This window comes from Condylostylus longicornis, unplaced genomic scaffold (assembly GCF_029603195.1).
Source record: "Condylostylus longicornis isolate FDR11 unplaced genomic scaffold, ASM2960319v2 ptg000028l, whole genome shotgun sequence".
Taxonomy (NCBI): Eukaryota; Metazoa; Arthropoda; class Insecta; order Diptera; family Dolichopodidae; genus Condylostylus; species Condylostylus longicornis.
In genome coordinates, this window is record NW_026577997.1 from 511,551 (window position 1) to 799,908 (window position 288,358).

The 288,358-nt window shown below is 26.0% G+C and overlaps 6 protein-coding genes and 1 long non-coding RNA gene across 14 annotated transcripts; 6 read left to right on the forward strand and 1 right to left on the reverse strand.

Annotated features, from left to right (window-relative positions):
- Window positions 1-9,045: 9,045 nt before the first annotated feature.
- LOC129607706 (uncharacterized) lies at window positions 9,046-58,819 on the forward strand. The gene is made up of 4 exons (XR_008696834.1): window positions 9,046-9,111; window positions 24,493-24,595; window positions 38,996-39,358; window positions 58,717-58,819. It is a non-coding gene; the product is annotated as an uncharacterized LOC129607706 (long non-coding RNA).
- Window positions 58,820-67,894: 9,075 nt separating this feature from the next.
- LOC129607771 (tigger transposable element-derived protein 1-like) lies at window positions 67,895-72,321 on the forward strand. Its single transcript, XM_055518945.1, has 3 exons — window positions 67,895-68,524; window positions 69,733-69,752; window positions 72,240-72,321. The coding sequence occupies exons 1-3, from the start codon at window positions 67,895-67,897 to the stop codon at window positions 72,319-72,321; spliced, it is 732 nt and encodes a 243-aa protein (XP_055374920.1).
- Window positions 72,322-72,594: 273 nt separating this feature from the next.
- Window positions 72,595-87,214, forward strand: LOC129607772 (sodium-independent sulfate anion transporter-like). The gene is made up of 10 exons (XM_055518946.1): window positions 72,595-72,636; window positions 72,736-72,764; window positions 81,460-81,779; window positions 84,007-84,177; window positions 84,298-84,518; window positions 84,645-84,880; window positions 85,787-85,878; window positions 85,994-86,155; window positions 86,261-86,547; window positions 86,623-87,214. Exons 1-10 carry the CDS (start codon window positions 72,595-72,597, stop codon window positions 86,983-86,985), a joined length of 1,923 nt encoding a protein of 640 aa, XP_055374921.1. The 3' UTR covers window positions 86,986-87,214.
- Window positions 87,215-88,467: 1,253 nt separating this feature from the next.
- Window positions 88,468-93,839, forward strand: LOC129607612 (hypoxia up-regulated protein 1). The gene is made up of 6 exons (XM_055518697.1): window positions 88,468-88,584; window positions 88,658-88,704; window positions 88,920-89,266; window positions 89,327-90,107; window positions 90,165-90,957; window positions 91,040-93,839. The coding sequence occupies exons 3-6, from the start codon at window positions 88,932-88,934 to the stop codon at window positions 91,951-91,953; spliced, it is 2,823 nt and encodes a 940-aa protein (XP_055374672.1). The 5' UTR covers window positions 88,468-88,584; window positions 88,658-88,704; window positions 88,920-88,931; the 3' UTR covers window positions 91,954-93,839.
- Window positions 93,840-94,303: 464 nt separating this feature from the next.
- LOC129607616 (uncharacterized) lies at window positions 94,304-146,499 on the forward strand. 4 transcript variants are annotated; one of them, XM_055518706.1, is made up of 10 exons: window positions 94,304-94,461; window positions 94,949-95,104; window positions 96,446-96,588; window positions 108,138-108,602; window positions 109,354-109,473; window positions 109,545-109,671; window positions 141,969-142,095; window positions 142,155-143,380; window positions 144,122-144,418; window positions 145,953-146,499. In XM_055518706.1, exons 4-10 carry the CDS (start codon window positions 108,390-108,392, stop codon window positions 146,150-146,152), a joined length of 2,310 nt encoding a protein of 769 aa, XP_055374681.1. In that variant the 5' UTR covers window positions 94,304-94,461; window positions 94,949-95,104; window positions 96,446-96,588; window positions 108,138-108,389; the 3' UTR covers window positions 146,153-146,499. The 4 variants fall into 4 exon arrangements, with proteins under 4 accessions (XP_055374681.1, XP_055374678.1, XP_055374679.1 ...); XM_055518703.1 differs by having other exon boundaries at window positions 94,304-95,104; XM_055518704.1 differs by having other exon boundaries at window positions 94,304-95,104; window positions 96,446-96,581.
- Window positions 109,686-166,844, reverse strand: LOC129607618 (spidroin-2-like). Of its 2 annotated transcripts, XR_008696823.1 has the most exons (3): window positions 166,243-166,844; window positions 138,283-138,411; window positions 110,940-111,073 (listed from the first exon to the last, which is right to left on the reverse strand). XR_008696823.1 is itself a non-coding variant. In XM_055518711.1 (2 exons), the coding sequence occupies exons 1-2, from the start codon at window positions 125,582-125,584 to the stop codon at window positions 109,855-109,857; spliced, it is 1,239 nt and encodes a 412-aa protein (XP_055374686.1). In that variant the 5' UTR covers window positions 125,585-125,622; the 3' UTR covers window positions 109,686-109,854. The 2 variants fall into 2 exon arrangements, 1 of the variants encoding a protein (XP_055374686.1); XM_055518711.1 differs by lacking the exons at window positions 138,283-138,411; window positions 166,243-166,844 and adding an exon at window positions 125,565-125,622 and having other exon boundaries at window positions 109,686-111,073.
- LOC129607617 (TWiK family of potassium channels protein 7) lies at window positions 161,793-232,253 on the forward strand. 4 transcript variants are annotated; one of them, XM_055518707.1, is made up of 15 exons: window positions 161,793-161,834; window positions 162,092-162,347; window positions 163,799-164,182; window positions 204,789-205,306; window positions 205,375-205,809; window positions 207,604-208,593; window positions 208,646-208,829; window positions 210,910-211,066; window positions 213,705-213,865; window positions 219,422-219,654; window positions 219,738-220,024; window positions 220,352-220,478; window positions 226,095-226,196; window positions 229,623-230,840; window positions 231,271-232,253. In XM_055518707.1, the coding sequence occupies exons 7-14, from the start codon at window positions 208,691-208,693 to the stop codon at window positions 229,689-229,691; spliced, it is 1,275 nt and encodes a 424-aa protein (XP_055374682.1). In that variant the 5' UTR covers window positions 161,793-161,834; window positions 162,092-162,347; window positions 163,799-164,182; window positions 204,789-205,306; window positions 205,375-205,809; window positions 207,604-208,593; window positions 208,646-208,690; the 3' UTR covers window positions 229,692-230,840; window positions 231,271-232,253. The 4 variants fall into 4 exon arrangements, with proteins under 4 accessions (XP_055374682.1, XP_055374684.1, XP_055374685.1 ...); XM_055518709.1 differs by having other exon boundaries at window positions 161,815-162,347; window positions 229,623-230,542; window positions 230,604-230,840; XM_055518708.1 differs by lacking the exon at window positions 161,793-161,834 and adding an exon at window positions 161,841-161,896.
- Window positions 232,254-288,358: the final 56,105 nt, after the last annotated feature.

The following is a 288,358-nucleotide window of genomic DNA, read 5'->3' on the forward strand; positions in this document are numbered from 1 at the left end:
AAGCGATAGGGGTAGGAACTGTGGAAATTAAAAAGATATTCTAGCACGAGTCTGAAAAAATTTTAATTCTTTCTTGAAGAAGCTTAAAAATTTTTAAATATTTTTATAATACATATTTCTAAAGTGACCAATAAAGACCAGTGCGTCAAAATGGAACTATGGCAAGCTTGAGAGATTTCTATTTCACATTAATGACGATAATTTTAAAGAAGTGTTTATGAATTTTAATTGGCTCTAACTAATTTCATTCAGAATTGTTTTCTTTTACTAACTGCAGAATTGTAATTATTAACCGAGCTTCACTAATTCTACCACTTACTTAATCTGAAAAACTTTAAAAAGCTAAACAATTGACACTTAAGCATATTTTTATAGTTGTTTCTTTTTTGACTATTTTTCTACATACATATACACAGGCGTACAAATTATTTTTTAAGTTTTTATTCATTTACTTTTCGTGAACTATAAAAAAAGTTATAAACACTGCTATACATTTAAAACTAAATTTACAAATTTAGTGTTATTTGGCCCACTTTTTGCATAAAAATAAAACCCCAAAAAAGAAAATACAATTAGTGCTTTTATATTTTTTTGAAGAATCATTCGTAATAACCTGTGGATGGTATGTTATATAGCACTCACTAACATACATGTATATATGCTTGTACATATGTATGTATTTACCTCTGTATACGAAAACGAAAAAAGAGGAAAAAACTTACCTACCTTTAACCATATGAAAGTAGAATCAAAAGTAGTTATAAAAATGTACGTAAATGATAAATTGAACCAAAAAGTTTATTGACATAAAAAGAAACACACAATAATAATAAAAAAAGTGGTTTTATATAGTAAAAAAATTCAATGAAAACTTATTTGCTTTGTTGAAAAACCTGATTTGAGAGTAAAATACACATTCGCTGTTGTCCATCAGGTGACTATCATTAAAAAATGTTAAGAAAAGATGCAAAAATATTTTTATGTGTGATATTTTTTTCTCGTTTTTGCTTTCTCATTTTTACTTTCTCAAAATTCGCTGAATGATTTTTGCGAAATTTTCTTTTAAAGCACTTTGGTTTGCGTGTGATGTTGATTGATGAATAAAATTTTAAATTATTCTTCTCTGTCTAGCAAAACAAAATTTATAATTGAAATTTAGATTACATTTTGCGACCTGGAATAGAAAAAAAATGAATATAATAATTAAATAAGAAATAAAAATTTTTTTACCGTTTTATAGGCACTATATTATTATGTATGAGAATAAGATATTTATGTGAACTTATAAAAAGACATTTATTGCATAAAAATGTTGAAAATTCTCACTTTTATTCACTGAAATTTGTTAGGCCGGACAATAATGTTCTTTTCTACATTATTTTAAATTTAGCATTTATGTGTAGTGTTTTATACTATAAAAATCGTGTGGTACTATTAAGCTGCTTAAAACTTAACGAAAATTTAACAAAAAAAACTTACTGCTTAAACTTAATGAATGTGGACGGAGATTTGGAAATAATATCACTTCAATTTGACCTTTTTAAGACACTTCAAGAGTGTCGAAGTTTTGTAAACATGTCCACGGACGGACAGAGCGACGGACACATAACGTATATATGTATGTATCTACACACATATATGTACGTTCATATAATTATAATATTTTTTTTTAATTTGAAAGACTAGCTTAAAATTTCAGAAATTAAATTTTAAATTTGGTGTGAAAACAGTACTGCCATTTAAATAAATTCAATGGAAATTTCGTTAATTTTTTTTTCTTTGGTTTTCAATTATTTTCCGCTATATGTTGTTGTACGAGTATTACGTTAAATTTATAAATATGCTGTAAATAGATACAAACACTTTCAAAATCCATTTTATAAGCAACCCATATATTTTACGCTTTTGTAGTTTTTGGAATATATTGTGGTTTTTATAGTACATTGGCTATTTACATGCATATATATTTTTATACCTTAGCTTCAGATAATTTCACTGATCAGTGACATCACTAAAATGTAAGTCTGTTTCAACTTTGAGTTTTATTTGTAAAATAGCCGTGAATTAGATTTTTAAACTGAACAGGTAAAGTACCTTATGATTTTAATTTTCATGTAAGTAGAATAGATGTCAAGTTCTTGTAAAAGCAATATTGTCGGCAGTAAAACAATAACTATTCAAAAATAATGCGGTAATCAGTCAAAAAAAATTTAAAAATACTACCAAAGTGGAAAGTTTTTGAGAATGACAAAAACAATAACAGTGTCAAAAAATTCAACTAAAGCCAAAAATCTCTGCTAAAAGAAAAAATAAAAAAATACTTTCACAAAATTTTGTTGTTTTTTCATCTAGTGGTATTCGGATTGCCATATTTTTTTTTTTTTTTTTTTATTTTTTTATTGTTTTTCATTGTTGCTTTTTTTCGTGTTTTTAATTTTGTTAGTTTTTTTTGCTTCTTGGTTTTCAATGTGTGTGCATATAATAAAGTTGTTGAACGACCTTGAAAAATATTTCGTTGGGGAATGCAAAAGCGTATAACCTAAAGATTTTTATCTTGTCGTTGTTATTGTATTTTTTTATGTTTTTTTGAACTTTTTTTGGCTTTTTATTCATATCTGTTATAAAGTTGTAGGTAGAAAAATCTTCATAAAACTGAATAGAATAATATTTAAAATTTTAAAAATCAAAAACGTAAGCACAAGCATTCGAGAATCGAGACTATTGAAAATGTTTCAAAATGTTTTTAGTACAAATAGTACTGAAAAAATAAGAAACAACAAAACAATATATGTATGTATGTATGGCTACGCAAAAATATGTTTGTGTTAATAAAATAATTTAAATTTTGGCATAATGTATAAATATGCTTAATATTTACGTATGTTTGTGTACTTATATTTAACATATATTTTTATTAGATAATTATATGTACATATAAATGTTGGTTGTTGCGACAGCAATATGGAATTTTTTTAAAAAATTTTTATTACAGTATTTATTTTATAATTTTTAGTTTTTGTGATTTAATTTTTTAAATACATATAACTTAAAAAATAAACCTAAATTTTTAATTGTTATTTTTTTAGAATTGAAAATATACATACATACATGTATATGGGCAGATGGTAGCTATATTTACTGTGTGTACATATAGATGTGTTAATAATGTATTGAATTTTTCCTATATGACAACTAATAACCTGTTTTTATATGTACTTATATGTAAGTATAATACATGTTTAATTGCTTTGATTGGTGGGTAAATTTAATAGTTTAAAAAAGAATAATAGAAATTTTATTAGTGAAAATCTAGAATAACGAGGCTTAAATTAAAATATTTCTTTGTAAAAAAAATTTTTTTTCATAGTTATACCTTCAAGGTCTTAGCTTTAAATGTTCCACGTCTTTTTGTGTTATATAAGCCATTCACTCACGTACGGAAACTATTATTCTTATATTTTTTGACAGTTTCCTAATATTTCTTCGGCGAAAACTTCTAATTTTCTTATCCAAATTAAACGTCAGATATTGGATCGGACTAAGTAGAGTTGGACTTTGACTAGGAATTTCCAATAGACAAGAAATTGTCTTCTGTATATCACAAACTACATTATGTATACACACTCGTGAGTAAGACAATATATATTTTTATTTGGGATCGGTGGTAAGAAATAAATGCCTCTTACTTCCCACATTTTGGGCTAGATTCCTTCGAATTTACTTTGAAAAGTTCAAGTTATACATATTTACTTATACTTGTACCTCATTTTACGTGTATACATAGCAGGCAATCAGAAAGTGTTAATTACTAACATTTCATACTCGTGAGCAGATTTCGATCTGCTTAAAATACATAGTATGTAAAATGTAGCTAAAAAATTTTATAAAAATTCTGGAACAATAATGTGTATATGTAATTTATTTCCTCATTTCATAATATTTCAAAATAATTTTATAAAGATAATTGAACAAATTTTTTTTACAGTTTTCTTTTTATTTTTTAGTTCTTTCAAAATACTTTCACCTCAAAATGTAAAACACGTTAAAACAATAACAAAAAGCAAAATGTAAGAAAAAAAAAATAAAATTATAATTGTATCGAAACCTTCTCTCATTTAACATGCCTATTTTCATTATACATACATAAGTATTAAGTACATAATTATGTATAATATCAAAATCAAAAATATAAGAAAGAAAATAAACTCAACTGAACAACGCAGAGAAAGAACAAAAATAAAAAACGGAATAAATGCCTACATAAAACCAATGCATGTAAACATGTACATGTATATCAAATACTATAAACACAAATTTTATATAAGCATATGTTTCGACACATATAACATAATCTGTATCGATAAAAATACTAGACTATGACATTCATTTTACTCTTGAATATTTCAGCCAATTTTTGTTGGTTTTTTCAGTACTGGAATAGAAACCAAATTATTGTTATCAATCTCTATAGAAACAAAGCGAATCGCAGTTTTCTTTAAAATACATACATATATTCTTTTATATTACGACACAATAATTTTGTAATTACATTATAAATATAAATTTCTATATTGTTTTACTATTTTGTATATTTTTATAACATAACTTACAGCCCATTTTTTTTTGAATTTTATTGTTTTTTAAAGCAAGTTTAGTACAATTTTCCATAAAATTAAAAATGTGTGAGCAATCTTTCGGTAGCTATAAGAAAAAATGTAATTGTAGTTTTTCTTTTAATTTGTGCTCTCTGAATGTCATTGTTAAAATTAGTGTAATACCGAAATCTTCATAATTATTTATAATTTTATACTTAAGTATCTACAAGTACATAATGTAAATATTGAAATGAATAATATTATATTATAATACTTCAAATTACATACATAATATATAAATAAATATATTATTTATTATATATTTATTATATGTATATTATTTATCTTAACATATGTATATTTATTTACACTACCAGTTCCAATGGAAGTAAATATGAGCGAAACAATATTTTATAATATAAATATTCAATGTATAAACGCATGTATGTATACACGCATATACAGTTTAGTATAACATCATGGTATAACTATACAGGCATATATACAAATCTACACGTATGCATGTACAAACATACATACATATATTTTTTTATGGTTCATAATGTGGTGGTTTTCCACATATTGTGTTGTTTATTTAATCTATGTATTTTTGCATGCATTTTATACAGTTACAATTTTTAATTATGTATTTAAATATTATTTTTTTTGTTTGCTTTAATAATTTTCATTTTGTTTTTTTTGTGATTTTTGATTGAAATAATATAGTTTACTATTTCAATTTATTTTATTAAATTTCAAATGGCAATTACAAAAAATTATTTCTTATAAAATGACAGCAAATAAGCAAAATTTAATAAATCAAGCTAATTAAGGTTATGTAAATTCAATTGTTCAAATTTCAAAAAAAAAAACAAAACAATGTAAATTTAATTGTTCAAAATTCAAAACAAAAATTCAAAAAGAGATTCTCAATTTAAATTTAATAATCTAATTATTAATTTCGATTTTAACACAAAATTGTTTTGTTGCTAGAGGAATGTAATTCACTTGTGTATTTTATATTTACTTTATTGTGTATGAAATTTGCGTTTAGAAATAATATTTATACAATTAAATCTACATGGGTGCAGTATAAACTGAAAAATGATCATATTCATATTTATGAGGTATGTATCTATGAAAATTTCAAATACAAGTATTATAATTTATCGCATTATAATTTAGTACAACCGATTAATCAAATATTAACATAAATTATAAAAACCTTAATCTTCTTCTCTTTTGTACCTAATATTGCTCATTCTTTCTTAATCTCTTTCTTTATATTTCTCCCTTTTTTTTTTTGGTAACATAACATCGACATTAAATAATTTCCATACAAAAATTCGTTTCTTCATCTATGTAGTTATACATACATATATACATATTTTTTTGTTATAAGCGTGTATAAATATATTTATGTATATGAAAATCTCAAAAATTTTTCAGATATACTTTTATGTTTTCAATCTCGTTATTTTATTTTAGCTTCATAAGTTTCGATTATTATGATTACTAAATATTTATAAACAAAATATATGTATGTATATGTAAAACATAAATATTTATTTACATACGTGTAATAGATATATTTACATGCTCAAGTAAGTAAGGATGTATGTATGCATATAATAATATAACAATTTTTCAGTTGAGGAAAAATAGATAAATAGTATAAAATATTTAATGTATAAATATTTTAAACGCATGTACATAATGTATATACTTGCGTACATACATATGTATGCATAGGGATGTTTAAGTAATATGTTGTATACTTCAATGTACATATATGAATATAGAGAATTTTGCTTTATGATTTGTATGTATATAGTATTTTTATCAGAAACTATTTGTAATTTACTTAATGTCAGATAACATGATAATGAAAATAGCTATAGTATTAATAACAAAAATATCATTAGCATGAGCGATATTATTTCATTTAAATATAAAATAAATAAGTACACAAAAAGAGACCCAATTATGTAAAAGTATGTATTATAAAATTTAAATGTTATAAAAAATATTTTTAGTATACGCATTCACTTAAATTTAAAACAAAGAAAAATAACAACAATATAATTTTTTATTATTGTTGTTATTTATGCATTAATTGTTTGGAACTTTATGTACATTACATATACATACAAATATAAGTATGGACATTTGAACACATTTAATGTACCTACGTGACTGATTGATTGTATAACTTTTTTATTTAAAATTTTACAAAAATAAGAAACAAGAAAATATACAAAAAAAAATTTGCAAGAAAATAATTTTTCCTATAATTTAATAAGAGAAAAATAAATTAAGAGGGCAAAAGTCATAAAATTACAAGTATTCTTACATTTAAATAGAAATAAGAGACCAAATGAGAAATTCATAAAAAATATTAATTTTTTAAGAATTCATTTTGGAAGAGTGTTAAAATTCGATATTTTTAATGGCTTAAATTAAATAAAGGAAAAGAATAATATAAAATTAAATATTTATAATAATGAAAAAAACCTTGCAAAGTTTTTTCAACCTTATAGGGAACAATATTCGAATTTATTATACAAAAAGAAAACAAGCAAAGAAAAAAGTTGCCAAAAATGAGAGAGCGTAAAATGAGTTGTCAAACCTGTATGTTTGCTAGATGTAGATATCGATAACTTTATATTAAGTATATTGAACATACATATGTAATTTGTTTTTGTAGCTTATTTTGCTTATAAGGAACCGATTCACTTTTTTTTGTTATATTATTTAAGACATTATTACATACATAAATGCCTAAAGAAAATGACAATACTCAAAAATAAGTTATTTTTAGAAAAATAAGAGAAAATTTTTCACATTTAATTTTTAAGAGAGATGAAAAATTGAGTAATTTATGCTATTCTCTAAGTTTGTTTCGTCATTGAAGAATTAAGAAAAACTCTTAGCAAAACTTTGAGCAGAGATTTTTCAATGTATAATTACTTTCTTTTAGGAATGGTAAAAGAGAAACACACACTTGTGCAAAAGAATAAACCAACATTCTCCCATTTCAAGAAACTTAGTTAAATTTTCTTAACAACTACATTCAAAGTATGTATCTCACTTCATCTCCATACATATGATTTTAAAAGTGCTAAATGTTGTAAAGTTGAGTTGTAAATTTCAAAATGTTAGATTTCTTTGTTCTTAAACATGGAACTAACATAAAAATTTAACATAACATTAAAATGTATACAACCATGGACAAAACTTCAATGTGAGTCTGACATTCACATATTTCTCTGATTTCTCAGCAGATATTTGTTACTCTCTGCTTAGTTTGTGAGAAAATATTAGTGAAGAAAGTGTATGGATTATTTTTTTACTTTAAAAATACTTGTTTCTTTTTAAGGTAATCATCCTTTCCAGACTTAATTTAATTTATAATTTGATTATATTCTTTAATTTTGCAAATTTAATTGCAATAAACCCATTTAATGTCTAATATATGTCTATAATTCTCCTATCACGTAACAATACACGTTATGTACATTTTTGATGTCTATATTTCAATTATAATATTTCGCTCTCTACACCTGAAGCTTTATTATCATAAAAATTATATCGAAATTGAAAATTTTAATTAAAAAATTACATGTTTTACACTACTTACATAGTTCTCACTTATTTTTTCTCATTATTAGTGGATGTTATAAATGAGAGAATTGGATTTTGTACTCATATTTTAGTGAGAAAAATTTATAATTTCATTCAAAATAATGCTTTTATTTTTAAATATAATATAAAAATGTTATTACAATAATTACAGTTTTTAAAAGAAGAGATTTAAAATAAACTTGCTTATGCGAAACAAAGATTCATTCAACAGTAAAGGAGAGCGTTCTTTAACTGTGTCTAAATTTGCTTAACACTCATATTATCCTATATTTCTCTAAGGGATATTTTTGAGATATTCTCTTTCTTCCATATAAAATTGTTTATTTATATACGCATACATACTCATATTCTCAACAACTCAATTTGACCTTTTATTTTGGTATGTTTTGCTTTGTTAATTTGTGTTTTTGCGTTGCATTTGTATTGTACTGTGTAACAGTGTTTGTGAATTATTAAAAATGAGAATGGTCTTTCTCATTTTGTATTCGGATAATTTCGGATTTATATCGTATTTATCTCTCTTCTCTATTATATAAGAGAAGAGAGAAGAGTAAAAGAAAAAAGTGAACAATGCAATAAAATTAAAAACACTTAAATAATAATACAAAACAAAAAAAAAGAAAAACATTTCAAGTTTTTTGTTCTCGTGCGTTCATGAATAATATGAATTTCAATAAAAATGGAATGGGACAAAAAATTTAAACAGAAAAAAGAATTAAAATAGAAAAAAAAATAAAATAAATACAAATTTTTTTTCCATGAACGAGAAAGGAAAAAAAGCAGTAAAACGTTTAGTCGCGAGAATATCGCGCTCGGCAAGACGTTGTATTCGGATAAAATATTGTATGTACTAGTTTATTTCAGAAGAGAGGTAACACGCGGCGAAATTTTTGATTTTATGTTTTTCTTCTTTTTTGTTATTTTTATATCACAACACAAATTTATTATTATTATTTTTTTTGTTCTATTTCGTTTTTCCTCTTAATATCTTTTTGTGTTTTTTGTTTTTTTTTCTTGGTTTTATTCGTTCATTTCAGTTTTCATTATTCAATGGAATATCATATCAATCTATAGATTTTCGCTATACAATTATGTTTATCTATATGTAAAATATGTATATGTACATAAGAATATACATATGGTATGTGGAAACGAATGTATACAATTTTTTAGTACAATAATATTATAAGGTACACACATATATACATATAGTATAATTTTTTTTGTATTATGAAGATTGTATACATTAATTTACATTATATGTGTGCCTACTTATGGTATAATATACAATATTGATAAGTATAAATTTGTGTATATTATTAAAGTATTCACTCGAATTCAAATAGAAGGCCTTTTGATATTTTTATTGAGTTCTTTTTTTATTTGAAATTTTTGTTGCCTTTTATTTCATTTTTTTACATATTTTTGTTGGTTGTTTGTTGCAGACGATTTAAACTGACAAAAAGTTGAAAAATTATTTTAAAGATATAAAGAAGAATAATGTAATAAAATAAAAAGAACAACAATAATATACAGAAAGAGTGCGAAAGAGAGAGAGAAAGAGAAAAAATTACAATATAAAAAATTTGAAAATAAAATAATTAAAATACATTTACTTATGTACATACATATGTACATAATATAAATACACTAAGGTATATATACATACATACATACACCAATTTAAATGTACATTTTAGGTTTACATACTTACAATTGAATACTGAACTGACTAATATGTAAGCATGAAAGTTTTGTAGTCATATAATTTAGTAAATGTAATTTTATACGAATAATAATTGTAAATATTTTCAAAACTATTTACAGGAGCGGATTTTCTTTTAAGCATTTATGTAAATATATGCATATATATACACACATACTTATTCGACGTCAACACATTTATTCACACAAAAATATTTAAATGTGTATATTACTACTTATATTTACATATATGTATGTATGTATAGATTTGAATATAAAGTATGAAAAGAGAAAAAAATAAAAAATTAAATAAATAATGTTTTCTTATTATATTTCTAGAATTTTTTCTTTTTTGTTTTATAAATGTATGTATGTATGTATGTGTGTGTGTATTCCTTTCTTATTTTGTTTAGAATGGAGTAAAAATATTATTGGGGTCATAATTTAGTTATAAATATCTACATACTCACGTACAACTTTATATAAATATAAATATATGTATATGAAAAATAGAATCTTTAACGTAGGTACTTAAATATTTACAAACATACGTATGTTTATATATATTATGTAGATACAAATAATTAAATTTGATGTATATGGTAAGCTTGACAATCTAAAACGGATATGGAAATATGTATTTTTGTTTTATATTCTTTAAATGACAATTAAATTTGAATTAATCAATTTATTTGTAATGAATATGGTTTTTAAGATTACATAGGGATTAATATCCCTATTGTTTGTAATTACACACAAAAAAGTACACCTACATCAGAAAATTATTATTTATTTCATTTGAATCTCCTTTGTAATATACCAGAGATTGCCAAGAGAGAATTTTCAGATCCCTGGCGCAAAGGATGTGACACAGTTAAAATAAATACAAAATTCTTTTATAAAATAAAACGAACTTTTGCAAATATTGTCGTACTTAATTATAAAATACAAAATTTATTTTTTCTATACGTGGAATGTATACCTACATACTTGTTTATTTTATGAAAAATACCTGCCATATGAAATGTGAATATATCACTTTATTTAGAATTGTATTGTATTGTAGAATTTAGAGAAGATGCAAAAAAAAACAAATGAGCAAAAAAATTATAATTTTGATTCCCACAATAACCATAAATACAATATAAATACAATTATTTTTTTACATCTGTATACATAAATAAACACATACATATAATGTATGTACCTACTACTTTATTATTATTTAATTCCGTATACTGTTATACACAATTCTTTTAATATACAATACACTGTTACCACATACATACATATACATATATAATTTTTTATAAATTCCTATTTGAATGAAAAATTTTAGAAAATTCTGTAGACAAATAAATGGAAATTATAACCAGTTATACTGACTGACTTATAGCTTAATTGTGACCTCGTTTTAGCCATAACGTCATAAATTAGTTTACTAATTTTCATGGTTTGTTTTATTGCTATTTGTAATGCTGAATAAAGCATGCTCTATTAATTACATATTAATAATTTAAAAAATTGAATCAAATAGACTGTTAAAGAGAGTTAATTATGTTTGTTGCATAAAATTGGGAGTAAATTATTTGTATACTCGTACCTAAAAAGTATGTAGGTAGGTACATATCTACAACATGTTTCGCTAAAATGTGCATGTTTTATATTACGTGATATTCAAAGAGTACCTTACAAACATCTTTATTTCATTACCTTTAATGCCAGAATATAAGAAATCACTTTTAATATATGTATGTAAGAAAATAGCATAAAATAATGGGAGTGAAATTTGTCAATAAGTTAGAACATGATGCAAGTAGTTTTTTTTTGTAAATTGTATTATATTGATAAAAAGTAATTTTACTGATAATATTCAAAAATTTTTGTTAAATAGTTTACACTAACATCTGTCCATATGTTATAGAAATAAATACAAAACAATTTTTACTCTGTGTATCAATATGTATGTATATGTATGTATGTACATATGTATATAATAAATATTTTTGAAATATTTTTAATATTTCATTTATGTATATCTAAATCATCATTAATATTAATATTTTTGTTTTTTGTAAAAATATCTGTCACTTGATAATTATTTTTTTAAATAGGTAATAATTAAAACAAATCATAATTTTTTTTAATTTCAATTCAATGTACAAATTTGAATGAAAAGAATTCGATGATTTGCATTATTCGATAATTAAAATTTTGATTACTAATCTTTACCTAAATTTGTAAAATAAATTTAAACTTTTAAAATGATGACAAGAATTCCTCTTGGGTTGCGAATAAATCTCAAAAAAAAAAAGGAAAAAAATTTTGAGTTTGTAAAAATGTCAGTTTATATAATTTAATAAATAATCAATTATTATTACATACAAATGTACATATTGACAAATTTCTAGAAAACAAAAAACATAAGTTAATATTATTAAAATAAATGAAATTTAATTTGCTTATTTCCATTAAAGTTTTTATGAACTTTTATTTAAAAAAAAAATTATTGTTGACATTTAATTTTCGTAATTGATTAATTATAAAATTTGTTAAATTAAAACAACTATCTACATTATATTATGTAGGTAATAAAGTTAAAATTGAATTTTATATTATAAATTATATAATATATTATGTACATATATAATTACGAATGTATATAATAATATAATTAATTAGGTATACTTGATATTTAAGGTGGAAGGATTGTAAACGATGCGTATAATATTCAAAAAATGCATTTTGTGATAAAAAAAAAGTAGCAATAGCAAAATACAGTGATTTCGTGTCTCACAGGGCATTTACATAATATGTTTTTTTTGCTATAAAGATGTTTAAAATCATCGACAAACAAAAATAGGCGGGGGACTACCGCAACCTAAAACACCCCTGATGGTCAAAACTTCCCAAAACTGATTCAGTATTATCCTTGCTCTATCGTGTGCTTGTGTCTTGTATCTTGAGATATCGGTCTATATGACTTTGCTTCATTGAAGGATTTCCCTAGTTTTTCTGCCAAAAACGCAGCAATTCGTATTGTGTTTACAGACATTTTTTAGAAATCGCTTGATCTACATAAGTACACCTGCTTTTTGTAGTAGTCAAACTTAAGATTTCATCATTTGTGTTGTGTTATTCTCAATTTCTTCATATTCTTCATACCTTTCTTAACTCCTTTTCTTATATCATTTTCTGTAATTTTGGATGTTTTTTCTTTCTTTCTGTGAGTATTTAACTCAATTTTTTTCTATATTTGATGTGAAAGTATTAGTCTTTTTTGGGATCCTTTCGTGAGACCTGTTAAGACTGGGCTGCCTTTCATTTTCTTTTCTTGTAATTCTTTAGCCACTAAATAGCCTCGGTAACAAGCAGGATGGCCTCACCGCAGTTTGCGCATTTGACTTGAAAGTTATTTTTTCTATTACACTCTGCCGTCATATGATTATTAGTACATTTAGCCACTCTATGGCAAAATCTTTGTGTATGTTCAAATCTCGTTGTTGTGTGTTGAATAGTGTCAGATTCTCAAGTTTTCTTTCATGTGTTGAAGATATTCTATTTTATATATGTATTTCATTTATGTTTTCAGCATAATCTAAGGGAAGCATGAAGAGGGTCAACTTTTTAACAGTATTACGTTATTTTCTTTTGTTTTTTTTAATTTTATTTGTCACATCTACATGCATTTGAATCCGAGAATCTTATTGAATATTTGATATGTGTACCCAATTCCAAGGTCCCATTCATATTAAACCTGAAAATGAAAATCAAAAATTATAATAAGACAAACATACACACATATTTAAATATATTATTTAAAATTTTATTGTCATTTAATAATTACATAATTAATGACTTAAATTTACATTTCTACGTATACATACATACCGCTATTTTATGTATCTATATGTATGACACCATATTTGTTTATTTAACCAAATGTTATGTGAGTAAGTAAAGGAGCCAGATAATATGCCATTATGTATAGATTTGTTTTTAACTTATTTACTTAAAACCAACATGCTACTAATTTACAAACTATGTACGTTAGTATATATGTATGTATGTATGTAAATTTAAATGGAAATTATTTTGTCATAATTATATAACAACAGAGATTTTCGGTAATAACAATCTTTAGAAAATAATGAAAAAATATACACGCACTAAGAACCGAAACAATAAAAAGACTATTAAAAGAAAAAGAAAACCATAATGACATTATGCCATGAAATCGGGAGAAAAATAAAACAAACACTATAAAAAGAATGAAAATCAAAAAAAAGAAGCAAAAATACAAAGAGAAGCACTTATTTTTAATTTGTATACCAAAAAATTCCCAATTCGTATATGTGTGTATGTACGAACGTTACACCATATGATATATATTATATACATACGTAAAATTTATCCACATATATTCATACGATTTAATATACGATAAAACAATTATTCACAATAAAAACAGCAACAAAACTTAAAAAAAATTATAAACAGTCAAAAGAGATCACTTCACTGCATATCACGATTTTTTATTGTATTGTTGTTATTGTTTGTTTGTCGTATGGTTGTCGTTGGCTTCGTTTATTTTTTATTTTTTACAGCAACGATAATAACAAAACACCGTCATCATTTTACTACACTATGCACGTACATATATGCATTATATTTGTATAGCATTTTTTATTATCAGACTATCATTGTACAAACTACAAACATGTATCGTGTTAAAAAAAAATGTATCGTGTTCGTATTATATAGATCTACACCAAATTGACCATTGAATAAAAAAAACAACGTTATAAAAAGTATAATTTTGGTGTAGACATACATTATTTATGTACATATGTGTATAAAGTGTATTATGCATTTATGTATCCATTTATATACGCACTAAAATATGCATTTCAATAGGAATTCTCTTTTAATTTCTTGTTGTAATTTTTCAAAAAGTTACAATAACTTTAAGTACCTCAATAGTTCACTTTTTAATCACAATATTCTACACTAAATAAACAAACATTTAAGTTGAAGGTATGTATGTATGTAGTACATAATATGTACATATATCGATATAGTGTTCTGTATTATTATTGGACTTACGAAGGATATTATTGTACGTAGTTATGTATTGCACATACGTAAGCACATGATTGTATGTATAATTATACCCACTTTTAGAAGCACAGAAAAATATAATTATATTTCTATAAACTTTAAACAAGAGTGGCTGTTGGCGACATCATCATAAATATTATAATATGATACATACATATGTACATGCATACATATATATGGACATGTGAAAACTTATATTATATACATACATATGCATGTATGGATAGAATTTCAGTCTATATCATCATAATCATCATTAACATCGTCATCAATAGCATCAATATCAAATATTTTGAAAAAGAAAAAAAAAAGATACTAACAAAAATGAACGGAGATGATTTGTTATTTGGATCGGTAAAAGTTAATGTTGTATGCTGAAAAAAAAAAACTCATTGAAAAAATTATAAATCCAAACATATACATAAATACATTATATATGTACATATGTATACATAACGGCAACATATGAACTTTTACATGCTTGTAGGAGAAGAATAAAAATTATGTATGAATGTATGTAGGTAAAACCATTACACTTATTTCATTTATTATTATTTTTTTTTTGGTTTTTTTATTTTTTACCTTTTTTTTATTTTCAAAAGTGAAATGAAGCTATTATTCTACGTTTTATAATAATAACAGCTGGAAAATGGAATACATAACAAAATTTAAACTTTTTTTACACTTGTACAATTTAAATATTGTTATAAGTTTTAATAAAGTTGTATAGACAAATGTACACACATGTGTATAAATATGAATAAAAACAAACAGTAAAAATGCATATACTTATTTATTTATTTACATATGCACTAATTATGTATATGTATGTATGAATCGGCGGTTGAAATCCGGAATTGAATATTTTAATTCGAGGGGTATTGAATTTTAATTTGAAGGAAAATGCCATTAAACTATACTGATAAATTTGTATGTGTGAATGTGACTAAAGTTATATTTTATATGGTAAAAAGAAATGGAAAATTTATACATACATATGTGTGTACATAATATGTATGTATGTACCTACAATGAAATAATAAAAATTATTTCAAAAGCTGTTAAAAGTCTTATTTTTTTTACAAATTATGTTGGTATAAAAATTACATTTCTTTAACCACAATTTTGAGGAATTTAAGGAAAATGTAGAAAATTTTTTAAGAACATTAAAAATTTTTATTTAAACTTCTTTTTTATTACATACTTACATACCTACATGTACGTAGCTTCAATGACTTAAGATACTTTAGATTTAAATAACCGACACAATTATTATAATAATTACTACATGAAATGTAAACATACATACATATGTATTTTCATATGTACGTATGTACATATGTATTCTATAATATGTACGTGCATTCGGATTTACCTTGATTATCAGTATGCCAAGTTTTATATATGGAAATCTACACATCCATACATTCACATCCATATTGTATTCTATAATACACATATGCAGATACACATACGCGAGTACTGTAAAACAAATAAGTAGATAACAAAAACGAAATTCTTTTTTGTTGTTGCTTTTCTTTTCAAAATAAAATTTAATGAAGAAACGAAAGCAATGCTTAAGCAAAATAATAACAAAAAAAGCAGACAAAACAGACAAAAAAAATATTATTTAAAATTAAAAATTTACAAAGAAAATAAAGAAAAAATCATACACAAAACAAAAAATATTCACAATAAGAAAATTAAATAAAAACAGAAAACATCAAAACAAAAAAGAAAAAAAGGCAAAGAAAATGAAAAAAAAACCTTTTTACTCACTTTGTTTTGTTTCTTTTTTTTTGATTTTTTTTCTGTTTAATGCTTTTCTCTTTTTCGCTTTTGCTAAAAACTTAACTACAAAGAGCATTCATGCGCGCTACTTCGTTGTTGTTTTCTTTTTAAGAGTATGTTGGTATGATTTTTACTTTTTTTTTTCTTCTATTTTTTTTATTGAGTTTACTGATATCTTTTTACACATTTTTATAACATTTTGGATTTTATGTCAAGTGATATGTACGCCGTTTGTATTATCAGGCAATAAAAAAGAAAAAAAAAAAGAAAAAACTAAGAAAAAAAAATGATTTTATAACAGTTTTATTATTACGATTATGCATAATTAATGCTTTACATACCAATTTTTATCAATATACATAAGTACAATAGTATAATAAATCTAGCCACACATGTATGAATGTACATTTGAATGTAAGTATGTGTGTATGCGATATAATACGTAATTCATTTATTAGATAGGAAATTCGGTAAGTGACTGAAAATTTAAAATATTTTAAAAAGAGCATTTATAATGGTATTGTGTATTCTATTGAGTTTTCGACTTACATATTTGTGGCCAACTAGTATCGATTATTGTTCTTATATCCTATATTTAGCAGAGGGTGTCTATCCAAAAATTGCAATCAATGTCTAGTGTGTCCACCTGAAGAAGTTTTGCTTCAATCATGTTATGTATCAAACACATTTGATTGTTTTTTTTTTCGCTGATCTTCAGAAATTCAGAATTATCTTCTGATTGACTAAGCTGTGTTGTTTATTGTTTCAAAGTGTGGCTAGGTTGCATTTGTTACTAGGTTGTTATTGCGGTCTGTAGTAGGGCGTGTTCTGTTTTCTTTTCTCCTGATGAGATGGCAACTTAATATACATACGTATAATTATGTGTGTACATTTAATTGTTGAAGTGTTTTATTAACTTTTTAATGAGTATATGTAGGTACATAGATTTAAGAAAGAAATTTAAATTTATTAATTATTAAAAAGTTTAGTCGTACTTCAACAGCTTTCCACAACAGAAGTTTTGTTGTTTAACATTTTGTTCTTTTGTTCGAAGTTTGTTTCAGTCCCATACAAGTATCTAAGACTCTATTGTTTATATATGTACATATTCCATATTTATGGTGTGTACCTACATTTCAAAATATTTTTACCGGGTCTTTGCCTACAAGACATATGTAACTCAAATTTTATTTTCCTTCATTATTTTTCTACATAATCTTAGTTTTCAGTCTACAATACCACCATTTTATGTTGATAAGTGAAAATATCTTCAAAATATTTTTTTTTACTATTGCTTTCCTTCAAAATCTATTCTCTTCTTATACACAAGTAAAAACAATTTTTTTATTATTTTTGTCTTTACGTTTTGAAATAAATCAAAAAAGCTGTTATTAATTTTCTGAATGGTCACCCTTTTTTATTATATTTCATTATTTTTTCTGGTTTATATGTAAATGCATACATCCGTACATTATATGTACTTGTACATGTAATTTTATTGCATAGAAATATTTGTATTGTATGATGCACAAAAAACAAAAAGAAAGAATTGTCTATCATGACTAACAACTTGTCATAATCAGTAAAACGCACATACATATAGGTTAAAAATCAATACCACAAAAAACAAATAAGCTACAACAATGCTCCTTTAACCTCATTATGTACATACCATACGTATATACATACGAGAGCATGTGCATATGTTCATTAATAAAATATATTTTATCTCCATTATACCAAATTATAAGTAGACACGAGTATGTGTATGCATGTAAATATGTGTATAGTTAAAATACTGAATTTTTGTGTGCTAAAAAACCCAATATTTTAGCTAAATTCTCACATTCATAGCACACAGTATAACAATAAAAATAACAGTAACATAGGAAAACATAAACTAAAAAAAAATTCATTCGAAGAATTATGAAAGTTCATAAAATAATTGTAATAAATTGACCCAAAAGTTCTCTATAATAAATCATATTTGGTTACATTAAACCTGTCAACTGTTATATTGCAATTTTTTTGTTCCTGATTTTTGTCATCATTATTACTATTTTATTGTTTTGTAATTGAGTTTAAAGATTTCTCAATACCTTTCAATCAATTTAAAGTATTAAAGCATTAATATTATGAAAAAATATATGTATATACATATGTATGTATAAAAGAATAATAATATAATACATATTATATAGTATAATTCCCACATCAAACAAGAAAATATAGGATACTTTTTGTTATATGCAAAAAGGCATCTGTATAGGGCGGTTAGTAACAAAATATTGCATTAACTCAGATGTTGGAAAGAAGAGAATAACTATACCACTCAATATTATGTAAAACTATTCTGTTTTTGTATAATTTATCAACATGCTTTTATACGAGGAACATATGAACATATAAAATTAAGATTTTATCTACACTAAAGCTATGAATATAGGTAAATTTCTATTTACAGTAAATAATAATATTGAAAATATAATAGTTAGAATACGATTTTTTTTGTTAAACACATATGTAAGTAAGTATAAATGTACAAAATTTAATTTAAGACAACATTTTATTCATACTTACAATATATGTAATTCAGTGTTGAATCGATTGTCATTGACGACATTTCTCTTTAATTTTTATAGAATGCCACAATTTACGTAATAAAAAAATTACTAATTTTAAACTAAATTTTATTATTTATAAGATTTCTTCTGAAAAATGTAAGAGTTATTCTAAGGGCACAGAGTTTGAATGCTTATTTGTATTCCATAAGTTAATATTCAAGCGTGCACACATGCAACTGTATGATCGCATTTAATTAAGTTATCAAACAGTCTGTAATTGTTTACAAACCAATTGCAATTTAGTAATTCCAAAGTGGTCATTTGCTTATAGTATGTGCGCAATTAATTAATAATCAAACTGCAATCACAAAACTAAAAATTGCATGTCTACCAGAGCTCTAAGGGTAATTATATTTTTTTGTAAATACAAAGTGTTAACAAAGCGGTTAAAGAATGAGGTTTTTCGTTGATTTTACTATATGTATCGAGTAATATTCTCTCATTTATCATCAATATATGTATTTAATTATTATTTGAAATTTTCATCTTGGTAAATTGTGAAAAAGTCTGATGAATATATTACACATACTAAGGCGTTTAATAGACCTATTATATATGTATATGTATGTAGCTTAAATCAGATCATCAAAAATTCAAAATTGCTAACCCTATATTTAAACAAAGTATGTAAATATTTTTAAGAATTTTCAAGCATTAGTGAATAAAAAGCATTTCTAATCATATTGCTTTTCGTTTTTTTCATTTCAGAACAAAATAATATTTCAATTCTGAAGCATACTTTTATTGTACAATAAATTTAACTGCATTCAAACATATGTATACATACGTGTATATATTCATTGTATATGGCCTTATACATTATAGGAAATTTTCATTATATCCATAAAATCCATCACAACTATCGATTCTAAATATTTTTTTATTCCTTTTACTCTCATCTTACAATTCTCATCTACATCATTTTATTTTCAATAAGAATATATAAAAAAGTTTTTTTTATCCTGAATTTATTTATTCTTTTTTTCAGTCCGTTATAACAAGTAGATGAGATTTTTTTTTATAAGTATATACATACATACATACATATACATTATGTCTAGTTATATTCATATGGATCTAAAAGGTTTATATCAGTGTATAAGGTACATGTTATAGAATATGTATATTTTAATCATAACTTTAGAACTTTTGTTATTTCTTTTTTACCATGTTGTGACTACCTTATATTCAATTCCCCGTATATGTATATTTATACAGAAATTCATGACAAGGTATTTACTTACATAAGTACATACATATAATAAAAAAGTTAAAATGCTAACAAAAATAATATAAATTTCATGGCAAATGTGTATATAAAAACTGTAATAATAATTTTCTATTAAATGTACATATATACATATGTATGTACGCATAGAAAGGAGAAATATTGAAGTTTCATTTTGATTGTTTCTTTTGGTGTTTCGTTGATATGCTTACACTTCCGAGTATATGTATATCTTTTTATAATAATGCAAGTGTTTGTTATCCGGCAAATAAATTCATAAATATTTTTAGTTGGCGCCAAACTTCTATAACGAAAATTTAGGCTATTCAAAAATCTATGCGCGTACCTATTTCTTTAAATTAGTAATAGCATGATTTTGTTATAGTAATTTTTCCGAGAAAAGCTCCATTCCATTAGAGTATTCGTCCTCTGATGAATTACTTAGTCTTTTAGACATACAATTGAATAATATGGGCGTTTATTTCAAATAAAACCTCTGAGAACACGGAAATTAATTTTAATAAAGGAAGATCACATAGTTTTAAGTAGTAAAACTTAATTATTTTACCAAAAATTGTGTTGTATAACAAACATACTTATAGTTATTTTCGACCATAATGATTTTGTGTTTAAATCTCAATAATTGTAATTATTATTTTTAAAAATAAATAAAAAACAAAAAAACGTCTCTTGATAATTTTAATAAGGGTCATGAAAATTTAACGTTTTTGGCCTTCATCTTTATTGGACCAAAGCAATATATTTAAAACTCTTTAACTGTAAAAGAAAAATAAATAACGTTATCAATTATTTATGTTACAATGTCTTTTATCGTTACTTTTTTATTTTCTGTTTTTCTGCAATTTTTCTTAATTATTTTTATTATAGTCTTTTTTTCCTACCTTAACTATACTTTATTTATAACTTATGTCATGTTTAACTGACTTTTGATAAAGTTGGTTGAATTTGCATGCCATTGAAGTTTAAGTTACAAAAAAAAACATAAAAATCAGAATTGTTAAGTCAGTAATATTGTTAACAGAAAAACCGCAAAAGTATACGAGAGAATCAAAAAAAGAAAAACCAAAATTTTTTCCTCTCCTAACTCTTTCTGTTTATTTTTGTTTTTTTTATGATTTCTACATAGATTTTTCTTTCAAATTGACTGACTTTAAAATTACACAAAATACACGAGATGCATAAAATTTGAGAATGAATTGAATAAACAAAAAAAAAAAACGAATAAAAACAGAAATGATAAAAAAAATATCATCAAGCAGAAAAAACAACCTAAGAAATCAGTCTATGAATTTAGATGAGTTCAGAGACTGACTTGAGTCCAACCAATATGCATTTGGAAATGGATTTTTTTCTACCTTAAACGAGAAAATATTTAAAATGATAACCATTAAGGCAAAAAGAAATAAGTGAGCGGGGGGAAATGGGTATAAAAACGAAAACTAAACAACGATAGAAGTGAAAGAAAACTAGAAAATAGAAAAATTCGAATGCTCAAATAAAAACAAAAATTGCAAAGTAACGAAAAACGTATACGATAAAATTTACTTTTATTATTTAACTTTTGTATCGTGTTCACTTGCAAATATATCGGTATGTGGTTTAATATAAATATTATGGTATAATTACATTTTGTATACATATCTTTTGGATGCACATAAAATGTATACATAATCATTTTATTTGTTAAGGTAAAATTACGAAAATATGAGAAAGTGACTTGCTTATGAAGAGAATTTAAAATTTTTAACAGAATTAATACTCACTTCAAATTAATTTAACTATTCAATAACAACCTTATTATATTTTAGTGTCATTCAGTATTTGGATTACTTATACAAGGAGCTTTTGAAAATGAAGTTAGTAATGGAAGTGTGATTTATAACTACGGCTATGTGTATTTCTGATTCGGCTCCAAATACGAAACCTTGGTAGACATTACCATGGTATTAACGCAAACAAATTCTAATATAAACCGTTTTTTATTAATGCGCATTTGTGTGTTTTGTTAAAAACAAAATTGTTTTCGATATTTAGTTCCAACCTTCTCATATCTGATGCAAATATGGTATTATTTTGATGAAGTTCGAAGTACTTGCAATTTAACTTTTTTTTTTTTTGATTTTATTTACTTATTTTTTTTTTACTTTACTTGAATTTCATTTTACTTTTTATGAGTTATAATATATATACATACAGATAGAGTATATATATATACATACATTCATAGATGTACTTATGTATATTATATTATATTATAAAAACTTGAGAATTGAGTGCGCAGTAAACACAAAAAATGAGCAAAAAATAAGAAAAAGAGAGAAGAAACAACATAAAAGTAAATCGTTTAGGAATCAACGAACCATAACGGAAAGTTTTTAATATGCTGTTGATGATGACGATTGATGATGGGGCTATATGGATTCCTATATTTTATTTTTGAGCCGACAATCCAAAAGGAAAGGTACATCATTTTTAGCAAGCATATAAATTTTTATATGTATGTACTCGTATATCCATATGTGCGGTTGTTTCCAACAACAAAATTTGTTCTGTGCTTGCATGCATAGTGCATAATTATGTGCATACATTATACACAACTGAATATACTTAGATACATACGTATGTATATATGAATGGGAATATCAATAAATGTTGAAGAGTTAAATATATGGAAACAAACAATTTGATGCATTCGATAATTATCTTGATCTTGTTTACAGTTATCGTTAATATCAAAAAAAAAAAATGGAAGATTATAATCAGTGGTAAACGAAAAATCAAAACAAAAACCAGTAACAAAAAAAAAGGCAAATAAATTTTAGAAAAAAAACTTTGATTTTTTTTCTCTTCTAAATTTTCGTTTTGTTTAGTAGTTTTTATGCAATTGTTGTAATTGTTTGTCGTGCAAAATTATGTAAAAATTTAGGTCATGTTTTATGCTTAGGTTTATAGGTACATACCACTTTTTTACTTGGAAAAATATGAAAAGAATAAACAAAAAAAGTAAAGAGATTAGAGCTATTTTATAATATTCACTAAAAATAATTAAAAATTAAAAAAAAGACACAAATTAATATTGTTCATATTTTTAAAAATGTTATTGCCTAAGAACTATTAGGTATAGATTGTTGTTACAAGGTGAAGTTTTTGTGCACTACAGTACGGATGTACGGAAAATAATGACATTAATTTGAAATTATTGTAGTCAAAAAAAGATTATGTTGTTACAAGTGAGCTAAAATAGGCGTATTTAGTGAAACTTTTGGCAAGTTTTCGCGATTACTACTTAAGTAAATAAGAGATAGAGGCTGTTGAAACAAATTATTTTGAAAATTTAATGAATATTAAGAAATTGAAAAAATATTAAGAACTTAAAATTAATATTTTGAAAATTTTTATGAGTGCTTTTTGACTAAACTAAAGCGGATGATATGGGGCTTGTACTAAAATGCAGATCTAAACTCAACTTGTCTTATTTTGAAATACAATTTTAATTGCAGCAATTAATTTGGCGTTAGATCTAAATTGTAGTAAACGGCCGTAGGTTAACCACAGTACAGCATTGTTAATGCTAAATAAGACTTCATTAGTACAAAAATCATCAAAAAAGAAAAAGTACAGCAAAATTACTGTTTTTTGCGGTTCAGATAAAATTTTAAATAATATTCAAAATTATTATTTCATTATAAGTCTCTATAATCAAATAGTTCATTTTAAATTTTTAAACAATCAAAATTTAAATTAATATTACTTTATTTTTCAGATATTTCGACCTATTCATCGGCTTATGTTTCATTGAATTGGATTAACTAAATCTAATAGCAAGCTGTAAGCTGTAAATTTATTGAAAATCGTTAATTAAATTGGTATGTATCTTACAACAGTCAATGTTTTGTTTTGTGGCATGGCGTAATAAATAACAGTAAAACCCAAAAGATTTTACCTTTGCTACATATTGTATATATATATTTATTATTTTTCCGTTGTTTATTTTTTTTCTCTTTTATTGTACTGCAACAAGTCATTTTCGATCCCCTTGCTTGATGCCTGGTTTGATATTGCAGTCTGTGATCTCCATAATGTACACCACAGTCAGCACTATGTTCTTTTTATCTGTTTATTACGGGTTCTTCACCTGCCAGTTTCCAAATTTCCACATTGGAGATTATTCTTGACCATTTATTTATGAATGTCCCAAGTTTCACTCCCATACAACAGTATTGGTTTTATACAAATCCCGAAGTGCTTTAACTTAGTTTTCTGCTCGGACCGGACACGCTTAATGCAGCTCACATGTAGAGTTTCGCTTTCATCTCTTCATCTGTATGGGAAATGTATGGGACTTGCCACTGACCAACTCATTTATGTTTTTATTATTTCATATAAAACTGCATTTATATGCACCGGGCATGAATTGCATCGAACGGTGATGATAAATTCCACTCAATTTAAAGTTCCACGATAATTATCAATGTATTAGATTGATATATTCAACTTCGTTTTATTTTGCAAAAACCAGCTTGTTTTTTGCACTCCTTTTGATCATCTCTTTTTAGATAGATTTAGTATACGGCTAGGTTGCCACGAGTGCGATATTTATATAAAGCGCAAACATATATATTCTTCTTCACAAACTTCATATGTGGTGTGCAGTTCAAATGACTCGAAGAAATCGCTGTAGTATTTTGTGTTGCTTCTGTAAACTTAATTGGAGTTTGAAATTTGAAGATTTTTTATGTTTTTAATTAAAATATTTTCGCTTTATTAAAGGAAGTGGAGCAAGGCAAAAATTGAGGTGTGTTTTGCGGAGGCATGCTATTTAGACTTAAATTCCACGAAGTTGCATTTAATATGGTTGTTTAGTTGGCTAAAATGTTGAAATTTTACTTTTAACTGCGCTTAATTGTAAACGTTATAATAATATTACCAAAAAATTAAATATCTGTTACCTAAGGGCATCAAATACTAGTTAAATAACTTCTGAGATTTTTTTCATTTTTGTTTTGAAAATATTTTAAAATTGGTTTCATAATTTTTTTAGGTAGTTAATTTTATATAAAGCATAACTAACCAATAATTTAGTGAAATAATAATAGGCGACTATAGTCTTAATTTTTTAAACTATTTTTAATAGTTTTCTATTTCATTCCAAATTATTGTTAGTGCTGTAGTTGTTGTTAGTAACGTTGAAGATTCAATTTAGATAAGTTTTGTTGCCATTATAATAGTGTTGTGCATTTTTAAATTATTAATGTTACAATAACTTTTTTATATTTGTTGAAATGAACGACAAAATTAATTAAATGTTAAATACTAAAGAACTTTATCGTAAAAACTACTGGATAGGAGATGAAAACTAAAAAAAATTTAGTAGACTGTTAAAAGTCTTTGTGGTTTGGAGGTCTCAAAATTTTTGTTAGAATTACAAATGTTTTCGATTGAAACTGTCAAAAAATGAGTTTGATTTTTAGTTCGCCAAATCTACAAACATTACAACCTGCTTGTACTAAAACTTTACAAAATGCTTGTACTAAAAGCTGCTTCGAAAGCTAACTGTCATTGTTGAGATAAATAATCTGCAAATGAATAAATTCGTAAGACAAATTTAGTTTTTAACTTTCCCTCTCGTATATCGACGTCGAATCAATTTCAAAATAACTTGAATGCTGTAAATAGCAAAATGAACCCATGAATGTATGTAGATACATAAATACATACATAGTTAAATGGAGAATAAATCAATCATCAATTATTATGAACTAAAACTCACTCAGTTTCGAGAGAATTCGAAAAAACTATTTAGTTTTTTAATTTTTTTTCTTGCAATCGCATTTCAATTATTTGAATTTTAAAATTTTTATTTGATTTTCGATTTTATTCATTTTCATCCGTAACTACTAAAACGTTATCATAAAATTCATTTTGAAAAAAATTTAATTCATTTTAAAACCACAAATTTTTTCTCTTTAGTTTTTCTTTTTCTGATAAAACTACTTTGAAGCTACATTTACATGAAAACAACATTAACAGCAATAACAACAGTTTATTAAATAACAATTAACATTTGTTTTAGTATAGAGCGTAAAAACCGAATTGTCAGATAATTTAAAAGATAATCAGGAGAGCATATTTTTTCAGTTGAACAATTTCTTTCAACAAAAGTGACGTTTCTAGTGAGCATATGTTATTGTCGTCATTATTTTTATTATTGTACTTGTTATTTCTTATTGTCACTGTCATCTTTTCAGCACTACATTTTTGTCGCAACTCAATTGCATATGATATATATAGTTTTACAGTACTACTAAGTAAGTTGTTGTTGTCGTTATATTGTCGTCGATTTTGTAAACACTTATATTTTGAATTATTATCACATTGTTATAATCAATATGTAAATAGTTGTATGTAGCTTATATTATAATTTAATGGTTTGCATGCACGTACATATGTATGTAGATATATATTAATAGCGTACGGTGTAATTTTTAGATGCAATGATTGCAGATTTTATTAGTTTTTCTTTTTAATTGTAATATTGTAAAGTACACAAGCTACAAAATAAATATTATGTTGTTATAGACTTTTGATACGCAGATATTTTTTATTATGAAAGGTGTAGCTACATATATAAAATTGTTTTGAATATTACATGTAAGTCGGAATGTATACATACGTAGATTGAAATTGGTTGATGTCAAAAAAGCATGGGTTGATAGGAGTATTGGGTATGATTTATTAATAGAAATATTTAAGGTTTAGAACTATATTAAAATAAGAAAATATTTTAGAACATTGTGTTTGGCAACAGTAATAGAACAGCGATTATTTAATGTTATAGTTTAATAATATGTTGATATTATATTTAAAAAGTAAAAATCTAAATATAATTTGTAAGCTCAACTAAAAGTTGTATAGAAATTTTCTATTTCGCTTGATTTAAGAAACCAATTGTAAACTTTAAAATATAAGTGAGTTTTTTGTTGCATATCCCATTTTGCATAAGATTTATTCAAGTCATTCGGTTCCTTTAAGGGATTCTTCAAAATCCCACAATCCCACAATCCCGTAAAACCCCGTCACACTTACTCCGCTCCAGGTTATCAGCCTGGCCCTGCCCACAGACGGATACTCCTACAGATAATGAAAGAGATTCAATTCCTTGTTTATCTCCCGGCACCTCTGTTACATTGTATTGAAGAGCAATCCTAGCCTAATCGAATGCCCATCAATAAAAAAATGAAGTTGCTATATGTAGAATTATAACATTTACATTTTTTTGCTGACAAGACGCGTAATTAACATTAAAATCTGATTCATTCAATTTTAATCATTTTAACTGAAATTGAAAAATCTTTTAATAAATCTTATAGTATAAATTTACTATTATGTGTATAAAATGCATAATTTTGAAACGGTAAAAAATTTTTCAATTTGAGATAATTTTAATCTTAATGTTTGAATAAGAAAATACAAAATGAAAACTATAGAAGTATGAAAATTCTAAGAATGTTTTTGACTTTATACTTTTTTCTTCCTTTTTTATTTAAAATGTATAAAAATCTGATTCTCTTTTAATGCCATCATGATTATCGTCCTACTTTTTATCATCAACTTGTACTGCATTTATTTTATTCCATTTTTAATACTCGTAAAACAAAAAAAAAATGTACGAAAGTGAACAATTTTTTCAACATAAACTAAGAAAAAACACAATTTTTAGTTGGTTAGTCTGTGAAGCTTTAGGGCATTTCAATTGTCTGGCGTTATATTTTTGGATGTTTGTGAATATGCAAATATAGAATCATGTAGATCTTATGTATGTTAAACTAAAGAACTTTCTACTTCTCTAGATTAATCTACTAATACAATAATGTGGGAAATTTTGACAGTTTATTTTTAAAACAACATAATGCGTTAATTAATATCTGGAGGTTTTGGATTTTCTGTGGCGTAAAAAGAATTAAACAGTTGTACGGATGAAAATAGACTTTTCAAATTTTAAATTCATAGCCTTAAATTGTACAAGAATTTGTGTACTTATTTGTCTATCTAACTAAAGTCACACTGGTATGAAAGAATACTTGACATTTTCAATAAAATAAACCTATAATAATTAACAAGTTATAAACTAAAACAAGCAAAGTCAAATTTTATAAACAACTATTAATTGAAAATTTCTGTATTGAGTGACGCATAAGTAAAGTTTGTTTTCGAAAAGGGCAACAGTCCTTTTATCTTATAAACACTGATATTACAAACGTACCAAATATTTATCGGAACATTTACTGTAATATCTATTAATGCATGTATCTATTTTTACACATTATTATATAAATAGCATCTATGTATATAAAACAAAAAAAGGATAATGGAAGGAGTATTATAAGTTTCTATAAATTTATATTATTATTGTATTTTATTGTTATACAACTGACAAAAGGAAATTTCTACTTTTTATTTTAAATATTAATTTTTTTTTCGTTTTTAAATCCTTTTGTTTTTATTTTTTTGTTTGTGTTCTTTGCTTCATTTATACATACATTGGGAATAGGGTACACAGTCTTTTATAGCGCATAAATTCAAAAGAAAGCAAAAAGGAAAACAGCAAAAATAAAATCATATTGTTGTTGAATGCAGTCCTTTTGTACGAATTGTTAAGCATCGTATAGTGTAGTAAAGTATGCCTATACCAGTATGTATGTGTGAGCCTTAGTATAAATAAAAATAAGGATATACAAAGATGAAATATAATGAATACATAATTGTATAGATGCTTGTATAAGTATACGGTATATTCGGGTTTTTTTTTTTCATTTTTAAATAATATCTTTTTTCGTATTGTTTTTTTCCTTAAACTCGTATAATTTTCACATTTTTTAACATTATATCCTTTGGACTACTTATACTCGTAGAGAATAATGATTGTGTTTTATAACAAATGAAAACATACAAAGTTTTTGTTTTTTTTATTTTATTAAAATATTAAAAATAGAATAAAATTTTAATTAAAAAAATGACAAAAAGAAAAAAAAAATAATATTCGACAAAATGCAAGTCCTATACATTTTATTAGAAAATTTTTTACTCAAAAACAACTAAGAGGTGTTTATTATAGTTTTTTATCAGTAAATTTAGTTTTAAAATATTTTACGTAACATTGCGGAAATTAAAATGTGAACGAGTGGGTATTTTTTTGTCATGTTTTTGTTTTGATTCAGTTGTTAAAAATCTTAATTCCAACCTAAAACGCAACTGGATGGTTATAAACTTCCAAAACCGGTCAAACTATTAGTTTTGATCTATCACGTTTTTGTGTCTATAATCAGTGAAGGAAGGCACGGAAGTGCTGTCACAAAACGCGAGTTCTCGTTGCTGCTGTATCGTCGGCAAATGTTTGATTGGCAAAAGCCTATCAGATAAATATGGTTCAAGTAACTCCACGAATTGGAAAAATATCAATTTCATCAGCTCAAATAATAAGTCGTCGTGGCAAAACTTATCGAACGTCTGTGCCACGTTCAGAATTATTGCCGAACATATTCCGTCCAATAGATCAACAAAAAGTTCTGCTTCATCTTTATTGCTTTTTGCGCAATCTGCGGTTTTATTAAATAAGCTGGGTCTGTTTCGTTTATTAGGCATTTTCTCACTAAGGGTTAATATGACAGAAGTGTAATCGGAATTCAAATCAAAATCGTCTTCCAAATTCAAAAAATTTTCCAAATCCCTGTAGATATAAAAAAGACAATAAGATCCCAGATTTTGTTGGCCAATAAGTCGGACTGCCAGTAGGAATAATACGAACATCCCAACTCCCGAATAACTTTCCCTAATTCTGTACCTCTAGTTAAGGTCAATCTCTAAGAAAAACCTCCAATTCGTGCTTTTTACTTAGAACGCCATTAGCGTTCCATGTAGCAATTCAGAACCAATATTCTTAATTGATAATTCTTCACCATACTCACCTTTACGTTAATACTTTCCTTCTTGACGATCCTTATTAATTATTTCAAAAATAAAGTTTGCTCATAAGTTGCTCGAGTTTATCAGGGCGGTTTATCTCGAGCGGGTGCCGTAGGATATATGTAGATCCTTATACATTATTGTAGTGTACTGTTACCATGTACAAACATACAAATCTACCATCTACTATGAAATGTGCTTTTGTGTGTATTTTGACAGTTCGGAAGAATATCAATTCAAAAAAGATAACTTACAACCTAGTGGTAATTTCAAGGAACACGAGAGCATTTTTTGTGGTTAATTTTTTCTGTAAACAATTAAAAAGTAGTCGGGTTCGATTCTTTAATCTGAACCCTATATTAAAACAGATGGAATATAATAGAAAAACCTTTTAATATATTGACTTTAAAGGCATATGGTGGTAGTAAAACCAGAAAATGATTCAGATGAAGATTTTATTGTGTCGACTCTATACCTAAATCAGATTCAATAAAAATGTCTTCATACATGTCTGTTGAATCTATTGTCTATTGATAAAATAAAAAAAAATCATTATGTACAAATGTGAGTTTGCTATGCCCTAAAACAAAATTTTATGTACGGCTACATTTATTTATTTTATAATAAAAAAGATTTTTCCGCTTATTTTTATTTTGCCTTCTGTTTTCAAGTCATTTACTTTTTCTTGTTAAAGTAAAGTATTAAATACATTCATACGTATTTACTAGTATCCGCCTATGCGTATGTATTTACTAGTACCAGAGGATTTACATAAGGATACATGAAAGCAGAATTGTATACGTTTAGTGTTTTCTATTATTATCTATCTTCTTCACTCTATACTTTCTTAATTTTTTTGAGTTTTGGACATTTTTTCAAGAAATGAAAAGAAACATATTCTTGAGAAGGAAGTTATGAAGTGTTTAATATTATGTTAACTAGTTTTTTTTTTTAATCACAGATGATAATGGCAAAATTTATTCAACTGCAATTTGTAAAGATTAAAATATTACTAACTATTCCACTCCTAAATAGTATTGTTTTTACATTTTTACGATATAAAACGTAACACCCACGTGTTATAGTGAACAATAAGTGTATTAATATGTAAAAGTATTCTAATATCCATAGAGTAACCAATAACCTTTCAAAATTTGTGAAAAATAATTTCATTTTTTTGAATAAAATATTTCAGCTATAAAAAAGAAAAGTTCAATGACTAAAAATTCTCATAAAATTTTGTTTTAAATAAATTGACACTTTTATTTCAAAAACGATTATAAATTATTTTAACACATTTAACCACAATATTTAAACAATTTAAATTTTTTTTTCGGAATATTAATATTCACATGCACATATACATGCGTATTTACATCATATTTAAAAAAGGATATCTTGAAATAAGTAATTTGAATTCAAATTCATTTTTGAATATAATAAAATTCTCTAATAAAATATTCATAACATACAACAGTATATACATTTATAATAAAAACAAAATAAAATAACAAATCCCTAATAATCACCTATCGTTTTCATTTTTCTATATAATTTTCCACTTAGTTTTCTTTGTTTTGTTGTTCTTTCACCTATTCATTATACACATTCATACTTATTTTGCATAAAAGTATTTATTTAATGCTATCCTATATGGTGGCTTTTATTCTAATTACCTATGACAATATAATTTAATAAGCTACACTATAAATAATGTCAACATTTGTATTAATATTAATCCACAAACACAAATATAAACATATAATGCGATTAGATAACGATCTAATAACCCACAAAAATGAATAAATTAATTTTGATGAACTGGGATCGAAAACGTTCTATATCCAATTTGTTTAATTTATTGATGTTCTTAAATAATTTTAATAACTGTTAAAATGTTGAAATTTAATGAAATTTGAATAGAAATACAAAGTATAGTTTTCTGGAGAGAAAATATAGAAATAATCAAAAATTAGTTTTTTTTTAACTGTTTAATTTTACGTTTATAACTGTTTCATTTAAACTGTTGAACAGTCACAGCGAAACTCTTTGTTTTATTGTCCTAGTCATATGTGAGTTACCGCCTCACAATAAGTGCTTCACAGTTTCCTCCTCCTCTAGGCAGAGACGGCAGACCTCGCTCTCCTGTTTAGCCCATCCACTTCAGATCGAGAAACAGTGTCCAGTGAGTACACGCATTAGTAGCTTCCAATCTTGGCGAGCAAGTGTGTTCAGCTACTACGATCTCGGTCCCAAGGCAGATATAAATTTTGTGAGTGAGAAAACCCTGACAATCGTTCCAATGGTTCAAACTAACACTTTTCAAAAAACACTAAATCCAATAAATACATGATATACATAGATTAGAAAAAGAAACCCCTCTAATATCTCATATGCACGTCATTTGTATTTCACAATATCATAAATGTATAAAAATGTTGCATGTGTCCAGTAAAACAAATTCTTTATAAATGTTAGGCGTAATTAATAATAAATATTTATTACGTAAAAGAACAACACAAAAATAAAATATATTGTGCTAGGTTCAAAAACTCAATGACCTTAAAGCCACTGTTCGCATACCCTATACATACATACAAGTGTCTTCTTTTCTCTAAGTTGTATAACATTTTGCTAAAATAAAATTCTGTGTTTTTGTGTTTTGAATTGAAATTATTATACTGGTACAATTAAATAATTTTCAAAAAATTATTTGTTATTTTTTTTCACATGACTAGATAATTATTCTTCAAACAATCAAAATATCTCGTATATCACATATTCTGCGTGTGTTGTGTATATTTATACGTTTGACGTGTAATATTATACGTTCACATGTACATATATTGTGTGTACATAAACAAATTTTATATTTCTAATTGATTTATTAAATTCTCACCAAAAATTTCATCATCATGTCACATTTAAGCACATTTATTCTTATATGTGTTTCGAGAATATATGTATGTATGTATGTTAATAAGAGCTCGCATACGTCTATAACAAGTTATAACAAAGAAAAGGTTGACTGAACTCTTGTTTAAAAACATAATTTTGTTTGAAAAGTTTGTCATCCCTTAAATGTTGTGAATTAAATGGAAAAATAAAAACTAAAGAAAAAAAAATACAAACATGATAAATAAATGTCAAAAGCCGCTTCGCATCCTATAAATTCAACATATGTATTTATATATATAATATAACACATATAGTACAAACATTCGTGTGAATAGTAAGCGCAGAAACACATAATCGAAAAGAGAAAACAAGAGAAAGAATTAGGTAAATAAAAAGGAGAAACAAAACAAAAAAAAATGGTAGAGGGAGAACGAGATAAAGAGAGAAACTGTAAAAGATGAAATTTATAGCCTTGTATACGAGGACATCCCATATACATACACACATTCATACATTTTATATTTTAAGAGGATATTAGCAGAAATGTTAAATACATATGTGAATGTAAACTTTTGCCTGTATCTATATATTAAAAGAACAGATGAACAAACAATCGCGTGTCATTATAATATACTACCCGCTCTCTACTGTCCCACTACACCGTAATTGCTTGCTGCTCCCACAATTTTTTTTATTTCACAGCAAAAGGAAAAAAAGGAAAGCTATACATTAACATAAAAGAGAAAAAAAGGTTTATATACTTTAATTTTTTTATAAAAATATAACAAAAAGAAAAAAAAAACTGTAATACGTTAAGGTTATCGGAAATATTGTTTAGGGATTGTATTTTTTATTCTGTTAAAAAAAAATACTCTTCGAAAACCTATTCAGTCAGTAGTTAGGCTTAGGGTAACATGAACAGGTGATAAGTTTTTTTTTTTTTTTATTCTTGTTCAGTTTTATTGAATTACGTGAATGCAGGTAGTTACGTTTTTTTTTATTATAAAGAATTATTTACAAGAAAAACATACATATACATTTATAAAGAATTATTTACAACATACATATACATTTATCGGTATGTCCTTTATAAGTATATAAACTAAAAAGAAAACCTTTTTTTTTAATACAATTTTGAGCCCCAAAATATAAATTCATAAAAAAAAAATTAAGTATTCTAATGTTATTCTGTGTTATTAATATTTTACATTTTTAGGTCATAGTTGTACAAGTATCGCAAGTATGTGAGAAATTTTGTGAAATATACATACATATTTTCTTAAATGTTCGAGCATTAACCATGTTTTTGAATTGTAATGTCTTAAAACTCATTTCTTTCTTAGTTATTACAATTATAGTGACGATTTCACTTTCAAAGTATTTAAAACAAAGTAAATTAAGAAGTAATTAAAAACTTTAAGTGGTATTTGAATGATTTTAAAAGTTTTAAAAAAATTTTGTAGGGACAGAAAGAAAGTAGGTATTCTAAACTGGCAGTACGAATCTTAAGAAAATTTTTTTATGTTTCAATTGCGATATCTTCCGATTGGGATAATTTTGACCGCATACATAAGATTTATACAATTTTAGAGAGCTTGAAATGTTTATACTTCAAGAATGTGAAGAAGTTCAAATAGAAATTTTGGATTTTTACAATTTCTTCTACTATAAGTAATTAATTTTGATAAAAAGTTGTGAGAAGGTACCACTCTCCAGTACGTTTTGGAAATGTACTTGAAATACTTTGCTGCAACCCTGCAAAAAAAAAAACAACCCTTACCTCGATATTAAAATTTACGAAATATAAATTTTGAATAAATAAATATGATTGAACAATGTAATTTTTATTTTATAATCATTTATATAATAAATATATTTATTTTTTTCTTCTTTCTTGTAACTTGTGAGTAACAACAGAATCTTAAACATAATAATTATATAGGTATGAGTACAATGAAACGCACATTAATGTCAAAGTATTAAAACTCCTGTACTAAATTTATGGTAAATTCTTAAACGTCAAATTTTACAAAATCTGAGTTGTCTGAGTTTACGAATACTCTACTGCGTTTTTACTTTCAGTCAAAGTTTAAATTCTTAAACGTTTAAAAAAAGTCAATTAAGCGTCAAAATTGTAGATTTTTTTTTTTACATGCAGACAGTCTGACGTAGTAATTCAGTAAATAAATTTGATGTATTGAGTGACTATCATTACGTTAAAAATAATATAAAAAATATTTTTTTTGTTAATTTTTAATATGTAAGTATAAAATTATTTTAAATCTAAAAAAAAATTTTTTTTTGTTTTGACGTTTACGGATGATCAAAATTCAAAGTCAATTACGGGTAAAAAGTTTACTACATTTCTGTCCGTAAAAGTTTTATACGTCAGACAGTTTGCAGACTGAAAACAAAATTTTGACGTTAAAGAATTTGCGGTTATACTTTGAGTTAAGTTTTTGGTCGAAAGATATAAAATGAACAAAAAATCTATTGAATTGTTTTTTTTTGTTGCAAAAATAATAAATAAAAATAAAACCCGACAAACAAGAGAATGTAACTTAATCGTTTCTTAAAATTATAAGTCTCCCTCTTTTATTAAAAATTAAAAAAATTAAAAATGTGTAATAAAATACAAAATTATGTCATTTTAAAACAAAATAGAATAAAAAACTGCAATTTACTGCACACAACTACACAAATTGCTATAATCAATACCAAAACGTGAATATCTTCTTCACTGTTACAATAAAAAAGTAGTGGCGCGCATTATGTTAATAATGATAAAATGGAAAAACGCAAAGACAAAAAAAATTTGTTTTAAACATCTGTCACCCCAAATCAATTTGTATCGATAGCTATTAAGAGCCTTAAGATATTTGTGGTTCTCTTCATTTTATTTTTTTATATCAATCTTTAATATCAGGTTTTTACCAGGTTTCTTATATGCATAGTTATTCTTCACATTTTTGTCATTCAAAAAATGAAATGTGCAATGTCAGAAAATATAGTAGGTACCTAACACTAAATGAAAATAAGAAATTTTGATACATTTATATAATTTGATACGTCATAAAAGGAATAGAAAAAAGTAAAATTTTTCATATAGTATTCATATAGTATTATTGTAGTATTATTAGGCGTAGAAGGATACCACTCTGAGCTCTGAAGTAACCAGAGCAGTTTCTTACATCCGTTTGATATCTAAAGCTACTATCTTAAGAAAATATTAGATTGACGGAATTATTATTATCGCAATATTCCAATTTACATGTGAAACATTTTTTCCTTGTATAAATTACGAATAATATAAGATCCAGAGTACTGCCTTTATGTACATTACCTCCAATTTCCTGGTGTGGAGTACTCTGCGTTCTGTTTAGAATATATGAATTCAAAAAATATTGATTTCCTTTAAGAAAATTTTCACATTTCAAAAAACTTCAATAAATTTCAAACTAAAAACAAACTACATATGCAGTTTATATTTTGAATTGAAGTAAATTAATTGAGAAAAAAAAAGTTCAATTTATAGGTTACTGCTCCCTTTTTCGAGACTATGTCTTTATATTTCTCGTAAACATCAACCCCTTTCTCAATTATAAAAAATTTTATTAACAAATTATTCAAACAAAGCTTTGGTTTTATTTTTTTTTTTGTTTTCATTTCGTTTTCGGTCAGAATTCTATGAAATTTTTAAACGATAAAGGAAGAAAAGAACAAAAAAACCCCGATTCTTTTAAAATGATCCTTTTAACATTCTAATTAATTCCTAACGCTAGGATTGTAATAAATTAAACGCAACAAGGGGGAAAAAAAAGAACAACTTATGTTGTTGTTTTTCCAACATTTTCATTAAAACTAAAATTAATTTCATTTTACTTCCTAAAACCAATTACACAAGAATTTTCACTGATAATTGTAAATAAAGATAAATTTTCTTTCCAAGAAAACTACAAAAAAAAACGAAGAAAATTCAACAGAAAAGAAAGAAAAAAGGAAGAACTTTAGCTATCAGTTCAAATATGAAAATCCGGTTAGGTATGTTGAGAAGATAAAATTTTATTTTAAGGTGACCATTACTTTAATTATGAATATGGCGGACATTGATGTAATCTTAGAATTTTTAGGTTATTTTTATTATTTAAGGTTAATTTTCATTACTTATGGTGAGAAAAATAAAAGTAGTTGTAGAACCGCTGCTATCGATAACATTCTGTTCAATGTTAAAACGAGTTACATACTAAATAATTGTTAAAAAATGTACGAACATTTAAATACAGCGGGACAGCAATAAAAAAAAACTATTACCTAACTTATAAAGGAGATATGTAACGTTTATATTTCTTGCAGTATATGAAAGCTCTAATCTACCTTATGTATTAATCAGCTGTTGTTATATTTTATGAAAATATATATGTATTAGTGTAATATTATGTAAATGAATATATTCAAACAGCAAAAAGGATAAATTTTAAAACAATTTTCATCCTCTTGACTAAAACGGAATTAAGAAAAGAAATAACTCCTTTCGAAAAATCTTTTAATTTACAGTTTATTTTATATAGCTAGTTGTGAAAATTTTTTCTTTTAAAGAAAAAATTTCGGGAAATTTTCTATTGTTTTTGGGGATAAAGCTTTGTTTTGTATATTTACTTTCAACTTTTTTTTTAAATTTAATGAGAATTGTTACAGATGGTTTTTTTTTAAATGAAAAAATAGTAAATGACAACATAACTTTCTTAATTCATTTCAAATCGTTGCCCTTTCTTTTGTTTGTCGGCTGGAAATAAAGGAAGAAAATGAAACACGGAATGATTTTAATATGTTCCTGCACTTCTTATGCGATTAAATTTGGACTAGATGTTCAATTTATTCCATATAATGAGTGAGGCGAAATGATGTTGTTCAATGGATTAGTATACATTGCAATCTGAAATATCTTTATTGTTATTTTGTCATTGAAGTAGACAACAATACTTAGTATTAACCAAACATAAAATGTTAAAGATAATATTATACAAAATAATTGGGGGGGTAATCTCCTAGGATCGCAACCACACCGCATTGAGTAAGTTTCTCTATTGTTTCCATCTCTTTGAAAATTTTAGGTTACTTATATTTATTTTATTGTAATACATAGTAAAATTCTAGTTGATAATTATAGATCTTAAAATTTTAATTCGAAAAGCTCTAATTATTTAAAAATTAATTTGGAATGTTCAAATATATTGTATTTATGTGTACACACAGGCTCAATTTTTCATATTCACCATTATTACTTTGCTTCTAAAGTCATTATTTTTATTGATTTTTTTCCATATAAATTATGTTAAAAATAGCTTTAAAAAAATATTATAGTATTAAACTTTTATTATCCTACATAATTTTCTTCTTTTCACCAGCTTACAAAACACACACAAACCAGAAAAGGGAATAGAAAGAAAAATATGTATGTATGTATATGAAATGAGCAAAAGTTCTTTATAACGAAAATAAAAATTAAAGAGAGCAAAATGGGAAAAAAAGAAACCAAAACAAAAAATGAAAGAAATGAATTGAACAAAAGAAAAAATTAAAAATTAAGCAACAGGAAAGAAAAATATCTTTATAAAAAACAACAGCTACAAATATCGAAGGATTTTTGTTTAATTTTCATTAGATTGCAGAAATTAATTTTTGTATTGAAATTCATTCACCAATTGTTTAAAAAAAAGAAGAAAGGAACAAATTAAGCCATGGGAAACTGGAAAAAAACTATAAGTGAAGTATGGAAAAATATTTTCAATAATCAATTTTTTGTCCTCTACGACATTACCGCCTACATGAGGAAAACCGGTATTTTTTAACATTTACAGATTTTTCCGTAAAAAAATTTATTTACAGTTAAACATGTAGAAATTTTATTATTCCCTTATGGAAAGCAAATAATTCTCTGTAAATTCCGTTGATTCATTATTTATTTTTGCTCTTTTACACTTTCTCAATTAGCTTTATTTCTCTCTTATCATGTTATTTGTTGCTTTGTTGCTGAATTTTCTATTACTTTCTTTTTGCTTTTTTTTTAATTTTTTTGTTGTTAATTTGTTCTATTATCTTATCAGTGTATTGGAGTTCTCTTTCTGTGTTTCTTGTTTCCTTTTTGTCTCTTTGCCTCGTTGCATCTTTATTTATGTTTTTCCTTTTTCTCTTTTATACATAAATGTGTACATACTTTCCTCCTTTTTCGTACTATATATTTATTTTTAATATTCTGTCTCTTTGTTGGTTTTATTGTATTTTATTCTTAGATTTTTGGTTTTTCAGAAATTTGTATGTAAACATGTATTTTCAACAATTTTCAATATTGAAATATACTTTATAAGTGTTGTAAATTTATTTTACAAATAGAATATTTTATTTTAAACAAGATTTTCCCTCAGCGCTCTTGTATGTTTTTAATTTTAGCAATATTAACTTTAAATACAGATTTAAAAAATAAATTCATAAAATGAAATTTCCTTTTACGAAATTAGAAATCAAAAATTTTTCCCTTCTTGATTATTTAAGCCATACTATTTTTAGCATTTTAAATTTTTTTTTTGCAAATTTTCATTGTGTACATTTTGATGTAGTAAAATTAGACGCTTTTTTTATTACTTATTTTATAAGAATTTGGAAATATCTAATTGTTTACCTAACTCGCAATTGATTAAACAAATCTAATAAAACATATGTGATTAATTCATTCTAATCAAAAAGTATATAATTTCGAGCTATTTAGCACATTAGGAGTTTTTGTTTCATTCTATTTTTGGTGTAACATACAATAAATTACTTCTAGTGTGAATTTTGCTTCAAAATTAAGAGTTACTTAAATTTAATTGGAAGACTATCCCCTTTACAAATTATTCCCTTTTTAGCGAATTCTCTCGTTTTCAAACATTATCTTAAATTCAATGAACTTGCTCTTCATGTTCTCTTAATACCATTGTTATTATTTTATACTTATTCTGCCTAATATGTTAAAATATACTGGATGATTTAGAATGCCATTGGGTAGAGGATAGACGTCAATATATTGGTTAGATGATCAATTTCCGAAAATGTCTACTTTGTTTTCTTACAACTTGCGTTCCAACGAAGATATGAGTTTTATATCAACAATTTTGGAAAGGGATTGTAAGAACTTTAACAATAAGGTATTATTTTATTTTGTCATTCAATCACCTGGTTTTGATCTAGCTCATTCATAATTGCTATCTTATTATTATGCTTGTGTCTAGACGATCACAGTTTTCTGAGAGATAGGATGAGCATACAAAAAACCCTGTTCGGTCTCCCAAGGATTTCACCTTCACTATTACGACTAGCTGATCCTTGGAGCAGAAGTCTAGAATGGGAAGATACTTTACTTTTTTTTACTAAAGTAGACCTCGGGCCTACCCTTAGTTGCATTGTCATATAATAACTAACCTGTTCTTTAACTACTTATGAGACCCTCTTATAAGGTCGATATCCAGGCAATCCTTCATCAATCTATAAGCCAGGACATCCCCAAATACTTTTGCTTGTGGTAGGTTGCCCTTAAATCACTTGTCTGTTGCGCGCTGATCGCTGGTTCTTTCGATCTGTGGCCACTTTCGTTCGCCTGAAGTGTTATTATTGTCATATTGGGCGTTGGATTTTTAAGTTGTTTTGCCTTGTATCCCTATGACTCTTACGTAATTCTTTTGACCCTTATGGTAATGCGGAAGAAGTTTAGGAAAGTCGGAACTCCGCTTTTTGTAGATCTTTTAAACCGAAACCATCTACGGTGAAGATGATAAAAAACAGGCCCCGTATTATCCATTCCCAGTACCCGTCTGAGTCAATTCCTGGAGAGATTGGTTTCATTTTTTGCCATATACGTCACACATACACGTTCTCTGGGTATATTGTCACCGTCCAGTACCGCAATGTTGCAGCCATGCCATAGCTTTACTTTCCTACAAACAATGGTTATCCAGTTCCTGGTGTTATGATTGTTCCACCTAGCTCGGACACACTTCAAGCATTGTGGGAATCTTCCTAGCTCGGATCTAGTCGGTGTATCTAAGTAGGTTCCTCCAATCCATATCTGCTGACATCATAAAAATACTCTGAAAGGAAAAATGCATTAGTAAAATTTCTCCAAAAGAATATGTATGAATTAAAATGAAGTGTTTGTAACTTTAAAATCCTACAAGCTACCACTAACCTACACAATTGTTGCATGTTTCTTTCGTTTCTGAATTACCCTGTATAGACTATTTTTTTGCTGATCATTTCATTTCTCACTCTTCTCAGTATACCATTATTAAAAAGTTTTCATGAACAAAAAATTAAAAAAGAGAGAAAAAATTATTTTTTATTATAAATAATCCTTATATCCTGAAATCACTATTTGCGAAGCATAATTTTTTTTTCGATTTTGTGAAGAGATTTATAGGGTCAACAGTTTTTTTCATTCAAATAAAATTATAAATAAAATAAAAAATAAACTCAATTGTAATTTTTTTTGTGATTTCAGTTGTAATGAGTTTGAACGTTAATATTTTCTTTACTACGAACAGAAAAAAAGGGGTAAAAAAGGGCAATAAAAATATTGAATTTTTGAACTTATTCTGCATGGAAAAATAATTTTTTTCTTTTGTCCTCTTCTCTATTTTGTAAGATATTCGAATTCAAAAATCATCACAACTCAAAGCGTAATGAAATTATAATCATATATAATATTTATAATATATATATATAAATAATTTACGGTTCTCGTAATTTATATATATATAAATTACGAGAACCGTAAATTAAATAATTTTTCAAAAAGATTTGGAAAAAATGGTAATTTTGCAAAAAAATTTTAACCGACAGTATTATTCTTGATAGTAAAAATGCCCTGTCTGTTATTGCAATTCACCTACAAGGAAATATTTGAGCCTCTCTAATATGGGGTGCGTCAGATTTCTAATAAAGAGCACGTCAGATTTCGTAGTGGAAGGAAAAAAATGACAAGCATTAACAAAAAAGTTTTACAGATCCGGGCGCAGAAGCTTTAGAATCTTTTGTTGGGGTGTAGAGGAAGCAGCGGCGGCTGCGAGACTTCACAGGGCTTTGGAAAAGTACAATGTCTTTGTATCTTAGAGGTTAGGACTACACGACTTCCTTACGATTGTCTAGCGTACTGACAACAGGAACGGTTAGATTAGACCTAAGAAGACGCCTCAGGACGTATTAGTCCACATGGATTGAATTTAATCTCCTTTCATGTTGACGGCCTACCATGAATGCTTTTCGGTCATATTTAATTGTCCTGAGCCCATTGGGTAATACTGAGCGTATTTTTGATTTGGCAAGCACCACTTGAATAGCGACTCAATTAACTCATTGTGTTGTGGAAGAACAAGATGATTCCTACGGTTCCACTGACGAGACATTGTTCTGAGGAAGTTAGGACTACATGCCGAGGGTCTCTGCAGTTTCTCCTGGGAGGTGGAGAAAAGCTTGATCCATGTTCTAGAAGAATATGGAGCTTTAAATCAACTATACAAATCGTATTTAAAGATTGTCAAAAAAATGCCTAAAACAATCCTTTTTTAAGTATAATCACAATTACATTTGCGTCGAGTATCAACATGATTTTCATATAACATTTTCTTTTTTAATTATAATTGATAAATCAAAACAACTAGTTCATATATAATAGTACTAGTTTAGTGCTGTATAACTACTTGAATCAGTAGAACTAGTTGCGCAGCTCTGATATTTTTCACATCACGCTCAAAATACTGACCATAACTATATATCTATACGTTGTGATGAATGCATTTTTTATATGGAGAAATTAAAATTGTTATTGACATCTCTTAAAATTATTTATAAAAATTTTTAGATTTCATTTTGTTCATCACCATTTTGACACCAACAACAATTAATATAAGAAATAAGTATAAGAACAACTATCAAAAAATTTTCCTTTTCTTCTCAATTTAATTTTTACCGTCCTATTCGTCCTTTATCATTTTTCTTCATTTCTTTATAATACTTTATCCGTACATTTTTTTTTTGTTTTTTTTTCTATACTTTTACTATTATTGTTTTTATTTCGCTTCGCTTAACTTTTCACAATATTATCCTTGGGCCAATTAATTTTTGTGGGTAAAAGCTCAACAAAAACAGAAAAAAAAAATAAAGAAAAAATCCAATTTTTTTATCCAATTTAATATCCTGATGTTGAGTTTTTACTACATGTTTATAAAGACTATTTATACCATATAACAACATTATGGTATGACAATATGTAGATGGTGTAAAAAAGAAAGATAAAAAAAATATTGTTGGCGGCGTAGTTATATCCTTTTTTCATTATTACATTTTCGTTGTTATTATTTGTATAATTTTCGTTCTAGTTAATAGAGAATTATTTATTTTTTTTTTATTTTATTGTTTGTTGGTGTTATCCCGAGACTTGTGGTTTTTGGAAGTACTCCCAAAGTTTATTAACATTAAATTTTATGTGTTTTGTATTTAAGCTAGAATTAATTTTTTTCACTACATTTGCAATTATAATATGTTAGATAATTTTTAGTATGGTATTTTAGACGCTAAGTTTTGTTTTTAATGTATGTATCTACATATGTATTAGTAAAAAGAATATAAAGAGTTAGAAAATTTAAATGATTTGCAAATGCTATATATTAAATACCTATTTTTTATAAAACGCGCTGTTAATTAAATGTAATATAAATATCTACCAAACATGTAATACGTTATGTTCAAAAACGTTCAAAGACTTAAATTGGATTACAGATTGCAAAAAAAGGATATCTCGACCCATCATTAGTTAAATCTATTGTATATGGCGCCTGAAATACCTCGCAGAGACCAATCTTTCCAATAAATCAGCCTCGTGAAAATTGATAAATACATCAATTAAAACAATACATATACATATTGTTTTTTTCTGAACTAAATCTCGAAAAATAACATTTTTGTTGGAGCTAAGTGTAAAAAATATAAAGAACAATGGTCTTTAATATTTTGGCTCATAATAATAACTTTTCATACAATGAAATCTTATAATTATCCGAAAACAGATTAATATTTATTTCAAAATCCATAAACACCTTTCTCTTTTCATTTTTCTTCCGCTCAATAATAAAATCATTACTTCTATTGAAACCATTTGCTAAATGTAGAATACCGACTAACCGATCTCTTATTCCTCATGTACCGTTAGCATATATACATATGTATATAATAATTTGTGGTAATGTTATGTAAGAATGTAATGAACATATACACGAAACACGTTAAACTCAAGCATGCACAAAAAAGAAAAAAATATAAGGAAAATAAAAAAAAATATGAAAAACACCGAAAAAAAATTAAATTCAAGACTATAAATCGATGAGTCCTTATTAGAAAAGATATCGTATAATAATATTGTATACCAATTTAATTGGCGGAAATAAAATCATACCAAAACCAATAAAGTCATGTTAATTTTCATTTTGGCACTAATTTTGGCAACATAAGTTCTTGCGATACATCAGAGCAGATATTATGGTAATTGTTTGGCTTTTATAAAAGCAAAAGCAGAGAAAAAGTAAGAGAGAGAGAGAGAGAGAAAACGACAAACAACGGAAAAAAAAATTATATTGTACAAAAAGGATAAATATAGAAAAATATTGTTTAAGGATATTTTTTTCCCAACGTCATATACATGTTAAGTGTATGTGTAGGTGTTCGACAAAATTTAGAGAAACGTACACTTCTATGGTATAACAAAAAAAAAAAATATGTATAATAAAAAAAATAACGAAAAAAAAACAAAAAATCTAATTAGAGTAATTGGAATATAGAGCTTTTGTTTGCATATCTATATTTAAATATATCGGAATGTGTACGGGTATAATATACTATGAAAGCATACTATGGATAGAACCGCAATATAGAATACCGTTTTTCAAAACTTACAAAAAAAGGATATAAACAAAGGGTTGTTATGTTAATTTTAGAATATTTTTATACAGCTATGTTCATATAGAGATCCGCGTACAAATAAATATACATAGAGCTTGAAAAAAAAATTGTACTATGAAAATTAATATGGCGTTAAATGGAAAGCGATTTTTATAAAACTGAAAACATTTTTAAGAGTTTTTTTTTTTGAAAAGAAGGTTTTTGCTTCTTAATCTTATTTTTAGCAAAGACTTTATTAGGATAGTGCTTTTAAAGAAAATTAATTGAATTATTGAAATTATTAAAAAAAAATCAGTTTGCATCATTAATTTTAATTCAAAATTTTGTTTTCGAAAATTATTTATGAATTTTTTTTGATATGGGATTTTAATTTTTCAAAAATTTTCAATATTTTAAAGAAAGTACTTGAATAAATTGTTATAGGTTAAGGAAACTTTGAACAAAATATTATTTTTGTTATTTAATTGTAATAATTCACTTTTGTTCAATTAACAACGCGGAGAGTATTGAAAAATTTTACCAATATGCCATACCCTTTAGTAGTATGACTCGTACAATTTTTCGTTACATATGCTTTTTTATTCGAATTTATAGGAAAGATGATGTGAAATCAAATTTAAAGTTGCCGACATGTAAATTAAAAAAATTTCTGTACACATGCAAATAATTTAGGTAAATGTATTTTAAACATAAAAGCCTATATAAAGTCTTTTAACACGATTTTGAGATGTCAGTAAAGGTTTTTTTTTCGAATTTAGCATTTCTTATAATTTGGTCGCTACATTGTTTTGTAAAATATTCTTGTACCTCTGCGCTAATCTTGACTGCAGAAGACTTAGATTCTTTCTTGATTTTGTTAACAGTTCGGGTTTTTTACCGCATTTATATTTTTGGGCAGATTGTAGCTTTCTATTTTGCGTTGCCGTCCTTCATAGTTTTTTCTATTATATATTTAACACTGATCAAATTAATTTTTGTGATTATAAATCCGATTTTTCGCAATGACTTATTTTGTAAATATAGTCCCACCATGATTGTAAATATAGTCCTTAGTTTCTACAGATGTTCGACGCTTTATTCCCATTTTTAATTTAACCAAATGCTAAGAGTGTAGCAAACTGAATAATTCGATGAAATTTGACGAGATCTGAAAAAAACATGAGATTTTTGAATTTTTTAACTTTTTCCAAAAAGACCTGAGCGTATCATATAACAGAAACTCTCCAAAAACTCTTATAAAATTACCGATTTTTTTTTAATTTAAAACAAAAAAAAAACAACTTATTTAAGTCATTTTAGTTTATCTAATTAAAGAAAATTTTTAAAATTTTTCTACCGCAAAATCACAATAAAGAGCTAAAAGAATAAAAAAAATCACAAACAAAAATATTGAAATAAAGGAGAAGGAAAAGAAATATTAAAAAGCAAAACGAGTAAAAATTCAACAGTTTTTTAAAAAGCTTACGGTTCCACTCGAAATAATTTTTTTACACTATATGTTATTCATTTCCCTTTATACATTTGTTACTCATACATATATATATATATACACAACGATACACAATTAAAATCGCCTTGTTCAATTATTTCTTTGTTTTCTTTTACTCTTAATTTTCTTGAAAATCCTTGGAAAACTGAAAACAAAGAAAAACTCTAGAAAATAATTTATATTTTTTTCCTTTCCGTTTTTTTTTTCGTAAAACTACAGAATCTTTAAAAACTGTTTATTTTAATAACTATTTTTTCATCAACAATACATATGTATGTGTTGTAGCAAGATGTGAAAAGGTCATTAAAGGCGTTTCATATCGGAATTTGCTTCGAGTTATCTCTTATCAGTTTTCCAAGTTTCGCTACAGTTTGTAAAATAATTAGTAAACACTTAAAATTTATTTATACTTGAAATAGAAATTAAATTCAATAGCAATAATTTTACTACACTATTGTCCTAGTTTTGATGAAGAACATTCGGTAGACAAGAGCCCAAAAAAAAAAATAAATTCTTGACATTTCAAATTTAAAATAAATGTACGTTAATTATAATTTTTTTTAAGCTGAAACAGGAAAAGGAACTCATAACAACAATCCAACTAAAAGCTACCAATTTCCAATATATTAAAAAAGTACAACTACATATACAAAAATTAGTTAAAATACAAATATTATTTTCACACATAATATTAGGAGCACATAAATGACTAGAGTATTTTTTTAATAAATAGCTGCTTATGTAAAAAAAAATATTATATAAGGTACAAGTGTGCGTGTTAGTTGTTGTAGAAGAACATTTAAATATATTAAAACTTAAAACCAAAATAAAATTTATAAAAATGTATAAAAGGGTATCATTCAAGGATACGAAACAATTTTACCTTAAAATAAATTAAAATTTTTTTAAGGTGATTTCAACGATTTTACTCGTTGCTGCCGGATTTATTTTTTGGTTTTAAAATATATAAGCAATTAATGTTTGTTTGATCGCAAAATAAAATGGTAATCGAAAAATTATTTGTAAAAAACTACTTTAAAATTAATTATTAGTTTGTCCTTATCATTTCAAAATAATTTTCTATTTAATTTCCGTTGATTCCTTGTTCTTCAGTATTTTATATTCTCCATTTCTGATTTTTATAGAATTTTCTGCTTGTCTGATTGTTTTTTTTTCCTTATTGTTTAAAGCGACTCTTTCTGGCATCTTCCATATTTTTATTGTATTTTACAGGCAAAATATTTATTATTACTTTATACATTTGATGTTATAATTGCGTTTTTCCCTATTGCATAATGACGTAGCACAATTGTATGTTCTGTAAACAGAAAAAAAAGAAAGGGGGAATAAAATAATAAAAGAATTAATAAATTTTGATTAAGGATTATTTTTGAGAATTCATTCATTTTCCGATGGATTTTCTTTATAATTTTTTTATTTACAAAAATTTTATACTTATTATATTATTGATGAAAGTCTGTAATATATTAATACATATTTCCTTCGTATACTTTTACGCCTTTTCGAAAAAATAATTAAATTTTGTGTTTTCTATTACATACATTTTTAAATAAAATATTGTTAGTAGACATAAGGGAAATGTATACGAAAAAAATATTTATTATAATATGGGGTTAATATAATGAATATGGACTTGTGTTTTCGGGTATTTAGTTTTGTATATAATTATGATTTAAGAGTAGTTTATGTTTAATAGTCTAAGATAATTAATATTTAATTTAAATGTTAAATCCTAAAAAGAGTTTCAACAAATATATTATATGTACTTTAAACTGCTATTTCCAATATACAATCTTTGAATGAAAAAGAAAGTATGAATAATTTTTCAATAGAAATCACGACTAGATTTAAATGTCATTTCTCAATATTTAAAAACGTATTGATCTTATTTGATTTCAAATAACATTGTGGAAGCGTACTTTGAAGTTCTTTTCCCATGTTATTGAAGATTTAATGCAATAACAATAATTTTACCAAATTTTCTTTGCATTAATAAATTTTCCTATTTATTTTCTTATGAGCCGCATTTATAGAGAATGTTATAAATCATTTATATAAATTAAAATCAATTAAATATTACTTACATAAAATAATAGATAAACTTATAATTTTAAGGATAATAAATTTATAAGCTAAGAATAAAAGTATATTTAATATTATCCTGCATTATACAGAAAAAAAATAAATTTTAATTATTTTGAATAACAGAAAATATTTTTTCTTTCAAAAATATTAAATATGTACGTACTCGTATATACACATATATGTATATTAAAATTTGCAACAAAAGAAAGAACTATGTAAAAAAATATTGCTTTTAGATTTAATTACAAAAAAGGATAATAATATCCTTTTAATATCCTTGAATATTACTCTTTCTCTCCGCTTATAATATTATGTATGTATACATAAACTTTTTATTATTCATTCTATGTTGAGATTTTAATCATAAAAATTTTTTTTTTTTTGACTTTCTCATTTCAGCACCCTTTTGACATATCCTTTTTCTATTTTTAGTTTGTATATATGTATATGGACATACCTAACTTCCATCTTTCGAACTCCATTCAATTAATGAATGAATAAATATGTCAAACATAAAATTTATTTCAATAAATTAAATTCTTGAAAAAAAAAAATTAAAAAAGGAACAATAATAATAATAAAAGAAAAAAAAAGACTAAAACAACTAAATAAAATTGCAAGACGTCTTAATTCTTCCTCAGTTCTCACAATGTTATAAGAAAAAGGATATTTTTCTGTATATAGTTTGGCTCTATAGGTTTTTGCACATTATTATTTTATTTTGTTGAAGTAAATTAAATATAAGAAAAACAAGAGTATAATATTATAACCTTCCTCTAACTTTAGAAAAACAAAAAAAAAAGAAAATAATAATGAAACTAAATAACTGTGTAGAAAACAAATGTATGTATGTATCCTTGAAAGAATATAGCAACAAAATAAAAAAGAATGTAATGTAAGTATGAAAACACAAAACAATGAAAAGCATTACTCTTCATGCCTCCTTTAATTTTCATTTTTTTTTCATGCCCACTTTTCCTTTTTTTACTTTTCTAGTACAGGCAGGCAGCAGGCATTAAAAGATTTCTACGTCTTATGCCTCTTTTGTTGTAGTCATTGTAGTTTTCGTATGTATATTGTATTTTCTGTATTTTCAAAACAACACTAGAAACTCTTAATAAGTTACAAAAATAATAAAAGAAAAAATGGAAAATTTTTATTTCTTTTTCATTTATTTATTTCTTTTTATTTTATTTTCTTATTTCAAATATTCTTTCTGGGAGCGTTCACTGGTATAGGTCAACTTTTATGAATATTAAATAAAAATAAATGAAAAATAACAAGCAAAAATTAAGGAAACATGATGATATTTTTTTAAATAAAACAAATAAAAAAACATAAGGGGCGAAAGTTTTAAATTGAACTTATGAACTTTTTGGTCTTATTCAAAAAGTACCTATATATAACTTTAGTAACTGCGAGTAGTCATCGAAAGAGCTTAAAATTTTCTGTTCTACTATTTTTTTTAGTTCCGTATAAAATAAATTTTTGTACAATACTAATTTCCAAAAACTAAAATTGTATATAAGTCTTTTTAGAACAAATTACGAACAATTTCATAAATTTACTTGAACAATAGAATAAGTATTTTCGTTATATAAAGATGTCATTTGAATATTTGAAAGAAAATTTCTACTTGAAGGTGTTGAGAACTAAGAAATTTAAATGAAATCAAGGAAAAAAATAATGTACCACTTGTTCTCTCTTAAATCTAAATTGTATTGAGATACACACATAGGATCTCAATAAAAAATTAAATTTTTTTTTATTCAATGTTTGTTTCTCCTTTTTTAGTTTTGTTTTACTTTTTATTAATGTGTTGGTTATTATATTTTTACGCACACAAAATTACTGTATACGCACTGTTGCTTTATACATGCATATCTATTATATTCTACTATAATAATAATATCAACCGAGAATAACGTACCTAAATATTATAATAAAGAGTGTAACGTACAGGGATTATCCTGTCTGAAAATTTTTTCTATAGCATTTACTATATTCTCTATACATACATATATAAATACTGATTGTATTGTGTATACGATGAAACAAACTACATATACAAGTAAAACTATATGCACAAACACACATAACTACATATATTATGTACAAAGGATAATATAGAAGCAGCAACAAAAAAGAAATAAGTTGAAAAAAAAATAAGAGTACGGAAAAGATATGGTAGATGGTGAAAAGGATATCATACTCTTTTTTTTTGTAATTTTTTTTTATACTGATTTAGCTGTAATTATTTGATTAGATGCCACTAAGGGTAGACCATAAAATTCCATATTGGACACAAAAATATTAGATTTTTTTTTTATTTTTGGTTTTATACATTTATACTTGTTGTACGGGTGTACATATACAAATTTGTTTATATAGTTACACTACTAAATTCATGCATAGGTACGTTTACACATAATTTTCTTAGAACTATTACTTTTTTTTGCGTTTCTTTATTATTTTAAAATGTGTTTAAAAAAAACAATGAGGATTTTTCAAAAATCAATAACTATTTAAGTTTCAAGGAATTTATTATCACTGTAAAAACATAAAATTCGTAAATTTTGTGTGGTAAAAAATTGTGTTTAAAAAAAATTTCCCACAAAGTTACGCCAATAATAAATTTTCAAAATGAAAAATATTAATTTAGAAAGACTGAAATATAAGAGATAGAAGAATTGCAAACGAATTTTTGGAAATTTGTATGAGCGGTGTATCACAGTCCCAATATGAACGATATAAATGATTTTAGTTAGCGGAATCTGTATTTTTTGATTGCATTTTCATAGGGTGTTGGACAGAGATGCAAAAACAAAACAAAAACAGAAAAAAAAACCTTCAAAAGGGACACCAAAGTCACGAATCATAATTAAAATTTTATTTCAACATCACGTTTTACCTCTTCTTAAAATCTAAGAAAAAAAAATAATGTACCTACCTAAATAAAGGAAGAAAAAATACCTGCGATTTTTTATGACTTGTTTTCTTTTCTCTTTGTTGTAATTGTTTTATTATATTTTTCAGTTTTCTTTTTTTAATTTATGATTTTGTGAAATAGGAATAACTAAAAAGGAAAGATATATTATCCTTTCACCACATTTCTATATACAAAAGTGTGTATTTACATGTTGTATTTACTGACGGCTCAGTATTTTACTTGTTTATGATTTTTTTTTTTTTATAGCCAGAAGAATAACTATCCGAAAAAAGGCAGAGAAACTCTCACAAGATTGATTTTACTAAATTTTTTAAACTGCAACCTAATTAACTTTTTTGAAATCTTATAATAATAGTGAATAAATAATGCGCATAATGCTTGAAACTTCTGAATTTGCAACGTATAAGTATTGTGCATTGAGTTTCTTCCTATAAATATAACTAACGCATTTGTTAGAATATAAAAATATGTAATAGATAATGTGCTCGTAAATCATTTACAACCATGTGTAATGGAAAATAATCTGGAAACTTTGATAGAATCAAATATTTACATATGTATTTGATTTATATAATATTGTGTAATATTAAAATTATTGTTTTTATAAATAGTATCACTAATTTTATTTGTCTATGTTTAAACATTAAAAATGTAATATTACTAGTACCTTTAAAATCTTAATAATTATTTAAAACTTTTTACAAACAATCTTTATAACTAAATCAAGTTGCTATGTACGGAAAAATGAAGAAGTTGCTATGTCTAATGTGTATATAAATTTATAACCTACATAATTATGCGTATCTATAACTTTAGAAATCACAATTAATCGGGAATTTAGTGATTTTTTTTTGTTTGTGATTGAAAAGTATGAAATTTATAAATTGTATCTATACCTGCATATAGATAGTACATTCTGTTTTTTTCTTATTAGATTTTATAAAATTAAAAATATAAATATACATTAAAAATTTTTCATTTAAGTAGAATTTTCAGTTACGGTTCACTCTATTCGGCATTTTAATAATTTACAGGTGCAATTTATTTAGCACGTTTGTGATTATTTTAATGATTGAAATCAATGATATTTTAATTAAAACCCTACTGAAAATCCATTTTTTTGTTGAATTTCAAATAATTATGAATCGCCTTTTAAATCGCATACTCTTTTTACTTTTGTCTGCAAAAAAATTCTGCCCTATTTTTACATTTCTGTTTTACATTGTTTCCCATTCTTTCTTTCAAGTTCTTTCTTTCTTTTATTTTATAACTACATATTTCTTAACAACCAATTTGGTTTTGTTTTTGCTGTGCCGCTGTTTAGTTCTTTGAAAAATTTTTTTCATCTGCAACAAAGTCTTGATCACGTTCAAAATGTTGAATGTAAAAAGCAAGAGTTGATCATTAAATTTTTTCGTTTTCTAAAATAAGATAAAAAAAATAACATTATTACATGTGAAAAAGGGTATAGGAATACATTATATTTTTTGAAAGCAAGTTTTATTTATTGAGTGGTGTAACAATATTAAATAAATTAATTTAAATTTTAAAATTGCGAATTACTATAAAATTAATAAATTTTTTGATTCTTAAAAACAAAATGCATACTTTCAGGATTACTGAAAAATATCATGTGTATTTCAAAAACTCATGACATTGCATTCATTATTGTTGATAAAAAAAATATTACAGTAGCATTTATTAATAAAAAATAAATTAAAGAAATATGTCAAATAGGTAAAAAAAGGACAAGGAAAGAACAAAATCGAAAAATGAGCTTTCATCCTTGATATAGAAGTGTGCCACCTACTAAATTTTTATTTGAATTGCAAAAAAAGATCAAATGTTCTATTATACAAATGTAATTTTGAGATTTTTTTAAATATTTAAGTTTCAAAGTCGATAGAAGGTAAATTTTGATACAAGACCGTGTCAAAAATTTAGATTTTACGAAAAAAATTAAAAATACTACAAAAGAGAAAAAATCGAAAAATTTCGCAATGCTTTTTTGTTACGGCGGAAAAATTTTAAAATAAAATAAAAATTTCCAAATTGCACAAAATTTTCATGTTTTCTCTGGGTATGTCTCATTCATATCTTCATTGCTTAATATTTTCCTTCATGAACTCCTCTATGTTTTGCCTTATTTTTGGAAAAAAAAAACTTATTTAGCTTTTCTCTATCATCAGTTCAAGCGTTTTCTAAAAATAAACAAAAAAAAGTTGATTGAAGAAAAGTTGTTTTTTTCTTTTTATCTCTTTTGCTTACATTCGTTTCTTTCTTCTCCTTTACTTCGTTTATTTTACCGTTTTTATCCTAGTTTTTTATATTTTCTCTTTTTATTTTTGGCTATGAAAAGCAATAATCTTGCATGTCATTTAAACTTTGTGCATGATATTTATATAAAAGAATAACATTTTTTTTTTCCTTGAACAAAAAGGAAAACGGAAAAATTTTAAAAGAGGATGAAATCCTTGACAAAATATTGGGTTAAAAAATAAGGACTTTTTGTATATTTTTTAAGTTTTATTTTAATTTATTTTACTTTTTCTTTGTCTTCCACAAAAGTACTAAATAAACTGTTGAAATGTGTTATTTTGACTTGTTTTTATTTTGTAATTTTTTAAAGTGTTTAAATATGACAGTAATGGAGGATTGTAATTTTTCTTAATGTAATGAAACATAAAGGTATGTAAAATAAATGTACAATAAGATTTTTATACAAAAAAAATTACGGCAAAATATTGTTTATGTAGATTTCAGTTGTTAGTATTGAAAAAATCTAACTTACAAAAATATTTTAAGAAAAGAAAATACAGCCAAGACACTGATAAGTGCTAAAGAATACCTTGTTATCATTTCTAATTTTAAATCTTACACAATTAGTTTAATTAATTTGCATCAGAGAAATCGCGACTAAAAATTATCGTTCATAATACGGCTTATATATAAAGCTGCATATAAATTGTAGTTTATGCAAAATCTATCACATTTTTTTAAAACCCTGAATGAAAATACATATACATACATTTTAACTAATGTGTATTAAGTCAATAAAAACCAAAACAGAAAAAAAGAAAATATACTAAATTTCAATCAGCCTCAGTTCAATAAAAATCAAAAGAATGGTTAACCTTTACTCTTTTTCACACATGTGAAAAACACATTTATATTGTACGAGTATATAGATTATTAAGGATGCTATAAATGTATGTGTGTATTTATATTGTTTTTTCTAACCTACAAATCGAATATCCTTGTGTGCTATATACATAATGTATAATGTGTTTTTATATCCTTTTAAAAAAAATTTATTTCACTTTATGTTTTCTTGTTGTTGTGTGTTTTTCCATTTTCTACTCTTTTTATTTTTTTTTGACAATATTGTGTATTTATGTCAAGGGTCTTTTTATCAATTCTATTGTTATCCTTAACTGTATTATTTCCGTTTTTTCCCATGTTGAGTTATGTTGTTGCCTTACAGTTGTACTACTTGCTGTTTTCTGATTCTGTCATTTTTATTTAGATTCTTTGGTTTCTTTTCTTTTTTTTTTGATTTTGATTATTTTTCCTTCTTTATTTTTTGTCTCCCTTTTGTCAACTTTTTTGCAGTATAATTTTAATATCTTTTCCTTTTTTGCTTGTATGTATATATAAAAGTTTGTTTTTGTATTTAATGCCCAGTTGATTCTATAACACAATAATATTTATATTGATTTTAAGTTTTGAAATCAAGTGTTATATTTTTGTTGTTTTTGTTTTCTATAGTACCTACAAGTAAATAATTGAATTTAATTTAGTATTTATTATTAATTTATGTAATCTAAAATTTTGGAGAAATTAAAAAAAAAAAAAAACAGTCATTTTAATTATTGAAAAATTTTAATTAAATGTTACTTATTCACTAAGATTGAATTTCCCAATGGTGAGATTTCAAACAATAATTTAAATACCATTCTCATTTTTATATATAAAATTAAATTTTCAATCCAGAACTCTGTAGTTTATTCACAATTTACTTTTTCGTCCTGAAAGGTATAAAAAAATCGTTTAATCCAAAAATATATCGAAAAGTAATAGAGTAATGAAAATTTATTGTAAATTTTAATCTATTCAATATAATTGTAAGTATGACACATACATATTTGCATATCCTTAGCTAATTATAATTATATCCTTAACTTTAAAATACATTACATTTTTTTAAACCAAAATTTTATAATATAAATTTTTAGTATAATTGTACATATATTATTAATATAAATTTATATATGTATATTTATATGTTTCACAACAAGCAAACAAATTATATGAGTTTTCATTTTATGATGGTGACGATAATAAATCCTCAGTTTCATTTTTCCTTGTTTTGTTACAATATACATGTGACTTCATTTCATTGTTTTGTTGAATGAAAATAATGAAACTATTATCCTCCTTTTATTGCGAATATTTATTAGCTATATAGTATCCTTATTGTATTGTTTGATTTTTCCAAAAAAAAAAGAGAAAAATCAGAAATAAATTTTTTTGTAATATGCCATCATCAGTTTTGTATTATACTTGATATCCCGTTATAGTATTTAAGTACGTATACTAGCAGATATACGAAGAACATAATGTCATGATTGTGGCAAATTTCTATCAAGGATAATAAAAATTTTCCATTTTTTCCCCCTTTCTTTTTATTTTTTTTTTGGAAAAATACATATTGTAAATATTTGTACATATACTAGAATAATGTAAGTTGACAATGACTATTTGCAGATTTTATAAGGAATAAAAGGAAAATTAAATAAATAACCATAATACAACGAAAATTATAATATTTTTACCTCTTTATTAGAAAATCCTATGAAACTCATAAATATTATAATAGTAAAATTTCGAATAAGTATACATACATATGCATAAAAGCATGGAAAATAATACGTTAAAGCAGAAAAAAAGGAAAGAAAAGCATGATTATCCCAATAGAATTTAAATTAAAATTCATTTGGAAAAATGAATGCAGGTGATTTATTAATGTTTAAAGTCGGTCTTATATGAGTATTGTATACCTACATAGTTTATATATGTATTGGAACTGTAGATTTTTTTGTACTAAATAAATTTTAATTCGCACTCCTATTAGAAGAGAAACATATTTTAATATAAATAAATTATGAATTTCGTGAGGAATTTAAAATAAATATAAAATAAATAAGTTTTTTTGCATTTGATAATTAAAAAACGAAAATCTTAAAATATAAATTTTATTAGGATAGACAAAGGGCTTCATTGTAATTATGTAACTACGAGTATAAGCAATCGATTATTTGGATAAAGCCCTTTACAAATATCACTTACTTTCAGACAAATCATAATTTCGCGAATGAATTACAGATTAAAACAAATCCACTGTAATTTAAATAAAATATTTAAACTTTTGCAATATTCGATTTATTTTCATCCTGCAATATTTTGATATTTAGATCCAGTTTAATTTCAATATGATTGAATCGTTTTCCTCACATTTTATATGCTGTACAAACAATTCCTAATGATGAGGGTAATAAGACGCCTAAAATTGAATTGAAATTTTTTTGAAAAAATGCTTTGAAAATCAATTTTTGTTCAATTAATTAAATTTTGTGATTTTTATTTTAGGGTGCCACATAATTTATCTGTTATCAAATTTATCGCATTTACATTGATTTAACGTACTTGTATATACGTACCATACTCAATAAATTGGTATAAGGATATTATTATTATGTTAAAAGAGATATAAATTAAAAAGATCACATATCGAATGCAGAAGTTTAACAGATCTATGAAGCATATATAATTTACACACTCTTTATGTAAAAATGATAGCTACTTATAAACACATTCTGTTATACGAAAATGTCCCATAGAGAACAATAAATTTTCGTTAAATTTGAAATTTTTCGCAATTATATTCATTGAAGTAAAAGACAAACAATTCTATTTTTTTTATGAAATTTTTAAAAAAGTTGTTGAATTTTAAGATTTTATATTGCAATTTCTGTTATACAATTTATTTGTCTTATACATATATACTATTTTGAGTCTTAACAACCTTAAATTTCTTAGTAATTTGTGAATAATTTAATTTAATTTAAATTTTCTAATTAATTTAAAATTAAGGATAATTTATGCAACCTTTATAAAATAAATTTATGTAGGCTTTTAAGTTTTATTCTATGAATGAATAATTATAAACAAAAAGTTTTCAAATGCAAACAAAATTTTTATAATAAAAATCAATAATAATTTTCGCTTAATATTTTTTATATTAATATCCTTAAACGATTGAAATATCCAGATAACAAAAAGAAAAAAAAAAAAGAAAAAATAGATCAAAATATTAAACGAAAAATTAACCACAGAGAAATTTTTAAATTCCCATAAATTTCGTATAACATTATGAATTACTGCTCTTTTCCTTCAATTTTCCCTTCTTCACCAATATTGTTTATTTATCCTTTTTCAATTTTTTTTTTATTTTACATTCAATAAAAATTTTTGTTTTTATGGTGTGCGTGTGTGTATTTATATTGTACAAGTATTCTATGTTTTCCTTTTTCTTACAGACGATAACCTTTCAAGCTGAATTAAATCAACTCAAGAGAAAATCCAATGAATCGAATAACCAAAAAAAAAACAAAAGGAGGAAAAAATGGAGAAACAAAAAAGGCCATATTACTAAAAATATCCTGTAATATAATTTTATATACGCAAGAAAATATAAGTAAGAGAAAATTAAATCAACAATATGTTTATCTACGGAATCAATATTGATTTTAACAGGACAGTATAACTATTATATAATTGTTTTAGTATAACAATTTAATTTTAGTATATATTATATTTGTATAGAAGGCTGTAAATATCTTAATTGATTTTCTTTAAATTCGTCAAAATTTCAAATTAATTCAATAAGCTGATTCACTACCAAAGAACAGATTAAAAACTTGAACATTAAATCGTTCAAACTTAATTTTAAATCAGATGATGGTAATGCTTTAACCATTCAAACAATTCCAATATTTAAAAAAAAATCAGAAAAGTCTGATTCTACCGGATGACCCGATTCTAGTATAAGTGTACTCGAGGTTTGATGGCTTTTTAGTAAAAAAAAATCGTATAATTCGGGAGAAGGGGGTGGTAAGAACTAGGGAAACTAGGAATAATTTTGGAGGGTTACAAAAAATATCAGATTGAAAAAATTCTGTCTCATGAATATCCATTCCAGTTTCGAAGATGCAGAAATTACAACAATGAATTTTTCATAAGCTTTTTTTTCAATTGAGGGACCTACACGACGGTATACAAATGGTTGGTGTAAGATTTACTGTTTTCGATTTATAACAATTCAAATAGAAAATTTTTGATCAAAAATCGGAATACATTATGTATACATAGTCTGTACAGTATGTTTACATAATGACTATTCCTTATTGATCTATGATATTCGACACAATGATATTTTTAACATACAATGGAGAAATGTTAAACTTTTTATACGAGTATAATATAATATAGGCAACAATATTAAATTCTAAAAAGTTTAAGAAAGCAACAACATAAATTCAAAAATATTGATTAAGTGCGAAAGAGAAAGATAATATCATTTTTAATAATATTTTTTTTTTTCCGATTTCATTTAAAGAATGAATACTTAAAAACTCTTATATTAAAATAAAAAAGTAGAGAAAATTTTTTATAGAACATAAAAATAGTTTTATGACACATACTTATACATACATAATGTGTGTGTATATTATGTGGAATGAAAAAAGGATAAAAAATCATTTTTAGAATAATCGGAATCATTAACATTATCTTCATTTTCATCTTCATCATCATCAACATCATCGTAACATTTATAATATAGTTTTTCATATCTTATTGAATATAACACTTTTTTTTTACAATCTTGTTATACTTGTAGATGTATATTTAGAAAATTTGTCTTTTTTTTTTCTTTTGAACTTTTAAATAGCGATATATGTATGTATGTACAATTGTACATATATTTTTTATGTAAAGAACCCTATTAGAAAATTGTACACGATAGAAGTAAAAGAATTTTAGAACAATATTCTTTTCAATTTCCCTTTTCGTCTCTCTTTCTCAGCTCAAATAATATAGTGTTGTATATACAGTAAATTCTATATAAAATTAGACTGTACATATTATTAAAATAATATTAAATGATATTATAGTTTGAAGATATTGCTTCTCAAATTTGAATACAGTCACTCTTACTATAGATTCTGTCATAATTATATTTAAAGTGTGAAGTCTTAAATTGCAAAATGTTTTAAGGCGAATGTGATAACTCTCTATATTCTTTCTATAATCTACAATAATCTCTGTATTTAAAACTTTTTATTTATTACATGTGTTTTAAAATAAAAACACATTGTTTGCTGTGCCTAAAATTTTAAGAAAACAGATTTAAAATAATTGTAGAATGGATATAATTTTAGATTTGAAGGATATAACGAGCAAGCTTTTAATTTATATTTAAGCCCATATATGTACCTGTTTTACCTATAAATGTTTCTTATTTTTAATTTATTTATTTTAGGCAGCTTATACACAATACATAAGAACATCTTCCAGACAATTAATCTAATTAATTATCTAAATTCAACATGAAAATTTTCATTTTGAATTTTCAAAATGTAAACTTTATTGCACAATAATATTCCTGGTTTTCTTTTCCATACAATTTGAACATACTACTCGTATACTCATCAGTTTCTTGTTTTTTTTTTTATTAAAAAATTTTTTACATACACACATATGTGTACATGTTTAAATGCAGGGAGAAAACTTAGTTTTCAATTCTATAGCTGTATAAAGTAAAGAAGAAAAATGAAAAAAAAAAAGTGAAGGGATAAAAATAATATTTGAAACAAAAATTAATTTTTTTTTTCTTTTTTGCCTTCTTTTATTTTTATTCAAACAGAATCCTTACAAATGTAATGAACATCCTTTTTTCCCTTAAAGTTTGTTGACATATTTTTGTAGTTTCTCCGTATCCCTACTTTTTCATAAAAATTTTTTCATTTTCTTTTGTTTTTCTCATTTCATATATTTTTTGTTCCATAATACCTACTATTTGCAATATATTAGGTTACACTATTACACAAGCACATAGATATACACTACTGTTTATAATTCATATACATATATACTTGTATTTATAAACATAAAAAAATCTGTGGTCAAAGAAAGTACTGTAACTCTATGGTAAGGATATAAGCATACAAAATATTTTTTTATAAAAATTTCAGAAAGTATATGCGAAAGAGGGGAAGTGGTGGGGGGTTTGAATTGAAATTCTTCTTATATATTACATTCTTATAGTTATATTACACAAATAAATATACATTTATATAAACGAAATATTATTATAAAACAAACAAGGGGAGTGAGGTATGGAATGAAATTTTTGGTAAAAGGAAGTATAAGTGGGCTAGACTAAGGGAAGGAAAATTTTGTGAAGTTCAAAAATGTGTAATAAAATGTTGAATATCGAGATCAGCAGAAATAAGTACAATAAACGAAAAAATAAAAACTATACAAAATATAATAGAAAGTTGAACTTAAACAATGGACTGTGAAAAGTAAAAAAAAATAAAATGAATAAAAGGAGCAATAAAAAAAATCCAATCCAAAAATTAAACAACAAATTGAAAAGTTTTTCATTTTTTTAGAGCGATGACTGATTCAATATAAGATTTTTTCTGTTTTTCTTTGTTATATTTCTTGTTTAAGGATAAAAAAATGAAGTTTGTTTGTTTGTTTTCAATGTTTTTTTTTTGTATTATTTTTTTTTGGGTTAAAAAGAATGTGAATTTCGTTAAAGAATATTTAATTTTTTTTTTATTTTTATTTGATATTGCAGAAATTATAATCCAAAAATTTATTTTTTGTATTTTTATTTTCTATTCTTAAATAAATTCAATTTTTGGTTTCTAAGATAAAAAGCAAAAGTTAAGGCCGCAAATTATGCAATACTGAAAATTTATTTAAATGAAAATTTTTGAAATAAAAATGTTTAACTATATCTAAGTACAGAATAATAAATTAAATTATAGCAATGACTGATGGGGGAAATTCCTTTATCTAACATAAGAAAAATTTTTAAAATAATTCAAAATAATTTAAAATATTAATTAGAAAATATTTTTATTATGTCTCCCAGTAACCACCAACTATCGAAAAATTTCAAATTATAAATTTGTTCATCTATAATTGTAAATTATAGAAAATAATATTTAAATAAACTAAACTTTTAAAATGAAAAATTTTTAAGTGCTTTAATTTTTATCTGGCTAAGAAAATCACAATAACAAAAATTCATTAATCCTTTATATTTGCATTATTTATTCTATATATATTTACTTGTACTTCCGCAAAATGACGACGCATTTCCTTTAGTTTTATTCTTGTTTTGTTGGTATTGTTTTTGTTTTTTCTTATTTTGATTTGAGTTTGATTGTGTTGCTTTGTTGTTGTTATTATTGTTGAATTATTTTACATTATCATATCCTTTTTATTGTTTAAGGATTTTGTGATTTATTTTTAGATTTACAATGAAGATTGTATTTTTTCGTTTTTATGTAACTGAATGAAAAGACGCAGTGTTTATGAATTGCTCATTTGTTTTTTTTGGTTTTATTTAAAATTACCCTAATAAATTTTTTTTGTTCAATATTTTTAAATAAAAATTACATAACGACTGTAGTTGCATTATACATATATTTTGTATATTTGATGTAAACACAAAAATGTATAGATTCTCATAACAATTTTAGGATAAAAACTAAAAATTTTGTTTTAAAGAAATATGATAAAAATCTTTAAAAAAATAAAAATAAAAAAGAAATTTAAAACCTATCAAGGACATTTTTCATATTAGGTGCCGAAGGATATTTGAAAAGAAAAATAAAATCAAAAAATTGAAAATGAAAAGTTGATTTTTTTCTTTTCCACAAAAGATTCCCCATTTTAATCTTAAAATTTTCTTCTTTATTTTTAATAATATGTGCCTGTGTATGTACATACATACATATACATATTTACTTATGAGCTATAAAAAAACTTGTATGTCCTTTTATTTATATTTTTTTTCTATTTGATCTTAATGGGTACAACAACTTGGTCTCCCTCTCTCTGGGGGGTTAACGCAATTTTTTATTTTTTTATATTTTTAATGCACGCATGATGGGGTCTAAATTATATGTTTTATATAAAATACATAAAAAAAATAATTCTAGTTATATGTACTGAATACTAATTTATAACAAAAGCGAATTCAAAAATTACAAATGAAATAAATTTATTTATATTGTCAATATTATGACATTTTTCTTATATATTATATACATTACATATACATATACATATGTACGAATAAATAATGTTAACAAAGAATAATTTTAAGAATTTCAGATCTGTAAGCAAAATAAAAAATGTTATAGCATCAAAAGATACTGAGGACTTTTAATTTTTGCACCAGAAGCAACAAAAATTTATGTTAAGAAAAAAATTTAAGTTTAATAATAATGACCTACTTTTAAATGCTTGTGATTAAGTAACAAGAATGCTTGTACAAAATTTATGTGGAGGCTGTTAGGATATTTGATATGTTCTAAATTAAAGGAAGTTTTTATATGAAAAATTTTTCATTAAATTTTGAGCACCTTTCGTTTATGGTATCTTGACATTAAGAGAGTTCGCGAATGGCTTAAAGCATTCTCTTTTTGATGGATTAAAATTTATTTAGTTAAAAAATTATAATATTTATTTGAAAATCATAATTAAATAAGAGCAATTCAATGCGGTTGAACCAAAAATGCAACGACTTCGAAAAAGAAACTTAATTAATTTGTAAATTCGATTGAAGTTTAAATCGGCTTTTTATATATATATGTACATATATGGATATATAACAGTATAGATACGGTTAAATGGTATGAACAATAAAATTTACAATTTCTTATTTTTTAAAGGAAAAAAAGTAATAATGGTACGAGTACAAAAGCATTATCGGAAACATCATAAATAAAATGTTTTTATTGTTGTTGTCTCTTTCCTTTTTCATTCAAACTTTTTTTTTTATTTAATTCCGCTTTCAGAATTTCTTCTATTTCTCTTCTTTGTCACTTACTTTTCTTCCTTTTACCAATTGATTTGTTTTATTTCATTCCGCAAATACAAATTTATAAATATGTACATATATAACATATATGTAAGTATGTTCCTGTAATGTACATTTATTTTACGATTTTTATTACGTATCATGCGATTAAATAATGTCAAGAAAAAGGAAATTCCGTCATATCAATAGAATAAAATCAAATTTATTAGCTTAAAATTTACTTTCCTCTCTCATGTTTACATCCCCCCCCCCACACACATCCAACCCTTATTATTTTGTTTTCCCTTCCTAATGTTTATTTATTATATAAAAGAGGTGTCCAAACAAAGGTATTTCTGAAGCCAAAAAATTGAGGGGGATTGTTATATTGGATAGAAGATTAGTAAAATAAAAAATAAAGTTACTTTTGTATATACAATAACCTTAAAGGAATGTAGTAATTGTACGTATGTTTGAAAATAAACTCAAATATATCACTATATAAAAAATATTAAAAAAATAGTAAATTTGTTTTTTTTTAATCTGTCTGTGCGTGCCTGCCCATAAGTAAAAAAATGTGGCCATTATGTTAGCTTCATGTTTTATATTATTGTCAATGTAAATTATTTTGGGTATTTATTTAGATTGTTGCGAATTATAATTTGCAAGTTGCAAATTATTGTAAATAAATTAAAAGTCGAAGTCAGGATTCTCTATGTAATTTGCAAAAGTTTAACAGGAATAGTTTTATGACTTTCATTCAGTCTCAGAACTGAAAACATAAGAACCTGGCTTACTGAAATTATTCGAACGCTTATAAAATATAAATTTTTACTATAATATTAACTTCCTTAAAATATTCATGCAACACTTTGGTTATAGTAACCTATTATTTCAACCTTATAACAAAACTAATGTATACATTATACAAATACGTATGTACATATATAAATTTTAAATGTAGAAAATTTCAAATTGCTATGATAAAAGGATGCAGTAAAATTATTTCCTTTGTTATTAATTTTCTTTGTTTGGTTTTTATTTTTTATTAGAATTTATACATTACATTTATGTACTATATAAAATAACGTAAATTGAAAACGCACAAATAAACATACCTATACGTAACACTTTTACTTATGTAATTTATCGTTTTATTACTTGATTAAGAATTCAAGGATATACAATAAAAACTTTACAATCCATCAATAAATCGTTTGAATTCGGATTAAATTGTATGGGATTTTTCATGAGTGATGTGGGACGGGAGGGAGTGGGAAAAGAGGTATTAGATCTATATTATAGTTTTTCTTTTATAATATATTGTATTTCTCTTACGATTTATTAAAATACTTTTTTATATTTATTATGAAAAAATAAAAAGACCTTTCGATCTCATATTAAAAAACATGCCATAACACTTACACGAATACTGTAAATTTTTGTAAAACAGTGATTTTTTATTATATTAAAGATAATGTTAAAAATGAAAGCGACATTTTTGAAAATAAAAAATAAATTAAGAAAGTGGAATCGCAATTTTTGCTCGAAAACTTTTGATTTATTTCATGTGAAACTTATCTGTAAATTAGGAATGTCTTAGGGTCCTTAATATTTTATATTATTTTATTTTATCGATATTAACACGAGTATTCATTCTATAACACAAGTAATATTAAACTGCTGACAATTTTGAGTTTTATGAAATGCATTTCTAGCTACCTCGAAGATAATTGTGTTATATTTAATATACATATACATAAAGATTACTGCTGATATTTTTATAAGCCTCTACAATGCAAATAACAATTTTTCAAAGTATTATACTCCATTTTTAATTCATAGATTACACTTCTTTGTTTCATTTATTTAATAAAAATTGAAAACAAAATTTCTATTGATTTTCATGCATAATATAATTTAAAAACAAAACAACAAAAACATAAACCCAAGGATTTAAAGAAAAATCAAGGCTACTATACTAATTAAATGGGTCACCATGTCATAACATTTCAATCTTTTATGTTATACCCGCTCGTTTTTTAATGTATTTAAGTATATAAATAATTTTATAAACAAGAAGAATGAAGAGAAAGAGAAAATATTCAAAAATCACTTATATAAATGTCATACTAAAGATGTACATGCTTGGTTATTATACACAAACATAGTGTAAGGATTTATGAGGATATTATAATTGAAGCAAAAAATGAATTGTCATCATCAGTTTTCAAAATATTATTACAGTAATAAATTTCAATAAAAACAACAATAATAAAATTCAAACGTTATAAATATGTAAATATGTGCATATTCAAAAGCTAACAAAATATTCAACCTTTCTCATAAATAAATTTACTTTTGATATTCTCTTGTTTGTGGTATTTTCGAAATATTCTAATAATTCTACTGTAGGGTTTTAAATGAGTGGGAAAATTTTATTGGGACTTAAATTGAGAACAACGTTATAATTTTTTTTAAGCAAATTTAAACATTGAATCAATTTTTTTTATTACTCCTGATCTAAAATACTGCTGTACGACTTGTTAAATTACAATAAACTTCAGTGTTTTCTGTGCCGAAATAAAAGTGATAGAGAGTTTTTTTTAGAAAATTTCGTTTTGAAATCTTCAACCAAATCATTTTATTATTCCTAATCGGAATATCCATTTCAAAATAAAAAAATACGCATACAAATACAAAACTATATAGAATTAATTATCACGCAAATGTAACAATAGAAATTTTTTAACAAAACAGAACAATGTCCGCCTATAAAAAACATTGTTTAGGGAAAAACAAAAGGAAACTACCTTTTAATATTAATAATGAAAAAATATATAAGTATAAAATTCTAGAAGAAATAAAAATAATAAAAAAATATTATGAAAACTTATTAAAAAAATAATTTAAAGGAAATAAGGATTTCATAATTATAAATAGAAAAGCCCAAGAAATTTGTAATCTAACATGAAAAGTTAACGTTAATCACTGTCAATAGGACAATTTTTTAATATTTCAACTAATTTTTTAATATTTATTCCTCTTAATGTATGTGAACATATTCGAGATGTTTTTCATATTTTAATACATTCCTTTTACATATATTTTTGAACACCCCTTATAAACGCACATTTTTATATTCTAAAATCTTTTTAAGGGAACACATACATATATTAAACTTCAATTACTCAAACTATAGTTAAATCAAAATATACATATGTATATCTATACTTGCATAAATATACATATGTATAAAGTTTGAGTAATTGAAGTTTAATTTAATGTCCCCAAGCGAAAAAAAGGACTAATAAACTTGTTAAAAGTATGTGTTAATAATATATTGTTACATGTATGTATGTTTGTATCTGGCGTTCAAATATAAAATTGAAATAACAAGTTAAATACAAAGCAAATGCTTAACCAACATTTTATCATTTTCATATATTCTTATACACCCAAGCCTCGCTATACGGCCGCTCTTTATACGGCCTTTCGCTATAACGGCCCTCTTTAATTAAGGTACGTTTTCGATATACGGCCTAAAATGTTTTGCTACAACGGCTTTTTTTTCTAATCCTACTAATTTATCCGAACTATCAGAAGATGTGATGATTGAGTACCTTCCGAAAAATACAACAGCTCTGATCCAACCAATGGATCAGGGTGCAATAGCCACGTTTAAAGCATATTACCTACGCCGAACATTCCAACAACTTATAAGTGAAACCGATGGTACATCATCAATTAAAACGTTTTGGAAAAACTATAATATCAAGGATGCTGTTGAGAACATTAGTGAATCCTGGAAGGAATTAAAATCGACAACAATGAACCATGTTTGGAAAAAAATATGGCCAGAATGTATAAAAACTACCGATGCAGAAGTTAATTTCCTTCCTGAAGTTAGACAAAACATTTTGGATTTAGCACATGATCTCGGTTTTGAAGATTTAAACGAATCTGATGTGCTGGATCTGCTTGCAGCTGATAGGGAACCCCTTTCATATGAGGAACTCATTCAGTTGCAAGCAAAACCAGCAATTGATGAAGATACAGAGCCTGTTGTATCCAAACAGCTAACACCAAAAATCATGTCGAGCGCTTTTTCTTATTTTGAACAAGGAATAAACATCCTCCTTGAAAACGATCCTGACGTCGAACGTGGCGCTAATGTGTCTCGAGGAATTAACTCAGCCATTAGCTGTTATAAATCACTAAAGGAAGAAATAGACAAGAAGGCAAGACAAACAACTTTAGACAATTTTTTAGACCTACAGTGATCTGTAGGTTTTAGTTGTTTCATTTTTATTTAAAAATTATGTAATGTTTTTGGAGTTTTTTATTTTATGTAAAATTTGTGTTCTTGTTAAATATGTTTATAATTTAAACAAAATAAAAAAATAAAATGCATTTTGAATGATAAACCATATTATATATTTATCAAATTTGGAACCGATCCCATTGAATTTGTATGAATACGTATTAGAATAATTGATTCGTTATACGGCTTTTCGCTTTACGGCCAAGTTTCGCGGAACGTATCTAGGCCGTAAAGCGAGGTTTGGGTGTATAAGAACATAGAGTTGTATACATTATAATATATAGTAGAAATTGCGTATTTATAAAGGATGTAAGAAGAACAAGAGAAATTGTTAAAAATAATTTTACGGGAAAAACAATAAATATAACATGTACTGGGGTTTGTACTTGCAATACATATATAAAATTTACACGAATATTTTATACATGTATAAGGAAATATATAAAGTATATTGTACCTAGGTAAAGGATATAATGTAATTTTTTATACTATATGCTTTGTAATGATGCAAAATATTGCTAACTTAATGCGATATTTGTTATTCTTTTTCATTCTCTTTCAGAAATTGGATTATGCTTTTGTGTTTCGTGTCTACAATTAGAGCAACTTTAATTTTATATTTTACCTGTGAAAAGAAATTTTTAAACTTTAAAAATTTATTTGTACATTTTCTTTTTACTACAAAAATATATATTTGATCATTAATGTCTTTTAGACTTTCTATTTTTTTGCTAACTAACAAACAGCTATAGCTCTTTATTATGTAAAAAAATTAAACACTATTTGAACATTAAATTTCAGTAATCTTTGATTTCGATAGACCTATGTATATATTACGTTAAAAAAAAATCTTATTAAAATTTTAAATTAACCCTTTAATTATCAATCATTTTATTTTCTTTATTCCATTCTTATACATGTACATTATATTGTAATTTATCTTTATATTTTATATCCTTTAGTATATTGTTAAATACATTTTACAAAATAAATACGTATATGAATTTAAAAGGGGTGGAAAATAAAAACGAAAAGAAAAGAAAAATCTTGATAAACATTTTGTAAATAGCAATTCACAGATTAAAAGGATAATTATTATTTTCTGTTTCCCTTTTTAAAATACAGGTAGCTGAATATAAACAAAGGTAAAAATAATGAAAAAACAAAAATAAAATAAATTCAAATTATCTGAAAAATCACGTACTAAGTTTATGTTATTAGTATTAAAAATAAGTTCCAATGATATTTAGATCGTTGGCACAATAAATTTTATGTAAGCTTTAAAGTATCGTTGCATATTAAGAAATCGTATCCTATTTTTTACATAATTATTGAGTTTAATTATACTTTTGTGCTAAGATATTCCATGTATAATTTTTCTTAATAATTGATGCTTTCAAAATTTATCAAGTTGTAAGAGAATATATCATTAAAATTCAACTTAACAATTCATTCCTTCTTAACAAATCATACTTCAAATAAAAAAAAATTGTTCAAAGTATGCAATTTATTTGAATCTATAAGAATTTATAAATTATTGCATATATTCAGGAGAACGTGTATATTTAAAAATTTCCCTTTTTTTTTTGAATGTTGAAGAAAGCATGTTTTTATATTTTTTTTAATGGGAATGTGACGAAGCGATGTGAAATCCCTCTACATTTAAAAAAAAAAACAATAGGAAACTTACAGATCAAAAACGTAGGTAAATAAGCATAAATTAATTACAAATATACAAAAATTCGCTGTGTTCTTGGCTCCTAATTTTAATCAGAATTTCTTTGTATAAAAAAAATATTATGATTTGTTGGAAAAGTTTTAACTTCTTTAATCGGTATTATTAGATGAGTGAAATTTTATATAAATTTTTAACAAAAATCGTAAACGCAAATTATTTTCTTGTTAAACAAAAAAAAAAGCACCAAACCTTGGATAAAAAAAGCATTATCCCTTTTATACAAAAATAAAAGAGAAGGAGGGAAACTCACAAAATATTTTCATTTTTATTATTTTTTGGTCCTTTTCTCAACTCAAATGAATAACAAAAAAAGCAACGCCCGTTGACAAAAACAGAAATGACTTTTCATTGCCTAAATAGCTCATTAACGCAAATATACTTTTTATTTTTCTATCGTGTTGGTTACGTTGTCAGCATTATGAGAAGAAAATAAAACATTGAATGGAGGAAGGTATACATATTTGGCTAAATTTTGGATACAATTGAGTTGTGAGTATTAAAAATTTCATAAAAATGAGTTAAAAATATCTAGTAATAGAATCGTTTGTAATCTATTACTACAATTTATTCATTCCATAATTTATTCATTTTAACACAATTTTAATTTTTAGAGTAAGCATTCCAACTAAGAGTCGTGGTCTGGTCTTGAAGAGTTATTTTGAAAAGTGCCATATAAAAAATTCCCAAATGTCTTCCAACTATGTTCAAGAAAGTGGAAAACAGAGGATAACTGGTCTATAATTCATCGAAAAATAATACTGTGAGAAATTAGAGGAGAGAACAAAATTTAAAAAGATTCCTGCATTTGATTAACATGTAAGAAAAATCTAAAGCGAAATTTCCTAACACTTAAAAAGTTAAAATAGAACTAATGTTGAACTGGTCCTTCAACTACAATAATATATTTTTGAATTATTATATAATTTGTTATAAATTTTCCCACTTTTCAAAACAGAAACTCATATTTTATGTCATGAAAATTCATTCAAATTCATTAGTATGCCCCAAATATATATATTTATAAAAATATTTTAAATGTTAAGACAATTTAGTATGCTATCATTCATATTTTGTTATTTACGAGTACTTAGTATTTTTTTGAACAATTTTCATTATTTTAAAATGAGAAGCATAAGGTGTTGGTATTTACTTACGAAATTTGTCACAATTTGTTTCAAATATGCTTTTATTTTAACAAGTAATGTCCCATCACAACTCTTCCGTAGTCTGCATTGCACTTATTATATATTTCAATTTTGAAATGCTTCAAATTTTGTCTTTCTCAATTCCCTCGTGGTCTACATTGCACTTATGTTTCAGTTTTGAAATGCTTAACATTTTATTCAATGCTCTGCATTGAATTGTACTAAACATTCCAGTATTATGCAAGCTTATGAAAGAGAAATATTTCAATTGTGTTTCCGCGCAATATCAAACGATACAATTAATTAAAATTTCTGCCCTAGCAACTTCTTCTGTTTGTTCCACAAAATCATTTAAAAGATTTTTGTATAGCTCAAAAGCTATCACATAAAGGCCAGCCAAATAAAACTTCAAATTATCAACATTTTTCATTTTTTCTTTTTTGATAAATCCTGATATATTTGTAGCTTCACGTCTTTTGAATTTTTTTTCATCACCAACTTCTCAGTTTTACAAAAAGAAAGGATTCAAATTAAAATATTAAAAATTTATGTGAATTAAAATAAGAAAAATAAATGTAAACGAAAAAATTTAAAAATATGTTGAAGAAAGAAAAATATAAAGGAGACAAAAAATAATAAATATAAAAAACAAAAAGGAAACTGAAATGAAAACGATATGCTTACGAGATAATCAACTTCACTTTCGTTTTTACAGTTATAATTATTTTTCTCAATTAAAATTATCACAGTCTTGATTATAGTGAATCGAATGATGATTTTATGATAATAATAATTTTTGTTGATGATGATGATATTCATGACAATTCATAACGATGATGACAGCGAGCAATGATAGTAATAATGGTGAAGATTGTGATGGCAAGCATGAAAAGAAAAAATAACAACAGCGTTAGTTAAGTGAAATGGAAATAATTAATAGAAGAAATTCACATATACACAAAACAAACACAAAAATAATAATGAAAATTAATTCATATATAATAAAAGGGACGAAAATTATTTTGAATGAAAACGAAATAAAAAAGAAAGAGGAAGGAAATTAGAATCTTTTAAAAAGTGGCTGTGGTTTAATATTAATTAAATATGACAACGAACAGTATGCATTTGTTTACAGTTTTAATACAAGTAGGAATTATACACTAGACACAGTAAATATAAAGTTGTTTGAAGCAAACCAGAAGTTGAACTGCGGGAATAAACTGTTTTGTGACTAATTGTTTTTAGGTGGATGCACCACCAAATGAAGTACAGAGGTTTGGAGAAATTTTGAAAAACTGTCCAAGTTGCAATAATAACTGATGTATTACCGCATTGATTTGAAGATCGGTAGGTATTCTTCGATATTCCTTCTTCTGCCTGCGTCGACTGCTGCAGTTGTTTAAAGAAATTGTCTCTATCTCTATAATATTTCTATAAAAAAGGAGGTTATTATTATAATCGCCAAATATAAGAACAATGTATTTATGTTTACACGTGTGAATGTGGTTTGAATATTTAGTGTCTCATAAATACAATATTCTACATATTTTCATTCTGTGTAAATTTTCATTCTTTTGCACAAAGCTTTCACATAAAAATAAAAATTCTAATTCAATGAAAAGTTAAAATGTAAATTGATGTCCTTGAGCTCAAAAAGCTTTTCAACGAGACACCGTTTTAAATACTAATAGTAATTTACTAAAAAATATAAAATTTAGAGCACTGTACAATGTCACAGTAATAGCACATATTTTGTTTCACATCACATTTTTAAATTTTTCTCTTAATATTCCCAAAAATATTCGAAACATTTGATATATATGTACATTGTATTCAATTTTTTTTATTTAATAATTATAAAAATTCCTTTTTTGCTGTTTCTATAATTTCATTCATTTACATTGCGTATATGTACGTATACAATATGTAAACTCAATATTTTTGTCTGTTTTACAATTGCACATTATTTGTTACACGAATTTCCAATATGTATATAGTATGTATATGGAAACAGAAGTTTATAGGAATATAATAACATTTCTATTTTTTGTATATGCACTGTAATGTATAATCATTTTTTTTTTGAGCTGTTTCACCCAGAAAGAGTTCACAAAACTTTTTAAAATTCTTTTGAATCAAAAAGTGTGTGTAGTAACTTTTATAAAATTTTTTTATCATTTTAATGTACACAAGTACGAAAGTATTCACGTTTTGAGAATTTTATACTAAAGTTTTATTCATATATTACATTTATTCACTTATACTCCAGTTTGTGTTTTATACGTACATAGTGTTTCAATTCGTAAACACTGAAAGAAGGCACCAGAGGGAATTTAGGTAAATTTAAATGTTATGTATATACATACACTGAAATTTTTGAAAAGAGAATATGTAATTATACTTCTTATATTAGGTAATTAAATTCTAATTGTTACGTATAAGAAAATTTAGTACTGTGCAATCGACTAATTTTATTACAGTTGCGAGTAATTCACTTTCATTTGGGTTCTAGTTTTCGAATTAGAAAATCTGCTTTTGACTTACAATCATTTCGGAAACTTTATTGATTATATGTGTACGGATTCTGAAACGCCCTGTATTTTATGATATGAAGTTTTATTCAATTTTAATGATACTTTTATCCCTCTTTTATGTTAAAGTTTATACAGAAATTCAAACTTACTTTTCGCCTTAAGAATATTTACATTTTTGCATTAAAGAACAGATTATTCATTTTATTTTTCAAGTTTTTTGTTCTATATACATACATACATACATGTAAGTTATACTCATAATCCATTTATTATTATGAACCGTATACATACACATAATGTAAGAATTTTAACGTCTTTTGTAAGGAGTAATGTACAGGAAGTTGAACGTTGAAAATTAGTTTTTTTCTTACTTTTACCTTCATAATATAATACATATTAATTAAAGGTATAAATTTTTATAAAAATACTGCAAAATAACCTTATTTAATTTAACACAAAATCGAGATTTTACAATATTCTAATTCAGTAAAAATTTATTCAATTTGTGTAATTTTTATTTGACTAAATTTCAATATTTTTATTTTTTAGTAAAACACACTAAGATTTCAAAACTCTGATAAGCAGATTTTCTAAACTAAATTAACTTAAATTTTCAAACTTGAAGTTTATAGTTGAGAATAATCATAAATTTGCATAATCAATTTAAGGTTAAATCAGCCATTTTCATTCAAATTCTGCTATCAACAATCTAAAAATTTTTTATCTTGCTCACTTCTCAAAGTTAAGCCCAAAGTAAACATTTCCTTGTTCTCTGCAAAGAAAGGATGCTCCTCATATTTTGTACTTTTATGTATTAGGACAATGTGTATGGGTGATGTGGCTTTATAAAATGTTCTTTGTTTTCATACTTTTATATATCCTTAGTTTCTTAAGATTTTTCCTACAGAAATTTTTTGTTCATTATGCCTTCGTCTATAATGAATAAATTGTTTTATTTGTACAAGGTGTACCAAATAATGTTCTCCAGAACTTTGAAATAAAATCTAAATAAAATCAACAATTAAATATCTAAAATAGCAAAAAATGCTGATCCTAGTGAACGCCAGGACTAAAATTCACTGTTAAATTCCTGAGTTTTATGTCAAATCTATATCTATCTATATCTATCAGAATAAGGTATACAGTAGTGTGGTTATTCACAGAATCCCTTGTTATGGTCTTATCATATCTATTAAAATTGTTGTCGTTGTTGATTTATATAGAGCATAACCTAAATTTTAACTTTTGTTCATTTTCAAAGTATTATTTTTTTTTAGTTTTTCCCTACATCAACATATTCATTTCTTTTTTAAATGAAGGATTAAACTTTTATTTTATATAACATGTTAAAAAAAAGAGAAAAAAGCAAATATCCTTCATCCTGATCACTCGTATATTTTATACTTTTTTTGTTGCAACATTCTTCTTAATTTTCTATAGAACAGGATTGAATCTTCTTTTATCCTCGTTTGAGTAGCATTTTGTTCTAATGTAGTTACATGGTATACACGAAGTTGTGGTACTTTTAAATTTTAATTTGCTCTATAGAGAATGTATACATAAAAGGGAAATTTTTAAATCCGTAAATACTATTTTACTGATTACGGAATTTTTCTTTTAAAACTTTATTTAAATATTTTCTTAAATTTTACTTTTCGTTTCGTTATTGATAGAGCAATGACCTGTACAATGGCGTTAAGAATGGTTTAACTGTTTACATAAAATAAATTAAAAGTTTTTCTGTTTCAATATTTCATTTAAGAATTGCTAACAATTTCAAAAATGTGGATGGAATTTTGACTTGCTCTGAACCACTTCAAATCTTATACAAAACATATGGGAATTTAAAATTTTTTTTTTTGCTAAGAATGTGAATTTTGTTAAGTGTAAAAATTTATTGAAAAAAAAAAACTAATAAGAACTGGAAAAATTCCAAATTCTTTAAAAAGTTTTTAAATTTTGCAATATAGCAATTCTTCTAGTATTCTTATAATTTATTAATAGTGTTTAAAAAATCAGAAGATCTTTGGTTTTATTTGGAATTCACGACAAACTCAAAATTAATCAAACTTTTTAACTTTAACTTATTGTTCATTAAAGCTTCTTGTGATGAATCCAAATTTTATTCAAACTTTTTTAACATTTTAGAATAATTTTGTATAAGATGTCTGCTCTACTAAAATAATGCATTTAAAAAATCTGAAATATTTACATAATATAAGCATTATCTTCAAGTTTAGAGAATTTAAATTCAATGTATTAAAGAATCCTTGCAAGAACTACACATTGTATATATGAAGGATGCAACAAGCAGTTTTTACTGCAATCAAATTAAATCAGACTAGGCAGATAAGTACAAAGTGAATATTTAGTAAAAAGTAAAAACTGAAGAATATTTTAATTTTTCTTCAAATTAAAATTTCAAATTTTTTATTTAAGAGACTGAATAAAAATTTCCTGATGCAGGACTATTCTAAATGAAAACTAATATGCATATTATCATCTACACTTGTATTAATCCATAGTGAAAGAGGAAAAAAGGTCGTTACAGGTAAGTTGTATAACAATAATTTATTCTATCCTTTTCTTTTAAATTTCTTCCCTTCACACATTTTGTTTTTCATTTTTTATTATTTGAAAGCTTGAAAGTAATTTCTGTTAAAATTTTTTTCTTCTTTGCTTATTTAAAAAAATTTATAATATTTTTTGTTACTTTTAGTTAAAGTTCTTTTAATGCTGAAGAAAATCTTAAAAACTTTTTCTTCAATTGCAAAATACCTTTCAACGGTTTTGTTAAAATTATTGTGAAGTTGATGCAAAACCAATAAAATCTCATTTTGTAACTGATTTATAGAAAATGCAATGCCACGCGTTTTATGTAAGTCGCAACACTGATACTTTAGTCTTTCAAATACAGATTTTGTTTAAGCTTAAATTGAAAACTACATTTACATATCTATTTATTTAAATTTTAATAGGATTTATAATATAATTAATTATAATAGTACACATTGACATGTTGTACCTTAACGTGAGCAAGTGGAAGCATGAATACGAGTATCAAATCATTTTCGATTTCGCCTACTGTAATGTCACGCAATCTATTTTGTAGTTACTTTGTATAGATTTTTAAATACATTTTCCAAGTATGCAAATATTTTTCAAGTATGCAAAAAGGAAAACTAAAATGAAAATTTGGAAATCTTTTCCTTGATGGACAATATACATACTTCTTTTCAATACAAATTTGAGAACTCAAAACAAATATAGTTGAATTTTAAGTAAAATTTCTCATTTAATATCTTTTTTCAATTTTTGCTTTTCTTATTCTATTTATTCAAAGAATAAAGAGAAAATCTTTTAATTTTTCTGTTTCATGTCGGTTCATAAAATTTAAAATATTTAAAATTCTTGTAAATAAATATTCTTTTGGAGCACTAAATCTTCATTGATCAATTATGAAAGGTAGTTTTAGGGGTTTTAGATCAAGTGAAAACCAAACCTTAAACTAAAAATTTTAGATTTCAACTTAAATTTTTCAATTCTGTTCATTTATTTCAATTAAAGATACCATGTTAAATTGTTATTAAGTTTATTAGTTTTCCTATGAGCGCCCAATTTTATTCTCATTTCATAATATGAGTGCTAACATTTTCTCACAATATTTACAATATTTAACATTTAAAAATGTCCAATATTATTTAAGTATATTGCTTTAGGAAAATAAGTTTAAAATTTAAACTAAAACGCTACTCTAGAAGGTGTTTTTAAAGATAAATACAAAAACACATACTGAGTTGAAGTTTTGTGAAGTCTTTTCTAAAAAAAAAACGGATGAAAGAATGTAAAAAAAATGCGCAGAAAAGAAAAAAAATTAACATTTCAAATCTTTTTACAAGGATATTTCAAGTTAACTTTGCTTACTTACTCCATTGTGGATTTCGTTTTGTTTAAGGATGTCTTCTTTCTTAATGTTTGTGTATATAAATATGAACTTGTATATGTTGTTTTGTTTTTTTTCACCCTATGTAATATTACATGAAGGATATTTCTATATTTTTGAAAAATTATGCTGTTTTTTTCATGTTTTTGCTTTAAAATGTATTGCTAAAATAAGTTTGAATAAAAATTAAAAATGTATGAAGAGTGGAATGCTTATACGAATTATAACGAAGATAAAGAGAAAATGGCCCATTAATTCTTATTCTATTCTGGTACACTTACTCCTTCTGCTTTCATTTTAACAGAACATCAAGTAGCATGTTAATGGCATAAAGCTGCTTATTCCAACAATAATAATAATGCTGTTCATAAAATTGTTGCTGCTTCAAATTTCTAAAAAAGCGAAAAAAAACCAAAATTGAAATTAAACTTTTCACTTTTAAATGTGTGGTTATAAAATTATAAGTATTATTAACGTAAATTAAATTACAATGAAAGTCTTTAAGGTACCGGTATATCTTTTCTACTCGATTGTAAGGAAAAATATCAAGTAAAGCATAGAAACATAATTTCGAATAGTCACAAAATTAGAAAGGCGAAATTCATAAAATTTTATATCGTCTGCGATAATAGTTTTCACTTGAGCTGTGTTACTGTGCGCAGGAGGAAATAAATCAGTGACTTTTGTTGTTGGACAATTAAACCATTTGTCGTTGGTAAACAAAGAACAAAGTAAAAAACTTCAGAATTTGTGGTTTTGACCAGAGATTCTACTAGAAAATAATAAAGATGGGTGTAATTAAACTGGCTTTCCTATTGTAGAAATTGGGGTCCACGAAATCTTAAAAACTATCAAAATTGGTTATTACTGGTACAGTCACATGATGCGCACTGGGAGGACACAGAATATTTTCTTACTTATCGCTGTCACCAAGGTACAGTTTCAAGTTTCCAACGAGTACATCGGAAAAATTAATTTGTTTTTGTTGAAAATGCTTTTTCATAAAGTTGTTTTCAATATTCTTACATAAGAATCTCCAACTCTAGTGCTTACTCCTGCATCATTAAAAAAATATTTTTTAATTTATTCTCGTTTTATTAAAATGCTTAAATCACATTCAGTCCATAAGAAACACCTTGATTCTATTTGGCTAAAAAATAAAAAAAAAAACAAAAAAAATGTTTTTATATTTTATTTGCTTTGTTATTCAAAATTATTGCGCAATATTTTTTTTTATTGAAAAATATATAGAACAGTTCGCAGGATATTAGAAACGTAATATAGGTTAAAAGTATAAAATATATGCATAAATATTTCAACACTTAAACGGTACCTACATATTATTCAATTCTATTCAATATCATTTGAATATGACCATGACATTGAAATATGGAATAAACAACAAACAAAAAGATTTTCTGCCATTTACTTTTGTATTCAAAAATATTCAATTGTGTTAGTCAACATGGGTTTCGCTCATCAAATTGCGTTTAATTTTCTTAAACTTGGTTACTTTGACTAATACTAATTAAAAATAGGATATTAAAAGAGTGAAGACTTGGAAATTTTCGAAATCAGTATTTTCTAAGATTCGGAAATCTTCATAGTAAAAATTGAACAATTGCGATTGCTTGAGTAAAAACTGTATTCCGTTATCTCATTTTATTAAGAAATATATTAGAAACTTGCTTCTTTCAAAATAATGAAATATAATTATAATATAATTACGGCGATAAACAAGAGATTTACAATCGCTTTATTGTTTTTGCAAGTTTAAAGTATGTACATAGTTTAAATAAATTCTAAATTTGAAAAACTCAAAATTATGAAAATAAATTGAAATTAAGTTATGAAATGACTAGACTGCCAATCGAAATTTTAATTTTTACTATTTTAAATAAGTAGAATCTCTTTGTAAAGATTAAAGAAAATAATAAAGAAAATATAATTTGTTTTGTAAAATTTACCCCTTTTAAATAGAAATTTTATTTTCCAAAAACAATCAAGGATCAGAACAACTAAACTCACTTTTCAAGGTTATCACCTGCGCTTTTTAAATACCTATACCAGATTCATACACTAATCTGCATATGCAAAAGTATATTTACGTGTGTTCCACACAAAATATTTAGATATATTTAAATTTTTTCAAAATGCGCAGATTGCATTTTGAAATTTAAACCAAAAGAACAAAGGAAGGATATAAAATATTGATCCTTTAAAAAAATAACTTTTAAGATAAAAAGAAATACATACGTCAATTTATCAAATTACATATATCGCTTTTAATCGGACCCAAAAAATTCTGTTTTTCTTCACAAAACATAAAAATTACTAGTGACGTTTTGTTTTAGAATTTTTTTTTTTAATATTTCAATTATTATTACAGACAACTTTAATTCTTATATAAACATTTATATAATATATATACATCTTAATTTAAAATTTAAATATTTACAAGAAAAATCGAAAATTCAAAAAAAAAATTTTAATAAAATTTAATATCTTTATCAAAAATTAACTCTAATATGTTAATTAAATAGCTAATATTTAATTTTGCACCAAATTCACAAATCATCGTTGTGAAATCAAATTTATTGTTCCCGTGATTTTTTAATAATATTTAATATTGTAATAAGTAATATGTGTTTGTAATTGTGGAATACAAAAAAAATATTAATTGAACTAAAATAGAACTTAAGTTTTTTAAAAAATAAGAAACAACAGAAGAATTATGAACCAAACAATCTCATTCAAGATAGCCTTAATATAACAGTTTGATAATGATATCAAATAAATACATCGCTGTTTTAGCTAACGTGAATGCAAACTAACACCCTGTGTTAAACAACTTTGTTAAACTATTCAATATAGATCTAAATTTTATTATTTCTACAATTAAGTATGAATGGTTTATATGAATAAAAAATATACTTTAAGGTTCTAAACTTTTCAACTATCATTCGTATTTATGATTGTAGTGTAAGATCGAACCCTGTAGTTTTTAGCTTATTAACTGTAAGTACCTTTTTGTTCTTATAATTTTTTTGTACAAAATTATCACTCTTTCTCTTTCTTTGAATGAAAATTTTATAAAATTTAAAAATACAAAAGCCCATGTATTCTTCCTTACAACAACAACAAGAAAATAAACGTTGATCAACACTAACTTTCGTGTACATACTTTTTTTTTTGTAAATTTTCCGTGATATTTTAATGTGATTGTATTAATATTTTCTTATTTATAATCTCAGATTTTTATCTTAAATCATTTAGTTGAACTTGAAGTTTGAACATGATCAGTCGTTTGAATTCTTGTTACGCTATTTAAAAATCTATGTAACCATAAGGTGTTAAAATATTTCCATTTTATTTTGATTAAAATTAAATTTAAAATTAAAATATTTAAAAAGTTAAAATGGATTTACCAAATAAAAATAATAATATAACAGATGAATTATTAAATGAATATAATAATAAAAATAATATAAGTGCAAGTATATCAAGTACTAATAATGAACATTTGAATAATGATGATAAACCAAATATAAAAAGTATAATAAAAAATCGTCGTAAGAGTTCAAATTACTTAAATGAAAATTATAACAATAATGAAATTAAAACAAAAATAAGAAAATCAGCAAAAAATGTATTTTATATATTAAATTGGATTGGTCAATACAATTGTAAATATGCTATAAGTGATTTTATAGCTGGTGTTACACTAGGTTTAACAATAATACCGGAAAGTATTGCTTGTGCTCTATTAGCTAATTTACCACCTCAATATGGACTATATTCATCATTTATGGGTAAAAAAAACCAAAAATCAAAAATTCAAACTTGAGTTAAATTTAATATTACAATAAAACAAATTTTGTGAAAAATTTAATAAGCACTCACAAATAATGCTTTGTAGTTACAAGATCTTATCAAAATAGATGTATGCCTAATTATTTAATTTTCACACAAATACTAGCATATACGCAAAAACTAGCAATTGTCAATTGTATTAACAAAGCTTTTGGGGGTCATTGAATTAGTTATTTCAATTTTATTCACGCACTCTATAATATTTTATTTGTGCATTATTCTGACCTTGAATATTATTTAAAATTTTATTTGAAATATTATAACTAAAGAGGTGAGATTTGTGACTCTTTACAACAAAATGAATTTTGATGCACTGTTTTAACTATGATCTTTATCAGTAAATCAATTCAGATAACTAGAACAGAGAATTTCACAAATAACAATTCAAATAATTATAATTTCAAACATAATTAAATATTAGTACTGTCTAAAATTACCATTTAATAATAATGGTTGTAAAGAGAGAATATAATTGCAATATATGTAAATTAAAACCGGCAATTATGATACAATTTATTTCATATATAAGATCTATGCAATTTTTATTGGATCTTAGCTTAAATTTTTAATGAAAAATAAATTTTGATACGCAATTCAATATAAATCTGTTTGAAATAAAAATCTTGGCCTTTAATATTAAGCAGTTTGATTTCAATTTTATTTGTACAAATTAAACAAAATAAATAAGTGAATGAATTCTAAAATTCTTGATAGGAAACTAAATATAATTGAAATATACTGGTGTGCCTTGTTTATTTTTAAAATCAAATTCATTTAGCACATTTTCATTTCATATTTTGATAACGATTCGGAATGAACTATTGAATACTGATCGTACAAATCAATTTTTAAAAAAAAAAATAAATAAATTAATAAATAAAATCATATGTACGTATGTTGTACTTTATAATAGTTTTATGCTAATAAAAATTGAAACTTTTAAATCGGCCAGAATTAATAAAAATATTTTTTGAAAAAATTTTTCTTTCTAATGTAAAGTAATTTGTGTAACAAAAAAATTTACTTTAATAACTTAATTTTGATTTTGTTAAATTTACTTTTTAGTTTTACACTTATTTACCTATTTACCATCGTACGTTTGATGCTTTAACTAAATTTTAACTAAAAAAAATACTTTGTTCAATTAATGCATTAAAAAAAGTTTACTGTTGAGTTAAAAAATTATTTGTAGAGCCTTATCACGAGGAAAATCACTAAAGGCATTCTAAGCATTAAAGTAAATAAAATAAATAAATAAATAATTTGCATCTTAATAAGAGGGCTTAGAACGAAATAATTTAAATAACAAGTAAGAAATTCAGAGAACCTATGAATTACGTTTGCAATATTTGAATGCACAATTTAAATTTCGATTGATGATTAGAATTAATTTGAGATTTTTCGTATAAAAGCGTTAAATATTTAAATTGTAATTAAATATTTACTTATTGTCTGGTTAATTTGTTTTTCGGTTTTTATCGAAGTAAAGTTAATTAAACATGAATAATTAATTATAAATTATTAATACATACGTGAATAGGAAATTAAATTAAATGCGTATTTTTTAATTAGATATCAATATATAAATAAATTTTTAAATTTAAAAATAACCTACGTAGAGGAATTTGGCCTTAAAAAATCTGAAACTCTTTTAAAATGGCTTTGCAGTCAGATTCCGATATGGTGTGGTATATGAAATTAATTTTAACTTAACCAAAATCTAAAAATATTGGCATATTTAACTCAAAATTTACAAAATTTTATTTTGTATGCTTGCTTTGGATTTGTTTTAAATAGTCATTAAATTTTATAGCATAAAAAAGGTGAAAGAACTGAATTCCAAGAAGAGGTACTAATCAATTACTTAATTGAAAATTTGATTAATTAGCGAATATTTGTAAAATGTTTGAAAAAATTATTTCGGTTTTGCTACATTATAAACCTTGTTTATATTATATTATAGCGAAAGCTATTATTAACGAAACATTTTCTCAGAAGCATTTTGTGTCAAAAAATGATAAAATTGAGATCTAATTGTTTTTGCATGTGCATAATTCCATGCAGATAACTCTATTACTTTCATTAAATCATATAATTTTATATTAAAATTAAATGTTTATATTAAGAATGATTAAAATATGTATATTCTTTTTTATTTATTTTAAGGACAACTTATTTATTTGATATTTGGTAGCGTAAATAAATGCATTATTGGGCCAACAAGTCTTGTCGCTCTGGTTGCAGTACAATTTACAGTTGGAAAACCAATTGAATTTTCTATTATCATAACATTTTTAGCTGGATGTGTGGAGTTACTTTTTGGTATACTACGACTAGGTATGAGCCGTACAAATGTTGGTTTTTTACAAAATTTTTCAGTGGAAGTCTTTTTTTTCATATCTTTTAATTAAAAAAAAATAGTTTAAAATTCCTAATATGGTTGTTTCAATTTTCTAGGTTTTATTTTTGATTTTATATCATTACCAGTAATAAAAGCATTTACTTCAGCAACAGCTATATTGGTGACTGAATCTCAGATCAAATCAATTTTAGGTTTAGTTTACGTTGTACCAGGTTTTATCAATTCAATAATAGAATGGACAACAAGAATATCGGAATCACGATGGCCTGATGTTTTAATGGGTACTGGATCAATTATTTTTTTAATGTTATTAAAGGTAAGTATACATACTATTCTAAAACAAATTATGATGTAAAAGTATGTGTTAGGAAGAAATTAAATGTGCTTTCAAATTAACCAGCATTTAGTATGAAATTTTAACTTATAATGTTCCATATTTTAGCAATTATCTCGCATCAAATTTGAAAAAGAACAGAGAAATCTTAAAACCTTTATAAAATATGTTGTGTTATCAAGAAATGTTATTGTTGTTTGTGTAGCAGCTACCATTATTTACATATTAATTGAAGAATCACCAGATAATGAAGAGTTATTCCTCTTAAGTAAGAATGTTGTACCGGGATTTCCAAATATTTCATTACCACCATTTTCATTTCAACATAATAATGTAACATACAGGTAATTTTTTCTGTTCAACATAAAATATATGAGGTGCTTTACATAGGTACACCGCGAACCGTTGGTGAATGCTATTCCATGGATTTTGTAAATCCACTTTCTTCAAAAACAATTAATTTTTTTGTTGGTCCAGCATTTTTGAATTCCTAAAAGAAAATAATATCTATTAATGTAATGTTAATGCAATAAGGGACAAGTCTGATAATTATTTTGCAACATTCTAATTCTACCTTAACTCAAAAAATTTACAATGCAGTAAAATAGTTAAATGCAAACTATTCACAAAGTGTAGATACCAATGTATATTTAATGTTCAAAACAAATAAAATTTTTTTTTATTTTATATCTACAAATTTATCATATTTCTTACATTCAACGGATTGTAATTAGCATCTTATTAGCCACAATAAAAATTAGGTGATATTTTTTTAAATAATTTTCGTAACAGAACGATATTATTGTAATGTGTTATGATATAATTTTATCATCATTATTTTTATATGATTTGTAAAGTAAATATTTTTATTAAAATTTATTATTAACTCGATGTTAAAATATTTACAAAATCAAATAATTTACAATGAACTTCGTATGTGAGTTTTCTTTTTCATCTCAAATTTTTTGTACTATAGTTCAATTTTAAAATAAGAAAAACAAACAAAATTTGATCATCGATCTCGCTGAATATCCCAATTACATTTTTAAATATGGGATTTTTCAGTAATGCACGCACACGTGTTATGGTAACAAAATACCAACAAAATCAAAATGCAATACTCATCTGTACAAGTGATATGTGGTCTAGATTCATTTTATCAGCAGTTAATTAAATTTTTCTATTTTACATATAACTGAAATTGAATGTTAAAGAAAAAAAATTACTTAGTATTTAAATTTTGTTTTTAGTTTTACAGATATCTGCAAGGAATTAAACTTTGCGATTTTTGCTATTCCATTGGTATCTTTATTAACTAATATATCAGTTGCACGTGGTCTTAGTAAGTGTAATCATAATATATATTTCAATCAAATCTTTGATGAAATGGCAGAATTTAATTTTGTATTTGATGAATATTTGTGCTTTCTTAATATCAATTATTCTCACAATTTTAGCACCAAAAGGATCAGTAAATGCAAATCGTGAATTAATTGCATTAGGATTATGTAACATTTTTGGTTCAAGTGTACAATCAATGCCAACATGTGGTGCATTTTCAAGGGCATCAATTGGGCAATCTAGTGGTTTAAAAACGTCAATCGCAGGATTATACTGCGGTAAAAATAAATCCGATTTAAAAGTACCCATCTACAAAATTTAAATTTTTATTTTTTAATGATGTTTCTTTTTTCAATGTTCTCTACACATGTATATGTAAACAGGTTTAATTGTTATATTAGCAATTAATTTTTTAACACCATATTTTCATTACATACCTGAGGGAACATTGGCCGCTATTTTAATATGTTCAATTTTGACATTACTCGACTTAAAATTACCAATAAAATTATGGAAACAAAATAAAGCGGACTTCGTAACATGGATGCTTAGTTTTGTTGTTTGTATTTTACTTGGCGTTGAAATGGGTTTAATTTTTGGTGTTGCAATTACTATTCTACAACTTATTTGGTATTGGGCTAGACCAAAAGTTGAAATGCAAGTTCAGCAGGTAAGCAGTCCTCAATTTCATAAAATTACATACATTTACATTTCAGGCTATTTTCGTCTATTATTTCTCTTCCAGACTGACGACAATAATTCTTATATTCGCATTACAATTGTTAATGGTTTGTATTTTCCAAGCATTGACTTTATACGCCATAAAATTTTAAAATCATTTAAATTATATTCATCTGAAGTCATCCCAGTTGTTATAGATTGCAATCGTTTGACTGGATTTGATTATACAGCGGGCATGGGAATTATAAAGCTGATGAAATCTAATAGTAATCGAATATTTATAATGTACCAATTACCAGTGGCATATGAAAATTTGATTCAAAGCTTAAATGATGACGTACATATTGACAATTTGTTATTTTGTCACGATGAAATTTCACTAAAAAGTAGTCTTAATGCTAAAATTGCCTTGAATCATCCGGTTTGATTTTTCTTCTGGATTTAGTGGAACTCATGTTGTATACGGATATGTATGTATGTGTATATATTACGTATATTTGAGTGCCATGTTTTTCAGTAATTGGAAGATACTTACGCCTCTGCTTTAGACAAATAATTTTCGCTTTAGCTGTGTAGATGTGTTAGATTCTACATTTATAGATGTACTAAATGTTGTAAGTTAAGATAATTTGTTGTATTTCCATTTACTATTGAAAAAAAAGAAAAAACATATTGAATATTTAATAAAATTTAAACTTTTTGATTTAAAACGCTTGTTTTTTTCTTAATTTCAATACGAGTATTTTAACTGAATTTACTTTTTTCCTCGTTAACACCTTACTAATCACTAAAAGCGCGAAAGCACAAAGCTTCTTTAATGTAGCAAATAGTAGGAAAGCATACATATGTAAGTTCACAATCCTACATGTATAAATTTATACAATATATTATATAAATTGAAATTACAAAAAAATACAATCTTTTTTAATATATAACTGTGAATGCAATTTTATGGTATAAATTTCTTCTTTAACCATGAGGCGCCATCTGTTGGAAATATTATGAAATATTGGTTCGCGCCTATTCTTTTAAATATTATGAGATTAAATTTATTTACAGTATTTACACAAAATTTGTACATTTGAAAAAAAAATTCCCATTATAAAAACTGTTTTCCATGTTTGGTTTATGTGAATGATTTTTTTTGGGACTTTGCTCTCAAATCAAAAGATATTTTGAAAGAATTTGGACACACGACTGCCAAGATTCATGAATCTAATTTTATTAGTTTTTTGAATATTTTAAATTAGATTTTGAAGTTCCATGGCAGTTACTCGAACCTATCCAACTATTCTACCAAAACTTAAGGGATATAATTCATCTGAAGTTGAATAAACGACTGCCAAGTTCCACGAATCTAGCTTTATTATTTTTCCGAATATATACAACTAGCATTTGGAATTGTATAGCAGCTACTTGAACCAGTGCAGCCATTCCATTAAAATTTTCAGATCATATGTAGAATGTAATTCGACACACCTTTGCAAAATTTGATATTAATATCTCTATTATATAATTAATATCTCTATAATATTAATTAGACGGACGGACGGACATGTCCCTCCAGAATCAACGCTTAGGAAGAATATAACATGCCCATACCGGAGACGACTTCTTCAAATGGTTACAAACTCCATACAAAAGTGAATACGCCCTTCACGAAGATAGAAGAAGGTCAGACATCACATTATTATTTTTTAATATTATTGTAATCAAAAATGTCAACTTGAACAATGATGTAATGTTTTCAAGTTTTAAAAATATTTTGCTGAATCCGGTTATTGTGAAAATAAAATTTGGAAAATTTTGCAGTCAATTGTGAATGCATTACTATAGAAATTTCCCAATTGTCTTCAAGAAGGGAAAAAATATTGTTAACGTGTTTGTCAAAGTCAAAGTGGTTTTTAGATGAAAAGCGAAAAAGTTTGGAAGGAGGAGGGCTGTGTCAGCTGTAAAATAAACTGACGTGGTAAAACAATTTGTGATATTCGGCGTTTTTGACTGCCAATAGTTATTCTCAGTTAAGGTAATGTAATTTAGTTTGAGATTTGTGAAATAATTACCATTTGAATAAAGAAGGCTTCTGTTCATATACGCAGGAGGTTTATTATTTTTGAAAGAAAAGCCAACTGAAGAGAGTATTTAGGTGAGTTAAAATAAAATTTGTGATTGTAGGCTTATAACCTAAATATAGTATGTAAATGTATGTTCATACATATGTACATACATTTTTAATTTCGGAATAAGTAAATGAATGAAAAAGCGTATTATAACAAGAATCGATAAAGCAAATATAGTAGCTACTACCCACATGGAATAATTTGTTTATTTAGTTAATGATTAAATTTTACGTTGTTGCAGGATTTTATTTCAATGGCGACAACAAATAGAATGCTCCCCATATGGGGGCTTATAATTTCATTGATACTTGCGTATATTAGCAATGTTAAAGGAGCAGCGGTTATGTCTGTAGATTTAGGTAATGAATGGATGAAAGTTGGTGTTGTTTCGCCAGGTGTACCAATGGAAATAGCTTTAAATAAGGAATCAAAACGTAAGACTCCGGCTGTGCTGGCATTTCGAGATGGTATACGTACATTTGGTGAAGATGCTCAAACAATTGGTGTGAAATTTCCTGCCAAAGCTTATAGTTATTTATTTGATTTATTGGGTAAAACTATAGACAATCCAATTGTTGATCTTTATAGGTATGTTTTCAAAATTATGGAGAAACTATGAGTATAAGTTTTTCTATTCAATTATTTTAGAAAACGTTTCCCTTACTATGAAATTATCGGTGACAAAGAACGCAATACTGTTGTATTTAAAGATGGTGATCAAGAGTATAAAGTGGAAGAATTAGTTGCACAACTCTTAGCCAAAGCTAAAGAATTCGCTGAAGATTCAACAAGACAACAAATAACTGAATGTGTTCTTACTGTACCCGGTTATTTTGGGCAAGCTGAAAGAACTGCTTTACTTGTAGCAGCAAATTTAGTAAACTTAAAAGTCCTTCAATTTATTAATGACTATTCAGCAGTAGCCCTCAATTTTGGTGTATTTAACAAGGGTTCCATTAATGAAACTGCTCAATATTACATTTTTTATGATATGGGTGCACAAAAAACTTCTGCGGCTGTCATTAGTTTCCAAATGATTAGAGATAAGGTAACAAAAGAAAAAACTCCGATTATTCAAGTATTAGGTGTTGGTTACGACAGAACTTTAGGAGGCTTAGAAATTCAGCTAAGACTTCGTGATTATTTAGCTGATGAGTTTAATGCAATGGAAAAAACTAAAACTGATGTAAAGACAAATCCGAGAGCCTTAGCTAAACTGTTTAAAGAAGCGGGTCGTTTAAAGAATGTTTTGAGTGCAAATACTGACCATTTTGCTCAAATTGAAAATTTAATTGAAGATCATGATTTCAAATTGCAAGTTACCAGAGAAAAACTAGAACAATTATGTGAAAACTTATGGCCAAGAATTGTAAAACCATTAAATCAAGCATTAGCAATGTCTGGTCTTACAATGAATGTTATTAGTCAGGTATACAATTTTGTAAAATATAATTTAAAACAATATTTTAATATTATGAAATTTAAGGTTATTCTTTTTGGCGGTGGAACACGAGTGCCAAAAATTCAGGAAATTTTGAAACAAGAAATTAAACAGGAACTTGGTAAAAATTTAAACGCTGATGAAGCGGCTACTATGGGAGCTGCATATAAGGCTGCCGATTTAGCTACAGGATTCAAAGTTAAAAGATTCGTTTTGAGAGACGCAGTTATATTTCCGATCCATGTATCCTTTGAAAGGGATCCAGGAAATGGATCAGTACCGAGACAGGTGAAAAGAACCTTATTTACAGCAATGAATGTTTATCCACAGAAAAAAGTGATCACTTTTAACAAACATAATGCTGATTTCGATATATATGTTCACTATGCTGAGTTGTCGCATTTAAGTCCTCAGGAAATTTCATATATTGGAAATTTAAATTTATCGCATATTGAATTTACAAATGTTGCCGAAATTTTAAATAAAAATCAAGGCGAAAAATCTGAATCAAAAGGAATTAAAGCTCACTTTGCTATGGATGAATCAGGTTTAATAGACTTAACTAGTGTTGAATTTTTATTTGAAAAGCAACAAATTGAAGAACAAGAAGAAAGCACTTTTTCAAAAATAGGAAATACATTTAGCAAGCTATTCAACGTGGAATCAAGTGACAAAAAAGAAGACGAAAAAAAAGAAGATGCAGATAAAAAAGAAACAGTTGAAAATGAAACTAGTAATGAAAAAGATGAATCGACAACAGACTCAAAAGCGGGAGAAAACTTAGGTTCCAAGGATAATACTACAGAGAAAGTGAAATTAAACGCAACGGATACAACAGGTGTGTAGATCAAATCGAAATTAGCAATTAAAGGTTTTATAAAATAAAAAATTATTTGCTTTTTTTTATTGTATTATTTTAGCATCAAAAACTGAAACAGTTAAGACTGTAACAGAGAAGATTCCGGTTCCTCACACATATAATATTCAATTCGTTACCCCACTAGCTGACGATGGATTTGAAGAGATTTATCAAAAATTGAAAAATATTAATAAAATGGAATCTGAACGAGAACAACGTGAGTCTCTTTTTAATGCTTTAGAATCACATGTAATCGAAACACAGGACAAATTCACGCAACAGGAGTATTTAAAATGCGCAAAAGAAGAAGAAACTAAAAAGATTCTCGAATCTTGTGGCCAAATTTCTGAGTGGCTTTATGATGGTGGAGAAGAGGCTACAGCTGATGAATTAAATCAACGCTTGACTGATTTAAAGAAATTGACAAATGAGGTTTATGCACGTCATTGGGAGCACGATGAACGTCCCGAAGCTTTAAAAGCTTTAAGTGGTATGATTGAACATGCAAAGAAATTTCTTGCTACAGCCCAAAATTTAACATTAGAAAAAAATCCTGAAAAGGATGTTTTTACTTCTGTTGAATTGGAAACATTGGATCGTATAATCAATGAAACAATTCAATGGCAAAAAACTGAAACAAAAGAGCAGAATAAATTGAAATCCAATGAACCAGTAAGATTAACTGTCAAAGATATTACAGATAAAATGGCTTTATTGGATCGTGAAGTTAAATATTTGGTTAACAAGTTGAAAATATGGCGTCCAAAAAAACCTACAACCCCAGAAAAAGAAAATGGAAAAAGTGATAATATTAACAAAACTGTTGAAGATAATGTTGAAAAGCCAATAAAAGAAGATATAGATGAACCAGTGCCTAAATATAATGAGACCGAAGAAAATGAAGATATCAACCGAGAAATGAAAACAAAACAAGAAAAATCTGATTCGGATGATGAAAATCATTCAGAATTGTAAAAAAGGAAATTGATCATAATATTTAAATAGATTTGAATTTATTTATAAAAACAAAATATCTTAAAAAATGAATGGGAGAAAATTTTGTATAATTTTTAAGTTTAGGCACAATTTTCAAATGCTTTGTAGAATTTTCTTTTAAAATAATTATAACAAAAAAAATTTTTTTTTTCAAAAAAGGATATTTTTTTGTGACAAAAAACCAAAACGTGTATTAATGGAACTCCTTGTCTTTTAAAAAGATGATTTGCTCTTATATTATATTTAAATTTCAGTTAATTTTGTAAAAAGATTATTATTTATAAAAGAATTTTGTAAATACATTTGTAATTCATCGTAAATGAAATTTCAAATAATAAATTTTCGTCTAGTGCAATTTTTTATAATTCGAATACAATATTTTTTTTTTCCTATTTGAAGCTTGTGGCTATTTCGTACATAACTATTAGTCGTTTATTAGTTTTCTTGTAAAATTTTAGGTTTACTACTAGAAAAATACAGGAAATATTGAGCGCATACTCAATTTATAGTAATTATACAGTTTTGAAAAATTATGGAATTTACAATAAAAAATAATAAAGTAGAATTACTATAAGATATAAGACATTTCGTTATTGTATTTATATTTTACGCTAAAAATTAAATATTAGTTCTATCAGGAGTTTATAATTTTTTTTAATTATCTATTTTTTTTCTAATTGTTAGAGATGTTTGGTATAATTTAATTCTTTCGTTTTTTTTTAAATAATATTTGAAGTAATTGAAAATACAGTTTTAACTATTTTTTGTGAATAATAAACGACAACTTTTTAAAATTCGAAAAATTGTGGTTGTCACTATAAGATTCATGCTAAATTTTTGAACTTTAATTAATTTTTAAGAACTAGAAATATTTCAAGTTACATTTTATATACTGTAATTGAAATATGTGTATTAACTCGATTAATTTTAGTGTCATATTTATAAGGCTTTCAATTAAATATTACCAAACTTAGAAAGGCTTTAGAAAATTTGTTAATTAACTGGACTTATGATCTATTAAAATTATTTATATGCAAAGGTGCTAGATGGTTTGGATAACTTAAAGGAAGTCAAAAATTTTTTTTGTCTTCACAAAAAATTAGATAGTTTATAAATATGCAAAGAATTTCTATACAAAAACGAAATCTTAAGTTAAATAATATTTGAATATTAAAGTTTCTTCATGACTATTAAATGAAAAGATGAAAATAATTTACTCGGAATATGACTTAAAATGTAAATTAGAGTTCAGAATTTATGTATCATCCACTTTTAAAAATATTGAAATTTCAGAAACAAATATGTTTATGCATTGTTAAGTAAGGCTAAATTGACAAAACTACAATTTTTGGATATTCCATTATATGAAATAAGAGCAGAATTCAATAAATTTTGAATCGTAGTTCAACTTCCGTATCATAACGTCGACTAGAATATAAAATTTATTTGAATTTTCAATTTTAATATACACTAAAACTATTATTTAATTTAATTTAATGTAAAAATTAGAAAGATTTGGTCTAGTTTTATATCCTCTTGCTTTCTATCAAAAGAAATTTAATTTTAAATTAGGATTAAAATAATTTACGTTCTAAATTAATTTTAAATATTTTTTTTTAAATTAGCCTACTTCATTCCATAGATGCAATTATTTTAATATTACATTTAAGATAGAAGAAATAATTATAAACTTTTATAAATAATTTGTATATTTTCTTCTATTTTAAATCAGTTAAAGATCTTTTTCTTTAAAATTATATTTCGTGGTCATATAAATACATGAATGCATTTTGATCAAAGTTATCAAAAGTACTGAAACAATAATAAAAAAATAAAATAAAAATAAAATATGTAAAAAACTTAAACTTAGTGTTTTATTAAAATTGATTCATAATATGTAATAAAAGCTGTTTAAAACAAAACTAGTATTATGTGGTTTAATAAATTACTCTGATTTGATACTACATTGGGCCACTGTTGATATGTTATGTAGAAGATCACTCATTAAAATAATAATATAGATACGAAAAATAATATTTTTCGTACAAATTCAGATAATAATGTACTTGTTTTATTGTATACCGTAAAAAATAAAAAAAATGAGTAAATTTATAATGTGCTCATTTTTTTTTTATAAAAATTTGGAGAAAATTTCAAAATTTTTAAATTTACACTTTATAGTAAATAGAGTTAATATTGAATATATCTATATAGTATATGGTTAAGTATAAAGTGAATGTATATTAAGTATTATTAACTTCCTGAGTAAATTTTCTCTCAACAAAGCTGAATTCGAAAAAGAAAGAAGAAATATGAGGCACAAATGAAATGGTCAATGAAAATATTTCTAGTTTTTCCAAAGGGATCGTGTTATAAAGATCGAAGGAGCAAATAAAAGTGAAAATAATATATGTATCTTCTTGGATAAAATTATTCTTTTTATAAAATACCCGTATAACATTTCCATTAAAACAGAAACTTTTTTGTGTAAGCAATAGGAATATGTATTTGTAGTTTTCGCATGTGTAAAGAGAATATTATACAAGCGTACATTCATAATTATACTTTGTGCTAATATATTTTGATAATAAATTATAATTTAAGAAAAATTTTGAAGTATACATGAAGTATGAGTATAATACAAAAATTATTCTTTCTTCTAATATTTATTTTTATTTCTTGAATTTAAAAAATCTCAAAAGTTAAATTCGTAATTTTATAATAAAAATATTTAATAATTTAGTGTTGTAAATGAAAAATAAAAATAAAACAAAGTGATTGTATCGGTAAATAAAATATAGAAAGAGATAAGAATAAAATTTTGCCATTCTTGAGATATTGAACGTGAAAGATGATAGAGTGAGATAAAAAGAAGAAAACTTTTTAATGGAAAACCATGTGTGAAAATTATGGAAAATTGTTTTTATAACTTTTCTCAACTTTTTCTTATATTATTGTTTTTGTATACGATCAGTTTGAATCAATAATTGAATAATGTAAAATATGAAAATTTGTGTATGTGCACGTTATACGTAAATTATTCAAAATAAATAATTTATAAATAAAAAAACCCAATTGTTTTTGCTCAAAATTTTCGATATAATTACCGAAAATGCAAAATATTGTGAATGTAAGTAACGAAAATATAAATTAAATGAATCGATGTTGCATTTATTTAATAAGGGGGACCGAAATGTTCCAATATTTAAAAATACTTGATTAGCAAATTTTTACTATGAAAAATGTAAACTAAAAAAATACACTAAGCTGAAAGTTTAATGAACTTTAATTTTTTTCTTGGAAAATGAATTAGGATTAAAATTAGAAATATGTAGTTGTTGAGGTAAAAGATTATTGTTAAACTAAATAGTGACAATATTTTACGAGTCCGTTTATTTCATGTGATTCTTATAACACAAGATACAAAAGAAAAAAAATGAAAAAGATTTTGCTATGCTTTCATAATTTGAAGAAAAAGTTAATCTAGTCTAATATGACTTTTTAATTGAAAGACAACAGAAGCTTTAAATTTAATCCTTGAATTTATTTTGAAACTTTTATTTGATTGAATTTTTGCTGAACCAGGGAACAATAGATCATTCCTTCGGGTCGTGGTGCACTGTTACCTGATTTATTGATATTGTTTTTGGGTTTTTTAATTTAATATTTTTTTAAAACCAAAATTTTTTTCAAAATCATATTTAGCATTTCAAAACACAAAATACCTTAAAATTGGAAATTAGATTATTTTATGAATCGAAATTTTAAATTATTTAAAACATAGTCTTACTCCTTTTTAATTAGAAAATATTTTAGTAAATATTTTCAAAAAAAAAAAGAATTCAGTGCCTTTCATTATAAAAATTCTTTTTCTGTTATATAATTAAAGCACCTACCTATCTAATATTACCAAAACCACAAAAATTTTAATATGTAGAGCAGAGCAGTGAAAATAAAAATGGAAGAAAATAGAAAATATGTAGAACAAAAGAAAAAACTCATTAATGTTCGCCTGAAAAGAAAATCCATTTTCCGACAGGAAAAATTTTCATTAAATTTTTTTTTTCTTTATTATTTCGAAATTTAACTAATTTTAAAGAATTTAAAGTATTGAATTATAAATATAGTTCTCTATTCGTAATGTTTTGAAGTGTTATGAATTGCAGTGCATTAGAAATTTTGTATAGAAACAGAATTAGATTTGAGAAATCTGGTGAAATATTTGACAAATTTAATTTTTTTAAATATTTTGAGAAATTATGTGCTCTTTAATTTAAAAACTTATTTGGAATTTAAAACCAGAATAGAAAAAATGAATTTTATATGTTAATTAAAACCATTGAAAAAATAAATTGCAAATTAAAATTTAAAATAATTTATCTAAAATCAAACTTACCAATTTACTATCGTAATAATAGTATTTTTAAAGTTCTTTTATTATCCAATTTTTAACTTTTATTTGTAACTGAAGAAAAGCTGCCGGTTTTATATGTAACCTGCGATAGATGGTTTGGTGCCGGTTTTTGTTGTTAACTGGAGCTAATATCAACACAGTCCCCATCATTCAACTAACTCGAAACATGATGACTATATATGTTGGAAAAAATGTAAAGGGTATTAATATTACTTACTCGTAAAAGTAAAGTAAAATAATGAATAATTTCATTTTAATTTTTAACATACATATATTGAACATAGATTTAATAATTACCACATCGAAAAATTGAAAACACTTAAATTGTAAAGTAGATATAGAAAATTGTAGTAACCAATATTTCTATATTTATATCATACAATTTTAATTACACATCTGTGCATACATATTGTTATTGTCCATATTTCACACATAATACACATATATTAAGAACAATTTTAATTGTTGAAATTGCAGACAAAATCAATTATTAATGCAGTATGTTGACACAAGTTATATAACTTCATTTAACCTAAAAATAGAAAAATATAATTTTAAAATATAAATTATTGTAAATTAAGTTCGATATTTATATGGCAATATAATTTAGGATTACCATATACTCGTAATAATATTAAAAACTGAATTATTTGGTAGCTGTTATATTAAATATTTTATTATGATAATCTATCGAAAGAATATTGTAATTTTATCGTTACTTAGGAAAACCAAAGCGTTTATAGTAGATCAATTATGCCTTAGTGACTGTATAGTTAAATTTGTTTCTTGGTCAAAAATTTGTGTAGGTACTACATTGAAAAGATTCTACTTTACTATTTTATGAAATTATCGTACTAATATTTGGTTATTTATTTGGATTGAGAGAAATTTTATAGAAAATATGCTATAATTCTCTAATTTTTGTTATAAATTACTCACTTTTACCTTATATCAAATTCCCGAGTAATATTTAAATTTATTTTAGACAATTGAAATCATTTTTTTTGACAAAGATAATTTAACTAAAAAACAGTAACGGTTAAATATCTTATAACCAATGTGAATGAATAATAAATAATAGTCAAGTACTTTTTACTAAAATCAAGTGTGTGATGGAAACTCTTGTCTAAAAAAATTTGGAATTGGAATTTTTCTTACATATTAATTGAAAAAACTTATATGTTCGGTCTCCCATCTTTCTTCCCCCTCACTTATTATACAAAAATTTACTTGTTTTTATGATGATTAGACTATTAGTTTTACACAACTTTATACAGTTTATTGTACTTGTATTTTTCTCTTTAATTTGTTCAAGAGGATTTTATTCGAAACTGCTTGTATCAAAATTTATATTTTCTTAGATTTTATTCATATTCATGTGTATGTACATGTATACTTATAATAGATGTGTGTATATGCGAAAAATTTAAATGCAATGTAGTAGACAAGAATATATTTAATTTGTACATTATACAAACGAGTCTAGTATATCAACATGTACATTTTGTGCTAGTGTTTTTATTCTGAATTTTCATATACTTACATACATACATAGAGAATTATAAGAAAAATTGTATACTATTAAAAACTATAAATCAATGTCAACAGCAATCTAGGATTATTCATTTTGCAATTGAATATAATACAATTTAACAACCACACATTTAATGTTAGAGTCTATGAAAAAAAGGATATTTTATCCTATATCTTTGATTTTTTTTTTCATTTTATTTATAAAACATCTGTTATATAATCGAATTGACATGTGTTCAGAAGAAAGAAATTTTTCTTTAATTTTTCTTTGCTTTTTTAAATCGTGTTTAAAATATTGTAATGTCTGTGTAAGATAAGTTATTCAATTTTTTTAGTCAGAGATATTCAATTTTTTTAAGTTATTATATTCATTTCTTATTCAAGTCAACGAGATTTTTGAATTAATTAACATTTTTTTCTTTATTATATCGGAATACAATGTGTGAAGAATCTTTAACTTTAATCGATTGTAATTTCATATAGAAATTGGAAATGAAAAATGTATTTGGCACTGTATACATATATAGAAAGTGAGATCGATTTAAAAAATGCTTATTGGGAGAAAATTTTGTAGAACAAGGTTTAAAGTATGAAATTGATTTAAAACACTTTTGGCTTTAATGTTTATTTTTTAAAAATTTTACATACTTATATAAAGATATATGCGTAATGATGTAACAAAATTATGTTTTTTCGTTTCGTTGTTGTCAAAATTATGATTTTTTCGTTTTGATTATTTAAAAAAAAATGATTGTAAAATCATTTTATTATGAATTTGATTTCGTCCAAAATATAAATGACAGTCAATTAAAATTGAAACTTTTTACTTCTAAGTGCTCTAGTAGTTTAATTTAGAAATCATATACATACACATAATATATTTTTTCTAGTGCTTTTATTTAAACGAATATACTCGCTATAAAAAATTTCATTTTATTGAAATTTAATTTAAAGTTTTAAAACAAAATTTATCTTAAAAAAAATGCAATATAGCCAGGATAAGCGATCATATTTGTTATTGATAAATTAGTTTTACTAAAAATATTTTCTTTTTTCTCGAAAAATACGAAAAAGAAAAAAGGATACTAGTGCATAGATTCACAAAATTACAGCATGTACCTAAACACATACAATATACCACTATGATTGCCTTTTCAATCAATTTTTTTTGTATAGCTATTTTCTTTTAATCAAAATGGAAAAATATACGAAGAAAAAAACAAAAAATTTGAGTATATCGGAAAATAAAATCAAAAATTTATTTTTCTTTTCTTCCTTTTTTTTTTGGTTTTATACAAAGAAAATAACTGACCAAGCGTTAAAAATGTTTTCATGTATGTACGCGAGCATCTCACAACTTACAAATTGAATTTTTGCAGAAACAAAACAAAGAAAAATTGTTTTCAAAGAAAACAAAAGCATAAAAATAGAAAATAAAATTATAATAGATAAAAAAATATAAAAAATTTTTTGTTGAAATCTTTTAATTTTCAAAAATATTGGAAGAAAAATTAGCAAATTTTCAATATACAGTTTTGGTGTTACCGACTAACACATGTTTGATTTTACGTTTTAACATTTTACTTTGATTTAATAAGAGATTTGATAGATTTTCCAATCTCTGTATAATTGCTATACTCAATTACCTAGCTTCAATAAGAAAATGAATGATTTACGTTAAAAGATTTGAAATTTGGAGTTTACTTAAAATGGTTCACATAGGGAGAGAGTGTGGTTTGCTAAATTAACATTTGTCCAATAATAATATTTAATATTATGCTTGTTATTGTTTTAAAATATACATTATGTCCCTTTTTATATATACAAACATAATATATTTTTAGCACATTGATGAAAAGAAAAGTAATTTTCAATAGCTTTTTTCTTGTAACCATATGGGACACAATAATAAATAGTTTCATTAGGAAAACTTTCTTTTAATGTTATTGGATAGGGAAGAACAAATTCGAATTAAAATTATACATAGAAAGATAATTTTGTTCAACTAATTTGTACATATTTTTCCTAAACATTTGTTGTCGTTTTGTTAATTTTGTTTTTTGGGTCAAATTGATGTTTTTTTAATGGCAAAATAAAAAGAAAAAACACTTTGTATTTTGAATTTTTTTCTCTCCATTTTTTTGAAAAAATGAAAAATAAAAATGGGTTTTCATTATTATTTTGTTGAAATTTGTAATTAATTTAATTTTGAGTATGAACATTTTCTATATAATTTTACTATATATGTATAGTTTCCCGACTGCAATGTAGAGAAAACTTAAAGGACTCGCAAATAACGTTGGCCATGTAAGAAAAATAATAATAACATGACAAATTTTCGTTACCCATTTATAACATGACAAATTATCGTTACCCAAGAAGCTGAATAAAATCCGAAAATTTTTAACCCAGAAGTTCGCTTATTTACCACCTTGTAGTTTCACTAGTCTAAAAGCTACAATAATACAAAAATCCCTGGAAATTACAAGATTATTATATCATGCAATATAAATTATAGAGAGTAATTCTCGAATAACTGCATTTTTTATAAAATTAAAATATAGTTGTTAAGTGACGAACGTGCGCATATACATACATACATAACATGTTATTATTCAAATGAATCTAGCATAACTTTAAAGACCGGTACAGAATTTTCCAGCTATCGATTTTGCTTTGCACCGCTACAGATTTAATACTGCTCAAGTGAAAAGTATTAGCAATGTATTAAGAAATCGGGAAATTTTATCACTGTTGTATTTCACTTATTTTTCTTTGAAATATTTTACATAATTAGTGGATCTTTTTTTCAGTTTTTTGCATTTCAAAAAAAAAATTTTTCTTTTTTAATTTTATTTTTGATATTTTTCTTTTCTAATATAATTGTATTGCTAGATCCCCAATTACATACATATATGTAGCTACAAAGGATAGGTCTTGGTTAAAATGTCCTTAATGAGTTTTAAAAAAATTTCTATCAAAATTTTAAGTGAGTAAATTCAAATACATTACATTTACTATTTAATTAGTTTAGTTAAAAAGAAAGAATTGCTAAAGATTTTTTATTAGTGAATTCTTAAAAGAAAGTTCCGATTTTTTAAATTACTTGAAATCACAAATGTTAAGTTTATTTTCAAAATTGTATTTATTTTAAATAATGATAAAATTTTAAAGTAATTTTTTATATTGGAAACGAGAGCGCAGTACCCAATTTTAAAAAAATTTCTATAAAATTTTTCCAAATTAAATTTGTTTCACTTTCCATTTTCCTTAAGCCTAATAAGTTGAAAATTTAAAACTATGTACATGCACACATAAAACAATTGAAAACAAAAAAATTGTATTTTAAGTACTTATTCTGGGGTTAATAAAAAAAAGAAAGAATGAGTATATCAAAAAACAAAAAATGTTCTAAATATTTTGAGCTCAATCCGTCACAAAAACAAAATTTTATAATCCGTTTCAACTATTTTTATTGTTTGAGGTACAAATGAGCATATTAACTCAAAAAATGCGGTTTCTTAGGGTACAAAAATAATTAGGAATTCAAAACTTTACAACAACTTCAAAAATTTATCAGGAGCATAAGAGCATATTGAGGTTGTTTAAAAAATTAAACATCGTTTTTAGTGCTCTTGGTGTTTTTGTTGGGGTCGACTGTTTTCAGTAAATACATACACCAGTAGATTTATCTGAGTAAGATCGACAGATTTTGTACTAATTTGAAAGTTCTAATTACCATTAAAAAGCAGCCAATTTTCGGATAGTATTGTAAAATCAGATCTTGGATAGTATTGTAAAATCAGATCTTGGTAAATAGATCTTGGTATATTTCAAAAATTCAATTTAAATATAACAACAGGTTCCATATAATATGCAGATATTTATGAAATACAAAAAAGCTTTGTATTACTTTTCGCCAGCATAACATTTTAAGCATACCTAAATATAATTTTTACACGCATGTATATACAAATATTTTTAAAGGAATCTGCCTCAAAGCATTACGAATGCGATACTTTAAATATGCATCTGCATATAAATAATAGATTTCTTTCTTCATTTCTACAATATATAGACGACCTTTTTTCCTTTATAATGATTCTGTTAAAATTCATTCATTGTCTACATTTTCATATAGGTTTCTGATATAGATATATATACACAATCTAGATCTTGGGTTTATTACTCTATTGTAATAATATATTGCAAAATGTCGCTACAAAAACCTCCCATTATATTAGTAGTGTATAGTCTAACAGAAATAATACGATGTATATCTTGTGGCAAATTTAAAAAGGGGAAAAAAATGTTTATATATCCTTATGTACGTGTACATACAGGTAAAACACTGATAATGTTTTGAGGGAAGAAACCTACTGGTTGGTATATTTAAACCAACAGAATTATTACTAATTTAAGGCTATTGTTTTTCTTTCTCTGCTTATTAGATATTTACTTTAACAAAAGTGAAACTTGGATATATAGTGTCGTTCTATAACATGTTAATATTTATTTTGGAGTGTAGTGGTGGTATATACAGAATTGTGTTAACAGTCCTTTTTCTTTTATGAAATAATGGTAACAATGGAAAATTATGTTAATATATTCAAAATTGCTTGTTTTTATAATTTTTTTTTGTTTATACATAAGGTATGCCTCGTACAGAATGATGCTTTATGGAATTAAGTGAAAGATTTGTGCAGGGTGTGTGAAAAATTTTGTTCCTCGTTTCACTTTAATTTTTCTAAAAGGCTTCCTTGATTTTATGATTTTTAGAAAGGAAAAAATAAGTTATAATGTTAGAATGTGATTAATTTTATTATAGACGTATGGATCTTGAGACTAAAGTGACGATTGCAAACTATATAATAGCACAAAATCGATATATTCCAAGACTTGTTAAATTTTACGATATAATTCAAAATTTTCAATTAAATTCGGAGTTTCCCAAGTTAATTAACTTAGTTTTTATTCAAATTATCTATTTTCAATAAAAAAAATTATTTTAAGGCTTTATTAAAGTTAATTTATTCGAAATTAGTAGCTCTAACTTAGGCCTTTTTGATACCTCTATAATATATCATTATTTTTGCTTAGTTTCAACAACTGAAATGTATAACATTTATGTTGCTTTATACTTGACAATATAAAATTACATAATGTAATTTGTGTACATATATGGTTGATTGTGTGAATTTACATTATACAATACCATTTTTTACGCGCATAACTTATTATAAATGCTACATTAATAGTGTAAAAAAGTTTTCACCTGTTGGGAATGAATAACTTGGCATAGATTTTTTCTTCTACATAATATACAATAAGTCTATTTATTACAATCCTATTTAGGAAGAGAACAAAAGGATAACAAGTATGTTTAGGTATGTAATTGTAACCTGTAGATTTAATTTTGAAATAAATTTGTAAATCATGTCAGTTTTTTATATAATTACATATTTACATATGTATGTTCGTTTTATAAAATAAAATAATGTTAAATAATACCAATATTTTTAAAGTTTAAGGTTGGTTGGTTGCTTGACGTGGCAGATTCTTATTTTTGCGCTTCTCACCAGGTATGGGGACCTTCATGTTGCTCAAATTCTCCCGAAAGTCGTTCTACCCAATATAATTCTATGATCTATTACTATGTTTTATGGTCTGGATGGTGATACAACACCAATTCTTGCAATCTGTTGCACCTCCTTTCTTTGATAATTTTGTTATTGTACCCTTTCTCCAGGAGTGTGGTATTATTGTCTGAGTATTTCTGGTATATTGTTTGTATTATTGTTTTATGTTAGCCCATCCTGAATTCTGCGTACAAATTCACTTGAAACTTCAGTTGCTAAATGGTTTAAGCTTTAAGCCAGCCGATAGTAGAAGATGATCACTTTGCATATCCGCTTCCCTACGATTTCTTAACAATCGGACTTGAATACTCAAATAAACATTCGTTTTTATATTACTACTCCGTTAAAGCCTCCGTAATTTTTTTTTTAATTATTAATGTTTTGCTCATCAAATTATTGTGAAGAGTCCTGAAAAAGTATAATACATAACGGAATTTAAAATCAAATTGCATACGTATAACTTCGGTATGTTGTGCTTATTTTATTAAATAAATTTTAATTTATTAATGTTCATTAAAGCATTTTTTAGCTTGCAATTCGTAATTTATTACGTTCGATGAAGATATTTTGGCGATGTGTATAAAAACTTGTTAATTAAGTATGGATATTTTGCATCACAGTAGATTATTCAAAGTGAAGAAATTTGCATGTGATTATAATTAATAACAAGTGCAAAATATAAGGAAGAATATATAGTTTGTATAATGCTTAATAATCATTAAATTTTTCACTGACGAGGATTTTCTTTGAATTGATGGTTTTAAAGAAAAAAATTCAAGAAAATCATTTTTTTTTTTGTATTCCTGAATTGAATAAATTTCATTCATTAAAGGAGGTTGTTACAATATTAAAAAAGATAAAATTAGTTTTTTTTTTTAAAAACATTTACAATTAACACAAGAGAACATTAATTAACAAAATACGAAAAATATAGAGAAAACTGCAAAATTCATCATTAAATCATTAAAACTTGTAAACAAAATTAAATAAAGATTAATTAATTAATGAACATTATTCCAAAGAGGAGATTATGTAAGAGAATTTTCGAAGGACAATATTAAGCAATGCAAAAAATTAAATTTTTTAAAATAATTAATTATTGTAGCACAATAGTTTAAAACCTCTTTTAATGCCTGGTAAATCTACATTACTTGAAAATCTGAAACGTTTTATACATATCTAAGGTGTCATTGTCTTTTTCTCTTCTCTTCGATTTTGATCTTGAATCTTTAAGGAATATAAAAAAGCTTCGTCTTTTCTATAATTTAGTTACCATATCTATATAAATTCTTAAAAATTAAGTGACAATCTAATATTGTACTAGCATACATACGTACATAATTAGGGAGGTGAAATAAAAAATTTATTTTTGAGACATAAAACGAAATCCATGGTGATCTCATACTTTTAAAAATTATACTGAGTTTTTCTTTTATCTTTTCTTAAACAAACAGTCATTTAATAAATTTGTTCATAAGTATGTATGTATATACGGCTTCAAACTTACATAATGTATGAATGACTTAAGTTCAAAAAAACAATTCACTTAACAATCATTTATTTTGTAAAAATAAATGTTCAACAACATATTCATATAGTGTGAATATGAAATAAATTTTAATTTTAATCTTAAATTTTCAACAAAAATCATTAAATTTATTGCACATCATTTCTTTACGCAACATATTCCATATGAGCAAGAGATAAATTTAAATAAAATTTGACATAAATATGGTCTTAAATAAGAGTATACGTAAAATAATTTAAAATATTTATAAGACTCTCAGTCTGTTTTGTTCTAAAAATTTTTATAGAAAATGATTTGGAAATTTTATGAATGGTGCATAACATCTATTCTATACTTTTTGTTTGATAATATCATGAAAGACGTTCAGTGCTGGTTGACAAACAAAAATTGGTTATTTTTCTTTCAATTGAAACAATACTAAATAATTTTGATGTAACTAGTTTAAGGGGGCGATCTGTGCTCACATATTGCAAAATTTAAATTTTCAATATTTTTATCACCTTTTCTTCATTCGGAACATTTTAGTAAGGTTACGTTCGTATAACATGTTTTCAAAGAAAATATTATGTCATGTTCAACATACAAATGTTATTTATACATACATATATTATATAACATACTAATGTTACTTATTTGCAAACTTAAAATTTTGCAAAGTTGACGTTTAAGAATTCGTATATTTCATTAAATTAAATTATGCTGTTTTTAAATACTTTATTCTAATTGCTACCTCATTTTATATTTTATATTACGTTTTGTGTATGTTTTCACAATTTTATAAATTTCAATAAATATGTAAAGGCAGAATGGTAGCCTTGTTCTATATCAATCAGCAAAAAACCAAATAACTTAAACTTAACAACCTTAAAGAAAATTACAATTTAAATAAATATTTAATGTGGTCAACAGGTTGATTTGTATATTGAATATTTATTTTTATTTACTTTATTTTATTTCCTTCACTTTAAATATCACAAATCGACATTTTTGTTCAAATAATTTAGTGAAAATAGGTGCGTATGTATGTATTTTAACAATAATTACAATTATTTTATTTATTAATTTTCAAAGTTGAAGTGTTGTATTTTTACATCTAATTTATGAAAATTTTCATAATGAAATTGTACAAATTTGCAAATAAATCCTATTCATTTCCATTCACCGGTTCTATAGTTTTTGTAATTTTCTATCAAACAGGAAAATTTTCTGACTTAATCTTCTACTAAAGTTTTTTTAACAAATTGTTCAAAATTTGAATATAAAAACATAATAGAAATTTTGAAATGGAAAGAGACGTTATATTATAACAAATTTCAAAAATTTTGAGTTGGGGTAATCTATGCGAGATAAGAGTTTTGTAACCAAACCTCGCTACAATTTATAGTTGAATGATTGTAAAACCTATTTATTTGTAATTAATATGATCCCTTCTTTTTTTAAATAAACAAAAACCCAAACTACATACGTTAATAATTTTATACTTAAATCTATTTTTATTTTTCACTTAATTACGATTTTAAGTATATCAATACTTAATTTGCAATCTTTGAAAGATTCTCAGTTATCAAAGGATTTCGACTTTTTAAATGACTATAATTTTTTGGTGTAAAATTAATAAAATCATAATTATTTACCAATAAACTTTAATAACTTTTCAATAATTAAATTAATTAGCATTTCAAGCCAGAAATGGGAAAATGAAAATAAATAAAAAAATAGCAATTGGGAATGTAAAATTAAATATTATTTTTCACTTTTGTTTTTCGGCTACGTTTTGTTTTTTTCTTTGTTCATTTGCTTTGTGTCGAAACAATGTAACAAGTTAATGAAAATTTATCCAAGGACAATACATAATTATATGTGTGTTGCGTATTTAGTGTACATAAGAACATGTGTGTATAAAAAATATTATGTTGCGTGTAAATAAATGTTTTAGGTAAAAAATTGCTTTCTGTTTTTTTTTTCTTTGGATTTTTGTTAATAGTGAAAATACAAGGATATTAAGTTAATTGAAAAAGGATGTATTCGAGAGGGTATTTTTATTTTTGTTATTTGAAGTTTTTTTTTGTTATTCATTAACATCATTATCATTACTATTTTTGTTTTTTAATATTAAAAAGTTAAAATGATGCTTAATTATTGTTTTTTATAATAATGCATTACAATTACACTAATAATAATAATGAAACAAAGAAATAATTATTTTAAAATTCGAAAAATATCCATTTCTTATTTTATTGAATTTTATTTTTGATATTTTTTACACCTCAACATCCAATTCAAAGCGTAATATAATAATACACCGTCATATTAAACATAATTTTTATAATTATAAAGGTTATATTTTCATTCCTATTTTGTAAAAAAAATTGAACAAAGAAAAATTTTTGCTATTAAGACATATTTTTGGAATTTTTTTAATGAACGATATAATTATGGTAACCCTATATCTTTCTTTACTATTCTATATTTAGTTCGTCTATCACAATACATTTTTTAAAACATATTCTGATAATTTAAACACAAAAAAAAAGATTATCAGAACGTTTTTTGTATAACATACCAATTTACATTTTATAACAATGTCAACTTTAAAAAAAATGATGAATAATTGCATACATAAAGCAAAGACCCCAATATAATATGTGCACTTTTTCAATATTCGGTAATGAATTATTTGATATTATAAAATATATTGAATGACAATATAGAAGAGCCCAATAAAATTAAATAAAAAATATTTTTATTAATGGAATAAAGAGATACAATCATTACCGGTTAAGAAGCTTAAGAGCATATTGGAAATGATAAATAATTTATTTAAAAATTACTTTTAATTAAAAAAAAGCGGGGAAAAAAATCAAAGGGTTTTTTAATGTTAACTTCCATCTTGAATGGCTGTATTATCTATGATTCCCATTTATGTATAAAAAACTTTTTTCCTATAAATCGTAATATTTCAAATAACAATATGAAAATAAGCAATATAGACTTTTTAATGTAAATATAATTATGTATTTTAAATGTAGCCTATTGATTTTCTTTACAGAACTTTGAAGCACTCTTGGAATTTTGTTGTAGTCATGGAAGAATTATATAAATTTATTCACAATAATCTACTAATAAAAGATTGCAAGAAGTATAAAAAATAAAAAAATTATTGCAGCATTTAAAATTTAAATAAAAAAATTAATGAGATATATAAAAAGAAGTATTAATTTTGAAAATTTTGAAAACATTTCTATATTAAGAAACGTACAACGAAAATCTAAAGTGCATTAATAAAAAACATTAACAGAAAATGTCGCGTCGTGAACATTCAATGCCTCCGCCATCAGGGTATCCAGAAAGACGACGTGGTCGTTGTTTGGCGGCAATATGCGTTTTTTGGAAATTTTTATCATCTTTCACAGTTTGTATTTTATCACATGTAACATTAATATCATTAGTGGTGGCTTATTGTGTCGGTGGTGCAGCACTATTTGAAAAATTGGAAGCTGAAAACGAAATTGAGGTAAAAAACAATTTTCTATAAGTGTATCCGCAAATTCTTTAACGTCAAAATTTTGATTTTAGTCTGCAAACTGTCTGAAACTAAAACTTTTACGGACAGAAATCTAGTAAACTTTTTACCCGTAATTGACTTTGAATTTTGATCATCCGTAAACGTCAAAACAAAAAAAAAAATTTTTTTAGATTTAAAATAATTTTATACTTACATATTAAAAATTAAGAAAAAAAATATTTTTTATATTATTTTTAACGTAATGATAGTCACTCAATACATCAAATTTATTTACTGAATTACTACGTCAGACTGTCTGCATGTAAAAAAAAAAATCTACAATTTTGACGCTTAATTGACTTTTTTTAAACGTTTAAGAATTTAAACTTTGACTGAGAGTAAAAACGTAGTAGAGTATCCGTAAACTCAGACAACTCAGATTTTGTAAAATTTGACGTTTAAGAATTTACCATATTTTTAAGTATTTCTTGCTTTTCTGGTTAGCGAGTTTCTTATTTTGTGGATATTAAAACACATAATTTAATATAATTTTTTGTAATTTATACTTAAAATTTTAATGTATCTACATACATACGCATTTTTCACTAAATATTGTTCATACATCTTAAAACACTTATTATGTTGCAAGTTGATCAACATTTTAATGTAAAATTTTTACGAAGTATGTATGTCATTTTAATTTTAAATACTCCAAAAATTTAATTCAAAATAAAACTGCAAAACTTTAATATTCGAACAGGTAAAACGTGGTATTAGAAAAATTCGCAAAAATGTTTCAGATTTTATATGGGATCTCACTGATAAACAAGATTATCTTCGTTTAGAAAATTGGACTAGTGAAGTTGAAAAGAGATTGGCGGTAAGATAACCTAACTTATCAAATTTAAATTTATCTAAATACAAAATTTATGTCCGATTTTGATTTTACAGTTTTTTGAAACTGAAATTTTGAGCGCTATGAAAACTCAAGGCTGGGATGGAAATGAAGATGAAAATCAATTACAATGGACGTTTCATGGCGCACTATTTTATTCAATAATTGTGATAACTACGATAGGTAAGTTTTCCTCGAAATTATTCTCCTATTTTTATTACTAAATTTATTATATTATATAAAAGAAATATTATAAATCAGTACAATCACATTCATACATTCTGGTATTCGAGCTAATGTATTAAATTTTAATATCTTAAAATTAATTTTTAAAGAGTTCGCATATAAAAAAATAAATGAATTTAATTAAATTTCAGCCAATTTATCATCGATTGACTTTTTAACTTTTCTATCTTCGAATTTTATACTATCTTTGTCCTTATCTTTGGTATTACTAGCACTGTTAGCACTTCTTCCAAATTCATCATAACCTGGTGCATAATATCCGTTATTATTACTATTGTTATTGTCGTTACCTATTTCATTGTTGTACGGATAAGGATACGGTAATCTATTTCCCGCACTATTTTGACCATATAGGCCTGTAGGATAATATTGTGATGGATAGAATCCATATTGGCCTTGTTGTTGTTGCTGCTGAATGGCACCAGTAGTATACTGCCCTGGATATAAATTACCATTACCATAAACTCCGATACCACCTATACCACTATTTGATCCAGCTGGGTAACCATAGATACTATTTCCTGGATACAATCCTTGCCCTTGGTTGGGATACAAAGCTCCAGGATTGCCAGCCCCTGGCCCTGCTATTGGTGGTCGAATACCGCTCAAACTTCCCGGGTTTATGCCTTGAGGTAATGGTGGGAACACCTGTGGCCCATATGAATTTGAACCGGGACCATTCGGAGGAATAGCAGGATAACCGGTACCGATGCCACCATTTCCAAATTGGGGTCTACCAATAACTCCCGTTGGGCCACCAGGACCCACAAGCACACCGTTAGCTGGATTTGGTCTTAGATCATTTGGATTTGGAAGTCCATTTGTTAGTGGTAGTCTATTTGCTCCAGCTCCGATGAAACCATTTGGTCGGCTAAAAATACCACTTGGACCACCTGGTCCTATCAACACACCACCCTGAGTATTTGGACGGAAATTTTGGGTTGGTGGTAAGGGACGTGGTGGTAAAGGATATGGTCTTGATGTAAAATCTGGTCTATATTGATCATAATTATATTTTTGATCATCGATATCATATTCATCAAAATCTTCTTGCCCATTTGGTCTTGTGTATGGGCGAACTGTAATTGGTTCACGATCACGATGTCGCTCACGATCACGTTCACGCTGCCTTTCTAAATCTCGAATTCTTTCTAATTCTCTTATACGATCACGATCATATTGCAAATATTCTGGATATCTATAAGGTAATGATTCTCTTTTGTAATCATTCCTACGTGTTATAAATGGATCTGAATTATAGTTTCGATCCCATACCCATTTAGTTTCAGCTAAACATTGAGTGATGCATATGATAAAGAAAAGACAATGAAACTGTGCTCTGAAAATAAAAAAAAATATGAAACTGGATTAATTGAATTATGTATAATTAAACAATAATGGGTTAATTAAAAAATTATTTGTAATTCGAAAATAGTTTTTATATTTATAAATCTCCTCTTTTGTATACGAATTTTAATCACTTTATTTGTCAAAATCAATTCGATGAAAGCTATTTAAAAACCTTTGTAGTTAAAATTTTAGCATGAAGAAGTTTAATATGAATAATACACAACTTTGTTATTTAACATTGTGAAGGATGAAAGAATCGACTAAATATTTCCACCTAAGAATTTAATTTACTTCAAGATCAAAATTAAATCTAAAATCAAATAAATATTAATTTTTGATAAAATTTTACTTCTGTGTACTCATATTCGATATAGTGCCTCTTATTGTTTTTGAACTTTTAAACTGAAAATTTTCAAATTCGAATCACATTATTCACACCTAGTTGTGATTATATTAATAAAATTCTTTGAAACATAATTTTATTTATAAAATTATTTTGAAATATAGGAATACAAGGATGCTACCTTAAACTACACTAACTATTTAAATGTATTCAAAGGAAAAACTAATTAAAGCTCCATGAAAATTTTTTTAAATGCTTTCAATAATTTTTGAATTAAAATGCATAAAATATTTTTGTATGTATATTTGTTTAAGCACACGCAATTATGTGGTGTGAGTTTTGTACATTATATAATAAATTTTATATTTATTAAAATTGTTAACAATAATTAAGCGAATATTATGTAAAAAAATATTTTGAAATACAAATAAAATAATTGTAATATTTTTAAATTTAATTATTATTTGTTTAACCTTGTAGTTATTTCACAAAAAAAAAAATAAAAAATAAACGATCAACAGTGGATTTTCTGCTCCACTTAGTAGAAAAAAAACTTTTTTAATATTTTTATTTATATTTTAATTTATTAATATTTTGTGACTATTTAAAATTATGAAAAATAGCAACAAAAATCAACAAAAAACATGAAAATTATTCAAAAAAATAAAAATTAAAAAGGTTTTCATCAAAAATTTCATATATTTTTCATTCAAAATTAAATTATTTTCATTTATAAAATGGAAATAAAATAACATGTAAATATTGTAATTCAAAAAATTTCTATATAAAAGTAATATAAAAAAAATAGTGTTAGTAATTATTTTTATAAAGGAGTATTAAAGTGACAAGCACAAAATATCTCTTTCTGTTCTTCTTTATCGCTAAATACATACATCACTTCATTAGCCTTCACATAAATTCAAGTTAATCTGGAATTTACTTTATTCAATAGTTGAAATAGAATTGTCGAACAATTCATATTGATGATAGTTCCATTTTAGAATGGCCGTGTTTTTTGTTAATTTACCTATTTAAAGGTTCATAAGACTTTAAATTTATAGATATAACCAGAAAATAAAAATATACGATGTAGTTGATTGTATTATCTAGACTTTCTAGATCATTATCTAGATTTAATATCATTAAAAATAATTGATTATGAATTTGAAAACAATATTATTCGCGGCTTGGGCGGTTGTATTACTGTAGTTGTCAGGGGCCTGGATATAGTGCTAATATAGGTGCGGATGAGAGTCACAAAAGATCTTATAATTCAACTCTTTTTAAGGGCTTCGGTCCCCTTAGGCAAAAAAAAAAAACATCATGTCATCAAATCACTTATACCGCTTCTAATATTTCAAATTTTTTCATTGTACTTATGTATATTTTAATACTAAATAAAAATAATAATATTGAAATATATACATACTATGTACATACATGTGTATATTATATTTGAATTTACAAATAGATGAAAGATTTTAATTTTAATATAGAATAAATAAGAATTCAATAAATATTTAAAACATGCAATAATGTCATGTCAGTCATGTTCTTAAAAAAAGCAAATCAAAACAAAATAAATTTTAACTCAATATATTTTGTGGTTATTTCAGAATTATAGACAGTAAATTGTCATAAATATTTAGAGCTAATTTTTGAAAATTTCATTTTTTAATGAGTATTTTCATACAAAAAAATATGTACACATGTACAAAATACAATATTATATTATGTACATAATATAATAAATAATATTTATTTTTATCTAAGTAGGTTATTAGTGTAGCATAAACTTATTTTCACTAGAATTTCAATAAATATTTTTTATTTGTTTTATGTTTGTTTCTTGTTTTTAAAGTGTTATTTAAAGCGACACACAACACAATGTTTTATTATTCTGATGATAGAAAGATATTATTATCACTATTTATTCGATTATGTATATTCGTATGTACATAGAAACAAATTGTTTAAAAATAAATAGTGTATAAATTAACATAAAGTGCAGACAAAATATTATCATCGATAATATTAAATTAAACAGAATTATTAAAATATTTATTAAATTTATCCAAGAATTTGCAAAACTTTTAATATGATTTTTTTTACAATGGTACGCGTTTTTAATTCTTATTTTTTATTGTTTAAAATTTAATAATTCTGTGAATTTTTTTTCAATAATTATAAAGGAAAATTTTAAATCTGATTTAAGTTGGGCTTAACAAAAATAGCCTTTTTCCTTTTGCGTGCCGATATACTGCGTCTCAATTTTGACACTTTGTAAATTGTAGATTACTGAAGAGAGATATGGGCAAAAATATTACCATCTTGAACGCCGCAGCCATCTATGGCTCGGCAGAACCTAGATAAAAGGGTGTTCGATTTGTCAGGTTGTATGCTAAGGCACTTAATATATCGCTATTAGTGCTAATAGTGTCTTAGTACACAACAAAAAAAAAAAACGATACACTTAAGAGAAATGAAACAGAACGATGAACAATTTTTTTCACTTGATAAATTAAAAACTTATTAAAATCTAATAAACAAATTTCAAATTCACACAAACTTTAAGTTTAATTTTATCAATGAAAGCAAAATACCAAAATCTAAAATTGTAATAATGAAAAGAAACCTTAAAAATAATCTTTTGCAAACATGCACACATTCTTTTCATATAATATAAGATACAAAAATTTATTATTACACGTTTCTAATAAAAATAAAACGGTATGTTAGAAAAATAAAAAAAAAAAATGGTAGCAAATATCCATGATAAGAATCTCGTTCTGATTGAATGAAATTTAAAAATCCAAAACAAAAAAAATTATACAGGTAACGTATCCTTTGCAGAAAGACTTATTTAAGGTGTACGGGTTTTTATAAACATACATATATGTGTTGTCGTATAAAGAAGGCATATATAGTATAAAAATACAAATTTTCATTTTTTGAAACGGGTCACATTTTCATAGAATGAATTTTTATAACTGTTTATTGCAATAAATAACCACTATAAAATATACAAAATTGAAATGATCCTTTTTAACAAAAGGAAGAAAGCTAGAAATGAGAGAAACCAAACGAGAATTTTAAATGTACAATGTAGGTAGTTGGCAATTTTATTTGATTTAAAAACTTGATTTCGCTTGAGGATAAAATATCTAGTATTCATTTAGGTTTAACCTATTTCAACTCGGTGTACCTATATTGATACAGAATATAAATTTTTATATAACAATTGCTATTTAGAGGCATTAGTTGTTCATTTTGTCTATTATTCTTTACTAAACTTTACAATCTCAATACTTCTTTATTTCAAATTATTTTAAACTTTCTAAGAAATTTTATTCTGTTACTGCACATTGTCTTATTCGAAATATAATCGTTCTTCTCTTTGATCATGTGAGTTCATTTGTACTATAGCTTCAAATTTTGAAAATGCTCTGAAAATTCTGGGTTGCTTTCTCTTTCATGCGTGCAAATTTGGACTTCAAGTAATTTTCTGTTTACTCTTTATTTGCTAATTATCGAATAATTAGGATTCTTGATTTGAATTGAAAGGTTATTAAAGAAAAAAATAATTAAAAATAAGTTTTTTAACTGTAATTAATTTAAAAGATTATTATTTCTTAACATTATAAACCCGAAATTTAAATAATAATTCAATAAAACATATGAAACAAAGTATGTATAATTCGTAACAATAAAAATTCTCGGTCAATTTCGATTTTAATTTATTCTTTAGAAAAAAGAAACTTTTTGTATATGTATGTGAATAAAATGAAAAAAGAAAATAATAATAAAAAAATAACGACAATAAAATAAGTTATATGAAAAGTAACCTTTTTTGTTGGAATTCTTGTATTTTTGAATAAAGATTTCAATATCCTTACACATAGGTATATGAAATTTTAATCTCTAATCTAACATGTATTGTTATCATAACAGTACCAGATAACGTTTTTAACTTAATTTTTTGTTTTTATTTTCGTATCTTTAAATGTAAATGAAGTATAATTTTTAAGATTAGGGACTTTTTTTATATAATTTCCGACTTTATGTGTTTGTATGTAATAGAAAATTTTTAAATGTATTGTTAAAGTAAGTATAATATTATATATAATGATTGTAGTTACACATTTAGAATGGATTTTCATAACATTTCATTCAGGGACGATATCAATTTCCAATAATGTTAAAATTCTTGCTCATTAAAAAAATAATAGAAATTAAATTTTTTGAAAATATATGGTCGAAAGTTGAGAATATAACATGAGAAATTTTAATATTTCAAACTCTTATCTTCTTTTGCTGTTATAATGGAGCTATGGCACCACTAAACCTTATTAGTATATTCATTAAACGTTTTAGCGTGCGATGCAGTATATTTAAAATTTTAGATCACGTCGCTTATCACACAATATAAATTTTATTTAAAAGTAATTTCATTGCAAAAGATTTTCATCTATATATAGGTGAAACATTTTGATATTTAGATAAACGAAAATGGATCTTTGTTGTATTTAAAAGCTAGGTAAATGTTTTTTTTTTCTGTTGTGATTAAAAGATTAAATCATGCATAAAATATAATATAAAATGTTCAAAAAATACCTTAAACAGAAAATATAAAAGAATATAAAACATTTGTAAACACACAATCATACATAATATGTGTTTGCTTAATCTTTTATGTAATAGAAGATATTTTTTAGGTTTAGTCATTGCAGGTGAACCTATCGGACGTACTTATCATATTTATATTATCATTTTTATATTACACAAATGATTATCAAATTAGGAAAATAGATATTGATTACATCAATTAAATAAGCACAATATAACATGACTTATTATTATATATACTTATTGTGTATCTAAAAATAAGGAAAATTTGACATATTAGATTATGTTGAACTATATGATATTCTAAAAATGTGTATAAAATCTACAAAATATTTAATAAAATGAGGGTTCGGATTAAAATATTTATAAGATTTATATGTCTCTCTATTTAATACAATATTATTAGTGATATTTAATATAAATGCTGCAAGTTTGGATTCTAAAATTTTTTGAGTTCAATTTAAAATTAATAGGGGTCAATAGCTATTTAATAAACTTTTTTATTTGTTTTATTAATAATAATATTGATATGAAGTTTAAGATTTTTTCTGATGATATTTCAAATTTTACTTGAAATTTAATTTATAATTCAATTAATAACTTTTAAAATAACTAGTGAAACTATAATGTAAGTTTAATATATTTGGACTACAAAATTTTTGTTGAAAGAGAACTTTATTTAAAAACCAAAAATAAAATTTATATGAAAATATAGCTTATGCGCGAACTCTAAAGAAAAAATTGTGTTGATTAAAAAATTGAAAAACAAAATGGTATCCTGTTACATTCTCATTTCATTGGCGTTTTTATATATGAAAATTGTTGTTCAACAGCATTAATTCCAAATTTGTTGTAACAATATTAATTAAAAATATTCAGAATTAAAATAATATTCATAGTAATCTACATATATCAAATATAAAATTAATTGATTATTAAATTATTTTAAACCATTACATATACTTGTAATATAAATTAAAAATATAGTATAATTCCCAATAAATGCAAAAACTTTCTTACTAATAATTACTCTAGAAGATTTCTAATAATATATTACTGAATAATTTTTTTACATACATACATTTAAAAATTAATAATGACAATAAATTTCTTCGTTATTTAAATTAAAATAGATTCATACATACATATATGAGTTTAAAAACATATTACATAGTTTGGTTTAATATAAAATCTTACGTTTATTTATAGTAAAGCGTAATTTTTAGATACATATGCATGTTAGACGATGGGAGTAACAAATATATTTGAAATAAATAAAATTTCACATATTTAAATAAATCAAAAACAGTTAAATATAATTATATTTCTTAAAGTCAGGAGTTTTAAGTCGTTTTAAGTCCACATGGAGTATAATACACAAATAAATTAATTCTCTATTTGGGCTATAAATTTCAGCTGTAAGTGCTTAATATTATCTCTGCGTTTTTATTGAACGTTATACAGTTTTTAACTATAGAGTTAAGAACTGTACTGAGTTTGCAAAAAAAGAATGTACATATGCAGAGTTGGTAACGACAGCCATTATGTTTTAAGCCTCACCGATATTCAAAGTTTAATTGAAATCCCTCTTCTGTCTGTATTGAAGTTAAGAATTAATTCGAATTCAGTTAATAATAGTTGTAAATATTGTCCTCGTATGAATTATTCTGTGTGATGGTACTTATTGTAACATAAGCAAATATATAATGGTTATGTAATAAATACCATATTCTTGTATAAATATAACTAAAAAAATTTTAAATAATAATTAAATAAAATTTATTTAATACTAAATTTAGCACAATATTTTTATCGTATGTATATGTAATTATGGACGTTGTTTTAATAAGAGAAATTTGCAATGCAATGTTTAAAACATGCATGAATGTATGTATGTATGCAAGAAATTAATTGAAATAAATATTTATAAATCTTTAATTACTTAAAATGTTAAACTTTTTTCTATTTTTTATTTTTTTTAAATAGAACACTTGTAGTATACATTTAAGAGGATTATTATTTTCTTTACATTTAGATTATATAATAATACGTGTATATATTATATATATATACTGTATGAATACGTTATAGGTGTAATATTATTTTAAAGAATTTTCTATTTAAAAAAGAATTTGTATAAATGTTATCAATATTAATTAGATTCTTTTTTATATTAGTATGTAGGCAGAAGCATCAAGTAAAAATAGAATATTTAAAATGAATTTTATGAAATACTTTACATTATTGATTATTCTATTATAGAAGATATATATTTGTATGTTTCTATCTAGTATAAATTGCAAATTAAGTCTTATTTTTTTAACATATTGAAAATTACTTAGCACTCTCAGATTATTTAATAGTAAAGTGTATAAAACATAGTATTATTGAGGGATTTAATTTTTAACAACACTTTTACATATAAATCGTTCTATTATTCAGCTATATGATCGTATACACCAATATTATTTTAAGGGAGTTCCCTCTATATATGTATACTCTATACTCTTATTTAATATTTTAGATTTTACATAAAAAAAAATTTTCGAAATTTTGATTCTATCAATTAAAATTTAATAATTTAGAATTTTATATTTAACAAGCTTAAATACTCTTCATGTGTGTTTTCCATGAAAGGTTGGGGATTTTCGATAATTCAGTTCTAATAAAAATTATGTATATATTATTTTATAAAATATTTCATATTATAAAATATACATGATTTCTTGTTCAGACTTATGTCTTAATGAGAAGCACGTTCGATAAATTCAAACTGCAAAATTCGCATAAGTAGCATGCAAAATAACAGTTGTGCTTAAAGTTCTAAAAAAATTTTCAAGCTTTTCTAACTTTCAAGAATTTAGAATTTCAGTGCATATCTGAATTATCGAAAATCCCCATTTAAATTTTAATATTATATGTACCTAAATTTAGGTTTCAATATTCTTCCTCACCAACACAATTTGAAGAGTGGTGTTTTACTTCATCATTTTTACAAATTTATTTTTAAAACTTCTAATTTTCAATTTATAATGCATGAATTTGAAAAACTTATACAATAATTGACATTTCATTTAGAATTGGGAATTAAGCAAACAAAAATACATATTTCATTTTTAAATTTTTAATTTTTAAAATTCTATTTGAAAATCCCTTCTTAAAATTCTATTGAAATATTATTTGAATTTTTATAGTGTTTTAATATTTAAAAATGGGTGTCAAAAATTACTATAGAATTATGGGACGTTGAATTTTATGAACATTTCTATATTTATCGTAAAATCCTGACAAATAAAACAAAAAAAAAAAAAAAAAGAAAATCTGTTTTTATTTCTCATCACGCATATTTAACGTAATTTTAACAAAAATATGTTGACAGATTTTCTTATTGTCCCTTTTCGAAAAAAAAAAAAATTATATACAAAATCTGTCTTTAATATTGTGTGTTGTGTTTTATAACTTTATAGCATGTCATAATGATTTCTAGTGAAAAAATAAATAAATTTATATATTTTTTTGCACTCCAATCTGCAAAATTTCATAGCGTCCCAGTCTTCCACTGATTTCTTCATAATATTTACTTTTGATTTGCTTTTGTTTACATTTTTTGTTTTTCTTTTTCGATAATCATCATATGCCAATTTATATGTTCGTTAAGGACTAATCTCAATGGGAATTTTTTTTTTTGAGTTGTGGACATAAATTTGATGTAGAGTACATTTTCGGGCCAAACGGAATAAAGAAGAAAGTATCGGAAAATATTATGAAAAAATATATTTTTTTGCTTTTGTAGAATAATTTTTCGTTCCTCTTCCTTTATTTTAATATTCTTTGGATATCTGCAAATTTTTAACTGTATAGTTGGGTATGATAAGTTGAATACAATGGTCCTTATTCTAATAAATTCGAGGCACGAAAATAAAATTTTTCCATTTGTTTTTTCTTCTTCTATGTTTCAAAGATATTGTTCTTTGTTTTCACGTCTACTATATTATTTGATGATGTCTTTTAAGGATTTATAATTCAATGTGAATGTCATTTTCGTCTATATAATTACATATAGCTCTATGTACATATGTAATTATAATATATGATTGCAGAATAAAATATTTAGGGTACTTTCACCAATATTAAATTTTTTAAATGTTGTAAAAAACTTGTAATAATTTTAATATCAAACAAGAAGTCCGAATTACGGTTAAAACTCGCTAGATAACTTATTTCGTCACATAAATACCTGTTTTTAAAAAATAGATAAAAATTCAGAATATTGTAACGATAAAAATTATAATTTAATTCAGTACACGAATTCTATGCGAGTTTATTGATTATTAAATTATAATTAATTAATCATTTATGGTATACATTAATTTCCTATAAAAATTGCTTTAATAACATTTTGTTAATAAGTTCTTAATAATCTGTTATGGCACAAAGAATCGCTTTAATGATAAAAAGATTCTCCAAAATTGAATCAAAAAATTTTTTATTATTTATTGCAGCTATTTTATTTAAAATATCAATTAAAATTAACTTTACGCATAAATTTATTATAAAGTCAAAGAAAGTATTAAATTATACTGAAATTATTCTATATTTTCAAAATTATATTATGATAAATTGTAATTAAGTTAAAACAGTCCTTTATAGCCTATATTTAAATTAATATTAATCGGATTAATTGCTTATATAGTGGCATTTACTGTTATTTTATACACACGTATGTTTAAAATATGAAAAACAATCGAAGTTAGTATTATTCGAAAGTATTGTTAATTCTTAAATTGATATTCAGTAATGTATAGTATCAATAAAAAAGTATGTTTCTATCTTGAGATTAAGGAATTTCCGGTTGGTTGGCAAATTTCGGAATTTTAAACCATGCGTTGTCGCAATTGTTGTTAGACACATACGCACAGTACACCCTATTATAGGTAACTTATTTTTTGAGGACTACTTTGGCGAGTAGAAATAAATACATATATGGAATAAATTTAACATTAACTGAAACTTAGGCAAGGAAAATAAAAATCATATACGTGACAATTAGTTGTGATTATAAGAAAATAAATGGCAATAACTGGTAATGCATTTGAGAATGAGATAATGCTGTATATGAATTTTTGAACAAAAAAAATCTATTCTATAAGAAATTATAGAATTTTTTTATTTACCATCAAGGAAATTATTCTCTATCTCAATATCTGAATTTGATGTTCCCTCTATTTTTGTTATATTTTTCTACTTATTATTTTAATTGTTTAAAGCACATTGTAGGTAGATGAACTATAAGTACATTAATTTTAATATTTTCACACTTTTAGTTAATTAAATATTAGTTGGTTTTGTATCATGGTATAGTATAAAGATTTACTCAAGTAAAATTGCATATGTTTTAAATTTTTTAAAATTTTATGCAAAATTTATTTAGCAATAATTTTTTTGCAATGCTAAAATTTATAAATTTTCTGCAATATATTTTAATAGTTACAATTAAAGTAAGTGTAAATTTTTAACACTCCAATGGTGACTGTAATTATGTCAACAAATAACTGAATTAATAATTAAAATTATTAAAATTTAACGTTTTTGTGCACAGCTATTCGTCTAATAAGTATATATATATATTAGGCCAGATGCACTTTTTTGATTAATATAATATGAGAGACAATTCAATAATAATTTTTTGTTGGAAAATGTAGAATAATAAATGGATGTTATTCAAAAATTTTAAACCAACAAACAGTATGCATTCGTATACATTATGTAAAAACTGTTTTTAATGAAAATTTATAATGTGTAATAATTTTTTTATTTACTTTTACAATAAGTGATTTGAATTTAAATACCATTTAATGGAACTGAGGTTGAAAAATAAAAAAAAAAAAGGGGGAAAAAAGAAAAAAAAAATTATAATTTTATTTTAAAATTTTAAAATGTTTTTATATTAACAAATTTAAGCGCTAGAGATTATCGTAATCTACTTATTTCATATTCATAAAATTATTGACAGTAAATAATATTTTATTATAAGAACATTTATACATATTATCTAGATATAATATAATTGCGGATAATTTTCTAATATTCTTTGCAGTAGGTATATTTTAAACTTTAAACTTTGATTAAATTTTTGAAATTAGAGTAAAAAAATACACTGTTAATTTAATATTCTTATTGGCATTTTTGAATAAGAAACAATAATTTCAGGAAAGGAAGTGATGGTAGAAGGAAGACGGGTAAAAATCGGAAATATTATCATTTACCGACTTTAAATAATTAAAAAATTTATCGACTATAGGATTTAAGCTTCAATTTTTTTAGCTAGTTTCTATCCATACATTAAAACATAATTTTGAATATTATTAATACAATAATTTAATATTGTTGCAAAATCGTAGACTAAGAACCTACAATAATCTCTTAGAGTTTACAGTTCATTATTATCAAGTTCATTTTTCTTAATAATTTTAATTTTAATACTGAATTTTTACTTTAGTTTATCAAATTATATCTATAAGTTTTTAAATGTGTAAAATGTACTTGTATTATGTAAGTTTTCCGTTATCTTTCAATACAATTTAAAGAGAAAATCACCCCCTATTTGATTTGATATATTTTTCTTTTTGAAATTGTTAAATGATTCATGCATTGTGATTATCATATAATGCATTCATTACCGGGTTTTAAAACTACTCGTATATATTAACTTTTTCCCTCGTATATATTATATGTTCTTACATTCATGCATGTTTTTGTAAAATGGTAAGAGTATTAAAAGAACGTTGGTACTTTCATATGTTATATATAGGTTCATATGTTTTTTAAATGTTAAGCAAAAGTATAAGTAAATGTTGTGTTCAATCATTCGAATCGCCCCCAATTTGTCTTTTGTCTACATATATGTTAATTTCTATTTGATTTGCTTTTTATATTGCTAATGAATAGTTCATTTTATTTCTGTTTGGTCGATTGGACAGTGAAATTTTGATTCTTTCTTCTTCATCGGATGTGTATAAAATTATTCTAGGTGACATTTTCAATAGATCGAATTTCCAAAAGGTTCTTACATTATACGTTACAAGTACATGTTCTATTAAAATGTTCTGAAATTAAATCAAAAATGAATAAGTTTATATCATATAATAAGCGTAAATATTACAATGATCATATTATCAATGATCAGCTATCATATTATTGTAATATTTACGCTTATTTGGCAATAAAATTATAACTCATTTACTTATTAACGAAAGAAGTGCAAAATTTCACTTTTAAAAATAATTGATAAATATTTCAAAATTTTCAATTTTTGTAATATGGAGAAATTTTCCTATTCTAATCATATCTGAGCATTGCTATGCACCCTTTATATTTAAAATTTTATCTAAAATATTTTTTGGATTTTTCTAAAAACAATTAATTTTCAAACTTTTTCAAGTAAACTTTTTTAATATTTTAATTTTTTGGGATTGAAAACGTTCTTTGTTTTATTTCCATTAATATTTTTTGATATGGGTTAGGAATATTGATAGTTAAATATTAAATGCACAAATGTAAACATATAAGATAATGGTTAAACACAATTACGAAATTATGGCTTTTTTTAAATGAAGGGAAGAAAAACTTTTTGTAAAAAGTAAAAAATTTCAAAAAAATTAATATGATGAAAAAACCAAAAAAAAGTGTGTTTCTTTCGGTATACTTTCGGTTTCGTTTTCATATTTGGTAACAATGAACACATTTTGTACATACGTACAATTCCCATCGGCTTAAATAGACACCTATACTTTTTACCTTTTAATATTTAGGTTTATTTTTTTAAGCACAAATTGAAAAAAAAAAACAGCATTTTTTATGGATTTTTATTGCTGGTAGCTATTATACACATAATCGTTTATAGTATTAAAAACAAATTATGGTTTTTTTTTATGTTTTTCTCTGATTTGTTTGGGAATGCCAAATTTATAAGGTGATCCAAATCTTTTTGAGTTCAATGGCGAGTTATTTGTTTTTTTTTTTATCTCTTCTTTTAGGAAATTGTGTAATATTTGTACTTGTTTTGAATTGTGTGAAACATTGAAAAATTTGTGCGTTGAATAATGAAAAGGTTGTGACTTTTAAATACTGTCTAACTGATATACAATTAAAATTAATTAGTATAAGTATACTAAATTTAAAATAAAAAATAAGTTTTCTTTTATTAAGAGCAAAAAATAATATGAAAATTTAGTATATATTTTTAGATATTTAGGTATACAAAAATACTACTTGAAATTGTTGGGCAATTTAAGCTGATTTTATTGTTGAATTTTGTTTGACAGTTTTTTAGTAATAAGTAATTGTGCACTAGACATACCATTACACAATTACATATGAGTCAAATGTGTTTCATCAATGATTTTTTTCTACAAAATTTATTTAATTATGGCTTTATATTAGTGTATGCTCGGAAAATTATCCAGTGAAATGGGAAAATTGCTGATTTTAATACATTTCATAATAATTATCGAAATATTTGGTATTTATTTGCTGAATATTTTGGTATGGGAGACTTATAAACTATTAAATGGTTAACTATTTGAAAGCCATTTCCAAATATATTCAATTAAACATATTTTCTTGTTCAATTTTCTATATTGAATCTTATTTTTTTTAACAAAATCAAAAGAAGTACATTAGAACATAACTTTATTAAAATTTTGAAAAAATTAACAATTTAATTTGAAAAGCTTATTTTTAAATAAAAAAGTGAAGCACTGAAGTTAATTTTAACAAAAAAAAAATACTATAGGATATTTACAAATTTTTCTGTAATTAAGACTTTAATTTTAAAAATTTTTAATAATAGTCAACCAGAACAAATAAAGCGTACTATAGTAAATAAGTTAAAAAGATAATTTTGTTAAAAGGCGGGTTGTAATCAACATAATATTTTCATTTTAACCCACTCAAAGGATAAAAACGATATTTATTTTCCAATGAACGACTTAACTGGATTCACACAGTCATTTCATACATAAATTAACGAAAATTTCATTGAATATTTTTTTTAAACAAAATTTAAAATATTTTTTTTTTTAACAATTTTATTTTGATTATGGCAATTCATAATTCTTTATTATTCAATTCTTTTTTTTTTTCATGTTTTATGCATTCTGCAGGTTTTTTATCCACATCACATACATGCATATACTAACAAATAAAATATTAATAAATATTGTTTATTTTGACTTTATACATACAATGGTGCTCTGTCCTTATTTTCACTTAGCTTTTATCACTTTACACTCATGCTAAAATATTTTTAATAATTTTTTCTTTCAATTCCTTTTTTTGGTTTTGTTTAATAACAGGACCGTGAAATAAAATGTTTCAGAATGGTAACTATTTTATTTTTTTTTAAGTTATTAAGTATGAAAAAATATTGATGAAAAATAAGAGTGGTTATAAAATAATTAAAAAATAAACAGAACGAAAATTGAGATAAAAACACACGATTTTAGCTCACCTCTGCGTAAACGACATCATACAAAAAAGATTATATTTTCAACGACGCAGCTTTTAACTAAATGAAACCTAAATATAATGCACTGTAACTCTTATATAAGTTTAAAAAAAATATTATATAAATTTTTTCAGATATTCCGCAACTGGCTAACATTTAGTTGAAAATTAATAAAGTTAAGATTTACTAAAGTAATTCATGATTGGGTATAAAATAATTTTAATAGCGATTTTGTATTATGTATATTGTTTGTCTTATAACTATGGTTGTAGTGAATTTGTAATTTTGTAGTCAGATTTTGTGCTTGTAACCTATTTCAAATTTTATTATCCTTATAAACACAGCAAATTATATTGTCTTATATTTCAATTCGAAAACAAATTATCGGTTTCGCAGATTCGGGTCGAAAGTCATGATAAGAATTAGAGGCAGCGTCAGAGTGAAAGTTAGAATTGGAATCTGGTTGACTTAAAAATAGTGGAACCAGACTTCCAATCCGAATCAGAGTCAAAGCCAGTGTCACGGTCAGAATGTATGTATGTCAGAGTCAAATCAAAGTCAGAATCAGAAGCAGAGTCAAATGAATGCCAAAGTCAAAAGAAAGAGCTATAGTCAAAATCGAATCAGCATCGAGTTTCTTTTTTAAAATAACAGAAATTGATGTTGTTATGTCTGTGTTAACTATTCTCTGGTGGTAAAGAAGACAATCATTTTTCAATTTTAAGTTCATTTTCGCGTTTTTAATATGTTATTGTATTAGTGTAGAGGCATTGGAATAACCCAAATAAACAAAAAAAAAATGTTAAACAATTTTTTTTTAGGTTTAAAGTATGTATATTTATTTTTTCCCATTTAATGCGATGGTGACCGTATAGATCAAATGATATTAAAATCAAGAACACATAAACAAAAAAAAATTTTTTTTTACTTGAAAATAAATGAGTGGGATGTAAAATACAGCTAAAATTTTCACATAATATACGCACAGAATATGCATTACAAATGTAGTAAATTTTCATAGATATTATTGTGAGTACAGAATCGTCTTTAATAAAAAAAATTTTATATATTTTGGTTTTTGATTTTGTTGGAGCCATGGATGAATGCATTTAAAAAAAATAAATAAACAAAAAAAAAATTCAAAATTCATTTTAAGGTTAGGCTGTCTCGCGTTCACTCACCTGTGCGAAAAAAAAATAGTTTTTAAATAATAATCAAAAATTACATTATGGGTAACTAAAAATATTTTAATTTTTTTAATTCAATTTTACTCTGGGTTCCCATACAAATACACATAAACGCTTTTTAATTAAATTTCATAGCAGTTAAATTTAAATAGAGGAAGCGAATACTATAAAATTACCAACCTGGACTATTATTTAATAATTAGTGGTTCGTTTCATTTCTGAGAAATTCAAACAAATTCAATAAAAATAAACAAATTCAACACAATACTATTTTTAATCATTTTAAGGAGCAAAATAGGATTTATTTAAACATATTTAAAAAATATTCAAATATTTAAACAAATTTTTGACTTAAAGTAATTCAAACTGTTTAATAAAAATATTTTTTTTAATAAATTGTGTAATTATGAATAATTGAATAAATTATGAATGCATACGTAATGAGCACCAAATCATAATTACAGCTTTTATTTCATGAAATTTATTAGAATGAGTTCTTTTTTTTTTTTTAATTTAAGTAGTTAAGGAAAATTACATACCTATAATAAGCATATGGTTATTATTAAAATAAAAATTTTAAAAGAAAATTGTATATATTAGTAGAGTCTAAAACAGTTGAGTGAATTCTCTTTAATTTTATGATTTCCATCCATAAAGAAATAAAAAGAGAAAAAATATTATTATTACTTTAATAAAAATCAGTACATAATATTTTGATATACGAGGAAAGTATGAAATTTCGTTTTGGAAACAAGAACTAAATACCTATACTGTGGTGTGACGTATTGAAGTTAGAAATGAGTATAGAACATAAAAGTAATTTCAGACGTGATTTTTTTTGTTATACAACGCTGTCAAACATTATACGATCTAAAAGCGGATGACATTATTAACCCTCATTATTATTGTGTGTGCTGACTGCATAATAATATTAATAATGCCTGCTTTTTGCAATTTTATTGAAAAATTCACAACGGTTATGATTTTGATCATCATAACTGTTGTAAAATATTTTTTATTTTGACTTTTTTTTATTTAGCATTATGGTTGTACTTAAATGTATATAATTTAAAAGAAAATGTTGAATAGTAAATGGAGATTGTTAGAATTAAATAAATTAATAAAGTCATCCGTCATTTTATATTATCATAATAGTAAAGTATAAATAAATATATGAGAATAACATTGTAAACATTAGTTTCCTGCAAGTAATTTTCTGAATTGCATGTAATAAACGGGACAAGGCAGATACAGCCAATCAAGTAAACTTTTAACAGGTAAAAGGTAAAAATCAAGCTTAGGAAATGAATTATGCCAGTTTTATCAAAATTTAGATCTACACTGATAAATATTTTATTTAAAGATATAGAATATTGACATAAATCTCACATCTACCGTCGAATAATAAAAAATTTTAACAGCATAAAATTTTTTACAACAATAACTTCTTGCATCTTATAAGGCTGGTAGTATTGTTGTTAACATCTTGTATTAAAATAAATTGTCAAAAAATAAGAAAATTCCATATTTTATAGCAATAAATAAACTTTTGAGAGAACATTAATTAATAATTTAAGGTGTTTATGGTGATGGAAAACATAATTATTATGATGCATATAACGATAGAAGGAAGGAAAAATAATTGATATGTTTAATTTACAACCCACTCATATCTTAAAAAAAAATTATTTTTATTATGCTTAAGTATTGTACATGCGACAATTAAAATGGCTTCATAAAACGTACATACATTTTTAATAATGTGCGCGACAATAATTTTCCTATCTTACAATGAGTTTATTTTTTCGTTTTCTCTTTATTTTTCTTTAGGATACATTTAAAGTCCATTTAAATTTTAAAAAGTTCATAATCATTAAAAATATACACATATATAATAACCACAAAAGTAATAAAAAATTTTGAAAAAAATTTAAAAAAGGAGTTTTTCTCATCTCATATACTATAATATCAGTTTTCTCAAGTTTTCCCGAGGTTTATTTTTCAGCAGGGCGTTAAACGCTTTTAATAAAAGCGAAATTAATTGAATATTTTTTTGTCTTAGTTTCATAAGTAATGCTGATTCAAACTTTTTTTTAATTTGAAGTGAAATTAAAGTTGTTTAATATAAAAAGTTTTTAAATTAAACGAATATTTAGGAATACGCGGAATACGTTTACAATATTGCCGTTAAACAGTTTTTAGCCGATTTACAATTTTTGGTAAAGTTTGGAAGTCTGTCGAAACTTCTGCTATTTTCACAAAATGCGGTAGTCAACGGGTACGGAAGTGGATCTAAGGCAAAAAATACCTAAACAGTCTGTTAGATAATTTAGAATCTAATAGTATCATTTTTAGATATAACAATAAAACATTTTTGTATTACCTACTCGAGAAACTTATTGAAAAAAATTATAAAAATTTAACAATTCTTTTGTTATAACAGAAGTTTGGTATTTTTTTTTCTACGAATTTGTACAATGAAATTCCGGGAACTTCCTTTTACTTTTTTCCAATTTATTACTTTAGCACCTAAAAGAAAAAAAATTACATATATTATTACTAGGAACATAATAATACAAAGGTATTGAAAGTAAGAATTAAATAAAAATAATTCTTTTTCACAAATTTTTATTTTATTTTCTATATATATATTGAATTATATTATATAAATAATGAAAATTTATTATATTTTTTTGTGTATACTACACAAACAAACAAAAAAGAAAAATCTTATAGAAAATCTATAGAAATCGTAAATTGTATCTTTCACCTCGATATTTTTTAACGTTTATTACATTGTAAATATTATAAATATATTATAGATATATGGATGTATTTAGATATATAATATGTAAACACATCCATAACAATAATATGTTAGAGGCGATACATGTGTTTAATATAAGTTGTACTTGTACGCAACGCACATTATGTACACACAGTTATTATTATGGCTGATTTGATGTCATAAATTTTATACTTTAGAAAAATAAAGAACACAAAAAAAGTATGAAAATTGTTTGGATCAAAAATCCAAGTAGAATTTACACTACGTATGTATGGATGTTCACATATAATATTTAAGTACTTTGATGACATTGAAAAAATAAAAGTAAAAAAGAAAATTACATGATTTTCAATTGACATTAAAATGATTTTTGATCTTACACACAAGTAATACTAAATTGAATGTAAGTGTAGGTCTAAAATTACAAGTCTACTTATTTAAGTAATATGTAAGTACAAAATGCTCAAGCACTGAAGTACAGAGTCAGGGAAAGGTAAAAAACCCCCCGGCAACAATATTTTATATAGTGGCATTGTTGGCAGGAAAAACGTAACATAAACACATATATGTACATATTATGTAGGTATGAAAATTTTAGTTTAGTCGTAGTTTAAGTAATTGTATATTAGGTTATTTTCAATACTTTAAATAATTCTACTTAGTAAAATACAAAGAAATTGTTAGTTTTTATTTGAATTTAGATTGTTCAATAGGTTGAAGTCCTATATATGGTATTTTGGAGGAGAAAGTCTACTTATTGAAATTTGAAGCGTTTTGAATGTTTGATGGACTATTATACGTAAAAAAATTGCTCTAAATTTGAAGTGAATCAGTTAATTTTTTATTAAGTATTTGTAATCATTTATATAAGCATTTCTATATCAAATACTTTATTAATTGTTAATTAGTCCTAACAACTTTCAACGTAAATATACATTTTTTTTAACCCATATATACCTAAATTTTGAAACCATTTTGAATTGTAATTGCAATTTTTTTAAAAAGTAATTTTTTCTTTTCATTTGTTAAAGTTTACACATGTGTGGTCTTATGAATAAGAAGTACATTAAAATAAAAAAGTGTTATCAGAGAAATATAAAAAAAAACAATCTTTGGGTATAAAATATCATTAAAAGCAATTCACGTTAAAGGAACGCGTGAAATTATATTGTAAGGAAGTTATTATGGCGACACAACCAAAAAAAATAATGGAAATTGTAGAATTTCTACTATTTTTTATTACGTGCAATTTAAATCTACACAAAAACCAAAAAAAAAAACAAAATGCAAAGAAAAATGAGTGCAAAAAATTGTAAAAAGTTTTGAGTGTCGGAAGCGGGGCCTGTGAAACATACAAAATTGTTTAAATTATTGCCTTGGCAATATACATACAAAGTTATTCATTTTTACTTTATTTTCTTTTGTCTTTTATTATTTTTCAGAATTCGATTATTACTTTTTTTTTGAAAATGTAAGAGAAAAATTTAAGTACTTCTTCAATTTCAATATATTCAATGTGATTCTATAGAGATATCGAATATCTTGATTTTAAATTGAAATAATAATAATGTATATTTACATATATTATATACGTTATGTATATGTTCAACTTAGACATTATTAATATTACGAGTTTATAAAAAATATTACTTTGTTTTCTACTAGATAAAAGTTATTTTTAAAGTGTATTTTATAAGATTGCGACACTTAGTTATTATTTTAGAAGGAAATAATAAGAATTTGCATTTTAACAGGATTTTAAAACAAAAAAAAAGTATTAAAAGAATTATTACTTTAAATTTCTTACTAATCTCATAATCACAATTTCGTTGTAATTATTATATAAATGTGAAACGAAATAGGTTGGAAAAAGTTTTTGGTTGAAGCGAAAAATTTAAAAATTACAACTTTAAAATTATTTCTTTAGGATAATTTGGACTAACAAATGTTCCTTTTCCTTGCCAATGAATTTTTCTTAAAAGATTTTCGCATTAGTTAATTATAATATCTCGCATAAATTATTATCTTGGTTATGAAGAAAAATAAAAAAATTTGCAACTATTATGACTTATGAGTAGATTTTTTATTTTTTTATTAATTAACAGATAATTTTGATGTAGGTGGAAACAACAAGTTTTAAGCCATTTACTCAGGTTTAAAAAAAAAAGTTTTTTGATTTCTTTTTTAATTGGAGTTATTGTATTCTTTGTAGAACAAGGTTTTTTTAAACCGCATATTATCCTTCGCGTACGTTAATTGCACTTTAGTGTAGTAAAAGCTTTCGGTTTAATATTAATAAAATTCTAAATACTAAATATATAAGGTGCAAATCTAATTAATATTCAATGCAAGTTATAAATAATTATATGAAAAAAAGAATTACAAAAAGAAGTTTTCAATGAAATATTTTTTTTTATTGGCTGATTCATTGATATATTTCGTATATTATTAATGGATTATATAATTTTATATTTTCATTATTTAAATACACTAAGTCAGATTTTTGAGAACAATTCGTATTTTCTCATATAAAAAATTTATTTACAATAAGTGTTGTTATTAAATCATGCTTTATAAAAAGCACATTTATCTTTATATTATTGGAAGTAATAAAAGATTTATTATACGCAAAGTTGAGTTCAATTTCTTTCCACCTTTTCAACGATATATTTAGATATTGTACTATAAAGAAACAAAGTTGGCCTATTTGTAACTTATGTCAAATATTCGTATTATATTCGTGTCATAACGACACGCCATTTTAAGCGATTTTTTTCATAGGCTAGTTACGTGAATTCCTGCAAATAAGTAAATAGTAATATTGAATAATTTTGGTCTTTATAATAGTCTTTTTATTAAAAATTTATCAAACGCACTTTCAAAGTATACGAACTTATTTTTTGGTTTTGCACGCAAGATATGAGAGTACAATTATATAAAGTTTCATTAAAAACTGAAAAAGTGCGATGTGTTAACTTTTAACATTTAAAACACGTTTTCTTCTTATGTTCTGCGTCATAAAGCAACGTAATAAACGTTTCGTATTTTGCGCGCGTTAAAAATATTTTTTTTTGCAAAGAAATCTAATGAAAAAAAAAAACGAAAACAAAATATTGAAATGATGTGGGTTGCGTCTGCCTGATTTTGTGTTTACATACAGTGTTAGAGTGTATGTATGTCTATGAACATTTGTTTCTTAATTGCCTAATAAAAATTAAATTGATGGTCGTAAATAGCATCATTATTATTTGAAGATCTTTGTTTTTTTGTTCTTCCTTTTCTTTTATTTTTCGCTATTTTTCGCTATTGTTTAGCGCATTTGTCACGGTCTTTTGATCGATATTCTATGTCTACAATAAAAATTAGCTAGAGTTTTTGTGAAAAAAGATTGAGAATTAAAATTGATTTTTTTTATTTTTTTTATACTTTATAAAGAAATTAGTTTGGTTATTCTTGTCAATTATTAGATAATTTATATTATTGAATTGATAAAACTTTTTAGAATTAATTTTGAAAAGTTTTTCGTTATGTTTGGCTTTAAATATACATATGTCATTGTAGAAAAAAAGTATACGCAGTATATTAAAATGGTGTTGATAAATTTAAAATGTGTAGATTATATCAAGTATAAATTACATTATTATATTTAGCCTTACATAAAATAAAAGCTACATATAAAATAAATAGGTTGATAATATGTATTATTAAGTAGCATATAATTTAAAATAAATTAATGTTGAACCATGAAGAAGATTGATTTCTAGAAGAATTAGTGAATACATTATAATCGTAGATATCGTCATCCGTAATTTGTGTTGAAAGAATTCGGGTTCGTCTTTGTTTGTTACGTTTTATTCCCAATTCTCAGTTGCTTTTTTAACTTAAATTGGCCAAGAATAAATTAATCTGGAACAAAGATTAGAATTATTTTACTAAAATATTTCAAATAGCGACAAAGATACATAATACCATTTTGAAAATTTTTTCAAAAATGGTTAAATATCACAAAAGTAATAAGTAAAAGACAAATTAACGAGAGGTCGAAATTGCAAATTTGAATGCGGAAGAGGAAACGGAACCCAATCGGAAAATAATTATTTAAACACCGGATTTGGTATTTTTTTGAATATGACTAGAGTTTTTGTATTTTTATTGTGAAAAAAACCCAAATATTATAATATTTATAAACCTAAAAATATGAAACATTTTAAGACAACGAGTAATACAAAAATGCTGGAAATTTTCTCTTGTCAAGTTGAAATAATCATTGAATTTATTGTGACTATTTGGGTTGAAAATCTTTCCATAGAGTCAATAGAAAAACTAGTAGTAAGTTTTTCATTTTTAAATTTATAATTCTTTTTGCTAAAATGGTTTCTATTCAATTCTAATTCATATACCTGCCTACATATATGTGAGTTATTGCCACCGTAACCAAACCTATTAATTTAATAAACATACTATATAATGTCAAATATGAAGCAACAGTTCATTATTCATTCATTTGTGATTTATTACTTCAAAATTTTTTTCGTAAAACGAACAAAATAATAAATTTTGACACTATCAATTGCAATTATCATAACTAATTTACCAAGCTTCAGATATTTTACTGACTGATAGCATTTTCACATTTAAATTATCTAAACTGTGTGAGTTACTAAAAAATTGCATATAAGCTTTACATACGTGAATACACGCAAAAGTACAGAACATTACAAGTGTTAGAATCAATTTTTTTTTGCAAAATATATAAGCAATTATACTTAACTTTGCATATATTCTTAACATATATCTTTGCATATATCTATTTTCATTTACCCCTTTATTTGTTTTATAAAAATCTTTACCAGTAAGTAACAAATCCATTAATTTTAGTTTTGACTCATCTAAATGATCGAAATGTATCATATTAGTGCCATTTATTTGAATATTATTCGGTTTCCTTTGGATATGGTAATATTTATTGATTTTTTTTCAGCTAGCATATTTATTTAAAAAATAAAGGACCTTTTTTTAACTTCAATGGCTCAAGGTAATTTAATTACGGAATCTACAACAAAAAAAAAAAAACAAGTGAAATTTTTTTTAAACAATTTTTTCATTCCAGTACTTAAATGCGATGTACTAAGTTACGTGCAGCTTATTTACCATTATTTTTATCTTTTTACTAAAATCATAAAATAATAACGGCAATTTTATCAGCTTTTATATAAAGCTTGGGAGAGTTTGAAAATGAACTTATTGCTTTTATAAATAAGGACAATGAAAAAAATGGATAAACCTCGGAAATCTACTTTTTAAAAATTTGTTTAGAAAAAATTATGATCACTATAATCTTCGAAATCAGTTATCATTATAAGCTAAATCTACTTTACTCATTTGGAACATTTTGCTCTCTTATAATAAATGGGGCACTTTTTCAGTTCAGTTTATAAAATTAAGATTTAAATTCTTATTTATATTAAAGGAATATTTTGAAACTGAATTTCATTAGAATTAACATTAATCAATGATATAAAGAATGCAATAATTATGATTAAATCAGAAGAATTTTTGGTTGAAATAATGACCCAAATTACTTCATTCTTCTTAAAATGGGGAGACCCACATAATCTATGTACATATGTATGTCTACATATAGTGTATTAAGTCTTCTCGAAAAAATTTTCACATTGTCATTACTGCCATAATAATAGTAAAAGTTAAAGGTTAAAATAAAATGGAAATTGTCGACTTTTATCTCTCACATTACATCTTCTTTTCACTCTATTAATTCTCCTTTTTGGGTTATTTTCCACAATATTACAATATAGCTATTTTATATAAATACAATCTTTGTTTTTATCTTATGAATGTACATTTTACACATATTTGCGAAATTTTTTAAATTCTATGTCCATTGTAATCGTATTGCTACATCTACTCAACTTGCCATTTACATTGTTTGCTGTTAGTTATTATATACATATGTATATACATTTACTTATATATTATTATATTATGCACATTACATTTTTCTGACCTTCACCGACTTTTGTAGTAAATGATTGTATATTATTTTTCTTCTTTTTGGTATTGTGTATATTACATTCATAAAAATAAAATGTAAACACCTTGCTTGAGAGAGGATGGATCATGATGATTCACTACTATTATATTACAAAATTTAAAAAAAAACCACTAAAATCAATCCACCTTCACTCTATCATTTTCATATTATTGTTTATTCGTTGCTTTAACTCTTATTATTTTTAATAAAATATGGTATGATATTCACCAGTGGTCAGTCAGATAACAGTAATATAATTGACTTGAAATACAAAACAATGTGTTGTACATACTTTCATTTAATTCATCGTCATTACTATTGTTGTTTGTTTTTCTCTTGATTTTTTTTGTTGTACTTTATTATCTTACTGTCATAATATTAGATTTTTTTTATATTACATTACTGTTGGATTTTTTTCAATCGAAGATTATTATTGGTTTTATTAAGAGAACGAGGGGCATAATAATCATAAAAATAATAAAAAAAAAAGAACCAGCGCAATAATAATTTCATATGATGATGAAGAGAATTGTGGTAATGGATGAGAAAATTGTGATATAAAAATTCTGTCAGCGATGATAACAGTATGAAAACAGAATTTTAAAAAGATGTCACGTTTTTAATGCTTTGTTTATAATGACAATAGTAGCACATAAAAACAGAAGTTTTATTTTCTTGTGCTATTATTTGTAATAATACATTTTAATTAAGGAACCAAAAATCATTATTTTTCAATTGTTGAGCTCTTCTCGAAAAATATTTTGAAAAATTAAAAGTGGTTAGAGAGATTTGTAGTTAAACAAGTGGATTGTTTTTACCATTTTCTAAGAAAATATTTAAATTTAATTTTATTTCTACAGTTGAGATTTAAGACTTTCTATGATTCCAGTAAAATATTGAATTGTTTTAAATTTTGCAATAATGATAGAAATAAGAACATAAAATATAAAAGCTGCAAGATAATATTGACCTTTAATTTTGTTATTAGAAAATTTTTACTAAATAAATTCGAAAATTTAATGCCCAAACATGAGTTTCAATTTAAAAATGGAATAAATTTTGTCCATTTCTCTATTCAACATTAAAAAATATGTCTGTAGAAATTTAATATTTAAACTAAATTAAGTATGCAATTTTAAATATTAATAAAACAACGTCTCGCTTTTTTTAATGCGCTGGGAAGTATAATAATTTAATTAAATTATTTTGAATAATATCAATATTGAATTACATTTTTATATGATTCTTTAGAAAACAATTTTCATAGTACCGTACTTAGAAATTTCAAATTTTTCACAAAAATTTCTTTGAAATATTCTTCTTTTGAATTTTGAAGTAATATTAAATTCATTTATATAAAATTTGAGAAACATATACATATATGAATATAATTATATGAAATTGTTTTAGTATCTCTCTTTTTCAAATAAACGTTACGGTTTTACTTATTTTATTTAGAGTTACAGAATATGTAGTTTACTTTTAAAGAACTTTTAAAACAAACTATAGCAAAGTAGCAAAAAGTATAACTAATTCAACATAATTTACAATATATAATTCCACTACATAAAGCTTTTAATAAAATGTAAACATCGTCATATATAAAATATTTTTTGGTCAACGAAATTAGATTTTTTGAAAATAAAAATTCATTTTCTATTTATACATCTTTAAATACACAAGAGTAAAACTGTTTTGCTTCTTGCTGAAGCAACGGGTAACACTTTTTATTTATTATCAAAATAATGTGTTTTATCTATTGTAGTACTACATATTACATACATTTTATATAGTGTCAATATAACTTTCCTATATATTAGATATAAATTTAAGAACGAATCTATGACCATAAAAGTAGATATCAGTAAGGACATCTATTCAATAATGTACACCATTTCCTATTGAGAGCAAATAAATTAAATTACATATTTTTTGTTTTTAGTTTTTTTTTTTTTGGGTTTTAGACGAACTGGTTTGAAAACCAGTCTGGATTTTCTGATGCGGTAAAATATTATGCATTCTAACTGAAAAATATGAAATGGAAAAAATTAATACATAATTTTTTTTGTTGTAATAGAAAATTTTGTTAAATATTATACTGCACACGAGGCAATGAACGGTTATCATTATAAATTTCGAATTTAAGAAATTTTAAACACGAAATTCCATTTTTTAACAGTAATTTTTGATAAACAATAAGACTAGTTTAGACTTTGCAAAGCGGTCAAAAATATGTGTTTTAAGAGATTTAAAAAGGACTCGTATATACTAACACAGGCGAACAAGAGCGATTGTTTCACTTTTTGAAATACACTTTGATAAACAGAATAAATAAAATAAACTAAGATATTACAGATAAGCACTTATATGTTAGGACAGGGTTTCCTAAGCGTTCGGGAACTACAGTCCAACTCAGTTGGGGATATCCAGAATTATACTTGGGACGGCGTGGGGAGGCTACAATAAATCAGGAATGACAGCGGAGACTCAGGGGGTTCTCCTACTTCACTCGGTTTCCTTAAAATCTACAAATCTACAAAGTGTATGTATGTACATATTTGATAAGTCCCTTTTGTAATTTGAAATTAACTTCAAAATAATATTGCTAAACTAAATACTATTATCAAGTAAATGAAAAATATATAATTTTTAAAATAGACACATTTGTGTAAATACATATATGTGATATATTACCGACAGGTTGTAATGATTATTCTTTCCCTGCTTGATCTGTTTCAAATTTTCATTGCTTCATTAGTTTTCCCTTAGTTTTTTTTAGACTGCCTAGATATGTTGCATATTGGTAATATTACATTCACCGTCCTAAAATAAGAATTAATAAAATATAATACATTATTATTTGCTTTTCCAATTCTAATAATAAATTTCTAATAAAAAATGTTGTTGTCCAAACGATTCTTATTAAGTAGTTAAAACGAATCACAAATTAATCGTTTAAGAGTTGTCTGCATTTAATTTAAATTGTGCTCAAATCAAGGTTGTACATCGAAATACTTGCAAACTACTAAGGTGTGATGATATTGAAATTATGTAACATAACATAATCTATATAAATTATACAAGTATTAATATAGGCGAATATAAAAAGTTAATGTTTGTAAACTATATGGGCAGTTTCCTTGAAGAAAGCATTTGTACTCTATTATTATGTATAGTTGATACAGCTAATAATTTAAACTTTCACTTTGCGATTTGTTCTTGAAAAAATCTCTTATAGAATATTGTTTTATATGAATTACATACTATGTATTTACAATAGTAGTGCATAATTTTTTTGGTTTTATATATGTTTTAGGAATATATGAATTAAGTATTTTGGGATATTAAATTTTTTCAAAAATAAGGATATATTGTAGGCGGTACATTCGTAAATTATGCAATTATTTTGTTCCTTTTTATTTTTATTATGATATACTGCAATTTTCAAATGATTCAGCAAATTTTATTTTAAAAAAATTATATATGAATAATATTGCATGTAGGCCACTTTTAATGGTCATATTTTATAAAATTTTTATAATTTACATTAAGATTTTTTGCCTGCTTAATCAAATTATTCTATTATCTTAGAACCAGCACGATCATATGTGCAGATAAAATTTGTAAAAGGGTTAAATATCGAACGTTCTGTAATGTTGTGCTCACTTTTTACTTTTTGAGATCGGTATAGTTTACCAAATTAATATAAATGGATAACACTGTAGCAGTTATAAAAATTTTTTTAAAACAACTGGTCGATTTGCACAACTTATTGATGACTTTGTGATTCTCTTGATATTCAAAAGTAAATGAATGTCAGTATCTTATTTAAAAGGTGTTTTAATATAAAATCTTTACCTAACTTTAAAATAAAAACTAATATCATTTTTAGGCAGGTTCAAAATAAAATTTGTGGGTTTGGTATAATAAATCGTTTATATTAAGAAACAATAACTAAAACGTGAATGCCAGATGAAGTAAAAACATAATATTTGCAATTTGCTCTATATGGAAAAATCATCGTTTCTTTTTACAAGTCAAAAATATTTTGAAGAATTGCATTCCTAGTGACGTTTTTATATCATGGGTAACCTCTCAAACTATTTTAAATCAGTTTCAATCAACCACATCATCTACAAAATTGATTTTTGCAAAGTTTTATAAGAGTACAAGTGCTTTTCTCGTTATTTTCATTGTCATCACATTCCATAAGCTAATGCGTACATAACATAGCTAATACAAATATTTCGATGTACATATATAAATATATTTAGCTATTTCGATGAAATAGCTAAAACAATAATTCTATGTATATATGTATTATTACGTAAATTTGTTTTAATTAAATTATTTTATTTAATTTCAATTATGTTCTGTAGTAATTCATGTAAGTATATTGTATACGCATATCCAAATGTATATTTGTGTACAAAGCACATAAGAATTCAATTTAATTAAATATATGTCAATTTAATGAAGTGAATAATGAAACATGAAATCAAACAAAACAAATCAACAAGAATGAAACAAAAATGGAAAAAAACCATCTCAAGAGAAAAATTTTTCAATATTATTAATTTGTTTTAAAATTAAAATATACATGGGTATATATGATACATATATTTAGAATAAAAAATAAATTAAATTAAAATCTTTTAAATGATAATGCCATACAAGTATTAGATGAATAAAATAAACATAAAATTCGATAAATATACCTTAAATCAAACTTTACACATAGATAAGACAGAAGTTTCTATTTTGACTAATGACCTATGTATATTGACTAAATGAACGTTTGCAATTAGAAATGATACAATCTCAGGTTCTGAAGGTAAGTTGTGCAGGTACCCTTGAGGAGCTTGTATAACGATATGAAAAGTATAAAAAAAAGTGTTCGAATTATTTATCTTTGGAGAAAAAAATAAGTAATACGAATTTTCGATATACACCGCTGGCTTTTAATTTAATCTTTAATTTAAAATAATTAATGAAAGAAATCTAACGGATAACTTTAACGGATCAACCTATTTCTTTCAGTTTGTTGCAAGATTCGATGTGTTCGTATTCCATAATACGAGTACTAATAATAAAGTAATATTCCATAATACGAGTACTAATAATAAAGTAATATTCCATAATACTTAATAAAGGTTATAAAACAGAAATCATTAAAATTAAGAAGTTTAATTACAAGTTTGAAGATTTGCTTTTCTTTTTAAATCATTAAGTTATACGTGTTTGCTACAATACTGTTCTTGAAAGAAATAAATTTTTGTTATTTGCTCTAATTAGCACCTTTGAAATATTTTAAATATATCAACTTTTAAATCAAATGACAGTAACATAAGCGATTCTATATTTTAACATTATTACATATTAATTTTGAAGGAGCTCCAATTTAATACCTGAAAAACTACATGTTTCATAAACAGTAAAATATAACCTTAGTGCACCATTAAACATTTATCAATAGTTAAGTATAGCGATAATATTCTATATGCTTTATAACAATCGTTAAATATAAATTTAATATAAGTTTTATTTATATGAAGCGACTAGCAATTACAAATTATTTAGAATTTAAACATTAATATGACTACAAAAGTGTCAAAACACTTAGAAAGAACTTAAATAGTAAATAAACAATGAAAGATCAAATTTTGCATACAAAGTGCTCAGCCATCCAGAAATTAAGAATAAGAATATGTAATCATCATTAGTTTATTGCGTATATGAATTGTTGGAAATATTATATTTTAATACGAGTACTACATTTTATTTTTGATTTTAAGGATAAGATCTGAACAGCATCAAGTGTGGATTGAATACTTCATGTAATTTTCAATTAAAATAATATAGAGAGTGATATGCATTTAACCACAACAGATGAACACCGAAAAATATTTTCAATTTATTTATTGAAAGTTTGCAAAGTAGATTCAACTAGAGATTAAATTTTTATTTTTTTGCAGCAAAAATTTTTTGCTGTTGAAACAAATATTCATCTCTAAATATAAGAACATAGAAAATGTCTAAAGAATCTATTGAAATCTCCTATTTACTCAGTATTTCACTCATTGCTAAAATAAATTTAATTTAATATAAAACAAAGATTTCTTTCAGTGCCCTGATTTATTCATGTGAATAAAGCATAGTTAATGAAAATGGTTATCAAAATCTTAACAATAAATGTAAAGTAAAAGTACGACGATATAATACAAAAAAATTTGTGAGTTGTTTATATAATCTACTATATTTATAAACCGAGAAAATCCTGTAAAACTCTTAATATAAAAACTATAAAATACTTTGTTTTGCCCATCACAACTTCTTGGCTTCTTTGATCCTTTGTGTGATTAATTTGTTAATTTTTGTAGGGTATGGGCATATTGCACCACGCACTGATTGGGGAAAGGTAACAACAATATTCTATGCTATTATTGGAATTCCTTTAATGTTATTATGTCTGTCGAATATTGGAGATGTTATGGCAACTTCGTTCAGGTATTATAAAATTGAATTTTCTTAAAATCCTTGAAATATTTCTTTCCATATAATTTAAGATTCCTATATTGGCGCATATGTTGTTATGCATGTACTCGACGACCAAAACGTCGACGTGCACGTAGCTCTACTAGATTACGTTATAGTCAAAGATACTCAAGATCTCAACCGCCATCGACTGCAATACGCCGTTCAATAAGAGCATCACAACGTTCAGCAGATTCTGGTTTTGTAACATATGATCCACCTGGAGGTCTCTTTCATGCCTATTCTGATCCAGACATCAGACTTTCAAATTATGATGAAATAAATCATCGACATCGAAGATTTAATGATGACGATGATGAAGTTTATCGTCGTGGTGATCGTAGAATGGAACGGGATTATCCAAGAAGTCGTCGTAGTGATCATCATCGAGATTATCGTAATTTTGATTATGGTGATAATGAAGTGGATTATGACGTTGAAAGGCAGCCATCAAATCGAAATTCAAGATATAGTAATAGACAACAGCAACGTGAAAGAATGCGGGATCGACACACTGTTGAAAGAGAACGTAGTCTGTCGAGAGGAGATAGTTTCAACACACCAACTGGTAATAAACGTCCTTTAGGATCTAGAACTATGAGATCTGGTTCTGTTGGTCGAGATGTTTACTCAATGACAGTACCGAGTCCTAAACACAATCGCAGTAAATCACAACCAAATACACCAAAATCCAGGGCAAAATCGGTAGACCCTAGAACAATGCGTTATGATGAAGTTGATGACGAAGTAGCACGAAAAACACCGATATTATGTAACCGTTGGGCGATTGATGAAATGGATCGACGTGAATCACATATATCTACAAGAGTAAATAAGAGGAGAAGTTTTGGGGATGAAAATTGCGAAAGAAGTACAGTTTGTGATGCTGGAGGTGCAAGTGGCAATGGTAATTCACCACGCTATAAATCTGTTCCGCCAAGAAATTTTGGTTCAAATTCAGATCGCACATCTAGTTATCGCAATAATATAGATCGCGATCGTGATGATAGATATGATACACAACCAAGATACGGATCAAAATTAGATGTACCAGAATCATCTGGCTTGCGACGTAATTATGAAGGTGGAAGTCAACGTAGAAAAAATAATGACCGCGACTCATATTATCATAAAACGACACCACGTTCGTCGAGAAGTTCTCGTTATGATGATTACTATGATGATGAATTTGATGAAGATATTGAAATGCAACCAATACGAAGTGCAAGAGACCGTCCCAGAATGTCCCGTAGACCAAGTATGTATTTGATCAAATATTTTTATTTTATGTAATTTTTCGGAAAACTAAATTTTAGATTATAGATATAGAAAGGTTAAAAACTTTGAAAATATTAAATTGTTTTTCAAATACAAATTATTAATAAAAAGTTTTCATTAAGAACTGATATTGTTTATAGACTACTATAAAAAGCTTTAGACATTTCTTATGATTTTCGAGTGTTGTGTTCTTTGCCAAAATACCATAAAGCAGCCGCAAATGTGAATGAAAACTTAATTGCACTAAACTTTTCAATTTAAAGTTTCAAAAACGTAAAATTTTTAAGACAAAAACACTTTTGTTTATTGTGGTTTCCTTTTATATTTAGATTATCTTTCAGTAGTTTTTTAGCAATAAATCAAATTCACCTTGCTGATATTAAAGCTTTTCCACATTTCAATCATAATAAAATTGTCTTTTATCCTAGACAACACTATAGATTGATAGTTAATTTTATAGAATAAATTATTTTGTTTTATTTTATTTGAGGACTCAGACAAAAGCAATCAATAATGTAGAATTCATGAATATTAAAATACTCATAAAACACAGTAGCATTACTCAAATGTTGGGGACTGGCGAGACAATAATGTATATTTTATCTGTGCGTCGCCATTTATAAATATTTTTATTTATAAGTTTTGTCTGAAAAAATAGATTTCTATTCGAATTTTTTCTTTACATATTTTATAAACATTAAATACAATTTAAATTTCTTAGCTGTAACAGCCCAACCATTACCCCCATCACCACGTATAATGTCACCCATGGGTTTCGCAGTTCATCGTCAACAGCAAGCACGTATGAAACCTGTTTATGACGATGATTCATGGAACGATGATGATATTACTGACCCATATGGTGATATGGCGCAAGTTAATAGACCAGTACCAATATGGCTTTGTGTATTTTTGGTTGTAAGCTACATAATAGCCGGAGCTTTTTTATTTGCTTCTTGGGAAAAATGGAGTTTTCTAGACTCAGCATATTTCTGTTTTATAACATTAACAACGATTGGTAAGTTTAAAATTAAAAAAAACGTTATTTGTGCAACCAAGTGTTTAGTAACTTATTAAGTAACCAAGATAACAAGCTAATTTCCGTTTACGATAAATGGTTTTAAATTATTCAAAATCGGGTTTTTTTACCGTTCTCGATTTTTAGATTCGAAAATTATTTCCTTATTTTATCTAGAAATATATGTGCCTTGAAACTGCCCAAGTATTTGAACGTCCCTAGGGATATAAAATGGTGTAATTCCTAACTGAGAAGTTGAAACTCTATTCATTATTTCAACTAACTGGATTTATTTGCCTTTTTAAAAAACACAGGAGAACTTAAAGTTGGTTATTAGAAAATTCGGAAATCTGACTTATATCAGCAATATTACTATTAAAAAATATTTTACGTGAAAAGTTTACTTAAAAGAAAGATATTGTAATGGATTTTCCATTTTAAGGATATGTAGTAAAAACCTAAACTAGTCAGAAATTTAGTATATGAGTAGAATTATATTAAATTATTCATTGTGAGTTGTTGATTAATAAGTATTTATTTTACACTTGATAGTATCAATGTGTTGGCGAATGCATTGCATTAATTTGTTACATGAATGGGACTGATTGTAATTTCATTGCGTTGAAAAATTTGGTTTAGAAATTTTAGATTTTACTTTATACTTTGTTAACTTTGAAAATATATTTTTGTACAAATTTTTAAGATTGTCTTGTTATGTAGAATAGTGAATCATTTTAGTAGGAAGTATTTTTGATTTCAAAAATCTTATTATGTTCCTTTCTGTCATATTGGTAGTGAATCTTCAATAAATTAAATGTTAAGTGGAGTTACACTGTATTTTTGATTGAAAGGGTTTATTTACCTAAAAAAGAAAAAAAAATATTTCAGTTAAGAATACTTTTCAAATCGTAATAAAATTTTAAAATTTTATTGGTAGGAAATAGATTAAAACAGCAGTAGAAATTTTTATATATAAAGAATGCACGTGTGTGATGAATGATAGTTCTTTAAATGAAAAAAAATATAGCAACATACTTCATTGAAGTATAAAAGAATTTCCACAGGTTTCTATTGTTCAATATGTTTCTAATCGTGGTAACATAGGAAGCGTTAAAATATTAGCAATTATCTTTAAAACTGCAATGGCCTTCTATTTCAATTGAATATCTTTTACCATATCATGCTGTAGATTTTAAATAGAATTTTCATATGGGCCTTCAGTACTAAATTTGTCGAATTTTTAATTTTCATTATTACTATAGGTATTCTGTTTCAAATTTTGACCAACTACTTATCAACACACATATATTATACAACTGGAAAATTACATCCAAATTCCTCTTATATTATAAAAGTTTTCTATATAAATCTTTTTTTCAATTTCCACCTTACTTTATTTTATTACTAAGCTTTAATTTTTTTTATTTATCTTTTTATATTTTAATTTAATTACAACAACAACTGCGGTTATAACGGTGTGCACATTACATTGCTATATGATTTTCTTTTCTGTGCTTCAATTTAAATACAAAAGGATTTGGTGATTTTGTTCCAGCTCAAGGTGTCAAAGAAAGCTCTAAGGAATCGATTGCTTTATGTTCACTATATTTATTATTTGGTATTGCACTGTTAGCAATGAGTTTTAATTTAGTACAAGAAGAAGTTATTGCTAATGTTAAAGAAATTGCAAGACGATTAGGTATTCTTAAAGAACAAGAACCAATCGATGAGTAAAAATGAAAAAAGAAAAAAAAACAAAAACCAAGCCAAATTTATACTTTATACACAATAAAATTTATTCGTTTTTTTGAAGAAATGAAAGTAAAAAACGATTGAATGAAGGTACATAACATCACTAGCAGTAATAACAGTACATAAAAACATTAAATTTTACATATAAAAATGAAAAGGATGTTCAAGTAATAAAAAATAAAATTTTGTAAAACAAAACATCGCGATATGCAAATATATGAAAGTATGAAAATGGTATTGTTGGGAATAATGATAACAATGAGAAAGAAAGAACAAGAAAATTTTAATAATTCAATTATAAAGTTATGTATAGATTTTATGTTCCAGGAAATTCACTCCTTTAAGGATATTTTTATGTAAATGTTAAGATAAAAATTTTTTTTAATGGAAATTCAGTTTTGTTTTTGTTTTGTTTTTGAGTTTTACTTTATATAAGAAACAAAAAAAATTAAGAAATTTTAAAAACTCAATTTAAATTAATAAATAATTTTTTTTCACTTTCCAATTGAAATTTTACTTCTTCTAATTACATATACATAATTTGTGGAAATTAAATTTATTGGTAATTATGGATTCATTGTGTTTACATAATTATGGTAAGATTTGTTGGTATTATGACTTCTAAATATTGAAAAACAAGTTTGACAAGGTCATTTATTATTAAAGGTGAAAGAGCATTCAAAAAAGTTTGTGTATAAGTTGTTAGACGTTAAATACACGTATTACAAATTATTACTAATGGATTTTTTTTAAAATATAGCATATAATCATCTATTTTTCGTACCTTTGTATATTTATTTTAAATGTGACTGATGTCTTTGATCGTTATCCGAAATAACCTTGAAAGATTGTTAAAAAGGGGGTGAACCGTTATTTTTCTTGCACATTACTTTTAATGAATTGATAAAGATTATTATAAGATTTTTCAGACATTTGTTTATGGGTTTGCGTGTAATGATTAATTGTAATTTATTCACAATTCTGTTTTTACTCAATATAGATTATAATATTTAAAATTATCATTAGTTTTTTACAAAAAATGTAATATACAACAAAAATATGATAACGAATACAGTAATTAAAAAATCTCATTAAGTTTTTCACGTGGACAGGAGAGAAACCATGGTAAGTTATTATATATTTGACAAGTTTTTAATATATTGTATTTGATTTGTCGATATTGATTCGTTGAGTAGATTTATATATGAAATAACAAGTGGTTTCCTCTAAATTTCAGTGTGATAAAAAATTCAATAACTTATGATTAATATTTGGAGTAGCAATCATTTGTTTTCTTTATAATCATTAAATATTTATAAAATTAAATATTTATAATATGGCTAATATTCTTTTAATATGACTAATATATGGTGTTATAATATAATATAGGATGAAAAGAATAATAAACTAAGTGATTCTAATGACCAGGTCACGAAAAGAACAAACATGCAAGTGGAAAAGAACCAAAACAAAAAAAAACAAAAAAATTAAAAGACAATTTCGTTAAACTGGGAATTGAAATGACAAGTAAAATTTTTTCTTTAGTCTTTTTTTAATTTTTTTTATTTATTCTTAGCGTTTCATTAAACCAAAAACGTTTGCTTTTTTTTTGCCTTTTTGGTTTTTAATAGGTCAATGTACGATGAACAGAGTATTTGTCGTCGACTTATTTGATGTGTCATTGCAAACATATATTTTGTGTCAACAATAAAATGGAAAATCCTCGATGTTACTATGCTAAAATTTGTCTGTTAAAGTTAATGCTAAAAGAAGATTAAAAATGGGGGGCGACGTAATTAAGAATTTTGCCAGATCTCTGGAGTTGATGTGAAAAATTTTCTATTTCTTCTGTAGAATAATTTTATTTCAATGTTCTTATTAACTTTTTCTTTTCCGTTTTTTGTGTTCAGATTTTGTTTTGTTTTGGTAAAGTGAATGACATTGTGAAAATGGTATTTCGTATGTTATATATCCAAAATAATTGTTCCTATATTTGCTATCTAAATGGGTATTAAAATTTAAAATAATATCAATTTATAACCAAATTTTTCATAATAATGAATAATACATATTTAAGGTGAATGAGGAATTATCATTCCTCACAAGTAAGTTTACGGTTATACATCTTTTTATAAATCGATTTCACGTAATTACACGCAATTTTATACTTAACACTTGGATACTTTTACTAGTTTAATAGAATAAGTTTTCAATTTTAATTGGAATTCGTGTCACTTGTAATTACTTTCCATTTTTTTAACTTTTTATGTCATTAAATTTGAAAGAAATGCAGCACAAACTTTTTAATTATTGAAACACGGAGCTTTATTGATTACAATGAATCTATTCAAAAAAAAAAATGATCAAAGTTCAAATCAAAAGTCTACCTATTAAAAAACTGAAATAGCTAATGTCGTGAATTGTACTTTTAAAATGACAAGAGTTCTCAAATCTAATTGTACAAAGTGTTGGCACTTATTGCCACTCTACTACATTTTAATATAAAATTGATAGACAATAATATTTTGCGTCTAAAGAAAATTGTTTGAAATATATTGTCGTCATACTGAATACATTCAAAGTTTGATAGTTCTATTTATATTCCTACATAAATGTTTTATTATATTCTATTTATTTCATAGTTCAAATTTCCGGGAATTGTAAATTAGATTTGCTTTTATTTAAAAGTTTATAACGGGAGTCTTCCTGACCAACTTCGAATACTTTTATTTTTTTTTTTCACATTTCTTGTTTTGTATTTTTTTTCTTATCACGATTTATGATATTGTCCAAAGGGAATATTCTTTAACTATATGAACTTTGATGTCAAGATGGGCAAGAATAAAAAAAAAAAAAAATAACAAATAAATAAAAATTTAAAAGAAAAATGAGAAATTGTGGTGATGACGATAACACCAAAGTTTTATACCTCAAAAACAAAAAGAAAAAAACTGTCCATAAACAAAAAAAAAACGAAAATTTTGTATAACTGGACACAAACACACACACCTTGGGTATACTTATAAAATAACTATGTGTAAAGGATCAGATGAGGGAAAAGTTTTTCTTTAAATGGTCGTCAATCATCTTGAAATTTAATTATGATAAAATTATGATTTTTTTTTCTTTTTATTTTTACATACAAGAAAAAGTTTTCTTGTTAAACTCCTAAGAATAACCATAGTGGGAGTTTTTCTCCAGCAAATGACAACTTCGTTATTATTTTTGTTAGCTACCCCCTGATCTTTGTTATCACTAAACAAAATGTAAGTACATACATATACACAAAAGTTTTGTCAAATAAATTTCTTGACCACGTCAAAAGTTAAAAAAAAAAGTGTAAAAATCTTTTAAGGTGGAAGTAATTAAGTCATTCAACTTTTTGCATTTAATATCAAAAACCACAGTTAATAAATTGGTGACATTTACAATAAAAAATAAAATAAGATTTTTGTAAATACTGATTGAGTTTTGTAATTTGTATTTTATCTGAGAGATTTAAGTACAGAAGGTTCGGTTTGATATTTGGTTCACAAAGTATTGAAACTCGAAAACTTAAATTATTAATTAAAATAAAAAAAACACCGGAAACTAGACAATTACATATTTATTTTCAAAAAAGTTGCAATTTTACTACAATAATTTCAACTTATTCTTGATATTAATGAACATTTAATAAAAGTACGCCGTTGTTCTTCTAATTTAATGTATATTGTTTTTAATATGAAAATCGAAAGGGTAATACTAAAAGGATTTGTGAATTTTTGAGAGATCCTTGCATATATGTTATCTTTTTGTTTTGAACTCAACTTTTCAAGTAAAAGATAAAGTAAAGTAATCTAATCATTAACTTATTTTCTTTAAAATTTTTTATGTTTATAAATTACAAAAAGTTTCAATTAAATATTTTTTTTGAGTAAATTTAAATTTAGTTTTAACTGCAACCTGCCGATTTTTTATATAATTAATTAGATTTTAACTTTAATTGTAGATATTTTAAAGAATATTCTTTTTTAATATTAAAAATTCATATTGGAATTTTTCTATTTTCTTTTTTGTAATTTTTTCTTATAAAAAAGAAAAAGTTTTTAGTTTTATTATTGTTCACACATTGTTCTTTCTAAGTTTTTATTTTCCCTAGAAAATAAGGGAGAAATAAAACTTTTTAAATTAATGTTATTTTCTTTTATGTAATTTCTTATACAAAACGTTATGTAAAACGTACAAATATTTTATGTACTGAGATCATACTTATGTATGTTACGTATGGGTACGTGAATGTATCTATGTTAGCATCTCATTTTTGTCAAATAACGTGAATGTTAGCATTTCATCTCTGCCAATACAATATAAAACAATTACAAAAAATAAAATATACAACTTTCTTTTTAATATTCTATGTAAAATTAAAAATGTTCGTGATTGCATATATTGTAAATATAAAAACAAAAAAATTACTGAGTATAAGTATGTGAAAAAACTTTGTTCAAAACTTTAAAGGCAATTTGCAGCTACCTAAATTAGAGATAGAACTGTATGAAATTCAGTATTTACATTTCATCGATAAGCATTCGGTTCTTGTACGAATAATAATTTGGGAAAATTATAACGAAACTAAAAAGAAAGTGAAAAAATAAAATTGTTTAAACTAAATTTTTAAAATAAATCTTATTACTGATTTAATATCTTACAAAGCGACTGTTCGTTTTAATAAAAGGTAAAGTGTTAGTTTTTAATAAAACTCCTTTCATTTCTTTTGAAATTTTCATTTATATCTAAAAGTACCCATGTAAGTTAATTCATTTTTCTGAATGTAACAATATAGTGAGTTAAATGTCCAAAAATATTTTTTTAGTAAAATTCATTTATACATACTTATGAATGTATGTATGCTTAGATGCATGTACATATGTCAAACGCATTAAAAAAATATTGATGTTTTTTGAGTTGTTAATGCTTTATGCAAAAATTTTTTAACAAAACTTTTTAAATTTAATTTCATTTCTATATATAAAAATTTTCATACCATAAAAACATATCATACCAATAAAGCATTTAAAGTATTCATATAATGCTACATAAATGCACATATTTTTTTTATATTGGCATATTGTGCAAAGTACATATGTCATTGTATGCGAAACATTATTATGTTAAATAATTTGATACAATAGCTAAAAATTTTAATATACTTCCAAAATTTAAATTAATTACGCTTAGAATATAAGAATTTTTCTTAGAATATAAAAAGAAAATGTTCTGCTCTTGTTGGTGCTGTAGGAGAAAACAAAATATCTAATATGAGTTACTTTGTCGTTAAGTTTACTGCCAAAATTTTGTTACAGCAAAAACAGAATATCTACTTTTTCTAATATCTCTCTAAAATCTAAAAGAACAAAAACTTTTAAAAGAAACAAAAATAACCAAAGAAAATTCTAATTAAAAAGTTTTCCGTCGAGGTTGCAGATTTTTTCTATTTTATACTGTAAAACAATTTTTCTTGTAAACATTGTGTGCACACACTTTCTAAATAAACTATTCGTACGTTCTATATATGAACTCTATATAGTAACACATTCATATGCGAATATTTGAAATTATATCATCATAAGCATCGTATGTACAGCATTCAATCTTTCGCCACTTAAACATTTTTTTTATAATTTAATTTTTTTTCGCATGTTACTGCGTCACAAATAACGTCATTAATATCTAAAACAAAAAAAATTCTAAAGTGTTTTTTTGTATATAGAAAATTTAAATATTTTTATTTTTAAATTTTTAAACAAAAAAAAAACTTTTTTAAACAAAAGATGAAAAAAAAAAATACGTGTGGCATATTGGCGTTCCATAAACTATCAAAATTTTTAATTATTTTTAATTGTATATGAGAAAGTTGTATTGTAAAAGAGTATGTATTTACTTTTTAAATACGTTTATAATACCGTTACAAAGTAAACCAGAAAAGCAAATAAGTTCCTTTTGTCTTTGACAGTTTTGAGTACGTATTGCTTGATAATTTAAAACTCTGATATAGGAGAAACACAATGAGTTCTTTGGTCAATTGAAACATTAGAAGGCAACTAAAATTTGGCAGCGTCTTTTCTTAATAGATTATCAGTTTAAGCAGAAGATTTCTAACCTGAGAGAAACAATTCTGGTCAACGCATCAGATGGCTATTTTTGCACCGCAAGAAAAATAATGCTCAAGAGTCCTATGCAGTTTTTTAAATCTCCGAACATAGCCTCATCGGCGATCTGTTTATTATGCCGATGATTTTTTTTTCGATCGAAGATCGATCTTTTTTTGTTTTTATAAGTGGTGCACGGGTATGTACTAACAGATTGAAGGTGTAGAAACAAAACCTTAAAATTACGCTCCCACGCCGTGTTCATTTATAAAAACTGTGTTTATAAAAAAAATTATTGTGATTTTCAAGATATATTTTATCTTATGATCTGATATGTATAAGCATATTATATTACTTGATTTTTCATTCTAATTTTCCCACTCACATTCGTTTAAAAATATTTGTTTGTTCGACTTCCAAAAATTTCACTTTTATTTCCATTTTATTATTACTAAGTAATTATTTTTAAACATTTTAGTTAAAATGCGCTTAACACAATGTATTACATAAAAGCAAATTTAAAATTCCAAAAAATCGATAAACCTCAATCCAACATTAATATTAATTTCGACTATTTCAATTTTCAATTTCTATTTTTATCGAAGAAAAAACAAATTGCCAAACAAAAAGTATTCTAATTACATATGTTCATATATGCAAACCTATAGTTTTAAAAAATTAAATTTTTCACAAAAATTACTACTTGACATTATAGTTGGTTTCTAGTACGTGTCATGACTAGTATGACCTGATGTAAATCTGAACACACAACTATCAAATTAAATTACTATTTAAAACTTTCAAGCTTGGAGAATCTTAAATACATTATATAACATATTAAGTCAAAAAATACTATTTCTAAAATTTTTGTATACATTAAGTTTTTGTTTAGAATTTTAAAATTTATTCATTTTGTCATAATCATATTATATGCTTTTTGGCCCATTAAATAACATTGTCAATAACATTCACAAAAAGTCAATTCACCTCACTTATTCATTATTCCATCGAGATCTTCATCGCTCAAATATAGACACATAAGTTAAGCACATGCTGAGTAAAAAATTTTTTGATTTTTTTTTTTCAATTTTTTTCAAAGAACATGCTGAGCTTATTTTATCTGGCATGAATTGGATCCGAAAAAAGATTTTCCCTTATTTTTTGTTTTTTATTTATAAATACATACATACATATGTACGTACATATTTTTAAATCTAATAAATATTTATATAAAACGATGATAATATAAATAAAATGTGTGTAAAGTAAGAACTGACATATCACATGTAAAGTAATGCTTATTCAGCAAAATAAAATTGTGACATAAAACATTCACATCTTCAATTTAAAATTTTAATGACACACAAACGTTTCTAACTATAAGAACATGACATTGGCAAAGCCAAAACTGGTTTCAAACTAGCTGACTTTTTCTGAATATTAATCGCTTTTGAGGTAAGACAAGCAGAATTTTAATATGAACTCGGATTTCTATAACATGCATATGGTCGATTCTAATTCAAACCAAAGTGTATATGCAACTAACAAGAGTTCACCTCACCTATTCATTATTCCATCGAGACTGTTATAAACCTAAAAGACTTTTATAAAATTACATTATTAACCAAACAGTTCAAATAATTAACTCACCCAAAATTTTATTTAGAAGAAAAGATTTAGAAAATGCATTTACTTTGAACCAATAAAATCAAAAATTTTCTTTAAATTGTAACCTAAATGCGGAAGTTCTATTTTTTTTTATATATATTTTTCAATCGAATTTCAATAAAATTTATTAAGTACAATTTGAAAACTGTTAAGTTTTTATGAGTTTTGAATGATTAAATAAAATTTTATTTATAAATTAAACAAATTTCTAATTTCCCATGCCGTAATATTTAGTTTTCTTTTTACACTTTGAAATCTTTATATGTACATAATTTATGAGTGTAGTTAAATTTTTTTTTTTTTTTATAAATTTTACAAAATTTCAAATAAAATTTGAACAATTCTAATATAGAAAAAATAATTAATAAATATTAATTCAAATAAAATTTTCAAAAGAATTGTAAATTAAAAAATAAATCAGAACATTTTTATGAACTTTTAAAAGTTGTAATTAATAATCAAAATTTTTCTAATAAATATTTAAAATGTTTGTGCTTTCAAAGATTCATTAATTTTAATTTTATAAAAGATCTTCTCTCTTCATAGTTAAATAATGGTTTATTTTGAAAGTTTTACAAACAAAAATAAAATTAATTGGTTTTTAAAAATTTTTATTTTATATTTCGCCTAAAAATTTCTTTTAATTTTTTTTTATTTTGGAAAAAACTAAAGTTTCCGAAAATAAAATTTTAAATAATAAAAGCGTAAATAAAAAAATTTGGTATGAAAATACTTTTTAAATTAAATTCACATAAGGTATGTAATTTTGGATGGCACATGTGTTAAAATTTTAATTATTTTACAAAAAAAAATTGATTTGTTAAATTGGAATCGGACTTAGCAAATGCTCATATCTAGACAAAACATTTAGTCTACAAAATTATGATCAGCAAAATTATAGCATATAGTTTATATTTACTTCTACATTATAATGCTTTTATTTATATAAATCAATGATTTAAGTGTTAAAAATTTTTTTTATTGGTGTGAAAAGAAAACATCCTTTTATTCGGAATAAAATACTCTATTGAAGGCTGATTGAGAAGAAAATCAGCTTTGATAAAGTGCGTATGTAGCGCACGAAATATATTAGCGAAAAATAAAAAAAAAAAAAAAAAGTATTTTATTCCGAATAAAAGGAAGTTTTCTTTTCACACCAATAAAAAAAATTATATTTCGGAAAAATTATCAACCATTGAAAAAAAAAATTTTTTTTTGTTAAAAATTTATTAAAACTGAAAAAATCAAGATGAATTGGCTAAATTTAAAAAGATTTTGATAGTTATCATTTGAAATAAAATAAAATACGGGTGCCTAAGCATAATCATCGTTGCTCTAAACTCTGTAATACGAATCTTGTACTTAAACTAAGTGAAAATTTTTTAGTGAAATTTCAAAACGCAATAATAAATAACTTTTTTATAATACTTTTAAAATTTTTTTTAAAGCTTTGTAACTTTTATACCATTAAATTTTCACAAACTTCTAATAAAATCTAATGTCACGTCCACGAGTTAAATTAAAACTCAACTTAAAAACTCATTTTGTCACTCTATAAACAATTTACACAAGTTTCCAATATATTTACAACACTTATACATTCGCTCACATCTAATTTACTGTAATTTCCTTAACCATAAACTTTTTTTTTGTTTCTTTGCTTTTTATATTGTTGCTTTATCCTTCCTCGTAATAAGAAAATTGCATATGCTTCCTATAAAAGTAACATAATAAAACAGCAAAAATAAATACAAGTAAAGAAGGAGAAAATCTTAATACAAAATCCTGACATCTAAAATGTGGTAAAGATCAAAATACAAAAAAACACAAGCAAAGAGAGAGGCAACGAAAGCGTAAATCAACTGAGGGATAATAAACCAGAGCAAGATATTCAATTTTAATAGCTTAAACTCAATATTCTGGTTTCCAAAAAGTAAACACTAGGTTCTTCTGAAAACGCAGTATGCGTACGCATTTCTAACTTAAAACTAAAAAAACTTTTTCGCATTGATTGACAACTGCAAAAAATTGTCATTTGTTTTGTCGTAGTAAAAAAGTTCTTGCAAATCTTTATCTAAGTCATATTTGAAAATGCAGTTCTACCAATAGTACAAAATTGAAGTTGTTATTTTTTAGACATAAAAAATGGATTTAAGGAAAAAATTAATTAAAAATTATAAATTCGAATATCTTACAGAAGCAAATCGAGACAAGAGTTTAAACTTACGCTAATAAATCTTCTATATCATCATCGTCCATCTTGCTTAATATTCAATTTAAGTTAGCGCAGTTAGAAAATTAAAAATGCGATGTTGCGTGAAGTTTCTGAAATATCTTAATTGCAGTTGTAGTTTTCAAAATGGCTGCTACTGCAGTTCTGAATTTTTAAAAACACTGCTTTGTAGTTGAAGCAGTTCTTATTAAACAAATGTGCTGCAATTTAGTACTAAGTTAGAACTGCATTTTCAGAAAGACCTATTCAAAGGTTTCCTCTGCAGTACACGATTTTTAAATGAATATTAAATTCTTATGTGTATTTTGGATGCCTTGGCTTAACACTCTTACAAAAGCACTTAGAAGATGGTAGGTACCAATAATCATAAAAAAAAATATTCAAATGCAACAAATAGAGAAAACAGAGACAATTCTCAATTTTACGATTATTTCAAGAAAACTCTCTTGAAAAAAAGAGTTTTTTTCAAGTTTTTTTTTCATTAGAATGTTAAAACATGAGGAGTTTCTGATGATTCATTCATGCTACAGTATGTAGAGTTGATGTGCAGAAGCGCGAAGCTATTGGTTCGAATCTATTCCGGGTCTATGTGTTCTCTAATTGTATGAAGAAATTAGCCTTGGTTAAATAAGAGAGTAAATGATACAATAATTATTAATATTTTAATCTTCAAAATGCATAAATATAGCGTTTGGATGTAATTGATGGTTTTAATTCTATTTGAAATCGAAAATTTGTTAATTTACAATCATCGAAAAAAATTTTAAATGAAGATTTTTTCCCTTCTCAAGTATCAACCTTTATGTACTTAGTCTCTTAATATACTTTAACAGGGTACATGAAGGTATTTTTTAAAACAAATTGTACTTCACAAGAGCAAAAAAATATTGTGTAAGTTTATTTAAAAAAATAAAAAAAAAATATCTTTTTCCTTTTTGGTTTTTTTGCTACGGTTGGTGGGTGTATCCATATTCTACGGAAAAGAATTATAAAATTATTATCCTTAGAGCAATACACGTGCGTTTGAAATTTATTGTTTTTCTTACAACAACTTTTCAAGATAACAGTAAAAAAAAATCTAAAGGAAAATGGCTTTATCTGTGTGAATTCAGAATTAAACTTTATTTCTATTATAAATGATCTTGAATATTCAAAGTTAAAAAACAAAAGGACGATTTAATCAGCAATCAACAAGACTTTGAATCTTTTACACAACAATTATTAAAAAACCAAACAATTTCGGAAGAAATTATTGATACAATTAATATTGTTAACCATTTTCATTCTTGTTATTGTTGTATGTAATGTGTCCTTCATGTTTTAAAGCAATTCTAAAGACATTTATATAGCATTTTTGGTAAATTCAGGTGCTTTTTCAAGTTTTCATTAATTTCAAATTGATTTTGCATACATGCATATGCCTTCCTATTCTTCTTTTCTGAAAATTTTAAATTGCAAAAGAGTACGATTTTAGAAAGTGCTTGATATATTTTATTCTTAGTAGAATGGTGTACAATACATACATATTTATTGATGTACTTAAAATCTTATTAAAATATTTTCAAATGTAAAATCAGTGCAATGTCTTTTATTTGTGCAATTTAACTTATTTTTGAAATTGCAAAAAAAAAAAATTTAGCAATTTTTTGTGAATTCTGTAAATTTTCTATTATTGTATAATAAAATGTTTAGAAATTTTCAATAATTCAATATTGAAAATCGAAATTTATTACTTGAAAAAGAAAAATATTTTTGTCTCAATTTTCTCGTCATCTTTAAAAATCTGGGGTCATGCATTTATTTTTAAAGTTAATTAGATATTGGAACATTTTTTATTTTATAAGGTCCTTTTCTTTATACGAAAAATATTATAAAAAATTTTAACCTGTCGTACGAATTGTTGACAATAAAATAATGAACTTTTATGAGTTTATTCACCACAATACTAACTTTCGCATTCTAACTTTCAATCAACTTTACAGATTCTTATTTACTATTCTCTCCTGTTCTTAAATATTGGCAATTCAGTTATCAGAACTTTCTGAGAGATCTAAAAAATAGAAAAAATTTGTTATAATTTCAATTAATTAGTAATTTTATATAAAATTTTCTACATAGCACGGGAAAATTTATTGTATATAAATGCATCCTTGTCGATGATGAAAAAGTAAATGATATTTACCAACACTTTAAAATGTTTGTGTTTTTGTATGTAAATCATAAAATTTACTTTTTCATATATTTTACACCATTTATTTATTTATAGCAATAATACGATAGTTCCAAATATTTTCATATTTTATCGAAAATTATTCAATTTAGCTTTTTCAATAAAAATGTGAACTAATAAAAAAAAACTTAAGTAAATTTAACATATGGTGTGTTTTCGTTTTTATTTATCTTTTCTATACATAAGTTAAAATGCAAGTTGAAAAAAACATTCTGAAATCAAATATTTTTCTTCTTTCTTTCGAATTTGTTATCGACCCTAACCTTCAAATATATTTGACTTCATTCACATATTTTTATTGGGATAAGATCACAGTAAGTGAGGAACATTGAAAAATAAATAAGTGAAATTCATGTGATTCGGAAGTAAAAACAAAAAAAAAACAAATGTCAAATAAAACCTGAATCTGAAAATAATACTCAGTAGTTAACATAAAAGATTTTCAACTCTTTCCTCAATTTTTTTCAGCTTTTATTCTTTATTTTTTATTTTGTTTTTCCTGGCCGTTTAATTTTGGATTTCGTTTCGCATATTCAGGAATAAACGAAAATTTTGGATTTTGTCAATAATTCAATAAAAAAAGGAATGGAAAAAAAAATCAAGTAAAATATTAGAAAATTAATGAAAGAAAAGCAACACAGAATCAAAGACTAAAAATTTTGTTGTAAAACATGACGTTACAGATATAAGGATAACAGAAAAATTATCGTCATTCGCATGATGTTGAATATGTACATATGTGATCAATGAATTGTTCCTCTCATTTTTACTAAATGGAATTCATCAAAAGAAGTTCATAGTATTTTTGTAAAATATCTTAGTATTGTAAATTTGCAAATATTTTACACTTGTGATGTTATAAATTAGTTTTTAGATTTAATAACGTTTAATTCGCAATTCTTTCGAACAAAAATTCTTATTAAATATTTTATAACGTTTGGAAAAATTACATTGTAAAGTTCGTAACCTGTAAATTTGCACCAACACCGGCAGAATATGAGCAATGAATATTACGTACACCTATGGTGCGTTTGAACTTTTTTTCAAGCTAATAAATGTTAACTAAAGTTTTCGAAATGAGTATGCTTTGAAAATTAATCCAATCGTTTTAATTGAAATTAACTCACTTGATTTATTATTTAATTTAAGTTTATGTTTAATGAACGACAAGTGCAATTTGATTTTAAATATATTTCTGTAAATCATAGAATTTAAATTAATTCTTAAGTGATTGAAAAAATTTAATTTTAAAATCACAAAATTATTCAAAATGCATTTTTAAAAATAATTTGTTCTTTTTAAATTAAACAAATTTCAAATGAAACAAAATTCGAGCAATGATTTCTCATGAAGAAATTGTGAAACTTTTACAAGGAATAAGAAAATATAAAAATCGTTTATAATATTTAAAATCTTAAATATAATAACAAATTGAGTAGTAAGTATTTGGTGAGGTTGTCAAATAATAACTGAGGTTGAAATTAATAACGTTGAGTAGCTAAAGCAATGTACAGCCTAGATCCCATTTACGAACAACACTACCCACTCATTCTATCATCAGTTGTAACTCATATGCAAATTCCCCGACCCACTCTGTCACAAATTTGGATTCATCAGTGTAAAAACAGACAAATTCGTCATTGTCCTCTTCTTCCCGCCAGGCTCTTCAAATACTTCTTGATGGAATCATAGATTGGTATGGATGCTTTTAATGAAGAATAAAATATTATATTAACTTACATTACATTAACACCTTAGACTTCATGTTTAATAAATAAAAAAATAAAAGGAACAACATTTCTTTGCCCTTGATTTTTTTAGTTATAATAGCTAATAAAAATATTTTTAAGAAATATTTAATATTATTTTCTAAATTTCGAATTTGCAATATTTCCATATAGATTGTATGCAAATATTTGTTTGTATCTTATAGTTGAACTACTGTTATCTAAGATATTTTCGTTTATTTTAGCTTCTTTTGGAGGACGCCTAAAAATGATGACGTCTAAAATGACGATTCTGTTTGATACAAGAGACAAAAATAATGATGCCAAATATCTAAAATAATATTAAATATTTTATATTTTGGTAATGAATACGCACCCGTACAGATTGTTTATATAATTTCGTATGTATTTTATGTATTACGTATGATATAGCCACTTGTAAAAATTTTCAATATATTGTACATATTTATTTTTGTTTAAAAGAATTAATTTCAATTTTCCCAATTTATTTTAATTAATTTTGTTATTAAGCGTATTTTATTTCTTCGACATTGGTTTTTGTTTCAGGAAAATTTCAATATACATATATTGAATATATTTATAGTTCATTTTTAAAATTAGAATGTTAAAAATTAAAATTAATTAGAATAAATGTTAGCAGATACATTTATGTTTAAAATGCATTGTATGAATGTTGTTGATTTCTGTTTTACAAATTCATTTAGTTATAAATATTTAAAACAAGAATGTTACAATATTAAAATAAAATCAACATCAATCAATTTAAGAAAAATAACATTTAACAGATGACTATAATGTAGCTGCGTTCTAAATACGAATTATGCGATACATGAGTACTTCGGTTAATTAAGAAATTCGTTTACTTTGAATGAGTTACATATGTACATAATTGATTTCTTTGAATGATTGGATGAATGTAAAATAAAGCTTATTTATTATTTTCTAAAGAAAACTGAAGATGGTGAGTTTTTTTGAATTGAACTTATTTAAGAAATTTATACAAAATAATCGATTTATGCGATAGTTAAAATAGAATCCATAATAAATCGCAAGTGAAGTGTGTAGTATATAAGAACTGAACTGAAATCCTCAAATCCATGGAAGTACACCTCATATACTGTGAAGAATATTTATTTCCTTTCATGCTGAATTTATCGTATTTTAATGAGATTGTGAAAAGTACATGTATTTCAAAATTTTCCCTAAAAGTACTCTATTGAGTATAATTGCAAATGTAAAGTTTTTTCTGCCTTTCGGTGCAGAAAAGTGCAAAACTATTTGAATGATCTTATCTGTTGTTTATTTAGCCGCAAAACTTCTATATATTCTACATGTACTATTCTAGGAACATGTATGGTATATCTGAATATAATGTAGAACAACTAACAGAACTTTTTCTGCCATAATTTCAGCTGAATGAGAGAGAAAATTTCCTGCTAAACTATCTTTTTTCTTTATATTTAAAGAAAAAAAAATCTCGGAGATTTTGGGAAAAATTATATGCGCAGTGCAATAATATACTTGCGCACAAACATATATTACATAATATGAGGATCACATCTCATTTTCATCAGATATTTTCCTTTCTAAATGAATATTTTTTTAGTTGATCGCGGAATTTCCATGGAAAAATATCATTTACAGAGTTTATAAGGTGGAACTTTTATTCGAATTAAGAATTAATGAGTATACAATTTTTTTTGTAGTGTAGCAAGTGTTAGTTTTGTATGAGCTTGAAAAAAGAGAAAAAATTATAAAAGAAAATATTAAAAAAAAAAAAATGAATACATTTTTCTTCTGTTGTATTCAGTCTATTGAACCCAGCGGATGATAGATTTTTGAGTTTATTTTAATATGTATTGTATTTTGTAGCGAAAATTCACAAAAGTAATGAATTAAATTTATTTTTAGGAAATTTTTATTGCTTAAAAACTTTTTATGAAGCTGAATTTTTTATGTAAAATGAAATATCAGTGAATTTAAATAATAAGTTTAAAGTGGAAATTATGAATAATACATAAGACTTGTTGTAATGAAATCATAAATATTGAAACAGCGACACGAATAATCGAAAATTAGATTAGATTAACTTAATAGAGAAATAACGTGGTGTACTTTAATGAATAATCAGTAATTCTTTTCTGTCGTTATTACTTTAAAATTTTTTGTAAGTAAAATTTGTTTTAATTGTTAAAGAATTAAAGAATAAGTTAGACTAGCCAAAATTTATAGTTTATATTATATATCACACATGTATATATAGGATAGACAATAATTCAATAGTCAATTATAAGAAAAATACTAAAATATTAATAAAAAAGAACAAAAAGAAAACCAAAACAGAAAGTGTAGTGTGATATTTTTATAATTATGAGTGCTTTTCAGCGATCGCAAAAAAAAAATACAGCGACATAATTTTAAGCATAAATTTGTATATGTATTTGCATATATTATGTTAAATAAAATAAATGGTATAGTGAATAAAAATATATAATAATATAATAAAGAAGACATAAAATGTATAAGAATAGAAAATTTCAAATAAACTTCTAAAATCATAATATTTTATATTGTTATATAAATGTTAGAGAATATAATAGAAATTTTCAAATAAAAAAAGAATGTTAAAGAAATATTAATAAAATTTAAAAAAATATACATAGGTATAAAATTCAGAAAAAAAAGTGAGAAAACAACAAAAAAAAAAAGTAATAATTTATAACAAACGTGTTACAGAACTGTAAAATGAAAATTTTTATAACTAAACGCACTTGAAATATTCCTTTTTTTTCTTAAAATAAATGGAACAACAATGTACATCAAAAGAGCAATAAAAATAAATAAAATTTTAAAAATAGGAATTTTATTTAGAAATATACTATTATATTTTAAAATATCTTCGAATATTAGAAAATAAGATGAACAGGTACAAATATTTCTTAAAAAAGAGGTTTAAATTAGAAATGGTTGCAATGTATGAGAAATTAGTTTATCTTTCGAATTTTACCCCATCCAAATAATGAAATTATTTAGAAGAATTTGAATAAAAACTTAGAATATTTTGAAATAATTTGTTTTAATTTATTTTTATTTTATTCATTTTCATTGATAAAAACAAGCTCATTTTGTGCTGTTAATTGAATTATATTGTTTGTAAACATAATATACATATATATAAATTATGTTCTAATAATTTATCTGACTATTTTTTTTCGGAAATGGATTAGATTAATAACTTTATATGTGTATTCGTACACATTAAGGCCATTGTTATAAAATCGTCAGTTTTCTCAAATCGTAATAAAAAAAAAAACAAAATTTCATAAAGTAATGAAGGTATATACATATATCTATGTTAACACAAAAGAAAAAGCAAAACAAAATTTTTATAATTTATAACATTCACATAAAAAATACAAAATCAAGTTTAAATTATTAAAAAATTTGTAAAATTCCTTGTGCTAGTTTAAAATAATTTCGCGTAAACTTGCTTATAATAAAATACCAAAAAAAAAGAAAAAATAAGATATAAATTTTAAAAATATTAACAAAAAAAAAATTTTCCATTTTTTTTCTTTGGTTTATCTTTTAAATTTTTCTCAATATATTTTTTTTTAGTTTTGATTAATATTAAAATTTTGAAATTTTTTATTATGAAATATGAGTGCTTTTTGATGAAAAGATTTAAGTGATTCCGTCTTATTCAATTATAATTTTAATCTACTAATTTTTGTCTCATATTTAAAAAAAAAAACATATACAGAAAAAACAAAATGAAATTTTAAAAATTTTGACAAGAAGGCGGGAAAAATTATTCTTTGTGGTCTGGCATTTCGGTGAAAAATTTTAATTTTCTTATAAAAAGTTCAATTTAAATCAAAGTAAAAAATATAAACGAAATTCAAACAAAAAAGTATTGTTTATTCATAAAAAAAATTAAAAAACTTAAATTTTAAGAAATTTAAATTTTTGAAATTATAAAATCAAATATCAAAATATAAGGTAATTAAAAATTTATTATTTATGTACATAATCACGTATATATTTAAAATAAAATTTTTAATAATTAAAAATACAAAAAAAATGTGAGGCTTCTTAAATTGAGGCCAAATATTTTTTGATTTTTCAACATAATTTTTACTTAAATGTTTCTTCATTAAATATTTTTATAAATTTTTATGTTCTCAACGAATTTAAAATAGTTAGGGATAATTGAATTTTATGAATTTTCTGTTTTTGAATAGTTTCATCATTTTCAATTTTAAATTTAGAATTGTACGCGCAACAAAGTCAGTATTACGTATTGAATAGACAGTGTCAAGTGATTTCTGAATCCTGTATACCGATTTCTGAATGTTATGTGTCTAGTTTCATACAAAGTATGGCCGTAACATTATGAAATATTCTGCGAACGGAGTAAATAAAAAATTTTCAAATAAAATCTTATTTTCCTCAAATCATACATATTTGTTTATCAAAAGAAACGTTGAAATGACTAAATGTACAAGCAGTAAAAACTATCTCCTTATTGTATTTATTTGCATACAAAGAGGTCACAACTAACAAACTATGCAATTTTTTTCAATCAAAGTGAGATTGAAAAGATTTATGCCAAAAAGAATAGATATGTACATATTAAATTTACTGAGATTAAAATATGCTTTTACATTCTATTACGATGAAAAGAAAATTTTGGTATGTAAAGATGCATACATTATCAAAATTATTTAAAATACATCAACATGAAGGGTAATCATAATATCAATAAAAATTCTTTTCAAGACCTGTTGCACCATCACGTATATTGGCATCCAAAGCTTTGATCTTTAGTGTAATATTTTATTTTTCATATACATATCTATGTATAAACACAACGCAAGACTCTATTTTAAAAAAAAACATAGAAATAACTATATCATCCTTTAAAATTTTCCTATATTGTTGTATGTATTTTGTTACTGAATGATTGAATAGGGCAATAAACAGAAAGAAATTTGATTCTTTAATAAAATTCTTAAAGGAATACAATGACAATATTCTTATAGTAGACCTCATATTCACTGACCTTACAAACAAATATGTAGGAATATATAAAGTAGGAAAAAATTTAGATTCTTTTTTTAAGTAGACGTAAATATCAAGAGTACGGGCATATGTACATATATATATGATACATTTAAAAGGATATTCAACTGTCCTTTAGGTACAACTCAACATGAAATATTATTGTTAACAAAAAAAAAATTTTTTTTCTGATCATTGTTAAGACCTTTCAAGATAGTAAGGACCATAGATATTCTAACTGATGCTGCTAAGGTCATTGGGATACTGCAGTATTATGTAGTTATGTTAACTTTACAAGGATATTCCAATTCATTATGGTTATATTATGTCCAATTGTAAAACATTTCCATCTTTTTTGATAAATTTATTTTAAAATTTTTCGAGCTGGGACTACATACGTACATCAATATGAATTACAAGTTATTCAATCAAAATCACTACATTAAAAATGTATTGATTTTATTATAATCTCTTTTCTTACTTTGATTTTTATACAAAAAAAAAAACTTCTAAATCAATAATAAAAGTTAAATTTGCCTGTTATTAAGTTAAAAAATTTTTATAAATATAGAATATCATTTTTTGTATGTTGAAAAGAATTTTGATACTTTTATTTTGTTTCATTTATTTATAAATCGATTTGCAATTAACTTTTGATTTGGAAAGTTTTTGTTTAAAAAAAATCAAACAATTAATTTTGATTTCATTTTAAAATATTTTAAAAGTCACAAAAAAATTTTCTTTGAATACATTCCCACCAAATCTTGCCTATATACTTATTTTATTTTCTAGATATAAGGAAAAAAACTTCCTCTCTACCAATTGCAAAATAGCTGGTTAATCGAATCCTGGTCGACAATCGAAGAATTTTTAAGCAACAAAATTAAAAAAAATTTCCTTCTCAAACTTCCAATTTTAAATACTAAAAATTGTGGCACAAAAGCCGAAACATTTAAAAACAAAAAAACAAGAACTACAACAATTTTGTGTGCACTTACATGGGATGCATTATGGCAGCTGGATCCAACAGGCTCGGATACAGTTCGTGCATGTTGTAGTGACCTAGCTCAGATCTAGTTCATGCATATCTTAAAGGAACTGAATCCACCTAGCTCGGATTCTATTCATGTATATGTTGTTGAGATCCGTCTAGCTCGGATCCAATTCATGCATATCTTGTAGGAATCACCTGGTTCGGATACAGTTCGTGCATGTTGTAGGATTCCAACTAGCTCAGATCTAGTTCATGCATATCTTGCAGGGATCCAGTTGGTGCATATGTTGTAGGAATTCACTTAGCTCGGATTCAGTTCATGCATACGTTGTAGAGATCCACCTAGCTCGGATCTAATTCATGCATATCTTGTAGGGATCCACCTAGCTCGGATCCTGTTCACGCATATGTTGCACGGATCCACCTAGCTCGAATCCAGTTCATTCAAATGTGGCAGGCTCTTGCATATGAACATTTAATCCTTGACATTATTAATAGAAGTATATGTATACTGTACGTATTGGAGGGATCCATTTAGCACGGATCCCCGTGTTACATAAAAAGTAAATGTGTTGTTCCATTGTGTATGTTAAGTCTAGCTCGGATCCCTGGCATCATAAAAAGAATAACTGAAAATAAAAAAAATAAATCTGAAAGAAAAAAAAATGTATTAGTGATCAAAATACAAATAAATCACAACATTTAAGTTATTCCTTATAATGCAATTACATATATGTTTACATAAAAACTGAAGATGAGTGAGCACTAAACTATATCTAATTATGAAATAAGAAAAATAACTACATTTTGTAGCTTTTGAAAATCCCTAATTTGTTTAAAACTTTATTTTTACCTTACACAATACTTTATTTATACTGAAGTGAAATTTCAAACGACAAAACAATCTGATTAGAAAAAGTAGTATCGGCTTGTGTCGTAGCATGGGGTGATAGACGACGTGTATCGTCGACGAACGTTTGGTATTTTCAACAATTTATTTGTTTATTTAACAAACTACAATATTGTATTAAAATAACAATAGCTTTTTAGAGTATCTTTGGTTGTTTGTATGCTCTTTAAATTTTAAAATGTTAATAATCCTTGTTTCAAGGATGCATATAATCTTTATAACTTTATTATTGCATTTATATTATTTATATTAACGACTCTTACCGTTATCAATACTACAAAAACGCCTTTTCCTGACTTATTTTTCAAATGAGTCTTATCGAATCATATTCGCAAAATTATATTCCAAGCACAAATTTATATTCCATCGGACAGAAAGAGTATAGAATAACATCAAATGCGAATCAACTTTGGAGAACTAAATAAAATTAAAACGATATTTTGGAAAATTTATTTGGAAAAACTAAATGTGCGTATACAACAAATCAAACTATAAGGTTTTTGTATACATTTTATGATGTTTTCAAACAACTCTAAATAAAAAACAAAAGTAAAAATTTATGTTGTAATGCATTTTCTTTTATTAACATGTATGTATGTACTTTGTACATAAACATTATTTTATTTGAAATTTCTCATCCAAAATAAATAAAAGAAATTTTTTTATAAACAACCATTTTTCACATTTTGGTTATTTCTATAATATTTGTGAAATGAAATGGTTGTTTTTGTGTACAAAGATAAATAATAATCATAAATAAATTATTCAAAAAAATTATATCTTTTACACCAACAACATAATAAAAGTAAAACCACTTAATCGAACATATGGCTATCTAATGGAGAAAAATTAAATTGTATTTATTTTGTAAAAAAAATTTAATATATTTAAAAATCAAGTTGGTAATTCTTTAGTAGGAAAAGTGTTTTACTCATAATATATAAACGATTGGATTTATAAGTAATCATAAACTAATTTTTAATTTTCATTTTAAAAGTTTTATACAGAAATTTTTCACGTCGATTATAAGAGTGGAATTTTTGATTTAAAATGTAGATTGATTTTGGTTTGCAAACGATATATGAAATTCAGTTATCGAATTCGAAATGTAAATAAATTTTGGAAAACTTTCTAATTTTAATCAAAATTCGGAAATAATCTTGTTATATTGAATGAGTTTTAATGGATAAAGTAAGATCTTTAAAAGATAAGTTTTGATTAGAAGTTTATATTATGCATGCTTTGTTTGATGAAGAAAGCAGCACGACATTATGTTTCAGCAAGAAACATAATTCAAGAAGTTTGTTATATGTACAAGCTCTGCCTGAGAGATTTTCGTTCAATTACTCACTAAATTTCTCCCAGAAGGATTAAATTATATAAAGCATTTTATTTTATTTCAATAAAAATAAATCAAAACCATGTTTATAAATTTCTTTTAAAAAAAGTTCCATTGCCAGCCAGTTTAAGTTTACTTCAAGTCAAAATTTTTGTAGTAGTTTTTGTTTATACTTTAGTGAGTTCTATTCAAGAAACTTAAATTTTTTAAAGATTCTAATAGATTTTAAATATGTAATTACGTAAAGGACTACATTTGGTCAATACTTTTTCATTTGTTCAAAATTATAGCCTGAAATATTGAAATTATGGTTGATTTATGAAAATTTCGAATCGAATTCATACTTAACATACAACAAGTAAAAAAAAGGTCTACACCATTTTCAACAAAATGCAATTACACCTACATTATATTTTCACTAAAAATCTTTTAGTTTATTCCAATTTTTTTTGGCAAAATTTCATATTTTTGAAAATGAAACTATAAATTATGTAAAATTTATCCAAAAATTTTTTTATTTCTTGTAATTTTTGTAGTATTTTTCTGGTTTTATTTCTTTTTCTTATTGTGATTTTAACTTTTAAATTGTACTTTTTGTTGTATTTACACAGAATGAGAAAATAATATAGATGCCGCCTTGAAGTCATTAGATTTACCATTTGTTAGATTTAAAAGTAAAATGAAAATTTTTACTCAATTTTTTTTTGATATATTAAAAAGAAATATAAAAGCCAAAATATTGATTTGCACCATGAAATTGGGCTGAAATGTGGGCTTAATGCAAGTATGGCATGTCACATTAACTTTTTTCAGTATCTTACTTTTTAAAGGCAATTGAATAATATCATAAAAGCGAGAAATTGTGAAAAGTTCCGTGTTTTAAATTTCAATAATGAAATGTTCATATTCGTAATTGTGCTTTGTCAAAATTGGTCAATTTTAGCTAAATTAATAACATTATTTTTTTCAAGGGTTCTATAAATCGCTTTATTTTTTAGGATTGCTTTTAAGTTGATAAACTAAAAGTCTCCACCGACAACATACATATATAATTGATGTAATAATAAAAGAAATATTACTAAGCAGGAAAAAATTAATACCCTTATTATGATAAGTGAAGCGAATGGCTAGGCGAATCGAATAGGCTAGGCGAATCGAATGACATTTTAAATTATATTCGGCGAATACTTTCATTCGATGTTTTGCCAAAAATAATGAGATTAACACCACACATATGTGCATTGTTTCTGTTTTTTTTTGCAAAAAATTGAATTTTCCTATCCCTTTAGCATTTTCCGGGTTTACCATTGTCTCCATTCATCATGCTTAAATTAATATTAAACAATCAATATTTTGTACAATAATATGTAGAATTTTATGAATTTACTTTACAGATAGTTTGGATTTTTCCATTATATCACCATAAATTCTATATAATTAAAAAAAAAAAAAACACTTATGTTTTATTTTGATTTTCGGTTTCATTCGCCAAGCTTGTCACACAGAATTTTCATTCGACAGATTTGACAACTCATTTGCTTAAAATTTAGACGAATTCGCTGATCGTAATACCAAAAATTTATATTCGCTATACCTAAAATTTATATTTCGGTTCACTATTGTTCGTGTTATTAAATATAAATCTGATATTTTTCGTACCTATAAATTTTTAATGAATATTAAGTAAAAAAAAAAATTTGGTAAACCTATTCTAAAGCGCTCAATTAAATTTTTTGTTATTTTTTTTATCTCTTAATATTTTCTTAAAAAAAAAAACGATTTTTCGTTTTTCGAAAAACTTAATCAAATTATAAATTATAAGTAAGTACTTTGAATGATTTTATGAAAACGGTTTTTAATTATTAAATAGGCTTTTTAAAATAAAAAAGTTTTAAAGTGTCCAAAAAGAATTATTCATGTTAAAAATATGTGAACTAAATGAAGTTCCAAATGTCCAACCGTATGAACTGTCGAGATCCGGTTCAAAAATATTAACAAATCCAGTTAAAAAGACAAAAACGAGTGCTGTAATTACATTATATTTGTAGAATTCTCGTCTAAAAAATGAGTTTTTTTTGCCAAAATTTTATTAGTATAATTTGCGTACACAACATTAAACATTAGTAAGGTTTTCATACTAAATCTACTGTTACTAATATCAGTTTGGTATATTAAATTACGCTTTTAAGGGAAATTTAGTTGTTATAAAATATTCTTTTTTAAGTATTTTACGAATTTTTTTAAGTATTTTCTTTAGTTTCAAATATTACCATATTTTTCGAAAATTCAATTTCAATCTATTTGAAAAGGATAAAATTTTATTCGTTTTGACAACTCATACATACATACATATATAATTATACATAATTATTCTTTTTTATTACTTAACAACATAAAAACACATTTAATTTGCAATGAGTTCTTACTTCACTCATGAATAAAATATGTAAGTAAAAAATTCAAAGAGAAAACTGGTTGTAATCTCCATGTTTTACGAATTAAACCTAAATTTTGTCTTCATTATTATTAAAATAAAAAAATTAATTTTTATTTTTAATTTACAAATCCTCTTTTTTAATGTGCAATTTTATGTTTAAATTTACAATCTTTGAGGAACTAATGTTGTTTTTTATTATATACATGAAATTAAATATGAAATCAGGAAAGGTCCCTTAATACAGAAAAAAAAATTTTTTTGAGATGAAAAAAAAAAACCTTTATGTACACGTTCCGTTACCTTATTTTATTATTCCTATTTTGTATAATTTAAAAAATTTCTGTTTTTATGTATCCAAACTAATTTGGGGGAATGAATTCTAGAAAATTTTATTCTTTTCTGCTTATCTAACCGTATTATCCTTTTCATAATGTACAAATTTTCTTACCTTCACTCCATTCAAAAAAAATCTGATGTGGTCAGCACATAACCGACCGCATTGTGTATTGTCTAGTTAAATGAAAGTGTTACAGAATATTATAAAAATGTCTGTTAAATACTTCTTTCCAATTTTTAGGACAATAGTAAGCTTATAGTTAACATACCTAGAAAAATGTAAATTTGGTTCTTAGTAGAGTTTTGTTTTGTGCTACCCGAATTCTCTGAAATGCTCGCCAGTTAGTTTCGGTAACAACCAGAACTCAAATATCAAATTTCAAGAAATTCCATCAATTCGTTCCGTAGATATGATGAAAAATGTAAAATCGGCCCGCAGATCCGTTTTCGAGCCCTGATCTTTCCAAAAATTTTACATGTTCCTTGTTTTATAATGAGGAATTCATATATTAAATTTCAATTAAATCGGTTAATTATTTCTCTTTATATACACAAAAGTGTATGTTTGGCCCGTAGTAAATGCCTAGTTGCCGATGCCTGATTTCTTTCAAAACATAGGACTTTTCGCGGACGGTCGAGCTGAGCTTATATATAAAATTTCAAGTAAATAGGTTGAATATTTTCTTCAAAATGTTCAAAAATGTAAAACAGGCCCGCTAAAAAGTGCAGTTCCCGAGGCCTGATATATACCAAAAGTTGATCGATCCGTGCCATGGTGGAAATAAACTTACATATAAAATTTCATCAAAATCGGTTCAGCCGACGGACCGACAGGTTGCTAAAAATAGTTTACTTACACTTCCCTACTATGGAGAAGTGCATTCCCACCGAAAACTCGATATGCAAAATTTGTTGCCATCACATAACCTACCTATTGTTTACACAATACGGTCGGTAAAAAAGTATGTAAAGCAAAACAAATTTATTATTAAATTTTATACTTTTATGGCTATTGCATCACTCGATGTAGAACCTTTACCTACGCAACATGTCAAACTAATAAAATTATGAAAAAATCTGTCGTAACTTTTTTTTTCTTTCTACGCACTTAATTCTCTTTATCATATTATATATTTTGTGCTTTTGTCTTGTATTTTTTTTAAATCTTTAATAGAAAATTGAAGTACCTATTGTGAGATGGTGAAGTGAGATAAAAATAATAAAAAAAATATTTGTTCACAATTATTTAGATGACGGTGTAAGTAACCAATTCATATTCAAGCAACATTTAAAAAATTTCGAATTTAAAAATTCTCGACTTCGGTTTTTAAAAATGTTTGCTGTGAAATTTAAATATTTTTGAAAAAATCTTGTTGCTTTCAAAATTAGCACCAACAGAGTGTAATGACATACGACCTTCTTCTTTCCCAAATTCATAAAATTTCCAGATATCTACAAATAGTGCAATATCCAGCAATGTGGAAAGTAATTATTAACTCGCAAAAATAGCTCACAAAAAAATTATTTTGCCGCATTCGCTTTAACGATAGTAAGCACGAAACGACTTTTAACTACTGCTACTTGAGATTTTATAATATTCTTCAAGATTTTATATAAGAAATACTATCAACTATATGAGAAAGTTAAATTAATAAAAATGAATTCGCTTCAGAGTTAAATTCAAGTTGGTGATAATAATACTTAACTTCGAATAAAAATTTTATTTTTTTAAGTTAGCGAAAAGAATTTTTTTAGCTCATTATAAATTGTGAAATTTGCCGATATTAAACAAAGCAAAGCCTAAAAGATAAAAAAAAAAAGGAATGACGGTTGAGTTTTCTCATACGCACATAAATGACAAATTTTTCACATAAAAAATTGAAAATAAAAAAAACAATTTACTTATACAATTATTTATGTACATAACTATGCTAATATTAAATGTATCCCACTCAATATTTTTTAAACAAGTAAATATACATATTGACAACACATTATTACATTTTATGTTTATATGAATTAAACATCAAGTACATACATTGTTTTTTTTTTTTTCATTTTACTTTTTCTTAAAAAAAAAAAGGACACCAAACCTGATCATAAATCAATTTTTTGCTCTTGTTAAATATTTAAAAGGTTTTGCATTTAAATTCGAAATAAAAATAAGTTCTTCTTCTTCTAAAAAATTTCTATGTACATTATTGAATAAATAAATATTGAATACTATATATATTTTTAAACATATTCAATACTAACATGAGGTATTGTGTAATATGGGTTACCGTATAAATTTATGTTTAAAGTAGCGCATCCGGTCGCTATACAACTAAAAAATTCTCATAATGTAAATGGATGGAGGATGTAAAATATTTTTATGTATGAAGTAAATCAATTTAAATATTGAAGCCATCAGTTAAGAGTGATGTTTTTTTATATCGAATTATTTATGAATTTTAAAACACCTTATTATAACAAAATGATGTATTATGTAAGTATATGTCGTATGCAAGAGATGTTATATTCGGCTTTGTATACTTGAAAACAGTAATTTATTCAATTGTCCTCCTATTGCATAAAATTTAGTTACTACTAGATGTTGATATAATTTTGTTATTGCGGTTATTGGCAGTGATACAAATTATTATAGGTTTCTGTCCACAACATTTTGGGATTTCTTCCGGGACTGGGTTAAGGGAATATGAACTTTTCGTCTTTTAACACCTTTTAAACAATTTAAGAATTTCTTTTAAGGACCTTGTTTGTTCAATATCACTGTAATTATTATTTCATTTCAAGAAAATACTTCAAAATATGGATACGACCATCGTACGTGTACATATGTTTTAAATACTCGATCATGCACATCAAAAAACTTAATAAAAACATGAAAGACTAAAAATAAAGAAAAAAAATAATGACATTTTAAAGGACATATTGTATGATTTTTTATCTAAAAAAAGATTGCTACTTTTATGGTTCTGTAAATTTTTAAAAAATCAAACTAAAAAAAAAGCAAACAAAAACACAAAATTTGAAATTGAATTTAAGTAAAAAAAAGGATATTATTTAATTCGAATGTATGTATGTATATAACGCAGATTACATTCACATACAAAATAGACTTTCTTGCAAAAGCACATGAAAAAAATCAAAAAATGACAGAAGGGACCATGTTTCGATAAGGAAATCATATAAATAAATAATATTCGGAAATTTATGATTTTCAATTGGAAAAATCATAAATAAACATAACAAAAAACAATATAAAAAACTGCGTGTAAAAATAAAATGTTTTTCAGTAAGAACTCATCAATCAAAAATTGAATAAAAGCAAAAACATAAAGAAAAAAAAACAATGATAACAAGAGTAACACTCATATAAAAAATTTTGTAAGTATTTGAAAATATCAAAAACGTTTTTGGGTGAAGGGCTTTCTGGGGGGATGTTTTTTGACGTGATATCCTTTTCTATTTGTATTAAAATTATACTTAAATAGGAAAAATGAAAATTTATTAATATTTATTGCTTTTGATTCGTCATAATGACATTGTGGTTTAAACGAGTATTCAGACATACGCACATGTATTTGCGAATATTGAGAATATTGTGAAGCAAAATATGAAATAAATGAAATTTCTAATAACATCGATTTGAAAATATACATATGTATGTGTCTATGTATGCAAATGTTTTACGAATCTGAATGAATGTAAGTCTAATAATGGTATGTACACATAATATGCTGAGTCTTTTTCAAATTAAAAAAAAAAAAATCAAAAAGAAAAAGATGAATGTTTAATTAATTTTTTCGTTTTGTAATTTTACTATTTCGGTTTTTAATTCTTGTCCTCAGGAAAGTCAGGAACTTCCTTCTTTACATAAATGTTAAATGAAAAATTTCCTAGTCAGTGATCTAAAATTTTAATATCACCGAGATAAATTACAAGAAAAATTCTGAAAAAATTAATACATATTTCGAGGTATGTACATATTTCGTACGTAAAGCGTGATTTTTAACATGAATTTTTGGAGAGGCATCTTAAAACCAAAAATGCCCATGTGTCCGAAAAATATGAAATAACTGACCCAATTATCAATCATGTGATCATAGGAGAAATCAAAAACAAAAGTCCTTGTGGTTTTCACATTTGATTTTTTAAAAAATTTTCTATAGTCGCAGTGATTCCTCAAAAATTTTTCGCAGCTTGTTATAAAATTCATAATTGCATTTTTTTGCTCTCAATCAAATTAGATTTCCAATATGTGGTTAAATTGCTTAAGATAATCACAATTAAAGAAAACCAATTATATGTATATAATGTATATTAGTTTAGTTTAACTAGAATTTATTTTTAAATAAAATATTTAATTTTTGCTATTTAAAGCAAATTATAAAATTTATTAATTAATAAGTTTAATGTTACATTAATTTTAACAAAAAATGGCGACGTATATAACGCGAAAAAATTGTTATGTTTCGAGTTGGAGAGTTACAAAGCGAATAGAAACAAATTATAAAAATGCAAATACTATATAGAAAATATTATAATCGAAATTAAAAGAACAGTTATATAATTTCGAAAGATAATATTATAATTTATATTCAATTTGAAATGTATTGCAAATATTGCTTTTCTATTGTATAAAATGATTATATAAAGTAAAAAAAAAAGACAAAAAATATACGATAAATGAAATTTGATATCAAAAATACTACAAATATAAAAGTTATGAATTTTATATTTCTCCAATTTATAATGAGATATACATAGTTCAAAGCTTATGTGTAAACACATAATATGTATATTCTCACTACCAAACAAAAAAATTTAATTTTATTTACTCAGGTTGATGAAAATACTTTAATTTTTATTTCGTTGGACGAACATGATAAAATTCATTCATTTTCCAAAAAATAATAATTGACTAGCTGTTCTCAAAAATAAATTCTATTCAATTCTCAAAATTCACTATTTGTACATATATTGTATTTAGTACATATAAATGAAAATTGTAATATTATATCTATATTTTCAAAGGTGCTTCTTCGCAGATTTAAACTTTGTGACACCTTTTAACCTCATTTACAAAACAAAATATTATTTTACCAGCATGTTAAATTTTTTTTTAATTAAGAACAGCACTCCTACACTTTGGAAATTGTACAAAATATGCATATGTACGTACGTATGCCTATACACGCATACATATGTGCAATAGTTTTTTAAAATTAAAATTGAAATTTTAAACATGATCCTCTTATAATTGTTTTTGTATTAATTTAAAAATGATTGAAGGTGTAAAATTTCAAAATTAGTCAAATAGGTGACCTACTGGAAAATAACATAATTATGCATTACAAAATTTATATCAAGATTTACAATTAATTTTACTAAAATAACTTTTCGAATTTAAGGGCAATTAGGCGGATTTACAAATTAATAACTATATAATGTTTCGTGTTGCAACTTTACAAATTAAAAGTTTATCCGAGTTATTGTAAACCGATCATAAAAACAACTAAGTTTTTTATATTTGATATTTTGGAATTCCTTTCTGATGTTCACTACGAAAAATTTTGGTAGAGCAGTCAAAAATGGTAAAACATATTATAATAACATACACATTACGGACTTCTGGCAATATTTTCAGTAGAATTGATTTTTTCAGAATATTTCAATTTATACATAATTGAATATCTTTACCACCTATAGGTCTTAAAATGTTCTACAGAATTAAATAGATAAAATACATAGATAAAAATGTTGGTTCTCATCACCTTAAAATACGAAAAACTTAAACATGAAATTTTTTTTTTTGACAAGTTAATTAGTATTTCTCTGAAAACATTACAAAAAATATTAAATAATTTAATTTCTGAATTTCTCAAATAGCAAGAAGAAGCTTTTTCTTGGAATTTTCAAGTTCCTGGCGGGTGAAAAACAAATAAAAAATGTTTTGCTTTCAGAGAAAATTTTAGGAATGAACAAATTCAAATTAATAAAAAAACTTTTAGATTTCTCGCTAATGCGAGAAAATAAAAATTAATCAATCGATCTTTCAACGATCCGAACTGAAATAAAATGAATGAGAGAAAACTTAAGAGTAAAACTAATTAGTAAGTACGGTTTTTCTATACAAAGTCCACTACCTATATTTCAAAAATACAAAAACCTAAATTTTTTTATATGTACATATGTCTATTTCTTCATGTATATGCAATAAAAGTAAAATTGAGCAAAATTTATGGCATTTGAACATGTTTTATTTTATTAATTTTTAATTTTTTCCTTAATATTGATGGTGCGACGGAACCAATTGTTTCCTTGATTCGTTAAGTATAAAGAGGATAAAAAAATATTTTTCTATCCAAAAAAACTCATACCTATACTTTTGGAAATTTTCCTTAAGTGATTCCGTCATAGTTGTCTGCTATTGTTAAGAAAAAAAAATTTAAAATGCGAAACGTGATATTTTTAGATTATGAAAAATTTAAACAAAAAAGCAAAGAAAAACAAAAAATAAAGTAAAAAAAAATAGCAATATTGAAATTTAAAAAAAAAAATAGAAATTTTAAGTACTTGTAGCTTTTGGCTTTTAGATTATTTAAAGACAATCGACTTTTTTGATTTAAATTTCCTTCAACTTCAACATGAATGAAATTATTATTAAAATTTTTAGAATCGTTATAAGCAACTAGAGCAACAATTGTTTTTGCTTAAAACTTACTGGAAAAAATATCTACCCGCTAAATTTATATTTACATATTTACCTACTATATTTTTTGTTCTCTAGCGTTATCTCCATTCTAAGGCATTATACTCATTCTCTAGTGTTGTTATCATACTCTAGTGTTGTTATCATTCTTTAGCGTTATTTCCATGATGTATTTTGGTTCTTACTGCTTCTATTTTTTTCTGGTAAAGCTAAGGTTTTTGGTTATGCATTCTCTTTCATCCTGTCTGAACCAAATCAATTGCCATATGTAACTCGATAACTAATGACACCAATAATCAATTGCTCTCGATAACTAATGACACCAATACCACATATTTAAGATTCTTTCAAATGTTTAGTTGCCCTTAACTTAACTTAATTTCTGCTTTGTCTGACATCGTCTACATATTTCACTAGTTGAACTTCTTTAGATATAATTGGTATGGCTCTACAAAATCGAAAATATTTTAAATTAAATTTTATTTTCTCTATAAAAATATTATTAAATTTTTCGTACAATTTGAATTACACATTATATATACATATGTATTTCTTTCAACTCTATGTAAGATGAATTTAGTTTGAAAATTTTAAAATAAATTTTAAGACAAAGGTAATTGCGTTTATTCGAACATTTTTTTATTCTTCCATTTCTTATAGAAATAATACTACAAAAAAAAAATTGCTGACCTGAGTGTAGAATGTGAAAAAATATTTAAAAAAAAATGAATGAATTTTTTTTTGTAACTTTTATTTAAATTAATATTTGATATAGCAAAAATAATATCTCATAAATTGTTTTTGCTTCACATTATCGCATGCATAATGCAAAATTATTATCACAATAATGCATCCTAATTGCATAGGTGATTTAGAATTTATTAAAAGTTACCCATAAAAAAATTTAAGTCTCTTTGTCTGCAAAATGGAAAGAACGTGAACATCTGAACATTTTTCTGAATTCACTTTCAGCATTACTTTGTGTGTTTTTATATTATAGTCTGTGTTACTAGAATGTGCGCATAGTTCTACTTATTAGTATTTTTACAATACTTGTGATCATAAACTTGTTTTTAAAATTTAATTTTAAAACTATGAAGCTTATTTATTTAAAATATCATTCTTTAGTTATGAGAATAGTATTTGTTTTAAATATAAGTAGTATAATAAAATTATATAACATTATATATACTCAAATCAGTACAAGCCGTATGTACTATCAAAATAAAATTGAAAGTGTTTTCTTACTGAAAATTTTATTTGATTGTAAGTTTTAAAATTAAATTTCGAAAAGTGAATCAACTTTCTTCACAATAATTTTCGTATATTAAGGCAATAATTTTTTTGTTTATAACAACGCAAAAAAAGATTTAAATTAAATTGTTAATTGTTAATTTACATATTCGAATAAAATTGATAAATAAGCTATATCATTTTATTCAATTTAAAGACAAGAACGTTAATAATACAAGCACAATAACTGGTTAACCTGTTCGAAACATTATTAACATTAACTAATTCATTACTATTTGAAAGAAAAATACTCGAGATAGCATAAATTCATACGACGTTTATCGCGCTAACCACTCAATAAATCATTCTTACAAGCATTATAAAATTGATCTGATTAGCTGTACCGCTTATCTTTGTTACAGTGACTTTTATGTAAGGAAAATTATTTTACTTTACATATAATTTTAAGTTTAAAAAAATTATTAATTTTAATGCTGTACCTACAATAAATTACCATAGCTTGTATAATGGTAAGATGACTTTTCTTCATATTTTTTCTTGTTTTTTTTTCGGAATTCAATAAATATATTGCACGCCAATATCTTAAAGCGTTTTAATTTATAAACCAACTGATAAGCTTATATAAAGAATAAAAAGAACCACAAAAATATTCCAAAAAGAAAAGAAAAAAAAAGAACACAAATTAAACTTAGTCTGTCTGACCTACTTTATTAGCTCTTAGATAAATTGGCGGCGACTAAAAAAAAATTTTCATTTAACAAATACAAAAGGATAATTTTTTCTTCAATGGTATAAAACCATCTCGAAAACACAAACGAAATGATGAAAAATAAAACATAGGTTTAAAAAAAAATGTTACTGTCTACTTTGTGACTGTGTGTATCATCACCATTAGCAAACACGATGGAGGGAATAAATAAAAGTTCAAAACTTTTAGTAAAAAATGAACTTTTTTAGTACAAGAAAAACAAAAATTCTTAAAAAAATGTTTGTTTTTTTTTTAAACTTTTTTTTTTGTTTATGCTCTGCTTGCTTGTTTTGTATACCCAACACACTTGTTTCATTCGACAGCTATTGTTCATTGATCAAAGTGGTAATACATAAAAAAAATAAGAAGAAAATTAGGAAATTGGGGCTTAACAACTATTGTAAAGCGTACAGTTACAAAGAAAAACACAAAAGAAAAAAAAATTAAGAAAAATTTCTCGAACCGTAGTTTAAAAGTTTAAACTTTAACTTTTTATGTGTTTCTGCTGCTGTTTTTAATTTTTCGCTAATAAAACTGAAAGCAAAAATTTTAGTATTTAATTTCAATGGAGTTTTGCCTATAAGAAACACTGCAATACTGATGATGGTGTACAAGATAATTTTGAATATATGTACATATATTTTGATTGTACGTTCAAAACATTTACTTGCTAAACGAATAAGTGAAGTTCAATAGGCAGCAACAATGCATAATTATTATTTTATTATTGCACTTTTGTAAATAATCTTCTAGAATTCTTGGAGCAATGGTTCTACTACGCGTACTTTCACACTTTTCAGGAACAGTATGTGATTTCATTTGATAAGGCTCCTCTGTCTTTGGGCGGGGAGCTTTATGTACTCATATTTAAAACTTCATTTACATGGTAAATATACCACATTATGCTTTCTGACTATTTTACAATCTCTCGAAACCTTAATATCTGCCATCTCATTAAAAAAATAACAAATTATAATCATCATTTCCTTTGCTGCTACTGAATACTTTCCGGCAACCATCATAATAGAGATGTACCTAGTATTTAGTGCTGATTTCAAATTTTAATTTCGTCATCTGAATATATATAAAAAAAAAAAAAAAAAAAAACTTAAAATATAATAAGTATCCTAGAGCAGTCTGGGAAAGTTAGGAGATTATTTTTATCTCGGTATAAAAGCATCATAGTTTTGTAATACTGTGGTATATTATCATTCTAATAAACTATCAACGAACCGTATCATTGTGATAATGGAGATAACAAGTCAACCTCCGTAATGGATGTCCGTATTAAAAGATCTTTAGATACAAAAATGAATCATACTAAGAATTTTCGATTATTTTTTTATGAAATTCAGTTCCTTTCTTTTTGTTTCTTTTTTTCGGTAATTTTTACTTAAAACTTTTCTATAGTTTTATGAAATTTCATCATAGCTCTGAGTGCGATTGAGTAAGAATAAAATAACAGAGTTAAAACCCAAAAAAATTTTTTTAAATTTTCTTAGCACGTGTTCACGAAAAAGTTTTTTTGCTTTAGTTTTTCTTGCATGTTTTTACTATATATAAAATAATTTTGGTGCATCGTTGAAAGAAATTAAATTTTTTAACTTAATTTTATTACAACAATTTTTATTGGTTTATTATACATAGTTTATTAAAATATTATTAAACGTTAACTTCAATTAGAAGTTAAAATTAAAAAAACCTGGTCCTTTCCTGGAAAAAAGGCTTCGAAAAAACCTGTTAAATTTCTGGGGATCAGTCGTTTATTAAATGATAAAGACGTATGTCAGATAAGTTGTACATCAGACAGTCCTCTTTATCAGTTTTGAAAGATTTTCTAAATTAAAGTATAAGAGTGATATGAAAAAAAACCCTTCTGAAATTATGTATTTGTTGTTTTCATGCAAAAGTATCCTTGATATAAATTGTAATTATTTCAACTTTATTTATGTACACAGAAAAAGAAAATTATTGATGTCATGTTTTGAATTTTGTATTGAAATACAAAGAGTTTTTTCTTCTCACCTCATTTTCTCTTTCTTAATCAATTGAATCTTTTATTTAACAATTTTTTATATGCTTATAAGAAGTATTTCTTTATACAACCAAGTTAAAATATGGATCTAGGTTATCAAAAATATAATTATATAAAATCAATCCCAATATTATTTTTGTCCTATGAATTTCAAGAGGAATAAATGTATTCAAAGTTTCCATTCCATATAATATTAAAATAAATTTTGGTATATTTTGGAAAATGGCTTCGGTTTTGTAAATTTTTTGCGAAAATTAAACGTCGTTCGTTCAAAATGAACTACAATTGGAGGCCAATTTATCGTCGAAAGCGTCGAATTGACCGGTAAAATAATGTCAATAGTGTAAAATTTTATTTTTGACTATCTCACATTCGATAAGTTCCTTTTAATATATTTTGGTTCCTTTTAATAAACCTCACAAAATAGAACTAAACAAAATTGTGCTTAATAATGTTGGATCAAAATTTGAGCATTTCTTCCTTGTTTCATTTAACTGCTTTTTTATTACAAATATTCATTAAGTAATATTATATCAAAAATCTGTTCTATGAAATGCAATGCAATTATGTAAATTTATTCAAGCAAATTAAAGATAAAGTTAAAAATAAAAAAAAAAAACGTAGTTTTCCGTTTTCTCTCCTTTTAAGACATTGTTTCCCAAAATCTAGAACAAATTGTAATATCATCTTTATTCATTACATTCATAACATATATGATTAATTTATAATGGAAAAATCATGAGCATTTCAAATACATACATATACTTAAATTAACGCGACGTGGGGTAAAAACTGTCATGGTTCAAAAAGATATTATACAAAAAAAAATTCCAATGATTATACTTCAACGTATATACAATCTGCTCTGAACTGATAACGATATAAGTTTCTATACTAAAGATAAGGTTGAGGTAAAAATCAATAAATTATGAATTCTGAATACATAATTTCAAAACAATCGCAGACAAATTGAAGAAATAATTCATTCTATCATATATAAAAGTAAAATATTTTGCACAATTTCAAAAGTGTTGGTAAAATTGTAAAGGATTATTATTAAGTTATTTTACTTTTCTTTTTTCTTTTGCGATGTACAAATTCATGCTCAATGAGAAAACCCGAATTTACTGAAAAGTTTGAAGTAATCGACTCTTTGAAAGCTGTGCAACGTAAGACAAAAGTAATCGGCTGTGCGATGTAGGTCTGCCATTATTACAGAAGTCAGATATTTGGTCTTTTACTTAATGATCTTTTTCATTACTATCGTAAAATATTCTCAGTTAAAAGTTGTATTTAAAATTATTAAATGATTTTATTAATTCTAGTTTACATTGTCGTATTGGTTACAATAATCTTTAACCGAATATAAGAGGATAATTATAAATAAATAAAAAATTTAAGACATGAATCTGTTTTATGTAATGCTGTTCAGATATTTAGTATCTGTAGGAGATGATGCAAAAAAATAAAAATAAAAATATGAGTTTAGGGGTTTTCAGGAATTTTCCAGCATTAATAATATTCTTATGCATTATACTTAGAGCAATTGTGGTTATTAAATCTTCTTTATTTCATTGTTATAAAATATATATTAAAATATAAATTTATGCCATATTTATTCTTCTGCAAATAGAATAATCATTTAAGCATGAAAATAATTTAAATTGTCTTGCTAAAATTTAGCAGTTTATTATAACCGCAATCCTATTTCTATTTCTTTTTATTCTAGCAAATCAAATTTTCCTCTAAACCGTAGAATTATTATACAAACACAAAACAACTAGGTATGTATATGTTTAAAAGAAATAAAAAGTGCAAAATTTTTCTCTCTATATTCCACATTATTAATACACCTAGTAAAATAACAAGAAATATATAAAAGATTTAATAAAATTTAAATGAAAGGCATAATTGTATGAAAATAATCATATGTATGTGTATATGCATGTACAAAAGCAGGAAAAGTGTTTAAATTAAAACATTTTAAATTTTCAAGTTAAATATTAGATTTTGCGGTTAAAATTAACTATATAACATTTTGTTTTCAGTATATACTGTGATGTACATTGATGTAAAATTAGTTTATGAAGCTGACATTCTGTAATAAATTTATACATATTATAAAACATATTGTACAAAATAATAGATTCTATTAATCATAAACTGTAAGTACTTATGCAAATTAAATTCGAAAATAGGATTTATAAAGGAAGTTGAATACTCTACGGACATGCATAAAAATTTTTAAAATATAAAAAAAAAATTTAAAAAACAAAATTTTTTGCGTCAATATATAAAAATTTAGATTATATTTATTGACGAGTTATTTTTGTTTTTAAAATAAAATTTATTTGACCATATATATAACTAGAATTTCTAGTAATACCTGGATGTATCTAAATACCAATATGATACCCGCACATGCTATCATAAATACCAATGGCATTCATATACATATACACATTCATGATCTCTTTGCATTTTAAAATTTTAATATTGTGTGCATGTAAAAAAAAATAAATTTTCCCTTTGGTAGCATTCAAATTATGAGAAATATTTATGAAAATTTCTACCGTTCTAACACATTTGAAAAATTTTTTTTTATTTAACTTCGAATGAAAATCAATCTATGTAAATTAAATTTTGAATATCCAATATCCACAAGAACACATTATTATGGGGAGAAATAAAATTTTAGGGTAATACTATTATCTAAGGAACTAAATGATATACAATCTAGTAACCATGGATAGGTGACCATACAATTGCATGTATACACATTGTACATTGATGTTATTTGCAGTAGTATTTTCTGATGGAAATTCTTATGCTAGCATATAGTAAAGATCAGTAAATTGAGCCATTAATTTGAAAAATAAAGTTTTTTACATAAATTTTGTTTAAAGTTCGTAAAATTCGTGATTAATTTTTATTTTGGACAAGAATTCTCTCGAATCTTCAAATTTTTACGGCTCATGAGCCGCGAAATCAAACTAAATTATTTGAATTTGAAATATTGAGAGAATAATTAAAATGGTGCAGAATAATTATTTTGTTGTTCGGCAATTCAATATGGAACGTACTATTAAAAGTATTGAAAGCCCTACAATATGAAATTTTTGTTTTATTTATATAATTTTTTTATACATAATATTGATGATGAATGTGTCATGCACTCATCACAAAAATATTTGAAAATTGAGTTAATAGAATTATAGCTACCGTATTTATATGCAGATATGATACAACTATTATTATTTCTCTGCATGGTTCATATTATCTAGGTTTTCTAGTTTGCATTTACTTAAAACCTTAAATTTTATGAATGTAATTGTATAGGTACGTGTGCTGTATATGAGAACTTAATTTATTCATATTACCTATTCAAATAAATTTTAAAATAAAACAATATCAAAAGCGGCAATAATTCACAAAAACTTTTTTTTGGTACATACTCGTATGTACATACATATAGGTACATGTAAAATTTTTTCTGAAAAATTATACATATATACATATTACATACATACATTCTTATTTACTCTTAGATAATGTCATCAAATGAAATTCACAGAAATTCAATTGAATAAAAAAATAAAAAAACGAAAATTTTTAAATATTTGAATTTACTATGAAAATTATTGCTATTTATTACGTCATTTTATTCGGGACCTACTCATGTAACAAAATTTGTATTTAATAGTTTTTTCGGATAAAAATTAAAATTTGTTCCAATATATTGAAGATATTCAGGACCTCTACAAATTCTGACTTCTAAAATTTTGTAAAAACTAATCTATAACTTGATACGTTTTCATAAAATTTCTAAAAGTTAAATAGGATGTTCACGGAGATTATATTAGTAATCCTATAAAATATGAAAACTATTCAATGCATTGGAAATTCAGTATGTTTTTTTTAAATTGATATTTCATATAATTTAAAATTTATTTTGAGTAATAATATGTTTTAATAATAAAATTAAATTATTATTTATTTATTTGGTTTGTAAATATTTTGCTAAAAATTGATAATTTTTAAAATATGTACTGAAACGCATACTAACGATGTTTTAAATTGCATAATAGCTAAACCATTAAAATTATTTTATATAAAATTATTGTGCCCATGCAATTAAAAAAATAAATTTTCGTGCGTGCGTTTTTAGCAAATTCCTAATTTTATTTAATGTAATCAAATGAAATCAATGGTTTGTAAAGTAGCGCTGCTGTACTACTCTAGTATTGAAACTTGGAAATTTTGCTTACATTTTTGTAAATATAATTGCAGCTGACTAGGTCCCTATTTCCAGAAATTTTATCACCTAATTTATATTCAATTTTACATCACTCAGAACACTATTAAAAAAATATTCTGTCCTTGAATTAAAATATAATTATTCACAAAAAAAAAAACGTTTAAACAATAATACTTTCAACATTGCACAAATAATAAACCCAGAGAATTTCAATGTGCATTTAATTTTAGCTGTTTAAAACTGAAATTGCATTCATCATTAATTATATACGCTCTATATAAAGATGCTTTCAAAATTTATTATGTATAATTAAAGTGATCTGCTTAACGAATAAAATTTCCAGAAAACTGAATAATTGAAAGTGGCTAATAAGAACCCTTTAAATGGATAATTCGAATGCTATTTTCATTACATTAGTGATTACTAAAATATTAAATTGAGTAGAAATGCACATTGAATGAATTGAAAATGCGAAAAAGGAATGCAAAATTTTTCACGATAAGGAAAAAAATTTTTAAATTAATAAATTAAATTCTAAATGGAATGAGCTAGCAAACTATATTGTTGAATTGAAGATTAATTCTACGTTATTTCTGTTTTTCAGCTTTATAGAAAAACTTTTTTATAATTTTGGAATAGCTATATTTAAATAAGTAGGTATGTAGATAGAAATCAAAATATATACTTATATCATGAATGCAGTGCAACTTAAAGATTTAAAACTCAAACTTAAATCAAATACTATGCATGAATAGTTCACATTTGGTATACGTTTCAGGACATATATTAAATTTTCCAGTTTTTTGGAAACATTAAAATATTACTTGATATAGATTTGATAACATTGTAAGAAAAAAACTTCAGACATCCTGTATACTGGTCAACTTATTTTAAAATAGTCACACGAACTTATAAAGATGAAATACTTGATTTACTGCAATAAGTAGTTTTAACAGATAATTTCAAACCATTTTAATATATATATGTAAGTATTCTCTCAAAGATAATTTTTTTAAGTAATAAAATTGAATAGGTATTATTTTTTTTAAAAATATCAAAATATCTTCATAGATGTTAAATTATAAATACTTTATTTCAGTCTACTGGTCAATTACGATAGTCTGTTATGCTCTAATTTATTGTTATTAATAATCTAAGTCTATTTTGATTTAGAGAACTTTAATAGCAATATAACGTTTTCCCTCATTGTGTTTGTCCGACAATGAATGCTCTTTATATAATTTTTTTTTTATTTTGAACAATTTAACTACATTAAAATTCAAAGTTTAGCAATTCAATATCATCCGAAAAGTAACTAAAGAGAAAAAAAAAAGAGAAGGATTCATACTAGAGAAAATACTCGATATTTTTAAATATTTATTACTTATCTATTTTCCGGAATTTTTATATAGTAGAACTGGAAAGAAGTATTAAATATCTTATTATTCATCTTTTTTTTGTTTCTTCTGTTTTTCATTTTTCCAAAAGAAGAATAGAAGAACTTTTTAAATTGAGTTTATTATTTCCCATTGAAAAAAAGAATGAGACTACAATAATGATTTCCTTTTGTTATTCATTTATTTTATAACTTTGATATTGTGTACGTTTTTTTGGTATGAAAGGTCCAAAAAATTTTTACTAAAATGTAATTTTCGTTGATAAAGCCACAGAATTTATCTTAGGTATATTGAATTAGTTTTTCGTTTCTAATATATTCAAATTCGATAAACTGAGCTTCGATTTTTGAATTAAAAAAGTTTACTGAGAGAAACAAATTTTACAAAATACATAATATTTTTTTTTTCAATTTTCTTCATTTCCCTCATATAAATGAAGTATTTATAACCTATGAAAATTACCAAAATTTCTATAAGTTCTCTTATTTTCATATTGTTCTTATATTTCATTATAACAACATCTTCTAACATCTGAACTTTTTTAGCAATATATTTACTTGCATAATTCTTTTCTAATTTTAAAATTCATAGCTTTTGTAGTATGTTTAACATGAATAATAAGGTCGTTCTTAATAACGGTATAATCTTGCCTTGTCTATTGGAAATTTAGCATATCATCAAAATAATTTTCTCTTCCTTCTAGGAAGTATTATACTCGTTATACCAAAACGTGTTGAACAATAGAATATCTACGATAGCAACATATTTTTTTTTTGAGATTTTTCAATCCAAAATCATTATGTGATCATTACCACTAAATGTAATGAGTACACAATTTCACTCACATATGTTCAAATGTACTTTGTATTTTTACTTGTACAATATTGTATAAAATTAAATGGACTTTAATCACTCATAAAAGTTTCATAGAAAAATGGAAAAAATTGAAAACTTGTAAAATATTTCTTTTTGAAAAAAAATCGAAAAAATTCAATTTCTAAATTTGAAAAGAAAAAGTCTTAAACTGCGTTTAAATTCGATTACAAGTCAATAGTTGTTCACAAATCCTTTTTTTCTTCTTATTCTGTGTCATTCATCTAAGGAATTTGAAAAAAGAACACATTTGGTTATTTTTATAGTTGCTTTGATATCTATTTATACGCTTTACTTTACAATTTTAACAGGATAAAAAAGACTTATATCCATGATTTTGATATTGATTTCCGCTCACTTTATGTTTTCTGCTCAAATACTTTTTTAACATTGCTACTACCATACGTATTGATTTCAAATATGAATAAACCGGAAATAAAAATACGACCATTGAATTTAGAAAATGTTATAAAAAGGACTCAATATAATTCAGTTTAAGAGTTGTGATCGTTTGTATAGATTGGCATATTGCAGTAGTATATATTTTGTTAAGAATATGATCAAAAATAACTGCTGAGAGAAATTTTACATGAAACTTTATCATTATAATGTCTTTGTGTTCTATGTATAAATATAAAATGTACTTTTAAATAGTGTTAATCTCGTATAGAACCTAAATTAATCTATAAAATCAGTTTTAGAATTTTACCTAGTTTGTATGGTGAGATTTTAAGGTTTAAAATATTAAGTTCATATTGTTTTTTTTGTATTTACGTACGTACATATATATATATATGTACATAAAACTTTATATAAAATACCTACGGTTTTTGTGAACATATATGTACATATCACAAAAGTCAATGAAGAATAAAAATTTATTAAATGGTTTTTGCGTAAAAATTGATTTGAAAACAATTTAATTTAATATTTGAAAATGGAAAAAATTTTGTTCTACGGAAATAAGTTTCCGTATTTCAGCTTTCTATCTTCAAGGGTGTAGAAGTTTTGTAAACAAAAAAGGTGTCCACGGACGGACGGACGGACAGAGTGAAACTAATAAGCACTTTTTTTCAAATTTTTTTTGGAAAAGTGCTAAAAAGCGATGGTCTTTAATTAAGTAAAGTTATATGTATATCTGAAAAACTAGGGTATCATTTTCCATATTTTTGAAAGCAAAATTAAAAGCTGTAGCTTAAGTACGGTCGAACACGTCGAGAACGTACAAAGAGTATTGTTCAATAAGTATGGATTGTGCTGAATTTTTCCTTTTTACTTTGGGAACCGCACATCCCGATAGAACGAAACTTTTTTTAAACTATTTGTTATCTGGGCGTTTATACTCGCTTAACTACTCACCATCTAATCATCATTCCGATCCGGGACTGCTCTTCCTATTGCTTTAGGTTGTTTTTATCAAATTTGCCTTCTTAGATCCCTCTTTTTTTTTGCCTTAGCGCTCCTTTTAAATTGCTTAAATGCCGTGTTTCTTTTCTTTGTAGCTCCATTCCTAAAAACTTCTACTAAATAATATTGCTTGCAGTGTAATACTATTGCTATGATCTTTTCTGTTATTGTGCTTTCTTCTGCAGCTTCTAAAACTCTGATATTTGCTTCTGCAGAGCTACTACGTCACACTTGAAAATAATATAAGAGATGGTCTCTTCCTCTTCGTGGAATTTCCTAAAAATTTTGAACTTTTTTATTTCTTCATATTGTTCCAATAGAGCCGAAAATACTATTCTCGGAATATCCGCACGACCAGAAAATCTGTAATTATTACTACAACTTTATTTCCTTATATTCATTCTATGAACTATCTTCCCGTTTCCTTTGATATGTATTTCTTTTATGCTAGCTGATTTAGGTGTAACACTCTTGTATCTACAAAATATAAATAAGATTTCAATTAAACATATGTAATTACATAATTGTCAATTATCATTAATGAATAATTAAAAGTTTTTCAGTTTATTATTTACAATAAATTGTTGTCTTACTTATTGTATGAAAGTCATAAAAACTACCAAGTGGGATTAAAAATAGGTTTTAAAATATTAAGGAAAAATTTAATTTTAAGAAGTTAATGAAGCTTTATATTAAAGTCTATATGAACCTCATTTAATAAAAAAAATATTTTTTAAGTCCCTTGTAGAATACATAAAATTTTTTTAATTTGAGTTCCCTCTATTGAAAACAGAATATTAGGTGTTTGTTTAAATTTTTATTATAAATCTAAATATATACCTTTATACACATATTATATGTATCTCGGCTGTCATGATACGCTATTATAAGGCATTTGTTCTTTAAACGCCTGAGAAATGAAAGAATAAAAACAAAAATATGATTTTTTTTCATTTAGTAAAGAAAATCTCACTCCCACTGATCATAAAACACCTTTTGAAAATATTTATGATCACTATAAAAAAAATTTTTGTCTGTTATTCGTATACAATAAGCGCTTCTATTGTGGCTCTTCTGTGCTGAGCACAAAATCCATCTCTTTTGAAAACATATTTGTTTTTGTATTTTATTATTTTAATTGAATACATAAGTGGCGACGATAACGTATGAGAATAACATATATTTTTATGGGGATTAAAACTAAAATATTAGATGCAATTTTGTTAAAAAATTAACCTACTAATGAACTTTTATACATTTTAACAATGTTGTATACCTATGCTTATACATAAGTATGAAAATAGCTGTCTACCACGCATTATTATTAAATACGTACATATGTATATACGTATATATATAAATATATGTGATTTAGGAAAATTTAATAAGACTAGGGGCCCCTGTGGTTTGCTTATAAGCAGCAAATAATGGAAATATTTTTAATTTAATAAATTTTAAGATGTAATATGTGTCACTGTTAATTACATAGATATGATTAAAATTCAATTTAAGAATTAGTTAACTATTAAGAACGAAAAATTTCCTTATAAACAACGTTATCTGTTAAAATATTTCCATCATTTGTTTGTTATCCATTTTTTAAAAAGAAAAGAATTCGCAATTGGAAATAGTACCTTTCACGTTAAACTTTAAAACCAAAGTGAATGTGAATTATAAAAAATCAATGCCTCTTTTCTTTATACAGACCTGGCTTGGCTACTTACTCAATTGAAATTTCGCAAGCACACGAAGAATAATTGCCTTAGTACGTAACGTAACGTTATTCGTGTTCTTATATCTCTCACAATTTTTAGTTTTATTTTTTTTAATTCCATTCCATGTTAAATACAACAACAAAAAATTATTTTACTCTTACTTAACTCATTTAAAATATTTCGCTTCCTTTTGCTTTTTATTTTTGTTTATGGTAGTAAAGCAAAAAAACAAAAAAAATATTACTACTCTTTTTTTATTCTCTTTCGCTTTTCGCTTTTAATTTTTTGTTTTTGTTTTACAGTATGTATAATCAATTGAGTATTCTCTTTTGCTATTTTCATTTTTTTGTTTTTGTTATTTATTAGATTATATGTATACCTGTTCATGAACTGGAAAAATCTTGTAAAATATAATATAGATTTTTGTCATAACGTCTCATGAAAAATTGAATGATGAGTTATATTTTGTTAAAACATATAGAAATCACTGGATATGTTAAGAAATACAAACATACATGTATGGGTTTATGATAACGAAATATGTGTTTGCGAATAAATCAAAAATATGTATAGTTTTGGAAATTTTTTGACAGGGCTAAGTGTTCAAAGCTCAATCATTAAGCAATTCAGTGTGCTACAATTAAATTGTAGTTTTTAAAACAAACATCACTGTGAAAATCACAGTAAAATAATTATAGTAGTATTAGTAGGGAAAAGCATTGCATTACACAAAAAATTTAAAAATTTTTTTGAAACATTTTTGACTAAACTACAAGAGATAAAGATCTTTAGAATACAAATTAAAATTTGTTCATTCTATCATATAGAAGCTAAAGGAAGGATAAAGTTGTCTTGTTTGTCGCCTGTTAGCTTGCGTTTTTCAAGATATTACGCGGAAGCGTACCAGCAGAACCTCTTATATAACATAATTAATACTGTACTGGGTTAACTCGCCTTGGGCTGATGTAGTTTAAACTTTTCATGCCTGGGCTATATAAATGTAATTTAACGTATCATCCAGTTATTTTTATTTCGAAGTTTGTAGTGTTCTAATACTGGAAAATTTATTCAATTGTGTATTACGGGCAAATTTTTTTAAAAGAAAAATGAAAGACATAATTCTGTGTTCATAATCATAAACTTTGACATTGTGGTTGTAAAAGTCTTATTCCCAAAAATTAGGGAATGAAAAGAAAAGAACAACTTTTTCTTTTGTAAGAAATATTTTCTTTTATATTTTTAGATTCTGTTTGAAAACGTTACTGTACACAAAGTAAAAAAACTTAAAAAAACAATATATATAAAGCTTTACTGAAGCAACTTATTGTAGTATTCAAGAGCAATAAATTTTAAGCTAGCATTTTATAATTCAAGATATATTCGAATCCTTTTTTATTATATAATTTTTTATATTCATAAAAGAAAAATTTTATTAAGGAAATTTGGAACTTCACGTTCCACTTGTAATGGAAATATGGCGGTCTCTTGTTTAAAAAAAAAAGATTCTAATCCTTCGTTGCAATTGGTAAGAAAATATTGCTTTATTCGCGCAATAACATTACTGTAACTACTGTAATTATACCTTCCCCTAGTGTACATACGAGTATATACATCATGCACTGAAGTTTAGCATGATAATAATCGCATATTGAAGTGTTAAAAATTTTACTTAAATTACTTTATCTTATAATAGTTAAACCTTCAAAATTTTTTTTTGTGTTTTAGTGAAAAATATAGGCGTTTTAAATTATAAAGCTTTTGCAATTTATTAACAACCCCTTTGTTTAAAGACCAATAAAGAAAACAAAGTAGAAGCGGACAATAAAATATCGCTAAAAATGAAATATAAAAAAAGAAAAGTGAAAAGTAAAACAATCATAAAAAATTCACTTATAAAATGAAAAATTAGATAAAAAGAATATCAAAGCGATTCAGTGTCAGCTTCTCACTTGAAAGATGATCAAAGTTTTACTAGTAGTTTTCACCACTAATAGAAACTGCTAAGAGTCGTAAAGTACAGAGTTCAGTTCATTTACCCTGATTCCACTAAATGTACCTTGGCACCGGAACGAGCCTTTCTCTGTTTCAAACTGCTAACAGATATAGAGCAACCCGACTAGCCCCACACTAGTGGCTTGAAGTACACCCAATTGGCTCGAACACCTAATAAGTTGCCCCACTGTCTGATTGAAAATTTATCCGTTGGTTCTTATGGTTACTTCATATAATTTCTCTCAGATGCAACTTAGTTGTATGTATCTACATATGAAATACTGTACAATGTTTGCGCAGACAAGCGCATACAACCCCTCTTGAGTACCAAGTGCAAGGTTCGAACGACTGCTAATTGTCGGCGGCCCTGTCGCTATGGTAATATTACCCCGAAAAGACATCTATTATAGCATCTAGGTACACACCTATGCGTAATAGTAAGCCTAAGAATCCTTAAGCTTTTATCGACTAATGTTCATCAGGTAAGTCTTCTTCCACATTACTAAGTGTAGCGGCAAAAAATCTAGGAGACCTACGCAGTCGCCTTGGATTTATACCAATGACACCCAAAGCCAACCAACCATTGTGAACCTCTCCTGGATTGACACCTGACTGAATTTTTTTTACCAAATCGCAGACGTTATAATTGAACACCCTCTACATTATTAGAATCACGTAGAGCCATGTAGACCGTTATACCCCAACTCTTAACAACGTGCCCAAAACCGCACTGTCACCTCCTAGTGCTGGGCCCCGGTAATGGCGGAGGTCATGTCTCGCGGCGAGCCTCTTACTTTGTGAGTTTCAGCCCTGTATCTATACGTCAGCTGACGACAGGTGTCCTAAGTCAAGGTGAAACAGCATATGCCGATGACTGCGTGGCTAAGGGGGAGCTTAGTCGTTAGTATGCGGACTCTGGATACCAGGCGCCCTCCAGTTTAAACGAGCCTTCCCATGGTATGCCGGGCTCTGCCATGGGTGACTTTACTTTCCCGCGCTATTCGTGGGACCAAAAATGGAAAACTTAAACAATAACAGCAAAAACAGCAACAACAAGAATAACTGTGACAATTACAACAACAACAACAATACTAAGGACAACATAAACCCAGTTAGTGCTCAAGGGTTTTCGGAACCAGAGCTTCTCTCGACTGACGCAGAGGAGGAACTCCTTCTCACGCCAGTAGACGAAAAGGCAGCGCCTCCGATGGAGACGGATTATCAGGATCCTCTTGGACCTATTATCCAACAAACTGAGTAGGACCTGTAAAGGTTGGACATCAGGAAAAAAAAAACAATATTTCTCTGGTGCATCCAAGCGGCGTATCGCGGCTTATATCAGGGATGGCATGTCCCCAGAGGAAGTTCGCAGATATGAGAAGGAAAGGCTGGAAAAGCTGAAGGCCTGCGGATCGGGAGTTGTGGCCGACCATCCCCAGAAGAGGGAAAGGTCGGAAAGCAACACCCCTGATGCAGGGCCCACAAAAAAGAGGTCGACGAAGTTCAGATGGGGAAAATCAAAGTAGCCATCATGGATGAAATGGATAAAGTTGTGGACTCTCATCCACAATTCACTGCAGCGTTGCAAAGGGACGGATGGATATCCGTAACATGCAACAATCAAAACACCAGAGAGTGGATAACCAGTGTCTGCAGGAAGATAAAGCTTTGGGACGGTTGCGACGTCGTGGTACTGGATGGCGACGACATGCCCAAACAGCATGTCTTCGTCACCTACGTACCAAAGGACGAGACAACCGTCAGTCTCTCCAGGGACAAATTTCTAAGTAGGATAGGGAAGCAAAATCCCGGCCTCAAGATAAGTTCCTGGAGGGTGCTGAGGATGAATAAGGAAAAGAACGGGGGCTGCTCCATCACCTTTTCCGTGGATGATTCCGGATTGGAAGACCTACGGAAAGCGGAGTTCCGACTTTTCCTGAATTTCCTCCGTGTTACCGTTCGGGTTAAAGGAAGAAAATCCTCTCAAGGTGCTGGCGACAGGGCAGAACAAAATAAAAAACTAATGCCCACCGCGACAACGACGAGCACTTCAGGCTAACCAAAAGAGCCAAAACTCATTGGAAAGTCTGAAGTCGCTCCGAAAATGGCGGCAAGGGAAACGGAAGAACCATCGACCAGCACGCCAAATACAAGCGTCCCGGGTGAACCAAAAGGGCTCAAGCCCATTGGGAAGCCCGGAACTGCTTCGGTATTTGCTGTTGGAGGGGCTAGCGCGGCAACTGGGACGGCAAAAGAGGCTGTGGCAGGGCAGGCGCCCACTAAGATGTGTAAAAAGGCGGCAATGGGAGGTAAGGCTCATGCAAAGCCCATAGACAAGAGCCGGAGGAAATGATATGGCTGTGAGGTGCATCCAAATAAATCTACAGCATGCTAGGGCATCTACTGATGTTCTAGCTCATAGATTTATGAAGGATCACCTCGATATTGCCCTTATCGAAGAGCCTTACATAGTGAAGGATCAGGTTAAGGGCCTAACAGGTGAGCTATTGTATGATAATACAATTGGGGGCAGGTCTAGGGCTTGCATTTTGTTTAGTAAAAGGCTAACGTATTTTCCCATTCCAGATTATTGCTCTAAAGATCAAGTAGCTGCGTTGGTGAAGGTGAAGTCCTCCGGGGGCTGGACAGAGTTCATTGTGTGCTCATCCTATCTCCCGGGGGACTGTGCCCACCCGGACGAGCAACTGAAGGATCTAGTGGACTTTTGTGGAAGGAGGAACTTCCAACTTATAATAGGAAGTGATGCCAATGCCCACCACACCGTCTGGGGAAGCAGCAATATAAACAAAAGTCGGGTGTGGGTTCGGGCGTATATGGTGTCCGCCCGGACACGCGTGTATATGCAACCCTTGACCCGTATTGCACAGTGTTCCAGGCCGAAAAACATGCAATAGAGATCTGTCTGGGAATCAATTTGGAAAGGGGGTATAGAAACCGCATCATCTATGTGTTCTCAGACAGCAGGACTGCACTGCTGGCGCTTCGTTCAGTTCAGGTTACATCCAAGCTGGTCTGGAGCTGCCTTGCTGCACTTATGGAATTGGCATCGGAGAACAGAGTGACGCTCATTTGGGTGCCGGGCCATAGTGCCCATGCGGGCAACGAAGTTGCCGATGAGCTGGCACGGAGGGGATTTGGGGCTGATTTTGTGCAGACGCTGCCGTTCTGCGGTCTGCCTTCATCCGCCGTGGGGGCCAGGCTTGCCTGCCTGCTCGCGGCAGAAAGCGGCCGTCACTGGCGGGACACGAAAGGGTGCCGTTATGCGAAAGTGTTTCTTTCGGCGTGCTCCAGCGGATTCATCGCGGAGTTGCTGGGGATGAGCAGGAGCCGGGTTCGCACTATTGCGAATTTCTTCACGGGGCACTGCCCAGTGAAGTACCACCTGCATAGGCTGGGGAAGTCGGGCTCCCCCCTTTGCAGATTTTGTGGGGGTGGCGATGAAACCGCCGTGCACATTCTCTGCGACTGTCCGGCACTGGCTGTTCGGCGCCGCAATTGTCTTGGACATGGGTCCCTAAGTGTCCGGGAACTGTTGTCCAACTCCCTTAGGGATATCTCCGGCTTTTTGATTGGGACGGGGATATTATAGACGGAGGAGTGGGGGGGGGGGGCTACAATAAGTCAAAAATGGCTGCGGTGGTTTGGGGGGTTACTCCTGTCCCACTCAGTTCCCTTGGGATCTACGAATCTACCCCAACTCTTAACAAGAAAGCTTCTGCATATTAAAAACAAATTTATAGTCTTCTTAAGACCTTCCTCATTCAAGTATTTGAAGTCAGATAGCTATCCAACCTTCTCCAGATAATTCGGTTAGTGAAAGGTACCATGACGTTTTTGCTTTGGTTTATGTTTAATTAGTGACGGGTACCAATGTTTTTGCTTGGGTCTATGTTTAGTTCAATACTCTTGCATTAGCGTTCTATAATTCTTAGATTACTTTAAAGAAGCGCCTATACTGTGTTCAAACCTTCCGCTGACAGTGGTATATAATCAACAATTCTTTGTACCTCTATTCCACATCCGCTGAGAATACACAACAGCTCAACAATTGAGTATAGGAGGGGTGAAGTCATCCAACCCTATGATCACCTTTTTACTGCCTCATATGTTCACCTATTTGCATTTACTCCTTGTCTTTCCAACGATTTATGGATCACCGCATATGCTTCGTTATCAAAAACACACTCTTCTAATAACTGTAATACAATACAATTATTATAAAGAGTACAGTATTTTAAATTTTCATTCTTAATCATATAGTGTTCTAAGTACATATACGTACATATGTTTTTTGCCGCAGAGCAGGATTTTTGTTTTGTTAACTAACATTTCATATAGCCTTATACAATGCATCTAAATTACAAGAATACAATGGGAATGGATATGATTTTCATTTGTTTCTTTGTAATATTCGTTAAGGAGAAATCATCAAAAATAATCGAATTCTTACTGAAATTTCATATTTCTACTTTGTATATAAAACCTTAATCGCCCATTATCAAAAAAGAAAAGAAAGAGAAGTGAAAAAAAACTCTTCCTTTTTTTTATATCCTTATATTTAGATATTGTGCTTTTTTCATTTCTTTACGCTTTTCACGCCGTTTTTTTTTTCTTTCATTTTTTTTATTTGTTGTTTCATATATTTCTCATTCTTGTTTACAGATATTATGTAACCAATAATACATCCTTGTTGTTTTATTTGTCTTTTTTTAGTAGTTTTTTACTCGCTTTAAGGAGATCAAAATGTATCTAAACAAAGTTGCTTTCAACATTCGGCGCTTGTTCGACACCATAGGTTATATAGTTACGCTGTTTGTATAAAAAATTATTTTGAAAAATTTACAAAAATATGTTATATAAAATGATATTCATAACAATAATATATACGTACATTGTAGATTTTAAGGCAACAGAGTAGGGTAAGAGTACCATTCGTGACTCATTGTAGCCTCCCCACGCTTCCGTCTACAATATTCCTGTTCCAACTATAAAATTGGATATATCCCCAAGGGAGTTAAATAGCAGTTCCCCAGCGCTTAGGAAACCACATCCAAAGTTGCACGACCAGTATCACGTAATCGCAGCGGATGTGTCCAGTTTTTTCACCATCCCCACAAAATCTGCACAAAAGGGAGTCCTATTTTTCCACCTTATGCAGGTGATATTTTACAGGGATTGCGCGAACCCGATTTCTATCCATCCCTGAATTAAACATGAAATTAAACATGACGGATGGAAGCATGACGACATCCCTTCTTAGGCCGTTATATCTCTTCAGATGACCCTGTCTATATGTATAAACGTACATAGTTTCGATTATACTTTTTAGATTGTTTACTCAATTATAAGAAAAAATACTGGGTACAGCATGATTTATGGTTTACTTAAACAGGTAAATTTTTAACCGGAGTCTTTTTGACCGGAGGTATGACAGAAGGAGACTCAAATGATTTTTAAATATTCAAAACTACTACCGTTTAACAGATTTTAAAGAAAATTTGCATTTATTGTATGCAAAACTATGTAAGGTATCACATACTTGATGGTACTTGCGAATAGAATGGATTCAGGCGAAAAATAATGAAAAACATTTTCTTTTTTTCCCGCTCTTGTTATTGGGCTTCAACATTTGTTTTGGTCTTCTCTTTTAACACTTTCGTTTCCGTGACTGTTATGATTTCCATTTTGGTTAAACGTTCAAAAGACGTGGCAAAAATTCAGGTTTTTAAATATACGAGTTTATGAAGAAAAAATTCAGATGAAATCATGACTAAAGCAAAGTCCGTAACATACAGTTGTTCCAAAAATTTTAATTTATCGGGTCGTATAAATTCACACTAATTTTCTCAAGTTTGAATAAAAGTCATGAATTTTCCGGTTGATAGTGAATCCAAATATTTGTCAACAAAGCAACTGAGACAAGCAAAAAATATTTGTTGTTTATTATGCAAAAGCATCCTGTATTTGTAATAGGGATACAAGGATAACATAATTTCTTCTCATATTTCTTTTTATATATGTACATGTTTAAAAGAAAAATGTTAAAGAGCAAAAAATAATAAAAGCGAGAAAACAACAAAAGCGATGAAAAGTCAATGCTGGCATTGCAATAAAATATGTTTTTCTTAAACGTCAGTCATCACACGTTTGATTTTTTTCGTTTATCTTTTTGTTTTTATATATCTCCCTGATTTTTTTTTTCAATATATTTATACAATATTATTCGTATTATTTACGTACATATATAAACTTAAATTGTATAATCAATTGAAAAAATAGGAATGACGTCTACTTACTTTCTTATATTTTAGTTTTTTTTTTCGTATGAAAGTCTACTTTTCGTTATTTCCCACATTCTTAGGAAGTTTAGACGCTATTTACTAAGAATAGAATAAGTATAGAAGAAAAATAATTTAAGTAGAAGCGATACAATACAATAAGCAAAAAAGAGAACTCGAAATGAAAGTAATAATCTGTTATTATTGTATTTCTTTTTCAAAAATACAGTTAAATCTGAGGAAGAAGTGTGTACGTGTATTATATATGTACGTAAAAGACTTATTATTGAAAATATATTTTCCATCTCTTGATTTGCAGTCACTCCACTCGGATCTATACAAAGAAATAATTGTTCATTGTTCATTTACAAATATTTTAACCAAAGTTAGCAAATATATTAGGCTATTGGAAATTTATTTATTTTATCGAAAAAATATTAACGAGTTCTATACAGTCCTACAAAAAATATATCAGCCAGTTTTCGCTTGGGAAAAAAATTCATATCGCGGTTCACAAAGAAAGCCACCTCTCAAAACTAAATTGCAATGTCAAACTAAATGTTATAACAAGTAAAAACGGTTCAGTCGATCTAAACCGACTTAGTTACACCCTGACACACCTTGACAGTCTGAGTATAAAAACTTTATTTTTGAAATATTTAAAATTAACTCATATGACTGTATGGCAGTTACTCGAACTTGTCAAATGATTCCTTATAAATTTCACGAATATATCTGGCCTATAATTGGATACATGACAGTCAAGTTTTATGTATTTAAGCTTTATTTTTTTATTAAATATTTAAAATAAGTGTTTTTAAATGCATTTTATGCATCGGAGTAATGTATGAAATATTATTTTTTATAATTTACACAATTATTTTTGCTATACCGATAGATTACAACATTTAGACAATTTAATATAACTACATAAATATGTATACTATCATGAATGTATGTGGACTCCAATAAGTTTCAATTTGACGATGTAAAAACAAACAGTTTTTTTTATTTTCTTCTCTTAAGAATTTTTTTCGTTCAATCTTTTCAATTTCTTTGAGTTTTGTTGTTAATTTTTTTTCTTAATATTTTGATCTTTAAAATTTCCTAATTTATTATCCATATAGTATAAATTTCTCTTTTTATTTCTTTTCAGATTGTTGTGTTTGTCTCATTTTCCCGTCTTTCAAAATAGCAATAGCAAACATTTTGATGTACTTATGCAATGTATGTAGAATGTGTGCACATACTGATATTAATTTTCCACTTAAATATTATTTTATACATGTGAATGTAAGTACATATGAACATAACAATGTCTTTTCGACATTATTTAATGTTTATTTTGATCATAAACTACATTTTTATTTTATAAGATAATAATCACAAAGGACATTACGAAAAAAAATACAAAAAAGAAACATTCTCTCTTGATGTTTTCTTTGAATTTAAGAATCTAGAATAGCAGAATATGATACGTATACGAATGGGCCAATTTAGTCATGTGGTAGTACATAGGTGCCTGTATGAAGCTTGAAAATTAATCAATGGAATAAGGTGGATTCGTTCTTTCCACACAGAAGACAAACGTACAAATGCATAATATGTACTATACATTATATTATTATATAATATGAAAGAAAATTATCCCACTACGTGATGTGATTCAATATGATGACGTGTGTTATTTTTCCATAGTTTATCTTGGCGAAAAGATCCTTAAAACTATATATACGATGTATGATAGTGATACAAAAATATTACCGCAGTCCTTAAATTTTATTATATAATGTATATGTTTTTTTACTCTATATTAATTTAATAATAGTATCGGTATAAGGGTGTGTTCATAACACCATATAATTTAAGAATTCTTATTAGAGTTATGCAACATACAACAATACTTGAGTTAATATACATGTTGGTATATTTGTATCTCTATTTCAATGTGAATTTGATTAAATATACTGATAAGAATTTACCTGTTATAAAATGAATGATATCAATTTAATCCTGATGCGTATATACATATATGTATACATATATATGTGTTACCGTTACTATAAAGTAACGGTGGTATAAATCTCCTTATATTTGTATGTTTGTACAAGAATATTTTATTTAAAGATATGAGAATGAGGGTTGACAGGAGATTGAGAATATTTTGTAAAAATGCATGTACATATATACATACATTTATGCCGACATAAATACAATTTTTTATGTGATAACGTGGTAAATTTAAACAAAAAAAATATGGATGTATCGTTTTAAATTAGGTATAAAATTATAATTTATGCTTTGTAACCGTTATGCCATTATCAGAATTGTGAAGCAAAATTTGTTCAATGTATGTGTTTTTTTAATACGAGTAATAACTTTTGCCAAAGTTATGATTTTTTTTATTTTTCTTTTTGTCATTGCAATTTATTTCTGCAATTTTAAGGAAGAGATGATATTATTTATGAAGAAACAATTTTCTCTTTAAAAAATTAAGTAAAGTACATGTGTGTTTGAGTAATAGGGAGTGAATATTGATCATTTATAGGTAAACTTATAATAATATAAAGAAATAGTTTTCCGCAAAAACGCTACTCGGAAGTAAATTAATTTCGTGATCAAACTTTATAAAATTTTTCTATTGTATCGAAGGTATCAGAGGTAACCTTGATTGAATAGGTACATCATAGCCATTGGGTGAACTTACTGAACATATTAAACACTATGGAAGTCTCCCGACTTGAGATGGCAGCTATACTGAATTTTATTAGAGGCCTAGATATAGTGCTAATGTAGGTGGGTCGACCTGAGAAGTGCTTAAGAGTCTTGTTTCCGACGGGAAAAAACAAAATCATGAAAACTTTTTATGACACTTAGCAAGATTCAAATCAAATTATTAAAATTTGATAAGCACTAAATGTCGTATTATATTAAACTTTTTGAATAAAATTTCATATGAATCAACATGAACAAAATGCACAAAACAAGATTTAAAGAAAATACATACGTATTGAATACATACGTTAATAGTAAAACACACAGTAACTGCATTAGTTCACATGAGGATGAAAATGTTTCGAATGAGCTTACATATTTCAAATTTCAAGATTCATAGAATTTTGTTGGGGTACTTGTTAAAATGCAATGCAAAAACTTCGTGGAGCTTGTGATTTTGGAACTCGAATATCATCCATTCTTATCGTACATTGAAAATGTAAAGTATGCTACAAATATAGATCTAGCTTTTTAGAATTAATTTCCTAAAAAAATATCCTAATTCTCTCTATCCGTAAGATATTCAATATCATATTGTATGTATAATTTTCAGAGATTTACAATTATTTTATTATGCATGCCTGTCTCATATATGTATGTACAAACGATTAAGACAAAACCATTATATCTACTGCTTGATTCTTTTAATTAAATATTTTAATAAAAAAAAATAACAAAAATCAGATAAAAAATTATTTTTAGTTGCGCTTACAATATGCAAAGGCAAAAAAAAAACTTTTTTTTTTTTCATTTTACATTCCTTGAAACTGTTTGAAAAATATCATGGAAATTATCATTAATCTTTCTAAAATAAATCTGCAAACATATTCCAAAATGAAATAAAAATTAATAAGGATACCAAAGAAAAGAAGAAAAAGTATAACAAAAAACAAACAACTCTGATTACACGTAATACAATAAACCTTGAAAAATAATAAATTGGGCTCAATAAAATATACACACACAAAAGCTAACTAAATTGACATACCAGAAAGATAAAAGGGTCTGATTACTTTAAAAAAAAGGAGAAAGAACAGATAAAATCGCAAAAAAAAACAATAACCACAAGGCAAAAAACAAAAAAATAAAGGCAAAATTAAATTTATCCTTAATAAAACGGTAAAAACAAAAAAATTATAATAAGTAAAAATAAAAATAAATAAAAAGTACTGAAAATTTGCAAATAAAGTAACAAAATAAAATCTCCAGACATTCATGAGAAATACACCGGATTAAAATTAACGATTCAACAATAATTCCATAGAAAATAACAGTGAAAACAACAACAACAAAAATACCTGAGTATAAAATTGGATAATTTTCGGCATAGTAAACAAGACAGAAAGGATTTATTTTTATATATTTTCTCTCTTTCTACCTTTCGATTTTCTTTTATTTTGATTTTTGATTTGTTTTTTTTTTTTGTCATGTTATCAGACCAATTATATTAAGTAGAGAAAATATATAAGAATGTAGGTAGGCACCTTCTTTTTAGTTAATTTTTTCGCTTTGTTAAAAAATCAGACATCCTTAAATTAAATCATCATAATTAAGAGATAAAAGTAAGTTTCAATACAAATATTTAAAATAAAGGTAAAATAATGTAATAAAATGTGTGTGTATGGTATTTATGGTATATAAAATTTTTCAAAAAACTATAATATTTTGCTCAATTTTATTAAATTGAATCTTTAATACAAGAGAATAACTTTTTCTAATAATTGAAAAATTGGAGCAACGAATTTGTGTTGAGTTTCTTATTAATTTGGTAATGACTTAACAATTAAATTTAAACTTGTTTAATAAATAACGCAATTATAAATAAATACGTAATAGTATTTGTTACTTTCGACAAAAAAAGTAATTTTATCATGACTAAAATATGGATAGAATTTTTGTTTTATTAATTTCTCCTTTCTGATATTTTTTCACCGTAAATGAAAAATCAAAAAGATTGTCAAATATAACTATAATTTTAAATTGATAGTCAAATTAGTTAAACTACCCTATCCACAGTTAGATTAATAGTAGTTACAATTGTGTTTTTGTTTTTACAGAAATTGCAGAACTGATTCCGGAAAAATAAATTAGAAAAAAAAATATTTTTCAATATTTTAATAATTGAAATATACACATGAAATTAATAAAGTATATACCAACAGAAATGACAGCTGTTCACGATTCGTACTTAATAAAAATAACGCTTTAAAGCAAGACGTTGTTATCTTAGCACCTTTCTAGAAACAAGAATTTTCTTCAACAATCAAATTAGGAATTAATTCAATAAATACGTAGTTGGGATAGTTAAATCATCAACAACCGGACATAAAAAAAAAAACAAAGGAAGATTAATAATTTGGAAAACAAAAAGAAACAACAAAGTCCAAAAATATTTGCCCCGAATAAACAGGATAATAAAATTATAATGATCTCGAATTTTACCATAACTTAAAATGATTTAAGAAACCAGGTTATCAAAAAAAATTAAATATAAACAAAAGAAATCAACCACAATCATAGCAGAGTAAAGTAAATTGTAAATAGAAGGACTGTAAAAGGATATTTTATATTATATGTGAGTATTATAAATATTTACAATTTCATTTCTATATAAAATAAAAAAATTAATTTTTTTATTTTTAGTTCTTATGAAAAATCGAAAAAAAAGGTGGATATTTTTAAAAAGAAAAACAAGAAGAAAATTATTACGTTCGAATAGTATTCTATGTATCCTTTATGCTCATTCTATTATCCTTGATAAAATAATTTAAGGGATAAAACAAAATATTACAAAAACCAAAAAAAAAGAAATAAAAAAGGAAGGATCAATACATTTATTGTTTTATTGACGGAAAATAAATAAAACAAAACAAAAATAAAATAAAATTAAATTTAAGAGGAAACAAATAGAAGCAAAGTAAGGAGCAAACCTCCTTACCCAAAAATAAAAAAGGGAAAACAAATATAATAAAATGAAATGAATTCCTGCGTAGCTATTTTTTGATTAAAATTATGTTATACAAGCAGTTTTACCTTTAATTGTAGTTATTTGTGTTCAATTATAATTTATGTTATTAGGTAAGTGGTTCTTTTTTTTTTTTTTGTTTGATTTATTATTTTTTGATTTAATAATAATTGTGATTATCTTAAATTAATCTATTGTTAGTTATATCAGAGTTCATTGATCCTTGATTTAAAAAAAATTAAAATAAATAGAAATATGTACATAGTTAAACATTCCTTGTATATTTATGTGAAATGTTTTAAATTTCACTAAAAAAATTTTAAGGAATAGTATATGAAATTTTTTAAATCACATTTTATATTAGAGTTTAAATACAATTTTTGTTAAGACTAAGAGAGATCAATTAAATATGAAGTTAAATTAGAGTAAAATTTAAAAATATTCAGGGCTTTTTCGATAATTCAGTTCTGTACTGAAAGATCTAACTTAGGTTTGTAAAAGCTTTTTACGCATACTTACAAACTTCTACAACCTGAATGACATATCTTTGCATGTCTGAAATGTCTAAAATTTTTTTTAACAAGCTTTTTTTTTTGTTGTTTGCAAATTGTCAATTTTATAAAAATAAAAAAAGAAAGATGTCTGAAGAACAAAAAAAAAATTCTAAGCAAATATGTTACTGATCAGATAATTGATCTACTTAATGAAAAAATTGAAAAAAGTAATATACGTTTTTATCTGGAAAATAAAAGAAGACGAAAGCATTTGTTACTAACATACATTAAAAAAAACGAAAAGAACCTTGTACCTAAGGTACCCAATTACTTAGAAACAATCAATTTGATGCCGGATACCATATTTTTTGGACATTTCAGGATGGAGCGCGATTGTTTTGTAGTAAATTTTTTTTTTCTAGCTCTCTATGAAAGGAAAACATAAATTATTAAATGTACAAAACAAAAATTGCATAAATTTACCCCATTAATTCTTCAATATCCGACATTTTTCTATTTTACTAATTTTCACTTTTATTGCAGTATTAAAAAAAAATCTTTAAAATTGCCTAAGAACTTAAAGCTCAATCGTATTTTCGAACGAGCTTTTTTTGCACGAGAACATTATCGAACATGCTACTTTTACAGATTTTGCAGATTCGATTTATCCAACGTGCTTTACATTCAGAACTAAATTAGAACTGAATTAACGAAAAAGCCCTCACATAAAAGTATAGATCGATTTCACTAAACCTAAACTGTACGATATTTGTAGGTAATTTTGAAATAAAAAATAGAAAAAATACCAAATATTAAGAGTTAGCGACAAAAAAAAGTTATATTGTGATCATTCATTCCTTTGAGGATTAAACTTAAGTCAGCATTAATCGCAGAATCTCTAGTCTATCAAATGTAGGTTCTTCATAAATAAATTAAAGGCTGGAATATCGAAATCCCTGGCGTAATAAATATTATCGCCCAGTATATGATTTATAAATTTAGTGTTCAATGTTCTATAGCTCATCAATTTACAATAATTATTGTATCTGCATTGTATGTATATAGAAAAACTTTTATCATTAAATTAAAATTAATTTTATTAAATCCAAACAATTCCAATAATAAATTACTTTTTTTTTTCAAAATACATATTGAATTATAAATTACTTATACCCGCAAATATGCAATTAAACTAATAAAATTAAAATTAATGAATACATACTAAATACGTGATCTTATTATCCTTTGAAATTTCATTTAAAATAGGTTTAATAAAATGTTATAAAAAAGCAAAATCGAAAATAAAATTGAAAACAATACAATTTTTTTTTCCTATTTTAAATTGAAAATATTTTTGTTTTTTAAAAATTTAAATTTTTAATTTTATTATTATTTGCTTTTATTTTGTTTTAGGTTTAAGGAATGTTCTGAAAATTACACATATACATACATAATATATGCGTCTAGAAATAAAGGATAAACTCAATAAAATTGAAACTGCCATTAAATAATAAGTTATCATCATCTTTTTTAATAACTTTTAAAATATATTGGCTACAAAAGCACATATCATATTACATAAGAGCACATATTGCCAAAGGATAATAGAAAATATCCTGATTTAAAATTTAAAATTCAAGTAAATAAAATAACAAATGAAAAAAAAAAACAACAAATCAATAGCAGAGTTGGTAAACTGTAGTAAGAGAAATAAAAATAATAAAAATATTAAAAATTTAAGGACATTATTGAAACACTTCTATTGAATCTTATATAAAGGACAAACACGTTTTCAAATTCTTAAAGTGTATGTACTTTATATGTGACGTACATGTTTGCAATATTAAAGTAAATTTTTAAAGTGCAATAAAGATATAAGAAAAATTTTATTTTGCTATTGAATTTAAAATGATTCAAATGCGTTAAGCTAAAGTTTAAAATTTTTATAACTTTAATATAGAATCTTAAATGGATTGTTAATATACATACATACATTGATGCTTAATATGGTATAACTATATTTTCTGTACCTACAAAATTAATCCCAAAATACTTAAAATTTCATTATTTAATTTAAAACTGTTATGGTGTTTTACTTTTTGTCCAGATAAAAGGATGTAATGAAAAACAATAATAGATACCCATCTACCTACATCCTATTGAGAAAAAAAACAATGAATTTTTAAAATTTTCTATTTTGCTGCAGTGTTTCTACCAGTTTTTCATGCTAAGAACAGCAATAAGTAAAATTATTTTTAACAAAAAAAAAAAAAAAAATTGTGAGAAGAAAGGAATAAACATCATTACTATACACTTATAAATTTTTAAAGACAACTGCATGTGGAGAGTGCTGCTTTTGTTACTACTTTAATTTGAAAATCGTATTAAAACCAAAGTAAAAAGGTAAAGGAACTATAGTCACAAACAAATAAAATCTATATAAAATAAATTGCAGATTAAAAAATATTTATAAGAATCTATATAGAAAAATAATAACGCAATGAATCGGAAACGTTCATTTAGACGGCGCCAAAAACCACCATTTAGTGAAAGAGCAAAAGATCATTGCAGGAAATTTACAGCATTTTTATTCAGTAATGTTGGAATAATACTTTTGGTCGTATTATATACAATTGCAGGTAATAAAATACCATTTATATTTGTCATATTCCTTTGAACACAGATTAAATGATTGGTATGCATGTATGATATGCGTCCTTATATAGTCTTATTAAAAAAAATATTATATTGTATGTGCATCAAACATTTTAATACGAAGTATGAATTAAAGTTAATTAAAAATTTTTTTAAATAATTTATATTATGCTGTGTTTGCGCCATATCATTCCGTTGGCCAGCATCCCTAGATCCAAAAACAAAACAAACTATTCACTCCATTACTTCAAGCATTTTGAAAAAATTAAAAATTTCCATAAATATCGAATTTCGATAAATTATCAAAGCTCCCTGACTATATCCAAAAGTACTCTGTTCCACTCGGATCTCAAATTCTTGAAAATTTGAAAAATTCTTGAAAATCGTTTTTAAAAAATCTATTTGAAACTAGAATAGTTCAATAGTATAGATTATTACGCTTGCTCTTGAAAATTTCACACATGCATTCAGAATATTACAAAAATAACCAAAAACTTCCAAGCCAATCAATGTACTAACACGGTGCATTTGTTAGGGTATTATAAGTCTGTGATTTCAACTGAAAAACAAGTAAAAACAAAAATTATGGAATCGAAATAAATAAAAAGATAAAGTTTCCAATTTTCATTTTGATTTTATTCGTTTTATGTATGTGAAAAATAACGAGAAAGTTAAGAAAGAAATAAAAAAGAATGAGTTGCAATTCAAGAATTTTTTTAATTTAATCGTGTACGTTGTAATAAGATTTAATTTCATACCTAATAAAATAACATACAAAAAAAGGTGATAGAAGCTGCTTTACACAAAACATATAAAAAGGTAAAAAAACAACCAAAATCTATAGTTGGGAAAAATAAAAATTTTTGGGTGTTACACAATATTATAGATACACATACTGGTATATTTGAAAGTATTCAGAGCCGGGTTTATGATGTAAAAAGTCTTAATCTAAAAGTCACAGAATTGTTTGTGAAGAAAAGTTCGCAGTCAATAAAACAATGTAAAATTAGTGCAACAATTTCAATGACAAACTGTTATCACTTGGGGGAGCTGCTTAACTAAAAATTAAAAAAAAAAAGTTTTTGTCACCAATAATTGACGAAGCAATGCATAAATTCTAGATTAATCAAAACCTATGATTAGATTTTTTCATGACTATTACAATATATAAGTTATTTAAGGTGAATTTTGTGATCGCGTTAACATAGTTCAACAACTTGTGTGATCCAGTCAAAATTTAAACAAATTTTCGATTGGGAGATAATTTTTTAAACCAAAAGCTCTCGGTTAGAATACTAAGAAGACTGAGTCTGAAATTAGTTCCGGCACTGCATATGTTAAAGTATATATGAAAATATACATACATATGTATATTTTTGAAGTAAATTTTTTATGTAGAGAAAATTTGAAAAATTTCTCCTATTAAATATCAACTAGAAACTATTTATGTACTTATATTGTAAAAGAAAACTTATACAATTGGCAATGTTGCACTAGACCAAATGAAAATGAAACAAATTTGAACGTTCTGTTTTCATTTTATTCTTAAAAGTTCTTAATAAAATGAGAAAAAAAAAAGAGAAATTTGTGTTGAAAAAAGTTCAAATTTTTTTGATAAATAAGAAAAGTTTTACAGTTTTTATAGTTTTAAAAGTTTAGATTTGTGGGAAATAATTTTTTGAATTTCAAATTCGTTAACTAGAAATCGAACTAAAAAAAATATTAAAAATTATTTGTATGTAAAACACATAACTAAATTAGAAAATAAGAAATAATTTGACCCAAATAATGAGAGTTTAACCGGGTTTTTCAAAATATTTGAGAGATTTCGGGTTTTCATTTCGGGTTTTTCAAAAATATTTGTTTTTCAATATTTGTCTCTTCTTGCTTCTTAAAACTCTCTGTAGGATTTAAAACTAAAATGTTTTAAAACACCAACTCAGGTTATTCGGTTTTTAAGGTATAGAGTTTTGGCAAAAATATTTATATATAATTAAATATAAAATTTTTGCATAAAGTTAATTAATTATAAATTTAATCGTACTTTGAAATATTTCTTTTTAGGTGCATTCATGTTTCGTGCAATTGAATTAAGCGAAGCAAAGAAAAATGATGAAGTACAAATGTATAATCGTACAGATACAATAACTGTGATATTAGAAGATTTATTTAATATAAGCAGTAGTTTAAGTGCATTAAATAAAACTGAATTTTATATTAGGTAAGTATATAAATTAATATTTTTAGTATTTGTGTGCTACCAATTTTTTTCAGAAATATATTTTTGAATAATTTAATCACTTTTATAGTTTTAGTGTGAAAAATATAATATAATTCAATATGGAAAAGCTTCGGTTCTATGAAACTAGTCTTTTCAATATTGTTGCAATGCGATAATGTGAGAGAGCGAAAAGAAAAAACTAGCCTTGAGGCCTTTCTTTTTCAACTTTTTTTTTACAAATAATTTTAATATCAAAAGTTTTAAAGATTACTTTTTCGAATTGATTTCTGTAACTTTCAGATTGATTAATTATGCTTCAAGGAATATTTTGTCTTTTTTCCCAACATTGCTGCTTTTTCGTTTTTTTAATTTCCAAATAGCTTATAGAATTTAAACAATTTGAATTAAAAATAAGGGAGAATTTAAATTATTATCTATTTTTTTATATTCAGGAAATTTCAAACAAATGAAATACATATATAAACACATATAGTAAACCTACACTTTTTAGTTTTCTGTTACCCTATCGTACTTTAATAAAATTTCATTTTGTTCGGAAATAAGGATAGTTGAGAAAAATAAAAAAGAAAAAAAATAAGAACTAATGTCCTGATAAAATATTGGAAAACCGCACAAAAAGTAGAAAAAAATTAAAAGTTTCTATGTATATAATAGAAATAGCTACATATATTGTGACTATGCTTACATAACGTAAACCTTCATACATATAACGATACAAGCATATTTCGCACGTTTATTTTGTAGATAGAAGATGAAAAAATGAAGAAGAATGAAATAGACAAAGAATGAATCAAAACTGATTTTCAACAATTTCACCTCATTTCCTATTAAAGGATGTGACGTGAATTAAAAAACAAAATAAAATAAAAAAAAAACATAAAATGTAAAATGTTAGAAACATTTGTAAAATAAACTGAAAAAGTGATAAAAAAAATACAGAAGGGTGAAGAAGATGATTCTGAAGAAAAGTTGAAAGACCTTATCGTAATCGATTCATTCCATTCGTATAATAAGAACACCTTCAGTCTAATCAAATAATGTTCTTATCTCAAGCAAAAAGGGACCTTCCGAACCATTTGTTGTCTCTCAATAGAATAGGCTAAAGAATGTTTGTAGGGATAATAATCAAACACAGTCACGTACGGAAAAACATGGATAAGTGTAGCACTACATTTAACGTACGACTGTGAGAAGTAAATCCAACATGTTGGACATAAATAACTGACTAAAAATTTCCACATGATTGTGGGAGAACGTTCAAGCTCTTTATCCGGCACCGTTCACCTTCCGGCAAAATTAAGATATTATTAGCATTGACATATTTACGATGATCCTAAATGGATCATCAAATATATATACACACAGACATTATAATATAACAACATAGATTTTGCCATACATTTAATTATAACCAAAAAAGCAAACTAGTAATGGAATAATAAATTTTACATACCCATTCTAAATAAATCTTAAAGTATCAAAATAGAGAAACAATATAAGAAAAGAGACCGAATAAAGAACTAGATTAGCAAATGTGGATTTCTTGAAGACATTTTTCTAAAAATTCTTTCTTATATACGTTCATATTGGCACATTAGAGTGAATAAGACGTGTTAGAAAAAAAGAGTAATAAATAAAGTACAGATAAAATTCTGGAAACAGGTAAACTAATTGAAAATAACTGGCCATCAGCAATCATAATCTAAACAATTGCATTAAAATTGCAAGTATCCTCTATAATGTGTCCTGTAGATTTATATCACTTTTTTAAGAAATTTTTTTTAACATTTTATTTGTGTTTTGCTGTAATTTGTTACGTTAAATATAAAACTGATCAAAACGATTACGTTTAACTCTGATAGTTTTCGGTGTTTTAAATATTTTTCTCTTGTGCGGAATTAAGCGAAAGCTCAGTAAAACAGATTTTTACCACCGTTTTTTAAATTTGAAATAATGTCCAAACTAAAGATAAGAAATTTAACAATTACTTTTCCGGAGTGTTTACTAGTAGTATACCTTTTACTTTTAACATATAGAAAATAAAACAAAAAATTCCTTACGAAACATTTGGAAATTGAGTTATGATGCGTTTTTGCTTATTTATTTTTTATCTTAAGAAATATCATTTTTTTTTTCAATTAAGTATTTGAGTTTTCATTATCGACTTGCTCTCGTTCCTTAACAGTCATGCTATTAATTAATTGCGAATTTTGATTATTATTCTTTCTTATCCTGTCTGTTAATTCATTTATATTTTCTTAAAGTGATTTTCAAGTAAATGAGGATTAAACTGTAGAAGAACGTTATTTATTCACTACGGAAACATAATAAATTGAAAAAAAAGTGCACACAATCATTTTTGAGTAAGGATAAAAATTTAATAATGGCTTCTGACTTCGATTTTGTTGAAGAAATACGAAAAGAGAACAGTTTTTAATTAATTAGAAAAATCTTCTAAATAGGGCTTAAACGTTAAAAAAATTGTCTTTATTTAAATTAAAATTTCCACTTTTTGAAATATTTGGTTTTCATTTTAATTTTTGTTGATTTCAAATGCTAAGTGCTTAAATTATTCAAAAAACCCAACGCAAAAACAAGTTTTTCATTAAAAAAATAGACAAATACTTTCTTTTTTTTTTCTAAGGGTTAATCAAAAGCTTTTAGAATTTCAACAAATTGTAATTAAAGCTGAATTAGAAGGTTCCAATGATGATACAGAAAATGATTGGACATTTTCCAGTTCATTTCTCTATTCATTAACAGTAATTACAACAATCGGTAAGTATAATGTGTGTGATTTTGATTAAGTTAAATTTATATTTTAAAAGTTTATTAAAAACCTAAATAAAATATTAAACTAAATTAAGATTTTTAATTATTAATTGTGTAGCATAATTTTTAATAATTTCTCAGTTTTATTTATGTGAGTCTAGTAAAGGTATAATCATTAACAGAAATATTAAAGATTGTTTTGATTGACAAAAATATCAGCATCAAAAACTATTCTCTTATTCAGGTGCTTAACAACATTCACTTCTTTTATTTTAAAAATCAATTTATATAATACGTGTATTTGAAATACTTTTATAATAAATTTTTAAAAATACCTATATATTATGTGCGTTGATTTCCTATACTACTATAAAATTTGCCCAACCAAATTCCCAAAAAATAAAACAAAATAAAACGATTTTAGAGCAATTAGAATTAAACCATTTTTGATAGGTATTGAAAATTTGCAAATAATTTAAAATTTTTGATGATTTTTCAATTTTTACAACTACTCTAAATGGATGTCACATTAAATATTTACCTAAATAAATGAATACACACATTATGGTATATGGATTGTGGTATAAAATTATTTTTCCAATAATTAGTTAAAATTATAGATAAATATGCAGAAAATGTGTACGTACATAATATTTAGAATAATATTATTAATCCTCTATCGAATCATACTTGAAAAATAACTTTGTTCGAAATATGTTAGGGAATGAGTTGAAAAAACTTCCACATAAATTTTTCATATAATGAACGATAATTTAACTTAAATTTAATTTCATTTTCAATTTAACTTTGACTTTGTATAAAATAAATAGCTTGTTGAACTTTTACTCTAAAAAATGTGAAAAATTTATGTCTAAAACTAAAAAATCGTTTATAACAAAATTACGGGCCACATTGTAATTAGTTGTTATGAAAAATTATTTCTAATTTTTGGTAATTTTCTAATTAATTTATAATATTCTATTTTCAATAGAAATTTGCAACTACAGAGGTTTTTTTATATAAATTAAATAAACGGCAGATCTTCTTTTGTATTCAGAGTGCTAATTTTTAAAAAATCGTTGTCAAAAATTTCTACTAAATTCTACATCATATAAAACTATAACTTTCAGGGCCGAAACGATTTTCGTAATCTTAAAAATCGTAAAGTAGCACCAGGTAATAGGTAATAAATACTAAAATCTTCATTTTCGCTATTCCATCTTCATGTACACAGGTATAATATCTAATTTTTTTTATAAACTTTTATTATTTAACCATAATTTAAATGAAATTTTGTGGTTTCAAAAAATTAAAATGAAGAAACCAAACATTAAAAAAAGAAAAATAAAAAGTGGTAAATTTAGAAAGTGTTGTGGTGATAACTTTTTGAATAGCGATCCATTTAATTTAAATGTTTATTTAATGAGAACTTGAAATTTTATATAATTTGTACCCGTGTATAGATAGTGATTGCATGCAGGGTGTATAATAAGAGCTCGTGAAGTTTTGCAATTATTACTAAATAATCTTCAATGAAATTTTTGACCTTTGCAAATTAAATCTTCAGAAAGGCGGTACATACGTACTTATATTCGCTAAGGTTATTGAAAGCCTATAAACATTATGTATGATACAGATAACGGACTCAAAACTGTGAATAAAGTAAGAACTGTTATGCAGTGAAACAATTTTTGCTATTATAAACTAATGTAGGTAGGTAGCTGCTCTACCTATTAAAAGTAACTTTAATACATCCTAAATTTTTGTCTTACATAAAATAATAAAAGTACTCGTAGGTACCTACTACCTATTTTAATTGTGTAATTAAAACAAATTACTGTCTCATTTATTTCTACGTACCATAGTTAATTACAATGGAATTTTTCAAGTTCCCAAAATTCAAATTGACAACATTAACTACATAATGTACCTACATAGGTACGTATTGTGATGCTTTTTAACTACATTTTCATTTCGAAAAACAGTAAAATGATAATTTTATGAATAGATTTTTACATATTTTGATGATTATGAGGGATAAATATTGGTTAGTAATATTTTGTAGGTGTTTTTGATAGTGATGAGTAGTATACTTACTTACCTACATAATGTATATAAAATTTTCAAATTAATTAATGCCATAAAATGGTTTTGTAAATTAGCAAAAGGAAGTTGACGAATTAAGCAAACGATATTTATTGTCATTTGGAGTCAAGATTAATTTTAAAATTTCTATCTTTTAAATAAGTATAAATTGAAAAATATAATAGGTCTAACCAATAAAAGGCTTATGCTACATACAAACATATTTAAAAACAAAACCACAAAATTTTTGCATTAAACATTTTCTACACTTTATATGCATTGTAAAACAACAAAAAAAAATTACCTCCACAAGCTATACTTAATAGATGTTTTTAATTATATAAAATAAATTTTAATTAGTTATTACGTTTTATATTACACCAGAGTATTGAAGATATTCTGATGCGATCGACACAGAATGACCTACATAAATCCATACATAATTATTTCAAAAACACACCATATTTATTGCAAATGCTGTTTACATGTACATATTTGTACATATACATATGCGTATATGATTATGTAATATTGTAATGAAAACAATTACAAAAATAAAATACGAAAGATAAATCATATATTTTAAAAATATTTTAACTTACTGTGAAATATTTTAAAGGATCCCGCACTGAAAAATACGACTGTAATGCATACACTCGTATACATACATATGTACATATGTATCCATATGTATATATAAAATGTTCAAAACTCCATTTTCTTTACTAAATAACTGTTATTTCAATTGCTCATAAGTTTTTGATATTTTTTCAGCAAAATTCAATCAGGATTTTGAAAATTATATTGCCATCATTGTATCTATGTACGTGGTAGATGCAGTAGATGAAAAATGTGTAGGTATATCCATATTTGTCTAAAATGAAAAATACCAAGTTAGTAATTAAATTGTTTTAATCAATTAACTAGTAGTTAGTTTTTTTACTATTAGTTATATAGCCAAATGCCTGTATCCAACAAAACTTTTCTCTTCTCAACATTTCTACCTTTTTAATCAAATTTTACTATAATTCAATATATTTAAATGTAAATTTACATTCTTTGTTTTTTATAATTCTTAAATAACTTAAAAAAATTTTTTTTTCTCTACTTTTTCAATTATTTGCTACCATTTGAATCATGAATGCTAATTGGAATTAGTAAAACTTAAAAATGCGCGCGATATACGGCTTTAAAAAAATATTTGTTCAATGTTTATTCAGGGATGTAACGATTCCTTAACTGTATTTGCAGGGTTTTCCTACTTTGGAAATCATCGAGTTGAAAATTGAACATGTTCGATTTCCGCGGTGAAATGTCAAAATTCATATAGAATACACATATTTGAATGGGATTGAACACAATCAAGTGATATAACTGCCACGAATTCAGCTGCTGACCGTAAATATCAGCTTCGTGTCTCTAATTCCCAGAGTGTAGTGCTTTATATAATACAAATTTTTATTGAAATAGTTAGTGTTCGAATAACAATAAAATGTGAAAACAATACGAGTACAAAATTTCATTTTCAATATTTTTAAAATCCAACATGACCATAATTTTTAGGAAATTTAAATTTTCCAAATTTTTCAATAAAAACTTAAAAAAAAATTGTTTTCGGTAATTTTATAACTTAAAAATGCATTAGCTATTATTTTCATATTGATTTGAAAAAATAATAAACAAAATTACCAATTAAGCTTATAAAATATGCAAAGATTTAATTTGTCATCATTACATTTTTATAATATAAACATTAATTTAAAATTTTCGAAACTGGCATTAGAGGTTTTCAATGGTTTTTTCAATGATTCAAATATTCAATGGTTTTTTATTAAACAATAGGATTTTTGAATGACAATTGAATATGAGTATACAAAATATAGTGATATTTTTGATAAATAGAGTATATTCAAGCAATATGAACAATATATTGATTGAAAAATCAGCTGGAGAATGGATATCAAGGCAAGTAAAATGCTGAAAAAGTTATACAGAATTTTAATTAAAATTTGAAGAGATTTCGAAACTTGATTTCTTCGAACAATGTACTTAAGGACGAGTTGAACATATTTATTCATTTTAAAGTAATAGGGCTGCAATGAACTCTCACTACTAAATACTAATCGCCGTACGCCAGCGATTTTGTCAAATTCTACCAAAATCGTGAATTTCCAAGGTTTTTTTTATGTAGTAGAGAATGAAATATGAATATTTTTTTATGTGGTAGAGTGAATTTGAAACACTAATTTTTAATTTCACCTTAGAAATTTGTGTCCATTAGTGGAAAAATAAAAATATAATACTTTCCGTAGGAATATAATATCAATAATAAACAAATTCGTAATGAGTTCTAATAGAATGATGTAGTTTTATTGCATAAATTTTTAAATTATTTTAATTACATTATAAAGGATATTGGTTTGTATTACGGCAATTTTTTTAAAAAGAATTTGTACACATATACGTATGTATGTATGTAGTTCAGATAAATAGACAGATACTAGTATCAAAGACAATTTGCTTGAGTTGTTTAGCTATAATTTAGGTTATTATTCAGGTTATCCTAAAATTTTATAGTGGAATCATATAATATGTTCACATTTTTCTTTCTCTATAAATAAAAGTAAATCAAGAATTTTAACATACACATTAGATTCAGATTTGATTTGTTCTGCAGCAGGCACCTTTTTTTTAACGCCGCGGTTTTAACTTGACGTTGATTATGTCTGCGTATAAATGAGAACGATCACCCATGCACAACAGGAAAATTTCTTTGAGTATTTTGCCCACATGACCAGTTAGTACAATTTTCAAGTCAAGCTAATAATTTTATCGGATATACTTGACCTGAATTCAATATGATCTCAAAGCTGGTTTGAAGTCGGCTACAAAGTCATATTAACGCAGTAATTTTCATCGTCGCTTCTTTTAATTTACATGATTCGCAATATTTAAAATAGAATACATATATGCAGCAGTGAAGTACCATGTATACTCGGCGCATGTTTATAATCATAGAATATGCGAAATTTATGTGGACATGACGTGTAGTAGCAGATATTGTAATTTTTGATTTAGCCACGGCTGACAGGAGTACTTGATTTATTGTTTATGATATTTTTATGTCAAGAATGTAACGTAAAAAAATTTGTATCAATAATTCGCTTACTTCATTTATTACTTTCTAAAAAGTGAAGTTTTTCTATCCAGTAATGAAATAGGTTCAGAGCAAGTGCTTTGTTCTATACAGTACTGAAAATTTATATTCAGTAATAAAAAGTAGGATATGGAGTATTTCTCGAGCTTTATTCATTATTTTGCTTTTTCGTTCTATTAAAGACTTTAATTTTTTGTTTTATAAAAATACATTATACATGTATGTATGTACATGTGTGTTTAAATCACGGTTTAAATTAATAATCTAAATTTTCGGCATTTGTAAATTTGTACATATAGAACTTTCTCATTATTTTGCAGGTTATGGTAACATTGCCCCAAAATCAATTTGGGGTAAAATATCAACAATTATATATGCAATAATTGGTATGCCATTATTTTTACTTTATCTGTCAAATATTGGTGATATTTTGGCAAAGTCATTCAAGTGGACGTATGCAAAATTATTTTTATGTCGGATTTGTCCAGCAGTAACTAGAAGACGTGCTATTAGAGAAAGGAAAAAAATGAGACAGTTGACAGCTGAAAGAGAAGTAAGTTAACATATATTTGAAATTTTAAAATTTTCAAACTGGTACTGGACTCTAAAATTAATTACCTTAAAATTTGTTTTAAGATGAACCGTAGCATATCTAGCAGCGAAGGCAGTGGTAGTAGTATTAGTCCTGATAATGATGTTGAAAGTTATGATAGAGGAATGAGAAATTATCGCAGAAGTAGATATTATGTACGTGATTATAATAATAGTGTTGATGATGATAGAAGCATCGATGATGATGATAATGATGTTGAAGATGGTGAAGATGATGACGATGACGATGATACAGATATTCAAGCCAAATTACAAGCTGATACTGCAACAATAACTGTACCCTTAACAGTTTGTATTTGTATTATGATTGGGTAAGAAAAATACATACATACATACATATGTATGTATATGATTTAGATTTTCAAAAATGAAATTTATATGGTGTATGCTATAAAATGTCTTATAAAGGCAGGATTTTTGTTTTAGAAAAAAAAATTGCAATGTGTTAAAATTATGTCTTTTTTCTTACGTATGTTACTCAAATTTTTGCGTTTGAAGAATAATATTCAAATTCAGAAAAATATCTGTATCAATCTACTTTTATGTTTATATAGAAAATTACTATTATAAAGTCATGATTCTTATATTACGCTTTTTTGTAACTTGGCCCGTATGTTTAATGATGTTTAAATTTTTAGGTATATTTTATTTGGCGCAACACTATTTCATAGATGGGAAAATTGGAAATTATTAGATGGAAGTTATTTTTGCTTTATATCATTAAGTAGTATTGGTTTTGGTGATATTGTACCTGGAGATAAAATGGTAAGATATTTAAAAAACATGAGGAATATGAAAATATTTAAAACCACTAAATAAAGCGAAGTTTATTGGATTAGATTTTTGGTAATCTGCATTTAAGCAGTAATTATTATTTTCAAATGTTAAGATATACCTAACAATTGAAATTTTAAGAAATGTATAACCAAATAATCTATTGATTCAAATCGATTCAAATTACAACAGGTTAACAATACATATGTAAATCTTCTAGGATTAATACCTTATACATCCTTTTACTTTCAAGTTTATTTTTACATTTTTTATATTCTGAAGACATGCACAAACCTTTAGTTTTAGTTCTGATGCAAATGACAATTGTAATAAATAAAAGCAGAAAAAATTTTTTTTGGTGATAAACGGAGAAATATGTATAAACGTTTTTCATCTTTCAATATGCCGAAAACCGAAGTATTTTAAAAACTTTTCTTGGTCCGTAAACATTTTTGAATTTAAAAGCTTTTTCAAACAATTAAATTTATTTGATTTTTTCTTTTGATAAAAGCTGATAATTGCAATGTTTTTGTTAAAACTTTCCTTTACTAAAAGATAAAACCAAAATTAAAAATTGATAAAGAAATAAAGATAACCTCCGGCTAGTGTGTGATAATAATTCCAAAAAGTAGAGCAAAAAATGTTTTCTGTGAAAGGGAAACTTTGTTTGCAGAGTGAAAATTGGACAAAAAAATTATGTTTAGAGTATTCTTTTCTACTCTAACATTTCATAAGTTAATAAAAATTATTGAGAAACAACATTTTTTTTAAATTTAATTTCATTAAACCTTAAATTGAAAGGAACAAAAAAAAAGGAATAGGAAAACGTAAGATTTTAAAAGTTATTCAAACTATTATTAACCGATTTTTATATTCTTTTTTGTTATTTTTGAAGAAAAACTTTTAAACTTAAAAATTTAAAACGCATAAAAAATTAAAAGAAAAAATGTTTTTTTTTTTTCACTTATGTATTAGTTCGGTTGAAATGTTTTCACACTCAGAATTAGTTTTATTAAATTAATATTTCAGTTCAAATTAATATTTATAATACTTTCAGTGCATAACAAATTATGCTTGTCTGTCGAGAATATTCGTTATGATTAAACACTCGGAAATTTTCGAATTCTGTAGGTAGGTGGGTACCTATATGTTTAGACCCGGTCTGAAACATTAACCACAAGAAGTCCTTGAAAAAATTTTTGCCATCTAAGCTGCACTTGTTTGGAATCAACAGTTTGGCTTTTAAAAAAAATTATCTATTTGAAAAAAATTGTTAAAATATTATCTATTTCCTACTTTTTTGCGTTATTAGAAAACAAATTTAAAAATAATATTCAAAAGGAAACCTCATACAAATAATATTACTAAGACGAAATACATTTAATTTATTTTTATTTAGCTCCAACTTAGTATTAAAAAATATTTTCTTGATGACTTTTCTGGCTACTTTTTTTTTGTTCTTTAAAAAGTTCTTTAAAATTTTTGTAAATTTTTTTTTTATTTTAAAGTGATTTTCATTAAAATAAATTTTTGTATTCACATAAATATAAAATGAAAATTACAAAGTCGTTGCTTAATAAAAAAATGTTATAATTTTCCGTTTAGACTTAAAATTAGTAGCTGCAATCTCAACTACACACAAATTGAGAATAGATAGAGTACCTGTGGTACAAAATAGGGGAAAAAAAGAAAATGATGCCAGAAATTTGTCTTGTGACCTTGTTAATCAAATGCTTGAGCATCGCAAATAAAACATTTTCTGGGTTATTATTAAATTATTTTTCAATCATACGTTTCAGCTAGCAAAAAAAAGAGGCAGGGAGACTATTGCAAAATTCAAACAAACACATAGATAGTTTGACTTTGCAGAACAAAGACATTTTAATACTTACAAAATTTTAGTTGTGGGCTCGAATCGACAGACAATAGGCTCGAATTTTTTGTTTTAACTAAATTTTACTAAAAAACAAAAAATAGCAAAGAAATAGCAAAGTTTTCTTGCATTTAAAAAGTTTTTATTTTCTGTTTTTTTTTTATATATTAAAATATTAATTTCTTTTAACTTTAAGAGAATAAAGAGAAAATATATATGTAGTTGTTTATCTATCTTCTCATTACTTTTTATAAGAAGAATATCAACTAAATATGAAAATGTTTTTTTGAAGACATTTTCGCTTGTTTGCTGTTATATTCTTCTTTCTTCAATTTCTGACTACATACATAAATTTTATACAGAAAGGATGAGAAAAATATCATTACAAATAATAATTCTTCCTGGAAGAAACTAACTTAAAGCAAGCAACAACAAACAAAAAATTAAGAAAGGAAATATATTCGTATGCTTTTTTTCGTATGCTTAAATTGCATCCGAAATTTTTAATATAATTTGTTTCCTTTTCTAATGAGAGAAAAAAGTAAATCATTTTTAAATAAATCATGGTTTTATTATTATTCCTTTTGACACTTCGTTATGCATTATTATAGTATTGCACCTTGTACATATATACAACAAATTTTAATTTGAGCCACTTTGATTAAAGCAATATTACAATTTTTTTAAGACAAAATTTTTGTTTTTAAATAATTAGCGCTTTTTATAAAATTTTGCACAAGCAAATATTTGAAAAATAATAATTTTGTTTAAACTACATTCTTATACTTCATCTTAAATAAGCTATCGCAAAATTGCAAATATACCTAGATAGCATTTATTTTATTTCTTAAATGACCGAATAAAATGGAAAACAACTATACCTTTGGTATATTTTAAAGATCGTTTATTTTTCCGAAAGTCCATAAACAAAAAAAAACAGGAAACTAAAATGTATAAGTAATGGATTAAGAATGAAAACTTACATAAGTTTGTATGGGTATATAACTTAGTTTCTTAGTAAATGCAATGTTTTTGTACCGAATGTCATTTTGTATAAATAAAAGCTGAAAAAAATATATATATTCTATTTCACGTTTATTCAACTAAAATATCCATGTAAAGACCAAAATATCAAATCGTGAAACAAGAAATGACATGGTTATACTTTACAATATTAAGACCAGAATACGTAAATTTCTCACTTCACAAGTATTAGAGCTTATTGACTTATTGTTTTTGAGCAGATGCCGATACATATATTATATGAGGATAGTGAAAATTTATTGAAGCATAAAGCATCTCTCGTAAAATCCCTTTTTTAAATCTGATTAAAAATAATTACATTTTAAAAATTTTACACAAAATGAAAAATATCCAATACTTGTGTGAATGGTTTTCTCTTTGTTATGTTGCTATATTATAAACGTTAAACAATGTCAAATATAAGAAACACTAAATAACAGTAGAGCTTTATAAGGAAAAGAACTAATTTTATATTTTTTATAAGGATGAAGAAAAAAATTCAACGGGTAAAAATTTATTACACAGAAAAAGAAAAATAAATTGTCCTTTCTTTTGTTTGTTGTTTGCCATCCCGTACATACCTACATATACTTGCTCTTCTTATTATGGCCACTGTTGTTATTTATTTTTTTTTTACTTTAATTTGTTTTCCTGATCCACATACGGATGAAACGATCGGTAGTGTTTGTTATTTTATTTCCTTTCATTACTATTTTTTTTTTCTTATACGATAAAGAAATTTTTTTAGAATAATTTTTTTGTTGCTGTGTGCTGCACACATCACTACAAATTTCGTATCCTGGACATGGTTTATATACTAAGAAATTGAATTTATTTACTCTCATTTTATTCATACAAATTGAAGGTAAATTTGTTGGGATTTTCTATATTATTTTTGTCTTTAGAATAAGACTAGCAAGAAAACCAACAAGCTTTCTATTTGTTGTTTTTGTGTTTTTTGCTTCTTAACTAAGAATGAATAAAACATATGGTTTGTGGCTTTTCTTAGAGGTTATACGGAATAAAAAAAAGGATACACGAAAATTGTTTTATTTATACTTTTACTTTTTATTTTTATCATTTTGGAAATGAAAAAAAAAAATTATGAGAAAATTCTAACATTTTGTACACATATACAAGCCAAGTTATATGTGGTGTGGTATTGAATACAAAAGTGATATAAGATAATATAATTCAAAAAAAAAAAAATTTATAAGGCAAAACTTGAAAATTTATTAATTTATTTTAAATATACTAAATGTATTATATTATAATAAGGAAAACAAAATGAAAAATTGAAAACGGATAGAAAAAATTAAAAAAAAGAGTACGAAAGTCAGAATTTACGTTTCAGTTTTCCATTTTAAAATAAATTTATAATAAAGTTTTTTTATTGTTTGTTTGTGAACTAAAATGTGTTCCAAATTTATTTGAAAATAGGGCGTGTATTAAGAGAATTTTAACATTTCTCATAAAAAATGTGATTAAAAATGATTTGAACTAACACCTGGTTTTACTATGATTCCACAAAGACTTTATGATGCTAATGTTCTAATTCATAATGGACCTTAACTATGTTAAAAAAAATTCAGTCTTGCTACACAATTCAGTAATTGCAATTCATAAGCCAAAAATTGTATTAATACCGTATTACGATAATTTTGAAGTCAAGGAGAGTTTTCTTATTTTGTTTTTATTTTTAAAATATGACCAACATTTGCTTGTTGAATGGAAATAAGAGCCATATTGCCGCCCCCTAAAATAATTTTTGTTCATTTTAATCTATAAATGAAATTTCCAACAAAAAAACAATTAAAATAAGGAAACCATTGAAAACACATTTTTTCGTACAAAGTCAAAAAATTTTCCAGCTACCTGTTTTAGTTGCAAATATTTTACTGTTAAAGTATTAAAATAATGCCGGCACTTAATCTGACCCTGGAAAATTTTCATATTTATTCGTATGAAGTACATATATACACGTAGGAGTATGCATTAGAGAAGACAAAAAAAACAATTTAATTTAGAAAAGGTTGTGACAAAAACCAAAAAGAAGCGTCTTCACCTATTTTTTTTACATTTTTACTTTAATATTATTTTTGTTTTTTTTTTTCAAATTAAAATTGTTTATATGCCAGTAACAAGAGGTTTTTTTTATTAAAAGGATCTAAAAATGGATGAAAATTTTTAAAAATAAATAACATTTTAATTTAAATTTGTTTTAAATAAGAGGAGGAGTATAATTAAAAGTAAATTTATTTATAACAGTGATAATTTATTTCGTATATAATTTGGAACATTCTGGTGAATAGTAGTCCAACTTTGTATATGAGGCAATATTTCTTTTTTCTTGAAAATAAATTGAATTTATAAGTCGATTTTATAATTATAATTAAAATACGAAATCAAATTGTGGAACTTTTTACTAATTTGATTAAATATCATAATTTCGTAATTAAATATTATTGGATTCAGACTAAAAATGGACTGTTTCTTTTATCTGTGTAGAATACTTGAAATTTTGTTTTTTTTTTAAGGACTGCAGATTAGATTTCCACGGCAGATAATTTTTCAACTAGTGTTAACTAACAAATTATGTCTGTAATAGTTAATAGCATTAAATTCGAATAACTGAAACCAACAGGCATTATTAAAGTCAAATATGCAGGAAACATATTGTTTGAAAAATAAATTTTGTTTCTTATTTTTAGACTGGCGGTGAATTGGATAAAGTTGAAGTCAGTTTTATATTATGTGCCGTTTATTTATTATTGGGGATGGCTTTAATTGCAATGTGTTTTAATTTAATGCAAGTAAGTATATGATAAAAAAAATATCTTTTGATGTTACTATTTATTTTTAATATAATAATAAAAGAAATTAAAATAATATAATTATTAAGAGGGTAAGTTAGTTAACTAGTTCTAGGTTAGGTTAGATCGACATGGTTAATGTAAGGTACATATAGGACAGATAGGCCCGTTATGATATCGCTGAATAAGAGCTCTAATTCTAAGTACATATATAATATAATAAAATTAAGAAGAATTCGTTTAAATTTTACCAGTGAAATAAATTAAAGTTTTCGTATTTAAATATCAATTTATTCTGCAATATAATGAAAAGAAGTTATAAAAATATTTTTAACTTATCGTAAAATAAATTTAAAAAGGAATACCGTATAGGCTTAAAATCAAAAATGATGAAGATTTTTAATAATTTTATAATTACAAACCTTTTTTTAATTAATCGTTTTTTTTTTTTGTTTGGTTTCAATAAGACTTTTAAGTACTCGTCATTCTAAAATCCTTGGAATGTTAAAATCAAGAAAATTTCTCTTGAAATATTTTAAAAGATGTTGTAAGATTTCTACTTAATAGAAATTTGGCATTGAATGTTTTGGTAGTTTAATTGAAATTTCCATTGGAATGGTTTTTAATCTATCAACATTTTTTAAATTAATTTGAAATAAATTGAAATTAAGAAAAAGAAAAGTTGAATTCTGTTAAAATTGCAGAATATGAAGTAAATGATGAAGATGATTATAATGATTATGATAACGATCGTAAAGATGACGACCTGTGATTATATTAAAGTAAAAGTTTTAAGAAAAAAAAGAATAAAAATTTCAGAAATTTCTATAATGGTTTCCTCTTTTTGGAAAGTTACATTGGAAAAACGTCATCAAAAAATTGTTAAAATACATTTTTAAAGAATTAAAAAAATGAAAAAGAAAAAACAATAATAAGTTTTTCCTCTTAATTTATTTTTTGTATTGAAGAAATGTAAATTTTTTTTTAAATTTTAAATTCAAAGAATGTAAATGGAATTTTAGTATTTTAACCTTCAGATTTTCCCTTAAGTGATTTGGTTTTGCTCATACAATCTTATGGTTTTCATAGACAGAATGTTAAATTTTTAATATGCGAAAATTTTTTTACTTCTTCTATTTTTGTTTATGAGTTCCACAACTCCACTTCAGTAACTAAGTTTTTTTATTTAAATTAATAGGATGCCATAATATATTAAAAGAAGTACATGTACTCTTTAGATAGATAAAAAAAAATTTGGGGAAAAAAAATAATTTTATATGTTTCAAACTTGAATTTAAACAAAATTTAAAAAATTAATTTTTGTATATCCAAAATCAACCGTTCCGAAATCATTTCCTCTTTTCAGAAATAAAATTTCAAGCTCAAAATATAACAAAAGTATCATTAGTAAAATAAATTCTTCAATTCAGAAATAGAATTGAAGAAAAATACATACATACATATATTTTATTACGAAATTGTATCACATTTTTAGGTATAGAAAATAAATAATTGTACAATACGCATTTTTTCCATCGATATCTGAGTATTCTCTTCCTCTATTTAAATTTCAAAGCAAAATGAAACAAAAAAATTAATTTTTTCCCGAAAATGTGTTTTAGGTATATGAAAATTCTAAAAAAAATGCATGAAATATGTGTGCAATGTTGGCGAAAGCGATCTCGAGCGGGTAACGAGTAAGAAAAATTGCAAATGTGTTTTATATAGAATGCAAGAATTATATAGAATGCTATAGAATATTATATAGACGCAGTCATTGAACGACAAAGTAAAGCTGTTGATTTGACACAATTTTTTTGAAGAAGTTTAAATATGCATCACATAATTAACCAGTTCGACTTTGATTGCTTAATTATTTTATTAAATTTTATATTACCAATGATAAATTATTTAAATATGTCTGCCTCTCCTTCAGTGATTTTCTTTACAGTTTCTAAGAACATGCACTTTTGAATGAACAATGATGTGAAAATTCGTATATTCAATTAATTTAATTGGTTCAGTAAAAAATTTTTTTATTGAAATTTTCTTTTCATTTTAGATTAACTTCCGTTTTATTCTAAAAATACAATTTTATGTATACTGTCTTGAGAATAATATATAATATATTCCCATAAAATTCACATGCCTTTTGAAAAATTCGTTTTCTTAAAAAGATGGGAAATCAAAATGAAAATTATAATGTGAAATTCTAAAATAATGAAAAAAAAGCAAAAAGTAATAAACAATATAAAAAATTGAAGTGAAAATCATAAAGTGGAAACGGAAATAGCAATTTTTTTTTATGTCACAGCTTATAATGGATTTCGTTTTATGAATTTTTTGATTTTATTCACACATGTATGTGGAGTGACTTATTGCTGTTATTGAAAAATAATCAATTTTTGTAAAATTTGTAAATCGGGTTCCTGTAGGTAGTATACAATTATATAAATGTGATTCTATCTTCAAATGATCCCAATTTTCATTTGAAATTTTTACATTGAAAATAATTTTACAGGAAAATTGGAACATCGATTTGCCTTTTACAAATACTAAAAATCTTAAAAGCTATATAAAAAAATTTCTAAAAAATTGAATCGTCAGTTCGAATATATTAGGTAACCGTTTTTCAGTTATACTCCATTACTTTATTTTTAATGTAATAGATTTTAGTTAATTAGTTATTTATTAATTTAGCTTCATCTTTCTTAGTATCTTCTGTTTATTCTAGATTGAATTATATTAAAAAAATTAGTTTGCTCTTTTATATTTTTTTAGAATAGAAATTTTACTTTATTTACAACTTATTTATTCTTCTTAAGCAATTTTTCTTCAGGATCTATAAAAATTTTACTACAAATTTAAAAAGGAAGAAAAAAAATTATAAAGAAGCTTTGTTTTCCTTTTTTTTTGCTTCTTAGAAAAATTTTTGTTATTGTCAACTTTAATAACATTTTATAGTCCCAGTTCATGTTTTTAAATTTAAAAAAATCATATTTAGCATAACTGGAATATAGTTTTCAAGTTGAATTGAAAAAATTCATCCCTATATGTGAGTTACATATACGACACCTACATACATATTTATGGATAAGTAGGTATGATTTATTCTTAAGAAGAGATTGAAAAAAATTTTTACTTCAAAAACTTTTAATTTTGTTCCTTAATATTATGTAGAGATTTTAGGAATTTAAAGAAATAACATTACCATATTATTAGGTTGTAGTTTCGGTTTCTACATTTCAATATTAAGTTGTCAATATCTTTTTATCAAAATGCTAATTTTAAAGCAGTCTATGAGTTCTAACAAGGTCGTGCGAAAAACGTTACTAGATATTTAAATAAAATTATGCGTTGACGCCAAATTTAATTTTCTACTAAATTTTTTACTAACATTTTTAATAATTTATTTTGCATTTACAGGAACAAGTTATTCATAATATGCAAGCTTTTAAACGTGTACTACGTGGTTGTTTTAGATGCAACAGGTGAAAATTTCCAGCGTATAATCAAAATGAAAAATAATAAAAAATGAAAAGTTTGAATTGATAAACGAATATTCTTAATTCATTCAACAATCAGTCTAAAGAAAAAGGGACTAAAAACAACTATAAAAATAATATACAAATATAATATACAAAAAGAAAGAAAAAAATTAAAATGTCAAACAATAAAATTGCCAGAACATTATGATAAAACATCGAAAATTTTCTTTAGGAATGAGAAAAAAATTTGTAGAAAAGGTTGAAAATATAAAAATTATAAGAATTATGCACGTGTACTTTGGACAGTAGAGGCGGAATTCCAGAAAAACAAAAAGAAATAAAGCAAAACGACCAAAATTTTGAATTTTTTCGGATGTCATTTTTTTCTCAGAATTGAGCTGATAAAAATGATATTTTTATGCATAGCTAAAGCTAAAAATAATCAAAAATTATGAATAAAATTACTGATAACAAAAATAATCAAAAAAAGTTATCACATTGTGGTATGAGACGCAGTTATTTCTATAATTTAAATGATAACCATCGTTATTGTGTTAATTACCTACTATACTTATAAAAACGTATAGTAGGGTGAGGCTGTTAAAAGGATGTTTGCTACTATACACATTGGGCGAGAATTTCTTTTTTAAGTTAAACTATACGTTTTTTTTCTCTTTTTTTCTAAAATAAAAGTGAAAAAAATAATATTAAAATAGAATGCCCCAAACAAAAAATTACAGGAAAAAATGTAAAAATAAGCATGAAAATAATTCTGGAAGAATACAGATAAGAATAATGAAAATAATAAGTCAAGAATAAAATGGCTATAAAGCGGTCACTTAAGAGATTAAACAAAGGGTTGTTGAAGTTGATTTTTATACTTTACCAGGAAACTATATTAAGTGCAATATTTTTTTAGGTATATTCAAAATATTTTACACGTTCATAACAATATGAAGTAAATCATAATGTTTTTAATGGATTTGAATATATAGTTTGAAACGATAATATGCTGGGGGTTATATTTCAATTAATCTGTGGATGTGAACAATAGAAATCAATTATATTTTGAAGATTTTATAATATTCAAATGAATTTTTTGAAATAAGATTAATTAACACCTGAGTTGTTTGATTAATTAACACCTGAAGTGTTGGTAAGAAAATCTAAATTTTTGTATATTGCATACTTTTTTACAAATTTAGTATTTCTTTATACTAAATATAAGCTAAAAATGGATTTTTGTAAATGGTCTGAACTTTCTTTTGATTGTCTTTTTAGTTTCGCTTTAGTAATGTTATTTGAAATTAAAATTTAGCATAGTGCTTAAAGTGGTGAACATTTAATTCCATTAACTAAGTATAAGAGAGTTTTTTCATTTTATTAATTATTTGAAACTATATTCGTTTTAATTTGGGTCGTTGAAATTGAATTAAAAGAGATTTATTTAAAAATTTTATACTAACAAAATGACCCACATTATAAGGATGCATTAAGAAGTTTTTATTACACTTTTTTTGCATTTTTATATTATTTTGAATAATTCATTAACAACTACTTACTTTTTTTTGCTTTTATCTTTTCAGGAATTTATTGCACTAATTATGCTGTGATCATCTTTGTTGATTTTTAATTATTGTAACTCCGCAAAGCAAAAATTTTTCATCATTATTTAGAGTGTTTTTTTTACTGTGAGAAAAAATTGACTTTTTAACTATGCAGTGGGATGTCTTTTATTCAGCCATTATGTACTTTTGAAAAAACAACTAATTTTCAATTCATATTAAACTGATAGTCTGACTATGAACATGTAAATTAAAGTAAATAGCACTTGAAAAAGAAAGATATCAAGGTGTACACTTCCATCTTCACATCATTTTCATGTTAATTAGCATCAAAACCATTGATAAATTTCAAATAGCTCGATTAAAATAAAAGAATGCAACAATATGATAATGAATTAGCATAGAATGGGAATTAAAAATAAAAAATTATAGCCTTTTACTGGTTGAATTATATTTGTGATGATTCTTACTTTTCTTATTCTGATATTATTAATTAAAAAAATCTAACTCCATTTAATTTGCACTACATAGTCAAAGCAAAGTAAACCAAAAGAACATATTATTAAGTGTACATTAGGAAGAAGAGAAATAAATGAAAATTGTAACAAATTCAAATCATCGGTTAAAATGTGTGGGAGTGGACTAAACTAAATATTGAAGGAAATTATCATTAGAAAAAGAAAATTAGATTTAAAAGATTAAAAAAGAAAAATTGAATAGTTTGTAACTTGAACCAACATTGAATGAAATGGAACTAAGCAGGAAGATACTTAAAAATAATATAATTGCAAAGATGCAGGCTTTTTCAAATTTCTTTAAGAGCAATTTATAAATTAAATCTCAATGTTAGAAGAATAATGAGTATTACATTATAATATATAATTTAAAATAAAAAAGAATACAAAAAGTGATCTATTGGAATTCGAATTTGGATTGGATTAAAACAAAAATAAAAATTAAAATTATATTGAGGTCAAAATTTATTTTAAATTAAATAAGTGTAAATTGGGGATATTCAAAAGATTTTTAACAAATTTTTTCAGAAAAACTCTTAAATTTTAAATATATAAGTAAGAGTTGTGAGATACCCAAAATACACAAAATTAAGAAATTACTATTTAAAAAATGTTGATAGAGTTATTTTATGGATTAAATACGTAAATATAGTTTTAGTTTAAGTAAAAAAGAGAGTTTTAGTAAAGTAGTTTTAAGAGTATTATTGGTATAAAATTTAAATTTCAATTCAAAGTTCATTGCTTTGAGTTAGTTATAGCGATAAAATTAATTTTAATTGCCACAATCTTAATTTATTAAACGAATTAATAAATGCTTTGGAATGAAAATATTTGATTATTTTTTTAAATTCTAAAAATATATCATAAATAAAGAAAAAGATAGATAAAGATAGAGATATAGCAAGCATATTATTTTATAATTAAGATTATAGATTTCAAATAGATTTGAAATATGAATTAAATTGTATGACAAAGACAAGTAATTTTGTACTAATAAATTGTAAATTATTTCCAATTTAATGTTTAATATGTATGATATTTTCAAAGCCGAGGATAACGGAAGTTTCGAAGAGCTCAAATTCTTTTCGAGCAAAATTTTGTGAAGATCACTGAGATCTTATTGGTTTTAGGAAAACCGCATGATAACGCTAAAATATTGAAGCTTCGAGTTTTATTATTATCCTGGGACTGCCTTAGGTTTTAAAAACAGTTCGTAATTAAATTAGAAATATCTAAAATTTTATTTTATATTATTCAAAAAATAACCCATACTTGGAATTTCCTATCTTTTACAAGAAAATTGTACATTGGTTACATTAAATTTATAAAAACAAGGATATTTACAGGTTGAAGGTACTTAAATAATCAAGTTTTTTTCAATTTCAGTGGTATCTTATCTCTGTTAATAATTAAATTTAATTAAATAATTTATAATTTTTAATTACATGATTTCAATAAATTCACTCGTATTATATGTTACACTCTTTATTTTTTCTTTTAAAGGAAAATTTAGGGTATTATTTCTTTACAAATGAAGGGTTTTATTAAAAACTAAGATTCTTAATTATTTTTGATAAATGCTATTTCTATTATTATTATTACTAATTTATTTGAAATATTAATTTTTATTTTTGTGTCACCACAAGAAAAAAATATTATTTTAATTAAAATTTCTGTATACAAAATAATTAATCCTTAAAATTATAGTATTTAATTACCGATTTACACCTTTTCAAGAAAAGAGTATAAAATATTTTTTTTGTTCTCTGTTATCCTTTGTGTGTCATTTCTTTAAATATAAAATTATTCAACTTTTTCGACCTAATATTCGTTTTATAGGTCCTTAAAATTACAGTATGGGTGGGAAAAACTTCCTTATGACTTTTGAAAGGATTTTACAAAAAAAGGACTATGTAGAATTTTTTATATTTTATTTTTTGTTTTTACCGCAAAATGACAAGTTTGTAGCGCCTTATCTCAACCAGCATAATAAATTAATACGGGTGGAAACAAAAAAAAATTTTGTTACTCACTTTAATTTTTATTGTGGGCTTTTTCTTCTTTGTTATGGAAAATTGAAAGAAAAACACTGTAATATCAACAACTTCAGTGATAATTATAGCAAAAAATGCAGAAGTCAAGAAAACTTTTATCGTAGATAAAATTAACGAACGAATCCTTTTTTAATTTGGCTATCAACAAACAAAATAAACAAAGCAAAAATATAATATTTATCTTATCTAAGTGTGAAATTAAATACAAAATTAAATAACAATGATTATAAAAGTACAAAAAACAAAGCTGTAGAGGAACTACAACAGTTAAAGTACAAAACAACTGTAGAAATTAAGGACACCGCAAAACAAAAAGTGAAACTTTTGGTTTGTTGTTTTTATTTACAAAAATAAAACTTTTATTGTTGTTTTTCTTTTCTTATTTGTTTTTAATGAATGGTCATGAAAAGCCATAAAGGTTGTTTCCTTTTATCAGAAAAAAGAAATCGTTATAAAATTTAAACGGTCTACTGATAGGTACCAATCTATTGTCAAAACGGTCTCCTGATGTAGCTCATTTATATTTAAAATATTAACCGTAAATCAATGGTTAAATTAATTTTTATAAGATCTTTTTGAATATTTTTTCTATTATGCTAAGAGTTGTATGTATTGTCTTGCATTAATATTATATTTTAATAAAAATGAAACACAAATTAAATGAAATATTAAATGAAAATCAAATTCTTTAAGTTTAAAGAATCTTTAAGGTTTTTAAATTTTTTGAATTTCTGAATATTTATTACGATTTTCAATAACTTAAAAAAAGTGAAATAAAGAAAACTTCTTTTAATATAAGATTTGATATTAAATTATTAGTATTTTTCAATAAAAATAAAAAGGCTTTAATTAAGTTTTCTACTTTATACAAAAATTTTAATTAAAAATGTAAAATATAAAAATTTGACTGCTTTGTCTCAACTTCTTTTGAAGAAGTCATTGCTAAAACAATTTTAAGTACAATTTTAACTTTGAATTGGAGTAATATATTAACATATAATATACATATCTACTCATAATGTCATAAAACCACATATTTAAATAACGTTCGTACAAACACATTTCATTTAGTCAAACTTAATAAGTAAATATTTATATACATTACAGTCTGAATTTGGAAGAAATTAAAAATTTGTAATATGTATGTACGTTACATATATGATGAAAGATTAATGCCATAAAGTATGACGGCAGGGTTAAAAAATTTTTAAAGATAGTCAAATTATTACAGATAGTTTGAACAGGTAGTCAAATTATTAATGAATCTTCTTGTAGCATAGGTTTATGTAATATAGATATTAAAGCCCATATACTAACTTCTAAAAATATAAGTTAGTTCACACAATTTATGTATTGAGTTCCGCTTTGTTAAGTCTTCTAAGTCATGTTTGAATATACATTTTCTTTTTTAATCCAATTTGGAAGGATCAACGTACAATTATTAGTTTTTGATGGCATTAAAGTTTTTGAATCACTTATGTAGCTTTTCACCGGATCCCTTACACTGTTAATTAAGACACAGCAGGAATTCAAACATTTTCATTTTCTTCCTTCAAACGTTCACATTTAATTCTACATCTTCCATTTCTTATAAGACATTTATGAAGTTCTTCTGAAAGAAAATTTTTTCTCATTCTCTTGTCAAGATGTGCAAGCGTGTTTATAAAAGTACATGCGCATGGGATCATAACAATATTTATCTTTTAAAATTTAAAATATTTCTTTATATACTAGGAAATATAAAATAATGATAAAAGCTGAGCTTTTTCGAAAATTCAGTTCTAACTTAGTTCTGAATGTAAAGCACGTTCGATAAATTGAATCTGCAAAATCTGTAAAAGTAGCATGTTCGATAATGTTCTCGTGCAAAAAAAGCTCGTTCAAAAATACGATTGAGCTTTAAGTTCTTAAGCAATTTTAAAGATTTTTTTTTAATACTGCAATAAAAGTGAAAATTAGTAAAATAGAAAAATGTCGGATATTGAAGAATTAATGGGGTAAATTTATGCAATTTTTGTTTTGTACATTTAATAATTTATGTTTTTCTTTCATAGAGAGCTAGAAAATGAAAAATTTTCCAGATAAAAACGTATATTACTTTTTTCAATTTTTTCATTAAGTAGATCAATTATCTGATCTGTAACATATTTGCCTAGAAATTTTTTTTGTTCTTCAGACATATTTCTTTTTTTATTTTTATAAAATTGACAATTTGCAAACAACAAAAAATAGCTTCTTAAAAAAAATTATAGACATTTCAAACATGCAAAGATATGTCATTCAGATTGTAGAAGTTCGTAAGTATGCGTAAAGTTAGATCTTTCAGTACAGAACTGAATTATCGAGAGAAGAAATGGGCTTTTCATAGTGAGCTTCTTAATTTAAAAATAATTTCTAATATGTAATTTCAATTTCAAAATAAATATAAAATTAATTCCCATACCAAACATATTTATACATATATGGGTGTGTAAATGTAGAAGTTATTTTTTTTGAGTTTTACAATTTACGATATTATTTTCTTTGAACTTACCACGTATAGAACCTAAATTTTGTACATTTTTCATGTTTGGTTATACACCTAAGTATATATGAGAACTGTTTCACGAGCATTGTACTGTCATTTCTTCTTGCTTCTCTTAAGGTATGCAGATATTAGATTGTTCTTGAAAAAAGTTTAATTTAATGATTACATTGTAAAATACAATGTAAGTTTTATTCTTTTTCTTATGGATTAAAAGCAAAAGTATTGTATAAAAAAATTAATTTTTACGTATTATGAAAATATTATACAGCACATGTCTATAAGTATATAATTATATATGCAAATAAAAAGAATGTATATGGTACACCCTCGACATATTATTACAATTATGAGCGATTAACCCTAAACTTCTTAATAAAATTTCTTTCAATATTGTTTTCTCAAAAATACACCTTTCAATCAGTTACAAGTATAAAAAGAACCAAGAATATATAGCTTACGATATATGCAATAGTTCTTATTGTGAAATGCTTATGTAGCGGCTCATTGCATGATTACTATCGCTAATTATCTTCAAGATATTTCTTAAATTGGCAACATTAGGGTTAATAAGCCTCAAAAAAAATATAAAAGGCAATGACAAGAGGTGAAGAATTTTAGCTTTTATTTATACTTTTTCTTTTTTTTTTCTTTTAAATATGGCATGTTTGGAAAATTTGATAATATCTTAGCCCAACATAAGCAACAAAAAATGGTTACATAAAAAAAATAAACTTGAATGAAAATATAAGAACAATATTTTAAGGGAAACATTGCAAGAAAATAAATAAGCATAATTGCAAATTTGACTTTTAAAAATAAGAAAAAAACAAACAGTACAATCAACATAAGAACAGAATAAAATCAAAAAATTTAAGAAGGATAAAAAGGATAAAACAAGAGAAAGAGTAAGAACAAAAACACATTTTTAAAAAAAAAATTCTTGTTCTTTTTTTTCTCTTTTTTTATTTTTGTTCTTGCTTTAAAGCAAGAGTAACTAACCGCAGAGCATGAAAAGTTTAGACTTTTTGAACTTTTAATAATATTTTTCAAACTCATATAATTTAAGGTAATGTGTACGAAATAAAGTTATAAATTACTTGTACAAAAAATCCCATTTTACCTTCTAATATTTTGACTAGCGGTAGGAGCGGGGAACAAAGTAAATGTTTCTTGTGTTATGAAAATAACATAAACGAATGAGAATTTTTAAACCATTAACATTTTTTATTAGCCTTATCCATCATACATATGAATTTACATATTAATATAATTCTACATACGCATACGTATTTTGGTTCAGTTATTTATGACAATTTGGTCTTTGATTCGTACTAATTGCATTTAAAATCAAAACTTATAAGAAAGTCCGAATTTAACAAAGTGGACTGATTTTTGAAATGCACAGTGTATATACATATGTACATTGTTTTTAATTAATTATGAAAATTCCACAATATTGTGACACTCTGCTGCCTTCATCTTTTTTTGCGACACAATTTCCATGCATTTTGCTACATTTTATTTACCGTCGTTCTAGAGCCTCTCAATTTCAAACGCGTTTTCTGGCTAAACTAAAAGAGATAGAGCGATTTTAAGTGTTTTTTGTGATCACTGGGAGTTCACAGATTCTGCCAATATATGACAATGGACTGTAGCAAAAATATTTTTGGAGATATTCAAAAAATCTTTTACAAAACTTTAAACGCGTTTTCTGGCTAAACTAGAAGAGATAGAGCGATTTTAAGTGTTTTTTGTGATCACTGGGAATTCACAGATTCTGCCAATATATGATAATAGGCTGTAGCAAAAATATTTTTGGAGATATTCAAAAAACTCTTTTACAAAACTTTAACCGCGTTTTCTGGCTAAACTAGAAGAGATAGAGCGATTTTAAGTGTTTTTTGTGATCACTGGGAATTCACAGAGAGATAGAGCGACTTTAAGTGTTTTTTGTGATCACTGGGAATTCACAGATTCTGCCAATATATGACAATGGACTGTAGCAAAAATATTTTTGGAGATATTCAAAAAATCTTTTACAAAACTTTAAACGCGTTTTCTGGCTAAACTAGAAGAGATAGAGCGATTTTAAGTGTTTTTTGTGATCACTGGGAATTCACAGATTCTGCCAATATATGATAATAGGCTGTAGCAAAAATATTTTTGGAGATATTCAAAAAACTCTTTTACAAAACTTTAACCGCGTTTTCTGGCTAAACTAGAAGAGATAGAGCGTTTTTAGGTGTTTTTTGTGATAACTGGGAATTCACGGATTCTGCCAATATATGATACTAGACTGTAGCAAAAATATTTTTGGATATATTCAAAAATTTTTTTGCAAAACTTTAAACGCGTTTTCTGGCTAAACTAGAATAGATAGAGCGATTTTAAGTGTTTTTTGTGATCACTGGGAGTTCACAGATTCTGCCAATGTATGAAAATAGGCTGTAGCAAAAATATTTTTGGAGATATTTAAAAAAATCTTTTGCAAAACTTTAAACGGGTTTTCTAGCTAATCTAGAAGAGATAGAGCGTTTTTAGGTGTTTTTTGTGATAACTGGGAATTCACGGATTCTGCCAATATATGATACTAGACTGTAGCAAAAATATTTTTGGATATATTCAAAAATTTTTTTGCAAAACTTTAAACGCGTTTTCTGGCTAAACTAGAATAGATAGAGCGATTTTAAGTGTTTTTTGTGATCACTGGGAGTTCACAGATTCTGCCAATATATGACAATGGACTGTAGCAAAAATATTTTTGGAGATATTCAAAAAATCTTTTACAAAACTTTAAACGCGTTTTCTGGCTAAACTAGAATAGATAGAGCGATTTTAAGTGTTTTTTGTGATCACTGGGAATTCACAGATTCTGCCAATGTATGAAAATAGGCTGTAGCAAAAATATTTTTGGAGATATTCAAAAAACTCTTTTACAAAACTTTAACCGCGTTTTCTGGCTAAACTAGAAGAGATAGAGCGATTTTAAGTGTTTTTTGTGATCACTGGGAATTCACAGAGAGATAGAGCGACTTTAAGTGTTTTTTGTGATCACTGGGAATTCACAGATTCTGCCAATGTATGATAATAGGCTGTAGCAAAAATATTTTTGGAGATATTTAAAAAAATCTTTTGCAAAACTTTAAACGCGTTTTCTGGCTAAACTAGAAGAGATAGAGCGATTTTAAGTGTTTTTTTGTGATTACTGGGAATTCACAGATTCTGCCAATATATGATAATAGGCTGTAGCAAAAATATTTTTGGAGATATTTAAAAAAATCTTTTGCAAAATTTTAAACGCGTTTTCTGGCTAAACTAGAAGAGATAGAGCGATTTTAAGTGTTTTTTGTGATTACTGGGAATTCACAGATTCTGCCAATATATGATAATAGGCTGTAGCAAAAATATTTTTGGAGATATTTAAAAAAATCTTTTGCAAAACTTTAAACGCGTTTTCTGGCTAAACTAGAATAGATAGAGCGATTTTAAGTGTTTTTTGTGATCACTGGGAGTTCACAGATTCTGCCAATGTATGAAAATAGGCTGTAGCAAAAATATTTTTGGAGATATTTAAAAAAATCTTTTGCAAAACTTTAAACGGGTTTTCTAGCTAATCTAGAAGAGATAGAGCGATTTTAAGTGTTTTTTGTGATCACTGGGAATTCACAGATTCTGCCAATATATGATAATAGGCTGTAGCAAAAATATTTTTGGAGATATTTAAAAAAATCTTTTGCAAAACTTTAAACGCGTTTTCTGGCTAAACTAGAAGAGATAGCGCGAATTTAAGTGTTTTTTCTGATCACTGGGAATTCACAGATTCTGCCAATGTATGATAATAGGCTGTAGCAAAAATATTTTTGGAGATATTTAAAAAAATCTTTTGCAAAACTTTAAACGCGTTTTCTGGCTAAACTAGAAGAGATAGAGCGATTTTAAGTGTTTTTTGTGATTACTGGGAATTCACAGATTCTGCCAATATATGATAATAGGCTGTAGCAAAAATATTTTTGGAGATATTTAAAAAAATCTTTTGCAAAATTTTAAACGCGTTTTCTGGCTAAACTAGAAGAGATAGAGCGATTTTAAGTGTTTTTTGTGATTACTGGGAATTCACAGATTCTGCCAATATATGATAATAGGCTGTAGCAAAAATATTTTTGGAGATATTTAAAAAAATCTTTTGCAAAACTTTAAACGCGTTTTCTGGCTAAACTAGAAGAGATAGAGCGATTTTAAGTGTTTTTTGTGATCACTGGGAATTCACAGATTCTGCCAATATATGATAATAGGCTGTAGCAAAAATATTTTTGGAGATATTAAAAAAAATCTTTTGCAAAACTTTAAACGCGTTTTCTGGCTAAACTAAAATAGATAGAGCGATTTTAAGTGTTTTTTGTGATCACTTTGAATTCACAGATTCTGCCAATATATGATAATAGGCTGTAGCAAAAATATTTTTGGAGATATTTAAAAAATTTTTTTGCAAAACTTTAAACGCGTTTTCTGGCTAAACTAGAAGAGATAGAGCGATTTTAAGTGTTTTTTGTGATCACTGGGAATTCACAGACTCGCCAATATATGATAATAGGCTGTAGCAAAAATATTTTTGAAGATATTCAAAAAACTCTTTTGCAAAATTGTAAACGCGTTTTCTGGCTAAACTAGAAGAGATAGAGCGATTTTAAGTGTTTTTTGTGATCACTGGGAATTCACAGATTCTGCCAATATATGATAATAGGCTGTAGCAAAAATATTTTTGGAGATATTTAAAAAAATCTTTTGCAAAACTTTAAACGCGTTTTCTGGCTAAACTAGAAGAGATAGAGCGATTTTAAGTGTTTTTTGTGATCACTGGGAATTCACAGACTCGCAAATATATGATAATAGGCTGTAGCAAAAATATTTTTGGAGATATTTAAAAAAATCTTTTGCAAAACTTTAAACGCGTTTTCTGGCTAAACTAGAAGAGATAGAGCGATTTTAAGTGTTTTTTGTGATCACTGGGAATTCACAGACTCGCCAATATATGATAATAGGCTGTAGCAAAAATATTTTTGAAGGTATTCAAAAAACTCTTTTGCAAAATTGTAAACGCGTTTTCTGGCTAAACTAGAAGAGATAGAGCGATTTTAAGTGTTTTTTGTGATCACTGGGAATTCACAGATTCTGCCAATATATGATAATAGGCTGTAGCAAAAATATTTTTGGAGATATTTAAAAAAATCTTTTGCAAAACTTTAAACGCGTTTTCTGGCTAAACTAGAAGAGATAGAGCGATTTTAAGTGTTTTTTGTGATCACTGGGAATTCACAGACTCGCAAATATATGATAATAGGCTGTAGCAAAAATATTTTTGGAGATATTTAAAAAAATCTTTTGCAAAACTTTAAACGCGTTTTCTGGCTAAACTAGAAGAGATAGAGCGATTTTAAGTGTTTTTTGTGATTACTGGGAATTCACAGATTCTGCCAATATATGATAATAGGCTGTAGCAAAAATATTTTTGGAGATATTTAAAAAAATCTTTTGCAAAACTTTAAACGCGTTTTCTGGCTAAACTAGAAGAGATAGAGCGATTTTAAGTGTTTTTTGTGATCACTGGGAATTCACAGATTCTGCCAATATATGATAATAGGCTGTAGCAAAAATATTTTTGGAGATATTAAAAAAAATCTTTTGCAAAACTTTAAACGCGTTTTCTGGCTAAACTAAAATAGATAGAGCGATTTTAAGTGTTTTTTGTGATCACTTTGAATTCACAGATTCTGCCAATATATGATAATAGGCTGTAGCAAAAATATTTTTGGAGATATTTAAAAAAATTTTTTGCAAAACTTTAAACGCGTTTTCTGGCTAAACTAGAAGAGATAGAGCGATTTTAAGTGTTTTTTGTGATCACTGGGAATTCACAGACTCGCCAATATATGATAATAGGCTGTAGCAAAAATATTTTTGAAGATATTCAAAAAACTCTTTTGCAAAATTGTAAACGCGTTTTCTGGCTAAACTAGAAGAGATAGAGCGATTTTAAGTGTTTTTTGTGATCACTGGGAATTCACAGATTCTGCCAATATATGATAATAGGCTGTAGCAAAAATATTTTTGGAGATATTTAAAAAAATCTTTTGCAAAACTTTAAACGCGTTTTCTGGCTAAACTAGAAGAGATAGAGCGATTTTAAGTGTTTTTTGTGATCACTGGGAATTCACAGAGAGATAGAGCGACTTTAAGTGTTTTTTGTGATCACTGGGAATTCACAGATTCTGCCAATATATGACAATGGACTGTAGCAAAAATATTTTTGGAGATATTCAAAAAATCTTTTACAAAACTTTAAACGCGTTTTCTGGCTAAACTAGAAGAGATAGAGCGATTTTAAGTGTTTTTTGTGATCACTGGGAATTCACAGATTCTGCCAATATATGATAATAGGCTGTAGCAAAAATATTTTTGGAGATATTCAAAAAACTCTTTTACAAAACTTTAACCGCGTTTTCTGGCTAAACTAGAAGAGATAGAGCGTTTTTAGGTGTTTTTTGTGATAACTGGGAATTCACGGATTCTGCCAATATATGATACTAGACTGTAGCAAAAATATTTTTGGATATATTCAAAAATTTTTTTGCAAAACTTTAAACGCGTTTTCTGGCTAAACTAGAATAGATAGAGCGAATTTAAGTGTTTTTTGTGATCACTGGGAGTTCACAGATTCTGCCAATGTATGAAAATAGGCTGTAGCAAAAATATTTTTGGAGATATTTAAAAAAATCTTTTGCAAAACTTTAAACGGGTTTTCTAGCTAATCTAGAAGAGATAGAGCGTTTTTAGGTGTTTTTTGTGATAACTGGGAATTCACGGATTCTGCCAATATATGATACTAGACTGTAGCAAAAATATTTTTGGATATATTCAAAAATTTTTTTGCAAAACTTTAAACGCGTTTTCTGGCTAAACTAGAATAGATAGAGCGATTTTAAGTGTTTTTTGTGATCACTGGGAGTTCACAGATTCTGCCAATATATGACAATGGACTGTAGCAAAAATATTTTTGGAGATATTCAAAAAATCTTTTACAAAACTTTAAACGCGTTTTCTGGCTAAACTAGAAGAGATAGAGCGATTTTAAGTGTTTTTTGTGATCACTGGGAATTCACAGATTCTGCCAATGTATGAAAATAGGCTGTAGCAAAAATATTTTTGGAGATATTCAAAAAACTCTTTTACAAAACTTTAACCGCGTTTTCTGGCTAAACTAGAAGAGATAGAGCGATTTTAAGTGTTTTTTGTGATCACTGGGAATTCACAGAGAGATAGAGCGACTTTAAGTGTTTTTTGTGATCACTGGGAATTCACAGATTCTGCTAATACATATATGATAATAGGCTGTAGCAAAAATATTTTTGGAGATATTCAAAAAAATCTTTTGCAAAACTTTAAACGCGATTTCCTGCTAAACTAGAAGAGATAGAGCGTTTTTAGGTGTTTTTTGTGATAACTGGGAATTCACGGATTCTGCCAATATATGATACTAGACTGTAGCAAAAATATTTTTGGATATATTCAAAAATTTTTTTGCAAAACTTTAAACGCGTTTTCTGGCTAAACTAGAATAGATAGAGCGATTTTAAGTGTTTTTTGTGATCACTGGGAGTTCACAGATTCTGCCAATGTATGAAAATAGGCTGTAGCAAAAATATTTTTGGAGATATTTAAAAAAATCTTTTGCAAAACTTTAAACGGGTTTTCTAGCTAATCTAGAAGAGATAGAGCGATTTTAAGTGTTTTTTGTGATCACTGGGAATTCACAGATTCTGCCAATATATGATAATAGGCTGTAGCAAAAATATTTTTGGAGATATTTAAAAAAATCTTTTGCAAAACTTTAAACGCGTTTTCTGGCTAAACTAGAAGAGATAGCGCGAATTTAAGTGTTTTTTCTGATCACTGGGAATTCACAGATTCTGCCAATGTATGATAATAGGCTGTAGCAAAAATATTTTTGGAGATATTTAAAAAAATCTTTTGCAAAACTTTAAACGCGTTTTCTGGCTAAACTAGAAGAGATAGAGCGATTTTAAGTGTTTTTTGTGATTACTGGGAATTCACAGATTCTGCCAATATATGATAATAGGCTGTAGCAAAAATATTTTTGGAGATATTTAAAAAAATCTTTTGCAAAATTTTAAACGCGTTTTCTGGCTAAACTAGAAGAGATAGAGCGATTTTAAGTGTTTTTTGTGATTACTGGGAATTCACAGATTCTGCCAATATATGATAATAGGCTGTAGCAAAAATATTTTTGGAGATATTTAAAAAAATCTTTTGCAAAACTTTAAACGCGTTTTCTGGCTAAACTAGAAGAGATAGAGCGATTTTAAGTGTTTTTTGTGATCACTGGGAATTCACAGATTCTGCCAATATATGATAATAGGCTGTAGCAAAAATATTTTTGGAGATATTAAAAAAAATTTTTTGCAAAACTTTAAACGCGTTTTCTGGCTAAACTAAAATAGATAGAGCGATTTTAAGTGTTTTTTGTGATCACTTTGAATTCACAGATTCTGCCAATATATGATAATAGGCTGTAGCAAAAATATTTTTGGAGATATTTAAAAAAATTTTTTGCAAAACTTTAAACGCGTTTTCTGGCTAAACTAGAAGAGATAGAGCGATTTTAAGTGTTTTTTGTGATCACTGGGAATTCACAGACTCGCCAATATATGATAGTAGGCTGTAGCAAAAATATTTTTGAAGATATTCAAAAAACTCTTTTGCAAAATTGTAAACGCGTTTTCTGGCTAAACTAGAAGAGATAGAGCGATTTTAAGTGTTTTTTGTGATCACTGGGAATTCACAGATTCTGCCAATATATGATAATAGGCTGTAGCAAAAATATTTTTGGAGATATTTAAAAAAATCTTTTGCAAAACTTTAAACGCGTTTTCTGGCTAAACTAGAAGAGATAGAGCGATTTTAAGTGTTTTTTGTGATCACTGGGAATTCACAGACTCGCAAATATATGATAATAGGCTGTAGCAAAAATATTTTTGGAGATATTTAAAAAAATCTTTTGCAAAACTTTAAACGCGTTTTCTGGCTAAACTAGAAGAGATAGAGCGATTTTAAGTGTTTTTTGTGATCACTGGGAATTCACAGATTCTGCCAATATATGATAATAGGCTGTAGCAAAAATATTTTTGGAGATATTCAAAAAAATCTTTTGCAAAACTTTAAACGCGTTTTCTGGCTAAACTAGAAGAGATAGAGCAATTTTAAGTGTTTTTTGTGATCACTGGGAATTCACAGATTCTGCCAATATATGATAATAGGCTGTAGCAAAAATATTTTTGGAGATATTCAAAAAAATCTTTTGCAAAACTTTAAACGCGTTTTCTGGCTAAACTAGAAGAGATAGAGCGATTTTAAGTGTTTTTTGTGATTACTGGGAATTCGCAGATTCTGCCAATATATGATAATAGGCTGTAGCAAAAATATTTTTGGAGATATTTAAAAAAATCTTTTGCAAAACTTTAAACGCGTTTTCTGGCTAAACTAGAAGAGATAGAGCAATTTTAAGTGTTTTTTGTGATCACTGGGAATTCACAGATTCTGCCAATATATGATAATAGGCTGTAGCAAAAATATTTTTGGAGATATTTAAAAAAATCTTTTGCAAAACTTTAAACGCGTTTTCTGGCTAAACTAGAAGAGATAGAGCGATTTTAAGTGTTTTTTGTGATCACTGGGAATTCACAGATTCTGCCAATATATGATAATAGGCTGTAGCAAAAATATTTTTGGAGATATTTAAAAAAATCTTTTGCAAAACTTTAAACGCGTTTTCTGGCTAAACTAGAAGAGATAGAGCGATTTTAAGTGTTTTTTGTGATCAATGGGAATTCACAGATTCTGCCAATATATGATAATAGGCTGTAGCAAAAATATTTTTGGATATATTCAAAAAAATCTTTTGCAAAACTTTAAACGCGTTTTCTGGCTAAACTAGAAGAGATAGAGCAATTTTAAGTGTTTTTTGTGATCACTGGGAATTCACAGATTCTGCCAATATATGATAATAGGCTGTAGCAAAAATATTTTTGGAGATATTTAAAAAAATCTTTTGCAAAACTTTAAACGCGTTTTCTGGCTAAACTAGAAGAGATAGAGCGATTTTAAGTGTTTTTTGTGATCACTGGGAATTCACAGATTCTGCCAATATATGATAATAGGCTGTAGCAACAATATTTTTGGAGATATTTAAAAAAATCTTTTGCAAAACTTTAAACGCGTTTTCTGGCTAAACTAGAAGAGATAGCGCGAATTTAAGTGTTTTTTGTGATCACTGGGAATTCACAGATTCTGCCAATATATGATAATAGGCTGTAGCAAAAATATTTTTGGAGATATTTAAAAAAATCTTTTGCAAAACTTTAAACGCGTTTTCCTGCTAAACTAGAAGAGATAGAGCAATTTTAAGTGTTTTTTGTGATTACTAGGAATTCACAGAGTCTGCCAATATATGATAATAGGCTGTAGCAAAAATATTTTTGGAGATATTTAAAAAAATCTTTTGCAAAACTTTAAACGCGTTTTCTGGCTAAACTAGAAGATTTTAAGTGTTTTTTGTGATCACTGGGAATTCACAGATTCTGCCAATATATGATAATAGGCTGTAGCAAAAATATTTTTGGAGATATTAAAAAAAATCTTTTGCAAAACTTTAAACGCGTTTTCTGGCTAAACTAAAATAGATAGAGCGATTTTAAGTGTTTTTTGTGATCACTGGGAATTCACAGATTCTGCCAATATATGATAATAGGCTGTAGCAAAAATATTTTTGGAGATATTTAAAAAAATCTTTTGCAAAACTTTAAACGAGTTTTCTGGCTAAACTAGAAGAGATAGAGCGATTTTAAGTGTTTTTTGTGATCACTGGGAATTCACAGATTCTGCCAATATATGATAATAGGCTGTAGCAAAATTTTGGAGATATTTAAAAAAATCTTTTGCAAAACTTTAAACGCGTTTTCCTGCTAAACTAGAAGAGATAGAGCGATTTTAAGTGTTTTTTGTGATCACTGGGAATTCACAGATTCTGCCAATATATGATAATAGGCTGTAGCAAAAATATTTTTGGAGATATTAAAAAAAATCTTTTGCAAAACTTTAAACGCGTTTTCTGGCTAAACTAAAATAGATAGAGCGATTTTAAGTGTTTTTTGTGATCACTTTGAATTCACAGATTCTGCCAATATATGATAATAGGCTGTAGCAAAAATATTTTTGGAGATATTTAAAAAAATTTTTTGCAAAACTTTAAACGCGTTTTCTGGCTAAACTAGAAGAGATAGAGCGATTTTAAGTGTTTTTTGTGATCACTGGGAATTCACAGACTCGCCAATATATGATAATAGGCTGTAGCAAAAATATTTTTGAAGATATTCAAAAAACTCTTTTGCAAAATTGTAAACGCGTTTTCTGGCTAAACTAGAAGAGGTAGAGCGATTTTAAGTGTTTTTTGTGATCACTGGGAATTCACAGATTCTGCCAATATATGATAATAGGCTGTAGCAAAAATATTTTTGGAGATATTTAAAAAAATCTTTTGCAAAACTTTAAACGCGTTTTCTGGCTAAACTAGAAGAGATAGAGCGATTTTAAGTGTTTTTTGTGATCACTGGGAATTCACAGACTCGCAAATATATGATAATAGGCTGTAGCAAAAATATTTTTGGAGATATTTAAAAAAATCTTTTGCAAAACTTTAAACGCGTTTTCTGGCTAAACTAGAAGAGATAGAGCGATTTTAAGTGTTTTTTGTGATCACTGGGAATTCACAGATTCTGCCAATATATGATAATAGGCTGTAGCAAAAATATTTTTGGAGATATTCAAAAAAATCTTTTGCAAAACTTTAAACGCGTTTTCTGGCTAAACTAGAAGAGATAGAGCAATTTTAAGTGTTTTTTGTGATCACTGGGAATTCACAGATTCTGCCAATATATGATAATAGGCTGTAGCAAAAATATTTTTGGAGATATTCAAAAAAATCTTTTGCAAAACTTTAAACGCGTTTTCTGGCTAAACTAGAAGAGATAGAGCGATTTTAAGTGTTTTTTGTGATTACTGGGAATTCACAGATTCTGCCAATATATGATAATAGGCTGTAGCAAAAATATTTTTGGAGATATTTAAAAAAATCTTTTGCAAAACTTTAAACGCGTTTTCTGGCTAAACTAGAAGAGATAGAGCAATTTTAAGTGTTTTTTGTGATCACTGGGAATTCACAGATTCTGCCAATATATGATAATAGGCTGTAGCAAAAATATTTTTGGAGATATTTAAAAAAATCTTTTGCAAAACTTTAAACGCGTTTTCTGGCTAAACTAGAAGAGATAGAGCGATTTTAAGTGTTTTTTGTGATCACTGGGAATTCACAGATTCTGCCAATATATGATAATAGGCTGTAGCAAAAATATTTTTGGAGATATTTAAAAAAATCTTTTGCAAAACTTTAAACGCGTTTTCTGGCTAAACTAGAAGAGATAGAGCGATTTTAAGTGTTTTTTGTGATCAATGGGAATTCACAGATTCTGCCAATATATGATAATAGGCTGTAGCAAAAATATTTTTGGAGATATTTAAAAAAATCTTTTGCAAAACTTTAAACGGGTTTTCTAGCTAATCTAGAAGAGATAGAGCGATTTTAAGTGTTTTTTGTGATCACTGGGAATTCACAGATTCTGCCAATATATGATAATAGGCTGTAGCAAAAATATTTTTGGATATATTCAAAAATTTTTTTGCAAAACTTTAAACGCGTTTTCTGGCTAAACTAGAATAGATAGAGCGATTTTAAGTGTTTTTTGTGATCACTGGGAGTTCACAGATTCTGCCAATGTATGAAAATAGGCTGTAGCAAAAATATTTTTGGAGATATTTAAAAAAATCTTTTGCAAAACTTTAAACGGGTTTTCTAGCTAATCTAGAAGAGATAGAGCGATTTTAAGTGTTTTTTGTGATCACTGGGAATTCACAGATTCTGCCAATATATGATAATAGGCTGTAGCAAAAATATTTTTGGAGATATTTAAAAAAATCTTTTGCAAAACTTTAAACGCGTTTTCTGGCTAAACTAGAAGAGATAGCGCGAATTTAAGTGTTTTTTCTGATCACTGGGAATTCACAGATTCTGCCAATGTATGATAATAGGCTGTAGCAAAAATATTTTTGGAGATATTTAAAAAAATCTTTTGCAAAACTTTAAACGCGTTTTCTGGCTAAACTAGAAGAGATAGAGCGATTTTAAGTGTTTTTTGTGATTACTGGGAATTCACAGATTCTGCCAATATATGATAATAGGCTGTAGCAAAAATATTTTTGGAGATATTTAAAAAAATCTTTTGCAAAATTTTAAACGCGTTTTCTGGCTAAACTAGAAGAGATAGAGCGATTTTAAGTGTTTTTTGTGATTACTGGGAATTCACAGATTCTGCCAATATATGATAATAGGCTGTAGCAAAAATATTTTTGGAGATATTTAAAAAAATCTTTTGCAAAACTTTAAACGCGTTTTCTGGCTAAACTAGAAGAGATAGAGCGATTTTAAGTGTTTTTTGTGATCACTGGGAATTCACAGATTCTGCCAATATATGATAATAGGCTGTAGCAAAAATATTTTTGGAGATATTAAAAAAAATCTTTTGCAAAACTTTAAACGCGTTTTCTGGCTAAACTAAAATAGATAGAGCGATTTTAAGTGTTTTTTGTGATCACTTTGAATTCACAGATTCTGCCAATATATGATAATAGGCTGTAGCAAAAATATTTTTGGAGATATTTAAAAAAATTTTTTGCAAAACTTTAAACGCGTTTTCTGGCTAAACTAGAAGAGATAGAGCGATTTTAAGTGTTTTTTGTGATCACTGGGAATTCACAGACTCGCCAATATATGATAATAGGCTGTAGCAAAAATATTTTTGAAGATATTCAAAAAACTCTTTTGCAAAATTGTAAACGCGTTTTCTGGCTAAACTAGAAGAGATAGAGCGATTTTAAGTGTTTTTTGTGATCACTGGGAATTCACAGATTCTGCCAATATATGATAATAGGCTGTAGCAAAAATATTTTTGGAGATATTTAAAAAAATCTTTTGCAAAACTTTAAACGCGTTTTCTGGCTAAACTAGAAGAGATAGAGCGATTTTAAGTGTTTTTTGTGATCACTGGGAATTCACAGACTCGCAAATATATGATAATAGGCTGTAGCAAAAATATTTTTGGAGATATTTAAAAAAATCTTTTGCAAAACTTTAAACGCGTTTTCTGGCTAAACTAGAAGAGATAGAGCGATTTTAAGTGTTTTTTGTGATCACTGGGAATTCACAGATTCTGCCAATATATGATAATAGGCTGTAGCAAAAATATTTTTGGAGATATTCAAAAAAATCTTTTGCAAAACTTTAAACGCGTTTTCTGGCTAAACTAGAAGAGATAGAGCAATTTTAAGTGTTTTTTGTGATCACTGGGAATTCACAGATTCTGCCAATATATGATAATAGGCTGTAGCAAAAATATTTTTGGAGATATTCAAAAAAATCTTTTGCAAAACTTTAAACGCGTTTTCTGGCTAAACTAGAAGAGATAGAGCGATTTTAAGTGTTTTTTGTGATTACTGGGAATTCGCAGATTCTGCCAATATATGATAATAGGCTGTAGCAAAAATATTTTTGGAGATATTTAAAAAAATCTTTTGCAAAACTTTAAACGCGTTTTCTGGCTAAACTAGAAGAGATAGAGCAATTTTAAGTGTTTTTTGTGATCACTGGGAATTCACAGATTCTGCCAATATATGATAATAGGCTGTAGCAAAAATATTTTTGGAGATATTTAAAAAAATCTTTTGCAAAACTTTAAACGCGTTTTCTGGCTAAACTAGAAGAGATAGAGCGATTTTAAGTGTTTTTTGTGATCACTGGGAATTCACAGATTCTGCCAATATATGATAATAGGCTGTAGCAAAAATATTTTTGGAGATATTTAAAAAAATCTTTTGCAAAACTTTAAACGCGTTTTCTGGCTAAACTAGAAGAGATAGAGCGATTTTAAGTGTTTTTTGTGATCAATGGGAATTCACAGATTCTGCCAATATATGATAATAGGCTGTAGCAAAAATATTTTTGGAGATATTCAAAAAAATCTTTTGCAAAACTTTAAACGCGTTTTCTGGCTAAACTAGAAGAGATAGAGCAATTTTAAGTGTTTTTTGTGATCACTGGGAATTCACAGATTCTGCCAATATATGATAATAGGCTGTAGCAAAAATATTTTTGGAGATATTTAAAAAAATCTTTTGCAAAACTTTAAACGCGTTTTCTGGCTAAACTAGAAGAGATAGAGCGATTTTAAGTGTTTTTTGTGATCACTGGGAATTCACAGATTCTGCCAATATATGATAATAGGCTGTAGCAACAATATTTTTGGAGATATTTAAAAAAATCTTTTGCAAAACTTTAAACGCGTTTTCTGGCTAAACTAGAAGAGATAGCGCGAATTTAAGTGTTTTTTGTGATCACTGGGAATTCACAGATTCTGCCAATATATGATAATAGGCTGTAGCAAAAATATTTTTGGAGATATTTAAAAAAATCTTTTGCAAAACTTTAAACGCGTTTTCCTGCTAAACTAGAAGAGATAGAGCAATTTTAAGTGTTTTTTGTGATTACTAGGAATTCACAGAGTCTGCCAATATATGATAATAGGCTGTAGCAAAAATATTTTTGGAGATATTTAAAAAAATCTTTTGCAAAACTTTAAACGCGTTTTCTGGCTAAACTAGAAGATTTTAAGTGTTTTTTGTGATCACTGGGAATTCACAGATTCTGCCAATATATGATAATAGGCTGTAGCAAAAATATTTTTGGAGATATTAAAAAAAATCTTTTGCAAAACTTTAAACGCGTTTTCTGGCTAAACTAAAATAGATAGAGCGATTTTAAGTGTTTTTTGTGATCACTGGGAATTCACAGATTCTGCCAATATATGATAATAGGCTGTAGCAAAAATATTTTTGGAGATATTTAAAAAAATCTTTTGCAAAACTTTAAACGAGTTTTCTGGCTAAACTAGAAGAGATAGAGCGATTTTAAGTGTTTTTTGTGATCACTGGGAATTCACAGATTCTGCCAATATATGATAATAGGCTGTAGCAAAATTTTGGAGATATTTAAAAAAATCTTTTGCAAAACTTTAAACGCGTTTTCCTGCTAAACTAGAAGAGATAGAGCGATTTTAAGTGTTTTTTGTGATCACTGGGAATTCACAGATTCTGCCAATATATGATAATAGGCTGTAGCAAAAATATTTTTGGAGATATTAAAAAAAATCTTTTGCAAAACTTTAAACGCGTTTTCTGGCTAAACTAAAATAGATAGAGCGATTTTAAGTGTTTTTTGTGATCACTTTGAATTCACAGATTCTGCCAATATATGATAATAGGCTGTAGCAAAAATATTTTTGGAGATATTTAAAAAAATTTTTTGCAAAACTTTAAACGCGTTTTCTGGCTAAACTAGAAGAGATAGAGCGATTTTAAGTGTTTTTTGTGATCACTGGGAATTCACAGACTCGCCAATATATGATAATAGGCTGTAGCAAAAATATTTTTGGAGATATTTAAAAAAATCTTTTGCAAAACTTTAAACGCGTTTTCTGGCTCAACTAGAAGAGATAGAGCGATTTTAAGTGTTTTTTGTGATCACTGGGAATTCACAGACTCGCAAATATATGATAATAGGCTGTAGCAAAAATATTTTTGAAGATATTCAAAAAACTCTTTTGCAAAATTTTAAGCGCGTTTTCTGGCTAAACTAGAAGAGATAGAGCAATTTTAAGTGTTTTTTGTGATCACTGGGAATTCACAGATTCTGCCAATATATGATAATAGGCTGTAGCAAAAATATTTTTGAAGATATTCAAAAAACTCTTTTGCAAAATTGTAAACGCGTTTTCTGGCTAAACTAGAAGAGATAGAGCGATTTTAAGTGTTTTTTGTGATCACTGGGAATTCACAGATTCTGCCAATATATGATAATAGGCTGTAGCAAAAATATTTTTGGAGATATTTAAAAAAATCTTTTGCAAAACTTTAAACGCGTTTTCTGGCTAAACTAGAAGAGATAGAGCGATTTTAAGTGTTTTTTGTGATCACTGGGAATTCACAGACTCGCAAATATATGATAATAGGCTGTAGCAAAAATATTTTTGGAGATATTTAAAAAAATCTTTTGCAAAACTTTAAACGCGTTTTCTGGCTAAACTAGAAGAGATAGAGCGATTTTAAGTGTTTTTTGTGATCACTGGGAATTCACAGATTCTGCCAATATATGATAATAGGCTGTAGCAAAAATATTTTTGGAGATATTCAAAAAAATCTTTTGCAAAACTTTAAACGCGTTTTCTGGCTAAACTAGAAGAGATAGAGCAATTTTAAGTGTTTTTTGTGATCACTGGGAATTCACAGATTCTGCCAATATATGATAATAGGCTGTAGCAAAAATATTTTTGGAGATATTCAAAAAAATCTTTTGCAAAACTTTAAACGCGTTTTCTGGCTAAACTAGAAGAGATAGAGCGATTTTAAGTGTTTTTTGTGATTACTGGGAATTCACAGATTCTGCCAATATATGATAATAGGCTGTAGCAAAAATATTTTTGGAGATATTTAAAAAAATCTTTTGCAAAACTTTAAACGCGTTTTCTGGCTAAACTAGAAGAGATAGAGCAATTTTAAGTGTTTTTTGTGATCACTGGGAATTCACAGATTCTGCCAATATATGATAATAGGCTGTAGCAAAAATATTTTTGGAGATATTTAAAAAAATCTTTTGCAAAACTTTAAACGCGTTTTCTGGCTAAACTAGAAGAGATAGAGCGATTTTAAGTGTTTTTTGTGATCACTGGGAATTCACAGATTCTGCCAATATATGATAATAGGCTGTAGCAAAAATATTTTTGGAGATATTTAAAAAAATCTTTTGCAAAACTTTAAACGCGTTTTCTGGCTAAACTAGAAGAGATAGAGCGATTTTAAGTGTTTTTTGTGATCAATGGGAATTCACAGATTCTGCCAATATATGATAATAGGCTGTAGCAAAAATATTTTTGGAGATATTCAAAAAAATCTTTTGCAAAACTTTAAACGCGTTTTCTGGCTAAACTAGAAGAGATAGAGCAATTTTAAGTGTTTTTTGTGATCACTGGGAATTCACAGATTCTGCCAATATATGATAATAGGCTGTAGCAAAAATATTTTTGGAGATATTTAAAAAAATCTTTTGCAAAACTTTAAACGCGTTTTCTGGCTAAACTAGAAGAGATAGAGCGATTTTAAGTGTTTTTTGTGATCACTGGGAATTCACAGATTCTGCCAATATATGATAATAGGCTGTAGCAACAATATTTTTGGAGATATTTAAAAAAATCTTTTGCAAAACTTTAAACGCGTTTTCTGGCTAAACTAGAAGAGATAGAGCGATTTTAAGTGTTTTTTGTGATTACTAGGAATTCACAGAGTCTGCCAATATATGATAATAGGCTGTAGCAAAAATATTTTTGGAGATATTTAAAAAAATCTTTTGCAAAACTTTAAACGCGTTTTCTGGCTAAACTAGAAGATTTTAAGTGTTTTTTGTGATCACTGGGAATTCACAGATTCTGCCAATATATGATAATAGGCTGTAGCAAAAATATTTTTGGAGATATTAAAAAAAATCTTTTGCAAAACTTTAAACGCGTTTTCTGGCTAAACTAAAATAGATAGAGCGATTTTAAGTGTTTTTTGTGATCACTGGGAATTCACAGATTCTGCCAATATATGATAATAGGCTGTAGCAAAAATATTTTTGGAGATATTTAAAAAAATCTTTTGCAAAACTTTAAACGAGTTTTCTGGCTAAACTAGAAGAGATAGAGCGATTTTAAGTGTTTTTTGTGATCACTGGGAATTCACAGATTCTGCCAATATATGATAATAGGCTGTAGCAAAAATATTTTTGGAGATATTTAAAAAAATCTTTTGCAAAACTTTAAACGCGTTTTCTGGCTAAACTAGAAGAGATAGAGCGATTTTAAGTGTTTTTTGTGATCACTGGGAATTCACAGACTCGCAAATATATGATAATAGGCTGTAGCAAAAATATTTTTGGAGATATTTAAAAAAATCTTTTGCAAAACTTTAAACGCGTTTTCTGGCTAAACTAGAAGAGATAGAGCGATTTTAAGTGTTTTTTGTGATTACTGGGAATTCACAGATTCTGCCAATATATGATAATAGGCTGTAGCAAAAATATTTTTGGAGATATTTAAAAAAATCTTTTGCAAAACTTTAAACGCGTTTTCTGGCTAAACTAGAAGAGATAGAGCGATTTTAAGTGTTTTTTGTGATCACTGGGAATTCACAGATTCTGCCAATATATGATAATAGGCTGTAGCAAAAATATTTTTGGAGATATTTAAAAAAATCTTTTGCAAAACTTTAAACGCGTTTTCTGGCTAAACTAGAAGAGATAGAGCGATTTTAAGTGTTTTTTGTGATCACTGGGAATTCACAGATTCTGCCAATATATGATAATAGGCTGTAGCAAAATTTTGGAGATATTTAAAAAAATCTTTTGCAAAACTTTAAACGCGTTTTCCTGCTAAACTAGAAGAGATACAGCGATTTTAAGTGTTTTTTGTGATCACTGGGAATTCACAGATTCTGCCAATATATGATAATAGGCTGTAGCAAAAATATTTTTAGAGATATTTAAAAAAATCTTTTGCAAAACTTTAAACGCGTTTTCTGGCTAAACTAGAAGAGATAGAGCGATTTTAAGTGTTTTTTGTGATCAATGGGAATTCACAGATTCTGCCAATATATGATAATAGGCTGTAGCAAAAATATTTTTCGAGATATTTAAAAAAATCTTTTGCAAAACTTTAAACGCGTTTTCTGGCTAAACTAGAAGAGATAGAGCGATTTTAAGTGTTTTTTGTGATCACTGGGAATTCACAGATTCTGCCAATATATGATAATAGGCTGTAGCAAAAATATTTTTGGAGATATTTAAAAAAATCTTTTGCAAAACTTTAAACGCGTTTTCTGGCTAAACTAGAAGAGATAGAGCGATTTTAAGTGTTTTTTGTGATCACTGGGAATTCACAGATTCTGCCAATATATGATAATAGGCTGTAGCAAAAATATTTTTGGAGATATTTAAAAATATCTTTTGCAAAACTTTAAACGCATTTTCTGGCTAAACTAGAAGAGATAGAGCGATTTTAAGTGTTTTTTGTGATCACTGGGAATTCACAGATTCTGCCAATATATGATAATAGGCTGTAGCAAAAATATTTTTGGAGATATTTAAAAAAATCTTTTGCAAAACTTTAAACGCGTTTTCTGGCTAAACTAGAAGAGATAGAGCGATTTTAAGTGTTTTTTGTGATCACTGGGAATTCACAGATTCTGCCAATATATGATAATAGGCTGTAGCAAAAATATTTTTGGAGATATTTAAAAATATCTTTTGCAAAACTTTAAACGCATTTTCTGGCTAAACTAAAATAGATAGAGCGATTTTAAGTGTTTTTTGTGATCACTGGGAATTCACAGATTCTGCCAATATATGATAATAGGCTGTAGCAAAAATATTTTTGGAGATATTTAAAAAAATCTTTTGCAAAACTTTAAACGCGTTTTCTGGCTAAACTAGAAGAGATAGAGCGATTTTAAGTGTTTTTTGTGATCACTGGGAATTCACAGACTCGCCAATATATTATAATAGGCTGTAGCAAAAATATTTTTGAAGATATTCAAAAAACTCTTTTGCAAAATTGTAAACGCGTTTTCTGGCTAAACTAGAAGAGGTAGAGCGATTTTAAGTGTTTTTTGTGATCACTGGGAATTCACAGATTCTGCCAATATATGATAATAGGCTGTAGCAAAAATATTTTTGGAGATATTTAAAAAAATCTTTTGCAAAACTTTAAACGCGTTTTCCTGCTAAACTAGAAGAGATACAGCGATTTTATGTGTTTTTTGTGATCACTGGGGATTCACAGATTCTGCCAATATATGGTAATAGGCTGTAGCAAAAATATTTTTGGAGATATTTAAAAAAATCTTTTGCAAAACTTTAAACGCGTTTTCCTGCTAAACTAGAAGAGATAGAGCGATTTTAAGTATTTTTTGTGATCACTGGGAATTCACAGATTCTGCCAATATATGATAATAGGCTGTAGCAAAAATATTTTTGGAGATATTTAAAAAAATCTTTTGCAAAACTTTAAACGCGTTTTCTGGCTAAATTAGAAGAGATAGAGCGATTTTAAGTGTTTTTTGTGATCACTGGGAATTCACAGATTCTGCCAATATATGATAATAGGCTGTAGCAAAAATATTTTTGGAGATATTTAAAAAAATCTTTTGCAAAACTTTAAACGCGTTTTCTGGCTAAACTAGAAGAGATAGAGCGATTTTAAGTGTTTTTTGTGATCACTGGGAATCCACAGATTCTGCCAATATATGATAATAGGCTGTAGCAAAAATATTTTTGGAGATATTTAAAAAAATCTTTTGCAAAACTTTAAACGCGTTTTCCTGCTAAACTAAAATAGATAGAGCGATTTTAAGTGTTTTTTGTGATCACTGGGAATTCACAGATTCTGCCAATATATGATACTAGACTGTAGCAAAAATATTTTTGGATATATTCAAAAATTTTCTTGCAAAACTTTAAACGCGTTTTCTGGCTAAACTAGAATAGATAGAGCGATTTTAAGTGTTTTTTGTGATCACTGGGAATTCACAGATTCTGCCAATATATGGTAATAGGCTGTAGCAAAAACATTTTTGGAGATATTTAAAAAAATCTTTTGCAAAACTTTAAACGCGTTTTCCTGCTAAACTAGAAGAGATAGAGCGATTTTAAGTGTTTTTTGTGATCACTGGGAATTCACAGATTCTGCCAATATATGATAATAGGCTGTAGCTTTTGCAAAACTTTAAACGCGTTTTCTGGCTAAACTAGAAAAAAATAGAGCGATTTTAAGTGTTTTTTGTGATCACTGGGAATTCACAGACTCGCCAATATATGATAATAGGCTGTAGCAAAAATATTTTTGAAGATATTCAAAAAACTCTTTTGCAAAATTTTAAACGCGTTTTCTGGCTAAACTAGAAGAGATAGAGCAATTTTAAGTGTTTTTTGTGATCACTGGGAATTCACAGATTCTGCCAATATATGATAATAGGCTGTAGCAAAAATATTTTTGGAGATATTCAAAAAACTCTTTTGCAAAATTTTAAACGCGTTTTCTGGCTAAACTGGAAGAGATAGAGCGATTTTAAGTGTTTTTTGTGATCAATGGGAATTCACAGATTCTGCCAATATATGATAATAGGCTGTAGCAAAAATATTTTTGGATATATTCAAAAAAATCTTTTGCAAAATTTTAAACGCGTTTTCTGGCTAAACTAGAAGAGATAGAGCGATTTTAAGTGTTTTTTGTGATCACTGGGAATTCACAGATTCTGCCAATATATGATAATAGGCTGTAGCAAAAATATTTTTGGAGATATTTAAAAAAATCTTTTGCAAAACTTTAAACGCGTTTTCTGGCTAAACTAGAAGAGATAGAGCGATTTTAAGTGTTTTTTGTGATCACAGGGAATTCACAGATTCTGCCAATATATGATAATAGGCTGTAGCAAAAATATTTTTGGAGATATTCAAAAAAATCTTTTGCAAAACTTTAAACGCGTTTTCTGGCTAAACTAAAATAGATAGAGCGATTTTAAGTGTTTTTTGTGATCACTGGGAATTCACAGATTCTGCCAATATATGATAATAGGCTGTAGCAAAAATATTTTTGAAGATATTCAAAAAACTCTTTTGCAAAATTTTAAACGCGTTTTCTGGCTAAACTAGAAGAGATAGAGCAATTTTAAGTGTTTTTTGTGATCACTGGGAATTCACAGATTCTGCCAATATATGATAATAGGCTGTAGCAAAAATATTTTTGGAGATATTCAAAAAACTCTTTTGCAAAATTTTAAACGCGTTTTCTGGCTAAACTGGAAGAGATAGAGCGATTTTAAGTGTTTTTTGTGATCAATGGGAATTCACAGATTCTGCCAATATATGATAATAGGCTGTAGCAAAAATATTTTTGGAGATATTTAAAAAAATCTTTTGCAAAACTTTAAACGCGTTTTCTGGCTAAACTAGAAGAGATAGAGCGATTTTAAGTGTTTTTTGTGATCACTGGGAATTCACAGACTCGCAAATATATGATAATAGGCTGTAGCAAAAATATTTTTGGAGATATTTAAAAAAATCTTTTGCAAAACTTTAAACGCGTTTTCTGGCTAAACTAGAAGAGATAGAGCGATTTTAAGTGTTTTTTGTGATCACAGGGAATTCACAGATTCTGCCAATATATGATAATAGGCTGTAGCAAAAATATTTTTGGAGATATTCAAAAAAATCTTTTGCAAAACTTTAAACGCGTTTTCTGGCTAAACTAAAATAGATAGAGCGATTTTAAGTGTTTTTTGTGATCACTGGGAATTCACAGATTCTGCCAATATATGATAATAGGCTGTAGCAAAAATATTTTTGGAGATATTTAAAAAAATCTTTTGCAAAACTTTAAACGCGTTTTCTGGATAAACTAGAAGAGATAGAGCGATTTTAAGTGTTTTTTGTGATCACTGGGAATTCACAGACTCGCCAATATATGATAATAGGCTGTAGCAAAAATATTTTTGAAGATATTCAAAAAACTCTTTTGCAAAATTGTAAACGCGTTTTCTGGCTAAACTAGAAGAGGTAGAGCGATTTTAAGTGTTTTTTGTGATCACTGGGAATTCACAGATTCTGCCAATATATGATAATAGGCTGTAGCAAAAATATTTTTGGAGATATTTAAAAAAATCTTTTGCAAAACTTTAAACGCGTTTTCCTGCTAAACTAGAAGAGATACAGCGATTTTATGTGTTTTTTGTGATCACTGGGAATTCACAGATTCTGCCAATATATGGTAATAGGCTGTAGCAAAAACATTTTTGGAGATATTTAAAAAAATCTTTTGCAAAACTTTAAACGCGTTTTCCTGCTAAACTAGAAGAGATAGAGCGATTTTAAGTATTTTTTGTGATCACTGGGAATTCACAGATTCTGCCAATATATGATAATAGGCTGTAGCAAAAATATTTTTGGAGATATTCAAAAAACTCTTTTGCAAAATTTTAAACGCGTTTTCTGGCTAAACTAGAAGAGATAGAGCGATTTTAAGTGTTTTTTGTGATCACTGGGAATTCACAGATTCTGCCAATTATATGATAATAGGCTGTAGCAAAAATATTTTTGGAGATATTTAAAAAAATCTTTTGCAAAACTTTAAACGCGTTTTCTGGCTAAACTAGAAGAGATAGAGCGATTTTAAGTGTTTTTTGTGATCACTGGGAATTCACAGACTCGCCAATATATGATAATAGGCTGTAGCAAAAATATTTTTGGAGATATTCAAAAAACTCTTTTGCAAAATTGTAAACGCGTTTTCTGGCTAAACTAGAAGAGGTAGAGCGATTTTAAGTGTTTTTTGTGATCACTGGGAATTCACAGATTCTGCCAATATATGATAATAGGCTGTAGCAAAAATATTTTTGGAGATATTCAAAAAACTCTTTTGCAAAATTTTAAACGCGTTTTCTGGCTAAACTGGAAGAGATAGAGCGATTTTAAGTGTTTTTTGTGATCAATGGGAATTCACAGATTCTGCCAATATATGATAATAGGCTGTAGCAAAAATATTTTTGGAGATATTTAAAAAAATCTTTTGCAAAACTTTAAACGCGTTTTCTGGCTAAACTAGAAGAGATAGAGCGATTTTAAGTGTTTTTTGTGATCACTGGGAATTCACAGATTCTGCCAATATATGATAATAGGCTGTAGCAAAAATATTTTTGGAGATATTTAAAAAAATCTTTTGCAAAACTTTAAACGCGTTTTCTGGCTAAACTAGAAGAGATATAGCGATTTTAAGTGTTTTTTGTGATCACTGGGAATTCACAGATTCTGCCAATATATGATAATAGGCTGTAGCAAAAATATTTTTGGAGATATTTAAAAATATCTTTTGCAAAACTTTAAACGCGTTTTCTGGCTAAACTAAAATAGATAGAGCGATTTTAAGTGTTTTTTGTGATCACTGGGAATTCACAGATTCTGCCAATATATGATAATAGGCTGTAGCAAAAATATTTTTGGAGATATTTAAAAAAATCTTTTGCAAAACTTTAAACGCGTTTTCTGGCTAAACTAGAAGAGATAGAGCGATTTTAAGTGTTTTTTGTGATCACTGGGAATTCACAGACTCGCCAATATATGATAATAGGCTGTAGCAAAAATATTTTTGGAGATATTCAAAAAACTCTTTTGCAAAATTGTAAACGCGTTTTCTGGCTAAACTAGAAGAGGTAGAGCGATTTTAAGTGTTTTTTGTGATCACTGGGAATTCACAGATTCTGCCAATATATGATAATAGGCTGTAGCAAAAATATTTTTGGAGATATTTAAAAAAATCTTTTGCAAAACTTTAAACGCGTTTTCCTGCTAAACTAGAAGAGATACAGCGATTTTATGTGTTTTTTGTGATCACTGGGAATTCACAGATTCTGCCAATATATGGTAATAGGCTGTAGCAAAAACATTTTTGGAGATATTTAAAAAAATCTTTTGCAAAACTTTAAACGCGTTTTCCTGCTAAACTAGAAGAGATAGAGCGATTTTAAGTATTTTTTGTGATCACTGGGAATTCACAGATTCTGCCAATATATGATAATAGGCTGTAGCAAAAATATTTTTGGAGATATTTAAAAAATCTTTTGCAAAACTTTAAACGCGTTTTCTGGCTAAACTAGAAGAGATAGAGCGATTTTAAGTGTTTTTTGTGATCACTGGGAATTCACAGATTCTGCCAATATATGATAATAGGCTGTAGCAAAAATATTTTTGGAGATATTCAAAAAACTCTTTTGCAATATTTTAAACGCGTTTTCTGGCTAAACTAGAAGAGATAGAGCGATTTTAAGTGTTTTTTGTGATCACTGGGAATTCACAGATTCTGCCAATATATGATAATAGGCTGTAGCAAAAATATTTTTGGAGATATTCAAAAAACTCTTTTGCAAAATTTTAAACGCGTTTTCTGGCTAAACTAGAAGAGATAGAGCGATTTTAAGTGTTTTTTGTGATCACTGGGAATTCACAGATTCTGCCAATTATATGATAATAGGCTGTAGCAAAAATATTTTTGGAGATATTTAAAAAGATCTTTAAACGCGTTTTCCTGCTAAACTAGAAGAGATAGAGCGATTTTAAGTATTTTTTGTGATCTGAACAGATTCTGCCAATATATGATAATAGGCTGTAGCAAAAATATTTTTGGAGATATTCAAAAAACTCTTTTGCAAAATTTTAAACGCGTTTTCTGGCTAAACTAGAAGAGATAGAGCGATTTTAAGTGTTTTTTGTGATCACTGGGAATTCACAGATTCTGCCAATATATGATAATAGGCTGTAGCAAAAATATTTTTGGATATATTCAAAAAAATCTTTTGCAAAATTTTAAACGCGTTTTCTGGCTAAACTAGAAGAGATAGAGCGATTTTAAGTGTTTTTTGTGATCACTGGGAATTCACAGACTCGCCAATATATGATAATAGGCTGTAGCAAAAATATTTTTGGAGATATTTAAAAAAATCTTTTGCAAAACTTTAAACGCGTTTTCTGGCTAAACTAGAAGAGATAGAGCAATTTTAAGTGTTTTTTGTGATCACTGGGAATTCACAGATTCTGCCAATATATGATAATAGGCTGTAGCAAAAATATTTTTGGATATATTCAAAAAAATCTTTTGCAAAATTTTAAACGCGTTTTCTGGCTAAACTAGAAGAGAAGGAGCAATTTTAAGTGTTTTTTGTGATCACTGGGAATTCACAGATTCTGCCAATATATGAAAATAGGCTGTAGCAAAAATATTTTTGGATATATTCAAAAAAATCTTTTGCAAAATTTTAAACGCGTTTTCTGGCTAAACTAGAAGAGATAGAGCGATTTTAAGTGTTTTTTGTGATCACTGGGAATTCACAGATTCTGCCAATATATGATAATAGGCTGTAGCAAAAATATTTTTGGAGATATTTAAAAAAATCTTTTGCAAAACTTTAAACGCGTTTTCCTGCTGAACTAGAAGAAATAGAGCGATTTTAAGTGTTTTTTGTGATCACTGGGAATTCACAGATTCTGCCAATATATGATAATAGGCTGTAACAAAAATATTTTTGGAGATATTCAAAAAACTCTTTTGCAAAATTTTAAACGTGTTTTCTGGCTAGACTAGAAGAGATAGAGCGATTTTAAGTGTTTTTTGTGATCACTGGGAATTCACAGATTCTGCCAATATATGATAATAGGCTGTAGCAAAAATATTTTTGGAGATATTTAAAAAAAAATCTTTTGCAAAACTTTAAACGCGTTTTCTGGCTAAACTAAAAAAGATAGAGAGATTTTAAGTGTTTTTTGTGATCACTGGGAATTCACAGATTCTGCCAATATATGATAATAGGCTGTAGCAAAAATATTTTTGGAGATATTCAAAAAAATCTTTTGTAAAATTTTAAACGCGTTTTCTGGTTAAACTAGAAGAGATAGAGCAATTTTAAGTGTTTTTTGTGATCAGTGGGAATTCACAGATTCTGCCAATATATGATAATAGGCTGTAGCAACAATATTTTTGGAGATATTCAAAAAAATCTCTTGCAAAACTTTAAACGCGTTTTCTGGCTAAACAAGAAGAGATAGAGCGATTGTAAGTGTTTTTTGTGATTACTGGGAATTCACAGATTCTGCCAATATATGATAATAGGCTGTAGCAAAAATATTTTTGGAGCAATAAACTTTAAACGCGTTTTCTGGCTAAACTAGAAGAGATAGAGCGATTTTAAGTGTTTTTTGTGATCACTGGGAATTCACAGATTCTGCCAATATATGATAATAGGCTGTAGCAAAAATATTTTTGGAGATATTCAAAAAACTCTTTTGCAAAATTTTAAACGCGTTTTCTGGCTAAACTAGAACAGATAGAGCGATTTTAAGTGTTTTTTGTGATCACTGGGAATTCACAGATTCTGCCAATATATGATAATAGGCTGTAGCAAAAATATTTTTGGAGATATTTAAAAAAATCTTTTGCAAAATTTTAAACGCGTTTTCTGGCTAAACTAGAAGAGATAGAGCGATTTTAAGTGTTTTTTGTGATCACTGGGAATTCACAGATTCTGCCAATATATGATAATAGGCTGTAGCAAAAATATTTTTGGAGATATTTAAAAAAATCTTTTGCAAAACTTTAAACGCGTTTTCTGGCTAAACTAGAAGAGATAGAGCGATTTTAAGTGTTTTTTGTGATCACTGGGAATTCACAGATTCTGCCAATATATGATAATAGGCTGTAGCAAAAATATTTTTGGAGATATTTAAAAAAAATCTTTTGCAAAACTTTAAACGCGTTTTCCTGCTAAACTAGAAGAGATAGAGCGATTTTAAGTATTTTTTGTGATCACTGGGAATTCACAGATTCTGCCAATATATGATAATAGGCTGTAGCAAAAATATTTTTGGAGATATTTAAAAAATCTTTTGCAAAACTTTAAACGCGTTTTCTGGCTAAACTAGAAGAGATAGAGCGATTTTAAGTGTTTTTTGTGATCACTGGGAATTCACAGATTCTGCCAATATATGATAATAGGGCTGTAGCAAAATATTTTTGGAGATATTCAAAAACTCTTTTGCAATATTTTAAACGCGTTTTCTGGCTAAACTAGAAGAGATAGAGCGATTTTAAGTGTTTTTTGTGATCACTGGGAATTCACAGATTCTGCCAATATATGATAATAGGCTGTAGCAAAATATATTTTGGAGATATTCAAAAAACTCTTTTGCAAAATTTTAAAACGCGTTTTCTGGCTAAACTAGAAGAGATAGAGCGATTTTAAGTGTTTTTTGTGATCACTGGGAATTCACAGATTCTGCCAATTATATGATAATAGGCTGTAGCAAAAATATTTTTGGAGATATTTAAAAAAGATCTTTAAACGCGTTTTCCTGCTAAACTAGAAGAGATAGAGCGATTTTAAGTATTTTTTGTGATCTGAACAGATTCTGCCAATATATGATAATAGGCTGTAGCAAAAATATTTTTGGAGATATTCAAAAAACTCTTTTGCAAAATTTTAAACGCGTTTTCTGGCTAAACTAGAAGAGATAGAGCGATTTTAAGTGTTTTTTGTGATCACTGGGAATTCACAGATTCTGCCAATATATGATAATAGGCTGTAGCAAAAATATTTTTGGATATATTCAAAAAAATCTTTGCAAAATTTTAAACGCGTTTTCTGGCTAAACTAGAAGAGATAGAGCGATTTTAAGTGTTTTTTGTGATCACTGGGAATTCACAGACTCGCCAATATATGATAATAGGCTGTAGCAAAAATATTTTTGGAGATATTTAAAAAAATCTTTTGCAAAACTTTAAACGCGTTTTCTGGCTAAACTAGAAGAGATAGAGCAATTTTAAGTGTTTTTTGTGATCACTGGGAATTCACAGATTCTGCCAATATATGATAATAGGCTGTAGCAAAAAATATTTTGGATATATTCAAAAAAATCTTTTGCAAAATTTTAAAACGCGTTTTCTGGCTAAACTAGAAGAGAAGGAGCAATTTTAAGTGTTTTTTTGTGATCACTGGGGAATTCACAGATTCTGCCAATATATGAAAATAGGCTGTAGCAAAAATATTTTTGGATATATTCAAAAAAATCTTTTGCAAAATTTTAAACGCGTTTTCTGGCTAAACTAGAAGACGATAGAGCGATTTTAAGTGTTTTTTGTGATCACTGGGAATTCACAGATTCTGCCAATATATGATAATAGGCTGTAGCAAAAATATTTTGGAGATATTTAAAAAAATCTTTGCAAAACTTTAAACGCGTTTTCCTGCTGAACTAGAAGAAATAGAGCGATTTTAAGTGTTTTTTGTGATCACTGGGAATTCACAGATTCTGCCAATATATGATAATAGGCTGTAACAAAAATATTTTTGGAGATATTCAAAAAACTCTTTTGCAAAATTTTAAACGTGTTTTCTGGCTAGACTAGAAGAGATAGAGCGATTTTAAGTGTTTTTTGTGATCACTGGGAATTCACAGATTCTGCCAATATATGATAATAGGCTGTAGCAAAAATATTTTTGGAGATATTTAAAAAAAAAATCTTTTGCAAAACTTTAAACGCGTTTTCTGGCTAAACTAAAAAAGATAGAGAGATTTTAAGTGTTTTTTGTGATCACTGGGAATTCACAGATTTCTGCCAATATATGATAATAGGCTGTAGCAAAAATATTTTTGGAGATATTCAAAAAAAATCTTTTGTAAAATTTTAAACGCGTTTTCTGGTTAAACTAGAAGAGATAGAGCAATTTTAAGTGTTTTTTGTGATCAGTGGGAATTCACAGATTCTGCCAATATATGATAATAGGCTGTAGCAAACAATATTTTTGGAGATATTCAAATAAATCTCTTGCAAAACTTTAAACGCGTTTTCTGGCTAAACAAGAAGAGATAGAGCGATTGTAAGTGTTTTTTGTGATTACTGGGAATTCACAGATTCTGCCAATATATGATAATAGGCTGTAGCAAAAATATTTTTGGAGATATTCAAAAAACTCTTTTGCAAAACTTTAAACGCGTTTTCTGGCTAAACTAGAAGAGATAGAGCGATTTTAAGTGTTTTTTGTGATCACTGGGAATTCACAGATTCTGCCAATATATGATAATAGGCTGTAGCAAAAATATTTTTGGAGATATTCAAAAAACTCTTTTGCAAAATTTTAAACGCGTTTTTCTGGCTAAACTAGAACAGATAGAGCGATTTTAAGTGTTTTTTGTGATCACTGGGAATTCACAGATTCTGCCAATATATGATAATAGGCTGTAGCAAAAATATTTTTGGAGATATTTTAAAAAAAATCTTTTGCAAAATTTTAAACGCGTTTTCTGGCTAAACTAGAAGAGATAGAGCGATTTTAAGTGTTTTATTGTGATCACTGGGAATTCACAGATTCTGCCAATATATGATAATAGGCTGTAGCAAAAATATTTTTGGAGATATTTAAAAAAATCTTTTGCAAAACTTTTAAACGCGTTTTCTGGCTAAACTAGAAGAGATAGAGCGATTTTAAGTGTTTTTTGTGATCACTGGGAATTCACAGATTCTGCCAATATATGATAATAGGCTGTAGCAAAAATATTTTTGGAGATATTTAAAAAAATCTTTTGCAAAACTTTAAACGCGTTTTTCTGGCTAAACTAGAAGAGATAGAGCGATTTTAAGTGTTTTTTGTGATCACTGGGAATTCACAGATTCTGCCAATGTATGATAATAGGCTGTAGCAAAATAGCAAAAATATTTTTGGAGATATTTAAAAAAATCTTTTGCAAAATTTTAAACGCGTTTTCCTGCTAAACTAGAAGGGATAGAGCAATTTTAAGTGTTTTCTGTGATCACTGGGAATTCACAGATTCTGCCAATATATGATAATAGGCTGTAGCAAAAATATTTTTGGAGATATTCAAAAAACTCTTTTGCAAAATTTTAAACGCGTTTTCTGGCTAAACTAGAAGAGATAGAGCGATTTTAAGTGTTTTTTGTGATCACTGGAATTCACAGATTCTGCCCAATATATGATAATAGGCTGTAGCAAAAATATTTTTGGAGATATTCAAAAAAATCTTTTGCAAAACTTTAAACGCGTTTTCTGGCTAAACTAGAAGAGACAGAGCAATTTTAAGTGTTTTTTGTGATCACTGTGAATTCACAGATTCTGCCAATATATGATAATAGGCTGTAGCAAAAATATTTTTGGAGATATTCAAAAAAATCTCTTGCAAAACTTTAAACGCGTTTTCTGGCTAAACTAGAATAGATAGAGCGATTGTAAGTGTTTTTTGTGATCACTGGGAATTCACAGATTCTGCCAATATATGATAATAGGCTGTAGCAAAAATATTTTTGGAGATATTTAAAAAAAATCTTTTGCAAAACTTTAAACGCGTTTTCTGGCTAAACTAGAAGAGATAGAGCAATTTTAAGTGTTTTTGTGATCACTGGGAATTCACAGATTCTGCCAATATATGATAATAGGCTGTAGCAAAAATATTTTTGGAGATATTTAAAAAAAATCTTTTGCAAAACTTTAAACGCGTTTTCTGGCTAAACTAGAAGAGATAGAGCGATTTTAAGTGTTTTTTGTGATCACTGGAATTCACAGATTCTGCCAATATATGATAATAGGCTGTAGCAAAAATATTTTTGGAGATATTTAAAAAATCTTTTGCAAAACTTTAAACGCGTTTTCTGGCTAAACTAGAAGAGATAGAGCGATTGTAAGTGTTTTTTGTGATCACTGGGAATTCACAGATTCTGCCAATATATGATAATAGGCTGTAGCAAAAATATTTTTGGAGATATTTAAAAAAATCTTTTGCAAAACTTTAAACGCGTTTTCTGGCTAAACTAGAAGAGATAGAGCGATTGTAAGTGTTTTTTGTGATCACTGGGAATTTACAGATTCTGCCAATATATGATAATAGGCTGTAGCAAAAATATTTTGGAGATATTTAAAAAATCTTTTGCAAAACTTTAAACGCGTTTTCTGGCTAAACTAGAAGAGATAGAGCGATTGTAAGTGTTTTTTGTGATCACTGGGAATTCACAGATTCTGCCAATATATGATAATAGGCTGTAGCAAAAATATTTTTCGAGATATTTAAAAAAATCTTTTGCAAAACTTTAAACGCGTTTTCTGGCTAAACTAGAAGAGATAGAGCTATTGTAAGTGTTTTTTGTGATCACTGGGAATTCACAGATTCTGCCAATATATGATAATAGGCTGTAGCAAAAATATTTTTGGAGATATTTAAAAAAATCTTTTGCAAAACTTTAAACGCGTTTTCTGGCTAAACTAGAAGAGATAGAGCGATTGTAAGTGTTTTTTGTTATCACTGGGAATTCACAGATTCTGCCAATATATGATAATAGGCTGTAGCAAAAATATTTTTGGAGATATTTAAAAAAATCTTTTGCAAAACTTTAAACGCGTTTTCTGGCTAAACTAGAAGAGATAGAGCGATTTTAAGTGTTTTTTGTGATCACTGGGAATTCAAAGATTCTGCCAATATATGATAATAGGCTGTAGCAAAAATATTTTTGGAGATATTTAAAAAAATCTTTTGCAAAACTTTAAACGCGTTTTCTGGCTAAACTAGAAGAGATAGAGCGATTTTAAGTGTTTTTTGTGATCACTGGGAATTCACAGATTCTGCCAATATATGATAATAGGCTGTAGCAAAAATATTTTTGGAGATATTTAAAAAATCTTTTGCAAAACTTTAAACGCGTTTTCTGGCTAAACTAGAAGAGATAGAGCGATTTTAAGTGTTTTTTGTGATCACTGGGAATTCACAGATTCTGCCAATATATGATAATAGGCTGTAGCAAAAATATTTTTGGAGATATTTAAAAAAATCTTTTGCAAAACTTTAAACGCGTTTTCTGGCTAAACTAGAAGAGATAGAGCGATTTTAAGTGTTTTTTGTGATCACTGGGAATTCAAAGATTCTGCCAATATATGATAATAGGCTGTAGCAAAAATATTTTTGGAGATATTTAAAAAAATCTTTTGCAAAACTTTAAACGCGTTTTCTGGCTAAACTAGAAGAGATAGAGCGATTTTAAGTGTTTTTTGTGATCACTGGGAATTCACAGATTCTGCCAATATATGATAATAGGCTGTAGCAAAAATATTTTTGGAGATATTTAAAAAAATCTTTTGCAAAACTTTAAACGCGTTTTCTGGCTAAACTAGAAGAGATAGAGCGATTGTAAGTGTTTTTTGTGATCACTGGGAATTCACAGATTCTGCCAATATATGATAATAGGCTGTAGCAAAAATATTTTTGGAGATATTTAAAAAAATCTTTTGCAAAACTTTAAACGCGTTTTCTGGCTAAACTAGAAGAGATAGAGCGATTTTAAGTGTTTTTTGTGATCACTGGGAATTCAAAGATTCTGCCAATATATGATAATAGGCTGTAGCAAAAATATTTTTGGAGATATTTAAAAAAATCTTTTGCAAAACTTTAAACGCGTTTTCTGGCTAAACTAGAAGAGATAGAGCGATTTTAAGTGTTTTTTGTGATCACTGGGAATTCACAGATTCTGCCAATATATGATAATAGGCTGTAGCAAAAATATTTTTGGAGATATTTAAAAAATCTTTTGCAAAACTTTAAACGCGTTTTCTGGCTAAACTAGAAGAGATAGAGCGATTTTAAGTGTTTTTTGTGATCACTGGGAATTCACAGATTCTGCCAATATATGATAATAGGCTGTAGCAAAAATATTTTTGGAGATATTTAAAAAAATCTTTTGCAAAACTTTAAACACGTTTTCTGGCTAAACTAGAAGAGATAGAGCGATTGTAAGTGTTTTTTGTTATCACTGGGAATTCACAGATTCTGCCAATATATGATAATAGGCTGTAGCAAAAATATTTTTGGAGATATTTAAAAAAATCTTTTGCAAAACTTTAAACGCGTTTTCTGGCTAAACTAGAAGAGATAGAGCGATTGTAAGTGTTTTTTGTGATCACTGGGAATTCACAGATTCTGCCAATATATGATAATAGGCTGTAGCAAAAATATTTTTGGAGATATTTAAAAAATCTTTTGCAAAACTTTAAACGCGTTTTCTGGCTAAACTAGAAGAGATAGAGCGATTGTAAGTGTTTTTTGTGATCACTGGGAATTCACAGATTCTGCCAATATATGATAATAGGCTGTAGCAAAAATATTTTTGGAGATATTTAAAAAAATCTTTTGCAAAACTTTAAACGCGTTTTCTGGCTAAACTAGAAGAGATAGAGCGATTGTAAGTGTTTTTTGTGATCACTGGGAATTCACAGATTCTGCCAATATATGATAATAGGCTGTAGCAAAAATATTTTTGGAGATATTTAAAAAAATCTTTTGCAAAACTTTAAACGCGTTTTCTGGCTAAACTAGAAGAGATAGAGCGATTGTAAGTGTTTTTTGTGATCACTGGGAATTCACAGATTCTGCCAATATATGATAATAGGCTGTAGCAAAAATATTTTTGGAGATATTTAAAAAAATCTTTTGCAAAACTTTAAACGCGTTTTCTGGCTAAACTAGAAGAGATAGAGCGATTGTAAGTGTTTTTTGTGATCACTGGGAATTCACAGATTCTGCCAATATATGATAATAGGCTGTAGCAAAAATATTTTTGGAGATATTCAAAAAACTCTTTTGCAAAATTTTAAACGCGTTTTCTGGCTAAACTAGAAGAGATAGAGCGATTGTAAGTGTTTTTTGTGATCACTGGGAATTCACAGATTCTACCAATATATGATAATAGGCTGTAGCAAAAATATTTTTGGAAATATTTAAAAAAATCTTTTGCAAAATTTTAAACGCGTTTTCTGGCTAAACTAGAAGAGATAGAGCGATTTTAAGTGTTTTTTTGTGATCACTGGGAATTCACAGATTCTACCAATATATGATAATAGGCTGTAGCAAAAATATTTTTGGAGATATTTAAAAAAATCTTTTGCAAAACTTTAAACGCGTTTTCTGGCTAAACTAGAAGAGATAGAGCAATTTTAAGTGTTTTTTGTGATCACTGGGAATTCACAGATTCTGCCAATATATGATAATAGGCTGTAGCAAAAATATTTTTGGAGATATTTAAAAAGATCTTTTGCAAAACTTTAAACGCGTTTTCTGGCTAAACTAGAAGAGATAGAGCGATTGTAAGTGTTTTTTGTGATCACTGGGAATTCACAGATTCTGCCAATATATGATAATAGGCTGTAGCAAAAATATTTTTGGAGATATTTAAAAAAATCTTTTGCAAAACTTTAAACGCGTTTTCTGGCTAAACTAGAAGAGATAGAGCGATTGTAAGTGTTTTCTGTGATCACTGGGAATTCACAGATTCTGCCAATATATGATAATAGGCTGTAGCAAAAATATTTTTGGAGATATTTAAAAAAATCTTTTGCAAAACTTTAAACGCGTTTTCTGGCTAAACTAGAAGAGATAGCGCGATTTTAAGTGTTTTTTGTGATCACTGGGAATTCACAGATTCTGCCAATATATGATAATAGGCTGTAGCAAAAATATTTTTGGAGATATTTAAAAAAATCTTTTGCAAAACTTTAAACGCGTTTTCTGGCTAAACTAGAAGAGATAGAGCGATTTTAAGTGTTTTTTGTGATCACTGGGAATTCACAGATTCTGCCAATATATGATAATCGGCTGTAGCAAAAATATTTTTGGAGATATTCAAAAAACTCTTTTGCAAAATTTTAAACGCGTTTTCTGGCTAAACTAGAAGAGATAGAGCGATTTTAAGTGTTTTTTTGTGATCACTGAGAATTCACAAATTCTGCCAATATATGATAATAGGCTGTAGCAAAAATATTTTTGGAGATATTTAAAAAACTCTTTTGCAAAATTTTAAACGCGTTTTCTGGCTAAACTAGAAGAGATAGAGCGATTTTAAGTGGTTTTTTGTGATCACTGAGAATTCACAAATTCTGCCAATATATGATAATAGGCTGTAGCAAAAATATTTTTGGAGATATTTAAAAAAATCTTTTGCAAAACTTTAAACGCGTTTTCTGGCTAAACTAGAAGAGATAGAGCGATTTTAAGTGTTTTTTGTGATCTTTGGGAATTCACAGATTCTGCCAATATATGATAATAGGCTGTAGCAAAAATATTTTTGGAGATATTCAAAAAACTCTTTTGCAAAATTTTAAACGCGTTTTCTGGCTAAACTAGAAGAGATAGAGCGATTTTAGGTGTTTTTTGTGATCACTGGGAATTCACAGATTCTGCCAATATATGATAATAGGCTGTAGCAAAAATATTTTTGGAGATATTCAAAAAACTCTTTTGCAAAATTTTAAACGCGTTTTCTGGCTAAACTAGAAGAGATAGAGCGATTTTAAGTGTTTTTTGTGATCACTGGGAATTCACAGATTCTGCCAATATATGATAATAGGCTGTAGCAAAAATATTTTTGGAGATATTTAAAAAAATCTTTTGCAAAACTTTAAACGCGTTTTCTGGCTAAACTAGAAGAGATAGAGCGATTTTAAGTGTTTTTTGTGATCACCGGGAATTCACAGATTCTGCCAATGTATGATAATAGGCTGTAGAAAAAATATTTTTGGAGATATTTAAAAAATCTTTTGCAAAACTTTAAACGCGTTTTCTGGCTAAACTAGAAGAGATAGAGCGATTGTAAGTGTTTTTTGTGATCACTGGGAATTCACAGATTCTGCCAATATATGATAATAGGCTGTAGCAAAAATATTTTTGGAGATATTCAAAAAAATCTTTTGCAAAACTTTAAACGCGTTTTCCTGCTAAACAAAAAGGGATAGAGCGATTTTAAGTGTTTTTTGTGATCACTGGGAATTCACAGATTCTGCCAATATATGATAATAGGCTGTAGCCAAAAATATTTTTGGAGATATTTAAAAAAATCTTTTGCAAAACTTTAAACGCGTTTTCCTGCTAAACTAGAAGAGATAGAGCGATTTTAAGTGTTTTTTTGTGATCACTGGGAATTCACAGATTCTGCCAATATATGATAATAGGCTGTAGCCAAAAATATTTTTGGAGATATTTAAAAAAATCTTTTGCAAAACTTTAAACGCGTTTTCTGGCTAAACTAGAATAGATAGAGCTATTTTAAGTGTTTTTTGTGATCACTGGGAATTCACAGATTCTGTCAATATATGATAATAGGCTGTAGCAAAAATATTTTTGGAGATATTTAAAAAAATCTTTTGCAAAACTTTAAACGCGTTTTCTGGCTAAACTAGAAGAGATAGAGCGATTGTAAGTGTTTTTTGTGATCACTGGGAATTCACAGATTCTGCCAATATATGATAATAGGCTGTAGCAAAAATATTTTTGGAGATATTTAAAAAAATCTTTTGCAAAACTTTAAACGCGTTTTCTGGCTAAACTAGAAGAGATAGAGCGATTGTAAGTGTTTTTTGTGATCACTGGGAATTCACAGATTCTGCCAATATATGATAATAGGCTGTAGCAAAAATATTTTTGGAGATATTTAAAAAAATCTTTTGCAAAACTTTAAACGCGTTTTCTGGCTAAACTAGAATAGATAGAGCGATTGTAAGTGTTTTTTGTGATCACTGGGAATTCACAGATTCTGCCAATATATGATAATAGGCTGTAGCAAAAATATTTTTGGAGATATTTAAAAAAATCTTTTGCAAAATTTTAAACGCGTTTTCTGGCTAAACTAGAAGAGATAGAGCGATTGTAAGTGTTTTTTGTGATCACTGGGAATTCACAGATTCTACCAATATATGATAATAGGCTGTAGCAAAAATATTTTTGGAGATATTTAAAAAAATCTTTTGCAAAATTTTAAACGCGTTTTCTGGCTAAACTAGAAGAGATAGAGCGATTTTAAGTGTTTTTTTGTGATCACTGGGAATTCACAGATTCTACCAATATATGATAATAGGCTGTAGCAAAAATATTTTTGGAGATATTTAAAAAAATCTTTTGCAAAACTTTAAACGCGTTTTCTGGCTAAACTAGAAGAGATAGAGCGATTTTAAGTGTTTTCTGTGATCACTGGGAATTCACAGATTCTGCCAATATATGATAATAGGCTGTAGCAAAAATATTTTTGGAGATATTTAAAAAAATCTTTTGCAAAACTTTAAACGCGTTTTCTGGCTAAACTAGAAGAGATAGAGCGATTGTAAGTGTTTTCTGTGATCACTGGGAATTCACAGATTCTGCCAATATATGATAATAGGCTGTAGCAAAAATATTTTTGGAGATATTTAAAAAAATCTTTTGCAAAACTTTAAACGCGTTTTCTGGCTAAACTAGAAGAGATAGAGCGATTTTAAGTGGTTTTTTGTGATCACTGAGAATTCACAAATTCTGCCAATATATGATAATAGGCTGTAGCAAAAATATTTTTGGAGATATTTAAAAAAATCTTTTGCAAAATTTTAAACGCGTTTTCTGGCTAAACTAGAAGAGATAGAGCGATTTTAAGTGGTTTTTTGTGATCACTGAGAATTCACAAATTCTGCCAATATATGATAATAGGCTGTAGCAAAAATATTTTTGGAGATATTTAAAAAAATCTTTTGCAAAACTTTAAACGCGTTTTCTGGCTAAACTAGAAGAGATAGAGCGATTTTAAGTGGTTTTTTGTGATCACTGAGAATTCACAAATTCTGCCAATATATGATAATAGGCTGTAGCAAAAATATTTTTGGAGATATTTAAAAAAATCTTTTGCAAAACTTTAAACGCGTTTTCTGGCTAAACTAGAAGAGATAGAGCGATTTTAAGTGTTTTTTGTGATCTTTGGGAATTCACAGATTCTGCCAATATATGATAATAGGCTGTAGCAAAAATATTTTTGGAGATATTCAAAAAACTCTTTTGCAAAATTTTAAACGCGTTTTCTGGCTAAACTAGAAGAGATAGAGCGATTTTAGGTGTTTTTTGTGATCACTGGGAATTCACAGATTCTGCCAATATATGATAATAGGCTGTAGCAAAAATATTTTTGGAGATATTCAAAAAACTCTTTTGCAAAATTTTAAACGCGTTTTCTGGCTAAACTAGAAGAGATAGAGCGATTTTAAGTGTTTTTTGTGATCACTGGGAATTCACAGATTCTGCCAATATATGATAATAGGCTGTAGCAAAAATATTTTTGGAGATATTTAAAAAAATCTTTTGCAAAACTTTAAACGCGTTTTCTGGCTAAACTAGAAGAGATAGAGCGATTTTAAGTGTTTTTTGTGATCACCGGGAATTCACAGATTCTGCCAATGTATGATAATAGGCTGTAGAAAAAATATTTTTGGAGATATTTAAAAAATCTTTTGCAAAACTTTAAACGCGTTTTCTGGCTAAACTAGAAGAGATAGAGCGATTGTAAGTGTTTTTTGTGATCACTGGGAATTCACAGATTCTGCCAATATATGATAATAGGCTGTAGCAAAAATATTTTTGGAGATATTCAAAAAAATCTTTTGCAAAACTTTAAACGCGTTTTCCTGCTAAACAAAAAGAGATAGAGCGATTTTAAGTGTTTTTTGTGATCACTGGGAATTCACAGATTCTGCCAATATATGATAATAGGCTGTAGCCAAAAATATTTTTGGAGATATTTAAAAAAATCTTTTGCAAAACTTTAAACGCGTTTTCCTGCTAAACTAGAAGAGATAGAGCGATTTTAAGTGTTTTTTTGTGATCACTGGGAATTCACAGATTCTGCCAATATATGATAATAGGCTGTAGCCAAAAATATTTTTGGAGATATTTAAAAAAATCTTTTGCAAAACTTTAAACGCGTTTTCTGGCTAAACTAGAATAGATAGAGCTATTTTAAGTGTTTTTTGTGATCACTGGGAATTCACAAATTCTACCAATATATGATAATAGGCTGTAGCAAAAATATTTTTGGAGATATTTAAAAAAATCTTTTGCAAAACTTTAAACGCGTTTTCTGGCTAAACTAGAAGAGATAGAGCGATTTTAAGTGTTTTTTGTGATCACTGGGAATTCACAAATTCTGCCAATGTATGATAATAGGCTGTAGCAAAAATATTTTTGGAGATATTTAAAAAAATCTTTTGCAAAACTTTAAACGCGTTTTCTGGCTAAACTAGAAGAGATAGAGCGATTTTAAGTGTTTTTTGTGATCACTGGGAATTCACAGATTCTGCCAATATATGATAATAGGCTGTAGCAAAAATATTTTTGGAGATATTCAAAAAACTCTTTTGCAAAATTTTAAACGCGTTTTCTGGCTAAACTAGAAGAGATAGAGCGATTTTAAGTGTTTTTTTGTGATCACTGAGAATTCACAAATTCTGCCAATATATGATAATAGGCTGTAGCAAAAATATTTTTGGAGATATTTAAAAAACTCTTTTGCAAAATTTTAAACGCGTTTTCTGGCTAAACTAGAAGAGATAGAGCGATTTTAAGTGGTTTTTTGTGATCACTGAGAATTCACAAATTCTGCCAATATATGATAATAGGCTGTAGCAAAAATATTTTTGGAGATATTTAAAAAAATCTTTTGCAAAACTTTAAACGCGTTTTCTGGCTAAACTAGAAGAGATAGAGCGATTTTAAGTGTTTTTTGTGATCTTTGGGAATTCACAGATTCTGCCAATATATGATAATAGGCTGTAGCAAAAATATTTTTGGAGATATTCAAAAAACTCTTCTGCAAAATTTTAAACGCGTTTTCTGGCTAAACTAGAAGAGATAGAGCGATTTTAGGTGTTTTTTGTGATCACTGGGAATTCACAGATTCTGCCAATATATGATAATAGGCTGTAGCAAAAATATTTTTGGAGATATTCAAAAAACTCTTTTGCAAAATTTTAAACGCGTTTTCTGGCTAAACTAGAAGAGATAGAGCGATTTTAAGTGTTTTTTGTGATCACTGGGAATTCACAGATTCTGCCAATATATGATAATAGGCTGTAGCAAAAATATTTTTGGAGATATTTAAAAAAATCTTTTGCAAAACTTTAAACGCGTTTTCTGGCTAAACTAGAAGAGATAGAGCGATTTTAAGTGTTTTTTGTGATCACCGGGAATTCACAGATTCTGCCAATGTATGATAATAGGCTGTAGAAAAAATATTTTTGGAGATATTTAAAAAATCTTTTGCAAAACTTTAAACGCGTTTTCTGGCTAAACTAGAAGAGATAGAGCGATTGTAAGTGTTTTTTGTGATCACTGGGAATTCACAGATTCTGCCAATATATGATAATAGGCTGTAGCAAAAATATTTTTGGAGATATTCAAAAAAATCTTTTGCAAAACTTTAAACGCGTTTCCCTGCTAAACAAAAAGAGATAGAGCGATTTTAAGTGTTTTTTGTGATCACTGGGAATTCACAGATTCTGCCAATATATGATAATAGGCTGTAGCCAAAAATATTTTTGGAGATATTTAAAAAAATCTTTTGCAAAACTTTAAACGCGTTTTCCTGCTAAACTAGAAGAGATAGAGCGATTTTAAGTGTTTTTTTGTGATCACTGGGAATTCACAGATTCTGCCAATATATGATAATAGGCTGTAGCCAAAAATATTTTTGGAGATATTTAAAAAAATCTTTTGCAAAACTTTAAACGCGTTTTCTGGCTAAACTAGAATAGATAGAGCTATTTTAAGTGTTTTTTGTGATCACTGGGAATTCACAGATTCTGCCAATATATGATAATAGGCTGTAGCAAAAATATTTTTGGAGATATTTAAAAAAATCTTTTGCAAAACTTTAAACGCGTTTTCTGGCTAAACTAGAAGAGATAGAGCGATTGTAAGTGTTTTTTGTGATCACTGGGAATTCACAGATTCTGCCAATATATGATAATAGGCTGTAGCAAAAATATTTTTGGAGATATTTAAAAAAATCTTTTGCAAAACTTTAAACGCGTTTTCTGGCTAAACTAGAAGAGATAGAGCGATTTTAAGTGTTTTTTGTGATCTTTGGGAATTCACAGATTCTGCCAATATATGATAATAGGCTGTAGCAAAAATATTTTTGGAGATATTCAAAAAACTCTTTTGCAAAATTTTAAACGCGTTTTCTGGCTAAACTAGAAGAGATAGAGCGATTTTAGGTGTTTTTTGTGATCACTGGGAATTCACAGATTCTGCCAATATATGATAATAGGCTGTAGCAAAAATATTTTTGGAGATATTCAAAAAACTCTTTTGCAAAATTTTAAACGCGTTTTCTGGCTAAACTAGAAGAGATAGAGCGATTTTAAGTGTTTTTTGTGATCACTGGGAATTCACAGATTCTGCCAATATATGATAATAGGCTGTAGCAAAAATATTTTTGGAGATATTTAAAAAAATCTTTTGCAAAACTTTAAACGCGTTTTCTGGCTAAACTAGAAGAGATAGAGCGATTTTAAGTGTTTTTTGTGATCACCGGGAATTCACAGATTCTGCCAATGTATGATAATAGGCTGTAGAAAAAATATTTTTGGAGATATTTAAAAAATCTTTTGCAAAACTTTAAACGCGTTTTCTGGCTAAACTAGAAGAGATAGAGCGATTGTAAGTGTTTTTTGTGATCACTGGGAATTCACAGATTCTGCCAATATATGATAATAGGCTGTAGCAAAAATATTTTTGGAGATATTCAAAAAAATCTTTTGCAAAACTTTAAACGCGTTTTCCTGCTAAACAAAAAGAGATAGAGCGATTTTAAGTGTTTTTTGTGATCACTGGGAATTCACAGATTCTGCCAATATATGATAATAGGCTGTAGCCAAAAATATTTTTGGAGATATTTAAAAAAATCTTTTGCAAAACTTTAAACGCGTTTTCCTGCTAAACTAGAAGAGATAGAGCGATTTTAAGTGTTTTTTTGTGATCACTGGGAATTCACAGATTCTGCCAATATATGATAATAGGCTGTAGCCAAAAATATTTTTGGAGATATTTAAAAAAATCTTTTGCAAAACTTTAAACGCGTTTTCTGGCTAAACTAGAATAGATAGAGCTATTTTAAGTGTTTTTTGTGATCACTGGGAATTCACAAATTCTACCAATATATGATAATAGGCTGTAGCAAAAATATTTTTGGAGATATTTAAAAAATCTTTTGCAAAACTTTAAACGCGTTTTCTGGCTAAACTAGAAGAGATAGAGCGATTTTAAGTGTTTTTTGTGATCACTGGGAATTCACAAATTCTGCCAATGTATGATAATAGGCTGTAGCAAAAATATTTTTGGAGATATTTAAAAAAATCTTTTGCAAAACTTTAAACGCGTTTTCTGGCTAAACTAGAAGAGATAGAGCGATTTTAAGTGTTTTTTGTGATCACTGGGAATTCACAGATTCTGCCAATATATGATAATAGGCTGTAGCAAAAATATTTTTGGAGATATTCAAAAAACTCTTTTGCAAAATTTTAAACGCGTTTTCTGGCTAAACTAGAAGAGATAGAGCGATTTTAAGTGTTTTTTTGTGATCACTGAGAATTCACAAATTCTGCCAATATATGATAATAGGCTGTAGCAAAAATATTTTTGGAGATATTTAAAAAACTCTTTTGCAAAATTTTAAACGCGTTTTCTGGCTAAACTAGAAGAGATAGAGCGATTTTAAGTGGTTTTTTGTGATCACTGAGAATTCACAAATTCTGCCAATATATGATAATAGGCTGTAGCAAAAATATTTTTGGAGATATTTAAAAAAATCTTTTGCAAAACTTTAAACGCGTTTTCTGGCTAAACTAGAAGAGATAGAGCGATTTTAAGTGTTTTTTGTGATCTTTGGGAATTCACAGATTCTGCCAATATATGATAATAGGCTGTAGCAAAAATATTTTTGGAGATATTCAAAAAACTCTTCTGCAAAATTTTAAACGCGTTTTCTGGCTAAACTAGAAGAGATAGAGCGATTTTAGGTGTTTTTTGTGATCACTGGGAATTCACAGATTCTGCCAATATATGATAATAGGCTGTAGCAAAAATATTTTTGGAGATATTCAAAAAACTCTTTTGCAAAATTTTAAACGCGTTTTCTGGCTAAACTAGAAGAGATAGAGCGATTTTAAGTGTTTTTTGTGATCACTGGGAATTCACAGATTCTGCCAATATATGATAATAGGCTGTAGCAAAAATATTTTTGGAGATATTTAAAAAAATCTTTTGCAAAACTTTAAACGCGTTTTCTGGCTAAACTAGAAGAGATAGAGCGATTTTAAGTGTTTTTTGTGATCACCGGGAATTCACAGATTCTGCCAATGTATGATAATAGGCTGTAGAAAAAATATTTTTGGAGATATTTAAAAAATCTTTTGCAAAACTTTAAACGCGTTTTCTGGCTAAACTAGAAGAGATAGAGCGATTGTAAGTATTTTTTGTGATCACTGGGAATTCACAGATTCTGCCAATATATGATAATAGGCTGTAGCAAAAATATTTTTGGAGATATTCAAAAAAATCTTTTGCAAAACTTTAAACGCGTTTTCCTGCTAAACAAAAAGAGATAGAGCGATTTTAAGTGTTTTTTCTGATCACTGGGAATTCACAGATTCTGCCAATATATGATAATAGGCTGTAGCCAAAAATATTTTTGGAGATATTTAAAAAAATCTTTTGCAAAACTTTAAACGCGTTTTCCTGCTAAACTAGAAGAGATAGAGCGATTTTAAGTGTTTTTTTGTGATCACTGGGAATTCACAGATTCTGCCAATATATGATAATAGGCTGTAGCCAAAAATATTTTTGGAGATATTTAAAAAAATCTTTTGCAAAACTTTAAACGCGTTTTCTGGCAAAACTAGAATAGATAGAGCTATTTTAAGTGTTTTTTGTGATCACTGGGAATTCACAAATTCTACCAATATATGATAATAGGCTGTAGCAAAAATATTTTTGGAGATATTTAAAAAAATCTTTTGCAAAACTTTAAACGCGTTTTCTGGCTAAACTAGAAGAGATAGAGCGATTTTAAGTGTTTTTTGTGATCGCTGGGAATTCACAAATTCTGCCAATGTATGATAATAGGCTGTAGCAAAAATATTTTTGGAGATATTTAAAAAAATCTTTTGCAAAACTTTAAACGCGTTTTCTGGCTAAACTAGAAGAGATAGAGCGATTTTAAGTGTTTTTTGTGATCACTGGGAATCCACAGATTCTGCCAATGTATGATAATAGGCTGTAGCAAAAATATTTTTGGAGATATTCAAAAAAATCTTTTGCAAAACTTTAAACGCGTTTTCCTACTAAACTAGAATAGATAGAGCGATTGTAAGTGTTTTTTGTGATCACTGGGAATTCACAGATTCTGCCAATATATAATAATAGGCTGTAGCAAAAATATTTTTGGAGATATTTAAAAAAATCTTTTGCAAAAATTAAACGCGTTTTCTGGCTAAACTAGAAGAGATAGAGCGATTTTAAGTGTTTTTTGTGATCACTGGGAATTCACAGATTCTGCCAATGTATGATAATAGGCTGTAGCAAAAATATTTTTGGAGATATTCAAAAAAATCTTTTGCAAAACTTTAAACGCGTTTTCTGGCTAAACTAGAAGAGATAGAGCGATTTTAAGTGTTTTTTGTGATCACTGGGAATTCACAGATTCTGCCAATATATGATAATAGGCTGTAGCAAAAATATTTTTGGAGATATTCAAAAAAATCTGTTGCAAAACTTTAAACGCGTTTTCTGGCTAAACTAGAAGAGATAGAGCGATTTTAAGTGTTTTTTGTGATCACTGGGAATTCACAGATTCTGCCAATATATGATAATAGGCTGTAGCAAAAATATTTTTGGAGATATTTAAAAAAATCTTTTGCAAAACTTTAAACGCGTTTTCTGGCTAAACTAGAAGAGATAGAGCGATTTTAAGTGTTTTTTGTGATCACTGGGAATTCACAGATTCTGCCAATATATGATAATAGGCTGTAGCAAAAATATTTTTGGAGATATTTAAAAAAATCTTTTGCAAAACTTTAAACGCGTTTTCTGGCTAAACTAGAAGAGATAGAGCGATTTTAAGTGTTTTTTGTGATCACTGGGAATTCACAGATTCTGCCAATGTATGATAATAGGCTGTAGCAAAAATATTTTTGGAGATATTCAAAAAAATCTTTTGCAAAACTTTAAACGCGTTTTCCTACTAAACTAGAATAGATAGAGCGATTGTAAGTGTTTTTTGTGATCACTGGGAATTCACAGATTCTGCCAATATATAATAATAGGCTGTAGCAAAAATATTTTTGGAGATATTTAAAAAAATCTTTTGCAAAACTTTAAACGCGTTTTCCGGCTAAACTAGAAGAGATAGCGCGATTTTAAGTGTTTTTTGTGATCACTGGGAATTCACAGATTCTGCCAATATATGATAATAGGCTGTAGCAAAAATATTTTTGGAGATATTTAAAAAAATCTTTTGCAAAACTTTAAACGCGTTTTCTGGCTAAACTAGAAGAGATAGAGCGATTTTAAGTGTTTTTTGTGATCACTGGGAATTCACAGATTCTGCCAATATATGATAATAGGCTGTAGCAAAAATATTTTTGGAGATATTTAAAAAAATCTTTTGCAAAACTTTAAACGCGTTTTCCGGCTAAACTAGAAGAGATAGCGCGATTTTAAGTGTTTTTTGTGATCACTGGGAATTCACAGATTCTGCCAATATATGATAATAGGCTGTAGCAAAAATATTTTTGGAGATATTTAAAAAAATCTTTTGCAAAACTTTAAACGCGTTTTCTGGCTAAACTAGAAGAGATAGAGCGATTTTAAGTGTTTTTTGTGATCACTGGGAATTCACAGATTCTGCCAATATATGATAATAGGCTGTAGCAAAAATATTTTTGGAGATATTTAAAAAAAATTTTGCAAAACTTTAAACGCGTTTTCTGGCTAAACTAGAAGAGATAGAGCGATTTTAAGTGTTTTTTGTGATCACTGGGAATTCACAGATTCTGCCAATATATGATAATAGGCTGTAGCAAAAATATTTTTGGAGATATTCAAAAAACTCTTTTGCAAAATTTTAAACGCGTTTTCTGGCTAAACTAGAAGAGATAGAGCGATTTTAAGTGTTTTTTTGTGATCACTGAGAATTCACAAATTCTGCCAATATATGATAATAGGCTGTAGCAAAAATATTTTTGGAGATATTTAAAAAACTCTTTTGCAAAATTTTAAACGCGTTTTCTGGCTAAACTAGAAGAGATAGAGCTATTTTAAGTGTTTTTTGTGATCACTGGGAATTCACAAATTCTACCAATATATGATAATAGGCTGTAGCAAAAATATTTTTGGAGATATTTAAAAAAATCTTTTGCAAAACTTTAAACGCGTTTTCTGGCTAAACTAGAAGAGATAGAGCGATTTTAAGTGTTTTTTGTGATCACTGGGAATTCACAGATTCTGCCAATGTATGATAATAGGCTGTAGCAAAAATATTTTTGGAGATATTTAAAAAAATCTTTTGCAAAACTTTAAACGCGTTTTCTGGCTAAACTAGAAGAGATAGAGCGATTTTAAGTGTTTTTTGTGATCACTGGGAATTCACAGATTCTGCCAATATATGATAATAGGCTGTAGCAAAAATATTTTTGGAGATATTTAAAAAAATCTTTTGCAAAACTTTAAACGCGTTTTCTGGCTAAACTAGAAGAGATAGAGCGATTTTAAGTGTTTTTTGTGATCACTGGGAATTCACAGATTCTGCCAATGTATGATAATAGGCTGTAGCAAAAATATTTTTGGAGATATTCAAAAAAATCTTTTGCAAAACTTTAAACGCGTTTTCCTACTAAACTAGAATAGATAGAGCGATTGTAAGTGTTTTTTGTGATCACTGGGAATTCACAGATTCTGCCAATATATAATAATAGGCTGTAGCAAAAATATTTTTGGAGATATTTAAAAAAATCTTTTGCAAAAATTAAACGCGTTTTCTGGCTAAACTAGAAGAGATAGAGCGATTTTAAGTGTTTTTTGTGATCACTGGGAATTCACAGATTCTGCCAATGTATGATAATAGGCTGTAGCAAAAATATTTTTGGAGATATTCAAAAAAATCTTTTGCAAAACTTTAAACGCGTTTTCTGGCTAAACTAGAAGAGATAGAGCGATTTTAAGTGTTTTTTGTGATCACTGGGAATTCACAGATTCTGCCAATATATGATAATAGGCTGTAGCAAAAATATTTTTGGAGATATTCAAAAAAATCTGTTGCAAAACTTTAAACGCGTTTTCTGGCTAAACTAGAAGAGATAGAGCGATTTTAAGTGTTTTTTGTGATCACTGGGAATTCACAGATTCTGCCAATATATGATAATAGGCTGTAGCAAAAATATTTTTGGAGATATTTAAAAAAATCTTTTGCAAAACTTTAAACGCGTTTTCTGGCTAAACTAGAAGAGATAGAGCGATTTTAAGTGTTTTTTGTGATCACTGGGAATTCACAAATTCTGCCAATATATGACAATAGGCTGTAGCAAAAATATTTTTGGAGATATTCAAAAAAATCTTTTGCAAAACTTTAAACGCGTTTTCTGGCTAAACTAGAAGATATAGCGCGATTTTAAGTGTTTTTTGTGATCACTGGGAATTCACAGATTCTGGCAATGTATGATAATAGGCTGTAGCAAAAATATTTTTGGAGATATTCAAAAAAATCTTTTGCAAAACTTTAAAAGCGTTTTCCTGCTAAACTAGAAGAGATAGAGCGATTTTAAGTGTTTTTTTGTGATCACTGAGAATTCACAGATTCTGCCAATATATGATAATAGGCTGTAGCAAAAATATTTTTGGAGATATTCAAAAAAATCTTTTGCAAAACTTTAAAAGCGTTTTCCTGCTAAACTAGAAGAGATAGAGCGATTTTAAGTGTTTTTTGTGATCACTGGGAATTCACAAATTCTGCCAATATATGATAATAGGCTGTAGCAAAAATATTTTTGGAGATATTCAAAAAAATGTTTTGCAAAACTTTAAACGCGTTTTCTGGCTAAACTAGAATAGATAGAGCGATTTTAAGTGTTTTTTGTGATCACTGGGAATTCACAAATTCTGCCATTATATGTTAATAGGCTGTAGCAAAAATATTTTTGGAGATATTTAAAAAAATCTTTTGCAAAACTTTAAACGCGTTTTCTGGCTAAACTAGAAGTGATAGAGCTTATGATTTTTATATAATATACTGTTAAAACCAAATTCATTGTTGCACTTTAAAGATGCATATCTCCTCATTCATCTGCCATTAGATTATTCAAGGTTTCGTTCGCAATTCCTAAGACCTCTATTTTTGAAACTATGAGAATCGAGTCATGCTACTCAAAAGCTCCTGTGTAGTTCTCAATTACTTTCATACAACATTGTCGAGGTGGTTCGTAAAGAAATAACAACGTTACATCTAAAACAATAAGGAATATTAAATATGTGTATACACATTATATAGATACTTATACAACCGTATATGTACATTAATAGTATGTAATATAGCCAGAATACTGAATAAAAATGATTGTTTTTGAAGGTTAATGGAATTTTTTTCTTTTTCAAAATTGTTGGACTCGAAATTTTATAGCACAAAAATATAACATTAAAAAACAACAACTAAAAAAAATTAAATGAAAACCCATTTTTTTCCTTTTTCCTCTCTGGTATACCTATTTGAAATGATGGGATAATCAAAACACAAAAATTAAATTTAATGAAGGAAATTTTAAGAAAATTTTTCAAAGAAAAATGGATGTAACGAAAAATTAAATTATCCCCTCTATTATGTATATCGGTATCGGCCGATAAACGATAATTTATCGGCAAAATTTTGTGTTTGTATTACCAACATTGTTTATCGGTAAATTTTATCGGAGTCGGGAAAGCTTTTTTTCCCTGTATAGGAAACGTATTAGCTGGTATTATGAAAACGATAAATTGTCGGGTTTTCACCGATTTAAAAGCTGGTACAAATTTTTAGACGACAGATTTTTTTTTTGTAAAATCTTCATTTTATCAAGGAAACTGGTGTAATTAATTGCTTTTTTAAAATGTAAGCATTTTTTCTAAATTATTTTCTTTCAAAATGTTATTCATATATTTTATTTAGGAGTAAAATCGTAAGCAACAAAAAACAAATTGCGCGGTTAGTAGAAAAAATGGAAGAGGACTTAAACCTGGCAAGGAATGATAATCTGAAATTCTGGATAAACCTAAAAAATGTGTACATATTATATAAATAATAAAATAAAATAGGTACATAAACATACATTTTGTTGTCTAAATCCAATGGATTAGTTGAATCTCTTATATGTCGTCTTTGAATAGCTTGCGTTTCTTCACTTTCAAAATATAATGCACGTGACATTTTCCCGATATATGTATACTTTTATTTTACAAATTTAACAGAAAATAATTTTCTTACAACAACTTTTTAGCACATCAAAACCAAATTCAAAATAGTTTTAAAAATTTTTTGAAAATAACTTTTGAAAGAAAACAAATGTCATTAGAAAAAAAAAACATTTTCTCCAATTTACAAAAACAAAAATTTGTATGAAAAAGCTTCTTTTAATCGGTTGAAATATTTTTATCGGTATCGGTTCATAATACAGAAGAAACCCAAAACCGATGAGAACTGCCGATAATATATCGGCCGATACCGATGTTCATAATAGAGGGGTATATCAGAAATTACATTACAATAATTGTGACTTATTTGTCTTTATAAGTAGATGAAGTGAACATGCATAATAAAAATGAAAGTGTTTTTGTGTGGAAATCGTATAGACATACATATGTACATAGGGAAGCGCAAAGTATTGTTATGAAAATATTCTTAACCATAATAACCGTAAAGAAAAAAGAGAAAAATGAGAACCATGCACCACATACATACATTTTAATAAACCTTCCGATATCCTTAAGGTGTGGAGGATGTCATTCATTTTTATATTATTTACATAATATGCATACATGTGTCCTTAATTTTTTTGAATTCAATTTTTTTTCAAAATATCAGCCTCCTCATTTCCTTTTATGTCAAGGTATCCTAACGCCCAGTACAACTTTCCCCGTTTATCCCGATAAAACAATCGATATTGCTGAGGTAGTCTTACATCATCTGGGAGGAAATCATCTTGAGCGTGTCTAAAAAGACATGTAAGAGTTGAAAAAAAAACATTTGCCGGGTTTGGTTTAGCAAAGCAATAAACTAAAGCGCAATAAT

Excerpts from the sequence above, each read along its gene's own strand:
- LOC129607618 (XM_055518711.1), bottom strand. The coding sequence starts at position 125,584 with ATGATGTCGTTTACGCAGAG. Across the intron at positions 111,074-125,564 it reads ATGATGTCGTTTACGCAGAG|AGCACAGTTTCATTGTCTTT; the intron begins GTGAGCTAAAAT and ends TTTTATTTTCAG.
- LOC129607771 (XM_055518945.1), top strand. The coding sequence starts at position 67,895 with ATGATTGAGTACCTTCCGAAAAATACAACAGCTCTGATCCAACCAATG. Across the intron at positions 68,525-69,732 it reads AGGAAGAAATAGACAAGAAG|GTAGCTGAATATAAACAAAG; the intron begins GCAAGACAAACA and ends TTTAAAATACAG. Across the intron at positions 69,753-72,239 it reads GTAGCTGAATATAAACAAAG|TCTTGATTATAGTGAATCGA; the intron begins GTAAAAATAATG and ends AAATTATCACAG.
- LOC129607612 (XM_055518697.1), top strand. The coding sequence starts at position 88,932 with ATGGCGACAACAAATAGAATGCTCCCCATATGGGGGCTTATAATTTCA. Across the intron at positions 89,267-89,326 it reads CCAATTGTTGATCTTTATAG|AAAACGTTTCCCTTACTATG; the intron begins GTATGTTTTCAA and ends CAATTATTTTAG. Across the intron at positions 90,108-90,164 it reads CAATGAATGTTATTAGTCAG|GTTATTCTTTTTGGCGGTGG; the intron begins GTATACAATTTT and ends ATGAAATTTAAG.
- LOC129607772 (XM_055518946.1), top strand. The coding sequence starts at position 72,595 with ATGACAACGAACAGTATGCATTTGTTTACAGTTTTAATACAA. Across the intron at positions 84,519-84,644 it reads TTTTTTTAATGTTATTAAAG|CAATTATCTCGCATCAAATT; the intron begins GTAAGTATACAT and ends TCCATATTTTAG. Across the intron at positions 86,156-86,260 it reads AATCGCAGGATTATACTGCG|GTTTAATTGTTATATTAGCA; the intron begins GTAAAAATAAAT and ends ATATGTAAACAG.
- LOC129607616 (XM_055518703.1), top strand. The coding sequence starts at position 108,390 with ATGTCGCGTCGTGAACATTCAATGCCTCCGCCATCAGGGTATCCAGAA. Across the intron at positions 108,603-109,353 it reads AAGCTGAAAACGAAATTGAG|GTAAAACGTGGTATTAGAAA; the intron begins GTAAAAAACAAT and ends ATATTCGAACAG. Across the intron at positions 109,672-141,968 it reads AATTGTGATAACTACGATAG|GGTATGGGCATATTGCACCA; the intron begins GTAAGTTTTCCT and ends TAATTTTTGTAG.
- LOC129607617 (XM_055518707.1), top strand. The coding sequence starts at position 208,691 with ATGAATCGGAAACGTTCATTTAGACGGCGCCAAAAACCACCATTTAGT. Across the intron at positions 213,866-219,421 it reads AACAGTAATTACAACAATCG|GTTATGGTAACATTGCCCCA; the intron begins GTAAGTATAATG and ends ATTATTTTGCAG. Across the intron at positions 220,025-220,351 it reads TGTATTTGTATTATGATTGG|GTATATTTTATTTGGCGCAA; the intron begins GTAAGAAAAATA and ends TTAAATTTTTAG.